The sequence below is a fragment of the Notechis scutatus genome, chromosome 4 (assembly GCF_049901735.1).
Source record: "Notechis scutatus isolate UNSWTSFEM ecotype Mainland chromosome 4, rNotScu1.2, whole genome shotgun sequence".
Classification (NCBI taxonomy): domain Eukaryota; kingdom Metazoa; phylum Chordata; class Lepidosauria; order Squamata; family Elapidae; genus Notechis; species Notechis scutatus.
Window position 1 is genome coordinate 27,106,837 of NC_142012.1, and position 288,358 is coordinate 27,395,194.

General features: G+C 37.0%; 3 protein-coding genes across 31 annotated transcripts; 2 read left to right on the forward strand and 1 right to left on the reverse strand.

Moving 5' to 3' along the window:
* Positions 1-7,771: 7,771 nt before the first annotated feature.
* Positions 7,772-38,748, reverse strand: ARFIP1 (ARF interacting protein 1). 9 transcript variants are annotated; one of them, XM_026668747.2, is made up of 10 exons: positions 38,586-38,748; positions 35,165-35,244; positions 29,194-29,295; positions 27,095-27,203; positions 26,444-26,539; positions 23,381-23,493; positions 20,222-20,443; positions 19,566-19,723; positions 18,886-19,060; positions 7,772-9,452 (listed from the first exon to the last, which is right to left on the reverse strand). In XM_026668747.2, exons 2-10 carry the CDS (start codon positions 35,240-35,242, stop codon positions 9,297-9,299), a joined length of 1,209 nt encoding a protein of 402 aa, XP_026524532.1. In that variant the 5' UTR covers positions 35,243-35,244; positions 38,586-38,748; the 3' UTR covers positions 7,772-9,296. The 9 variants fall into 9 exon arrangements, with proteins under 9 accessions (XP_026524532.1, XP_026524533.1, XP_087819153.1 ...); XM_026668748.2 differs by having other exon boundaries at positions 38,576-38,748; XM_087963027.1 differs by having other exon boundaries at positions 38,553-38,748.
* Positions 38,749-51,001: 12,253 nt separating this feature from the next.
* Positions 51,002-76,213, forward strand: TMEM154 (transmembrane protein 154). 18 transcript variants are annotated; one of them, XR_015749206.1, is made up of 8 exons: positions 51,051-51,190; positions 58,137-58,451; positions 60,106-60,133; positions 61,968-62,021; positions 62,432-62,517; positions 66,070-66,127; positions 69,183-69,999; positions 70,060-70,859. XR_015749206.1 is itself a non-coding variant. In XM_087963016.1 (8 exons), the coding sequence occupies exons 2-8, from the start codon at positions 53,758-53,760 to the stop codon at positions 70,649-70,651; spliced, it is 609 nt and encodes a 202-aa protein (XP_087819142.1). In that variant the 5' UTR covers positions 51,074-51,190; positions 53,637-53,757; the 3' UTR covers positions 70,652-70,859. The 18 variants fall into 18 exon arrangements, 17 of the variants coding, with proteins under 17 accessions (XP_087819138.1, XP_087819143.1, XP_087819147.1 ...); XM_087963016.1 differs by lacking the exon at positions 69,183-69,999 and adding an exon at positions 53,637-53,779 and having other exon boundaries at positions 51,074-51,190; positions 70,606-70,859; XM_087963012.1 differs by lacking the exons at positions 69,183-69,999; positions 70,060-70,859 and adding an exon at positions 73,268-76,213 and having other exon boundaries at positions 51,002-51,190.
* A 7,776-nt stretch (positions 76,214-83,989) lies between these two features.
* FBXW7 (F-box and WD repeat domain containing 7) lies at positions 83,990-206,422 on the forward strand. Of its 4 annotated transcripts, XM_087963026.1 has the most exons (13): positions 109,622-109,696; positions 110,586-110,692; positions 128,544-129,080; positions 172,781-172,863; positions 175,822-175,963; positions 180,308-180,442; positions 189,786-189,909; positions 190,453-190,589; positions 192,600-192,713; positions 196,925-197,106; positions 198,367-198,592; positions 202,210-202,420; positions 204,604-206,422. In XM_087963026.1, exons 3-13 carry the CDS (start codon positions 128,613-128,615, stop codon positions 204,870-204,872), a joined length of 2,091 nt encoding a protein of 696 aa, XP_087819152.1. In that variant the 5' UTR covers positions 109,622-109,696; positions 110,586-110,692; positions 128,544-128,612; the 3' UTR covers positions 204,873-206,422. The 4 variants fall into 4 exon arrangements, with proteins under 4 accessions (XP_026524536.1, XP_087819152.1, XP_026524539.1 ...); XM_026668751.2 differs by lacking the exons at positions 109,622-109,696; positions 110,586-110,692 and adding an exon at positions 83,990-84,781; XM_026668754.2 differs by lacking the exons at positions 109,622-109,696; positions 110,586-110,692; positions 128,544-129,080 and adding an exon at positions 151,175-151,511.
* The last annotated feature ends 81,936 nt before the right edge of the window (positions 206,423-288,358 follow it).

Below are 288,358 nucleotides of genomic sequence, written 5' to 3' on the forward strand. Positions count from 1 at the left end.
CCTTTCATTGTCTTCATGTGAGATTTGGTCTTGCTCAATAACAGCTTTGGAAGAGAATTTTGGAAAAGAGATTTTGGTAGCGTGTAGTGTGTGAAAACCAGGGGCTTCACTATTCTGATGTGGAAACTTATAAATATTATTCTTACTAAAAGCAGTAAAACATCCTTTCTTCCTTCAGATGGGGATCACTATCAAATGGGGCTATTTGTATGCTTAATAAGTATCCTTATAAACACTTATAAATCTTTATTGCATATAAAGAACTAAGGCAATGGAGATCTGGTTAGAAAATTAAGACAATGTTTACTGTTAATGTGTTTTTGTCCTATGTGTTATGTAAAATGCAACTATTTTGATTTGTGAAGAAAGCTAGCTAACTCTGATTTATTAAGTAGGACTGAATATAACATTTGAGTACAACCAAAAGGGATTTTATTTTGAATAATTTTAATCTCACATCTGCCATATTTGAATCATCTGTAGTTGTGACTTTTCTGAATCCAGGGCTGTTCAATGCAACTGGCTGTTTATTGTCAACCTTCCTAAAGGTGATTGATCCGCTGGCAGATTTGTTTGGATTACAACTCCAAGCATTCTCATCACGGCTCAGTATTTCAATTAAAAGGATGCACCTAACCCATGACACAATGCAAACAATGCAACTGTACCCAAGTTATTTAAAATAATGACCAATATTTAAAATCATACTTTGATTAATTAAACAATTTTTCTTGATTTGTACAACATGCTAGCTTAAGACTAGTTTTACTTGTAGAAATAGTTTTTAGAAAGCAACTAATGGTGCATTTTTATTTATTGGATTATTGTGAATCACCCTGGAATCTTTAGGTACAATACATATTCTAAATAAAATACAAATATAAAATCTTGACATCTGCCAATGATCTAGCTCTGCCAAGAAACAGAAAAATATCATTCCCCCCTCCTCCAACAACATTTCTTAGAAAGTTGAAGAAAGAACAAGGAATTCTATTTTCTTGACATCATGGTATCAAGGGGATAAAGGTTTTTGGCAAGCTTTACTCCCTAAGACTTCAGTTGGACAGCCTTTGCCCTTTAAGCTTTGAGAATACCATAAGGATCCTCAGGCAACATATTTGGGACACTGATCTTCATATTCTAAGTCTAGTTCCCAGCCTCCCAGCCTTTGGGGCTCTTCGAAAGGACATTCCTACTTCTCTTCTATCACAGTCCTGCATTGTTGCTGGAACTGCATTTTGGCCAGATGGGAGAAGTTTAAAAAGAATATATAAGTAGAGCTCTATGAAATAATACAAAGGAAAAAAGGAACATGTATATATAGGAAATGCAATAAGCAGCCCATAACCAAAGAATGCAAGGCAGGTTCCAGAAAAAGTAGAACTTGTGTCAGAAAGTCTAAAACTTGGAACGAGCTGAGCCTTGTGAGAAATTCAGAAAACTGAAAAAGTTTCCTTTGTATAACTTTTAGGGAAAGGGAGTTCTGTACACATCAGTTCAAAAGCAAATGTAGTGAGAAGGTAGATGTTTGTAGCTGCTGTTTTTGTATCTTTTCTCTTTGTTATTCATTAGGAAGAACTATAACTTAGGAAAGAAAATAAGAGGGTAAGAAAGAACTTGACTGATTTAAGCAAATTCAAGTCTCCCTAACCATACATTATATATTACAATAACAAAGTGCTAGTAGAATCACTCTCATAAATCTTTAGGATCTCCTGGCAGTATTTTAGAAGAATAAAGAAGACCAAATATCTTAATTTTTAAGAATTGAAGGAAACAACAGAACCATCAGCTTGATATCTGTATTGAGAAAGTTATTGAAAAGATTATTAAGATTATTAAACAACATGCTAGTATTTGATATGCATGCTACAATTAATGGAACTCACAAGAGGTTTCTTGAAAATAAGTCATACTAATTAATCTATATTCTTTGATGAAGTTACTAGTCTAGTTGATCGGGGAATGCTGTAGACATACTACAGTATATATGGCCATACCAAAGCCTAAAATAAAACCTCTTGGAATATTCTTCTTAATAAAGTGGCAAAATTTGGTCTACATTATATAGTAGAATCTCTGGTCATGAACGCTTCTGACCACGACCAAATTGGGTTCCGATCAAAAAATTCACATTTTTGAATCTGGTCACGAACACATACTCGAGTGGCGATCAAACACAGCTGCGGCCGATTTCCCCTTCTGTGCCATTTTTTTTTTTTTTTTGTAAGCACATGCTCAATCAGTCTCGCTTCCGCTCACAATCAAATCGGGTTGCGACCAAAGTTATGGAATGAATTACGGTCATGACCAGAGGTTCTACTGTACTACTGTTAGATGAACTCAGTTCATTGAGTGAATGAACTCAACAGTGCATTTAATATTCATTTCAGATTGCAGAGCTTATTGACTCGGGGGCAGTGAGGCTCTGTCTTAGTCTTTGTGGAGTTCAACATTTTTATCAATGACTTCAATGAGAAAGAAATACTGAACAAGCATGCAGGTGTTATTAAGGTAGTTATTTGACTAATATTTTAAAGGGAGAAGAAAAAATTCGAAAGTTCCTAGATAGACTTGAATGTAGGGCTGAAATTAATAGGAAATGAATTTAACAGGAAGAACCAATATAAAGTTCAATATCTGGGTAGGGAAAATGAAAATTACAATGGAATGGTAGTAGCACATGTTAAAAGGAACAGCAATATTATTTAGCTGGTATAAAGACTGATGCTATCTTGTAATCCATTAACAAAAGGCACAAGTCCAGGTAACAGAAAATAACTATTCCACTCTACTCTGTCCTAGTTGGTTTCCATTTATCAATACTGTTTAATGCAGTTATTAAAAAAAGATTGTAAAAATTCAGAAGAAGGGTTACCAGAATAGTGAGATCTAGATACCAAGCCATATGACGAACATATAAAGAATCAGGGCATAGTTAGACTAAAGAAGAAATGCTAGAAATTGTAGCAGTTTTCAGTACCTGAAAGACTGATACATATAGAAGGGGAAGTGGATTTATCTTTTGTAATTTCAGAGGGCAAGACCAAAAGTAGTTGACTTGAGCTATGGTGGCGCAGTGGTTAGAATGCAGTATTGCAGGCTAACTCTGGCCACTGCCAGGAGTTCGATCCCGACCGGCTCAAGGTTGACTCAGCCTTCCATCCTTCTGAGGTCTGTAAAATGAGAACCCAGATTGTTGAGGCAATATGCTGACTCTGTAAACCGCTTAGAGAGGCTATAAAGCACCACGAAGCAGTATACAAGTCTAATTGCTATAGCCATTGTTCTAAGGAAGTAGGCTCAAGATAGATTTCAACAATTTCTGAGGGCATGAGCTGTCAACCAGCAGAACAAGCTGCCATGGAAAGTTCTCAGTTCTTTTTCACAAGAAGTTTTCAGAGGCTGGCCTAGTAGATTTTACACTGAGCAGGGAGATAAACTACATAATGTCTAAGGCCCACTCCAACCTTATGATTCTATGAAACTAGATTTCTATTTTGTAAAATGTAAAAATTAAAAACAATGTGCAGACACTACATTTATACAGATCTAATTTTTGCTGTCAGGAAATATATATTTCATAACAGATGCAGAAAAAAGTTAATAGCAGTTCATTTTTGGATTCGTTAAGACGAAGTATCCTTTGAGTTAAGCTTCACTGAGTAATTTCACAGACACATCCATGCTGTTTTCTTGGTGACAATACAGACATGGGTAACCATTGTTTTCTTCTGGGGTTTTATTTTCAAATCCCCAGTCTAGCTTACAGCTTTTAGACCCTCTCATCCAAGTACTATTTAATTATGTTCTTATATAGATTTTCAAACGTTGGACTTCAGGTATAGAGTTACTTAATAGTGAGATGAACAGCCTATAAATAATATAATAAATGGTAAATAAATAAATAGTTACCATTTCCACCTAAGTTTTATTCTAATTGCTCTCGTCAGTCCTGTGATTCAAACCAAGTCATGCATCATTCTTTTATGCCCCTATCAATTATAGTATAAGTATTGAATATATGAAGGTTCTAGTACATGGTGAATATATGAAGGTTCTAGTACATGGTGGATAAAACGTTAGTGCACTTAAAGTCCACTGGAAAGAAGAGCTGACATCTGCCCTCATTGCAAATGACAAAATCTTTTGTAAATGCAACTTCAAAAGAATTCAGAGGTTCCCAAGAGCAATGCAATAGTTAAGCGAAACCATATATATTTTTACTGTAATTTCTATTTCACTAAAAGTTGCGCCCCAATATCTTATATTGGTATAAGTCTCCCTTTATGCACATACAACACTTTTAAGAAAAGGGAATGGAACTTCAATCATGTGGTTTGCATCCTGCCATCCGGATTTTTGACTCCTCCTATGGGTATCTTTTCCCCCCAGAGATTTTGGGGGTTTAGTGTATGAAGCTGAAAAATTTACTTGAAGACAAACCACTTCTAAAGTCAAGAAAACTATCAATTTGTCCATGTGGTCACCAGGAGCTGACATTTTTTCTTCTTGCTTTTCTTAATAAAAAGAACACATTAAACCAAAAATTTAATTTGGAGAATGTTTATTTTGAGTTAATGCACGGGGCTTGTATGTGGGATGTGTACCTGTTTAATAACGTTAAGAGAGTGTTAAAAAGACTAAATGGCTGAGCTCTGCAAGTCACAAATGCTTAACTGGTGTTGACAAATCTCAAGAGTATCTGGGAGGTCAGAGAAGGCTACAGGGAAACCCACTTCATAGCATCTGTTGAAAACAAAATGAGAAAGATCAACATTTTGTCAGATATGTAGGGACTCCTTGTGCTGTTCCAGAGCAGGAGATAGTTGAAGATGAACTGTGGGATCTTAAAAGTTTGGTTGTTCTGTGTTCTGGCTGATACAAAGTGGCTTTTGAAAATTTTATCTTCAGATTTCTTAATATTCTTTTTACTTCTGATGTAAAAGACTATACGTGTATTCCATTCAGAGCACTGAAACAAACCATATCCTCAAAGATGCTATAAAACTTTGCTGAAGACCATCAGTAACCATCCTTCTAAATTTTATTTAAAGAGATTATGTTTATTAGTGTACTGCAGTGGTGGTATTCTACTGGTTTGGCACAGTTCTGCAGAGCCAGTAGCAGCGATGAACAGTGGAGACTGATCCGGTTCTCTCTGCCGCTCTACTGTTGGGCCCACCTACCCACCCGGGCTCCCATACTCACCTTTATCTGCTGAATTTGAAGCGCAGCTGCTATCCTCTTGCTGGATCCAGGCCAAGGCCCATCATAGTTTTAACACTTGATTTCTCGTCAAGGCCAACCAAGTACTGCTAGGTTATTTGTAAGAAGAGGCAGAGATACCCTCCTCCCACCCGTGACCCCTGCAACTAAGTGCAGTATGGAGCCATTCTGTTCAAATTTGAAGTTAACAGTGAATCTTAAAAATCAAAGGCATTTGATAAACCCATTCTCCATTAATTTATCCAGTACAACACTGTTTCTTTGTTACTGTGCTGATTCACTTCCTATTTTTCCTTTATAATTTTCCCTGTAACACAGGGCTGTCAAACTTGCGTCCCATGGGCCGGATGCGTCACGCGCTGGCCACACCCACTCCTGGTTTAGCGAAGGGGGAAAAGTCCCGATACATCATGTGATGCCGCTATGACAATGCGAGTTTGACACTCCTGCTGTAACTTCATTAAACTGTCATTAAACACTACTTCACCAATATTATTTCATGGCTCAAAAGAATTTATGGACATAAATATGATATAGGCTGATGTTTTGTTTTGCAATATTAATCAGAAAGAATCTTTGTAAAAAGTCAAGCAGGCAAGAAACTCCAAAAGAGGCAGTCAGAGTTCACACCAAAGTTACCAGACACCCTGTTGTTTATTCTGGCTACAAGGTTTTGATATTACAGTGAGTTCCACTGAGACTTAATTAAAATAACAATTATGGTTTTTTTTGCTGGTAAAATGTAGGCAAGTTATTGTGATAAAATAATCTCCACACAAGATGGTGATGGCCATGGGCAAACCATTTGGGATTGCAGAAGCCAGATGTCACTGGGATTCTATTTTAGTTATAATGAGGCAATACATTTTTACTATTTCAGATGAAATAATTTGTCCTCAGTGACTTCTTATAATTTTTATAAAGAAAATTATTACTGTTACATGAATCACTACTATATGAGATAAATCCTAAAATTAAATAAATCTCACTGTATTTCAGATAGGTGTTGAAATACCAAACACTGCATCCAGAGACACATGAAACTGACATAATTAAAAAAATATCTGAATTTCAGTAATTAAGAAATCAGTTCCTCTTTTAATACCTCAAATCTATTATTAGAAGCAAATAAAAATATTTACTATCAGTATAAATATTCACATTGCTATAGGTGTAATTCGGAAAAACAAACCAAGACAAAAATCCATAGTAACCTTTTAACATTTATTGGTTGGAGGTTTTATTGTATTTAAGAATGTGGAAGATACATGTTGAGCTAGAGTTATTATATTTCTGTCCATTTGAAATATCTTAGTATCCAAACAACCAGCTCTAAAAATCTTCCAATGTACATAAAGTTATATTTTCTTTGAACTAATAACAAACTACCATTAACATCAATTGTAACAAAACAAAAACATTATTGCCATGGATGTTGTACAGGCAGTTGAAGGATTTAATTCATTTTGTGTATAATGTGGAATTTAGTTCAGCCAGTCCTTAAAGTTGTCAGTTGTTTGTGAAGGTATACTATCAGAGGTTCAGCATCTGCTTATCTACATAATAGCAGCAGTAAGTTAATAACTTTTTCCAAAATATCATGTAAATTCTTATTTTTCTACATATCCATTATATTTCATATACGCAATAGCACTCAAGTGTATATTTTAATGCTTGTACTTACTAAATATATATTTTGGCTCAAACATTTTATTTCTGTGATATAAGAATTGAAAGCTAGGACCTAAATTGCTTTGAATATAAATCAAAGATTCAAGACTATGTAATATGATTACTGATATTTGACATATCATTATAATATTCAAATGTAACAATGCATACAGCATGTCTGATGACTTGAAAACCTACCTTCAAAGGTTTCCTTAACAATTTGGACCAATCAGATCCTTACAGATCTGACAGTTTTTCAGGAATTAAAAAACTGCAATAAATTTGGTACAAAACTAGCACAGAATTTCATAAAAATATAGCTTTCTTTGAATTACCAGTAGCTTGGCTCCTGATGGCTACTTAGAAAGGTCCACATAATTATTTTCATGAAAATATAGAAATGGTTTGTTTGCCTTCTTCCAGGATGTGATCATTTTCAACTATGAATTATGAGGTTATTTGTTACATTACTAATTAAGACATTTGTGCAATTCTTTAGGACAAAACGATTATTTTTTTAAAAAGTGAGATAATATAATCAAATATTACAAAATTAAAAGAAATCCTTATAAACCTTCCTGATTCTAGCTTTCTAAGACATGTAGCTACTACAATGAAGTAACAAGCTTTCACTAGTTTTCCTTAAAAGAAAATTAAAACCAAAGGCCTTAATTACCTTTGAATGACATATTTTGCTTTTACACCAACTGGATCTCACCAACTCTCACTCCATTTAAGTTTCCCCTTCACTAAAAAGTGTGGTCAACTAAATACTTCTATTAGAATCAGGAAGCCTGCACTAGAATAGAGATGAAATCATTGATAGAAATGTTCAAATATGTCTTATATTGTACTTGGAAAATAAGTCAGGTGAGGTTTGCTTCTTTTATTATAGTTAGTAGGATCACAGAAACAATACAAGACACCATGTTCTGTGGGATTAATAAAAATTAAAGCATTTAACCTCTGGTTACAAGAAACAAACTACAAAGTATTTTCATTTGTTTTAGGCAAGACTCTAGATCAGGGGTGTCAAACTTGCGGTGTCACGTCATCACGTGATGTAACTTTTTTCCCCTTTGCTAAAATGGGGGTGGGCGTGACCAGTGTGTGACGCATACGGCCCGCAAGTTTGACACCCCTGCCCTAGATGGATGTTACTTCTAGGTATATATATTGTGCTAATTTCTCTTAATGTGAATAAGTGCTAATAATGAACCACGCTCTGGGAAACAGTAACCAACTTTACTTCAAGACAGAACCCAGCAACAAAAACATAATGGACAAGAATGCAATGAGAAATGATTTAAGGTATACTTGATAAACATTTTACTTTAAAGATTGAAACAAAACCATTTAAAGCAGCAACTTAATTTGTTTCAACATATAATACATAATTATACAATTCATTTAGCTGAGATAAGTTATTTTAAGTACTTCATTTATATAAACAGAAAAAGCAGTAGAAAGTGTGCAAACAATGATGCTCCAAAACAATAAATTTTGAACGGCTATGATAAAGTAACAAACTTGTACTTGTAACAGCTACTGATTAAAAAACAGACTCTGTCCCTGTCAGATGACATGTTCTGCTAGTCAAACAGAAGAATACAAAGTAGACTGGCCTTAGTCTCTTTTAAAAAAATCATAAATCTAGAAAGGGTTTTGTAAAGATGCTATATTTTGTATAGAAGAGTAGAAAGAGAGTTTCAAAAGGCACTTTTGAATTTAAGACAAGGAAGGAATGATTTCATAGAAAGTTAATAGTACAACTTAAGACTCTTTTCCTTAAGTGGTTCCTTTATAATGATAAAAAATGGATTCAGCTCATAATTGAAACTCGACCTCTAGTGTTTTTTAAGCATACAATAGAAAGATCTAGGTGTAAAAAATGGCATTTTTTGTAATTCCACACTGTCAGTGAGTCACTGATTTTGTGAATGAAGCTGTTTAAAAGCCTTAATGTTTTTTTAAAAAAAATACTTTTTGAACACCGTTACATGAAAAAGAATCTGTAGAGGTTTAATACATTTATATAAAATATCAGGTATTTTATCAGGTATAAATCATGAGCATCTCCTTTGGAAAATTTCTCACCTACTTGCCACAGTTACCAAAGATCACAAATATTCATCAGTGCAAATCTATACTTCCCTACTACAGAAAACCATTCACCCTTAAATACAAAACATTTTGATTCTGAAATGACAAGTTAATTTGGTTACATCCATCCACCCTGCCAAATTATTATCGTATTCATTATTGGAGAAAGGGGAGGAATTAAAGCTGCTTGTGCAAGTATCACTACAAACAGTCCTTCTTATAGAAAAGCTTCTCGATTCTCCCAGGATAGAGAAGATCCTGGGCTGAACAATGGATCTCGGCGGGTGGTTTGATTACTGATCTTCGAGCCAAGAAGGAGCATCCACTCCAGGTATTTTCAATTTGATATGGAATAGTTTAAGGGTCTGTTCAAGCTGTTTCTGATTTCCTGAAAAATAGGCTGCAATGGCATTGTGGAACAGAACAAGCTGATTGTGCAGCACCTTCACCTGTGGAGAAAGATCAAATTGAAAATGAAAATATATGTACAGAATATTGAAAGCTGATACCCGAGGAATAATGTGTGTGTGTATAATACACACACAGTGAAATGATCAGATTAAAAACAAAAAAAAATCAGATTCAGCGACAAAAGCAAATATCAACTACCATTAATACTGACAGCCAAATTAAATGAAGAGGCTGTGTATGATAAATATAACCTTACCTGCATAGCTGCACATAACTGACTATACTGACATGACCTGCTAAGCATAATTTGGCTTAGTGACAGATGAGCAGAACCCTGCCACAGGCTCTTCCTGTGAGTGGGTGCACTGAATGAACTATGAATGACATAAATCATAGCTAATTTGGAGGGCTATGTGTGCAATCTTGCTTATTTGTAGTCATCCATGTTACATCTTATCACCACACACAAATACGCCCATTGTTTTGTTTGCTTGTTGCTCCAAGAGTTAGGGTTGTTCATCAACACATTAAAAAGATCGTTTGATTATTTTGTCCAACAGATACGCTGATCAGGTGTCTGTTTTATCAGTTGCATCTGTTTGTTTTCTGATTACTGTATTTAATTATCAACAACCATGCATCAATTCAAGAAAATATTGGCGTAAGCTTATCAGTTGGATAGAGATATGTAAGGATAATTTGTAAATAACAAAATTGTACCGATTACTTCAACACATCGCTATTATCATTCAATAAAGTTTTAATTCAGCCAAAGAAAGTAAAGACAAAAATATGAATAGTGGATACATAGATCTATAATCTATACACAAAATAGTGTCTATAATAGTGAGAGCCACTATAATATACACAGGTAGTCTTCAACTTACAACAGTTCATTTAGTGACTGTTCAAAGTTACAACAGGACTGAAACAGATTTATGACAGTTTTTCACACTTATGACCATTGCAGCATCCCCATGGTCACATCAGAATTCAGATGCTTGGGAACTGACTCATTTAGGACGGTTGCAGTGTCCCGAGGTCATGTGATCATCTTCTGTGACCTTCTGACAAGCGAAGTCAACGGGGACTTAACTGTGTTACTAACTTAATTTCAGTGATTTACTTAAGAATTATGGTAAGAAAAGTCAAATGGGGCAAAACTCTCTTAACAAATGTTTCATTTAATCATGGAAATGTTGGGCTCAATTGTGGTTGTAAGCCGACTACCTGTAATTTGAATATTTGGGTAACACTAAGGAAATCTAAATATAAAACCCCACTTGATCATGAAGCTTGCTCTTTAGGCTCTTGGCTAGTCATTGGTTAGGATCATATATTATCTTAAGTCATTACGTGGGTTATTTTTTTGATGGGGTAGATTTTTACCTAATATATGTTGTAATATTGAATAATAAACAAGCTAGATTCTCCTGTGTCTTATTCACCAGATTTACTGAAAGGACAAAAATGATGTTACAAAAATCTTTGTAAAATGAATATATTTACTTTACTATCTCAATTATCTTTAAATTGGTTAGGATACACAATCCTTGATCTTCTTGACAGTTTCCTTTAATTCAATTATATACATTTCAAAAGTTAAAATACAAAGCAGTTGATCAAGATCAGCCCAAATAACTAGCGTAACCAAGAACTGAGTTCCAGAACCAGGTCTTCAGGGCCTTACAAAATATCTGCATGGTCAGGGCCATCTCCAGAAGATGTTCCATAAGGTGGGTGCTACAGAAGAAAAGGCACATCTAGGCCCTGCCAACTGATGTTCTTTGGCCAATAGGATCCCAAGCATGCTTAACTTGCCTAATCGGATTGGATGGGTAGAAATAATTGGGGAAAGATGGCCCCTCAAGTGACAAGACATATGCCTAGGAAACTCCACTGCCAACCCATCCACACAGTCAAACAGCTCAGGCAGGGAGAGTATGCAGCAGGAGGGTACATACAATAGCAACAATCCTATTAATCCCTAGAGCCCAACTTAACAAATAGGATCTTGCACCTAGCAATTTCAGTGGCTTAAAAGATGCTGGTGAAGGCCTATACTCTGGCAGCTCAAGCCCTATCCCTGCATGGAGTGAGCTCCCATCATTTGCCTCAGCTCCTGCCAACCTAGCAGTTCGATGTAAATAGATAAATAGGCAGCATGTAAATAGATAAATAGGCAGCATTTCAGCAAGAAAGCAAGAGGGTTCCATGTTTTGCCACATGCTCTGTACTGTGGTGTGATGCCACATGATTGCAGAAACATCTTTAGAAAAAGCTGGTTGAATGGCTTAGAAATGGAGAGGAGCACCGCCTATGACTAATGGAATACAACCCACAGGGACTCCTTTATCTTTGCTATTTTACACAACAATTTGTATCTGTGGGACAGTGTTTCTGGGTGCCTCCCAAGTATTTCAGATGACTACTGCCACGTTACTATCCCTATTGTGTGGTCTTGGCTAATCTCACATCTGGAACCCAGCTGATCTCACATCTGGAACCCAGCTGGGCACATATTAGAAAGGGGACTGCTCAACTTGGGCACAGCCAAGTTTCAGTAATACATGGTAGATCAGCTTTCTCATCCATAATCAAGCCATCAAATTATGAGCCTATATTCAGGTTTACCCAATGTCATACTGTCATTTCCGAGCATGTTATTATAAAAAAATTAACCAATAAAGACATGATACTGCTGTCCTACATATGTAGTATTAGACCTGTCCTATTTAGACAGACCCTGGATTAGATGTAATCAATGCATATTTTGGAATTTTTCACATTATCAATACCTAAGCACCCGGGTCAAAAAAAATCTTTTTTTTTTCTTATTGAAAATAAGGTATTTTAAAAAAAGAAAGCTTATGTAACCCTGAAGAACAAGAGGCAGTAATTGTTATATTTCCCATTATATTTCTCTTGATTAAGCCAAGGAAGAATATGTGCATCCTCTAATAAATCAGACTGAAAAGAATTTCCCAGAGAAATGCAAGTACCTGAAAATGCTTGATTGCAAATTTCCACCCTGCTAGCATAACTCAAGGGAAATCTTCATGTCAGGCCAATCTGGTTCAATCCAGACACACTGCCAACTTCCTCACATGACTAACATTTCTATTGTCTCCAATCTCCATTTTCAAGTCTTAAGATCAAACCCCATAGAAAATCCTTTCAATTCTTCAGTTGAACTTTTTTTAAACCCACTCTCAACCACAGCCTGGATGTCTTGACTGCTTTGCAACCTTTGTTTGAAACCTTAAAAACAGTAATTTGAGCTGAGATTGAAAGAAAAAAATAGTTTTTCAGGACATTATACTGGAATGTTTCAGTGTTCCTTATTCTGAAGGATGAGCTGGAGATTGGTCGATATATCACCTATCATCCCCAACCAAATTCATGATCAAGTTAAAATGTTACAATGTAATTACCCATCCCAAAGTTTTCAATAGTTTAGATTACAAGATTTTATTAAGCATACTTTCCAACTGTATAAACCAGAGGTATTACATAAATGTTGCAACACATCACACTAAGACTAAGTGTGGAAAAAGGTCTTGAAGTGAAGTGTTCATAAATCAAATAAATAAAAAATGTTTATACTCCTTAACTACCTACTTCTTCCATAATTCTTGCTAGTCCGTGTCTGTTACATCTACAAACTGGGAAAGCAGATTTGTGTGTGAAATACGTGGGATGGCTATACTTAAAAGTAATTTGCAATTACAATAATCAGACAGCAAACCTAGGCACCACTATGTTTTACTGACTGAACAGGATTTTAAAATCCAGTTTTATGAATTAGACATATGTATGCAGTTATAATGTATTATGCAATTAAGACATATCCCATAATAGTTCTGGCAATACTTCTACATACCTACAAAACATCAGGAAAAAAAAACACAAGTGAAAAGCTTGTAGTGACTTTATAGAGTTACATTCCAGGCAGTTAAACAACTGGTGCCTCCATAATGTTGGCTAACTGGTGATGAAAGATGAATGGTACTATTAACAACCTAGACAAACAGGACATAAAATGATAGCACAGCAAAAAATTGAATCAATTCAACTGTTCCAACATTTTAATCTTTTGTTTCCATTACAGGTGAAATAATTTTCATGGCATCAAGTGAAAGTTTCCTATTCTTTTTAGCTATTTCAAGTTGTTGATACCCTCATAAAGTCCCACTTACATTGTTCCTCTTAGACTGTACTACCTAGTAACTCAAAATATTGTGTGTGTGTGTGTGTGGGTATGCACCCCGTTTCCCTGAAAATAAAACCCTGTCTTATTTTCAGGGTGGATGGGATGGGATGTCGTCCACTGACTCACCTCACTTGCGTGCGTCGCCCCCTGCCTCCTTTTCACTACCAGAGGCCTTCAGGACTTTCCTTCAGCTTTGGATAGTTGCACCTTGGCTCATTTCTTCTGCAGCCAGCAAGGCTTTCCTGAAGGCTCTGTAACCAATAACAGAGCTCCGGATCGATCCGGAGCTCTGTTATTGGCTACAGAGGCCTTCAGGAAAGCCTTGCCAACAGAAGAAAAGGGCCGAGGTGTGCGATGCCTGGCTGCAACTATCCAAAGGTAAGTAGTAGGACAGCTCCACTATCCCTCATCCCCATCCTAGCTTAATTTTTACCCATGCACCCTGGAGTGGGCGGGGTCTTAATTAGGGCATTTTTGGGGATGGGATTTATATTGGGCACATGAGTAAAAATCAAGCTAGGACTTACTTTCTGAGTACGTTGTATTTTGGGGGAAACACATTTTATCTCTCCCTCTCCACCCCACCCCACCCCCGTGTGTGTATACACATACATACCAATGCATAAGAACATAAACTTGAATATTACTATAAAAGTTTTTCTTTAGCTATTATAAGATACCATTTAGTGGAAATATTTTTGGTTTAATTCTTTTTTTTTCTTTAAGTTAGTTTTTTTTATATGCAATTCCTTTTCTTCCAAAATTCAAGTCAGAATTTTCACAGCATAATTTCATCTGTTATGGCCTCATTTCACAATGGAAAAATATTTTCTTCTACTGAAGACTTAAAAGTACGGTGCTCCATTCAAAATTCAAGAAAGACACTCTTAGACTCTATTATTATAGAGAAAAGGACTTCTACTGGAATTCAAGTGGTAGCATCAAAGTAATTCTAGATCTGAGAATTTACGCACAAAAAACACATATACAAAATGATGGCAACATTCCCACCCACAATAGTTCAAACTGTCCATCCAATTGAAGATGTGTATAATGTCATGTGGGGCATCTTCAGGTGGTGCCTATTTTGATAAAGAGCTACAATTGCGCAGTAAGCAAGCAAGGGAAGCATAAACAATAAAGTTTTTCCCCAAGTTATACAGTTCATTCTCCAAAACCTCCAGCACATTCCCCACCCTCACAAAGGCTAATTATTTCACCCTCCCCCCGTTACTATGGCAGCCAAAAGATGCGAAAAAAGGAAAGGAGCTTTGAAGGCTGACATCTATTTTCATCCTGTTCATCTTGTATCCATTAACTTTCTTATTTAAAACGACAAGAAATTTATAATCATAAAACTCAATTTGAGAAGTAGATTCTGGACATTCAGGACAATGCCGTATCTAATGCATCAACATCCTTTTCCAAATAATAACTATATTAAAAGGTTAATATATGCAATTGTTAAATGCTTTCCCACTATATGGAAAAATATCCTATCTAGACCTTTTTAGACAACAGTAGTATGCAAGTTCATGGAATCAGTAGTATGTATAGTATTATGTGGAGTTACAGCTTTTGCAAATCTGGGCTTTCTGAAATAACTTCTGCCCCCTCAAGCCCCAATTTTCTTAATCATAGTTCAGAAACTGTTATAGGTAGCAAAGTGATACCAAAGTGAATGATTTGCTTGCAGAAAGTATTAGATTCCAGTCCAACCAGATGAAGAATTAGAAGCAACATTTTACTGATTTTGTTCTTTTCCGCTGAATCAGGGAGGTCCTACCCCTTTTCCAGCAATAATTAAAAACATGGATTTTTTAAAAAAAATTATACTCCATAATATTATGCAACAAAACATATTTATATAGCTAGTTTTGGATTCATAATTCAATTGCTTGATTAGAAAGGCTTCCAGAGCCCAACTTAGTTTTATTCCTGATCGTTCAGCATTCTCTTGACAGCAGTCACCCAAGAGGCATCCCTAAACAAACAAGGCACAGGAAACAATATGCTGCAGCTGATAGCGGTATCCCAATCACAGGACTGGCAACGCACAGTGACTAAGAGAGCTATTGGCACTGCAATTACACAAATATGTATACCCTGGAACTGGAAGTGAGCTAACAGGTGGAATATTTTAGTGTGAAGCCCAATTTTTTTTTACACAGACTACATGACAGTATTGTCACATTTGTATAGATACTTTCAAAGATAAAAGCATTAATATTTGTAGTTACTGGGTCACATTAACCCTTTGAGGAATACAGCAATTATTGTAATATGTGCACATTTTATATTTCTGACGGCAGAGAATAGCACAAAACTTAATATTCAGGACTGGGAGAAATAAGTATCAGAAAAGGGGAGAACCATAAATATATATTGCATTTAGCCTTACCGAGTTAATAGTAATCTAGTTATGAGTTTCATTGAGATGACCAACACAATATAGTTGACAAGCTCCCTTTTGATTGTGAAGAAAATACTGATAAAATTCCTTCAACAGGTCAATCAAGGTTCTAGTAGTAAAGTATGATATACACATTGGCTGCTAATAAGCACTTACTATAAATCAAAGCAAGACATTTGAGAGAGGTGTGAATTTAGATAGACTTCCTTTCCTGTATCACCAAAGCTTAATACATAAATAACATTTCCTGCAGATTTGCAGGCAAAACAGGACATACGTGACTTTTTTGCTTGTTTGAAGGAAGAAAATCTCTTGAGGCAAGCATAAGGTAAGAAAAACAGGCTCTCCCTATTTCCATAGACATTTTGAGTTTTTAAATCTTGATTTTGGGGAAAAAAAATCATAAGTAGGACTAAGAACAAATTGGTTGCTTCATTTAACAATTAAATGCAAAAGAAGTCTACAAATCTGTCAACTGATTATTCAAAACTGTGGAACAAAATTAATATGAAATGTTTTTCATTCATGTACAGAGTACCTGTGGCTATAATTCACCATGATGAGTCTGCAAAAAACATATTGTTCCTTTGGGGTTGGGAAGAACAGATCATTCTACAAGTTCCATTATATTCACAAAAAAATTACTTGAATGAAAAGTTTATGATCCACAGACCAGTAAAACAATCCATTATAGCAGTTAGGATCTTCCTTTCAGTTACAATTACAGGTTCTAATAAAACCTATAATTTTTTTAACAGATGAATTATCAACATTAGATATCAAAAGAGGAATCTATGATTTACAGGAAGAATTGCTCCTTCTGAAACTAATTAAAATCAAGCATAACATAGAGAAGATTAGGATAGATTTTGCCCTCTGCTGTCTGCTCCTTTATTCATTAGAAAAAAATATGTAGAAATGAGTTCCACGGCAGCGATCTTAAGTAACAATGTAAATTGTAGTTCTACATGCCTTGAGTCCATCAATTCACTGTAAACTTCTGTATAGAAATAAACAAACTTTGGCACTAAAAAGTTTTATATCACATCCTTTGAGGATTTTGCCCAAACTTCACAGGACTACACTTAGCTATAAGCACATACCAAAATTTCTGAACTGGCACTCCTTGCTTCACTTGAAAACTATTTCCAGCAAAAGTGGGAATTCGACATTTCAGAATGTAGGTTGTCCTTGACTGACAATGGCAATTGGGGCCTGGTTTTTCATCTCTAAGCAATGTGGTCATAAAACATGCTCATATCATTTAGTGATATCATATCATTTAGACTGCTGTCTTGGAGGGCAGCGTTGACTGAATCCTATGATCCGTGAGGCAAGGCAACCTCCTTGCTGGCTTTCCACAACAAAATCAGTGGGAAAACTGGCAGGAGGTTGCAAGTCCCAAGCCCACAGAGAGATAAGTAGAGAAGAGAATGAGGGGTGTGGGAAAGGGTTGGGGAGAATACACAGGAGGTATGGCACGAGGAAGGGGTGCAAAGGTGTGAGTGGTTACATGAGAGGCATCACGTGGGTCAGAAGAGTGCACCAGGGAGATTCAAGACATGCTACCTAGGTCAGGGAGTGTGCCTGAGAGGGACTGGATAGGTTGGGATGTGCATGGAGTGCATGAGGGGTTGAAACCTAGGACAGTGGTGCTGGGCGGAATATGTGGGAAGGGAGATTTACCTGAGACCCTCCTTGCCAACTTCCCTATTGACTTTCTGGGGTAGTTGGAAGAAAAAGACTGCAAATGTGATCGCAGGGTCCTGGCAACTAGTTAAAGGATAAATGGATTGCCAAGCATGCAAATCACAATCATGTGACTGCAGGGATGGTGAGGTGGCTGGAACTGTGAGGACTGGTAAAAAACCCCACCATTTGTTCAGTGCCATCATAACCTGGAGTAGTCACTTATTGACTAGTCATAAGTCAAGGACTATCTGTTTTCATTTCTTTCATGCTCACTATGAAGAATTACAGATATCTGGAAATATGGAGATGAAATTTGCATTTACTAAAACACTAGCTGATAACCCAGCGTTGCCCGGGTATTTATTTATCCCAATCATGTATTAGACAGGAAAATTCTGTAGTTGGGAATCACGCTGTTGTACCGTCTCTGGCGCAGTGTCGCAAGTATTTTTCTCCTTGGGAGTTTCTTGTCTATGCTGGTGTTTCAGTTTGTAGTGTTTGATTGTACTTGGCCAATCCCCTGACATTTCCTTGGAGGGCTGAGAGGGAGAACTGTGAAGCCGTTACCATGGCAACTCCACTGTGCTGTACGGTAGAAGCCATTTTAAGGCACACACACATCCCGAGAGGTATTAGGGGTATCATACCCCCACAGTATTTGTTTCCAGAGGGTAAGTCATCTGTGTACCAAGTTTGTTTGATATTACTGAAGGCGTTCCAGAGTTATGCTGGAACATACACACATCCATTTTTATATATAAAAAAATAAATAAAAAATAAAAAGACAAAAATAAACCCTGAAAATACATATTAGACTCAAATAATAGTGTTAATAGTTCCCAGGGATTCTTGACCTCATTTGTGCACAGCTTGTGCACATTTATTGGGAAGACAAAAATAATTTATATTAATATCTGAAGAATTGCAGGACTGACTGGTAACATATCAAAGAAATGAAATAGTCTGTGTAATCTTTAGGAGTACAAAATGGCTTGATGCCAGGTAATCAATCAATTAGTAATATTTATACACAGCACGTTGAATTTATTTGAAGCAGAAAAAGACCCAGTGAACTCAAGGGTTAAGGTCATATTTCCCATATTATTCATATTTAAACAGTGAAAATTAACAGAAATTTAAAACAGTTCCTTACCTTATTTTCCTCCAAAAATTTCAATTTAACTGATACATCATTGCGCATTTTGTCATATTTCTCTTTATGTATTTGGAATAGTTGTTGTGATTGCTCTATCTTTGGCATAGTATTAGCATCACGCGGGCCAAGATTCAGTTCTTCTAGATCTGTACGGTAAGCATCATATTCAATCCTGAGAATACAAGTATTAACATGCGAGATTTAATTAATATGGAACTAATATGGAACAGTGGTTATGGTGCTGGGCTAGAGGTGGAGAAACCCAAGTTCCAAATGGTTAACAATTGAAAGATATGTATCTTATTTTGAACTTTTGTTGGGGAGAACATAAATCTAATAAAAAGCAAACTTAATTTTATATAACAGTTATAAAACCTTGTAGTGACCAAAAACTATACTCTTGTTCAATGTTTTATTATTATTTATGTTTTGATCCTGTTGTGTAAGGTCCCTACAATCACTTTGTGATTAAAGCACCCAAATGAATAAAATTAGAACTTCAAAAAATCAGCCATTTCTGTATTGTTCACAAATTACAAAATTTTAATTGATTTTAACAGGACTGCTTTAGAATACATCTAAATTCTGATCCAACACTAAGTTGCATTAAGAAGTAAATTCAATGTTCAATAAATAAAATAAATAAAATAAAATAAAAATAATATATAAGACATTACCTGGCATTTTCATACTGCTTCACCGTCAGTAGGGTATCCTCGATAGTTTTATTTACCAAAGTGTTCACACTAGCTATAAAAAAATTAATTGCGCCAAGCAGAGTTTCACCATTTTTAGCAAGTAGCTTCTGTGTATCTGCATTGTATCCAAATTCCTCCTGTTAACATGTAATTTTGGAATACTTAATTCTTCTTTATTAAATTGTACTGGTATTATAACAGTAATCAAGATATTTTAATCCTCAATATGAAAGCAACCCAGTTAGCTTACTGATCTGCAATATGTCTGTCTCATTGCAACTATGTTCTTCATGCACCTAGTACTCCCAGGAGCATAGCACATGCTTCTTGATTTCAATAGAGCATGAATGGGTTACTTTTTTTCTGGGTATAAAATTCATGAAATACAGAATACGTTTACAAAACAATGAAGTCAATGTGTCAAAATAACCATCTCTAATCCTAGAACATTTTGTACGAACAGTGAAATTAGCAATATTAATTCACATTGGTACGCAATGTGGAAGGCAGGCATTATTGGATTTATTTCCATTAAGCTACCAGTTAATGGACCCAATGTCTGTACCAGTTGGATTAAGCATAAATGTAGGCATTTCAGCAGAAGATGAAGATAATTAATACAAATGCAATCTTACATGGAGTTCTAATGATTTCAAACTTAAGTCTGCAAAAGTCTCTCCAAGCTGTCTTTGAGTGTGCACCATCTGGGAAAGTTGAGTTGATAGAGTTTGTGCCAGTTTCAGGACATTCTCATACTTCTTTTTGTTCTCCCTCAATATTTCAATTTGAGCTTCTAACTCAAGGTCTACGGTTCGAGATCCTCGGCCCAGCTTCTCTGAGATTATTTGACGAGTACACTGTAAAATTTGAGAGAGGTGCTTAAATTAAAATTTTCAGTTTCTCATCCATACAATTTATGTGAATTATTTAAATTAGGGGTGCCAAACTCAAGGCCAGGGGGCTGGATCTGGCCCACGGGATGCTTAGATCTAGCCCTCGGAGCCGCCCTGGAAATAGTGAAGGGCTGGCCCACTGTGCCTCTGTCATTAACAATGGAGCCTGCGAGCAGCCCTCCTGAGATCTGTTTTCACTGGCAGAGTGCTGCAGGAGGGTGTTGCAGCCAAAAACTGAGCCCGCGAGGGATGCACACAGTCCTCCTGAACTCTGTTTTCACTGCCAGAGGGCTGCAGGAGGCCATCGCATCTGAAAACAGAGCTCGGGAGCCCATTTTCACAGGCAGAGGGCTCAGGCTGCCACAGGCGCTCCCGACACAAGTGATGTCGAGCTGGCCATGCTCACCCTGGCCACACACACCCCGCCTCCTGAGGTCAAACACAACTCTGATGTTGCCCTCAATGAAATTGAGTTTGACACACCTGATGTCAAATTAACATCATTCATGTTACAGTGTTATTATAAAATTATTCTAAAAATATTTTTAAAAATTCTCTACATACTTTCCTGAAGTTTAACTATTTTAAAGAGTAAGTTCATCTAATATAAGAAAAAAAAGCTCTGCTGAAAGTCAACTGAACAAGTTACTGATAAAATATTCTACTAAAGAATGCACACTAAGTCACTAAAATAATATGTGGCATGCCATAAATATGAACATTTAAAATATGGGAAGTATAAGCTATACCCGATTTCAAATTCAACGTTAACTGGCTGACAACTGTATTTGACAGCAAAATCTTTAGTTCTAAGCACTGGTTCAAAGAATCACCTACTTCTGTAGGACATACAGCACCATTCAATCACTCTATTACTGACCATGCATTGGGAAGAACTGTTGAATCTTGTTTTCAAATCTGCTCCCATTTTGGGAATAGGAGGGCATTATAGTTAATCAACTGAGTAGTTTACTGGGAGATCTTCCCTCTGTTCAGAGAGATCCTTTCTCAACCACCCAGTATTAAACTTTTCAAAGGTTTATCCTCTACAAAATTATGGTCGTAAGTCGAGGACTACTTATAGATATCATAACTTCTCCAAACACACAAAAGCAAAACAAAAATGGTGGTGAGCTGTAGTGACACAATGGTTAGAATGCAGTACTGCAGGCTACTTCTGCTGACTGCCTACACTTTGGAAGTTCAATTCTCACCAGTTCAAGGTTGACTCAGTCTTCCATCCTTCTGAGGTCGGTAAAATGAGGACCCAGATTGTTGGGACAAATATGTTGACTCTGTAGACTGCTTAGAGAGTGCTGTAAAGCACTGTGAAGTGATATATAAATCTAAATGCTATTGCTATTGCTAAAAATACCACTTGTACACTAACTATATCTTCCTAAAATGAAAGACTTACAAACATGATAATTTCCAGGTTGAGAGGAATATTTCCATTCCATTAAGAATTTTTAGATGACAATTGTGCTAGATAAGACAACAATCTGAAGAAATGAAATGCTTTTTACCCATTTTGATTGTAGATACATGTGTATCTTAAAGGTAGGATAGTTATCCTAAAGAATTAATTCTTCCAAATTAAAATAACAACAAAGAATCCCACTGGAAAAGCCTTGTGCATGGTGACATAAAAATTTCTCCAACCTAAATTATTAACATGGAAACACAAATTGCCTTCCATTTTGTAATCTTGCCTCTATACAAGTCGTCCTCGACTTACGATGGCAATTGAGCCCAACTTTTTTGTTGCTAAGTGAGATGAATTTTGCCCCATTTTATGACCTCCAGCCAATAGCTTCTGCTTCAGGAGTCCATGCCACCTGGCATAGTCAGGTTTTAAGTCTTTTCCTGAAGGCTAAAAGAGAGAAGGCGGATCTTACATTCTGCGGCAAGATATTCCAAAGGGTGGGAGCCATGGTAGAAAGGGCTCTTCTCTGGATCCCACCAGCTGAAGTTTCTTGGCGGATGAGATCTGCAAGAGGCCCCTTTCTGCCAACCCAAGTGAGGCGAGATGATCTCATTGGGGAAAGACAGTTTCACAGGTATGCCGGACCCATGCCATAAAAGGCTTTAAAGGTGATAACCAAGACCTTGAATGTTCCCTGAAAGTAAATTGGCACCCAGTGCAGCTCGTGTAACAGTGGTGTTACCCTACAGGCCTCCAAAACTGCGTGTGCTACTGCATTCTGGACAAATTGTAGGTTCCAGATATTCTTAAAGGGTGATCAAGAAAAGGTAGTAATTGGTGCCCCAATAAAGTTGTGCGAAGGGTTTCTTAGCCATGATTGCCATCTGCTCTTCAAGCAGGAGTTGTGAGTCTAGAAGAACCCCTCAAGTTGCGCACTGGGTCTGTTTGTGGTAGTACCACCCCACCCAGAATTAATGATAAACCTCCAGACCCCAAGACTCCACTTATCCACAGCCACTCCGTCTTATTAGGGTTCACAGTTGAAGTCCCCCATCCAGGCTCCTGCAACCTCCAGGTACTATGAAAGGGCAGCCGCAAGCAAGAATGAGCAATGATACAAGTTTCAGCTATTGAGGAATTGTCAGATGAATACTTAGAATGACCCGCTGTCTTGCTTTAACCTACTTATTTAGGGCTGCTCAGTAACATAGCTTTTTGTAATATCTCAATGTCTCATTTGAATCCAGGGAAAGTGACACAGGCTTAAAAATAACCTTGGAAAAATAAACTATAGGAAACAAATTGCTTTCCTTGTTAAATACTACTGCTGAAAAAAAGTTTCTTCCCATTAAATTATGTAGCAGAGGAAGATTATTATTTTAACTGCATAAAAGCCTTCAAGTTGGAAAATGCAATATTTCATGGCAGGTGAAGTACCTGAATCACTCGACCACTACAACGAAACTAATACAAACCTTGTAGGTATTTAAACTCCATTTTCTTACAAGCTCCAGTTTTTCCATGGCTGGATTTTTTACTTCCTCTGCTAGAACAACGGGTCCACTTTTCTGCTGCATTCTTGGATTGCCTATTTGGAAATCACAGGTAAGTGAGTCAAAGCTTATTTGGAGCTCTTTAAATGTATTAAGGAGAGATAGGACAACTTTATTTTCAGCATTGTACAAAAGAGAATAGCACAATAATATGATTGTTTTTGGATAATTTGATAACACTAATTTGATAATTGGTAAAGTCTGAAAAATAACATTGCTTGCATTTAAATCATAGCTAGCAGTAAATTAGAATTAAGCAACTGCAAAATATTCTGCTGGATTCCCATGTTTTGCATTAAGGGACAATTAAATATTAAATATAGATAATTCTTCCAGAAAAGTGCAGAAAGGCACATCATCTCTTCTATTTTCATCACATGCTCATGTTTTACCAGAACTAACAGGCCACTCCTTTTCAGCGATGTAAAGCTAAATCAAAAGCTAAATTTTGTGATAAGGACTGAGAGATTCAGCCCATAGCCGCTCCTTTGTGGCATCCTGTAGGCCTCAGTACTCTCTCCACTCAGTACTCTCTAACATCTCCATGAAGTTACTGGATGAGATTATTCGCTACCAGGGGTTAAGAGGTTATCCACATGCTAATAATTAACTTACACATGTCCACTCTTAGTAACCAATTGATGCTCTCGCTGCCCTCTCACAATGCCTGGAAACTGTGGGAGCCTGGATGAGGGCCAACAAGCTTCGACTAAACCCCGGCAAGACTGAACAACTTTGGGAGTATGGAGCTCCGAGTTCTGGGACTCTTTAACATCTTTAGTTCTGGATGGGGTTGCACTACCCCAAACAAACCCAGCACCCAATTTGAGGGTACTCCTGGATTCTCAACTCCTGTTTGAAGAGCAGGTGGCAGTCACAGTCAGAAGAGTCTTGGCACAATTTCCCGCTGTGCACCAGTTGCATCCATTCCTGGACTGGGACCTCCTGCACTCAGTCACTCAAGCCCTAGTTACATCTAAGACCTGGACTAGTGTGCTTTACTACATAGGGCTGTCCTTGAAGAGTCACTGGAAGCTACAACTGTTGCAGAATGCAGCAGCATGGAAAGCTCTTGGGGCTCACAGACTGGCTCATGTCACTTTGCTCCTATTTGAATGACTGATTCCAATGTAATATTAAGGTATTGTGGCTCTATTTTGGGGAGTATATTGTGAATTCCAAAATAGTGTATTTTAATCCTCAATGTCCAATTGTGTCTGACTCTAGGCGTCAGTGCTCATCTCCATTTCTTATTGTCCAATCATGTCTGACTCTAGGGGACAGTGCTCATCTCCATTTCTTAGCTGAGGGAACCAGTGTTATCTCAAGACAATTTCTCTGGTCATGTGATCATACACCAAGGAGCACAGAAAGATTACCTTCCCAACAGTGGTACCTATTTATCTATTTGCGTTGCATACTTCTAAACTGCCAGGTTGGCGGGAGCTGGAGCAAGTAATGGGAGCTCATCCCATTATGAGGTGCTTGGGTCATTGTGCCCCCTGCCAGTATTGTTTAATATCTACATAAAACTGGTGATTAAAATATTATCAATATGTAAAGGGAACCTATGGCTTCTCTTTTTTTATTTTACCAGAAAGACTGGGTGCTTTGAAAAAACGTTTTGGTATGATGACAGACACAAAAAGCACTGACAATCCAGATTGCCATAGATGGTTTCTCTTTTCATGTACCGGTAATTAATAATCTATTTTGGGAGTGTCTGAATTCCATTATAGTCCATCTAAAGCAGCATTTCCCAAATTGATAATGTCTAGATGTTTCGGATTATAATTTCAATCAGTATTGACCATTTACTATAATGGCTATGTCTTTTAAGAAACACAAGCCAAGAACATCTGAAGGATTCCAGCTCAGGGACATCTGGAGAATGTTAAATCCAGCAGGCATAGAAAGCACAAGTTACCTTGGTAGCAGTTTGCAGGCCCTTTTGTTTGTTTAGACTGATATATATATATATAAAACCTAACTAACCACATCATGGTTACTTTTAACTTGACACCTGCCAATGCGATTATAATACATCATTGCTTTGCCATTTCAAAGGTTTACTTAAAACTTAGAAGATTCTTTTCCAAGTGTGATGAATCAAATAAAGCCAAGCCTGTGCTTACAATACAGAATATTTTGGGGGCTGACGTTTGGGTAACAGCACATCCAGAAAAGCTTGCTTGGCACCTATATTATAAACTTTTCAAAACCATAATAATATTAGAGAAGTACAAATCATTTTGAACACCAAACAACCAGTTTGAGTTGGAAGAAGTGGCTCTGAATGCAAAACTGTCATGTCTGCAAATAATTCGGAGTTCAAAATCACATTGTTTTGAGCTTGAAATACTCCCAAGTTAGTCTACTTTGATTCAACTGCAAAATGACAATTTAAAATGATTGCATAAATTCAGGTTTGAAATATTTTGCATATCCCTAGTAAATTCTTTTTATTTTCCTACCCTTTTCAAACTTTACTATTTTATTATTTTTAAAATATACTAGTAGTTTTAGAAACTTTTTGAATTTCTTTTTATTCATCTTTATGATGCTTTTCAACTGTGGTAGTATAATTTTCATAAAACCAAGAATCATTGTTATTTACTTTTTTTAAAAAAGTTTTTTTTACACACTCCAGCACAAATTCTCAAATTTGTGTTGATAAAGATTAGTAAATTGTATTTCCATTACAATGAATTATTTGACACAATCATTATTTAGTATGATGATGATAAAATTTAACACAAAATTTCATTCTAATTAAAATTTCTCATGATTCATTTTTATTGAATGCTTCTGTGGACATGCTTAATATTTAAGGAAGAGAGTATGCAGAAAAGAAAAAGTAGTTATTTAGCAAGCCAAAGCAGCATATTCTATTTAGCCATAGCAGTTAATCACAAGGAAGTATAGGCAAACATGGGAGTTAGTATTGTATCAGCAAAGCCATTAACTGCTTAGACCTCTGAATACCTTTGGGAATAACTAAATCATTCCCTTGTCCAGCCAGTCTGCAGGCTGCAGCACTGCTAGGCGATATAACGGGAGACATAGGTAATGATGAAGGACCTAGAAATGGGACATATGTCATCAACATCCGTCTTCATTTAATCAATATATTTTTAATGCACAAAATATTGGTGAAACTGAAGCAAATCTTGAAGTGAACTAGACTTTCAATGTAGGACTACTTTAAACAAAAGGCAATCTATTACATGCTTCATATGGTGACTAAATCACATAGAGAGCTATTTTGTTTATACCCATTAGATTCTCAACCGTTGTTTGTTACCAATTACTGGTAGCATGTACATTTAACATTTTACTACATATATATGTATGTATGTATGAATGTATGTATGTATGGTATTCAGCTTTGTTCGGGTATTTTCCCACGTCATTATAGTTATGCTTTTAAAGTTGTAGCTGTATAATGACGTGGGAAAATACCCAAACAAAGCTGAATACCATACATGTAAGTACCGTGAAAACTTTATATATATATATATATGTGTGTGTGTGTGTGTGTGTGTGTGTGTGTGTATATACACATACATACATACATACATACATACATACATACATACACACCAATTACTAATAGTACACACTGAATTCTGTTACCTTGAAAAGGTCCAACTGCAATAGTCCCTTCCTTGGTACTGTCAAAGCCATGAGATGTGATCTGTGTTTCGGACAAACCAAGTCCAGCTGGCAAAGAACGCTTCAACTCCTTAGAAATGTTTGAATAAAAGGGAATATCCATGTAAAAATCCCAAATAAGGGAACACTTAGGCATAATAGCAGTCTTTAAGTCATCTTGAAAAATGTGTTCTATAGTTTGGAATCTATTTTATGGTGTCATGGTGTTCTATTTTAATGACAACACAATGCTCAATTACAACAGTTTCCAGGTTTACCAGACCCCTTGTGTAACCTAGAAGCCTCCCCTGACCCTAAAGAAAAAAGTCCAGCATACACTTGGAAAAAAAAAAAAACAGGAGGAAAAATTCTAGAGTTTAAACCTTGAAGGACTCATTGATTCCAAAGTGGAAGGCATTTTTTAAGACTGATACTAAGCCTTCTGCAAGGAAGAGTTTCCCAACACAGGGTTTGAAGAGTTGAGATCGATCACAGATACATTTATGAACAAAACTTCTATTATCTAATAGTTCAATTAAACAATTAAATCAAGGAATGTTCTGTCTTTTTCCCAGTTATGTTATTTTTCTGGTTCAATTGACTTGCATTGTACCAAAATAATTTCCCCAGAGTTCCCTGTTTTTCAGATATGAAGGGCGACACTTCCTCTAGCCCAACTGAACTCAGAGGTTTTTTATTTTTTAATTGAAATTGAATTACGGTGTCTTTAGTACATATCTTCACCACTTTTTCAAGTATGAACATAAGAATATATCCTTTTTCTTCCCTGGATCTTTTTATTTCTTTAATTAAAGTTAATGCTCTGTGCTATCTGGGGATTTCTATAAATATCCCAGATTCTCTTTCAATCCTTTCCACGCCCATGTTCTGGCAACTGTAAAATATTTTCTTATTTCTTACAAAGCACCAAAATTTTACAACAATGAACAATAAGCAGGGATAAAGCTTTAATCTTTGCAAGATTCAGTCTTTATAGAAAAGCTGTCAGTTTTAGTTTCAAAGCCCCAATGTTAATGACCATAATAGGCATGAAAGTATGCCAGAAGTCTGCCTTCATTGTTCATTTGACTGCTTCCAAAACTTAGAACATATATATAGTTTCACTATTTTTTGTTGGCATGGAACACTTGCTAAGTCTTATATTTATTCCATTTTAAACTAATGGAGTGGCTAATGGAATGGCTATTTCAAAGTACAGAATATTCAAAATCGGTACATATTGCTGAAGCTGTGCTTCATCTTATTTTTTCATTTAACACCAATATTTACCAGAAGGGCATCTGCTACAACACTTTGCCTCTGAGGTAACATTAATTACTTGTGACCTGGTTTGTACATAACAATGAGGTATTAGATGATTTCTGACTTCTTCTGGAGAACTTTTTATCCTGGGCCACACTCTCTGTATAAATTTTGTCACTCATCAGAGATGCAGAATTTAAAATTTTAACTTGCTTTTGCTAAATGTGTAAAGACTTAACAAACTAATCTTTTTGTAGTTTTGTTACTTACTTTTGCTGTATTTCACTCTGCATAGCCACAGTCTTCACATGCATGTTCAATAACTTGCACAGCCCATAAACATCCCATAAAAACCATATCCGTATTTTAATAATACACCAATTATCTATGTTGAAACACTGCATTTCTCAACATTTTCACAGGACATTTATTTTCATCTTTTTTTTCTCAGACTTTTGTAGCATTCATTTCTGTTCTACTCTTTTACATATCATGAATGCAAATATCTAAAACAATCGGTCTAGCATTCCTCACTTCAATTTTATCATAATCAATTCTATTTTAAATTTCACTCATGCTGCTAGACTGAGCTTCCTTTTAACCCTCTACATTTTAAAAACAAAAAGATGTGACTGATTGTCCAGTTTTAGTTTATTCTATTTTATGAATAGCTCTAGAAATAAAATACCCATTTTTAATGAATAAGGCTTCTCCCATCAGGAAAATCTCGGCTAACCTAACACATTTCTTGGATTGCTTAATCATTAGTAAAACTGGATTATTGTCAAGCAATTCAGGGGATATTTGTAGAGTCATACCCTGTTATAGCTGTGCTCATGTATGTCTTCCAATTCTCCATTGCTTGTCACAGAAATCTCTGCTGCTGATGTTTTGGGGGACTCTTGAGCCATTGAACACGCCTACAATATGAAAAAATTGCATTAGCTTTCCTCACACATAATTAATATCCAGCTTTTGGACATTCAGTATTTTTTTTTCCTGGGGCGGGGCAGGAAATGGAGGAAATCTTGCTGTATCCAAGGTGTATCTTGAGACTCTTATATAAGAGTTTTATGAAACCTGCTATTACTAAGCTTTGTTTTTGTACCTTCAAGTCTTGTGTTGACTCTTGGTGACTGCTTGGACTAGTCCTTACTAATCTTTTTGGCTTTTCAGAAGTACTTTGCCATTGCTTCTTCCTGGGGCTGAGAGTGAATGCTTGGCCTAAGGTCACCAAGGTCACTCCATGGCTAAGGCAGGATTTGAACTCACAGTCTCTTGGTTTCTAACCAGATCCCTTAACCCAGGGGTGTCAAACTAGATTTCATTGAAGGCCGCATCAGGGTTGTTTGACCTCGGGGGAGGGTGGGGGGACCGTGGCCACCTTGATGTCACTCGTGTCAGAGCCGCCTATGGAGGCCTGAGCGCTCTGCCAAAGAAAATGGGCTCCCAATCTCTGTTTTTGCTGACAGAGGGTTGCAGGAGGCTGTCCCAGCTGAAAATGGAGATTGGGAGCCAGTTTTCACTGTCAAGAGGCACCGCAGGCTGGTCCTTTGCTGTTTCCAGGCTGGTCCCACAGGCCAGATCTAAGTACCCTATGGGCCGAATCTGGCCCACAGTCCTTGAGTATGACACCCCTGCCTTAATCACTACCCCAAATTGGCCCTCTGTAACTATAGTATTGGAATATAAATAAGTAACTATGCATTCATTGTCAGGGTTTCCCGCCCCAACAGTATAGTTATTTATTTATGAAATTTATAGTCTAAAGTTACCCCTAGCGTATGGCATATGTAGAATGAGATATAATCACAATATAAAATTACAATCTAGCACAGTGATTATGAATAAATGATGCCGAAAGGATGTAAGTGAATCACACCATAAGTATTAATAACTTAATAATTAAGTAATAAGTATTAATATTATATGTTAATTAAATTATTAGTGTGTTATAAGCATATCTGATCATGCAAAATAGGCAGTCTCAATGGCACATGAAACTGTATTGCTCAATTTGTTCCTTCAAACTTACAGAGGACTAAAAAACTATCATTATAGTTCTCTTGTATCCACGTGAGTCTTGGAATGCTTAAAATGAACCACAATTACCAGCATCCCTTATCACTAGCTATTCGGACTACTGATAAAAGATGTACATTAGAAACATCAGGACGGCTTAGGGTCTCCGTTTGAACAAGTAATGTTTACAACAAATGTTACCGCACTGTCTTTGTGATGGGTGGCTGCTGAGATGAGTAAAAAGTATTCGGAATATAAATCAAAAGTATATACTCCCAACAGGATCACCCAAGGCATGAAGGTATTACTAGGTACACAACTAAAGCAGGCAGGCACTTATGCCCGGCAGCATTAATGGGAGAAAGTGATCCTGTATTTTACTAACAAAATTACATGGATAGATGAGTTAAAGTAACTGACAATATAATGCCAGATGACTGGCTTCTCCGTTGCTCAATACGCTACTGAGGAAGAACTTAAGACATTTAGGCGTAAGAATGGCTTATTATTAATCTGACACCACTGGACAATGTAGTTAAGATGAAAAGAATCAATTATATAATGACATCAGAATGGAATTAGACACCTTCATTCATAAGTTCATAGTTCACTATTCAGAACATGAAAAATAAAGATTAAATGGCATTGTTTTCATAATTAGGTGGAATATAGTAAGGCATTACTTGGAGACAATATAGCAATGACCAAATAATATCAAATAGATTGTGTGGACAATCCTTTAGTATATGCCATTGATGGAAAAGAGGAGGTTGATAAGTTTTATGGTCACGTAAGCAAGAAGTGATCCTTGTAGTTGGAGACTGGAATAACAAAATTTGAAATAATAGGGAGGAAACTGTAGATCAGTGGTTCCCAAACTTTTTAAGTCCACCACCCCCTTGGTGCTACAAACTTGTCCTCGGTGTCCCCCACTCAGGGGTGGGATTCAAATTTCCCCCTATCCTCATAAAAAAAAACTTATACATAGGTCAGGAAACCACAGTCTGAACAGAACACGGCAACACAGATTTATTCCAGGTTGGCAAAAAAATGCATACTTAAGCAGTGATGAGCTTTTGGGCTGAAAGGCCATGGTCTAGTTTGGCCATTTAGATAACAGCTGTCCAGCCTGAAAATTCATTACTACTTAATTGATGCTGCTAAGAAAGCCTACACCAGTATACAACTACATATTCTTTCCTTATTTGTCCAACCTATATGCCGAATCTATACTGAGGAAGACTGGATTGGAAGATGAGCATGGTTTTAACGCTGGAGGCAAAACATCAATAACCTGCTCTTGGCTGACGATGAAAATGCAAATGATCTGCAAGCTCTAGTAATGAAAGTAAGGAAGATGACCTAACAAAGCTGACAGAAAATCAAGAAGCACAGTGAAAAAATGATTAAAGATTAAAAACATAGAAAGCCAAACTAATGACAACAGGTAAGGTGTGTACTGTTTCTGTCTGTTTCTGTTTTTGTTGTTGATATATTCTGTTACATTAATTATAAACCTATTACTCTCTTGATATGGTGTAATACAGGTAGTTCTCACTTATATGACCACTGGTTCAGTGGTCAAAGTTGCAACAGTGCTGAATGAGGAGTCTTATGGCCAATCCTTAAATTCAGGCACTTGGCAACCAGCGCACAATTACAACACTTGCAGTGACCCACACTTACGTGACTACTATTCGCAACTTTCATTGCCAGCTTCCCAAAGGCAAAGCTAGCAGGAAGTTGCAATCTATGGTCATGTGACATCGGGCTTAATTAAACCAATGGTCCAATTAACAACAGCAACCACAACTGCAACCACCCTAATATTATTGGGGAAATATGCATTAGCAACAAACTGCATATTTACAGACTATGTGTTTGCCCAACCTGTTTGCAAAAGAAAACAATGTTTTCTAGTGTTAAGCAGAAACATATCGCAGAAGTTTGTATAATTTGGCAGGCTACTTGGCCAGGAGTAATAGATAAGCAGCTAATGACAAAGATTGTGTGTGCCTAACATGTTTTTCAACAACTCAAAAATATTGAGCTGACATTCTTATAATAATTGAAGATGCCCTTGAATTTACTATACATATATATGCTGAAAGCAGCTAAAACTCATATGAATATTGAACTGAAAACAATTTAAATGGTCCCAGAGTGCCCTCATGTGGAAGCTGTTGAACAGTCAAGGGCTATCATTAAAAAATATTAGTTATAATGTTTCAATTGAAAGAAAACGAACAATTCAGATTGGTAGAATTGAAGACTCAAATCAAAGCTAAACTTTTTCAGACTAAGGAGAATCTCTACAGACAATTACAGTTAATGAAAATATTCCCTCTGTAGTTAATAATGTACCTATTTTATTACCTTAAATATTATAATTACTGGTAAGTAAAATCTTTCAGGTCACACTCAAGTCTTTGAACTGCATTTCTCCTTAGCTCTAAGTATGGTACTAGGAAGCTGTAACCTGCCTTCAGTTCAGAATCCCCCAAAATACTATGTTATAATACAGGCAGTTCCTGGATTAAGAACATCCAATTTACAGACAACTTTACATATGACCAGGCTGCCTGTTACTCAAAATGATGGATGGCATTCTCCTTCCTCAAGCCAACAAACAAACCGCTGAAGCTATGCAATCTTTTCATGAACCACTGAAGCCACACATTTTTAATACACAACCTGTTTTCAGCAATTCATGAAAGCACTGCGAGACTTCAGCAATTTTGCAGCTCAAGGAAGGAGAACTCTGCCATTTTTAGTAATAGGTAGCCTAGTTCATAAGTAGGAACTTTACTTTGTATTCAATTTTGAGTTAAAGAAAGACGTAGGAAAGGACGTCTTCTTAAAATGGAGACTCTCCCTGTACATCTTCTTGCTACTCTAGCCTATTTACATGGTTTCAACAACCATGGTACTCTCACTAAAATAAACAGCTTATTACAATGCCCAAGAGAAGGAATTTCGAACTGCCACCTAATTAAGTGTTTAAATTTACAAGACTGTGCATTAAGTTAGTCCTTTGTTGGTTTTTTCTACTTATCCAGTTATTCCATATTACTACCATGCTAGAAGGAATGTGGTAGATCAAGTATTATTTTCAAACATGGGGCTCATATGCCCAAATAATTTGCTGTTAGAAAAAAATTATATCTTATTTCAAACTATTAAACTTTAGGATGGGTATAATGTGGGACACGAGGAATATTATTTCTATAATAATGGAAACATGTTTTATAATTAATTTTAATATTTACATTCACCTGAGTCACAAGATTTTTCAGTGATAAGTTTCAAAGTTCACAGTGATAAAAAAACAACAACTGAAACAGTACATAAACTCTAAACCCCGAAATCTTAAAGAGTACACTATTTAAAATAAACATAAAGATTAAATCAGAAATTAAGAAATAAAACTGCAGCCATTGTAGGGCAGCCTAACTTTTAACTCTTTACTCGAACTACAAATCTTTGGTGAAACAGAATAATTGGAATGGTCTTTCCAAAAATAAATAGTGCAGGAGCTATTTGGGGCCCTGATGGTAAGCTTTTTCACAATAACAAAAACACTAAGGGTTAATGATCAGTCCCAGTTTAACCAGCCATGGTTTTCAGCATTTACTAACAGTATTTATTAAAAGTATAAATATTTTTTTTAAAATGCAGAACTTTCCAAATGATCTATGTTTAAGCTTAAGCAGGCCAATTATAAAAGTCCTTCTATAATACCACAACCAGAGACTCTAACCTTACATTTAGATACAATGAGCACAACTGATGCAAGTAGTCCTTGACATACAACAGTTTGTTTAGTGACCATTTGAAATTAATATGAAAAAAGTTGTTTTTGACCACTTTTCACACTTATAACTGTTGTGGCATCTCCATGGTCACATGATCAAAATCCAGACACTTGGCAACTGACACATATTTATGATGGTGTGGCAGTGTCCCAGGTCATGTGATCAGCTTTTGCGATCTTCTGACAAGCAAAGTCAATGGGGATGCCAGATTCTCTTAACCACCCTGTTACTAACTTAACTGCAGTGACTCACTTAACAAGTGTAGAAAGAGAGGTCATAAAATGGAGCAAAATTCATTTAACGAATGTCTGGCTTAGCAACAGAAATTTTGGGCTCAATTGTGGTTGTAAGTTGAGGACCACCTGTATAGCAACAATGCTGTATACCTGGAAATATTTTTTTGTCACTTAAGCTAAAAATTTAAAACTGTTCATTAATACTGTAGCACAATCTAGTGTCTTTTCTGCATCTAATTAGGTTACTTTGCAAGAAGGTAAACAGGAACCAAATAAACTATTCCTCAAACTAAGAGAAACTGACCCTCCTACAGAAAAACTAACTGTTCCTCAAACATGGAACGAGAAAGAACACCATCTACCTCATGAGAATGCACCCGGAAGAGTAAACAGTCCATGCACTACATACTACACATTTTTCCAAATAACTAACATAAAATCCTGTCAAAGTAGGAGAGAGGATGGGGTTACCTATGCACGAATGAGTTAATTGGTAAGCACTGAACAAAATCTGGATCAATATGCACCCATTCTGCAAACCTGTCAAATAATAATACCAACAGAGCCTGGCCCAAATGCAGGAATATTTTTAGCTAATCATTTTTGGATTAGCATCCATATAATAGAGGTGGAATTCAATTTGTTTTTCCAGTGTGAGCCTGTTAACGGATTGGTTGACTTATGAATAGCTATCACTATATGTATCACCCAATCACCTCAGAGTCACACTGGATTTCTTCTGGAGCCTGGTGAGATTCATCAATCGTTGGGGAATTCCTGCTGTGTTCTGACATACCTGAAATGAAACAAGTTGAGCATGCATTATTTATTTAAAAAAGTAACTAAAGGTATTCCAATGAAGCTCCCACAAGAGCTTATATCTTGCTTTATAGTATATGCTTATATGAATATGTATTAATGTCACACACACTACAACACAGCATATATGAAAGCCAATTTGGTGCAGTGGTTAAGGTGCTGGCCGAGAGACTGTGAATTCTAGGCCTCCCACGAGCATAAAAATACATAAAAACTCTCTTTCTCAGCCCATAATACTTCACAGGTTTGTTGTTGTGGGAAAATAGGAAGAGGAAAGTGAATTAAGTATGTTCACCACCTTCAATAATTTATAAAAAGGCAGGATAAAAATCAAAATAATAACAACAACAAAGACCTAGGATGCTGGCAGCAACCCGTATCAACCATTAGACAACTGATAGTGAGCCAATAACCAACAATTCAGCCTAGGGCTTGAGCCAGAATCATTACATAGTAGATCTGGAAGACTGATTTAGACTCACCTATGCAATTCTTAATCCATGTGAAAGGTTCTAGCAAACACAAAGGGAGCTGCCACAGAATTTGTTAAATCACAGCAATTTAGAAATTAAAATCTAATCAAAAGTAGCCCATGTCTAAATGACCCTATGGAGCATCATCAATTAATACAGGAGAATTCAAGTTCTACTATAAAACTCACTAAGACCAGATTAGTTGCTTATGAGCCTGTGTAACTATCAAAATGCCCTGGTTGCCTGACGTATTGATGTATTAACTCTTCAAAGGCTGGCCTCCAACATTTCTCATTTCCCTCCCGGAACTCTGCCTAATACTGTATAGGGACTGATTGGATTTTTGATTCCAGATGGGCTTAACTATTTTTTTATGTAATGTTTCCGCTGTGAGTTTTCAAACTTAGGACAGATTATGGAGAACTTATTTACACTATTTAACCAGTGAAATAAATTGGAGAGAGAATTTACATCAAGACATGCTCAATAAGAAGTTTGCATTTTCCTCTACATCAGGACTGTCAAACTAGCGGCCAGCAGGCCAGATGCGTCATGCACAGGCTACAGCCACCCCAGCTCCACAAAGGATACATCATGTGATGGCAACATGAAGCCACGGGTTTGACACCCGTGCTCTACACAATACAGAAAGATTTCAGAAATTCGCCAAACTTTACTTATACTGATATTTATCAACTTGATTAAAGAGTCTTTCAGTTGTATGTAGACCTACAAATAGCTTTAATTAACTTGATTATTAGAAGAAAATGAGGTTTCAAAAGAATAAGAAAGAAAACTCCCTATTTTCTTCTTCCTGGAACTTGCTCTTATACAGTTTCTTAGGACCATTATAAGCCTCAGACAGGCTGGATAAGGTAGAACAGTCACAAACTGTTCTGTCCCCAGGATGGTTCTCAACCTGTGCTCAATGGGGGACCACAATGTCATCACAGGTGTTCTGTGAAGGTTTGATAAAATGTTATGATTTAAATCTTGAGTTAAGTCTTGGGGATCCATGGTCAGAAAAGGTATTTGAACGGTGTCCGTGATAAAGAAAAAGTTGAGAACCACTGACTTAGAGCATTTCACTGACTTAGAGCATTTCACAAGATTCTCTCTCTCCAAAAATTTTGGATCTCTTTTTTACTTTTCTTATATGTACCACATTCAACAGACTTAGTAATAAAGTCTAAAAATATAAAATGATAGCATTTTTTTCCTTATTCCAAGGATAGAAATCATACTACAATTTGTTTACAATTTACAGATTTATATATTTACAATTTACAGACAAGATAATACAGTACCTCCTTCCTTATGCAAATGAAGCTACAGTTTTATGCATGCTATTCAGAATGGGCATTTCAAAGCTAAGATGCTATTCAGACATATTGTGAAAGTGTAATTAAACTATCCAAGAATATCTCAGGCACTTTCTATTTTCTACCTGTTGCTAACATTGACCTTATTAACATAAATAGCTATTCAAAATCAAAGAAAAGACTGGGTGTAAGATTACAGCAATATGTTGTAATCTTACCCCCAGTCTTTTCTTTGATTTTAAGCAACTTTTTCTTTGATTTAATCCCAGTCTTTTCTTTGATTTTAAACAATTGTCACTTTCTGCTTTTTTCAACAAAAAACCCTTACTGCCAGCTTTCCTAATGACAACTTTTAGGTGACCACAACACACACAATTCCTGTCCCAAAAGTTTGATCAGAATTGCCTAAACACCAAGCAACGGAAAAGCAAAACAAGCAGAAAAGATATGAGGAAGATGGGGGGGAAATCTACTCAGGCCATTCACAAATAAATCCACCAGAGTCCTTCCTGGTCTTTCTGCCTCAATACAGCCCTGCCTGCTTCAAGGTAGATAATGAATCCGGTTTCTTGGGCAAAGTTCCAGGTTTGTTTGTTTTTTAAAGAAAGTGAGAAGTGACTGTTTGTAAAAGGAGCCAAACTTCCTCCTTCTGTCCATCTTCATGCTGGGAGGTAGGGGGAAGCTGCCCCCTGATGACCTCTCGGGAATCTTACAGGTAATACCAGGGGTCTTCAACCGTGGCCACTTTAAGACTTGTGAACTTCAGCTCCCAGCGTTCCTCAGCCAGTTTTGCTGGCAAGGGAATTCTGGGAGTTGAAGTCTTCCAGGCTTAAAATGGCCAAGGTTGGAGACCCCTCATTATAGGATTAATACTCTGGTAAGGGACAACCATAGTCCATCTTAAAAGTCAACAGTAAGGAAACTTATATAAAGTTGAACCATAATCTAATCTACAATTAAATGAAATGAAACCCAGCTGGAGAAACAATACTGTATTTCTTGAGGCTTGGGATAAAGAACAAATTAGGGTCTCACTGGGGAGACCCAGTTAATTAAATCAATTAGTAGTTAATTAATCAGTAAGTAACCCCACTTTCCATATCTGATGGCGAGAGAGAAGCAACCACAAACTTTCAGTCTTTCAACCTCTTTGGTTTTGTTTCTGGCACCTAACAGGGGTCTCCAACCTGGGCCACTTTAAGACTCGTAGACTTCAACTTCAATTCTGGGAGTTGGGAGTCCACAAGTCTTAAAAGTGGCCCACGTTGGAGACCCCTGAGTAATACGATTCAGGGGCTTAAGAGGAAGGGCGTAACCCCCTCCCCATCCCTTCATCACCCCTCGACCGCAAACCTTCGGGGCGTCTCCACGAGCAACGAAGACCCGGGGGGGGGGGGGGGGGGGAACCTTCGCGGCTGCCCGGCTACTTCCCGCTTCTTCCCAGTTCCCATCCCCCGGCGAAGAGCAGAGACTGCCGTTAACCGGCTCACCTTCCACCCTCTCCCTCTCTCACCGTCGCTCACCCGTTTCCTTCTCGCTACTAAGCGCCAGAGAAACCTGGAGAAAACTCTGCTTCGGCCGCTCGGCCTCCGCCTTTTTTTTTAAAAAAATCCTTTCTTCTTGCCCAGAACTCCGGCAGAGATCGGAACTGAGTGGACGGAAGTGGAGCCTCCAAGACTCAACTCTATCGTCTTTCTTCCCTCCCCAGTGAGACCCTTCTAGGAGACCGCTACGCGTGGCACAGCCTCCTTTCCGCGGAGCGGTTAACAACATCCGGATCTACCCCGGGCGCACGCGCTCTTTTCTTTACGGGAGTCCCCTTTGCGAGAAAGAGCCCAAATAGGGAAAGGTCATAGACTCGGGGAAATGATAGAGAGGCTTCCGGATTTCGAGGAAACGAGTGGAAAGGGTCTTTCCTAGAATAGACCCGGTGATTAAGCTTCGCCTAAGGCGGCCTCTCGCGAGGGATAAAATGTGAAGGCTGCCCGTTTCTCTTCTCCGGAAGAGACGCTGCGGCTGAGATTTTGTAAACGGCTTCAAAGAGATGGAAAAACTACAGGGAGTCCTCGACTTTACGACCACAACTGAGCCCAAATTTCGGTTGTTAAGAGTTTTCGCCACTTTAGGTCCTTCTTTGCCACAGCTGTTAAGTAAATCACTGCAGCTGAAAAGCTAGTAACCTGGTTGTTAAGTGAATCTGGCTTCCCCATTGACTTTGCTTGTCAGGAGGTCGCAAAAGGGGATCACGTGACCCTGGGACACTGCAGTGGTCATAAATGCGAGTCAGTTGCGAAGCATCTGAATTTTGGACATGTGACCATGAGGATGCTGCAACAGCCGTAAATAAAAGTGAAAACCACTAGACTGCAGCAATCCTGTAGTAAATATACAGTACCTAGAGGTAAGGTACACCTAGGAAAGCTGCATATTGAAAAAGAGAAAGAGAAAAAAGATAGATAGCGCAAAACGTAGTCACTGAACCGGTAGTAACACCGGTTGAATCCCACCCCTGGATGGAACCACGAAGAAATCAATGCTATGTAGATCAATGCTACTTTTATTGTAACAGCTGTATAAGAGAATCTGAATTCATCACTTTATGTGAACTAAGTGAGACTTACCTGACATGTTTTGTCAGTTATCTTTTTGGCCCAGGCTCAGCCCTTTTTTATCTGACTCCTGCCTTGATAACAGCTTTTCCTTCTCTCCTTCAAGATCATTCCTTAGCTGGTGCTCCCAGCTATTATGGTTAAACACATAGACAAATAAATAAAACATTTTATTTTACAGGCTTATTCACATACCATCCTTTCCCTAGCTCTGAGACAAGTTGCCTCCCCAGTCTTCACAATGGCAGAGTGATAACTCAGTGATGAGGACGTGGGGCTTGTCGGCTGGAAAAGCCAGCAGCCTGGGTTTGAGACCCAAGTGCCAGGTAAATGGGATTTCTGCATCGCTTTTTGTAGATGGGCTATCAAGAGCATCCTGTCATATTGCATTACAGTCTGGTTTTGAAGCATTCCTTCTTCGGTCAGGAAGGCAGTGCAGAGAGTGGTGAGGATGGCAGAAAAGATTATTGGTAGTTCACTTCCTTCTATCCAGTATGTAGCACATAAGCGATGCTTGAGCAGAGTCTGCAGGATTGTGTGTGTGTGTGTGTGTGTGTGTGTGTATGTATGTATGTATGTGTTTTCTTAAGTTTTTGTGGGTATTTATATGTACGGTATTCAGCTTTGTTCAGGTATTTTCCCACGTCATTATAGTTGTGTTTTTAAAGTTGTAGTGACGTTTCGGCAGAATCTCATCTACCATCATCAGGCTTCTGTATTGTGTTTGTCTGTGAGTCAGACTTTCACAGCCGTTTCTGTTTTAAATTTGGGGCTAGCCTACTGCTGTGCCAGAATGGTTTTTTCTTCATCCTGATTGGTTGGGGGTCTTGGTCTGTGTTTATTGGTCTTGGAGTTTGATGTGTTCTGCTTGATTGGAGTTTCTAATATCTTCTGTCTGTTTTGTAGCTTTTTTTTTTTGTCTTGATTGGCTGGCAACATTGTGTTTGCTGTATTGGAGGCTTTTAGTGCGGCTTCGCTCCGAGTAAATGGACGGCTATCATTTATTAGGAAGTTAGGTTTCATCTGGGTGCCTGGTTGGGGTGTGTTTGAGCTGGAGATATCGGGGGGGGGTCTGTTTGTGCCCAGGTGTTTGCCTGGCTTGTGTGGAGATTTTTTTGTTTGTGAGTGCAGGTTTCCAAATGATTGACAGCCTGGTGGAATCATCTCTTCTATTCATGCTTTCTGGTCTTTTTTCAATCTCTATGGCTTCTCTGATGATTCTGTGGCTAGGGTTTTCTATAGTGGCTAGGGTTTTGGTGCCATTGAAGTCGATGCTATGACCTGTGGCTTTCATGTATTGGACTAGTGAGGAAATGTGTTCCAGCTTTTTTCCTGCATTTTTGTGTTTATCCAGGTGGGTACTTATTCTTCTATTGGTCTGTCCAATGTATGTGGCAGGGTATGATGCGCAGGGGACTTCATATATGCCTTGGTTTTCCAGGTCAATTTTATCTTTGGGGTTTCTTAGGATGGGTGCTATTTTTCTGTCTGAGGGCAATCTTGATGTGATGCCTGTGTAGTATCTTACTGATTTTGACTGTAGTACCTCTTATGTAGGGCAGGACAGCTGTTCCATAGGTCTGTTCATCTTCTAGGTCTCCATTATGTCTCAGTTTGCTTTTGTGGATCAGGCCTGTGATTTTGCTTTTGTGGAAGCTGTTGGCTGTCAGTTCTTTGGTCAGGGTGCATAGTTCAGTCTTGATGTGTGTCTTGTCTGCCAGGCGTTTGATTCTGGCAATTAGTGTTTTGGCCACAGAGACTCGGGCTCAGCCTGGTCATCTACAAAAGCCAAGATGACAACACTTCATTCCCCAGTCTACTGAGACAGTCCTCACAATGTATGCAGCTAAAGAACATGCTGCTGCCCAGGCAACTAAAAACTTTCAACTGAGGCTCTAAGTCCGTGATGGCGAACCTATGGCACACATGCCGGAAATGGCACGCAGAGCCATCCCTCCAGGAACACCAGTCATTACCCGTTGCACTTCTGGTTTCTGGCGCGCATGCGCGCATGAAGACCAGCTGGCCAGTGCGCATCACTTATTGGAAACTGGAAGCTCACCTTCCTGGCATGTGCCTCGGGGAGCTGGTCTTCCAGTTTCTGGCACTCCCATACTGGGGAGCTGCTTTTCTGGATTCCGGCTCTCCCCCGCATATGCACACACTCCCATTTTGACACTTGGTGCCGAAAAGGTTAGCCAACACTGCTCTAAGTGGTGGGAGGAAAAGAGAGGGAGGAGGATTGATTCTGGCAACAACAATCAGCAATTGAACCAAAACTAGACTGCATTTCTGAGTGGCTATTCTACGTATATGACTATATGAACTATAATAGCTAAGAGTTGACCACGACTACATCTGCTGCGATCCCCTCCTGTCTCCTTCACTTACCTCTCTCATATGACATTTGTGTGAGGATCCATCACTGCTTGACTGACATCCTATTTTTGTCTCCGATGGGGCTGTCCCCAATGAAGCACCTGACTTTGCCACAGGCTGCTGGGAGGTGGGCGGGACACCAACTCCACTGATCTCAATCCAGGGGTGAAATTCAACCACCTCAGCCCACCACAGGAGAGGTGATGGGGATGATTTAAATCGGTAAAAAATGGCCCCAATTGCCCCTGGTTGCTATTATTATTATACCAAGCCCCACCCATAGCCACCCCCACAGAGCCGGTAGGGAAAAAATTTTAATTTCACCACTGTCTCAATCTTATGTAGCAGTAAACAAACAAAAAAAAAAGTGAAGTGGGGCAGGTTGGATAGTTTTGGAAATGACATACTTTTTTCCCGTATTCAGGATTTGAACGGATCTTTTCTCGCTGAGAAGATGTTAGAGTTGTTGGCGGGTGTGTTGGAGGTGAGCAAACAGGAAATGGGATGGACAGAATATTTAGAATACACACAAGCTATGCAAGAAGAAATAAACTCCCAGGGAGGTACATGTGAGATTCTCTAAGAAGGCAATAAGAGCAGAAATACTTCAAAGAGCAAGAGACAAACCATTGAAATACAATACCCAGACAACACACTGTTTAATTGAAATTGAAATGTTATGTATTATATAAATAAAACAAATAAAAAACTTGGGGGAGGGGAATAATACAAGCAGATCTTTGTGCATGAGTCTACATGTCTCTGTTTTTTTCCAATTAACATGCAGGCAACAGATGAAGGAAGCTTCCCCCGATGCACAATGTCCACTTACATAACTTAAAACAGTTCATCAATATGGAATGTGCCCCTCCTGTGTTTTTCTTGCTAAATCAGATTTTGCAAGTTATCTAGTTCGGCTCTGAGCATCTTGCGGCCTTCTAGACTGATTGTTCTCCAAACCCTCTTCCTAACTCATTGTTTTCAGCTACAAAATGCAGTACCTTGTTGTAGAATTGGAGTTTTCTTCCTTCTTCAGATGGGAAGCACATAAAAACCATAACTATAGACTTAGAGTACATTTAAATGCAATCTTCTGAGGTGGCAGGAAATCTGCATTTGTGGTAAGAAACAGGCCATTTGAGGCTGCAGTTAAAACACATTTATTTAAATTTTTGCAATAGAAAGCATTGCAGCCTATTTAGTAAAAGTTGTGACTGACCACAGATCTAGTAAGCCACCATAACTGAACTTGAACTCAGGTCTTCCCAAACCTAATTAAACAATACAAAAACAATATAAATATTACAACTGTGTAATAAACTGGAAAATGTAAAATATGCTGTGGTTCTTATTTATTATTTTTCATATAATTTACTGAAATGAAACAGGCTTTTTTCAGATTATCAGACAACAACAGAATGCAAAGAATTCCATAGCAGGGAACAATCATCTAAATATATATTTCTGCATAGGATAAATAAGTGATGCATGAGTACACGACTTCATGTTTTTTGATTTATTCCAAATGTGTGTACTGTATCTCACTTTTATGTTGCAAGACACATAAATGTAAATCTCATTTTTATGTTGCAAAACACACTATTATGAGTGAAATGCTTCAAAAAAAATACTTTTGGTTCTATTTAAGATATTCTGAGAGCTAGAATTCAAGCCATGTATGTCAAATATCAGTGTGGACATTTATCATATGTGCTTGTACAGATAATTTCCTGGGTTTTGCTATTTCGCAATCCTTGGCTATAACTGTAACATTCAATCATCAAGGAAACAGAATCTCAGCACTATGTGTTGGTGCAGTTTATATTATATAAAAACAATAATAATAAATTTGAGCCTGTATATTACAACTCCTTATCAAGAAAATATTGACTGTGTGACTAATGAAAGCATAAAATTTCCATAGTTACTCTTATTCTGCACTTCTTTTATTCTACTGTACTTGTTGAATGGATTATGCCGATCACTGAGTTTTGTGGAATAAAATTCCTGTGCCATAGCCAAATAAATCTTTCTTAGCAATCCCTCTGTTTTCTGTTCCATTTTCATTAAGCATTGCCTGCACATGCAGATCAGCTTCCTGGATCGTTCAAACATCTGTTGGGATGCAATGCTTAACGATGACCTTTTCAATCTAATCTCAGAAGATCTGAGTTGTTATGAGAATAAGAGAAGCGCCATGGAAACCACCCATGGAAACCTGGTAAAAAGGATGGGAAATATTAAATAAAATGGAAAATGCTTTTAAAAAATGAACACTGATTATCCCAGACCACACGTGACACACTTATGTGGAATAAATAAACACACACACACACGTTTTGGCTTTCCCCTTTGCCTCTTTTGCCTCTCTTCTAGCTTATTGTCAGATGGTGTTGGCCTGATTATGCATCTGTATGATGTGTTAAGCAAAAAGATTGGTTTAACCCGGTGATACCACTTCCCATGTCTTTCTCAACATCACCAGTGAGTGGAAAAATATCAACCTGTGATGACAGTAATTTGGAAGGGGGCAGGTTTATCATCTCAAGCTTGACATTTTTGAAAATTTATTCCCTATCTCTTGACTATTAAATGCACCAGACAGTGACCATGATTACATAGGAGCTGAGTTGCTGAAGTTTATATGCAGGTCTACATACGTGAAAAACAAACATCAACTTCCTCTGGTTACAAAATCAGAAGGGTCACTTAGTCATTTCATTGTTTCGTAATTTTAGCTTTCTGCAAAATCTTTCTCTTGAAACCGCACCTGGGAATACAGTTAAGCAAGCAAGTTCGGTTTAGCCCTTTTAAGGAACTGTGCAAGTGGCGAAAAACTGCACCAGCCTTTCACAAAGAACAGAAAAATAACATGGAAGCAAAAATATCCACAGCAATCCATGTTGTATCCTAAGTCCCAGTAGAAAAGGGGGATCTGGAAAGTCCAAAGTAATCAATATATAATATTTGTGATCAAAGTGTAAGGCTTACATTTACAGTCATAGTTTCTCAGACCAGAAATATTGGTAATTTATTTAGCTCCATGACTGAAAAGTTCAAGGACCCATTAAACTGGGAAAATTCAGGCACCACAATTAATCCCATCCAGTATAAGTTGTGTCTCCGTTGCTCTCATAGGGAGTAGAACATTTGCTGAGTTATAACTGCCATCTTGCATTTTCTGATCCTTCCATGAGCTTAAGGGTCAGCAGGCATCTTGTTAGGATAAAACTGAAAGTTTTCTTTTAAAAGAAAAGGGAAAAAGAAGGGAAAAGCCAGCTGAAGCAGAGAGCTTGCTGGATGCTGACTGAGGCATCTTTGGATATATTGGTTGATGAAACAAAAATCATAATCGGTGTTATACCTTTTTGTATCCTCGGGATCACTCAGGATGAAGTCTAATTAGATCTAAATATAGATGTTGCCTTCAAACTTGATAAAACCAAGAAACTTGCTAGATTCCTTCTGTCAATTCTGTGTAGTATATGTTTCATGTTACCTTCAAATTTGTTCTGTCTGCTGAACAGAAGGGATTTTTTCCTTTTTTTAAAAAAATGGTACTAATGTTTTTCAAAATTCTAATTTAATCTTTATGTTGTTCTTTAGAAAAACTTTTGCTGGTTGTTTTCCCAGGCTAGTTAGTGCCATCCTAAAACTTAAAATTTACAACAAACAAAAAGCAAACTGATTAACAATATGCATCCATAGTTCTCCAACTATTTGGAATGATGCTAGATGGTTTTTGTTTTAAGTTATGGTAAGCAGCATTTCAATGACCTTGGGCAATCCTGAAAGCTAAACCAAATTGGCCCTGGTTAACACTTGGATGATAGGTCATTTGGAAGTTGAGGGTTACAGGAAGCACTGGTAAGAAAAAAAAATCTCAGAAGATAGCTACAGCAAAGCACTTCTGCATTAGTGTCAAGGGAACAAATGATGCAAATGAGTCCTGTCACTAAGAGCTGAGCTTTGCTGAAAAACAACTTTATGAGTTGAAGATGCCATGCTTGCTAGAAAGAAGCTATCCATTTATTTATTTATCTTATAATTTCCCCATTGTTCATTTTATTTTTAAATGACAAGAAGACATGCTGAGAGTGACTTCCATGTGAAATGTTAGTCTGTGCCATCTTTATAGATCCAAGATCCAAGTGGATCATAAGAGAAGATGAGAGAGTGAAATACGTAAGTGAAAGGTGGGCACTTGCAAGGCAGTGGCTTCAGAGCAAAACATTTTTGTTAAAGCAAGCAAGAAAAATAGGAGTTGCCGTTGTTCTGATGAACTAGAAATTACAGCAGGTGAATTGAGGAAGACATAGAGTTAACCCAAAAGAAAATAGGCGAGAAGATGGTCAGTGCAGAGGAGGGATACTGGTCAAAAATACATATGTACATATGGATTAGGTGCAGGGGTGGGCTTCAACATTTTTAGCAACTGGTTCTCTGCCCGGTTGCTGGGTGGGCGTGGACATGGTGCGTGTGGCCTAGTTGGTTTCCTGCACCATGATGGTGGGGAGCATTTTCACCCTTCCTGGGCTCTGGAGGCTTTCCTCGAGCCTCCAGGAGGACGAAAATTGCCTCCCCGGGCTCCAGAGGCCCCCCAGAGGCCAGAAATGGGCCTGTTTCAGCCTTCCAGAACTTCTGGCAGGCCCATTTTTCACCCTCCCTGAGCCTCAGCATGGGCCCTGTATTTACCTGAGATCCAAAACGGGCCACGTGAAGACTCCGGGGAGGGGAGTGGAGGGAGGGGTGAACAGGGCCAACCAGGGGTGGGATTTGCCAGTTAACTGAACTGGCCATAAAATTAGCTACGGGTTCACCCGAACCGGGGAGAACCGGTAGCAGCCCACTCCTGATTAGGTGTTACCATGCCTAATCCTAATATGTAGGGTATCAGTTTGATTAAAGAAAGGGAATACAGGGTCTTCGGGTAGCAGTTCTTTGGTCCTACCAAGGAATCACTTCACAGGACAAAAGCACTGACACCAAAGGAGTTGCTCTTCTCACTGTTTCTCTGGCCATTCAAACTTAGAGAAGCAAGGAGTGGGAAAAGGGGAAATGAGACTTTTTAGGAGCAGGTCCCTAACTCCAAGATCTGCTTCTTCTACTTTCACCCTTCTTGAATCACCATTCCTATCAGTTAAATCACGTATGGCAAGAGAAGAGATAGAAGTAAGCTAGGAGACCACTTTTAGTGCCTATTGTCCAACCCTGTAAAATGAACTGACAATGGAAGATCTGCTTCTCCCGCCCTCCATCTCAAGAGTTGGGTTGGAAGCAAAACAGCAGAGGGCAATGCAAGCAACAGAGTTTTCAGAATGTTGTTTTCTAGGAGAAAAACACTTCAGTGCTGTCACACTGGAGAGCCCACAGTCTGTAGGTAACTCTGTCCCTAAATTCAACCTCCAGCGAATATGCTTCATAACTCCACCCTAATTCTGATCCCAATCTTGCTGAAACTTGTACTGTTAGCAGTCTGCATGCTCAACAGATAAATACGAAAGAAAAACCTGAAATGCCGAAGTACACAATGTGAATTTCAGGGAGAAGGCCAGGGAAAGAACAGTAAGGCTATTGTGAATATAAGGTTGTAAGGCTGAATGTACTTGCAGCTACATTCTTATCATACTTCATCAGTCTACTGTAATGTTGGGGGAAAAAACCTACAACCACCAGAGACTTATATTTACAGATATCTGAACAGATAATTTTATTCTCCAGTTATATTACGCATAAGCCTCCCCACCCAAAAAACATGGCAGAAAGTTCTATGAACTTTGTACTCTTGAAAAAAAATCAGGTAACAATATCCCTATTTTCAGGGTCATAAAAAGGGAGTTTTTAATGCATCTAAAATGTATCAGCACTAATTATTATTAAAACCATATTTTGTAAAAGCTACCTATTAAATTATGAATGTTATTATCTATGCTATCTACTCAACACCATTGGATGTATCTTGAATCTGGTTCAGTTTCCCATTACAGAAATGGAAGTGCTTCATCCCAAATGAAATATTGTTTATTTAGTCATTTAAATTTGTTGTAGTCATCCAGCTCAGCAGACCTTGAACAGCTTACAAAATCCAAAAACAATCAAAATAGTTAAACTCTGATTTGTATTCTAGGGATAGTGGTGAACATAAATGTGATAATAATGATTTTTATTGAGGAATGTAGAGAAACTCACAGTTCAACGTTGGAGTGCCTGTTTGATCATGTATGATCATATACGAAATAGGCAAATCATTAGCAAAATTCCTTTCTCCAAAGGCATGATTTTTCTTAACTATTGCTTTTTAAATAAACCACAATGAGTGAATTTAACCATAAGCTGTAAAACATAACTTACAAGTCATAATACCTGGGATGGCAATAACTGCTAAGCCAAAATAAACTAATCATATTATAGATTAATCCATCTTTCAGCCTCTCTAATCTTGTGGTTGTTGAATGCATTTATTGATTGATGTATTTGTCATGAACATGCAGACTTTCAGGAAAACCTTTTACTAAAGGGATATGCAAAATCTCATTAAAGCGGAAAAGTGTTGGTGAAAGATTGGCTGAGCCAAGGGGAGAAGTTAAATGGGGAATTAGTCTGCAATCCTTACGTTTACATAAGAGGGCAAAGTCTGACCACCACTCCCATGAATGCTATTGAACCTTATGTAGTCTGGACAAAAGCCAGTTTGAGAAGATTCCTGTGTTATTGGCTTGAGCAATAAAATGGCTAATTGAACTCTTCAGGTGTGGATCTGATTGTTCGTAACTGACAAAAAGAGACGCAAGAACAACAAAGGACTTTTGGCATGGCACCACTAAGCCCAAAATTTTGTTAGTGGGAATTGATAGTATCATCTCATCATTGGTCATATCAATGTCCACCTCCAGCTGCTGCAGCGGTTGAGCCCCTATCTGAAGCCCTAAGTATTGACCTCTTTACATGCAGGCCATTGCACTGGCCTTTGAAGAGGATTTGAAAACCACAACTGGTGCAAAGTGTATCAGCTCAGTTATGGGGCAAGGATTAATGTCTAAAAGCTTATTATGCTGGTACTCAAGGCTCTGCATGTCTTACCAATAACCTTCTGAATACAAATCAGAATGTTGGGTTTTGACTTATGAAGTCCTTTGGTAGGATTAAGGGATTACACTAAAGCAGGGATGTCAAACTCAAGGCCCTTGGGCTGGATCTGGCCCACAAGGTGCTTAAATCTGACCTGCGGGGCTGGCCTGGAAATATCAAAGGACTGGCCCACAGTGCCTCTGGTGGCTAAAATGGGCCATATGCGGGGAGGCCTGCATCTCGTCTTCACCCTCCATGGCCTCCTGCAGCACTCTGCTGGCCAAAACCGGGCCCAAACCAGATAAAAAACTGTGCCCAAAACAGGCCAAAAATCGGCCGAAAAGAGGTCAAAAACAGAAACAGCTCCCAAAATGGGTTGAAAACAGCTAAAAAACAACCCAAGAATGGCAGGGTGATACAGGAGGCATCCGTCCCCCCCACCCACCGTGCCGCCCCCCCCACCTGCCGCCACCACTGGCCCACAGAGAAGAACTACAATGCTGATCTGGCCTCAAAAAATTCAGGTTGCCACTCCTGCACTAAAACTTTTTTAGGACTCTCTTCTCTGGCAACACTCAGCTTATCCTGTACATATATCACAGAAAAAGCTGCTGATAATTTCATATTTTCACAAGTCATTGGAGGGAGGGCGGAAGGGAGGGAAGGAGGGAGGGAGGGAGGGAGGGAGGAAACTGATAACTATAGGCAATGGCAAATGGCAGCACCAACACTATAAGTAGAGTAATATTCTTTGTGATATTCATCCAGAAAGTATTAAAAACAGAATTATTCCAAAATGCCCTCAGGAGTTAAATGATTCTTGCCATTAATGTCATTGCATCCTGATCAGGATGTGGAGTGTCTATCATAAATTCCATGATAAGGATTTTAATGTTATTATTATTAATATATTAGTATTATATTTATTGTGGATCTTTTATTGTTTGTAGCAGTATCTGCTCTGTGTGCATTTCCTGTAAACTGTCATGAATTGAAAGAAATTGATATTATGTATATTTAATCAAACTTAAAAAAAATCAACTATGTTAAACTTAAAATCTCTGGTTTCCAGTAATCCAAATGGCAATTGACTTGGAGTTAAATGACATGCTAAACTGAAAATTTTGACTTCTAAATTATGTGCAAAAGGAATCAAGATTTAGTTATGTTTTTTTAAAAAAAATAATTCTTGCATTAACTAATTAACAAAAGAAAGCACCTTTGCTTACAGTAGTGTTAATTAGATAACTTCAATAATAAGATTAAAGGAGAGGGAGGGGAAAAAGCTGTGTGTGGGAGGGAGAAATACACAAATAAGCCAATTCATTGATGATCAAACTGGGAAAAATACAGACAAATCTATATAGCTCAGAAGCGGAGCATTGGCATGTCATGCAGCAGATTCAGGGTCAGCCTCATAGCAGGACCAGAAAATACTTTCCTGCAGCTACTAATCCGTGTTTATTGGTTAGTGGTCTATCTTGCTATAAGGTAGCCTCCTGCATAACAAATGAGGAAGAATCTAATCATATAGAAGGAGCTGGAGAACAAACCAGCACCCAACCCCATACTTTCCTGCATTGGTGTTTATACCATTTTTTTGGGATCTCAACTTTAGTGTATTATATTCACAGTGACCCACATCTTATTGGTCCCTAACCCTACCCCTAACCACAAAAACCTTTAAGTAGCCTAAGCTTGGCTTCGTTTGTACAGTATGTACAAAGGATGGGGGGCACCAAGATTTGTCAGTGCTTAGGGCGCCAGTGAGCCTTAATCCGTCACCGAGTTTCACTGTTCACTTTTTTTCGGTTGAATCAGAGCTTTTGCAGGAACCTTTTGCAATTGTTTGCTCGTCTGATAGGCCCAAACCGAATTACATCACTTCCTAAAAGTAACTGAACGTAGCACATCTTCCTAAGGCATCTTACACATCTACCACAGAAGCAGTAAGCAGGAAATGTACAAAAGAATGAAAGCAGTATCACATCTGCTTTAGAGAAGTAACATGAATAAGTACAACTTTTTGTTGTCCTTCTTTCTGTTGCTGAGTGGAGTATCTGACTTCCACGGTAAGTAGGAACATGCCTTCTGCATTGTTAAGAATAACCACGCAGACAATGTTATGCTCCGGGCTATAGAACTGTTTTTGATGTGTCACACCCAGAAAATCTGGTCCCTGCAAAGACTATACAAGCCTGCACCATTTCTTTCAGTGTTGTTTCCCAACTGCATGCTGACTTGTCTTTCCATGGATCCAGTTTGAACTACAAATCCAAGGTGTGTTAATCTGTGAATGAATTTTGTGTTTCTGACCCATTGTTAATTGTGCTTAAGATATTAATTCACTTGGATTTTTTAAAACAGTAATGCCTGTATTCCTATTATTATAATGCACTCTTAATAAATACAAATAATTTCTTTTTCTAAGTTGATTTCTAGGAAACATTGTGATATTTATATTTTAGAGGCAAATGAAACAAAACTGTCATGATCTACCAACATGATCGGTAGAACATATATAATTTTAAGGAAGGATTAACTTCCTAAAATAATATATAAGGCAAAGCTTGCTCTTTAAGTAGTATAATTTAAAAGATGTGCATTTAACTTTCAGAGAGGCACTCTGTCAAAGAACAACAAAAATGTGTTGGGTGTTTTTCTTCCAGATAAAAATCATTAGAAAAATTCTTTTTAATATATATACATATATATATTTGTTTTCTTAATATATATATATATATATATATATATATATATATATATATATATATATATATATATATATATATATATATATGTAACATTTAAAATTATGTACATAACCAAGTTTTTCTAATTTGTTTCCAAAGCAACAGACTGTAAACGCCATCATCTGTGGCCAGACAGATGTAGTTTATAATCTAACATGTGCAGATCATAACGGTTCGGAAGACTGGAGCAAACATTTTTATATTAAAATATTAATTGTTTGCTTTTCTTTTTAATTTTAAAACAATTGTCTATAAAAATATACTAAATATACTCCGCCTACATTAACCAAATGCCTAAATTAGATGAATCATTTGATTTCCTAATATTTACAGATTTACCTCTCAATTGTTATGAATGAAAAAAAATATATCTAAAAGTTAACTGCAAAGGGCAAAACCCACCAGTCTGCTTCATGTCTTTCACTGTTGTAGATGTCATCATGCTTACCTGCTGAATTAGTTTCTGCACGTCTAAGCTTGCTGTTTAGAATAAAAGCAGTATTAGAGCATGTAGCCCTAATGCTAGATAGACAACTATTTTGTAGTTGGGACTATACCTTCAGGCAAAGGGTAGTACAAATCGAAACAGCAGTTCTTGAAGGCTATAGGAACTGAACTTCTGATGGGATGATGTCACAGCAATTGGTGGGGCTAAACTTTCTGACCCTTTTTTTGTATGAAATAGCTCAAATCAGAGTTAAAGGCTGAAATAGGCATCTTATCACAGAATTCTTATATATTTATTTTGTTCCTTAATTTAGCAGGAAAGTAGAGAGGAATGGAGAGAAGCAGGATGTTTATATTTAAAATTAAGAATATAATATTCAGGTCATAAATACTTATCTGATATTGGTTATTTGTCACCTTTCAATTGTCATTCTCAGTAGCCTTTATCATACGTGAATTTCTCCATCTTCTGCACTTGCAAAGTGATATACTGCAAACACGCAACTATATAAAGACCGAATGTATAAAAGTTTGTCCATGTTATCACCACATTCTTATGAAAGATATTATAAGCTTATAAGCTTTTTAAACTGCTAAAGGAGTCTCTATAAAAAGGAATGTTCAAAAGAATAACAAAAGATTTCAGTTCTTGCTCCGGTAAGCACTAAATTAATTAATATTATTTGACATACAAATCAAGATAGTTTATGCAAATGTGGATGCAATATATATGTCTTTCTATGAGAACTCAAGCATATGTCATATCAGAATAGACAAATGTGAAAAAACCAGATAAGAAGAACCCAAAAATTTCAAGTTATCTAGGTTTAATAGCATTGCATGGCTCTGCATCAAACTGCTTAAATATATTAGATCACAGATGTCAAACCTGTAGCTGTCATGTGGCATATCACAACATTTTCCCCCTTCACGGAGCTGAGATAGGCATGGCCTGAGTGTGATGCATCCGGCCCATGGACCACCAGTTTGACACCCCTGTATTAGATCAATACCATGGTTTGGGTCACTCCATGATGAAACACACTTCATATATTGATCTGTTGGATCAAACTGAACAACTATTAGAGGTGTACTTGAAGGTTACCCATTTGGGTTACAAACCATTTGGAAGGTTCCTTTCTTCACATTCTATGTCTTCTGAGATACTACCCTTTGCCTGAAATTCTAACTCCTCACCTATCCTCACTCCTCATGCAGAGATAAAGTTCTTAAAGTAGTCCCTAGTGAATTCCACAGGCTTAAGATTGTTTTTCATGGGAAAAACTGCAGCTTCCACACATCTCCCTTTCCTTTGCAGCCTCTACTTTTCCCCATTTGCTCCTGGGGTTTGTGAGATCTTTAAAATAAGGCATGGAAGGCAGCAAGCAAGAAAATCAAAAGTAATTCCTCCTAACAAAGAACATGCAAAGAACAGCAGAATGAAGCTTATTGTTTTAGAAGGTAAACAAGGGGGAGGAGAAGTATCTATATCCGGTGTCTTTTCAAATGGACTATTTACATGACCTTAAAAAAAAAAAAACAACTTGAAACAAATATTTACTTCATTAAAAAAAATCTTATTAAAGCACTGTAATGTAGTGCTGCATATGCATTTATTAATCTGGTGTTATGGTTTACTGTATTAAACAAAAATACCATGAATATCTACTTAGTCTGAAGGAGCAGCAAGTTTCATGTGTTCAATCCAGGTGGGTTCAGTCCAACATAAAGGAACTGAATAGTAGCTCCTGCCCGCTTCTAGTCACCCCAGATAATAAACAAAGAGGCTCTCTATGTGTGCAAAGAGTATTATCTGCATCTGGGAGCTTTCGCCTCGAGAGAGACACATGCTTCCATGCGGATTGGAACTGTCCACTGTCAGAATTTTAGCTCACACAGAAGTAATTGCTGATAGGACTAAATTTTATAAGCATGAATTTTTCTTTTCACTTACCTCACTCCCTCAACTATTTATTTTTCTAAGAACAATACAATGATGGCTTTTTAAGGGCAGGAGATGTTGATTCACCTAGAACGTATATACCCAACTTGAAAGAAGGGTTTTATCTACCTAGACTACAAGACGATGCTGTCATGTAGCCCTTTCTGGCTTGTAATCACTGCCGTTGGGAACTCATAGGCTGGGATGCTTTGCCATGTTAATAATTAATTTCAGATGGAAAGCTTTTATATGTGGGGGAAATAGTGGTTTTATTTTTATTAAAAATTAATTGATATATTTATCTCACTTTATCACCACTATCCCAAGGCCAAGATGCATACAAGTATATTTTTTAGTTCCAAAAGTACAAAGATTGCAAAACAGGGTCACACATTCACAAGTTTTTTTTCGTATATACATAATACCATTAACATGTGCTTCACTGGTCTCCATCCATCAGTCTCCCAGGACTCATTGCAGAGCCTGTTTGCTCATTCCTATCATGCATTTCCTGCTGTTAAGAATGCATGCTCCAGTCTCCATCAGGCAGATGATCCTTAATGGCAGAAGGAAATCACTTGGATACAGAAAAAAGAGGACACACATTTGATTGGGATGGCACCAGACTGACAGGAAGAAAAAGGATTCTTCCTGTCCAGCATGAATAGGATTGAATGAAAGTGAAGAAGCTTGCCAGTAACTGGACTTTAATAAAGGTTTGGTCAACATTTTTCTTGGGAAATCTCCCTTCTCATTATTGCCAAGACTTGTCTGCTGCACCCGCCATTAGTCACTCTGTAATCATTGCCCTGTCACAGTCTGGTGCTCTTTCTTCCTTTTACCCCTTGTCATCACCATGCATACCATCACAGCTGAGATCTTTATGAAAGGCTGGATTGATCAATCTGCAAGCAAGTATCCTTAAATGAGACTGGGATATGGAGGGACAGGGGCATTTTAGTTGAATGTGTTTTTCCTTCTACACAGGCTCACTGTGGCACATCAAGCAGCTCTTAATTGCAGACTGTCTACTCATAATTTAAACAACTTTTCTGTATCCTGTACAGAGGTGGATTTGAAGCTGTACAGATGCAGATAGATAACTCAACAAGACATCCATAACAAAGTACATTTATTGGTTCATCAGGTATCCTCATAACTCACATTTGTGACAAAGTTTTTCTTTAATGACCAATCCTTGTAGTAAAAGATGGTTATCTCCTAACCCATCTCGTAGCAATAGAAAGAAGCTGCCATGAGTTAGAGAGTTCAGGAAAAAGTGAGGAAAACCTCCCCCAACCCACCAAGAGTCAATTCAGATCAGGATTACAGATGTGGTCACGTGACATGGACTACATTTCCCAGGATACCTTTAACTACATTTACCAAGATACATTCCCTTAAGGGGACAGCTCATAATTCCTAAGTAACTATTGAATTCCCATAGACTGACTGGGACAGCACAACAAGGAACAGGCAACCTGATGCTGTAAACATATTTCAGAGTTTGACCTCCATCTTCTTCAGCTAGGATGGCCAATAGCAAGAGCAATTGTGGGAATTCTCCAAAATACCTGGCCAACATGCAATTTTAGATCTTTTCTTCAGAATGACATGACTTTAAAGATGCCCATTTACTCACAGACAGCTTTGCCAAACAATTTATGAATTGGTTAGGTTAGAATTTTCTCTACACGATATTCATATAGTTGGCTTCTATTGAACACTTTTGGAATGAATTCCAATAAGTTGGCCAATGTAATTGTAACGGTTTTAATTCACTCTTAGTGAATTCATTTGATATGCTGATTTCTGTGTCAAACAAAGATGGATAAAGTTATCCTAGCCATGTAGTCAGAAGTTCTTTAGCCATAATATTGGTATGTTGCAACAATCAACTGTTGCATTATTTTATCTCTCTTCCCCATCTCTCCCTAAGTATCTGGCATAGATGGGGGAGTGACAGATCTCAGACTGAAGTTATTTTGGGAGCAATTAATTTGCAAAGTGTCTGAAGTATGTGTTGCTGTTGAAGGCAAGAACAAATATTTACTTCTCACCAACAATAACATCAAGCTTTCGGAATGCATTTTGAATTCAATACTTGGAGAGAATGGATTTATTGTCATGATGTATTACTGATTAATAAATCAGAATACCTTTTTAAACGGGTTTTTGTTCATTGATTTCTCTTTTTTTACAGCTCCAGCAGTAAACCTTTTGCTCTGAATTTGAAAGTCCGTTTTTTACCTGACTAATTTCAGAAACCATCTGTATTTGTGTGTGTACATTTATAGATACAAACATCCACATCCACGTGTGTATACGATTCATTTGTTCATTATTACAAAAATAGTGGGAACCACACAATGTTCTGACCAAGGCTACCTGAGACCGTAATTAAGCACACACTTAGTTAAAACAACTGTTGTTTTATTTCAGTGCTGGGAAATATGTTCATTCCCAGCCTGTAATAAGTCTCAAACAGTTCCTCGAGATAAGCACCTGCCTTTCTCTCCTATGAATTGCTGCCAACAACAAAAGTGTCAAATGAACTATAAAAAAACCAACTGAAGTACAAAGTCCACACAGAGCTTCAAGGATTAATCTGAACAGAACAAAGAATTTTTGCTTCCTACAAAGGTTTCATCACCTTTGCCTGTCCTTTGTACCTTATGGGAATCACCTCCAAACCTGACTTCTGAGTTGCCCCTTTTGTCTCAGCTGCTTTTGCCTTCTAGCAGCTCTGTGCATACGCACACTGGGAACAGGCTCCCCTTGTTCCTCTGCCTCGCTGCTGACAGACTCTGGAGGTTCTGGAGGCAGCACCCCACTCCCAGATGGTCCTGACCCCATCTCTGCATCAGACGCAGGACCCTCCTCTGAGTCGTCTCCAGACTCCCGAACTGGTCCCCATTCTTCCCTACTGTCTGATTCAGCTGCCATCTGCACAGGCTGCTGGCGAACCACAACACAATAATAGTACATATAAAACCAAATGAGAAAGGATTTGCTCACTAGTTCAGTTATTTAAAACAATCTATTTGGCATCTGAACATTTGTGTCTCTAATGTCCTAGAAAGAAAAGGGGTTGGTGGTAGAAATAAACCAGGTACCCACAAAGACTGGCTTGGCATGCCACCTAAACATTATTTGCTTTTCCTATTAATACCCACTTCTGTATGTTCTCACAGAAGATTCAAGAGAGCAAAGAGGGGCAGAACATAAGAAATAGTGGGAGTTTCTTTCATTGTTTAAAATACTCTTGCTTGAAAATGGATTGGAAGTAAACCAATGTGGCAAGGATTTCTTGCAAGATACCAAAGTAGAATGCAAAAGCTTACTTTGGGTGAAAAATATGAAAACCACAGAGATGTATCATTTGAGTGAAAAAGCAAATAATGCAATTATACTCAAATGCCAAATTAAACCTCAAAATGAAAGATGAAAAAAGCCTGTTATGTGTGCATGTTAACTGAAAAACCTTCCAGTAATTTTCCTGCTAGTTTTTTAATTCAACTTTTTGTCACTGTCTACTAATTTTTGTACAATTTGGGTTAAATTTCATTTTCCTGAATGCTTTGTAGTTATTCATAAAAAGAACATTCAACTGGATTATTACCTTATTACCCTTTGAGTCTTGACCAAACCTGGTGAAAATGAATATCCATCGAACGAGGAAGTATGAATCGTTACATAATCAGGGGAAGATAGTTGCAAGATAAATCCCAATATGATAATTTAATTATCAATAGCAGTTCTTGAACAATTATACTGTACTCATCCTTACTTTGTCAGAATGTTAGAGATCAAAATATAAATATTTACAATAATATTAATAGATTAATAATATTGGTTGTTTTTCCTTTTTTATAGAGTCCGTAACTACAATGGCAGATAATGAACAGTCTGGTGATGGCATACCGTCTACTGTGGCCACCACAATAGGATCTATTAGTTCTGTTTTATTTTCAATTTCTGCTAATAAATCAGAAGAGCAAAATGCCACAACACCCACTGAAACTGAGGATACTGCAATGGAAAGTACTTCTGCCACAGAAATGAATGAGGAAGAGTCCGGTTTACATACTGCCGTGATAATTGGAGTTTCTGTAGTGTTGCTCTTAGTCCTCTTGATTATCCTGGTCATCTTTATTGTAAAACGTCGCAAAAAGAAACAAAGGCAAGAAGGTAAATATTAATATCACCTGGGTAGGGAAATAAGGGTCATGTGGGAGAAAATAGCATTCATGCTGTAAAGGGAATGTCCCAATTAGATTTATGTCTTATAAAGCCCTCTTAGCTTAGTCAGCAACAGTGAAAAAAACATTCTTTCAAGTATAAACAGGTCTAATGTGTTATCATTGCAGTTTGAGTTATACAGGAAGGAAAAAAACCTAATGAACTATTTTATGGTAATGCAAAACACATAAAACCACTTCTATCTAGAGCAGGGGTGTCCAACCTTGGTAACGTTAAGCCTGGAGGACTTCAACTCCCAGCTTTGCTGGCTGGGGAATTCTGGGAGTTGAAGTCCTCCAGGCTTAACGTTATCAAGGTTGGACACCCCTGATCTAGAGCATCTATCTCTGCTATGGGTACTAGCCTCATTTACTTCTATGATAGAACAGGCTTCCCAATAATCCTACACTGCACAAAATTTTAGTAACGGATCACAAACAAAAAATTTTAAAAAAAATTTTATTTGCAAAAGCAAAGAAAATCTCTCTTATTGTTGATAAAGTGCACTCTATGGCTATCACTTCACAAATGTTATATGTAGAATCTCTGAACAAGTTATTAAGCAATGCTCCATCCTCACTTTTCTTGGGGATACCTATGATCTGCCTTTCCAATAAAATCTGGGCACTTATGGGTCCTAACAAAATAAGACAAACAGAGAGTTTCTTTTCTACTCTTTCACCTGTATACCAAAGTCATCCAATTTACTTCAGCTATTAATTTTTACCTGGGATTAAAATCTATCTCCCTCCCGCCCACCCAACCTTTCTCCCTCTTTTCACCTTCTTACTAGTTTACATCTTAGTACATCTAATATTTGCATACCCAAGGGTATGCAAGTGTGGCAGGGCTTCAATCCCCCAATTTCCAACCAATATGCTTTTGGTGAGGAGTAGCACTCCCAACTTCTCTGAGAAGCATGGCATAAGGCCATTCCTTTAGCAGACAAATGCAAAGGTGAGCTGAGTCAAGTAGAATCTTGTTTCTTAGCTACTCATTGGGGGAGTGCCTTGGAGTCCCCAAGAGCAGAATGAAGGCACATATTAGAGTATTTGCTGAAACACAAATAACTCATATTGGACTTAACTTGAAAAAAATAAAAGTGATGGAGAATGGATCACACCTGTCCATTCCCTGCAGTGCACTCTCATAGCATCTATGTGATCATTGCCTTGACACTAAGGAGTCCAAGAAAATAGGCTAAGGGCTTTTATGCAGGGGACATTATTCTGTTGAAGCAGGCCTGATAGGGTTTCAAAAGAAGTGGATAAAGATGTTAAACTACAGGGAAATGTAAATTATGCCAGTGTATGCCCTTTCATTTCATTCTGAAAGGGAAAAAGATTTTAACTACTATTTTTCTATGAGCCTTGGGCCTTATTCTGCATTTGTTTTTATCAAAGTTGCAGACAAGTCATTATAGGGATATTTCTTCTACTCTATAAATGTGCTATAGGTTATTTAAAGTTTCTTCACCAGTAACATTGGTGGATAGTTTGCATGCGCTAGCCTTTCCCAATCTTCGGTCTGCTAATGTGTTGGATTTAGTTCCTGTGATTCCCATCCAGCTGGCTTAAGCACATCTCTTTTTTTTCTTCCTCAGATGAGCTAGCAAGTGAAAATGGTAAAAGGTAAGAAATTTATAGGCCTGCTTCTTGTCATTCATTATTTATATTTTAAAGCTGGCACAGGAATTCTGGGTATTGAAGTCCAAAAGTCATAAAGTCATAGTTCCCCACCTCTTGCTTTAGAGTTATATCATTACTCTCTTCTTTCTATAATCTGTCCTATCTAATCATCGGAACCATAGGTCATACATTCATCTTTTTACTGTTTTATGAAAAAAACCAAAATCCTTAAAGGTTTCCAGTCAACAATAAATATAGACCAGGGTAGTCCTTGTTTAATGACCAGTCACTTAGCAACTGTCTGAAGAGATGATAGACTTCTCCAGAGCTACTTACGACCTATTGTGGAATCCTGATGGTGATATACACACACATACCTATACTCTGCAATGACGTGTGGTTGCATTTTGGTAAGGTGACCAATTGTCCTCCTTTAGGGAGGACAATCCTTCTTTTGTAAGTTCTGTCCTCTCTTGAAAAGTGTCCTCCTACATATCTTCCTTTTTGATATTTGAAGACTAATCTGTAAATCTCCGTGTTTGATTGATGCCGATCCAATCCGTTGTGTGTGATGTGACGTATTTGTATTTGACATGACGATTTGTCAAGGCTCGGTACAGTGCGGCGAGACATGATTATGAGACGCATGCACTCCACACAGGAGAATTGTTTTGAGAGAGTGTGCCACGCACAAGAGAACACCGTGCACAAGTGGCTTTATTTTTTTTCTTCAGTTTATTTCTGTCCTCCTTCTCATTGTAAAAAAAGTTGGTCACCTTAATTTTGGGTGCTTAGCAACCAGTTCATATGGATGGCAGTTGCAGCGTCCTACAGTCATATGACTGTTTTTCTGCATATTTTTCCTGGTTCTGGTGTTTATTTCTGGTTTCCAGCAAAAAAATATATATCCATAATAGTGACAGCCAAATCTGGCCCTAGGCATGCATAAATTCAATAAATTGAATTAAATGACTGAGGCAGGAAGATCATTTTATTATGATTTATTCAGAACATTCTGATAAAAAGAATTCCTCTCATTCAAAGAGAGAACCTCAAGACTCATCTTATATTCCCTTTTATAATTAAGACATTAAAAGAAATTACAAAAAAAAAGTTGATTGGACAGGACAAAAGTATCTTCCCCTTTTCATAGGAAATAATTCACATGAAGTTAAACTTATCACATATTTGCATCCATAATACCACATTTAAATGAGCTCTGACAAACAAGGGGGTTAAAATTTAAGATATTAATGAAGGAAAATGCCATAAGGCTGCTTAGAGTTTACAAAGAGACAAAGCAGTTGCCAATTAATATTAACAAGCTCTGTCTTTTATCAGAAACAAACTACAGTCATCCTATTTAGACATATATGATCCTATTCTATTCTGGGCTGGAGAGCCAAGATTGTTTTATCTTGTGGTTTAGGAATGCTAGAAATTATCAATCCATTCACCCAGCAACAGAATAAAGATGTTTCTACATTATAATCGGCCATAGTTAGATAACCTATTGATCTCAAATTAAAAGAGGTTAAAAATCAAATTAAAATACAAGAAAAACCCATGCTATTTATCAAGTACAACAATACTACAAAGTCCATGTTGTGTGGCCCCTAGAAGAAAACATGTTTGTTTAACAATTTCTGTATTTGTTAACAGCTGCTGCATTCACTTAATGACCATAGCATTAATTTTACAAATGCTGCCAAAAAAGATTGTAAAATCAAGGCACAGTAATGTGATAACCTGCTTAATGGCTGCCTTATGACCATAATTCTGGTCTCATGGTCATAAGCTAAGGACTACCTGCATTGACTTTTCTCTAATCAAATAGGTCAATTTCACCATCTCAGCAAGTTCTATCATCTTCACCAACTATTCCTCCATTGTAGGTACTGCCAAATCTTTCCATCTTTGCATGTACAATAACCTCTGTGGTTATCATATATAAAAACAACATTCCATGATTTTTCCCAACTGTTTAACCATTAGTCTCAAGAGCTAAAGTTCTGTTTTAATTGTTCAGCATTAATCTTCATAATCCTCTGAATCAATTTACGCATTTATGCCACAAATCTTCTGGCTTTTTTGCATGTGCACATCTACGTATCTTATGATATCTATGTTCTGCAGTTGCTAATTCAACTGCAATGTAATCTAATTAATAATATTTATTTTTCCAAACTAAAGCCACTTAGCTATCCTTGAGCATGCGTCTGATATAAACAATTTTATTGGAAAACTAAAGAAGAGCAATTGTAAATTGCCAGCTCCAAAATATTTTGTTTTCTTATTCAGTCCTATTTTTGAAGAAGATACACCTTCTGTAATGGAAATTGAGATGGAAGAACTGGATAAATGGATGAACAGCTTGAAAAAAAATGGTGTGTATTTATCCCCATCTGACTTATGATTTTTTTCTTCCCTGGTATGTCTGTCTCTGACATTGATAAATATTTTAAACAGTTGTAGATAATACACATCATAAAATGGGAGCAGAAAGATAAGCTCTTTATTTTAAGAACTTTAATTTTTAAAGAAGAGCTAATACAAAAAGATGTCCTTTACATAAATTATATTTTATTCTGAACATATAAATGTTTGTGATATTTTAAAATGAACCTGGTGTTCATTGAAATTAGCAGGATTTTAACGTTAAAGGGAGGCCATTGGCATTAATTTATAATATACTTCACAACTGATTCACAGCTTCTAGAGCTTTTTCTTCAGTTCTCTCTTTGGGATAATTCTGCAAAGTAGGCAAGGACCATTTGGGGCCATTTGTGTAGATTTTTAGATTGACTGCCTAGCTGCCATTATCTGGAATGGAAGATTTTTCTCCTTCATAATTTCCTCTCTGTGATTCTAGTCCAGTCTGGAAGCAAAGACTGCATATACAATTATATTTAAGATGTGTTTCTTGGATTCTTTATTTTAATCACTAAGCATGTTTGTCTCTTTCACTGGATTAAATCAAGCTGCTTGAAAGGGGGAATATAGGATCAAGCTGTTTGTCCAAGAAAGACATTCACAATGTTTGGCTCTTAGAGAAAAATGACAGAATAAATCAGGAAAGGAGAAATATATGTAGGCATCAAGACTTTGACTGATTACTGGATCATTTGTTATGGCAATCTGATACAGCCAACTCACCATGGACACTTGTCATGGCCAAATTGCTGTAGGACAACTCACCATGGACAACTCGCCACAGCACAACTCACTGTGGGACAAGAGTTACGCTAATATCAAAGAAATGAATAGAATCATTGAAGAAAGGATGCAAAAGGACGGACAGAATGAAATGTAAATGGCAAAAATTATAATAATTTTAAGTACTTTAAATAATTTAATAAATTGTTATTTGCTTTAAATAGAATTGTGAAATTGTCCTGCAACAAGTTGGCCTGGCAAGTTGGCCATGGTGAGTTGGCTGTGGTGAGTTGGCCATGACAAGTTGGCCACAGTGAGTTGGCTATGGCAAGTTGTTCCATTGCGATCCCAGGAGGATGACTGGGGCTTAGGATTTAGTGTTTAGTTTAATTTTTATGGTTTTTACTGTTTGTGGTTTCATTGTTATTGTCAGCCACCCAGAGCTGTGCTCTAAGATGGACAGCCATAAAAATCTTTATATTTGTAAAAAATTGTAAGCAAACAAGAAGAACAGAGGTTTAGAGTCCCCCTTCTAGCCTCCCACCTTCCTGATAGATTGGATTATAACACTCATCACTGCAGTTGAGTTGGACTGGATAGCTAGCTATGAGTTTTAGTTCAATAGTTAATACCCTGCACACCAAGAATCTAGTTTAGAATAAATCTAAAAAGACCAGACATGCAAGGAGGAAACTGCACGTCAGGTAAAATTCGTATGCAAGTTGTACAACAACATTTACACTGGAAAGTACAGTCCATATAAAACTTATCCCTTGTGACTTTGCACAAAACTTATCTTCTACTCAATGGCCAGAGTTTGATTGCTTCCACTCTTCCCTTATAGTAGGACTGAAAATATGCACTACTTGCAGATCATTGAATATGTTATATTATTCCTTTGCACAGTAGGAATTTATGTATTATTTGCATAAGAGAAAGCAATGGTGGCAGAGTATTAGTGGATTATTAAAATGTGCGTTATTGTTATCAATGTGACCCATTTGTAGCAGATACCCATACAGACAAAAATCTGCAGAGACAACAATTTGCTCCAACTAAGAGTGGAAATGTATAAATCTCTTTCTCTAGTCTAACATAGATCAATTCCACGCCCTGACTAAAAAATGTGTATCCTTAAAGGTGCCAGGCCACTAATTCACAGTGAATATTTGTTCTTTTTTTATGGTCATATGTCCAGCCATGTTTGTCCAATAAATACTGAAATGAAAACTGATTTATGATAAATCAGGCTTGAGAAGGCATAATCACAGGTCTTGATTAAGCTGTATGAAAATTAAGCCTCAGTTTGCAGAAACAATCTAATCCCTCATTTGTTTGTACAGCATTCATAAACCTGGCATCTCATTTTCTAACTGAGCCAGAATAGGAGTATTATTTTAATAAAGTGACTCACTTCCTTGCCTTCCTGTTTTATGAAACTTTATAAAGCATAGATTGACTTGAAGACTGAATTACTAAGAATTTCTATAAATTTGGGAGAGGGTTGTAGCATTTTCATTTGCACAACCATATTGGTACTAAGGACATACTTAATCTGAATTGGAACTAAGGACATACTTAATCTGAATGCCACATCAGGACATAACTGAATTGGACTGAATTTAAATTCAATTAATTATATATAGTTTAATGTAATATTTTGCATACATTTAATCATTTCTCCCTTTTGCATTATTTCAATTTGTAATTTGATGATACTTTGCAAAGGAGTTCTGAGACCATGTACACAAGACTTCTGGAGTTGCATGCTTATAGAGCTGCAGTAGTAAATTATTCAATTTTCTGATACTGCATATATTTTTAATTGTATTTTTCCTCTCTCCAAAACTTTCACGTCTCTTCAAAGAAATAGATTGTGCTCAACAGCAAAATCCCATGAAACACACAATTACATTGTGTACACCTAAACAAGCCTTATATAAGAAAACTGGTAGATAGTCCTGCTAAGTTAATCATTTTGGAAAACCACAAAATATCTGCACCTATAGCATAGATAGGACCTAAAGTGGAGTGGTATATAGTTTTATATCAAAATAACAAAAGGGTCAGATTTTATAAAAGCTGAGAGATTTTGTTAGGGTTAGGTAGGTATTCATTGTATGCCTCTACACTGCATACAATGCAATGCCACTTATCTCTGGTTGGCAACACTAGCACTTGCCAAATAATATGAATGACAGTAAGTCTGATCTTCTACTATATGGCAAAAGATGGAATGCTAGGCATTATATGTGATAGTACTTGCCAGTGGTTTGATATCTGGCTTTCTTTCTGTCTGTCTTTCTGTCTGTCTGTCTGTCTGTCCGTCCGTCCATCCATCCATTCATTTGCTGCCCATGTTACCACAGGGTAACTCTGTAGACTCTCAATGGATTTTGAGCATTGGTTTGCAGCATCATACTTGATAGGTCCTGCTAAGTCACAGCATAAAATCCACAAACTCCACAGCAAGAGTAAACCAACGGAATACAGATATAGCAATTCACAATCATACAATGGACAGTTTATTATTATCCATTTTATTTTTAGCTGGTTGGCAAAAGCAAAATGCTGGAGAGGAGAGCCGTGCACAGAATGCATTGCGATAAATGAAACAAAGGCTACCATGGCTTCTGAGATATTTTTAACATAACCATACTATTTTTGGGGGAGAGAGGGGGGAAAACCTATATCTACATTCTGCAGGAGCCCAGACACTGCTATTCCAACTGAATTGCTGTCCCGCCAATTCGCAAAACTAACAGTTCATTGTCTTTTCACAGGAGAAAGTGATTATTTGCCCCCTGTAAACGAAGAGAAAGATTCTAACACCAACCCAAGGTACTTACAATTCTCAGTTTCTAAAAATGACACTGTCAGTAGATCCACAATTGCAGAAATGTTACCTCTTCCTCTTTCCCCTTATTCCTTGATATCTCGCTTGTGTCTAATTAAAAAAAAAACTGTTTTCCTCAAACCATAGCCTGTACAGGTAGTCCTCGACTTACAACAGTTCACTTAGTGACCACTTGAAGTTACAATGACTCTGAAAAAGTAGCTGTTTTTCATAGTTATCATGGGCATAACCTGCCCATGGTCATGTGATCAAAATTTAGACGCTTGGCAACTGACTCATATTTATGACGGTTGCAGTGTCCTGGGGTCACGTGATTCCCTTTTGCGACCTTCTGACAAGCAAAGTCAATGGGGAAGCCAGATTCACTTAACAACCAGGTTACTAGCTTTTCAGCTGCAGTGATTCACATAACAACTGTGGCCAGAAAAGTCGTAAAATGGGGCAAAACTCATGTAACAAATGTTTTGCTTAACAACAGAAATTTTGGGCTCCGTTGTGGTTGTAAGTTGAGGACTACCTATATTTATTTTGGCAACTTCAGAAAACAATCTCTTGGGAGATTGAGCAGAGGCTTCCTTGTGCAAATGGTCTATCAGAAATGCCATAGAGATTCAGGTCACAGTGCTGCTTGTTCCTTAGTTCTATAATGATTGAACTGCAACGGAGCAGTTTTCCATGGTCAAAACCAACTCCGTAGTACTGGGGGAAATGGCATTTTTCTTTTCTTCTACTTCCTTTCTGGGCTTTCTAAACCTGAGAATTAGGAGAAGGGCTTCTAAATTAGTTTTGTGAGAAGGAAGACCTAAGATGAGGTTCTCTGGGTTGCTATAGTAGTAAACACGTTAAATGAACTTGCACCCGATTGTGCAAGGCATAGAGATAAATTTCACTTTCTTTCCAAATGCAACTTATAGTATTATTGTATAATATGAAAACATAATTTAAAACATGCTCTTAATTTTTTTTCTCACTGTCAATGTCCAAGAATTTTACAAATGGCCTTTATAAATTCAACCCTTAAACTTAGTGCTACAGTTCTTTTCAAGGTTATTAAAATACCATTGTATTTGAGAAGGCAAATAAATCCAATTTATTTTCCCATCTTAGTAACATTTTCAAGTGGAGAGTTCAGCAGAATACATGGGATGATGTCCCTGACTATCTCGTTGATTAGAAAAGCCAAATAAATGGAGAGGAAAGGAGAAAGGAAGAATGATTGTTACCACTAGATGGCTCTACCTTATTGTAAATGATGGTGCAAGTATAGGCTCATATACTGTGGCTCTAATTCACAATAATTGCATGTTTTGCTAAAGTAAAAGATGTAGAAAAATAAGCCTCTCTGGGATAACTGCAGCATGAGGGGCAAAAAACAAACAAACCCCTGAATAAAATCTCTGGGTAGGAAGATCTCTTACCATTTGCTCTAGTGGAGAGGTCTACAATCTAGCGCATGTCAGAAATCCTGGAAGTATACTCATTTCCCACCCACACCCACACCGCCATTTGCAGTCCAAACACAGCTAGTATTGCTAGTGAGAGTAGGAGAAGAAAAGCATGGACAACACAATCAGTTGGAAAATGTTGGGAAAGTGTTGGGAAAGATTAGCTATTATACCACATTTACATACAGTGTGATCTCCTGTGACCTGTAAAAATATCCTATGAGTTTTTTCTAAATCAATCTTTTAAACACAATTTCTAGAGCTAACCAAAAGAGTTACATAAGAGTTCAATCCAGAGTAATCAAATCAAGGCTTGTATTCTATAGTTGAACATGAAGGCTAAGATATGTAGAAGTAATCAATTTACGGGCAGTTACTACAGATTTTAAAATATGGGTAATTTTTTAAAAAAAATGCTAAATAAAACCTCCAGCATTACAGCTGAGAAAGGTAAGAGTTCATTGCCCAATGTTTAAGGGTCAATTTCCTTTGTTTTGCTCCTTTAAGAGATAGGCAAGTATTATTATTATTTTTTGTGTAACAGTTGAAAGTTAAAACCTTTTGCCATATTACTGAACCTCATCTCTCTTTTGATCAGTAAATTATTTTCTATATTCTGCTTGATATCTTCTAGCTCCTGGCCATATGACTCTGGGACACATTTTAGATATATAATTACTAATATGCACATAGTTAGATCACTACAAGCTATTGTATCTGGGGTGGGTGAACAAAATAGGAGGGAGTATTTGGTAAACAAAAACAAGAAGTAGATTCAAGAGGGGATCTGACATGTGGAAATCTTTTTTTAGTACAGAACCCCACAGAAATATGGTAACTCTATAACTAATGAAATATTGAAGGAAATATGATTAATTTTATATCACAATCATAGATTCCTGGAAGAGAGCTATGGGTTTCAGACTGGCCCATAGTTAAAGTATTTTATATATTTCTTTTGAGGAAAAAACAACAAAGAGTTTCTGAGAAAACAGATAGGGGATCTCTTCACTCAATGTGTGTAAACGTCTTAACAGAAAAACAACAGAGTTGGAAGGGACTTTTGAGGCCTTCTAGTCCAAGACCCGGCTCTAACAGAAAATCCTATATGATTTCAGACAAATAGTTATCCAATCTCTTCTTAAAAACCTCCAGTGTTGGAGCACCCACAACTTCTGGAGACAAGTTGTTCCAATTATTAATTGTTCTAATTGTCAATAAATTTCTCCTTAGTTCTAGGTTGCTTCTCTCCTTGATCAGTTTGTGTGCAAACATGGAAGATTACAAACCCTTTCTTGTTAGATTTCACAACCATTCTCCTAGTTGCAGCAAATCCAGAATTCTGTTATTCTGTATGACAGTAGATTCTGTGTAATTTGGACATTTATACACTGATATTAATACATATATTCATGGCTTATATTTAATTAATGACAAATAGCCTTGAAAATATGAAAATAAAAATCTCAGTTAAACATTGAAACTGTACTGGCCATAACCTAGTTAGAACAAAGAAATAAAAAGTGAGCATTCAAAAAAAGAAACTTTTCTCAGATGTTGAGATGAAGTTTAATCTTTTAAAAATTTTATACAGTGACTGTGAATCTTAAGATAAAGAAGAAATTATGTGAAATAAAGGAAGAAAAGCAGAAGTCACATTGTTGCTGAGTTCCGAGATGCTCTGGATATGAAATATCTTCATCTCATCTGATCATGTGTTTCTTTTTCTTTGATGGTTTTGTTTTATATATTGATAACATTCTGAAAGATGGAAATCCTGAAATCAATTTTTAACACTGTGAAAGTGAGGAAGCATGTGTAGAGAACAATATTCTTCCAGGTATTTCCTCGGAACATTTTGTTGTCTTTACTCTTTTTAATGACACAAATGATATATTTTGTAAGATTGTCTATTACAGCAATGCCTGGTACGATGGTACTGTGCCCTTCATACTGAATTTCCTTGCTCTGGAAAGCAAATTTCACAGTTCTGAAACACGATGCTTGGCATCGATTTTGCTGATGGCAATCCTTCATGGAGATTTGTACAGATGAAGGCAGCAGAAATGAAGCTTGTACAGAGAATGTTTCACAACATTTCAATTATTTCAGTACAACCAATAGATTTGGAATAAGCAAGTGACCAAGAGTATTTGTGGATAGTGTCATTATACAATTTAATCATTAGATGGTAATGGCTTTTATCCAGGAAGAATCTGCAGTTTCCTAAAGCTTAAGTCTCATTTCTTGACTGTATGTTTTCAAAGCCTTTTATCTTAAGAATCACAGTTTTCATAGGACACAAAGTTTTACTGCAAATTTCAGCCATGGATCTGCTCAACATGTAAAAGCCACCATTGGTACAATTTCCAATCTCTCTAAGAATAGGTTTTTTTAAAAATTAAAAAATAGTTTTTAATTAAAAAAAATATTTAGGAACTACACCATAATTGGAATATACTGTGATGGAGGCAACCCTGTCCATGGTAATTCACCAGTTGGCATAATGTTCTTTCAGTCTGGGTAGAAAAACCACACGCATGCCAAACTCAAAATAAAACAATTCACCTTCTGCCCTTCTAAAATACTAGAAAGTGGTCGGATGTAGAAGAGTAGAAGAACCTGTGTGTATGTGTGTGTGTGTGTGAGAGAGAGAGACATTAAAAGAAGGATCAGTCTAGAATCCCAAGCAAACTAAGTCTTACTCCTCCTTCAATTCTGTTGATCCTTATCTAACTCCAAGCAGGTGTTAACAGTGAGTTGAAAAGATTCCTGTGCATAGGCCTGATTAGCAATAAATAAGTTTAATTAGACTTTCATGTGTGGGCCTGATCTTTTTTCCTGACATAGGATAACTTTTGCTATATTTAATACGTTGTTCAACACCTGTGCTCAGTAGGAAGTGCTCTGGGTGTTTTGTAGGAAAAAACTAACATAAACACGTTGACAAATTTAAATGAAGCATTTCCAAAGGTTTGCTAGTGGTGCTAGGAGAATCTCTTTTGTTGCCTCAACAGCAGACGTGAAGTATCTTCCCTGCCTTTGGACGATGACATCCTCTGAATAAGAAAGGACCTATCATGATTAGAAATGTCAAATGCAATCTGTAAAAATATAAGAATGTCCATGTTCCCTATAGTTTATAGGAGCTTTATCATACAGATGTAAATTCTTACATGAATTCATGTATTTAACTCAGTTTTGTATTTATAATGTAACACAATTAAGGAACACTACAAAATACAGTGAAAAATAAATTAGAAAAAAGATACTTATGTGGTGTACACTTGATTTTATTCCTAGGATCCACTTTAATGTTACTGCTGGCCATCTAACCCAATATATAAAAGCCTGGAGATACATCTAATATAGATTATGTTGAATGGGAATTTAGCTGCAACCCTAAATTCCCAAAGGATTACAAACTGGGGAGACACTGACTTTCAAAAAGAGCAAATCCTTATATTCATGATAGATAGCATGCCTATCAGGTCAATCAAATATTTATTCTCCAACTCAAGAGTATAACAATATTGGGTTAAGTAGTCTTGAACAGACATAGGGTAGATTAATTGTGGAGTTTGCATAATTAACTTGATCTTTCCCCAAATCCCTGAATTAAAAAAAAATAAGACTTGATACAAGTTATATTTTGCTCTTCCTTAATTGCTATGATGAAGCTCTGACTTTGAATTGACTATCACTGCTAGGGTAGAGTTTCTTATTTATCACAACACATTTTCCCCCTCAGAATGACATTGCTCAAAATGCAGTAGCAAAATTGCTATCAATCCTGCAGGAATCCCTGAAGAGATCGCTAAAAGGGTATTGGCACTAAGACTAGAAAACTTTTGCAAAATCAAGGGCAGCATTTAGCCTTTGGATTATGTGCCAATAGGCATATTTTAAAAAGTCCTGTGTCCAAGACAAAGGAATAGATCAAGGTTAGGCCAAAAGTTAAATTAAATGAAATTAAAATTTAATTACGAGTAAAATTATTACTTCCAATGCATTTAATCATTTTCTTTTCTATCATATTACAAATGGGCAACAAACTTTGGAAGAGCTCTGCGCTTTACATCAGAGCTATTAGCAGTCTTATGTAGTCTAGGACCAACAACTTTAAAAGAGGAAAGGCATAATGAAACATGAAACTCCTGTCTACTGGTTAAAAAGGCCCAGTTGATGGAGTAATAGATTTGAACCAGTAATATCTAGATTAACATTTTCAGCCATGACACGTTATTCACTGTATGGCCCTAGATAATCAAAATAAACTATGCCTATGCTATAGAGTTGTAATAAGGGTAATGTAGCTTCATTTTACTTCGGTTGCCTTGAACTTTGGGAAGGAAGATATATAGTAAATAATTATAAACAAAATGGGGAAATAAAATGTTTTAAGTATGCAAGTCTGTATGTAATCTGTTTTCTGTCACTTTCACACAAGATTCTATGTGGCTTACAATTATAAAAGTGTAAAAACAATAATTTATTCAAAATACACATTAAAATCTGATCATTGCTTCTAGCCAAGGTCCTTGTGAGAAAATACATTTTTAAATAGAGTTTTTAAATATTAGCAGAGTGGAAATCATTTTGATCTTGGGAAACAAACTATTTTAATGAATGAATGACAGACAGCTCTTAACTAGACTACCTTCCATGCCCTGGACTCATGATCTCTCAGGTTGGGTAGGCAAATTCAACATAGAGTGGTACCTTGGTACTCATCATTAATTGGTTCTGGGAGGCTCAACATATACCGAAAACAATGAATACCAAATAAATTTTTCCCATAAGGAGTAATATAGTGAGTCACAAGGCAACCGACACAGACAAGTTCTAACTTGTGAGTTGAGAACCAAACATATTTGAATACTGGGACAAAATTTTTGCATTAAAATGCATTGAGTACCAAATTTGATGAGTTTCACAGCAGTTGAATATCAAGGTACCACTGTACTGCAAATCATTCCAAAAATAATGATGACTCAAGCTATAAAAGATTTATTAATGAACAAGTACATCATAGGTAATGTTTTTAAATAAATTGGTACAAATCAGCAGGTGGATAGCCACATTCTGTTCCAATTGTAGATTCCAGGTCATCTTCAAGAGCAGCCTTATGAAGAGTAAACTGTAGTAATCAATTAAGAGATGACAAGGACATCAGCCATAGTTTACAGAGTCTGTGAACTATATAGTTCACAGAAATCCCAATAGCAAGGTATTACTGAATTGTTTCTGTCAGCTATTAAACTATATCATAGATTTCCTCCCCAAATCTTACATACAGTACATAAATACATATTTATTATATACACAAATGCCTCAACAATTTGGCAAGATAAATGAAACATGCTTAATAATCATTTGGTAACATTTGTAGAAATCATGTTAACTGTAGTATATCCATTTTTTATTTACAGCTTACATTGCAATGTTTTTGATGAAATGTTTTATATTGTAATCATATATGTGTAATATAAATAAGAATAAAATATTATTTTATACATATGTACAATGATTTTCTTCAACACACCGGTGCTCAATAAAAAGTGCTCTGGGTGTTTTGTAAGGAAAAATTAACTTAAACATATTTAGAAGTTTAAATAAAGCATTTCCAAATGTTTGCTAATGGTGCTAGGAGAATCTCTTTTGTTACCTCAACAACAGATGTGAAATATCTCCCTTGCCTTTGGACTATGACATCCTCTGAATCAGAAAGGCCCTATCATACTTTGAAGCCTTAAACTGCAGCACAAGACACAAGACTCAGCCCCATGTTCAGAAGCTTCCAGAAGCCTCCTGAAGAACCCCAGAAACCCTTCAGCAGATTCTCCATATTGCTTTCCTTTTAAAAGCGTGAGGCTGAAAAACGAAGGCTCATCAACAGTTTAGACTCCTTAGGCACTAGAGCTAATCAAAATAAAGTCCGCGTTATCTAATATAAATCTTTACTGTGTGGAAGAAAGCATTAAATTATTGCTGTAACAGAATAAAGCTCAAGTCAGCCCAATTTATTTGCTGCTCTCCAAGGTCCTGGGGGTTTGGTTTTGCTCTTTCCCTTTTGTCTGTAGATTCTGCCCTAACCTTTCCTGCAGCTTTAATTACTCCTTCAAGGGTCACGGAGTGAGATTTATATTTGATATTTACGAATCAGATAGAAAGATAAAACTGGTTTAATGTAAGGCATCTTACATATTCCTTAGCCAATAAATAAAGGTAGCAGGGAAGGTAGCCAGCTGGGTGACTTTGGGCCAGTCACTAACTCTCAACCCAACCTACCTCACAGGGTTGTTGTTGAGGAGAAAATAGGAGGAAGAAGGTGGATACATTTGCCATCTTCAGTTATTTGTAAAAATAATAAAGGTGGGATATAAATAAATTTTAAAAATGTTGTGGACTCTGTCAACTAAAGAATTCTGACTGGCCCAGGATGGAAGCTTTTTGTATACCATTTCAATTATCATGTAATAGTCCACATGATGGAAAATATTGAGAATTGCTGAATTAACTTATTAACTCGTTAAAATTATTCCTGATCTGTAGGGCCTCAGGCTTTGCTTTTTTCTGTGTCACAGTTCTTTTGGCATCTGAAGATTGCTATTGTATAAGGCCTCCACCTCAATGAATATGCCTAGTTAATCTACCATTAAAGAAATTACATACTTCTGAGGCTGGGAAATCTATATTGAAATTCAGAGAGAATAAAAACTCTGGTCATGATGAGAGTAATGTAATTCAGTCAAAATATATAGTATTAAAAGATATTTATTATAGTGATATAATTGGCAAATTACTGATTTCTTTAACAAAAATCAGGGATTACTTTAAACCCACACACTGTCAAATAAATATTTAAAGCCCAACAAATATATAGACAATACATATAGGCAATATACAAAACATATAGTTAATATATGTTAATGTAGTGTGTGCTACCTGCTCTAACATATGCCAGTGAAACATAGTCTCACAACAGATACAAAAGCTACAAGTGGAGCAAAGAGCCATGGAAAGATACATGCTCAGCATTACAAGACAAAATAGAAAAACCTGCACATGGATTAGAGAACAAATGAAATCATCAAGAGAGTAAAAGAACAGAAATGGAAATGGGCTGGTCACATAGCAAGAACTGATGGCAGGTGGACCAAGGCAGTCATAGAATGGATCCCACTTGATAAAAAAGTGTCTACAAAAGAGACTGAAAACAAGATGGATCAACAACATCAGCAAGTATTGTGGGCCTAATTGGCAAAAGAAAGCTCAGGACTGTATTGCTGAAGTGGCCTACATCCTGCAGTGAATAGACAATGGCTAAAATGATGATGATGATGATGATAGCAATAGCACTTTGATTTATTTATGGCTTCACAGTGCTTTAAAGCCCTCTCTAAACAGTTTATAGAGTCAGCATATTGCCTCCAGCAATCTGGGACCTCATTTTACTGACTTCGGAAGATAGAAGGCTGAGTCAACTTTGAGCTGCTGAGATTCGAACTGCCGAACTGCTGACAGCTGGCAATCAGCAGAATTAGCCTGCCGTATTGCATTCTAACCAGTGCACCTCTATGGCTCATGATGATAATGATGATGATGGTGATAGTTAATACAACTATCTCAAAGTGTGAAAGTTGTTTTACTGCAGCACATAAACCTAATAATTAATTGCACATAAAAATACGCGGGAATCTGGCCCCTATAAAGAAAAACTGAGCTTGTATAAGGCAATAAATTTTACAAAAACAAATTCTATTGTTTGTGAAATATGTCTTTCCCCTTTGCTTTTGAAAACTGAGTGGAAAAAATGTCTGCAGTGTAGTTCAGTCTGTCTTTCCTTCTGCTCATTCTGAATTGATACTATTAAATTGTGGTAGAATAATAATTCAAACAGGGCCAGTTCAGAATTTAGTGAAGATGTCAGCGTCACAGCAAGGTTGTGCCTTAGAAGTTGATTTTTTAAAAAAGTAGAGTGTTTTTTAAGAGCATTTGTGATTGTAATTTTCATGCCATTATTTCAGAAATTTAGATGTTTCAGAGGCTTCATCCTAAAAGGGAAAGATGCTAATTGGTGCTCGAGTGTTACAGTTGCTAAGAAACCTGTGCAGTTACCAGTGATGTGTAGTAAGAAATAGTCCTGAAATTTCATTTTTTAAGGAATTCTCTTTTAGTCCAGCTGAAATTGGGCAGCAATCTCCCACTGAAGAGCTGTTTTCTTACCAACCACAGGCAGGAATCTTAAAGCATCACCTGGTCTAAACATTGGCTTGAGCTGTTTATAACATAGCCCACGCATTGAGTAAATAAATTGCTTGATCATTTTGCTATTGTCGTCTTGTAACTTATGAATTGCATTTGATTAATGGATTAATTAATTGATTTCTTAATTACTGTAAAATTAGAGCTTTTGATATTTCAAGTGGGTGGTCTGAAAGTGTTTCAATTGCAGAAAGGATTATAAATAATTTATCTTCACCTTGCAATGGAAATACCACACCCAGAAAAAAATCTGTATTTTTTATAATTTGATACCACGATTTTGAACTATTTGGGAATTTTTAACTCTCAAAGGTTGCTTAGCAGATTCTTCTACCCTGTTCTCATACTAAGAAGCATAATGCTATTTTCCAAAGGGTAGGCTGCCCCATCCCTCACAAAAGGAACTGAATTGCTACCCTTCATACCAAAAGAATAAGAGAATCAAAACCAGGACTTTCCTATCCTAATTTGTCTACAAATAGCTTCATCATTTGAAAGAGGCTGGAATTGTTGCATTGTTACTCATTAATCTTACAATAAAAGCTTCTTTGGTTTTAACTGTTTCCAGGCTGCTATAAGAGAAGTCTGATAACCCCATTTCCCTTTTGATTACAAGGTACAAGTAGTTCTTGACTTACAAACGGTTCATTTAGTGACCATTCAAAGTTACAACAGCACTGAAAAAATTAACTTGTGACACTTTTTCACACTTATGACCGTTGCAGCATCTTTGTCGTCATGTAATCAAAATGCAGACATTTGACAACTGACTCACATTTATGACAGTTGCAGTCTCCCAGGGTCATGAAATCACCCTTCGCAACTTTCTGACAAGCAAAATCAGTGGGGGATTCACCTAACAACCATGTTATTAATTTAATCAGCAATGATTCACTTAACATTGTGGTAAGAAAGTCACTTAACATTGTGGTAGGAAAGGTCCTAAAATGGGGCAAAACTAATTGCCTTTAGTGTTCCTTAAACTTTACTCACATGTTCCAAGGCATTTTTAATTATTTTTCTTGATAATATTATTTTATGTGATCCAATAAAAGTCAATCATTATGTTACCAAATATGTCAGTCAGTACTCTAGATGTTAAAAATAAAGTAGAGAATGTTATGTGTATAGATGATGTCCTGCATTTTTATCCTGGGTATTCCTGAAGAATGTTTTAGCTATGCTTAATTCCTATTTGTTTAAAAGCAAAATATATTAAAGTTTATTATAAGGTAAAATATAAAAATAAACAAAAAATAAGAAAGTTAAAAGCAAGAAAGAAATGTGCGAAAAGAGATACAAAAGAAATAAAAAGAAGAGATTTCCAAGATTTTGCAATGCAATAGAATTATAGCCTCAACTTTTTGTTTTAGATTTTTAGATATTTCAAGTCTTTTCCATATCAATAAAATCATTCTAATCATCCAAACCTAAAATAAGAGTTTTATTTTTTCACTTTTGAATACAAAATCCAAATGGAAACAAAACTAGATGCATTCTTTCCTTTAATTACATCAGTCAATTTTGCAATATCTGCCAACTCAACGTTACCATACATTCTTTCATTTGTGGGAATTAACGTATCTTTCCATCTTTGTGCATATACATTTCTCTCTGCTGTTAACATACATAATAAAGATCCAAATTTTCCTTTCAAGCTTTTTATCCATAGAACCTAAGAGGAAAACCTCTGGTTTTAGTTTTAAGTTATGCATATTTCCTACTGAACTGCTCTAGCCTTCAGAATATCTGAATGCTACAAATAAATTATTTACAAATATTTATCAAATTAAAGTTTGCAAGTTCATATGAAACTACAGAGTTAGAATACTCACGTCTTTCTGGTTTTCGCTTTTGATGAAATCTAGACATTCTAAAAATATCCAAGAACTTATGCAAAACATGTTAGGAACATAAAACCAATTAGAAATCAAAGAGTTGGCAAAGATTATTATTAAGGGAGGAAAAATTTGATCCTGAGCATAGTCTCTTAATAGAATGTGACTAAGTTGTGAAGAACCTGGCATTGAATACTTAACGGATAATCTAACCAACTATCCTTTGGAGTCACTCCTAAGCCTACAAATAAATCAGGGAATTAAATGAAATCAATAGTTGGGAAAAGAGATCATGGGCATAAGTCCAGAAATAAAGTAATATATGCTCATTATTTACTAGTTTATTGATGAATTATCTCATGACTGCATTTTTAAAGAAATTAATTTCATCCTCACAGTTTAATATTTGTCCAATGGTCTGTGTACTTTACCAAATGTAAGCAGAACACTTTGGGCTTAAAGACTAAGTACAAAATTATGCTGCTATATAGAAAAGTCATATATTTACATTACTAAATTGTAATATAAGCTAAAAAAATTATGGTAAGGGAATACATGTGAAAAATATAAATTTCCTTTCTTTTTATTTCTTCCATCCCAGCAGAATGTTGGAAATAAATTATGTACTACTAGGTCTCAGGATTGACTATTTATCAACTGGATAACTCCAAAACCAGAGCAAGAGAAAATTTGATATGTCAGGATAAGCTGCCAAACAACAGTCAAATTCAAAAATGGAATAGATCCAACCAGAAACTGTGTAGAAAAAATTCAGAAAAAAAATATCTCTGTCATGTATTTTTAATGGAATAGGAAGCAGGTCACATTTTGCTGACTGTTCCATTCCCAAACCATCCTTTTTCCTCCTTTCTGATGAGGCAGCCAAGGCAAAAAGGGTTGGATGAAACATGCTCTATTGGCCTTCTTTCCAACCTGTAAAGTGTTGGGAAAAATTACATTAAAAAATCACATAGAGAGCTCACCACTATGTGTATTTATCAACAAGGTAATTACCACCGAGCACTGAGGACTAAATGTATGTGAGGCAAAAGACAGCAAAAAAAAAAAAAAAAAAAAGACCAAATTCAAAAAAGGGTCATGGCCCAGGTAAGAACAACAAGAAAAAACCCCCAGAAAAATGTTTATGTATTCAGTAGCACCTTAGAATATTGCTGAGTGCTCCATTCGTAGCCCTCCTCCTCATTGTCAGTCAGTTGAATATGTTTGGGAGGATGGAAAAGGAACCAAAAACCATGCTTTGTTCATATTTGTGCAGAATTTTGTGGAAATGTGATGAAACATACATACATACAACTCCCTTTTTATGACCCTGTAATCCCTTAATTCGGGGTAGACTTGGGGAAGCTGGATGGAGCTGAGTGTTTATTGGCCGGATCCCCTTCCTGATACCACACACAGTTTGCAGCGGATATTTTTTTTTCTTTCTGGAAACATCTGCTGCTATCTAGGATTGAACTCTCAACTTTCTGAGTGGGAGGTGAGCGTCTTCACCACTAGACCAGCACACCGCTCAAAACATACAATGACTACATGTAGGCTGCAACCTGGACCTCACTTACAGATGTTACTTAGGTTGTTTTACAAATGTATTTTAACTTTTTCTTAAACTTTATTTAATTTGAAGTCTATTTAATCTAATACACACACTTACTGTATATTTTCATTCATTCTTTTATCCACAGAGCACTCTGCTTGTACTGATCTATGACAGCAATAACTATTTGATTGATTGACCACATTTAAAATAGGTATCATACAGATAAAAACTTATGGTATCCATTTCAAATTTAAAGTCAACTGAGCATAACTTCGCTCGTTTTTAAAATGGTGTGGTGAAAAGTACAGCATGGCTGTATGTACTGCTCTAGAAGCTAGTGTAAATAATTGGAAACATCTTTCTGAATAATGATGTATAACAGTGTGGCAGAAGAAACATACTAGGGAGAGCTTTCTTTTTATTGTTGCTATTAAATTTTTTAAAAGCGAGAACAATGCAAGGCCAACATCTGAAGTAACCACAGTCATAGAAGAATTATGAACTACATAAATAATTCAGCATTTCTTATAAAACAACCAACTATTTTCTGGGATAGGAACAATACAGTATGTTGAGGATCTGATGCCAAAGGGAGTGGGAAATGAGGAAGAGATCCTTAGCCAAAATCTTTCAGATGTAATTCTTTAAAATGAAGAGATCATTTGGGTTTGAAAGTTTCCCATTGTAAATTCCACTCTTGGGAATGGAATCATTTTTACCAGCCTTTTAGTGTAATCAGATGGTAGCTGGTGGTATGTATCTGTATCCATTAACCTGGACTGATGCATGTGAATCACCCTTTTCATTCAGATGTCCTCCAAATGTCTGAATTCCCAATCAATACAAAGAAGAACCTGTGGTATTGATATCCTTGTCTGATTTCCCAGTGTAGGAACAAAATGGCTCTTGTTACAAGAAATGCTATTCAGCCCCTGCAGCGTGGCATTACATTTTCCTTTGAAAATTAGATTTTCAACTGGCGGATCCTAGAGGATCAGAAACGAACCTGATCAATGTTTTGGCAAAATCCAGACTTAGTCCTCCACTTAACAACTGCAATTGGGACTAGCAACTCTATTACTAAATGATATGGTTTTAAGTGAAGCATCACATGATCCTGCTGGACTTATGACATCAGTTCCATGGAGTCAAGCAGATCACATGACCATGTGACTACAGGTACACTGCAACAGCTATAAGGACTGGTCACAAAGCTACTTTTTCAGTGCTGTCACACTGCACTGAATGATCTTTGAATGGTCACCAAACAGGGTGACATTAATCAAGGACTACCTGTACATTACAATACCTTTGAAGTATGGGTTGTTATCAGATGGTTCATGGAAAAGCAACTGGACTTCATCTGAGATTTACCTAGGGCAGTACATCACATCAGATACTTACAAATCTCTATTGTTCCAACAGCACTGAAAAAACTACCTTTATGACTAGTCCTTAAAGCTGTTGCAGTGCACCTGTGGTCACATGGCCTGCTAGACTCCATGGAACTGATGTCATAAGTCCAGCAAGTCATGTGATGGACTTGAGGTATTAGTGATGCTTGGCATTTTAGACATCCTCTTCAGGAAATGATTTTTTTTTTTTTTAGCCAAAGCCATTTCTTTGTTGATATGGAAAAACTAGCCTTTTCAGCAACTAAACAATAGGGAGCAGTAGGTATTCTGTTAGTCCTTGAATACACTTCCAAGTATTAAGAAAGATACAAACTCAGCTGGGAAAAGGGATGATGTTAGCCATAAATTTGCCACTTGTGGAATTATGTAGCATCAATGTTTTCTATTGTTTAATTTTCACTAGCATAACTTTGAAAATATGTGGATCTCTTCAGGCCACTCATATAGTGAGTAGAAATGCCTGCATATGATCATAATGTGAATTGCTTGATTTTGTTGTAATTGTTGTGGTTTGTTAAGTAAGACTTTTGAGTTAGTGAGAATTGGATATGCCAACATCCAATATTCATGTCAATTTGGATAGGATGGCTAATCCTTTATTGCCTGAAGACTGTCTTTGACCCAATATTTTTGGCCAATAACTGAAGACAGTCAATGACAACATTTATAACATGTAACACTATTTGCCTATCTTAACTCAAAAGTGTTTGCTTCAACAGAACTTTCCCAGAGTCTCAGGTAGAGATTTTCCTTTATCGTTTGCTCCTTTTAACATTAGTAATGCTAGAAGTTGAGCAAGGAGCCTTCTGAATGCTAAAACATTCTCTCTGCTATTTAGCTGAAGAATCAGCAAATGTTTTCTCACAGTCTTATTGAAAATACTGGAAAACTGTATTTTTATTAGATGCTGCAGCAAATGGGTCAAAAGTCTTGCTATTTGACTGCAATCATCAGATTTACTAGATCAGCGGTCGCCAACAGGGTGGGCCGGGGCCCACTGGTGGACCGTGAGAAAATTTTGGTGGGCCGTAGAGAAATCTCACCCTCAGAGCACCCCCTCCCAAAGCAATTAATCAAGGCTGCACAGAAACACAAGGCTGCGCCACCCACATGGCCCGCGGGAACCCTCCCCACCCACTTACTCGGTAAACTTACCCGGTAAACTTGCCTGCTAAATTGCTATTTTTCCTTTTTCCGACCATCATCTGTTCTGCTGTGCCATGAGATTTAGATTAGCTAGGAAACAGGAAATGGTTAGATTTCTTGCTTTTTAGCTTGTCTTTAGATCTTCGGCTCAGCACAGAGGAACCTCCCTTAGGACTGAAGGTTTGCTTGCAAGCAAATTCAGTGCAGACTCACAGCAAGCAAATTTGAGAGACTGAGCTAGCCAATGGCAGATAGATAGATTACTGAAGGATTCTGTGAGCAACTCAATCTGCCTGCTTTGCCTGATTTTGGGTAAAAGTTGCTCTTTTTTAAAATAAAAAAATTCAATATTTACATGCATGGTATGTTGTGAGTTAATTTTGTGAGTTTGCTTGCTAGCAAATTTTATGTGAAAGACTGAGCTAGCCAATGGCGGATAGATAGATCTCTGAATGAATCTGTGATTGTGTGAGCAACCCAATCTGCCTGCTTTGCCTGATTTTGGATAAAAGTTGCTCCTTTTTTATAAAAAAAATCAATATTTATATAAATATTTATAATATTTACATACAAGCCATGCCCAGACAGTCACATGACCACCAAGCCACACCCACAAATTAGGCCACACCCACAAATCGGTTAGTGGTCCCTGGGATCTAAAATTATGAGTTTGGTGGTCCCTGAGGTCCAAAAGGTTGGCAACCCCTGCGCCAGATTATCCATATATGTTAAATATAGCAATAGCACTTAGACTTATATACCACTTTACAGTGCTTTACAGCCTTCTCTAAGCTGTTTACAGAGTCAGCATATTGCCCCCAACTATCTGAGTTTTCATTTTGCCCACCTCGGAAAGATGGAAGGCTGAGTCAACCTTGAGCCTGGTAAAATTTGAACCTCCAAATTGCAAGTCAGCTAGCAGTCAGCAGAAGTAGCCTGCAGTACTGCACTCTAACCACTGTGCCACCGCGGCTCATAAATATAGCTTGTTTAAGAGCAAGTAAGGCAACATTTGAAATAGATCACAGGCAACATTCACATAAAAAGCCCAAATATACAGTAGTTCTTGTCAAGCAATGAAAGCTAGTTTGTGGATTAGGATAACAGAGTCAACCACTCAGCATTTTTAAAATAAAATAAGAAGCCCGAGTTAGCATTTACAATGGTGTTGCAATAGTTATACTTAGGTAAAACAATATGTGAAGTGGGGAAATCTATTTTTAGCATTATGTTGTTAACTTTTCATTCATTGTTCTTTCTCAAAATCAAACCTTTTAACAGATTGGCTATGAAAGTTAGTGGTTCAAGTAATTTGGCACCTAAGTTCATACAACATACTACAGAATGATTTCTGAACCATTACTGGCTTAACCATACTATGCCAACATGGTATTATGCAATATAGTACTTTGTTTTGGGTTCACTCAACATAACCCAGAACACAGAATACACCATATTGCACATACGTAACAAATTAGTTCCATGGCTGAGGAAGTAATTCAATCTAGGATGCCTCATTTACAGTACAGTGAATCCACCAGTGAGCTTGTGTGAATCAAAAACCTCTGCTTGAAGAAATGAAAAATTAACCATAGTTAACCAAGTGCTGTCAAGGAGTATAGCCACTATAGCCATTATGGCTGCTTGGTATTAAGATCTCAGCTGAATATCAAGTTTGTGTTTGGCAAATCTGGCTCTCTCCCCACCCCCAACTACTGCTCCTATCTCCCATGTTGATTAGACACAACTGCCGTCTTATGGACCAGGTGCCTCCAACCTTGGCCACTTTAAGCCTGGAGGACTTCAACTCCCAGAATTCCCAGCCAGGTTTGCTTTGCTGGCTGGGGAATTCTGGAAGTCCTCCAGGTTTAAAGTGGCCAAGGTTGGAGACCCCATGGACGAAGTCACCTCTTCACCGAACTCCAACCTCTTTGTTTAATTCGCCAACTGCGACTGCGCAAAACCAAATAAAGGACCAGGCTTTCCCTCCCGTCTGAATGATTGATCCCCGCGTCCGGGATTACACAACCCGCTCCACGAACGCACTCAGCCTTTCAACCTCTTTACGTCATTAACTCGCGTCCGTAGGAGGCGGGGGGAAGGTTCCTGTTGCCAGGCTACGATTCTGTCATCCACCTGCGCCGCCGTAGACGGGCCGTCCCTTCTTTCCCTCCTCCCTCCCACCGCTGGCTGTATATGCGAGGGAAGGCAAAGAAGCGGCTCTGTACCGCCGGGCGGACCGTCTCGTGGTTCCGCGTCTCCCTCCCTCCCTCTCTCTCTCTTTTCTTCCGAGGCCGAAGCGGGGCTCTCCGCGTCCTCCCTCAGAATCCGTCCCGCGGAGTGACCGGAGCCCGCACGGAGAATTCGTTACCCACATGCCTGGGCGCGGGGCGGGAGCGGCGCTGACCCTGGCCGCCCGGTGCCGCTTCCGCGCTCCGTCTGCCTGCTTGGGGCCCTAGCACCACCACTACCACCACCACCGGCGGCGGCGGCGGTTCACTCGGGAGTGTATGAAAGCGAGAGCCGGTCTGGGGCCGCGGCCCGACCCTCTGGCCGCCTCCCCCTCCAAGGCCGGGGGTGGCCGGACCGGTCCCGGGGGAAGCGGCGGGTAGCGCTGTGGTGGAGGCGGCAGCGGCTGCTCCGCGGGAAGCGACTCCCGGCCCCACCGCTGCCGCCGCCGCCGCCGCCACTGAGTTTCCCAGAAGCCTTGAGGCGACGAAAGCTTCGGGGACCAGTCCTGGAACGTCAAGCGGTGTCCGCCTCGGAAGCCCCCCGAAGTGGAGGAGCCCCGTTTCCCTCGAACTTGCTGCCTAATCCTGTTGGCCGCTTCCTCCTCCTCCTCCCCCGGCGGGGTGAAGAAGGGTGATCCCGGCCAATCTCTCCGCTTGGTCCCAGCTCCGCTTCGTTATCCCTGGAAAGCCGGTTGGACGCCGACGCCGCTGCTGCTGTAGCTTCCGAAGTGTGCAAGGCGAGTGAAACGGAGAATGAAGTTGTGGGTGGGGAGGGGGGGTGGAGGGAGGGGGGGAGGTCGTGTGGGTGGGTAGGTGCGGGGGCTAATCTTAGCATCCTGGGGTCTCCAGGCCCGGTAGTTGGGGCATGCACGTGGTGCTTTCCCCCTCCCCACCCTCTTCCCCGGTATCGCCTGAGAAAAGGGATGGGAAGGATGCCGGAGAGAATGGCTGGGCTCTGTCCTGAATGGCTCCTGGTGGGATAGAAAGGGCAGTCGCTGTCCCTTGTTTCATATGCGCCTCACGTTGCAGGACTGTCTGCATGGTCTGCTGCGCTCAGTGACCCACCCTGTTATCTACGGCGGGGGGTTCTCCCTCAGGGTCAGCCCTAAAAGAAAGAAAAAAAGAAAAAGAAACAGCATTAGTACATCGGGGGTGGGTGGGTGGGGGGAACGGACTTTAAATGCCTTTGTTGAACAACTAATGAGAGAAGAGAAGGGTTTGAGAGGGCCAGTTAGGAAACTCGGACTGTTTTCTTTTTCTTTCCCTAGAAACGAAGTAGTTTTAAGTACACTGACCTCTTGCACCATGGAGGCAATAATTCGACTACAGGCTGATTAGTGGGTGATGAGAAGTAGTCTGGTTTGGCATTTTACCTTCAATAGCGTAAGCTTTATTTACCCAGAATGGGTTCCCCGTTTGCAATAAAACTAAAGTGTATTTAAATATATTCTGTCTACACAATGGGCAACACCGCTTAATGTTAAAACAGTGTGTTATTAAATAAAGTTATCAGCAGTTATAGTGTTCTCATTTTAATTTTGCTTAAAAGTTGGGGATTCCTTATATTTGAGGAATCAAACATTCTGCCTTGAGTCTTGCATTCCTCTATTGCAAAGTTTTAAATTATATTTTAAAGTATGTTGCTTCAAAGCCCCATATATTGTTTAAAACAATGAAAATTTGTATAATGCCAACAGGTACATTTGTTGCAGAGTTAGATCTCTATTTACTATAGTCTTATTCACCAGATGCATAGGATATCATTCTGAAAGAAAACCATATTTGTCTATATGGTTTATTGTATATAAATTGTATGTATAATATACTACCAAATGTAAATGTGTATTTGCTAAGATTAAACTCCATGTGTGATGAAGTGAACCTTAGTTATCAAAAATTATCCCATAATACATTTGCTGGTCATAAGGTTGACAGAGGACTTGGCTTTTGTTTCAACTAACACGATAATCTTTTGAAAACAGATACCTATGAAGTGTTTGTGTATACTTTTGATTATATGTATAGTATGTGAAAACTCAGGTAATGGAAGGGCCGACAAAAACAAATGTGACTATATATTTACTTCTCACTAATTGCTACTAAATTCAGTGGGAAACTTCTCTGAATATATTATTTTTTCTGCATAGCATTTTACAGTTATACTATTTTCTGTACACTCATTTAAATGAACTTAAGTATTTACATAGAAACAAACATAGTTTCATTCACATAATTAAATAAGGCCTAGTTTGCTTATCCATGATTTATTAAATCACAATTGTATGAGTTTGCAATACATATGAAAACATAAAGGGTTTGTACAGTATACTGAGTCAAAATAAAACCACATTGGATGGAAGTTGAGTCATGACAACTGGACTTCTTTTTAATTTGAAATATTTCACTTCCTATCCAGTAGTTTCTTCTTTAGTATTACAATGGTAGTTCAAATATAATTTGTTTATAAAAAACATAGTTTTTAAACTTTATTGAGATAAATTATTAATAGAGAATGGAAAGGGCTTGAGTAAATTTTTTTAAAATTCTACACAGTCTACACAAAAGTTATTTTTTTTATTTTTTATTTTCTATTTAGAAAAGTTAAGTCTTAAATTATCCTTACTACAGAAGGAATATATGTAAGAATGAATTGGTTTACTCTGGAGGGAATAATAATAGGTTATGGCCTCTTCTGTCATCATTTTGTTATACATGTAATCCTAAAAGAGTACCTTAGATAACAAATTTTACTGGATTTAAGAGAACATGCTTCTGAACAAACATTTTTGAGTTATGTTTGTGTAATTGCTGGTCTTGCATCAGAAAATAATGGAAATGAGCATACTGTAGTTTTTATAAAGTACATAAATTATTTTTATTGCAGTCTTAATGTTAAAGACTGATAGTGAAATACTTACATATTACCTCCTGGAAACTATGAAATAGATGCTTTCCCCAGATTCTTCTAATTCGTTCTTATTAGTTTTATTTTTTTTACTTGATCTGAATTTGTTCTTGTTTTCAGAGGTTACTTTTTCAACAGACTTGCAGCTTGCCTTTTTGATTTCACTATTTCTGAGCAACTATGGATATTGCTTGGCATATCCCTATTTACCTAGGCTGGTTCAAGTAACGATATTAAGTTTTATGAGTTTATCTTAAGAATAAGGGCAAGATTAATTCTTATATTTGTGGCAATTATCCTTTTAACTCTGTTATCTCTCCCCCCCCCATCTGCTCTATATCAGGGGTCTCCAAACTTGGCCGCTTTCAGCCTGGTGGACTTCAACTCCCAGAATTCCCCAGCCAGCTGGCTGAGGAATTCTGAGAATTGAAGTCCTCCAGGCTGAAAGCGGCCAAGGTTGGAGACCGCTGCTCTATATGATCTTTCAAACCTCTTAAAACAGATGTTATCTATGATGTTTATCTATTTATGAGTATTGCAAAAGGAAGGAAACTGTCCCTCTCCCATTCACTTATGAATTAGAAATAATATATGTAAAACATATCTATAGTTGACTAGGTAGCTATTGATCAGACTGGCAATCAATTTGAATGCTTGATATATAAGAATGAGAGAAAATGTGCATTCACATTCACAATATAGAAAATAAGTTATTTGAAATGGAAAGATGCTTCTGAGATGTTTATGTAATTATGTGGACTACTCCTTTAAACAAAGCAAATATCTTGTGTATATAAGTGAGAAATTTGGCAAGTGAAATAGTTTCTGTTACTTCTTATAAGGATCAGGAACTGATTTTTTTTGGCCACTGGATCTAGTGAGTTCAGAAAAAGACATGAATAAATAGAATAGTGGTATGTATATTCTCATACTTAGATTTTATTTATTTATTTTTATTTATTTTGATTTGCCAATTGTTTACAAGATAATAAGTATAAGTGTATACATAGTTGTGAATACATGAAATGGGTACATATAAGAAAAATAAAAGAATAAGGGAAACAATAGGACAGGGACGGTAGGCACGTTGGTGCGCTTATGCACGCCCCCTATCTGAAAATTATTTCATGCAGTAAAATTATTCACAGTGTATCTTTTACTATTGGACTATTTACTATGTCTTTAAAGTTATTTTAAGACTAGTACATCAGAGTATCTTTTACTATTGGACTATTTACTATGTCTTTAAAGTTATTTTAAGACTAGTACATCAGAGTACACAGTAAGAAACCTTACATTTTAAAAACTTCATATAATTTATTTCTAAATTGTACTTTTTGTGTACTGTTTGAATCCTTAGGGAGTAATTCTGCTTTAACATGGTTCCATTTCTGTGATTTTTTTTGAATGGTTTTCAGCTTCACTTGAAGTGTATTGAAAGTCCAATTAAAGTATGATATGATTGCTAGCTTGTTATAAATGTTAGTTGATGTTGAGGTTATATAGCAAAAATTGCATATCACTATAATTAAAAGCTGTATTATAATAAACATGCACAATAGGACAGAATTCTACTTTTCAGTTAGCCTTTCACAAATTTGTCAGAATGTTTTGATTACAACATACAAATTGTTTTGTTTTTTAACATTGTGTTGAACATATGAAGAATGCTGGATATCTAGTTTCTTAAACGTGGTGTCCTTAGATAATAATACACTTACAAACAATAAATCATATTTTTGTAGATAAAAAGGTTGTAGATAGATTATCAGTGGCTTCAGGTTCTGAAATTGTTTTCATGTTAGTTTACTTTGGGCAGAATCTTTTTATAATATTTTCAAATGATAAATATCCTCTGTTAGTTATAGAGAGACATAAGATCCTAATCTAGCTTTGGTGATAAGCAACTTGAGGGCCTTTACATATAATAGGTAGTATTCAGTTTGATAAATAGTTTATGTGAAAATACTATTCAAAATAATTGGTAGTTGTTCAAACTCAACAATGATTTTGAGATAAGGAAAAGCTACTTTGAAAAATTGTTACTTGTATAGTAAAAATTAATATGGTGGATCATTTTGCACAATCAATATCTCCAACCTTGTGCCAACCAGATGTGACCGTATAGGATGAGTATTAAGAATGGAATTCTTGACATATTAGGATAATTTCAAAACTGAACAAATTGTCTTAATAAGATTGAAAATGACAACCGTATTTTCTTATTTAGACAAATGAGACTTAAACAAATATACCAATGGTATCTTTAAGTGTTTCTTACAAGTATACTGCATGTGAACAGATGTTCTAGTAATAACTGCTTCTTTGCTTTAGACCAGGGGTGTCAAACTCACGGCTCGCGGCCTGGATGCATCATGCGTTGGTCATGCCCACCTATGTTTTAGTGAAGAGGAAAAAAGTTGTGATACGTCACATGACGACATGACGTGAGTTTGACACCCTTGCTTTAGACATTTTGGAAAAAGAGTGCAGAGACAAAAGACAAATTAAAAAAAGATAATAAAAATACAAATAGTAAACATCTGTAGTAAAATACCAATAAGTAAAGCAAGGGATCTAAAATGTCATTGAATTTACATTAAGCTGAGATCCTGATTTCAGCTGCCTTCATTTTCCATACACACTCTATAAGCAGCCAAGTTTACAGAATATCATTTCCTGAGATCCATTTGATCCCCAATCCTGATGTCCTTTAGAACAACTTTATTTTGAAAATAGCTTTTCAAAAACAATCCAATTAACTTTTGCCTGAAAATAAGAACTCTAGCTGCATATTCCATTATCTTTTTCACAAAAAACATCCACTTGCACATATAAAAAGAGACATGATAAAAATCCTCAACTTACAACCATTTAACGCCCATCCAAAGTTATTACAGTGTTGAAAAAAGTGAGTTATGATTGGCCCTCACACTTACGACCATCTCAAGTTCCCTGCAGTCATGTGATCATGATCCAAGTGCTTGGCAACCATCTCCCATTTATGCGAGTGGTAGAATCCCAGGATCATGTGCTAGCTATTTGCATCCTTCCAGTTGGTTTCTGAGTCAATGAGGAAACCGGCAGGGAAGATTCTAAGTCATGGACATGTGATGTTTTGTTTAACAACCTTGGCAGAAAAACCAAAAAATTGGGTATAGTCATTTGATGCCTCACTTAATGACTGCATTTCAAAAGAAACTGGTTCCAATTTTGTTATAAGTTGAAGACTATCTCTATACACAAATTCCTCTCTTTGGTTCCATTGGAAACATCAAAAAAAGATAAAAGGTAGGAGGAGAGGTTTATATAACTGAAAGGGAACAGAAAAAGAGAAAACTGAAGATGAGATAAGGGAAGAAATAGTTGCACAAAAGAAGAAATAGTTTAGACCAGGGGTCGCCAACCTTTTGGACCTCAGGGACCACCAAACTCATAATTTTAGATCCCAGGGACCACTAACCGGTTCTGTAGGCATGGCCTAATTTGTGGGTGTGGCTTGGTCATGTGACTGGGCATGGCTTGTATGTAAATATCATATTTATATAAATATTGAGTTTTTTTATAAAAAAGAGCAACTTTTACCCAAAATCAGGCAAAGCAGGCAGATTGAGTTGCTCACAGAATCACAGGATTCATTCAGAGATCTATGTAAATATTGAATTTTTTATTTTTAAAAAGAGCAACTTTTACCCAAAATCAGGCAAAGCAGGCAGGCAGATTGAGTTGCTTACAGAATCACAGATTCATTCAGAGATCTACCTATCTGCCATTGACTAGCTCACATAAAATTTGCTTGCAAGCAAACTCATAAAATTTGCTAGCAAGCAAACCCACAAAATTAACTCACAACACACCATGCATGTAAATATTGAATTTTTTATAAAAAAGAGCAACTTTTATCCAAAATCAGGCAAAGCAGACAGATTGAGTTGCTCACAGAATCATTCAGTGATCTATCTGCCATCGGCTAGCTCAGTCTCTCAAATTTGCTTGCTGTGAGTCTGCACTGAATTTGCTTGCAAGCAAACCTTCAGTCCTAAGGGAGGTTTGGCTGTGCTTAAAAGCAGAGCCGAAGATCTAAAGACTAGCTAGAAAGCAAATCCAACCATTTCCTGCTTCCTAGCTAATCTAAATCTCATGGCACAGCAGAACAGATGATGGTCGGAAAAATAGAAATTTAGTAGGCAAGTTTGCTGGGTAAGGAGTGAGTGGGCGGGGAGGGTTCCCGCGGGCTATGTGGGTGGCGCAGCCTTGTGTTTCTGCGCAGCCTGGATTAATTGCTTTGGAGGGGTGTTTTAGGGGTGAGATTTCTCTGCAGACCACCAAAATTTTCTCACAGCCCACCAGTGGTTCCCAGCCCACTGGTTGGCGACTGCTGGTTTAGACTATTCTCAAACTTCATGATAAAATGACTTCCCAAAATGATAAACTATTTTTCTGAGCAATGAGTTGAACATTCTTGTCAGTCTGTTTTGATTGTAAGAATCAAACAAAAAAGAAGCTTAAGAACTGAACGGTGAAAAGTTTAGCTCATTTCATATTTTGAAATAAGGTAACTGAGGCTTTTATCTTCTACTGACACTTGAATTTTGATTTCACCCTGTCAATAGTTTCACTTGTTCTAAAAGCTTGTGGTACAGATTACACCTCTTTCCCTGAATAACTGCTGCTGATAATTGTAAGCATTCTAAATCTTGATTTTATAAGTAGTAAAGTCAAAATAAATGCCCCCAAAACAAAATTGAAGACTGCTTTCCTTCTTGTAAAACTCACCCATGAATGTTAACACACCCTCACACAAGCCACACAAATTTGGCTTCTCAAAATTTTATTTTACTGGACAATGTCCTTTTCCTCCTCTAATTTTTAATGTTTGTTATTTGGAGTTTAGTGGTTGCCTTTTATACAATTTATAATTTCTATATTGCTGGCCTCCGATTGATTGATTAATTGATTGGCTAACCATCTTACCATAGGGTACCTCTGGGTGGCTTACAATATTAAAAGGATAAATCTGTATAATAAAATACTATAAAATTCAACACACAAGACGCAGCCTTAGCTAAAAGATAGGGAGGGAGAGAGTAGGATGAGCAGGGGGAGAAATGGGATCTATATATCTATATATTAATCTATTAATCTATATATTAATCTGTTTTATTAATCTCTGAAGCCTCTCCTTGGTGCCCCAAGCCAATTGATAGAGCTAGGTCTTTAAGCTCTTGCAGAAGTTCAGGAAGATTTGAACCAACATAATTATCGGGACTAGATCTTCCAAAGGGTGATTTTATATACAGAAGAAGCATATAAGGGATCCTCTGGCTCATGAACTGTCTTCGACTATTTGTTCTCTCACTGTAACCAGAAGATCCAGTCATGCTGTATATACATACCGGTAGTTTGTTAGGTTTGATTTAAATGGGGAGAGCTGTAATCCTTCTGAGAAATATTTAATACAGTATTTGCTTAAGAGAAAGGAATGAAAGCACTTAAGGTTTGTGCTGGCATAGGATACTTGTAATAGTAAATCATTGCTGAATATTTAACTATTGTTTACCACAATTCTCAAAAAAGCCGTAAACATGTGATACATGCATATGCATCAACATATAATAAGTGGGTTCCTCCATAATTTGGATTTACATTATTCTGTGCCTGTGATTCCAAAACATTTTCCTTGTTTGGCAATTGAGCCAATCTATTTCTGACATTGCTGTGATGGAATTAAAAATGCTGCAAATCCAGTTTTCTGAAGTTGTAGAGACTGGGCTGTTTTTTTCATTGATGGGAAGCCACTGTAAAGGTTCATGCCAAGACACTATCATGTTATTATTTATAATTATCTTGAGTTCGAAATGCCAACTAGTGAACCCTTCATGTAATGGGAGAGTGGGATTGCTATTGTCAGCAATTTGTATTTTTTTATGCTCATCTTTTAGTTAGATGAAAGAATTGCTGTGATGATATAAGTTTTGAAGTTGGTTCTGATGACCCAAACACAGATAGTGTGAATATGAAAGCAACATATTGTCTAAATTTTTTCTTTTGTAGCCAGTCTAGTATAGCTGTACTATAATATTTATTAGTAAGGATATGTATATTCTTTTGCTGTATTCCTACTATATGACATTCATCATACCAGCATTTGTAAAAGTGTTATACAACCTTAGAAAGAGAAATATCTTGATTTGCAGAAGTGGATTGTGGATACAGTATGTGTTCTACACCATATTTATGTTGGATATTTTTTGATAGATAAGAAAAAAAAGAGGTTTTTCAAATGATTTAGGCAAAATTTTAGCTTGCCCTAGTTCCATGGATATGTTATACGTTGAGATTATATTTATGTTAAATATTACAAAGAGCAGTTAAGCAGACCTTTTTTCTTACATTTGAACTGAAATGCAACAAATGACTGGATGACTCGCAGCATTTCTCTGTATTAAGAATCAAATGTATATTTCTGATTGTTTATTATGTCTCTTGGATTTATTATTATTTATTATTATTTATTATTATTATTTATTATAAAATGTATTGGCTGCCCATCTTATCATAATTGGCTTATATAAAAATATCTCTACACATATACAATTAAAAACAGTGCTGGGGCCCCAAGCTGACTGGCAGTTTTTTACAAAAAGATAGGAATGTTGGGGCCAACTTCAAATCAGTGGGCAAGATGTTCCAGAGGGAAGGAGCAACAATAGAGAAGGCCCTCATCCTGGATCCTGCCAGCGGGAATAATCTTGACGGGACCTGCAGCATGCCCTCTTTGCCAGCACGAGTGGGATGGGCCAATCCCAGTGGTGTGAGATGGTTTCTCAAATAACCTGGACCTATGCCATGAAAAGCTTTAAAGGTGATCACCAATATCTTAAATTGCACCCACAGACTTGCATCCGCAGACTATAGACTGGTAACCAATGCAGTTTATGGAGCAGTGGTGCTACAAATGCCATTCTTAGGGCCCTGAAACTGCCTACGGTACCATACTGTGCAGCCAGCTGTAGCTTCTGAATGGTCTTCAAGGGTAGCCCCATATAGAGCGCATTACAATAATACAAATATTTTGGATATTTCATTAGCATATGATTATTGGCCTAATTAAATACATGAAAGGAAGAGATGTTTGATAGCTTGGGATGTTACTTTAATCTATTTTAGAATGGACACTTGAAATTTGTAATGCTGAACTTAAAATGAACTGTTAGCCATGAGATGAAAAAATGCATAAGGAAAGGGGAAATTAGATTTAGAGCAGTTTATGTCTCATCACTCAATATAAAAAAGGGCAACTCTGCTATGTTTCAGTTTCAGTAATGGGAATGAATCCTGTTGACTGTTGCCTCTTGGACTAGTAAACAGACATGTAAAACTTTGTTAAGTACCATCACAGTAGGACTAATGTCTCACTTAAAGTTGTTTCATTCTTTTTATTTTTGTAGACCAGTTTTATATTTTTACATATTTGGGATTAATGTTAAAAACACAGTACATTCTTAATGTGTAGTGATTGTAAGGAGAGAGTTTGATTTTTAGTTATGAATAAACTGGCAAAAAATAGGGAATTGGTAACGTTTTCAACCTATATAAAAATACTAAGACTTTCAGAGACATTTCTAGACTTTGTGGGAAAGCCAGAAATATTGCAGTTTGATGCATTCTCCGATGCTTCTGATGTTTCATAGACTAACAAAAGGTTGCTTTATTAGTAGCTTTAATGAACAAATCGCTTTATTGGCTTAGGCATACTGGTAGCTTTGTCGGTCCAAACAGCAATGAGTTCTTATTTCAATTCACTATTGTGCTCAAGTAGTGAAGTGATAGCCATTGACCTTCTACTAAAGCACAATAAAAAGTTTTTTTGTGAAGAACAGAAGTATGCAAGGAAAACTGCAATGCCTTCATAGCTTGTGTGTTCAGATAAGCTCTTGTTTGGTTCTCAGCATAGAACCTTAAAATATAGCATTAATTGTCTTTTAGTGGACCTGCTTAAAAATTTAACTTCATATTTAATTTTTATTTCATCTATGAATTGTTACTCTTGGATTCAAAACACAATGAAATTTGTATAGCTGAAAACAATGTTATATACATACATACATACATACATACATACATACATGTATGTATGTGTGTTTTCTTAAGTTTTCGCGAGCATCCATATGTATGGTATTCAGCTTTATTTGTATATATATATGTATGTATGTATGTATGTATGTATGTATGTATGTATGTATGTACTAAATTAATGTCCTGGATGAAGAATTTTCATAATTTGAAGAAATTATACTGTGAAATTAAATTAAAATGTTGCTATCATGACCAAATGGCTAGAAAGGACTTCAAAAATAGTACAGAGATATTTTTTTCATGAAGCTTTATCATAGTGGCCTCCCATTCAAGAACTATCAATTGTGCTTATTTTTTCTGAAGATAAGCCATAAATGGCAGCGTGCTTCCATAGATCTTTGAAACAGCCATTCACCCAAATAATTAAAGTGCAGAATTAAAAGGTGGTGCATATACACACATTTCAAGTTGCTTAATGTCAATTAACGTTATTACCAAAGATGGTTGTGAATAGATAATAGCCCGCATTTTGTGTCCTATTGATTTTTTATGGGCTAGGTTTCAACCGAGCACTCAGTTGAACTTTGAAATACACACCAGTAGTTAGAAAGGAGGAAGCATAGCAGGGCTCCTTTTCATTTTTCCAAGCCAAACCCTTACACATTTTAGAACTAGCTGCTTAGGTTGTTCTTTTTCTAAAATAGAGCAGCAGAACCTATTGTGAGAAAGTGGTTGAGGAATTTCTTCTTCACTCCCACCTTTCTTATTTATTGGAATATTGGTGTAAATGCTTGTATGAAGTAGCCTGTATGAGAATCAGTTAGGATATCTGAAATACATGTTCAGGAAGTATATCTTTTTTTTACTAATCTTTAAATCTTATTTTATATTTCTGCATAAATGGGAATGGTTCCATTGAACAGCAACTTGGTTTAGGGTAATATATTTTCTTTGGTTCTAACTGAAATCAGGTGAGCATAGCTTGGGTGAAGGATTTGTCAATAGCTGCAGAAAGGCAAGTGATAGTAGGCGAAAAGTGATGGAATTTGGAAGTAGAGAAATTAGATACCAAGGCTTTAGATCAGGGGTGTCAAATTCAATTTCATTGAAGGCTGCATCAGGGTTGTCCTTGACTTCAGGCAGTTGGGGTGGACATGGCAAGCTCAGTGTCACCCATGTTGGGGAGGCTTGTGGTGGCCCAAGTGAAAATGGGCTCCTGAGTTGCTGGCTGCGATGGACTCCTGCAACCTCCTGCCAGTGAAAATAGAGTTTGGCAGGGCTGCTCGCAGCCTTCCTGAGCTCCGTTTTTGCTGGCAGAGGCACAGTGGGTTGGTCTTTCATTGTTTCCAGGGCGGTTCCATGGACCAGATCTAAGCACCCTGTGGGCTGGATCCATCTGGTGGGCCTTGAGTTTGACACCCTGCTTCAGGAATGCAATAGAAAATAAGGCAATAATTAATAATGATTAATGCTTGTTCATTATGGGTTCATTAACTTTGCATTTTGGCTTTTAGTTGGATTTTTGTGTATTAAGGCACAGGAGTACATTAAATGACATGTGTGTGTGTGTGTGTGTGTGTGTACACACACGCACTCACACACACACACATCTTTTGTGGGATAATTCTAGGATTATTGGCATTCTGACCCTAGGAATGAAATGATTCTTTCTGTTCAACAGTGATCCAGAATCTACCAGTTTCTCACAACTGATGGACTTGCTAGGGTTTCAAAGGGAGTTGGGGCTAGTGTTCTGACCAAGGCTTCCTGAGACTGTAATTAAGCACACGCTTACTTAAAACAACTCTTGTTTTAGTTCAACGCTGGGAATTATGTTCATTCCCAGCCTGCAATGAGTCCCAAACAGTCCCTCGAGATAAGCACCCATCTTTCTCTCGTTTGAATTGCTGCCAACAACAAAAGTGCCAAATGAAGTATAAAAAAAACCAACGGAAGTACAAAGTCCACACAGAGCTTCAAGGTTTAATCTAAACAGAACGAACGACTTTGTTTCCTACAAAGGTTTCTTCACCTTTGCCTGTCCTTTATACCTTATGGGAGGGGCAATCACCTCCAAGCCTTACTCTCAAGTCACCTCTTTTGTCTCAGCTGCTCTTTCCTTCTAGCAGGTCTGCACACACACACACGTGCTCTGGGAACAGGCTCCCCTTGTTCCTCGGCCTCTCTGCTGCCAGACTGTAGGGCTGTGGAGTCAGCACCCCACTCCCAGATGGTCCTGGCCCCATCTCTGCATCAGACGCAGGACCCTCGTCCGAGTCCTCTCCAGACTCCTGGACTTGTCCCCGTTCTTCCTCACTGCCATCTGTACAGGCTGCCAGTGAACCACAACAGCTAGTATCTGATGACCACACAGTCCTCTGGATAGCTTGGCTGCTGCCTAAAATAGGGAGCTGGCTGGAGCCTTGGACAGAATTGTGGGTGTACAACCTCTCTTTTGTCCCATCACTCCCAGTACTCACTGGGAGGAGTTGAGGGGGTTAAAAAAGATCAAGAGACATCTGAAGCACTTCTGGAGAAAAACAGGACATGAGTCTGATCAGTTACAAGTTAGAGCTGCTATTAACACCCATCACATGATGGGAAGAGCAGTGAAACATCAGTATTTCTCTGCTTTTGTCATGTCCTCAGCATATCACCCTAACCCTTTGGGGGAAGGGCAGCCTAGATGCCTACTTTCAGGACCACATAGAGGGATTTTTTGTGCATCTGGCAGCTAAAATTGCCTGATTTTATTCCCAGTTGGATGTCAAGTCTGTTGAGATGCCAGAGGAGCAAATGACCCAGTTATCTTGGAATAATTTGACCCTGTTGTTCCGAGAAAGCAAACAATGTCAAAGTCCACTCAGGAGGAGATGTGGGTGGGTCCAACTGAAGATGAATTCATCTTTGAGGGAGAGGAAGTTTCTGGCTTCTTTAAAACAAGGGTGATATGCCTCTCCTTTAGAAGTCTTCACTGTTGCTCTGAACAGTTTTTGTTCAGCCTCCCACCTTTCCTTTTTAGGGATGGTGGTTGAGAAGATGGTGGCATTGCAAACTCCAGAGAATCCTGAATGAAGTGGATTATCCAGACCCTTTCACTCAGGTTTCAGGCCCCAACATGGGACAAAACAGCGTTGGTTGTACTTTTAAATAATACATGGTAGGAACAGGATGCATCCATCCTTGCTCTTGGCCCTTTCGAGGTGGAGGAGGCTGGTCTTTCTGGAGCTCTAAGTGACTGCCTTTCTCCTCCCATCGAAAATTGCCTGGCATTCTTCGCATCGCAATGGGAGGAGACAACATCGGATGCCTGGGTTCTCTGAACTGTGAGGTCGGGCCTTCATCTTGAATTCCTCTCCCCCCCTTTGAAGTTCTTTGTCCACTATCCCATCTCACTGGACAGATCCAAATAGGCTCTCATGGAATCTGCCATCAAAGTTATCCAGGCTGTTACAGAGGACCATTGGGGGCAGGGGTTCTATTTCCGGCTCTTTGTAATTCCAAAGGCTTCAGTGGGGGTGGAGGGCAATTCTCGACCTCAAGTTCCTGAACAAATTCATTCCATACAGGCGCTTCAAGATGCAGTCCCTCTGGACTATTCTGGAGAGCGTCTGGGAGGGCAACCTCCTCTTGTCTATTGATCTCATGGAGGCATACCTCCATGTCCCGATCTGGCCACATCATCACCAGTTCCTTCGATTTTCTTACAACAACAGACATTACTAATATCATGCCCTGTCATCGGCCCCCAGTGCTATTTAGATGGTCCAGTGCTATTTAGATGATATACTGATTTAATTATCTTCAGCCCTCACTGCCAACAGACTTTCAAACCACGATTCAGATTCTGCAGGAACATGGTTTCTCAATAAATATCGGGAAGAGTCATCGACCACCCGTCTTTTACATCTTGGGGCGGTCATAGACACAATCCCCTGCAAAGTCTTCCTTTCCCTGGATCGGCAGGAGAGTCTACAGGCCTTAGTGAAGCAAATTTGGCATCAGCATATGGTTTCACTATCTCTGCTATCTCAGCTCCTAGGAAAGATGGTTTCCTGTATAGCCATAGTCTCATGGGCCCGACTTCATTCCCGGACTCTGCAGTAGTTCCTGCTGCCATTCCAACCAGCTGGAACCAGCCACTCATCCATCAGGGTCCAGGTTCCTCCACTGGTCTTGCATTCCTTCCGGTAGTGGCAGTTCCAAGCCATCAGGAGGGGCCATCTTTTCAAGGAGCTAGAAAGACTCAAAATCATGACAGATGCCAGTCTTTATGGTTGAGGGCTGCATCTGCACACTGAGATAGCTCAGGGTTGTTGGTCTCAGGTAGATAGCTCTTGCCCCATCAGTTGGCTGGAACTCAGGGCTATCTACCTGGCTCTGAGACATTTCTGGGACAAGGTGACAGGGTCTCATGTGTTGATAATGATGGACAATATGGCCACCAAGGCTCATAGACAAGGGGGGAACCAGGTCCAAGGCCTTGATGCAGGAAGCCGAACGTTTGAGGCTATGGGCAGAGAGGCATCTTCTGTCCCTCAGGGGCAGACCACATTTTGGCGGTTGACAACATCCAAGCAGACTGGCTCAGTTGAGCCGGGGTTGATCACTCGGAATGGTGCCTCCATCTGTCCTTGTTCATGTAGTTGTTGGGGAGGTTCGGCCTCCCATTAGTTGACCTGTTTGTCACTCCTCAGAATGCTCACTTGGAGAGATTCTTCACCAGGTTCACCACCCAGGGAGCGGAAGGGACCAGTGCATTTCGGAGCAGATGACCTTCAGGTCTCCTCTACACCTTCCCACCTCTTCCTCTAATTCTGGCTGTCATTCAGAAGATGTTGGTGGAGAAGGCGGAGCTAGTGCTCCTGGAACCCCATTGGCCCAGGCGCCCCTGGTTTGCAGACCTAGTGAACCTGTCAGTTGCTCACCCTTGGAGGATCCCGCCCGACAAGATTTCCCTCAGCCAGGGGACTCTGCTCCTTCCAGAGCCTCAGTGGTTCCTGGCGCTTGAGTGGAGATCACTGATAAAGGACAATCTGTCATCTAAGGTTATAAAGACCATCCAAGCATCAATAAGACCATCCACAAATTACATCTATGATGCTACCTGGAGAGCCTTTTGCATTTGGTGCTCTAAGACTAACTGGCTCTCTGCTTCAGCCACAGTTGCAGAAGTGCTGGAGTTCCTGCAGGAAGGCCTAGATAGGGGGCTATCACCAAACATGCTCCGCTGACAGGTTGCTGCCTTGTCTACAGTGTTGTCTTGGGATAATTATGACTCTCTGTCCCACTATCTGGCTGTACGTAGGTTTTTGAAAGGGGCCTCAAATCTGCATTCACCGGTGGTCCATTGGTATCCCACTTGGGACCTTATGGGACTCCCTTTTGAGCCTTTGAGATAGGTGGGTCTTCATTTCTTGACTCTCAAGGTGTCCTTCCTGGTGGCTATCACATCGGCCAGGAGGTTGTCGGACTTGGCAGCTCTTTCTGTAAGACAGGACTTATGCATCTTCCACCAAAATAGAGTGGTGCTGCACTTAGACCCCACCTTTATTCCAAAAATCAATTCATGGTTCCACAGGGCACAAGAACTAGTCCTACCGGACTTCTGCCCTAATCCCCACCATGAGTTGGAACGGAAGTGGTATACGCTGGACGTACGGAGGGCTCTCCATTTATATATTAAACAGACTGCAACCTTTCGTAAAACAGAAGCTATGTTTGTGTCCTTCCAGCCTGCTTCTTTAGGGACCAAGGCTTCCCCATCCACGATGGGTAGATGGATAAGGGCTTGTATAACTACAGCCTATGAGACTCGATCTCTCCCGGTGCCCAAAGGACTGATGGCTCACTCAACCAGGAGCGCGGCCACATCAGCTGCCTGGGCTACCCAGGCCACCATAGAGGAAATCTGTAGGGAGGCAATTTGGGCGTTGCCCTCTCCATTTATCCGGCACTAGAGACTGGATACCTTTGCCTCCGCAGAGGCAGCATTTGACGTACTTCTGGAATCAGAGAACATGGACCAGACTTAGACCCTCCCTAGGACACGCCAGCTTTGGTATGTCCCTGACCTGGACTCTCACAGCAGTGTGGAGGAGAATGGGCGTTGGTCTTACCTGAGATGCCCCTTCTATACACGCTGCAAGACAGTCCATCCCCACCCTGGTTCTGTCTGGTAGTGGTTGGGGAGGGTTCTTCTCGTTCTTCCATTTTTCAGAGACACGCCACGTCTGTCAAGTTACTTTGCCGAAAGCTGGGTGCCTAGCAACAAGGCCTGGCTTTATCAGCTTGGCAGACTCAGCTCGATGATGTCTTACCCTGACTTGGACTCTCTTGCAGCATGTATAGAAGGGGCGTCTCAGCTAAGACCAAAGCCCATTCTGTTCCTTTTGGAATATATGATATTCTGCAGAGTCCAAAAATGTTTTCAGAAATAATAAGCAAAATAAAATAAACAAATCAGATAAAAACAACAAAAATATAGCTAAATCTAATTTACTTTTAATATACTTCAACTTTTTATATAATTGCAAACCATATTTGCTTCTAACTTCTTTTTTCAAGTGAAATCATTTTATTAGTTCATTTTTAATTTCATTCACTCTGTTGAAGACTCCTTGCTTTAGCCTTTTTCATCGAATTCAAAAACAATTTTTACTTCAGTCAGTACCACTTTCTTTCAATCTTAACTGTTTTCATTTTGACTCCATTCTTACAACCATCTTTTTCTCTGTATACATATTGTATCTTTTATGCTTGCTTTTTTGTAGCAATCTTTATCTGATGTGTATTTTTTCTCATCTATAATCTTTTTACCTCATTGCTTCATCAAGCTTTCTTTTTTATATTCCCAGCATACTTGAGTGGTATTCATAACACCATGTTTTTTATTCTGTTTCAAATACAATCCACAGCATCTTTTCTCTCATACCTATTCGTTCTGTTGATATTAATACTGTATATCTAGTAATAATATTTTAATATAGGACTTATTTGTTTTCTTCCTGCAGTCATTCTGCTTCATTTCTTTCACCTTTCTTTTCTTCTGTGTCCATTTTGACACTATCAACATTTAGAATATCTCTTTACTCTTGTATCTTTCACAAATACTCTCAGACTTTTATCATAAATAACCAAGAGGCATGTTTTTTCCATTGATTGCTTTTCCATGTATGAATAGACTTATTCTTAAAGTAGATATTTGAAAACAGGCTGTTTTGTAAGCTGATGATCATCAGTCATCTTATTCATTCATGGTTCTCTGAAAGACTGGTCACTGTTTTTGTACATTCATTAAATTTCTTTCAGTCCATTTATATCACCTAACAGAATAATCTTTTAACGGGTCATATCACACAGAATTTTGCACAATTTTTCCCAAAAATTCAATTTCAATGCCCCAAAATGCTCATTTGATTTATTACCATTTTATGAAATGGAACAGTCAGCTCTCATCAACCACTGAATTCTCATTTTTATATGTATTCATAGCAGTCTAATGATATCATATACTTTCTGCATGTTAGGTTTTTTTTTCAATTATAAATCCATATCTTTGTTCCCTGTATGTAATTTTAAAATCTACTCCATCCCATCAGGCTATAACTTCTCAGATACAGTACATTCTTCCTCCTTAATTTCGCAAGTGTAGAATATATCTATTTTTTTCTTGTGTTAATTCAAGCTTGTTACCATTTTTTCCTCTCACAATTGAAATCTTCCATGCACCTCTAGAATCTTTATTTTAGAGACTTAAGTTATAAATCAATATATCATTGCTACACCTCACCAAATAGGATGTACATGCAATATATTGACAGACATGTAAAATATAAGACGAATCTTCAAATGCTTTTAAATTTAAACCTTAGAAGCTAAATATTTGTTTAAAAATTAAATGTCTTAAGACATTTGTGTTTGCGTAGTGGAATTAGTTGTGTGTATACATGTTCTTCTTTTTAATATATTCACTCTTTTTGATTCTTAAACCAACATCTGCTTTTAAAATTCTGGGAATTGTGAAGAGACCAGTTAGGCCATATATTTTTGTCCCCTGAATGCTAAACGTCTTATCACTGCTCACAAACGTTTCAGTAGGGTCTTCAAATTCTTACAGGCTTGGACTTGGACCAATTGCCTTCTAACTATTTTCAGTTATCTTTTTATAGAATATAATTGTAATGCCTTTGGAGGAATTTACATATATGTAATACTCCAAAATCATGTGTGAATATTTCAAATATTGGTTCTAAATAAATGTCTAAATATCAAAAGGAATTTATCTATCATAATATGAAATAGGAGCCAGAATTTTCCCTTTTCATTAGCCAGGATTAATTGAGCCGGCAAATTTAGAACCAGTTAAAGATAGAACATTGTTCATTTTTAGCTTTTTGCATTTTTTTCCTTCTGCAGGATGCCATTTATCTTTTTTTTAAAGCAAAGCTGCTAACTGTAATTCGCTCTGCAGCCACTTGTGCTACTATTTTTATTTGTTTTGACAAAAAAGCCCATTTTTAAGATGTTATTAGATTGGATTTAGGTACAAGGGAAGACATAGCAAAAAAAATTAAACATAGAAAATAGACTTCCTCGAAATAACAAGCAATGATAAAACAAAGTCTTTTTATAATGACTGAAAAATATTCCAACCATATCAATAGAAATTTATTTAGAAAATATATTTCAAAAACCAAATCCAAGTCAATGTAATATGATTAATGAACAGAGTAAGAAAAGTTGTCAAAGAAAAGAATATTTTCTTTAAAAACTGGAACTAAAAACAAGAATATAAACTTGACCAAAAGAAATGCAAGTTAGTAAAAAAGAATATTAAAAAGTTGATTTTGATATGGCAAATGATTCAAGTGGTCCTTGATTACTGGTGGTAATTGGGACTAGGAAGTCTGACGCTAAGTTGTAAGGCATTAGCGTCATGTGATTACATCAACTTATGATAGCAGTTTTGGCAGTTGCTATCATTAAGTGAGTCTGTAACCTCCTGGCTTCCCCATTTACTTTGCTTGCCAGAATTTGACCATGGAGGTTGCAAATGATCATGTGACCATGGAATGTGGCAAGCCACTTACCAAGCAGCCAGATTGTAATCACAATACTATGTGGACACTATCTGGCCTCAGTTACAATAAGCTGTCATAAACATCCCTCAATTAGCCCCCATTGCAACTTTTTGAACAGTCGCTGAATGAGTGGATGATAAATGAGAATTACCTTGTTTAAGAGCAGCAGCTAAAACTACTTTAATATATTCTAGGGGAAAACAGATAGTGAGACTATAAGAAACATATATATGTATGTGTATGTATACACACACACAGACACACACATTATATATACACACATATACATACACATATCTTATAGTGAGATTATAAGAAACAAAATATAAGAATATTGCACAGAAACTCAAATGAATTATTTGCAGTGTCTTCACTTCTGAGGATGCTCAAGTGCAAACTTTTTTGGAAGGGAGGGAAAACATAAATAGCAATAGCACTTAGACTTATATATTGCTTTACAGTGTTTTACAGCCATTTGTAAGCAGTTTACAGAGTCATCATATTGTCCCCAACAATTTGAGTCCTCATTTTACCCACCTCTGAAGGATGGAAGTCTAAGTCAACCATGAGCCAGGTGAGATTTGAACTGCCAAATTGCAGGCAGCCGGCAGTCAATAGAAGTAACTTGCAGTACTGAAATCTAACCACTCCGCCACTGTGGCTCATGACCAAAAAGTAGAAATGACAAAACATGGATTTAAAGACCTTCTTGATAAATTAAAGCTTTGCAGACATATTATTTCTCTGCATTTCTTTAAAAAATGAAATTCTCAAAAATCCAATTGGCAACTATATTAATCCTGAAGGGAAGGAAGTCTTTTTAATCAGGTAATTACATGGGTATATTTTGGAGATTAAAGATAAGGAATTTTCTTTAAGAAGTAGTATATTAAAGAATGATAGTTAAGTGGTGTGTTTGCAATGGATTTTGAGAGAGAGAATTAAATAAATGAGGTAAACTGAGACTGAGCTAACTTAATTGATAGTGGAATTAGATAGAATGGGTGTAGGTTGGAGAGACAATGAGCAGGGTCCAAAAATTGTACTATGTGAACTCTGCAGCAGAAGTATGGCAAAAAAGCCAAAATGGAAATTATCTTTTGCAGAACCATTGTGGCTGCATATGCCTGGAGATCTATGGACTTAAAGGACTGAAGTGAAGATGGAAGTCAAATTGGTTGCCATTAAAACTTGTAGTGCTGTGTAGAGAAAAGCAAAAAAAAAAAAATGTTAAGAGATTGTAAACTGTTTTTAGCTTTTTGCATTTTTTTTCCTTCTGCAGGATGCCATTTATCTTTTTTTTAAAGCAAAGCTGCTAACTGTAATTCGCCCTGCAGCCACTTGTGCTACTATTTTTATTTGTTTTGACAAAAAAGCCCATTTCTAAAACTATACAAATTCAACCTCACTGTGTTTGGAAAAACACACCATTTTCTGCCACACATTTAACTATAACTTCTGTACATTAGAACATTGCATACACCTTCAGATTTACTTCCCTAGCCTGCACATGACCGTTAGACCCAGGAGATACAATGGATTGAGTAAAATGTGGTGAAACTCACTTACCAACGCTCTTGCTTAGCAACCAAATTTTGGCCTCGATTGTGGTCATAAGTGAAGGACTATCTCTGCCTTCTTCTGCATGGCAGCCTCATCCTAGTAAACTCCTCTGCCAATTTTCTTCTCTGTTAGAGGCACCAAAATAATCCAGATTCCAGATGATATAAGGTCTCCTGGTGGAGCAGGGGGTTGGACTAAATGGCCTCCAAGGTTCCTTCTAACTACTATTCTATGATTCTGTAAGGATCTCCTGCTGAAGCAGGGGGTTGGACTAGAATAGAGGTCTTCAAACTTGACAGCTTTAAGACTTGTCGACTTCCAGAATTCCTCCTCCAGTCATTTTAGCTCAGGAATTCTCGGAGTTGAAGTCCACAAGTCTTAAACTTTCCAAGTTTGAAGACCCTTGGACTAGAAGATGACCTCTGAGATCCCTTCCAGCACTAGATTGCTGTGCTGTTTCAAAGAGTCTTCTGAAGCCAGGGTTTGTGTCCTTCCTTTCTCTCCTTTTTCTCTCCGTCCCTCCCTCCCTTCTTCCATCTAGCTATCCATCCATTCATCCTTATATCTCATTCACTTTCTCCTCCCTCCCTCTTTCTTTTTTCCCTTCCATCCCATCTTTCTTTGTCTATCTTCTTTCTTTCTTTCTTTCTTTCTTTCTTTCTTTCTTTCTTTCTTTCTTTCTTTCTTTCTTTCTTTCTTTCTTTCTTTCTTTCTTTCTTTCTTTCTTCCTTCTTTCTTCCTTCCTTCTTTTCCTTCTTCCTTCCTTCCTTCCTTTCTTTCTTTCTTTCTTTCTTTCTTTCTTTCTTTCTCTCTCTCTCTCTTTCTTTCTTCTCTCTCTCTCTTCTCTCTCTCTCTCTCTCTCTCTCTTTCCCTCTCTCTTTCACCTCTCTCTCTTTCTCTGTTTCCTTCTGTTACCCCTCTTTTCTCTCTTTCTCTCTCTTCCTATCCCTTTCCCCTTCCCTCTCTCCTTCTAAAGCTAGGAGAGGAGACCCACCTGAAACACACAACACACACACACACATACACACACACACACACTTCCAAGTGCCCACCTGAAACAAACAAACACACACACACACACACACTTCCACGCGCCCACCTGAAACAAACACACACACACTTCCAAGCACCTGGTAGCATTGCTCATTGTTCTTCCCGGCCAGTCTCTGGTCCCATGTTGCCCGAAAAAGCTGGCAGGCAAGACTTCTGGGTCCAACAAAGGGCCACGGGTGGGACTTCCTCCCCTCCCACTTTTGGGGCTGGGAAATTCAAGCAATATGTGTGCTACAGCCTCGGCCCTCCCACTGCTGACAGCTCTGAGCTAGGCAGCTTGGGTTTGGCTTTCCTGACTGCCTGAAACCTTACCTTCCTCCTGTGGCTGGCTGCCAGGGAAGGCAAGCCAGGGCCGAGCCATTGTGGTCACTGGGCTCCCTCCCAGCCCACATCTCGCCCTTATCATGAGATACCTGTAGCCGCTGCATGTTTTTATCTGTGCAGCTGGACTCCAAAAAAAGTCGCACCAAAAAAAAAGACGTGGTGGCTATACTGACCTCCAGCTTTGCTCCGCTTCTCCAATGTGCTGTCACAGCCGTGTTCTATGCGCCAACCACGCAGGTCCACCCCATTGAGCCTGCTGCACCAGAGGGACTTGCCCAAGCAAGTCCGAGCGGAGTGATGCAGCACTCTGAAAGAAGTGGCTAGAGATGGAAAAAGGGTCTCCTCCAGCCGCCCCTTTTTCAGCGCAACTGGCCAGCTGCTCTCCTCCTTCTCTGCCTGTTTGTTCTGTATGGCCGAGGAGGAAGAGAGCAGCTGGCTGGTTGGGGGAGGCTTCTTGCACTGCGAAAGAGGCAGCTGGAGATCGAAAAAGAGTGTCCTCCAGCCACCCCTTTTTCAGCGCAACTGGCTGGCTGCTCTCCTCCTTCTCTGCCTGTTTGTTCTATATGGCCGAGGAGGAGAGCAGCCGGCCAGTTGGAGGAGGATTCTTGCACTGAAAAAGGGGCGGCTGGACATGTGGCCACCTGCTGGCTGGCTGGGCCGGGCTGGAAGAGGCGCGTCTGCTGGGAGAAGTGCTCTGGGAGGGCGGGCAGGCAGGCAAATGTCCTGGGACAGCTGCACATGTGCACTGCATGTGTAGCAGCTGCACACACAGTACACATGTGCAGCAGCCACAGGACATCCACCCGAGCTGCACTGCGGCTGCCACGTAGGGAAAGCTAGGAGTGCGACCGGGGCAAGTGAGCGACCAGGAGACCGGGTTGGGAGCGTGGCCAGCCAGGGGTCTTCACTGGTTAGGCAACGCTCACCAAATCACTGCTACCGATTCTCCTGAACCGTTGCGAACTGGTTGAATATCACCTCTGGGCAACAGTGGAGAAAATAAGAGAGAAGGCCTATGCTGGAGGGCTCAATTGGAGCAAATTAAATTGAAGGACTATGTTGAAGGTGAGAATGGGAGTGACCAGATTAAAAGACTGTATTAGAAGTTGGAATTATACAAATACGAGAGAAGAAAGTACAGCAACCTAGGGTGAAGGATTAAATTAGAGAATAGTGCTAGAATGAAAAAAGAAAAAGAAAGAAAATCTTGTTGAAAGTATGGGAGAAATAGGAGATTGAGGTGGAAGATTGGATGGATGATGGGGAAGTGAGTGGAGAGATGAGGAGAGGATTCTGAATATGAAGAACACCTAAAGTGGAAAGAGATTACCCTGATTGGCAGGTGGGGAGTTACCTGACTTGTATTTAAGGGCAATAGGCTGAATTTGGTCTGTAGTGAATGACTTGCTCTGAGAGGGGTAAATGCTGATGTCTTTGAAGAAGGTATTAATGTGTCTCCTCAAGAAACTGTCTAAAGATTTAACTCTACTGGTCAACTCTTGCATTGTGTCCAATCTTTTGTTTTTGGAAGGTTGTTGAGAAGGTTGTTGGCAACCTAATTCTTTACAATCAGCGTTCAAGCAGTAGCGTGGGATAGAAAGTGCATTGATTGTTCTTGTTTTCAAAACAATTGAGCCCAAAGTTTCTGTTGCTAAGTGAGACATTTGTTAGTGATAGTTTTGATCCACTTTACAGCCTTTCTTGTCACAGTTGTTCAGTGAATCACGGTAGTTGTTAAGTTAGTGAGACAGTTAAGTGAATTCCCCAATGACTTTGCTTATCAGAAAGTTACAAGATGTGATCACAGGACCCCGGGACACTGCAACCATCATAAATATGAGTCATTTGCCAAGGACTTCAATTTTGATCATGTGACCATGGGGATGCTGCAATGGTTATGTGAAAAAGGTCATAAGTTACTTTTTTCAGTTACTGTTGTAACTTTGAACATTCACTAAATGAACTATTGTAAGTAGAGAACTACCTGTACTTTTTCTAAAAAATTTTTTGTCACAGTTAGGATGATGTTGATTTGTAGCTGATGTCATGAAGTTTGGTTGAATCATGTTTCAGTATTCATAATATATTTACATCCAAAATGGTTATCACACATATCTCATAAATTTACTCACATTTGTGATAATGAAATCTTAATATTAAATGATATGAATGCATAAGCGGATGTAATAATAACTATAAATATAAGGCTTTTTTGTCTTAAAAGAATTGTTTTAAATATTGAAGTAGATTCATTATGCAGTTAATGGCTTGGTTCATACATTGTGCTAAACTAGAATGAGTTGTTATTTTGGTTTAATATGATGTGTTTAATATGATGTGTGAATTCAGCATTAAAGTAGCACATTGTTTCTTGTTCAACAAGTCATGTTTAAAAGTTTTATTTAGTGATATTAATGATCTAATTGCTTTAGAAAAAAACTGGTTCATGTTTAGTATTAGCTTCACAGCAGTGTTATTTGTATGTTTGTCACTCAGATTTTATGCCTTTCAAATTATTTGTGAGGATATCTATTTAAGCCATCACTTCGCTTTATTTTTTGGAAGGTTTCCTATGTGTGGTCTGTCACTGGCTCCATCTTTATGCATCTTGAGAATCAATAGTACATTAAGGAGACTGACATGAGGTGAGAGGGAAAGCACATAAATAATGAATAACAACCTTAATTGCTAATCTTTCATTCCTGTTTGGGGAAATGTAAATTTCATTGAATAGCTATATGTTTTATATTCAGTATAGCCCAAAATTATTATAACTAGTAATCTTGAATTATATATAGTATAGATTAGAACCCATTTCTCTTTTAACTAGAGAAGTAGATGCCATTAAAATGGCATTGGATGTCATACACATTAAAGCCTGATTTTCTTGAGGAAAAATTACAAATAAAGAAGTTGATGAAACAGCTTTATTAAGTGGATTATTTTCATCTCAATTCAGTATCTGTGTTCAAAGCAACAGCTACATTTTTACAATCTTCCAAAACCTAAAAACCCAAAACTTACTTAGCCTTCGCTGGCCCAGTACAAACTGATCCTTATATTTTCATTTAAACCATGATATCAGGTATATGTTTTTGTTGTTTTTTTGTAAATAAATTCTATGGTAGTAGTGGTTGTTGGCAAGCTAAAACCCAAGTTAAAAAAAGGTATTTTGAAATTGCACGGGATAGCTTTAATCGTATTTGTTAGAATTATGCACAGTCTGGACATTCATGAAAAAGGTGACTGGAAAACAGTCATGAAATTTTTCCTTAGAAAAGACACTTTTTAAATTATCAGCGAAGGATGATCAATGAACTTTAATTCTGCTTATGTTTTTTATTAGCTTGCCGTGATTTCATGTGCTACGTATCAGTACAAACCTGCATAAGCAATAATACTTTATTGGCTCACTAACATGACTACACAAGATGCAGTTGACTTTTTCAAAGTTGACCTGTTCCATGTCATCTTGAGTGATTCCACTTAATATTACTTTACATTTTCTCTGTAATGTTTTTCTCTGATGAATAGCTGTGTAGAATCAGCACAGGAAGAGCAAAAGTCCTTGGCAATACCAGCTCAGTTGCATCTGCAGATGAGGATTTAAAATTCTATGCAGCAGACAGTACCTCCAGCAGGCGAGTAAAAGGTTACTGCATTATTTGCTTGTTTGCATGCAGAATCTTTTTATACAAAAGGCTTTTTTTATTTAATTTGCACTGGCTGCTTGCATTTAAATATTACTAGAAAATGAATTAATAAAAATGTGAATATCAAAAGGGCAGAGCAAGGTTGAAGGAAGAAGCAATCCTGGCACAATATAGCTGTAACTAGTCTCTGTTGAGGGGAGGAGGCAGAACAAATATAGCTTTTGATGCAGTGTGAAAACAAGAAGTTTTGCTTAAATATGTGTCTTAAGCTGCTGTCCTGCCCCTTGCTTATTAAATTACCTGATGACTAAGATTTTGTAGGTAGCTGCTAACAGTGCTATCAGTGTAAATGACAATTATTTCAAGTGGGATTATACTGTAATTGGGTTGAGCATCTTTGTTAATGTGAGTGTGCTTGGCAAATGCTTTAATCTATGCTGCATTAAACGAAATAAATGCATTGCTTTTAAAAGCTGAAGGACAGTATGCCATCTTTTAGTATATAGGGTTTTTCCACTTAGTACTGCTTCAAGTTTTCTGTATGCATTTATTTTACATTGCAATTCACTTAAGTTAAATTTGAAAAATTATTGTTATTTAGGCCACTTTTTAAATATTTTATCCACGCTTTTATATACATTTTGTTTTTATTTACTTTTCTTTCCAACTTAAATGAAATAGTTTGCAAGCAGATGTCTAAGTTGGCATTGCATAACAATACAATATTTTCTTTGAAAGGATTTTGTTTTTAATTACTTTGGGTTTTCTTTAGATGAAATTTGTTTCCCTCTTTGTTATTGTGTTGTCTTGCATTGTTGTCTCTTTGTTCAGCTTTATGTTTAGAAAATAGCTTTTTACTTTTTAATTCAAGTACAGTTATATTTGTAACAAAGACAGAACTTCAAAGTTTTAACAGAGCAAAAAAAAAAAAATCACTCTAAGTGTAATTTATAGATACCCTATCTATTAAACACTTTAAATGGCAGTTCTTGCAAATCATATTTCAATTGTAATTTAAATTGCTCACGGTTTCTACTCCTACCAATGCCAAATAATTTTTCCCCCCGGTATTAGGCGGATCTTTCATAGTGAATATGGGACAGAACAGGGCGTGGTTATTTTCTGTTGGCTGCTAAAGGACTGAGCTTTCAGAGCGGGAATAACTTGGACAGAGAATGTCATTGCAGACATAAAGCTACAAAACAACAAACTACTTAGTGCATAGTGTCTGTTACTTTAGTTAATAGCTCTTTTACAAAGCAGTAGACATTATCAAAATTGCTTTTCTCATGGAAGTGTAGTAGTAAAAGGCACTTTAAAATTGCAAGCTTTGCTTAGCTTAGAGAGAGTGGATCAGCTTTAGAGAACCACTTTTTAAATTTTTTTGCAGTATTAATTTTTGCCAGAAAGCTGCAGAATGAGGCAGTCAGCCAATTTTGGTTGTTTATGGGCCAGTACCAGTACTGATTTCTTAAGGAATGAATTCATCTGATGAGCAAGTCAATGTGTGGCTGTGGCTGCAGCATTATTTCTTCTTTAATGAAGAGGCTGGGCCGTTTGACCTGCTGCTCGGAACTCCTATCTTGCAGCCATACATCAGACCAGTTGCAGAGATTATCCATCAAATATCCTAATCCGCCAAAGAAGGTAATTATTTAGATTTATTTAAAATATTTCCTTTAATATGAATACAATGTTGAGCTAAATATAAGCCACATTTTAAAGTGCCTTTAGGTTTCTTGACCTTGCAGCAGCTATATAATATGCTTTTGCTATCTCTAGGTTGTGTAGCAAAAGAAATGTGCTGCAGTAATTGATTTTATAATGGAATCAGGTGATTTACTAGCTTCCCTGATAACCACTTGCTTGCTCTGAATTGTGGAATACTTTAAGAACATCCTGAAGTAAAGTATGAAGTTGCTGTAAGAGGGTTAGACATGCTGGAATGTCTCATTTGAATTAAAATTGGTTAATTTCTTTCTATTGCGGTTCTCCTATATGTGCATTATATTCTTTAGAACTTGGGTTCTAGTTTTAAAAATACAATTTGTAGAATTTAGTCTATGTTTTTGTAAATATATATTTATGATGCCAGTTTTAACAATATCCTTAGGCAACAAGAAAGATCAATGTCTTTGACCATCTGTGGTTTAAAATAAAACTGTGGCTTTGCAAGGTTGTTGGGTTTCAGATGCCTTCTATTACTGACTATAGCCAAGATAGTCAGGGCAGTTGGCATATTCTCTTCAGTCCTAAGTGTGTGATTCCCAATTTTATGTCTTGTTTAAAATATGGTATAATTTACATTTATTCTGTTTTTTTAATCAATGAATAAATTAACTTATTAACACAATTAAATGTTGTGACTTGCAATTTAAGTTAGTATCTAGGTACTAAATAAGTATTATTGATAAATTTAACAAAGCATACATACATATTTTGCTGTTTTATTTGTTTTTTTAATGTTGCTATTCTACACTTTGATATGTGGGAGATCTGAAAACCACCTGATTCAAAAACCAATGGAAGCCACATAAATGCAATCCTTGAGTAAATAGGCAGATATTACTAAAATAGCACAAATGCCCCATGGAGTGTTTTGGTTTTTTTCTTTTGTACAGTGTCTCCAATCTTCTCTCAGTATCTGAATATATTTGCCATTTTTATAGTTCTTTAAGAATCAACATATCATATCTAATGTGTCTCTAAGCTAGATTAATAATTATTATTACTCTGTCATAGATAGATATAGCCATGTGGAAGGAGAAAACTTGATTGGCTTGAATCCATATTGACATAATGGCTTAAGTCACATCAAGGAATCCACCTGTAAGGATGAGTATATTATTTTGTATATGTGCATGTGTACACACATTGGTAAACAGCATTATTTTATATTAACAGTTCAGCTGATGTGGCTGTGTTTTTGTACACACATTCATAATACAGTTCAGAATTTTGAAATAAAGAGAAAAAGGTGCTTAAACATAGCAATTGTCTGCAAATTCCTGAAAATATACATACATTTTCTTATGTTCACATGGGATTTGTGCTACTTTGTATCACTAATGTTGTTATTCTGAACTATTTTTAATTTCTTTGGAAGTATGGAGGAAATTCTTAACTATTAGGAAGCATAGGTAGTCCTTGACTTACAGCAGTAAGTTTAGTGACCAAAGTTACAACAGCACTGAAAAAAGTGAGTTACAAAAAGTGAGTGAAAAAAGTTACAGTATGACTGTTTTTCACACAGCACCCTCATGGTCACATGATCAAAATTCAGATGCTTGGCAACTGACTCATATTTATGACAAGGTCATGTGATCACCTTTTGCGACTTTCTGACAAGCAAAGTCAATAAGGAAGTAAGGTTCATTTAACAATCATGTTAGTAACTTAACTATAGTGATTCACTTAACTGTGGCAAGAAAGGACGTAAAATGGAACAAAATTCACTTAATATATGTTTTGCTTAGCAGCAGGAATTTTGGGCTCAATTGTGATTGTAAGTTGAGGATTACCAATAGCAACTTTGAGATGAAGAGATTTTGTATAGTACATACTGCAGTGCCATTTATTATCAGATTGTGAATTTCAGTCAGATGTATTATGATTAGCACCATGGCCTCCTAAGGTTTTTCTAAAACACCCTATTTAGATATTGAGGTTTTAATTTATTTAATCTACTTTATTTTAGTGATCAAATAACTAATAGGTTCCACCGAATTTGTATATTCTAAAAAAATAGAAAAAAGTTAAAAGTAAATGAGAGTAGCTATTCATGGGAAAATATGACTTAATAGATAAGTTCCTCTTTCTTCAGTTCTAAAGAAATTTTTTTTCCTGTACATTACCATTGTAAAACTTTGGGTTCAAAAATATATTTAAGCCTCAGAGTTGGAAAGGACCTAAAGATCAAATCCAATCCCCTGCACACTACAGGATTCACTACTGTGCCATCTAAAATAACTATCTAGCCTGCTTGTAATCCTCCAGTGAAGGGGAAGAAATCACTCTGTCAGCCTATTCCACTGACTGATAGTATTTATTGTTAACAGGTTTTTCTCAATATCTCATTTGTACAGGTTTTCTTAATATCTAATCTACACCCTGAAAATATATCTTGTTAGTTCTAATCTTACCCTCTGGAGCAGGTGACAATAGGTGACCATCTACAATATGACACCTTTCAGTTTTCTGAAGGTAGCTTTTTCTCTCTTCTTTGTCAAAAATTTTAGTAAGTTTGATTGCTTACCTCTCTTCTACAAACTGTGAAAGGACACTTTTTAGCAGTAGCATGTATTGCAGTGGTATTGCATTTGGTATAACACTATTGAGTCTTATGATGTAGATTCCTGAGAATCCTTATTTTGATGTGTTTTCATAGTGACCGATAGGAAAATGCTCCCCAAATTATTTGGGGTTTTATCCTTTTTCTAAACACATGTCTTGTCTAAATATCATGCTTACTTTGAATGCTGGAATTTTAGTTGCGGATACTTAACAGTAGCCAGGCCACTATGAATAAGATCATTAAATCAGAATAAAAGAATTGAAATGCAGTTAGCTTACATAAACAATACCTGGATGGCAAAATAGGAGATCCCAGAGATAGAGGAAACCTACTGAGTTTCAGATTCTTTATTGAAAGAATCAATAAGAGAACCTAGCTATCAGATCTTTATTTTTGTATTTTTTGATGTTTGTGCTTTGTAACTTGAATATTTCATAGTGTTATATCTGTACCAGAAGGTGATCTGAACTGTCTACAGTATTCCTGTCTTCAGACTGCTCAAAGTAAATGTATACCAGATGGTGGTTTCCACAATTTTGGAATTAAAACTGCCATAAAGCCATATAACGGTGGTTCAAAACATCTGGAGGGCATTGGATTAAACCACATATCAATTATTTGTTAAAATTATTTGTTCTAATGGGTGTGTTTGTCTAATTCCTTCAAATTATATATAAAATAGCATAATATAATTACACAGATGGCATAGATATTAACATTTTGTCTTAATGGCTTCAAGTTTTTCTTTTTGTGGGGCGGGTTAGTATATTTTTAAGGCATCACACTACTTTTCTTCCTCTTCAAACCTATCAATCCCTGGAGCATGAATTGAAATACCTTCTAAACACCAGTATAATAATTACAATATTTTATTTCAACTGCATTTTAAAAAGAACTATTGTTTACAATATACTTCAGAAAACATTGTCCTGAGAACAGACTATAGTTAGATAATTGTAAATGAATGCATCAACAAGATGGCTAAATGTAGTGAGTAAAGGCAAGTTTTCTGACAACATGCAACTTTTTATGCTAGTTGAACAATGTATGATGGCTCACATGTTTAGTATGCTTTCTGTAAGAGGACACATTCACTTCATTGTCAGGGCCAATCTTCATCAAGTTCTGAAGTTCCAGAGTCACATTTGAATCACATTTGCATGTAACTTATATCTTACTGTAACTATATTGGCAGTGAAACACAGGTGAAATAAAGTATAATGAAAAACAAATGTGTTTGCATTTTTGAAAATGGTAGAGAATAGGACTAAAGGAAATTGGGATTGGGATAAACCCTAAAGGAAAATAATGCTTTGTGACGGAATATTCATTTTCCTGTAACAACATAGAAAGGAGTAGTTCATGCCTAAGGCAGGATTAGAATTCAGTCTCCAGATCAGCACCTTAACCAATACACCAAACTGGCTCTCCTTTTACATTCAGTCCTGACCTTTACTAATAATTGGCTTCTTCCTTTTCACTGTTTCTCCTCTTACAAACACATTCTTTAGCTTCAGTCTCTGCTGAAATGGCCCTTTTATAAGTAGGGCACGATAATTATTGTCCTCTAGTGTTATTGCTTTCCTATCATAATGTAGAATGGAAAAGTTGGTTGTCTCACAATTATGAAGTATGTTGTTCTAGGTTTTTTTCCCTGCATTACCTTGTGTCCCAATATATGAAGACCCAACACTGAATCTGCTAGGAAGCGTCTACTGATGTGGCGCAATTAAAACTAAAAACTATTCAGACTATTTTGTTTCTTTTATTTGTCCATGGTTAACTCTATTCTATATGGTTCTTCAGTATTCAGAAGGATCTATTTAAAACTTATATACCAAGCTGCTCAGTCAGAAAAATTCCCTGAGTGATCTTTGTAACAAAAGAAAAACCCTGTCCTCAGAATTTCAGTCTGGAAATATGCTCTATACATTGATTTTATGATGGGAGAAAGATCCCTAATAGCCTGCTCTAATGGCAGTGATTTACTTCCAATATCAAAATGAAATAGCACCCAAGAAATAGCATGATAAGCAAGTTTTTTGTCCCAAAAGCAGCTGTGTGATATATTGAGGAATCTTGGCCTTTTTGGAATCTCCTGAAAACAACTTGAGGGGAAGAAGAATCCGTTCTAGAAAAAAATATTATTAGATTGAAAAAAAAAGACTACCTTTAGGGACACTGCAACAATTTTTAGTGAAACGAGCAAGCATTCTTCACTAGAAAGCACGTACACAAAAAAGATATAGATATGAAAATAAACTAGAAATTAGATTTATATTAACAAATAGTTTGTTTCTACTTCTATTTTACATGTACAGTATATTTAGTAGCTGAAATATGTAACCATTGCTAAAATACATTCTTGCATGTATTGAAAAAGTGAAATGTGAAATTATAGAATGATTATTTTAAGCCAAGAGGTGGATCACTTAAGACTTTCACTTCATATCAGCACAATTCTTTGTTTCTTTTGCCATAAAAATGTTACATGTATGTATGTATGTATGTATGTATGTGTGTGTGTGTGTGAGAGAGAGAGAGAGAGAGAGAGAGAGAGAGAGAGAGAGAGAGAGAGAGGGAGGGAGAGAGAGAATAAGTTTTTCCATGCTACTTGTGAATTCTGGATTCCTCTTTTAAAGCCTGCATAAATGTGCATTTACATTATATATTATAATAAAAAGGAAACTGTTCTGGAAGTTAAACAGTTGTATGGTGGCAGGAAATCTTATTTATAAGAAATAAAATTGTTTTAGTTATGTTAATGGTTGAATATATTCTTGGCCTCATTTCATTTCATTCATCTGGAAAGTTTAAATCTCATTACATTAATAGATTAAATTGGTGGCATTTATGACTGTTCTTTTCTTTGGAGTGCATATATCAATTTACCTTGAAACAGAAAGTAATCTAATTAGTTCTGTGAGGCATCTATATTGCTGCTTCAGCTGTTACTAAATATAAAGATGATGTACAGTTAGAAGAATAATTTTTAGGTAACAGATAACAGATAATCAGAGTTGGAAGGGACCTTGTAGGTCATCTAGTCCAATCCCGCGCCCAAGCAGGAGACTCTACACCATTTCTGACAAATGGCAGTCCAGTCTCTTCTTGAAAGTCTCAAGTGATGCGCTCCCACAACTTCTGAGGGCAAGCTGTTCCATTGGTTGATTGTTCTCACTGTCAGAAAGTTTCTCCTTATTTCCAGGTTGAATCTCTCCTTGTTCAGTTTCCATCCATTATTCCTCATCTGGCCTACAGGTGCTTTAGAAAATAGCTTGACCCCTTCCTCTCTGTGGCAGCCCCTCAAATATTGGAAGACCGCTATCATGTCTCCCCTGGTCCTTCTCTTTACGAGACTAGCCAAGCCCAGTTCCTGCAACCGTTCGTTATATGTTTTAGCCTCCAGTCCCCTAATCTTCCTGGTTGCTCTTCGCTGTACTTTTTGTAGAGTCTCAACATCTTTTTTATAATGTGGTGAACAAAACTGGATGCAGTACTCCAGGTGTGGTCTTACTAAGGCTTTATAGAGTGGTATTAGTACTTCCCTTGATCTTGATTGTATCCCTCTGTTAATACAATTTAGGATTGCATTAGCTTTGTTGGCTGCTGCTGCACACTGCTGGCTCATATTTAGCTGGTTGTCCACTAAGACTCCAAGATCCCTCTCACAGTTACTGCTATTGAGCCTGGTTTCACCCAGTCTATATGTGTACTTTTGGTTTTTCTTGCCTAAGTGTAGGACTTTACTTTTCTCTACACTGAATTTCATTTTGTTAGATATGGCCCAGTGTTCAAGTCTGTCAAGATCCATCTGGATCTTGAGCCTATCTTCTTGGCTGTTAGCTATTCCTACCAGCTTAGTATCATCTGCAAATTTGGAAAGTTCCCCTTCTGTTCGCTCATCTAAGTCGTTAACGAAGATATTGAAGAGTACTGGGCCTAAGACGGAACCTTGTGGCACCTCACGGCTTACTTCCCTCCATGTAGACTTAGACCCATTAAGGATTATTCATTGAGTACGGTTTGCCAGCCAGTTGCGAGTCCATCTAGTGGTGGTGCTATCTATTCCACTTTTTTCTAGCTTACTAAGAAGTAGGTTGTGGTCTACTTTGTCGAATGCCTTGCTGAAATCTAAATATATTATATCCACAGTATTTTGCTGGTCTACTAATTTAGTCACTGTGTTCAAGAATGAAATAAGATTGGTTTGGCATGATCTCTTCTTAACAAACCCATGCTGACTGCTAGTTATTACTTTACTTGTTTCTAGATGTTGGCAGATCTGTTTTTTTTATTATCTTTTCCAGTATCTTCCCGGGTATTGATGTTAGGCTGATTGGTCTATAGTTTCCTGGGTCTGTTTCCCCCCCCTTTTTTTAAGATGGGAACCACATCAGCTCTTTTCCAGTCCTCTGGTAGTTCTGCGGTGCTCCAGGATTTTTGAAAGATATGGTGCAGTGGTTCTGAGGTGACCTCCTTTAAAATTCTGGGATGTAATCCATCAGGCCCCGGTGATTTGTTCTTTACCATAGCTCTATGGTAATAATATACTTTACATTTTGGTCCCAGTAATTTTATCTTTTATCACTTTTCTACACTGCCCAATTTTTCTTTAAAAAATGCTATATTTATCGTATTCACTTACCTCATCTTAGTCTTCTTATTAAAAGAATTTTGATTCCTATATACTTTTTTTTGGTTAACTGTTAACCTTTATTCTGTGATTTGGCCATTAATATTAAATATTTGATTCATGGAGGAAAGAAATTAGCAAATGAAATACAGGAAGCTAGAATATAAATTAATCTACATGTCTTTTTTTGCTGACCCTTTTATTTGGAATTTTAAAATGCATTAAAGGGTATAAAGTACATATATAAGTTCTGTATTAAAGATGAATCCTGACATCAAATAACACTATTAATCTCTAGGAAGGTGGGATCAGCCTTTAAAGAGAAGGTAGGATAACTAATTTGGGAGAAAAGTAGAAACAATCCTGTGATGTTTACTGCTGGATAAATGAATGGAAAGAATGAAATAGTGACATCTTAATTAAAAAGAATTGCCTTCTGGAATGTCCAGTCAGACTAGCAGAGTTTTGTTTTGATTCTATTCTATTCACATAATTGTAATTAATATTTTTTAGTACATGACAGAACAAATGGTGTGTGTGTGTGTGTGTGTGTGTGTGTGTGTGTATGTATGTATGTATATGTATATGTATGTATGTATGTATGTAAGTATGTGTATGTATGCATGTATATATCTATATATCTATATATCTATATATCTATATCTATATCTATATCTATATCTATATCTATATCTATATCTATATCTATCTATCTATCTATCTATCTATCTATCTATCTATCTATATATATATATATATCTATATATATATATATATATATATATCTCCTGATATCCGTCACATCACAGCCACCCGCTCAGGATATCACATCACGGAACTCAGGAGGTTACACCACAAAACCTCAGGATGTTACAACACAGCCAACAACCCAGGAGATTAGAGCACAAGACCCAGGATGTCACAACAATAGAACTCAGAAGGTCATCACACAGCCCATTACCCAGGTCATTACAACCCAGGAGGCTGATAGACACACAGTCAATACCTCAGCCACACATGTTCTTACGAAAAAGCCAGCCAATCTGCAAACATCAACTCCATCAACCAATCAAGAAATGACAACACAGCCAACTTCCCCACCAGTATTTATAGAGAGATGGCAGCTCTGATCACGCTTTGCTTGCACAACCATGAAGCCGAAAGCACCAGCCTGAAGATGGCAAGTGGGACCTCACCAAGATACTCTCAATCTTACACAGGAAAAGACCCGAACACGCCAAGACCTGCATATATATATATATATATATATATATATATATATTTTATTAATATATTTTGCAGATATATATATATATATATATATTTAATTTGGTATAGAGTCAGCTTTGTTCGGGTATTTTCCCACGTCATTATAGTTGTGCTTTTAAAGCTGTAGCGACGTTTCGGCAGAATCTCATCTGCCATGATCAGGCTTGTGATGATGGCAGATGATGGTCACAAGCCTGATGATGGCAGATGAGATTCTGCCGAAACGTTGCTACAACTTTAAAAGCAGAACTGTAATGACGTGGGAAAATACCCGAACAAAGCTGAATACCATATATATACTTTGTCTCTCTCTCTCTCTCTGTGTGTGTATTTTAATTAATTAATTTCAGTTCTATGTATACAGTACATCCTTTTACAAAGCATGAAATAATAGTTTAAAAATCTCATTTATCTAAGAACTTTAGTGGATTCTAGTTATATTGGTTATCTAGTACCTTAGTATAATTAGTAGTACTGCTTTAATATATGTAATAGTGCCTGGATAGTGTAGTGATTAGAGTGTTACCTTTGATGGAGGAGACCGGTCGTGGTGGTCAAAATCACTGCTGGTACCTAACTTACCAGTAGGGGTGTTAGGAGTCAGTTTAATGTCAGGGTTCCAAGTAATAAATCCATATCAAGCAAATCTCCATGGCAAGCAGATTCCTCAAAGAATTGCTTTATTGGAAATATCATATTGGCACAGATCTGGTGAAAACCAACTCTGAAGACTCCCACAGTTTTCATCTAATTAGAAGTAAAAGTTTTTCTACTTTCTCAAAACAATCAGTCATATGGTCCAATCTGGGTATGGTATGGCAACCGGGTAGCATCACTCCGCCTTCCTCTGACCAGGTGTGAGAATGTTCTTAGTTTTCAAGAGAAAATACTTTGTTTTGGTTACAGAATCCCCCTCCCTGTCCCTCAGTTGTAGTGTGGCAACACCGAAGCAGTCAAAATTGGCTTCAGTCAGGTCAGCTTCAGGATTGACAAGGGGCCTTTGCGCAAAGCCCCCCTAATGCTTCACCTGCGCACCTCAAAATATGATGCATGAACTAGGAAAGTCATGAGTGGGAGAGGATATGGAAAGTGAAAACGAAAGTGGTCCCTGTGGTAGTAGGATCACTCATGATTGAGACTCCTAAATTGAGAGGCTTCAGGTAGAAGACCTGAGATTGAGGAAGACACAGACCATAAGGGTGGAAAGGGCATTTTTGTGTGTGTGCGCGCGTGCGTGTGTGTATAGGGCACCCTGCGGGCAGCTACACCTCGCCACCAGCCACTCCTAACGGCCAATCATGCGGAGCGCGGAGGACTGACTACCCCTGCCAAGCGCCTTTGCTGCAGACCCGGGTCAGCGGGCGGGCGGCGGGGACTTTTGGAAACTTGCAGAGCCCGAGGCTGGAGCACCAAGGGTAGCAGCAGCAGAGACGCTTGCTTGGCTCTTCTCACACCCATCCAGCCAGTCGGGATTAAACCAAAACGCAGTGCGCAACGCTCCCAGGTACCCCAAAATGTTTTTTTCCCCTGTTGTTATGGGGATGGGGGAAAAGCAGGAGCGACTCAGACACTGTTGTTGGAGACAGCGCTGGCGAGAGAGGCGCCAGCACTGGTGGGAACCATGGAAGCTACGGAGGCCTGAGGAGCAGCTGAAATGCTGCTGGCGGACATCCACACCGATGCTGCCTGCCTGCTGACCCGGGTCTGCAGCAAAGGCGCTTGGTGGGGTTAGGGAGCCCTCCGCGCTCTGCCATGATCGGCTGTTAGGAGCGGCTGATGGTGAGGCGTAGCTGCCTGTGGGGCGCTCCTAATGGCAAATTTCCCCCGCCTTCCCCCCAATTTTGTATGTATTTTTGTTCGGGTATTTTCCCACGTCATAGTAGTGGTGCTTTTAAAGTTGTAGCAACGTTTCAGCAGAATCTCATCTGTCATCATCAGGCTTTTGTATTGTGTTCGTCTGTGAGTTAGACTTTTACAGTGGTTTCAGATTTAAATTTGGGGCAGCCTATTGCTGTGCCAGAATGTTTTTTTCTTCATCCTGATTGGTTGAGAGTCTTGGTCTGTGTTTATTGGTCTTGGAGTTTGCTGTGTTCTGCTTCTAATATCTTCTGTCTGTTTTTTTGGCTCTTTTTGTATCTTGATTGGCTGGCAACATTGTGTTACTTTATTGGAGGCCTTTAGTGCAGCTTGGCTTCGGGTAAATGGACAGCTATCATTAGTTAGGAAGCTGGGTTTCATCTGGGTGCCTGGTTGGGGTGTGTTTGAGCTGGAGGTATCAGGGGGATCTGTTTGTGCCAGGTGTTTGCCTGGCTTGTGGTGTATTTTTTTGGAAACATGCTGGGTCTTCCTATTGGGGGCGTATTTTTAGAGAAACACAGTATATATATATATATATATATATATATATATATATATATATATATATATATATATATATATATATATATATATATATAAATACTATTAGAAGTTTTCTTCAGGGAGTTATGAATCAGAAAAATCTGTTACATTTTTTTCTTCTTACATACATCTAGCTTGCATGAGAAAGGATGTTGAAGTAGACAAGCCTTGCCTCTGATTAAGCATGGATCATGTTTGTGTTATTATACCTCATACAAATAAATCATCCTTTTCCAACCTGCATAGACAATTCCCCCATTTCTTCAGCTAGCCTGTCTATGATGATGATATGAAAGGGAGTGAATTACATTAGTCCAGCCTAATGATGTTACCATGAATAATTGAAATTACATCTATTCCCGTTCAGTTTAAAGTACACATACTGGTCTAAACTAGTAAAAAGCATTTCTTGCATGAACCTGCCCGGTTAGCAATATATGTTTGGTCACTTGAGAGAAATGCAAACCTGATTTTGCAAACTTCTGTCCAGAATAGTTCAATTTCAATTCAATTTATTATTAGAGTCATAGACCCTGAGACCAGAACAAATAAAAACAGTCAGCAAATAGTTAGTTTCTAAACTCATACTTCCACTTCTTCTCCAAACTCAATTTCAAGTTGTTCATGCTCATGAAAACCTTTTAAAAAATATTATTCAAGACTTTCCAAAAAATAGTAATATAGGTAGCCCTCAACTTACAACCGTAAGTAAGCCTGGCAAAACTGGAAGTAAATGCAGGTTTTCAGAAAAAAAGTGTAAGAACAGTCATTTATACCAGGGTGTGCTACAACTGATGCTAAATGTGAGCCAGTTGCCAAACCGCCCAACATGATTGTGGGGAGGGTCATAACTTCAGTACTTGTCGTAAATAGCTTTTTGGGAGGGGGTTCCATTGTAACTTTGCACAGTCGCTAAGCAACCAGTCATGAGTCAAGATTACTTCTAGTTTTTTTTTTTTAAACTCTGTGAAGTAAAAGGAGCACGAGTTGAACCTGGTTTCTTGATTGCAAAACTAATTTTTAAGTAGCTCTGATTAGGAGACTGGAAGAAAGATCTAGAGGTATCCTTAAATTTGAATCCTTTTTTCCTAGATGTATAGAAAATATATGTTCCAGATTTACCCATGATAGATATATCAAATTGAATAGAAAGAAAATTAGGAATCTGGACTTCTAAATTGGTTGTAATTCTGATAGAATAACCCATAATATGTCCTAGTAACTATGTATTTGGCCTTTCTTTGTATTCTAATTTTAGGTAGCTCCCAACAATTAAGAAAAAAAATCTTCTCTCCAGCACAATGTCCTGTGATTTCAGCTGATGAAACTTTATTTCATGAATAAATAGATATTAATATAATTAAGATAAACTTAGGATTAGGCAACCTAAAACAAATTTAACATTTATGGAAACAAATATATAAAAATATTTCTTTATAGATATTTCTGAGATTTGTATACTAATTGTTTAGTTTCCATTTGAATAAAAGATGTATTTTAAAAACACATTAATGAGCTCGTGGAGGTTTCTTACTTGATGATTTCAGTAACATGTTTATTTAAAATAATCTGTCAGTTACTTTAATAAGCAGAACAAGCTACCCTCTAGTGGAGTAATGTGCAAATGCATCTGATGTGATATGTTTCTCATTTTTAGTCTAGCTTGAAGTCAAATTTGATAACATTGCATACACAAGAGAAATTCAGTAAATAAAAGTGTGTTGTTTTTGTATATTACTAGGGAACAAAATTAAGCAATACAAGAGTAATAGTATACTATAGCAAGCTAAAGCATTTCATAACATCTCCGATAGAATCATACAATAACTATTTAATTGTTATTTTTTGTTCAGATATAGCATTCTCATTACAGTGAATCAATTGGTGCTGTATCTCCTATTAACAAATTAAATTACTTGGCTTTTCAGTGTTGTATCATATTGTCATTGTGGGGGGGGGGGGGGTTCTTTTGGGTCAGAATTTAAACACCCAAATAGTACTTCTGTCTGGTCAAAGATTCTTTGGCTTTGATGTCTTGATTACGATTCCTTAAATGCATGATGGAATTTCTAAAACAGTTTAGTTTAACTGGAGGAATTGAATCCCAATGTTTCTTCCAGTCTTTGCCATATTTTCATCCAGTTTTATGCTAATGTTTTATACTTAGCCAATTAAAAATGTCAATAGCTAGTTCTTTATTACCCTTTAATGTAAATTAATATTCCATAATCTTGTTTCTTCTAGGTCTACAAATCTTACTCCTACAGTCAGTAAAGCCAAAAAAGCCATAAAGATTTAAAGTATAGTCTCATACTTCTGGAGACTATTGGAAATTACTCTTTTGAACTGAAGATTTAGTTTAAATTTAAAATGAATATTTAAGAAAATATTTACAACTTTAAATATTTTAATAGCACATATGCCTTTTTATTTGTTTTATACAAATGTATAAAATTTTAAAAAGTTCATTGAGTTCAATGTCATTTATATTTTTATATTCAGAATAGTGTTTGTTTATACGGTATGCTTATACTATGAGATTGATGACAAGTGGCTTTAAAACTATTTAATGTGCACTTTTATTTTCAATCCATCTCAGTTCTTAAATATTTTTTAAAAATTAGGATTGGGGTCAATTACTATATCAAAATATTCAGTAGGGATTACTACTGGTATTTATTTCACAGTGTTTGTAAAACCCAATTGACAAATACTGTATATATTTTACAGTAACGCAATAGAACATAGTAAATACCCTGCTACATCAGAATACCAATTGAAATAAAATAGGACAAAATAGAATTATTAGTCCTTGATTTGTGATGATTTAGTGACAGTTTAAAATAATGACTACATCTTAAGAAAATATTGGAATGTGCTGAAATGAGTAGATTGACATTTGAAATCAGAGAACAAGAAGATAAACAATTTTATAAAATTTGGGATCTATTCTATCAATGGTTAGACAATAAAACATGGTAATGAAATATGTAGATTTTGAGAACATAATGAATATATAAAGATGTATTTTTATTATATCTACAAAATGATTATAGGATAGATTTGAGATGATAATATGAACTATCATAAAACAAATTAAGTAAATATGGATTATCTTGTAAAACATGAATGAATAATAGTATAGTCAAATGATTGATTAACAATGATATTAATGTATTTAGGAATATGCGATTGACAATATGAGAACATATACAATGTAATTTTAATTGAAGACGACGAAGTGGAAGCACAAAACAATTTGTAAACCAACCGACACACTGTATGTATATATATGGAAAATGGCTTGATGTTTTTATGTTGTGTTTGTCTATGTTTGTCTTAAAAAACAATAAAACTTTTATTAATAAAAAATAATGACTACATCAGTTAATGACTAAAATTCCGGTTCCAATTTTGGTTGTAACCTGGGGACTACCTATACAGTAGAAAGATCAGGCTATGGTGAAATCATGTATAACTTACATTTTTAATAAATTTAGAATAATATGAAAATTTTATTGTCATGCTTTTATTATAAATATTTAATTTCACTTAACATGGAATGATTTTATATTTTTTAATGTCTATAAAACGGTATGTAGTGTGTTACTTTTGTTATAAAGACTGAATTCTCAGTATAAACATTGCATGCTAATTCCTTTTCACAGATGTTTGGAAATTAATTTTTATTTAAGTCAGATTAAAAATTTAATAGGTTAATAATACAATTGCAGTTTTGTTTGTCTCATAGAAATCAAGCTTTAATTTGGGAATCTAACAACAAAAACAATATCTCAATTGCTATGATCATCACAGTTTCATTGTTTTTTCATTGTCATGGTGATGTGCAACAAACAAATTTAACGAATAGTGAATAAGTAATAAGTAAGTGAATGAATGAATGAATAAATGAATAATTTTCACTCTCCCTGCTTGTTACAGCCTCTGACAATGTGTAAGTAGGTGGAGCTTGATCTTGTAGTATGAAGGAAAGGACTAGTGCTGATTTCTCTTACAGTGAATGGTCTTTGGTGTTGTCTGAACTTGGTTGTTTTCTTGCAGGCGTTTCATTACCAAACTAAGTAACATCATCAGTGCTAGTGACTAGTGTTCACTAGATAATCATCAGTGCTAGTGAAACCGAGAATCCCTCATTTTAACCCTGAGCTACAAATATTCTCCTTTATTGATTCTCTTACAATATATTCAACATGTGTTTGAAGTTCAATTGACATTTGCTGAGCATGCATATATTTCCAGGCTTATAGCAACACAGTGCCTACTCTTATAGCTTCATGTGGTATATATTGATGTTATCTGAGCTTGGTTGTTTTCTTGCAGACATTTTGTTACCTAACTGAGCACTGATAATGTTACCTAGTTTGGATTATAAAATGTCCTGAGCAGTTATGGCAATACTTTTAATAGCAATAGCACTTAAACTTATATACTTACACTTTATGGCTCTCTCTAAGCTGTTTACAGAGTCAGCCTACTGCTCCCAACAATCTGGGTCCTCATTTTATCGACCTTAGAAGGATGGAAGGCTGAGTCAACCTTGAGCCTGGTTAGCTTTAAACTGCCAAATTGCAGGCAGCCGGCAGTCAACAGAAGTAGCCTGCAATACTGCATTCTAACCACTGTGCCATCATGGCTCTTAACTAGAACAGTTGAAATTCTTTAAGAATTTACAAAATGGTTTTTGAATTGTTAATACTTTTGTAATCTTTTAGCCAAATGTATAAGTTTGTAAATCTTTAATGGTTTTTATGTTGTCAGTTACACATATGTATATATTATTTTATGCATTTCCATTCCCCTAACGTATTTCCACAATTAGAGAAAATACATCCCATAATCAGTTGTGAAATAGATTTTTCAAGAGTGGATGTCATTATTTAAAATATTTTCATTATACTTGACACTATCATCTATGTCAAATTTCAGTGCAATAGTCTATAAGATTCTTATTGTGTTATTGTGGGAATATAGTGTTTTGTTCTTAATATGTCCTCCTATACCACTTAGATTTAATTTAATACATAAAACAGAATATTTATTAAAATGCATAGGAACAAGATTTTGTTTGCAATAAGTTCATTGCAATATAAAATTAAGTTGACATGCTACATCAGAAGTATTCCGTGTTAAGAGGAGATATCCTTTCTATTTAGATTTATATAATTAAGAGTATAATAAAGTTTATAATTGTGACAATTCTCTTCTTTTTCTCTTCTCAGAATGTAAAAACATTTGCATCTTCAGATAGTTTAGGGAAGGTCCAAGAAGTAGCAAACTGGCTTTTGGAAATGAATCAGGAACTGATATCTGTTGGCAGCAAGAGACGACGAACTGGTGGGTCTATTCGAGGTAATACTTCATCAAGCCAAGTGGATGAAGAGCAGATGAATCGAGTTGTGGAGGAGGAACAACAGTTACAACAACAAGATGAAGTTGTTGCAAGAAATGGGGAAATTGGTGGAGGCCAACCTGGACTGTGTCATAGAAATGAATCTCAGTTGGAAGAAAACAACAACAGATTTATTGAAGTAGATGAAGATCAAGAAGAGGAGGAAGAAGATGAACATACTGGCATACCAGAGGAAGAGGAGGACATGGAGGAAGAAGAAGAAATGGACCAAGACAGTGATGATTTTGATCAATCCGATGAAAGCAGCAGAGATGAGCAAACTAATTGTAACAGTATCACAAATTCAAATGGTAACATGGACTTAGCAATACATCAGCAGTCATCGCCATTCTATATTAAATCTAAGGTGAGTAACTTTAAATACTTCTAAGTATAGTTTTAGAATGTAGAGAGTAAAGTTCCCAAGATGAATATATTCTATTTTTATCAACTATTTGTAGCACCATTCAAACATTTTTCTTTGAAAGCATATCTATAACTAAATAAAAATAGCATTACTATTTCTGTTCTTGCTTTCTTAAAAATCTGTACTAAGGTTTAAGTCAGAGCATTTTTCCTAATTTTTGAACTAAATGTTCATAATTCTAAATAGGCTTATTCTCATAATTTCTCAAACATCAGATTTTGCAGGAAAATATTTTAACTTCTTACTTTTGTTTATAATTCTGTATTTGCAAATAGGCTGTCAAAACCTGGTTGCAATAATAAAATATGTTTTTTCTGATATTCGGATGTTTTGTTAAGAAAATGTTTTCCATTTTAGTGTTTCTGGTTTTTATATATTAGAAATTAGGAATTTAATTATCTGTGATTTTGCTTGCATGACTTGACTTGCTAAGCCATGATGTGGTTAAATCTAGCATGACATCTGAATGTGAACCATGGTTTAAACTGTTTAAGAAGAAATGCCTTAATTGTAATTTGTAATCATTACTATCATGGGTGAATTCACTTAAAACACAGTGCAAACTCATATATATTGGACACGGTCTTCTAGATCAGCCTTTCACCAGAGTTGTTAAAACTGGTATTATAGTTCCCTGCCATTCTGAATTGAGAAGTATCCAAAAATGTTAATATAATTCCAAAAATAGGCTTAAAATAGCTTTAAAAAGCAAGAAAAAAATCCCTAAGACGGCCTCTCAAAAACAATTGCTATTTTAAAAAATCTGTTCTATTTACTTTGCATTATCACATTCACCCCAAAAATATAAAGCGTGATTCCTGTTGCTGATCCCTGACATAGAATACAGCTGTGATTACCTTTCCTTTTATTCTTTGCCATAAAAAAAGGAAACCCAAAGAGGAATTGTTCCAGTTCTAGAGTCCGCTATTCTCAGGTCTGCCAATGTCACTGAAGTTTTTCATTTTTCATTTGAAGTATTTACAAATTAAAAGAATTAAGTTAAAAAAACAGGATATGTTAGCTAGCCATCACAAAGGTTGCTGTGGTTTGTTTTTATGCATGCCATAGTTGGATAGGTAGGTAGCTTCTAGTAGTACTGCCAGATGTAGTTTAACATACTTGTGAAGATGCTTTGTAGATTAATTGTTCCATTCCAAGCACAAACAGGTAAGATGTGAGGGAGGCAGCCTGTGAGTTACTGAAATTAATTTGAAACCTACTATTGGAACGAAAATACTATTTCAAGTGCTGTGAAGGTGAAAAAGGGATCCACAGTGTAAGTAACGACAGAAATGTAATCACTTATGTTAAGATATGAAGTGGGGAAAAATCTGTATAGGTAGTCCTTGATTTACGACTATTTGTTAAATGACTGAAGTTGTGACGACATTGAATGATGAGACTTACATTGTGCCCAAAGTTATGGCTATTGCAGCACCCCTGAATTCACACCCCAAGTAATCAAAATCCAGGTGTTTGTCAGCCCTCCTGCTTTTAAACCACAGGGTAGCTGCAACTCACCCTGCCTACTTTGCCATCTGTGCCCTTTTGGCCTCCTGCCATCCTGCCCTTCCGCTGCCCTTGCTGACATTCACCAAGGTCTTCTTGGTCCCACTCATGATGACGTGTGCCTGTCCTGCCTGCTGGGCCAGATGGGGCTGGCTTGATTTGGCATAAAGGAAAATTAAACCCTGCACAAAGCAGCTTAAAGGCACCACAGTGCACTAAACTTCCTTTTGTGCCATGCTCCTGGCTAATACTGGCATTTGCTGGCAAGTTAATGAATGCTGCCATTGCTGAGGCAAGATGGGGAGAGACATAATGATACTTGCTGGAAAGAGAAGGCTTCCGAGGATGTGACAAGCAGCCCAGAGCTTGCCTGGTCCTGGGACTGCAAGGCTGGGTGGCCAAAATGGCATAGCAGGGAGCAAGTTAGGTCGGTGGGGGGAGTTGGAGGCTGCCCTTTATTTTACTGAAGCTCAAGACTGGGAGGGATCAATCTAGGAATGATTTGGATTGCGGTGGGTATTTGCTTAAAGACCCGGGATTCCAAGTTAACCGCAACAGGAAGAACTGGGGTTGCCACGGTAAGTCAGCGCAGCCATGTGGCATTTCACTTTATGATTATATTGACTTACGACAGCAGTTTTGATCCCAGTTGTGATTGTACAGTAAGTCGAGGACTATCTACTGTTTTTAGCTAATCAGGAAAGACTGTGGATTAGTTTTGCCTCCTCCTACCTATAATTACAAATCTAATTTGATCTTGCAGTTGGCTTGGGTTCTTGAACCCAAAACTTCATTTCCTTATCATTTGACTATAGTACTGCTATTGTGCACAAGCCATTGTCAGCATCATACAGTTTAGTTTAGCAACATAGCCAATGTTTTCCTTCTGTTGGATGATGATGCACAGTAGCATTTCATTTATTTGTCTGATTTAAAGGAACACTAAAATTGACTAACAACTCAAGGCAGTTTTCAAGAAAGAAGGTTAAAAACATGAATTGACAAGGCAATAAAACATTACTAAATAACTTCATAGTAAGTTAATGTATATTTCCTAAACTTATTAAAATGCCATTTTAAACTGTGAACGCTAGAGGGTGCAGTTAGATGCATTCATATATAACATTCCGTGATGCTCCAGAATAAATAACATTTGTACTGTTTTTCATACTCTTGATATTTTTCAAAGGGTACCGGTAGTCCTTAACTTACAATCATTTGTTTATTGACCCTTCAAAGTTATAATAGCACTGAAAAAAGTGACATACTACTATTCCTCACACATAGTGACTGTCACAATATCCCCACGGGCATGTGATCAAAATTCAGGTGCTTGGCAACTGCATATTTATGATAGTTTCAGTGTCCCAGGATCATGTAATTGCCATTTGTGACCCTTGGCTGGCTTCTGACAAGCAAAGTCAATAGGGTAACCCAGATTCACAACCGCATGGTTCACTTAACAACAGCTGTGATTCACTTAACAACTATGGCCAAAAGGTTCATAAAATTGGGCCACTTAACAACTGCCTTGCTTAGCATCTGAAATTCTGGTTTCAGTTGTGGCCATAATTTTTAAAATATGGAATACAGATAGTCTTCACTTTACAACCTTAATTGAGACTGGCAACTGTAAATGAAGTGGTTTTTAAATGGTTGTGTCCGCCCTGCTTCACAATTGCAGTACCAGAAGCCTTGTTAAATGAAACCTGCAGGTTTTTAGGGGAGGACCAATCCAGATCTAACTTAGTCCTTTCAGTCTCAAGCCTCTGTTCTTCCAAGGCAACGGACTACCTCTCCTGCATCTCCCCCTGTCAGTCTGCTCCTCTCCATCCTTGCCCTTTTGGCCACCCAAACATCATAAAAAAGCTGCTATATTCTCCCACCACAGCTGCCTGTGGACCTTTTCCTCAGCTTGATTGTTGTGTGTTCTTCCTTCCTTCCCCTGGACTTGTCACTACCACTGAGGTGTGACCTCATGGCACCGCACACCAAAAGGCCCCTGAACAGGGCTGCATAAGCAGTCCCAGAACTGCAATGCAGTGAGAAGCACTGGGACATTTTTGCCACATCATGCTTGAGAGAATCTTGCCCCAAACGATCTCCAAGTTTCAGCATGACAAGCAACCCCCAAGCACTTGGTTAGGAGCCCGTTTCTTACGTCTCATCAGCAGCTTACCAAATGGCATCGATCACCTGATTCTCTTGAAAGGCACTGTTTTGAGGAGTGGTTGCAAGTCCCATTTTTTTCAGTATTGTCATAACACTAAATTATGGGAACTATCTGAAATTGTTTATTATATGTATGTAAATTATTAATAAACTGTGGGTAATTCTTCTTAACTATGACAGTTAAAAATATAATAATGGGATGGAATGACATTTTAAAGGAATATTTGTCCTGATTTTTGAATTTTGGAAGATATCATCCAAACAAATTGATAAGAATCATTTCAATTCTTTCCAATAAAAAGAATTTGGACTCGCTAGCTACATAGTAAATATTTTTGGAGCAAAGACTATTTACATTACTCGATAAAGACTGAGACTGTAATGTTTATGCAAATTACCACCAATTTAAGGCAACTGCTTCCTATAATGATTAATTTGTATTTGTGTGTATGTGTCAGATAATATTTAAAATCAGTTATAGAACCAGTCAAGGTGTAGTGTTGAGTGTAAAGAATAAAATATTGGATTTTGAATATATTGAATATTTTCTATAATTGTGTATTTTCAATATCATAAATTTTACAAGCTTATGACTAATATGTTATTTAATATGCAATTTGCTCTTTCTATTTTGTTGTCTTGTGTTATTTGGCCCTTTAGAGTTTGATAGATTTATTTGCGCTATTTTTTTCCTGGAGATGAAGATGATGTACAAAACCTTCCCTTCAAGTTTTCTTTAAACAAGAATTCCATGAAATATATTGAGAAAGAGTGACTAGTCCCAAGTCACTTAGTCAGCTTCTATATGAAACAGTAAATTTGAATCTTAGTCTTCTCAGTCCAGTACCTTAACCACGATACCATATTAGCTTTAGCAGTACTGTATTTAACATTTTGAAATCTAAACAGACATTGGATATTGTAAAAAAAAACCTTGCTTTTTTGCTTTTTTAATTCTTTGCTTCTTTAATGAAGCTTATATATCTGAAGTGGTAGCTAAAATGGCAAAAGTGTGAAGGAAAACTATGAGTATTGGTTCCTTACAAGTCTCTCATACTTGAATAGGGATTACTAGAAAGAATTAATTAGGATTTACAGGGAAAGAGAAAGACAGTACTCTTTCCAAAGGTTGTGTGAGTGGTTCTTTCTCCTTCAGATCTATTACAAAAACTGTGATGCTGATACAAATCTTAAAGATACTTATCAAGTGCTTATGTAGATGTTGTACATATTGTTCATTTCTGCTTAATATATCTATCTTCATTGAAGAGAGATGAATATGTTTATTTAATTGGAACTGTGGTGGTGCAGTGGTTAGAATGCAGTATTGCAGTATTGAGTTTGATCCTCACCAGCTCAAGGTTAACTCAGCCTTCCATCCTTCCCAGGTTGGTAAAATGAGAACCCAGATTGTTGGGGACAATGTGTTGACTCTCTAAACCTCTTAGAGCAGGAGCATCACACTTGCGTTATCATGGCGGCATCACGTGACGTATCAGGACTTTTTACCCCCTTCGCTAAACAGGGTGGGGCCAGTGCCAGCATGTGACACATCTGACCTGCGGGCTGCAAGCTGGACACCCCTGGCTTAGAGAGTGCTATAAAGCACTAGGGAATTGTATGTAAGTGCTACTAGTATTGCTATTAAGTTGGGAGTCATTAACAAGGACATTTGAAAAGTGTTGTTTGTTCTGTTGTTGAATATTTAAGCTTTTCATGTTTAAATATATTCTTGCTAGCATTATCACTATTTTACAGTGGTTTATTTGAAACTGCTTAAAAACTTTTTAATTTTTAATTAATTGTTTTTAATTAATTAACCCTTATTTAGACACTTGCTTATAATATTTGAAAGACTGAAGCAGTATCTATTTGAGAAGTAAAGACTAGTCCTATTGACTAGAGAGGTTCATCATTTTCAATTGCCTGGAAAGAGACAATCCAGAAGCTTCGAATAGTCCAAACTGCAGCAGTGGGAATAGTGGTGAAGATGCCTTGATATACCCAGATAAGAATTCTGCTTTGCAAGCTGCACTGGTTGCCAGTTTGCTTCTGGGTGTGGTGGCAGCTTATCAGTAAAGCCCTACATGATACAGGACCTGGTTACTTGAGGGACCTTTCTTTTATAGTGTCTGCCCAACCACTTTGATCTTGTAGAATTGGCATCCTCTGGGTTTCTTTAATTAAACAATGTCATCTATCAGGACCCAGGAAATGTGCCTTTTGTAGCAGTACCTGTCCTCTGGAATGAGGTTTCTCTAAAGAGCCAGATGGGCCCCAACAATTGGCTGTTGTTTAGAAGTGTCATAAAGACCTGGCTGTTCACCCAGGCCTTTGGTAAGGGAGAGTGACATCTTTCATTTCATTCCATCTGTTCTGTTGTTCTTATCTTGTTTTATAGTTTTAAAAAATCAATTCTATTTTAATTTATTGTTGTAACCACCCAGAGTCACTGGGAGTAGTATTATTACTAAGTGAACATCAGCCTTACTACCGTGTTTCTCATATGATAAGGCCGGGTCTTTTTTTTTTTTTTTGAGCCCCGAAAAAATGGCTAGGCCGTCTTTTCAGGGGTGACTTAATTCCCCCCCTCGCATCTTCAGGCAGGCGGGCAGCGATGGCTTGGATGTTGACCTTGGCATTGGTGGGGCACTTCATATCAGGGTCAACGCAGGCAGCACCATATCCAGGTGTGCAACAAAAGTACTTCCTAACGGCAAGCCTCCCTACCATTCCCCCCATTTCGCATGTTTTAATATAGGCCTTAATTTGGGGGGAGGGGTTTAATTTCATTTCATGCCTATAAAACATGCTGGGACTTCCTATTGGGGGAGGCCATATTGTTGGAGAAACAGGGTACCTCCATCACTCTCTCTGATGTCAGTGAAATTATTTGATATACATTTGAAGGTTTCCAGATGTTCCTGAGGCCTAATGGAGTAGGCTTTAGGTCTGCATGGCAGCTAGTATAAACAAAGTTGACAAGGTATGAAGTACTTGTCAGAATCACTCTCACTTAAATTTATTTGTGAAAGGTATCCATTAGAGACCTTTGACGCTTAGCTGACAGATTGTATGATACATATGTATCACAAATATTATAAAGCAAACTATGATAATAAAAAAGGTATTAGTGGAATGCTCTCCAGAACTTACTGGACTATCAAATCATGTTTTTATTATGGTCATAAGGCCAACAGACGGCAAGAAATAAAATAGTTAAAAATGAAAATAGATAACATTTTAAATTAATATACATTTTCCGACCCAGGGAGAAGTGAATAATAGATAAAATGCAGAATTGGACAGCACAAAGTATATTTATAAAATGTGGTCTATCAGGAGAAAGGACAAACAGAATTTATGATTCCTCTCAGAAATGTCTTAAAGATTGGATAAATGAAAGATATACAGGATTTTCTGCACAGATAGAACTGAAAAAAGCTTTGCTGTCCATACAATTATATATACATTGAAGAAGAGGAATATTTTTGTGATATTGACCCAAGATGATATAGGACAGTGGCACTGAACTAAAAAAAAAAAATGCAACATCTCATCAATTGAAAACTGATGATGCTTTATTAGAAGAAAATGGCAAAGTTGCAGGGCTAAAAATTAATAAGGACAAAAAGAAAATGCTAATTAAAAATATGACAGAAGCAAAAAGAGAATCGCTAAAAAAATGGATATACAGATAGTCAAAAAGGTTAAATATTTAGGAATTATTATTTCTCCAAGAGGCACCACACTTAAAGAAGAAATTATGATAAATTACATCAACAAATTAAAGACGATTTGGCAAGATGAAGTAACCTAAGACTATCATTATCAGGAAGGATTTCAGTAATTAAAATGAATGTGCTCCCAAAATTGTTATTTCCATTCCAAAACATACCTATAAAGCTGAACCAAAACTTCTTTGTAGAACTAAACAAGACAACCTCTAATTTTGTATGACGGGGAAAAAACTGAGGATTCAATTTAAATTATTACAAGAAGCCACAGAAAGGGGAGGTTTTGGCCTTCCAGATTGGGAAATTTATCATCAAGCAGCTTCATTTATATGGGTTAGAGACTGGATACTATTAGAAAATAGAAGAATCCTGCAGTTAGAAGGACACAACCTGCAACAAGGATGGCACACATTTCTATGGCCTGACAAGCCAGGCTTACATCGACATTTTCAACAACATAGAATTAAGCAAACACTATTTAAGATCTGGAATAAAACTAGAAAACAGATATATTTAGAAATGCCAAATTGGATATCAATATTGGAGGCAGTAACATATCCAAACCTATTGAAACAAAGAAAAGCTATCACCTACAAAGATGTTTAAAATGGGGACGGAGAGTTAAAAACTAGACAGGACCTAAAGCAGCATGGGATGGATCTAAAATGGTGGAAATATTTACAGTTACAAGCAAGGTATAAACAGGGTAAAAAAGAATGGGGAATTAACATGCAAGAAACAGTCTTAGATAAAATTCTCTTAGGAGCAGAGGATAAATTTATAGGGAAACTACAAATTTCTATTAGCCTATTAATTAAAAGAAGAGCAAGTAAAGGAGACTATGGTTGTATGGGCCAGAGACTTTGGGTACAGCATTAATTTAGATCAATGGCAAATAATATGGGACAGAAATAAAAAGCTTACGATGGCCAGTGCATATAAAGAAAATCTGCTCAAAATGTTCTATCGATGGCACCTTCCACCAGCCAGACTGGCCAAGATGTTCAAAAACCAGTCCCCAAATTGCTGGAAATGTTCAATAGAACGGGGAACATATTACCATGTGTGGTAGTTCTTCAAAAAAGCGCAGGAGTATTGGCTTAGGACGGGGAAGTGCTGGAGGAAATGTTGGGTTTTAAAGTAGATCACCTACCAGAATGCTTTCTATTAGGAATTATGTCAAAAAAATATAAGAAAGATGAGCTTTATTTGATTATACACATTATTACTGCAGCAAGGATAACCTTTGCCCAGAACTGGAAATAAACAGTTATACCAAGTGAAGAAGAAGTAATAAACAAAATCTTACTATGTGCTGAAATGGACAAGTTAACTCTAGAAACGAAAAACAAAGATGAATCGTCATACTACACAATTTGGGATAAATTCTATCATTAGTGGGAGCAGAGAAGAAGGTCTTAAGTTGGGAAAGGAGTTGAAGGGAAAGGGTAGATGATTGGATGAGATGAAAAGAAGACAATGTTAGAAATGTATTATATGAATGAACAAATGTATTGTTCTGACCCACGCCCTTTTCCAACAAATCAAACACAATCCAAAGGGAACAGAAACCTTTTAATGCTTCTGCAAAATAATTAGCTACGATAAGCACAAGCCTTGCCAAACTGTGCGAGAATTGCCAAAAGATAACAGACAAGAAATAATTTGCAATACAAGAATCTTCAAATACAAACTCAGGATACTGGAATATCCATGAGGCTGGAGTTTCAAAACTTCTTTGCCTTCTGCAAAGAACTTTCATTTCACAGCTGGCTTTTATCTTATTGAAGGAGGGACAGGGGCCATTACCTTGCAGCCTTACTCCCGAGTTGCCTGTGTGTTGTAGCTGCTCTTTCCTATGAGCAATCTTGTGCGCATGCGCACTTGGCACAGGCTCCTCAGGAACATCCTCATCACTGCTGCCATCCCCCACAATCTTTGAAGGCAGCAGTCCACTCCCTAATGGACCTGGCCCCTCATCTGAGTCCTCGCTCTCCTCAGCCGTCCGCACCTGCTGCTGGCTAACCACAACATGTATATATGTATATAGTTGAATAATTGTTCGGGTATTTTCCCACATCATTATAGTTGTGCTTTAAAGTTGTAGCAACGTTTCGGAAGAATCTCATCTGCCATCATCAGGCTTCTGTATATTAGAAACACCAATCAAGCAGAACATAGCAAACTCCAAGACCAATAAACACAGACCAAGACTCCCAACCAATCAGGATGAAGAAAAAAACCATTCTGGCACAGCATAGGCCAGCACCAAATTTAAAACAGAAACGGCTGTGAAAGTCTGACTCACAGACGAACACTATACAGAAGCCTGATGATAATTTGCAATACAAGAATCTTCAAATACAAACTCAGGATACTGGAATATCCACGAGGCTGGATTTTCAAAACTTCTTTGCCTTCTGCAAAGAACTTTCATTTCACAGCTGGCTTTTATCTTCTTGAAGGAGGGGCAGGGGCCATTACCTTGCAGCCTTACTCCCGAGTCGCCTGTGTGTTGTAGGTGCTCTCTCTCTCTATATATATATGGTATTCAGCTTTGTTCGAGTATTTTCTCACGTCATTATAGTTGTGCTTTTAAAGTTGTAGCAACATTTCGGCAGAATCTCATCTGCCATCATCAGGCTTCTGTATTTTGTTCGTCTGTGAGTCAGACTTTCACAGCCGTTTCTGTTTTAAACCAGCAGAACACTGCTTAACCAACACATATTTCATATACAAAGGACAAAGATACAAGCAAATTGAAGGAGCTCCTATGGGATCACCACTGTCACCCGTCTTTGCAAACCTGTTCATGGAAGAATTTGAATCCAGAGCCCTAGCCAATGCCACCCACAAACCCAAACTATGGTTAAGATACATCGATGACACATTTGTTATTTGGCCCCATGGAAAAGAAAAACAATTTCCTAACACACCTAAACAGCACACACCCCAAAATCAAATTCACCATGGAAACAGAAATAAACAAACAACTACCATTCCGAGATGTACTAATCTACAAAAAAACAGATGGCACACTAGGACACATCATATACCAGAAGAAAACACACACCAACTGCTACCTCAATGCCCAATCCCTCCACCACTCAGCACAGATAAACTCCGTGGCCAAAACACTAATTGCCAGAACCAAACGCATGGCAGACAAGACGCACATAAAGACTGAACTATGCACCCTGACTAAAGTACTGACAGCCAACGGCTTCCACAAAAGCAAAATCACAGGCCTGATCCACAAAAATACACTGAGACATAATAGAGACCTAGAAGATGAACAGACCTATGGAACAACTGTCCTGCCCTACATAAGAGGTACTACAGTCAAAATCAGTAAGATACTACACAGGCATCACATCAAGACTGCCTTCAAAACAGACAGAAAAATAGCAGCCATCCTAAGAAACCCCAAAAATAAAATTGACCTGGAAAACCAAAGCATATATGAAGTCCTCTGTGCATCATGCCTTGCCACATACTTTGGACAGACCAATAGAAGAATAAGTACCCGCCTGGATGAACACAAAAATGCAGTAAAAAAGCTGGAACACACTTCCTCACTAGTCCAACACATGAAAGCCACAGGTCATAGCATCAACTTCAATAGCACCAAAACCCTAGCCACTATAGAAAACCCCAGCTGATTGAAAAAAGACCCAAAAGCATGAATATAAGAGATGACTCCACCAGACTGTCAATTATCTGGAACCCTGCGCTCACAAACAAAAAAATCTCCACACCACAAGCCAAATAAACACCCGGGCACAAACAGACACCCCCCCCATACCTCCAGCTCAAACACACCCCAACCAGGCACCCAGATGAAACCTAGCTTCCTAATAAATGATAGCCGTCCGTTTACTTGGAGCCAAGCTGCACTAAAAGCCTCCAATACAGAAAACACAATGTTGCCAGCCAATCAAAAAAAAACAAAAAGCTACAAAACAGACAGAAAATATTAGAAACACCAATCAAGCAGAACACAGCAAACTCCAAGACCAATAAACACAGACCAAGACTCCCAACCAATCATGATGAAGAAAAAACCATTCTGGCACAGCAGATGGCTAGCACCAAATTTAAAAGAGAAACGGCTGTGAAAGTCTGACTCACAGACGAACACAATACACAAGCCTGATGATGGCAGATGAGATTCTGCCAAAACGTTGCTACAACTTTAAAAGCACAACTATAATGACGTGGGAAAATACCCGAACAAAGCTGAATACCATACATATAGATACCCGCGAAAACTTAAGAACACACACACACACACACACACACACACGATATTGACCCAAAATCACGTCAAACCGACTTCACCATGTTCAATGTTTTTAATTGTTTTGTTTAATAAAATGTTATTTTAAAAATGATGATGCTGACTTTGAACAAATGCCAGACTTGTCTGGATTTGGAAACTAAACAGGATTGGGTTGATTTATATTTGAATCAGAGACTGTCAATAAATGGCCTGCCTATACACTAAATTAAGAATCCAGAAAACCTCTTTGAACACAGGTGTCAAACTCACTGAGTCACGTTGATGTCATGTGACATGTTGCGATGGTTTTTGCCTTCACGGAGCTGGGTTGGACATGATGCATCTGGCCTGCAGGCTGCCAGTTTGACACCCCTGTCTTTGAAGTAAAAGGTGGCAAATTGCTTTCATAACACTGTCATATTTATCTAGCCACAAAATGTTGACAACTGAGGACATAGTTATCTTTCTATCTTGTTGAAGATTTTGTGTGCAGAACTGAATTATCCAGACAAACCATAATAATTGGACTTAACTTTACCATCTCAATTTTCTTCCTCAGAACTTTTGCCTTTATTCTTTGAAGTACCCAAAAATAAGATTCCTCTTGATTTCAGTCAGACATGGTGAGTGAATCCACTAATTTGTGTGAATTATTTCTCACACTAATAAAAAAACTGACAGACATCAAAGTAAATTTATTTTGTAAATTTATATAACTGGTCATCTCACAAATGTGACTCTGAGCAATGTACAAAATTAAAAACAATGCAAAATATCTTTAAAAATAAGTAATTTAAAAATAATAAATACTTAACAACTACCCTTCCTTCTGAAAAGAAGTCCTTTACATAGAAAGAATGGGAATAAATAAACATAAACAAGCCAGTTTAAAGTTGTCTTTATATAGATTTTTCATTTGAACAAAGAGCACTCACTGGAATTTTCTTCTAATAGATTGTTAATTAAACTTCTAGGAAACTAGAAGAGATCCTAAAAAGTTTATACTGAATAAAGATACCTTAATTTCCACATCTAAACTATCAGCGTATAACAGCTAGAGGCTGCCAACGTGTAGTGATCTGCTCCAATTGCATATTATGGCACCTTTATCTGGATCATATTTCTATTACAGGTAGCCCTCACTGATTGCAATTGGGATTGAGAATTAGCACTGAACCACACTATCATAAAGCATGATCTCATTAGTGCACTGACCTAAGATGGCAGTTCTATCAGTCACAATTGCCATTGCTAGGTGAATCCTGTGGTCACTTTGATCTGGCTTCTCTATTGACTTTGTTGGAAGTCAGCAGTGAACTTCGTAAAGGTTGGTCATATGATTACGGGATGCTGGAATGTTGTAATAGCAAGCTGGTTGCTAAACTCCAGAGTCATGATTACATGTCCATTGGGATGGCTGTTAACTGGTTGTTAAGTCCCCTTTGCTCAGCACCATTGTAACTTCAAATAGTCACTGAATGATTGGTTGTTATACAAGGATTACCTACCGTGTTTCTCATACAATAAGGCCGGGTCTTTTTTTTTTTTTTTTTGAGCCCCGAAAAAATGGCTAGGCTGTCTTTTCGGGGGTGACTTAATTCCTCCCCCTTGCATCTTTGGGTGGGCGGGCAGCGACGGCTTGGATGTTGACCTTGGCGTTGGTGGGGCACTTCGTATCAGGGTCAACACAGGCAGCACCATATCCGGGTGTGCAACAAAAGTACTTCTAATGGCAAGCCCCGCCCCCACCATCCCCCCCCATTTCGCATGTTTTAATATAGGCCTTAATTTGGGGGGAGGGGCTTAATTTCATTTCATGCCTATAAAACATGCTGGGACTTCCTATTGGGGGAGGCCGTATTGTTGGAGAAACAGGGTATAATTCAATTTTTATTCACTTTTCTATTCAGAGACACATAAAACGGCTTTAACTGCTAATCTGAGGGAAGTTATTTACAGAGGATGTTAAAGAACTCTTGAAGAAACTACATCAATACATAAGGACTTACTTAAAAGAGGTACCAGTAGTAGAAACCAGTTTGCATCAAGAGATGTAGAAAATTATATCCTTAGTTTCCTGCAGCTAAACTCACAAGACCATTAACTACCAGATCACAAAGAAACCCTGTAATAGTACCTTAGTTTGCAAATGGGAGAATTCTGTAATTCATGTAATTCCAGGAATTTAAATGGGGTACTTTCTGGCAGGCTTTCAGGATTTGATATTGTACCCTGCAAAAATTGACTTCAAATAGTTTTTTGCAGTGTCTGTTTTCTGGCCTGGCCTATCTTGAAGAGCTGACACTAGTGTATCATATAGAGTTTGTGTCCTAATTGCATTCTCTTCTGCTCAGTTAATGGAATGCTGACAGCCTTTCATCTGATGTACTATCAAAATAAAGCAATAGATAATGTCCTTGTTTATTCCAGAAGCCATAGCAGAGATTTCTTTCCTTCTTACACTTAAAAGTCTATGAAAAATCAGGAAAAAGAAGTGGCATGTTGACACTGCATGACACTAGTCATATTTAATTTGTTTCAGTTGTGGCCCATTAGGATGGATCAAAGGAAAGGACCATCTCAGCCATTTTTAAGCAATTGAGAGGCCTTGCGCAATAAACCATCCAAACACAGCACAAATCGTTCAATGAAGGGATTTCAGCAGATTTCAAGAACTTTCCTTACTAGAAAAAAACGATAAGGCAACAGTCTGTTTTATCACTTTCTCCAGCTACTACAGAATCAATGCATGACTTTTTTTTTTTTTCTTAATACAGGAGTACTGTATAAGTGCCCTATCATGAAGCTGCCATTGCTTGTTAAAATGGCTTCTGGTCTAGTTTTCTCTTTCTGTTCATACAGCTTTTAGGTACATGCTATAGTAAATTATAGTATGTGGTTTATGGAACTGATTGAGAAAAACAATAGCTTTTTTTTTTAAAGTATTACTATCATTTTTTATCTTGCGTTGTTCCTTAAAAAACCTCCAAAGGTGATTTACAAAGTTAGTGATATGATTAAGTCTTATAATCTAAACTGTATAAATTGGGATAGAAATAATTTTTGATAGCTGACTCTCTAGACTGAGTTTGAACACATCTAGCAAAGGTGAGCCTTCCAGTTTTTATAACTACTGGTTTTATTATACCAGTCTTACTGTTTTTCTAACATTCAGTTAAAAACTATAATCCATTAGTTTATGTTCTGCACTCTGGAACAATGGAAAACAAGTTTGTATCCTTTGTCACATTCTTTCAGATCCTTGAAAAATGCTATCATATCCCATCTCAATCTTTACTTAGGAAGGCTAAATGCCCAATTTCCACCAAGGTCCTCATAGAATTTTTTTTTATCTAGTAACCTGATCATGTTCTTTGTTCTTTTACTTTTAATGATCACATTAGGTATAACCACCTTTAACTTCATCTGCACACAACAATAGTCAATATATCTACTGAACAACACAGAGTAAAGTGGAAATTACTTCCACTATTTAGAAATGATACTTCTGTTGATATACCCTAATACTGTATTCTTTCTTTTCTGCATTATCACTCTCTGAGTCTTTACCCTGTTAAAAATTAGGGTCTTAAATGGATATAAAAGAAAGATTGCCTGAATTATTGCATATATTTTAAAAGTGTACCAGCACACAACAAAACAATCACCAAGCAAATGCTTCAAGAGCAACTGTAGTAGTTATTTTAACAGCTGATACTATCCTAAGACAACCAAAGAGTTTAACTTAATCACATAAATCATGTTATATCCAATAAAGATTGGAGTGACATTTCTAGAATATTTGAAGAACACAAGATGATGCAGCTGGGTTTGTGTTACATATTTGAAATAGTTTGTGGAATATTTTAATGTAGGAATGAAGACAAATGTTCTTGAAACACTAATTTAAAGCAGGTAGGAGAAGTGAACTAGGAATTGGTGTTTTCTTTGAAGAAATGCTGAAGTTCTGTGCACAAAAATAAACCTATGTTTTTTAACTTATTTACTTCATGAACACAATTTTCATTATTTTCATGTAGAATTATTTTTCATTTGAACAAAGAGCACTCACTGGAATTTTCTTCTAATAGATTGTTAATTAGACCTCTAGGAAACTAGATCCTAAAAAGTTTATACTGAATAAAGATACCTTAATTTCCACATCTAAACTGTCAGCATATAACAGCTAGAGGCTGCCAACATATAGTGATCTGCTCCAGTTGCATATTATGGTGCCTTTATCTGGATCATATTTCTATTACAGGTAGCCCTCACTGGTTGTAATTGGGATTGAGAATTAGCACTGAGCCACACTCTCATAAAGCATGATCTCATTAGCTCACTGACCTATGATGGCAGTTCTGTCAGTCCCAATTGCCATTGTTAGGTGAATTCTGTGGTCACTTTGATCTGCTTTCTCTATTGACTTTGTTGGAAGTCAGCAGTGAACTTCGTAAAGATTGGTCATATGATTATGGGATGCTGGAACGTTGTAATAGCAAGCTGGTTGCTAAACTTCAGAGTCATGATTACATGTCCATTGGGATGGCTGTAATATGAAGACTGGTTGTTAAGTCCCCTTTGCTCAGCACCATTGTAACTTCAAATAGTCACTGAATGATACAAGGATTACCTATAATTCAATTTTTATTCACTTTACCATTCAGAGGCACATAAAATGGCTTTAAATGCTAATCTGAGGGAAGTTATTTACAGAGGATGTTAAAGAATTCTTGAAGAAACTACAATACATAAGGACTTACTTGAAACAAATTTCACATAGGCACAGAAATAGTATTATTCTTTATAATACTATCCTTTAGAATACCATACTACGGGTTGAGGTAATTTCCCGTTAGGAGAATGAGTGCACACAGGGAGACGTAGTGAGAGTGGTGAGGAATAACACACAACCAGCACACAGATACACTGTATAGTAAAATGTAGGTTTTTACTTCCAGTAAATGGTTAAGCAAAGTCCAACAAGCAGTCCAAGTCATACATGGTTAAAGCAGTCAGTTTTCAGTCCAGGGATAATCCAAAATCAAAGTCCAGTATCATAAACAGTTCAGTAACAGACTTACATCAAATCCAAGAAGAACTATGATCAGCAACAATCAATAGGGAAAATGCAAGAACCAAAAACATCCAACAAGCAACTACCAACAACAAAACGACTAACAACCCAGGTTTCTGGCTCCATCTTATGGCCGTTTGAGGAACCACACCCAATTACAATTTAAGCATTCCCTTAAAGATACAGTATTAAATGTCTATCCTGGTTTATATATTTCCAACCCAACCGTTAGGTGACTTGCATTCCTAACACTACATGTTAATTTTTTTACAAAAAAACTGCTTCCTATGAGAAGCATTTGTTTGTGATTAGCTCTCAGTAAACTCAGGATTTGAGATTTTGTACAAGTACATTTACTTTTTCAATAAAATTGGAAGGTCACTACGGGTCATCTATTTGAACAAGAATCCTACTGTTGAAAAGCTCTTGCATGTTGCTACATGAACATGCAAAGTATTTAAAATAAAATACAATCTCACTTTAATAACTATTTTTGCACTGTAGTCTTTCTGACATAAAACTTACAAAACAAAGCATGTTCACCTATAGCATGTATTTAAAATAAGTTTTTAAATAGATGCAGAAGTTTCAAATCTCTCTGTGTGAGAAATCTGTTATTGAAAATATATTCTAGGTTTCTATGTTATATGAAAATATATTTCTAAATGCCATATATTTTTGTATTGAAGATCTCTCTCTCTCTCTCTCTCATATAGCACCATGAAAATAAAATATGCACAGAAAATGAAAAATAAGTAATTCTCAACCTGGATCAAACCTTTTCCCAGATCCTTACTTTTAGAAAAATGCACCTGCATAGGGAGGGAGAGAATTAATCTGTGCCAGACATAAATAGGAGTAATGGTAGGGAGAAGAACAATGTTAGTGAAAATTAGGAATCATAACAAAATAACTTTAAGATGAATGTGTTTTCTAAATTACTGGTTTCTAACAGAGGGATTGTGGTTTGATAATGCATAAAATTATATCTTTCCATTAAATCTTGTAATATCTTGCCTTAAACAAAAGGAAAACTGAATAACTTCATGAATGCAAAACAACACTTGAAGAAATAAATGTCTCATGCCCCAATGTCTTGCATTTTCTGTTTTTTTCAGTAATCTCATCAAAAGAAAGCCAAATTGTAACAAATAATAAGGTAATCAATGTAAAGCAACTTGAAAAACAATGAAATGAAATTATCATAGGAATAATTTAATGTCCTTCAATATTTATTATTTCAGGAATGTTTAGTCACCTTGAACCACAAATGGGCAGCAAATAAATTTGATAAATAAGATACTCATGTATTTGCTCTTCCGTAGACATAGAAAATTCAGTAAGCAATGTATCTAGTCCCTTATGCTGCTTTTTAAATTGAAGATCTACTGCATAAATGGGGGGGGGGGGGAATAATCTAAAACACACATAAGAGTTTTAAGTTTTAAGCAGCAGAGATTTATGCTTAACTCAGTCCGAGTAGCGGGATATTTCCTTGAAAGATTTAAAGTGGAATTGGAGGAGATACAAGTGGATCTAAAGGAAGGAGCTATGCAGCAAATGCAGCAAGAGATTGAGGAAGAGACTACTATGAAAGACACTACAGGTATAGACTTTTTATGTTCACAACGTAAACATGGGTTTTAAATGCCTAATGTGGAATATAAAATGGGCAAATACCTTGCAAAAAAGAGAAAAATATTTCACTATTTTAAAAAGTTAAAGTAAGATGCAATTTGTTTACAGGAAACATAAAAAGGACAAAAATATTTGATTCATAAAAATTTGAGGAAAGAATTTATTATGTCATGGACAAGTAAGCAAAATTGAGTTGTTTTGTATATAAACCCACAATTACGATAAAAACTGGTATTGATTGATGATTATGGTAAATATGTGAGTGTTGAAATTAATTTGAATAAACTAAGATTCTAATATATGCCTCAAATGATAACAAAGCTATATTTGCAATATGGAAATTGGTGGGGTTTTTTGAGATTGGAATGGCATAGTTTGCCCACAAAAATATAGAATCTCTGTGAAAGGCATTAAAACAACGGATAGCAATTTTTAAAAAATGATGGATAACTTTGAATCTATAGAGGCATTAAAATGTTAATTAAAAATACTTCTCTGAAAAATACAGATCTTGCTGAAGAATAAATATGTTTTGGATTTCTAAAAATCTTGTTACATGTAATAGCAAAGTGGAGATACTGCTGAAGACTTTTAATAATCCGATGACTTTAACATGTAAGGGGAGATTAGAACTTATAAATGGAAGCTAAACAAACTTTGCTACAAAAGGAATCAGTAATGGAGGACTGTAAAAAGAAATTGAAATAATTTTTTGATATCAATATTTAAAAATTAATAATCAGGATGAAACCAGAACTTTTTTTTTTATCAGCAGCCAAATAGAAAATATTTATGGAAGTTTTTTTTCTCCAATGATAACAGCAGCAAGGCTACTATGCGCACAAAGATGGAAAAATACTGAAATACTCTCCAATGGAGAAATAGACTGTGAAGAATGGCAGAATTTGCAGAAATGGCAAAAGTGACCTGTTTGGTTGGGGATTAAACAATAAATACATTTACAAAAGACTAAAGATCCTTTTAACTTTTAAAAATGAAAATAAAATGAGTTATTTTTGGATTTGTTGATTAAAAAGGGTTGAATACCGGAAGACAGAAAATTTTGTAATATAATCTTGAAGAGGGAGAAGAGACAATAGGTCCATTTGTAACTGTTGTAAAGAAGTCTGGAAGTCATTTCTTTAAATAATGTTAGCATTTTAAAACTTTATACTGTTTCTTGCACTTCAGTCTATTTCTTAACTTTTCATTTTTTTCATGTTAATCTTTATTCCTGTTACAACATATTATGTATCAGAGGAATTATATGTTAGAGGAATTTTGCTGCCAGTATCAGATTTGTAGAGCAAAATCGTACACTGCTCAAAAAAAATAAAGGGAACACTTAAACAACACAATGTAACTCCAAGTCAATCACACTTCTGTGAAATCAAACTGTCCACTTAGGTAGCAACACTGATTGACAATCAATTTCACATGCTGTTGTGCAAATGGAATAGACAACAGGTGGAAAGCATAGGCAGTTAGAAGACATCCCCAATAAAGGAGTGGTTCTGCAGGTGGTGACCACAGACCACTTCTCAGTTCCTATGCTTTCTGGCTGATGGTTTGGTCACTTTTGAATGCTGGTGGTGCTTTCACTCTAGTGGTAGCATGAGACGGAGTCTACAACTCACACAAGTGGCTCAGGTAGTGCAGCTCATCCAGGATAGCACATCAATGCGAGCTGTGGCAAGAAGGTTTGCTGTGTCTGTCAGTGTAGTGTCCAGAGGATGGAGGCGCTACCAGGAGACAGGCCAGGACATTAGGAGATGTGGAGGAGGCCATAGGAGGGCAACAACCCAGCATCAGGACCGCTACCTCCGCATTTGTGCAAGGAGGGACAGGAGGAGCACTGCCAGAGCCCTGCAAAATGACCTCCAGTGGGCCACAAATGTGCATGTGGCTGCTCAAACGGTCAGAAACAGACTCCATGAGGGTGGTATGAGGGCCCGACGTCCACAGGTGGGGGTTGTGCTTACAGCCCAACACCGTGCAGGACATTTTGCATTTGCCAGAGAACACCAAGATTGGCAAATTCGCCACTGGTGCTCTTTGCTCTTCACAGATGAAAGCAGGTTCACACTGAGCACATGTGACAGACGTGACAGGGTCTGGAGACGCTGTGGAGAATGTTCTGCTGCCTGCAACATCCTCCAGCATGACCGGTTTGGCAGTGGGTCAGTAATGGTGTGGGGTGGCATTTCTTCAGGGGGCCGCACAGCCCTCCATGTGCTCACCAGAGGTAGCCTGACTGCCATTAGGTACCGAGATGAGATCCTCAGACCCCTTGTGAGACCATATGCTGGTGCGGTTGGCCCTGGATTCCTCCTAATGCGCGACAATGCTAGACCTCATGTGGCTGGAGTGTGTCAGCGGTTCCTGCAAGACAAAGGCATTGATGCTATGGACTGGCCCACCCATTCCCCAGACCTGAATCCAATTGAGCACATCTGGAACATCATGTCTCGCTCCATCCACCACGCCATGTTGCACCACAGACTGTCCAGGAGTTGGGGGATGCTTTAGTCCAGGTGTGGGAGGAGATCCCTCAGGAGACCATCTGCCACCTCATCAGGAGCATGCCCAGGCGTTGTAGGGAGGTCATACAGGCACGTGGAGGCCACACACACAACAGCCTCATTTTGACTTGTTTTAAGGACATTACATCAAAGTTGAATCAGCCTGTAGTGTTTTTTTTCCACTTTAATTTTGAGTGTAACTCCAAATCCAGACCTCCATGGGTTGCTAAATTTGATTTCCATTGATAATTTTTGTGTGATTTTGTTGTCAGCACATTCAACTATGTAATGAACAAAGTATTTTTAGAAGAATATTTCATTCATTTAGATCTAGGATGTCTTATTTTTGTGTTGCCTTTATTTTTTTGAACAGTGGAATATGTAATAATGGCAAAATGGAGAATATATCCATAATAGAAGTCTAACCAAATGTAAATGGGACTGGCTCCCTTATGCACTGTATATTACATAGCAAAACAATTTTAGACACTTGGAATATGATTTCTTAAAAAACACCATGAGACTAAATAAATAATAGCAATCTTCAATGTTCACTGTAATGCACAATATCCAGATTGTGGGAAATGTAATGGAGAATGCATTACTAGAAAATTTTCCCATGATGTTTTTATTTATTCTTCATTTCTCCCTACTTTATTCTACTGTTGTAATCTAATGCAGACATTTTTCCTTTTATTATTCTAACAATAAAATATATATTTCAAATTAAACAAATCTTACGTAGATGAGTTACACAGACACGTACATGCGCACACCAAGATGGGTACACAATTCAAGTCCTAAGAAGTATAATTTATTCATGGCTTCTATGATTAAGATTTAATAGTGTGTTTGAAATAGTTGTAATCTAAAACGTTAAAGCCTCATCTCACTTAAAACTCCTATCAGAACCATAATTGACTTTAATTTGGTAACTCAGCTGTTTTAGTTCTGAGCATTTGCTTTTTTTTTCCATGTCACTTACGTTGATAGTATATGTGTTAGTGATACTGCATGGGTGGGCCAGTTGCTATTTGATTGGCAGGGACAGTCTGTCGCCATAGTCGTTTATAATTCCTGTCTATGCTAGGATAGCTTGTACTTCACTTAGCAGCAGACAGGTCAAGACATTTACTAAGAGAGACTCGGACAAAGGCAAAGCAGGCCCAGAAAAGCTGAATCTCTGCCTTAAAATCCTCAGTTGTACCAGATACTATTTTGTATTACTATTTTTTTTAGTAATGCCCTTTGATTGCAAATAATTTTGGACCAAGTGACAATAGTATAATGTCAAAACCAGGGAAAACTTCCTTAAACCATGGCTTGGTTTCTTTTGATCTTCCAAGTACAAAAGAGCCTTTGCCACACCAAACTGTGATGAAGATATTTAGCATCAGCATCCTTACCCAGGGTCTTCCTTTTTGTCGTAGACGGGTAAGTGTGAACGTGTTTTTCCCTTGTATGGGAAGGGGTACACCCTAAGATGTGAAATTACATATCTTACGTACTGTAATTTGGTTGTAATTATTTCCAGTTCATAAATCCTTTATTTCTTTAGAGCAAGAAAAAACAAATTACAAGATTATAAACAAAATGTGTAGTATTTCTTTGTAACTGCTGATACAGAAGAAGAATAAATACATGTTATTTGAGAAACGTATTTTTTTTTACCTTGTTTAAATATTAACATTAATATTTTATATGATTAAAGTGCACTGAACATTTCTATGTTTGATAAAAAGTCTTGGTTTCTCAGTAATAAATTGCTAGCTTTTAAATTATTGTAATTTTAAATACTACTAATAATGTCAAATAATGTCTTATATTATTTTCATATTTCATTTCTACCTTAAATAGTTCCAAAAACTTTTAAAAAGAATTCTAATTAAATTATACTTCAACAACATGCTTTGATCACATAATATTACATGAGTTGTTTAATTTAACATGATATACATTTTTTAAAATTTGAATTATTTTCTCCTATGATGTGATAAGATATTGAATCAAACAAGATATTTATTTTTCTTTCAAAAATTTACGCTGAATATAATTGTATTTAAATGATCTTGCTTGCACTTAATGCTAGAAAGTTTCCTTCTCATTTAGACTTCAGGTCAGATGATCTGTCGGTGGGGTTACCTGATATGTATGCCGTAGTTTACTTTCATTAAAACAGATGTGCTAACAATGCTTAGTAATGCTTCTGAAAGGTTAAGACTATTTCTCTTTAAGAAAAAAAAACATAACTCTTTTTGATTAAGAGTTGACTGATAAACAATTTGGAAGTATATTTAAAATTTAAATATGATTAATATTTTGAATATTCTTAATTATTTAAACCTCTATAGTACCAGTTTTCTTCTTGTTTGAACTCAATCACTGTATAGGAAGCAAAAGCGTACAGCAATCCTTGCAGTAAAAATACTTTCTGTTAGGAGATCTGACAGTTCATGTCTTCTTATGTGTCTCTATCACTAGTTATATTCAGCTTCCATTGAGCACATTACTATAAATGGCTATAGAACACAACAGTAGCCATCTATATTTCTGTTACTTCAATCAAGAAGCATAAAGAGGTCTAGCTCCATATATTAAGTGCTGGATCTATTCATTTTAACATGCAGATGTATTAGCATTCTGTAGCTCATAACTGAAACCTCTATAAGTAAACTATTTCTCAACTAAATGAAATCCCACTTCTGGGGATCATTAGAATTCCTGATTGACTCATCATTAGAATTCCTGATTCTAACTTTTATCTTGATTAATATTAATACTACAGAAAATTACATTGTCATTTTGGTTTGCTCATTTCACTGCAAAGAATAATTTTCCAAATTGTTTTCCTGCCTTGATTCAATCTTCCGTTGAGCAGAAACATTACATTCCTGTCAGTTTCTCTATTCCCGTCAAAGCAGGCAATTTTGCAACATGATTCAGTGAATTTTAGAAGCTTCAGCCTTCTACTAATAGCCGGAAACTGAAGTCATTTTAATTTTATCTAGTCATCTACCTGTTATTTTACACATTGAAGTCTGCTTGTTTGTTTAGTATCTCTCTAGATGAGGGGTGTCAATCTGGTGGCCCATAAGCTGGATGTGTCACATGCAGGCCACATCTACCCCTGCTCTGCAAAGGGAAAAAACGTTGCAAAACATCACATGATGGCACGGTGACATCGCAAGTTTGACACCGGTGCTCTAGACAGTTAATAGTTCTACTCATCTCACTTAACAGTAAAAACTTACATCTACATGGACATGCAACTTATGCTAATATAGTGCAAGCTTGATAGCCATCATCATCTGTTTGGATTACTGCAATGCAGATTAAATGGAGCTAGCCTTGAAGAATATCTGGAAGCTTCAGCTTCTACAGAATGCGCCTGTGTGAGCAATCTTGGGTGCCCAAAAAAGGGTGCATATAATACTTCAGCTGCGCAAGCTGCATTGTTTACTGGTGTGCTTCCAGGTCCAATTCAAGGTGTTGGTTATGACCTTTAAAGCCCTATATAGCACGGGGCTATGTTGTCTATGGGGCTGTCTCCGCTCAATTTTTTTCCATGTGCAAATACTGTAAGAGGAATAGACATATAGATACTTTGCTTGTAGCAACCTAAAGTAATGCAATACTGAAATGATTGGGGGGAGGTATGATTGGTTATTCATACTTTTTTTGTGCACAATTCAATCCAGTAAAATTCATTTATGATTTGTAGCATTTGGGAGATTTATTTGCTCTATGAAGCTACAAAGTTCCAAAGGTTTTCTTGATAATGTCGTTAGTGACACATAGATAATGATAAAAGTTTAGACTTGACCTTTATCTGCATTGCTTTAGCACTCTTGATGCTATGTAGTATATTTAGTGAAAAACACTGAAAAATACTTATAACAAGTTCATATTGAAAGTGTTACAATTTTAATTATACTCTTGAGTTTTGCAAAACAGTAATAACTTCATAAAATATTAATGTCTATACTTGCAATAATCAAGTACGTGGCCAGTAGTCATAGGGTACTGGAAAGCAAACAAGTTGATCTTGCTCATCTTTCTTATCTCTAAAATGACCTCTACCTTCCCAGCTTAATTTTCTCCCTAATGTGAACAGCTAAATATATTTTGAAACTAATCAATGAACTGTAGCCACCTTCAGATTTTATTTTACAATAAATAGGTAAGGTATCCTAATAAAGTTTATCCTAGAAACTAATAAAACTGTGAAATATGACTGTTATATTAATGTTAAAATTAAAAATTAATATGCAGATGTTGCATGAGGCAGAAGTGTGATGGGCTGCAAAAGAAATGTTTGTAACCTCATTTAATTATTGTTTGATTGATTGATTGATTTCTACCTCTTGGAATAAAAATACACTTTGCAGCTAATATAAACATCAGACTGCCAACTTTGTTCTAGATGTTTTCAAACATGTAAACCAACCATTTGCATCTCTGCGTGGATTCATAGTTAATATCCCCAAAACAATGTTCAATGAGTCAAATTTTAGCATTTACCTTAAAAAAGTGTACTGTTTAGCAGCTCCTACTTTTTATTTCCATCTCTTTCAGTCTGAATGGCTTCTCCATTAGTTGGTCTCAGCAAAATGTATGCCCTGGTTTTGTATTCTCTAACTTTGTATTAATGCCAGACTTGTCCAAGTTGCTACATATTGCCAATCATGAGAGTCCTTATAGAGTGCTAGCTTTAAAAAGATGAGTCATTTGTGACCATAGCAAGATTACATTTTTGGATAAAGACTATAAACTAAACTATTCATTTGAAAGAAATGATTTATTATTAAGCTTCAGTAGCTCACAAAGTTTGCAGAATTCAAACAATGTTTCGAAAAACATACATATAACTACACGGAAATTAAATTTTGTGTTTGGCCAACTTGCATAAGTATACTACATTATATATTGTAATAGTGCACTTTTACTATATTAAATTTATTTTTGTAAAAATACATGTCGATAAAGTATTTCATTCTGTGTTCTGATTAAATTTGAAAATATTTCTTAGTTCGCAGAATTTTAACCATCAAGCATGAAAATTCCACATCTGAAATTCAGAATCACCCCTTTTACTTTGGGGGAAGAGGACTTTTAAGATGAGTTTGCAGGGGACTTCCGGTTTGAAGGGCTTCGGCGACAGACAGAAATCCGCGTTCATGCGCCGTTTCTGTCTGGGCTCGCCGCTGGAGCGCCCCGAGCCGGCTGGTTTTGGGGCTAAGCCACCCCGTAGAGGTGGTGAAGAGGGGGGAGACTGCCAGCAGGGTTGAGGAGAGCCGCATCTCTCCTCCTCAGCTGGCCATTACTCCCTTTCCCGAAGGCGGTTGCAGCGGTGGTCAGAAATGGCCACCACAAAGGAGAACTTGACCGGAAAAGAATGTGCAGGAGGAAGATAAGAAGTGAAAGTTTTGGCTGACCGGGTTAAATTCTAAAAGCAACAACTAAGGTACCCTGGAATTTAAACTTACAAAAAATAACATCGCTCCCAAAGAAGAGTCGGAAGCAGCGAAGGAAAGTAAAAAGGGAAAGGTTTGGCTTTTTTCTTCTTCTCTCTCCTTCCCTATACTGACAACTAAGAGACTTAAATAAGAAATCGGAAAAATCCGCTTTGACATCATAGGCAATTAAGCTGAAAATAAAACAAAATGCCAAAGGGATAATAAAGATTTCTGGACATTAAAATTTTTCTTTTTCATAAGCAGGAAGGGAGAGAAAAAGAATAAGGGCAGGATCTGGAAGAGGGAGGAGACTGCCTGGAATTAAAAAGAATCTACAGTAAAACTTCAACAAGACTTCTAAAAGATACATTTTAACTGAAACTTTGCAACTAAATAGTAACCCCAGGAAGTGAAAAAAAAACAAAAAGAGCAAAAAAGAAACAGCTTGCGTGTATTTGGATTATTTGGTGAACTTTAGATTCTTGGTTATTATATTTGAATGACTAAAATCAATTGGGTGGTTGTTTAAAAATTTATACAATGGCACCACTTCTGGATGAATTGAAAATGGAACTTTAAAAGTACAAAGAAGATGCACAAGAAGGGAAGGGTTCTTTTGGCTTTGTTTTTCAGTTCTTAGAAATGGAGATTTGGAACTATGAGAAACAACAAGAAACGAATGCAAAACAAGAAGACTGGGACAAAGAAGAAGCCATCTTTAATGAACAAGCAATTTTATGTGGGGAAGAAAAAGGAAAGGGGGGGGAAAGAGAATGGAGAATTTAAGACTTAAAAAAACAACCAAAGAAAAGAAAAATAATTCGAAAAATAAGTATAATACTGGAAAGCAACAGAAAAGGGGAATACAGAAGAGAGAAATAGAAGTAGAGAGACAAGGGGGTAAAAAGGGGAGAGAGAAGAAGAGAAGGAAGAAGGAAAGGAAAAGAAGTTACAAAGGACCGGAGCAAGATATAGAGAAACAGGACCTATTTAGAGATAATGGGTGAAAATTTAACTGAAAAAGGGATTCTGTAAAGGTACATAAGATTGTATTGTTATATTAGTAATAGAAATAACTTTAGAAAATTGGAAACAACGTATGAATAAAATGAGGGATAAAATAGTGTAATTTAGTGAAATGTTTGTGAATAAAATAAGTGAAATAAAATAAATGAGAAAATTGAATTAGGAAGGAACAGGAACATTTTAATTAGTTAATGTTTTATAAAATATAAGTGAAGAGGGGGGGTTAACTATGGAAAGCTTATAATTGTTCCCATAGAAGTATGATATTTAATTGAAAAGTAATTTTAAAGATGTTACGACTTTAATGAATATTAATATTAATGATAGAATTGAATTGGAATGGAATGTTGTTTTAATTATATATATTTATACTTTTTTCTTTTTTTAAGAATACAGTGTGTATTTTAAGAATGTACCAAGCAGAATCCAAATGGAAGTTATGTATTATATTGAATGTTACAACTTTAGGGAAAAGATATAAAGGCGTCATACTCCAATCAGTAACTACAGGAGAAATTTTGTTTAATGAGAAAAGATAATAGATAATTGAAACAGGACAGACAAAAAATATAAATACAATGATTTGAATTGAGATGAGATAATTAAAATAAAATTGAGAAAATTAAAAGAGGGGAGAAGCTATGCAGAAAATGTAAAATAGTAATAAGATATGGAATAGAATATAAAAATGAACATGAACCTGAATTTGTGTCTGTACGAAGAAATGTAACCCGGGATTACGCTACTTTCAAAAAAGATGTTTTATTTGTATTTTTTTTCTCTTTGTGAAAACTCAAATAAAATTTACAAAAAAAAAAAAAAAGATGAGTTTGCAGGGCAAAAATTAATCTAGTCCTGTGAAAGAAGTCTGCCCTATTTAACATTTTGTCTGCAAATACCAAATTACAGACTATCACATCTGTTTTATTAAATATTTGCCATGGAATGCAATGTTAGTATTTTAGTGGTGTATAAATGAATATGCCATTCTAATTGTTCTGAGCTACAAATGGCAGACATTCCTGAAAGCAAGTTGCTATTAATAATACTGTTATACATTTTCTTCTCATGATAACGCCAACAGCTGACAAGAATGCAGGCTATCTTGCCTATTTGCTTTAGTGCAGTTGCATTCCATTCACATTTTTCTCATAGCACGTTGTTCTTCAACATCCCATTTTAAGAGGTTCCCTAATTCCAAGATGGGTATCAATTCACAATTTTGGCAAAGTTCCCTGCACTTTGGAAAGAAAGAAGTGTTTATTACAGACCTACTATTCGATGCTAACAATATTTATCTTGCTGATGTTAATTTCATTTTGGTTTTAATTATTTACTGGTTCCTTATATTTCTGATCTTGTTCCTCGAGAATATGTTTTCTTCCTGAACAGCATTATTGTTGACATAATTGTATATATTGAATTTACATTCAATTTAACTATTAATTTATCAGATAGATGAAACAAGGTTTGGAAATGTTTGTGGTGCAAGGCTTGGCTTAAGGATCTCAAGATAAGATAATAGCTAAAGTCTGGACGGATGCAGTTTTGATTCATTGATTTAGATTTTCAGTTTCTGCTTTCATATAGACATGATAAATAAATAGTTGGCCTTGTGTGTACTTTCAGCATAGCACTGCCAGTTCTTCCATATAATTCATATTAACTTATTTCACAAATGTTGTACACTGCCCAATCATAGGCTCTTAAAATGTTCACAACAATAATATAAAACAAAAGTTTTTTTTTAAAAAAGATAAGCTTTATCAAAATCAACACAAAAACCAAATAATTAAACATAGGCTTAGTACATACTTAAGCAATGATAACTCTTTTCAACGACTACCTACATTTAAGCCTAAAAAATGATGATATTCTTAACCTCTTTCTTAAATAATATTAGAGAGAGTATAAATGTTGGGGCCCAGAGCATTTGATAGGATGGGGCAGCCCCTAAATGGCCTTTTTCTATGATATATGATTCTATGATCAATCTAAGATTTCTATGACTCTCTAGTGGAGAGAATCACAACCACATCTTCCTGATAAAACATAAAATGGGCAAAATCTGGGTTAGAGAAGATGTCCTTGTAGAAGTTTTTTTTTGTAATTTAAAAAGTTTGCTATAAAGCTCCTTCACTCTCTCTCCCCATCAGTATAAAGGCTTTCTCACTCCACTTACCTTAATAGCGGAGCTGAGAGATAGAGGCTACATAGAAGGGGCTTCATTGAATAAGAGGCAGAATCTTCCCCTGAGGATTACTCACACAGCTCATATCAACATATCAACATCAATGCAGCTGGAGGAGATCCTTTCAGCTTCCTGGTTGCTGCTGGTAGAAAAACCAGTCTCTTGCCTCAGTGGTCAATGAAGTCTCATAGGAACCACTGCATTACCTGAATCTATTGCTTCCCTTCCCTCAGCAGTAATCAGGCAGCCTTCTCTAAACACATGCAGAAGATTTTTTGTATCCTAACAAAATAAGTACATAGGTGCGTGTTTTGAATTCATTAAAACATTTTGTGTGTATTAGCCTCTTAATTATCCTTTGCTAAATAAAAGGTTTGTGTTGTGGGGAAGTCAATGGAAATCTTTTGGATTTTAATGACGACCTAAGTGACAACTATTTTTCTGTTGCGTGTTGATGCGCTTCTGATTATATAAAATGTATATACCTTGAAAAGAATTGTTCATGATTTTTGGAGTTTAGGAATTCAGATTTTTGTCCTTATTTATTTTAATCAAGTAGAAGTATGACTATTATAAAGATCTGAACACTTTTGATTTTAAAAAGTACCATCAAAATTGAAAAGGTTTAGAAATAACTGCTCTAAATAATTGTTTAAAAATGCTTTCCTAAGTTAATAATTTCTGTAATCATAATATCAATTAAATATGCTTTCATGCGCTCAAAAATGAAAAAAACTATTACTATTTGTTAGTCTATAGTATGTAATAATATAGAATATACAATGAACGTATTTAATTCTTTGTATTGGTTTTGTATGAGTTTGTGCCTACCTTCTAAAACAGATCACTGAAAATGTAAAAAGTCAGAAATAACCAACAAAAATATTTCTACATTTATTCCATAACTGATAAAATGTTCTTCACATTTATATATTTGCTAGACATTAAGAAATTAATCACAAATGTATAAGATTACCTTTTTTCCTAGCCATATGTTTGCAGTTGTATTCCAAGTAGGATCTCACCAAGACAGAAAAGAATAAGAAAATTAGTTTGTATTCTGTGGACAGCTAACATATCCCTAAGTACCTTTTAAACTACCAACTGTTGGCTCATGTTCAATTTGTGATCTACTAGAACAGTGGTCGCCAACCAGTGGGCTGCGGTCCACTGGTGGGCCGTGAGAAAATTTTGATGGGCCGCAGAGAAATCTCATCCCCAGAGCACTCCCCCCAAAGCAATTAATCCAGGCTGTGCAGAAACACAAGTCCACATGGCCCGTAGGAATGCTCCCTGCCCACTCACACCTTACCTGGCAAATTTGCCTGCTAAAATTGCTATTTTTCCTTTTTCTGACCATCATTTGTTCTGCCAGGAGATTTAGATTAGCTAGGAAGCAGGAAATGGTTGGATTTGCTAGTCTTTAGATCTTCGGCTCTGCTTTTTAGCATAGCCGAGCCTCCCTTAGGACTGAAGGTTCTGTTATTCAGTGTAGACTCACGCCAAGCAAATTTGAGAGACTGAGGTAGCCAATGGCAGATAGAGAGATCACTGAATGATTCTGTGAGCAACTCAATCTGCCTGCCTGCTTTGCCTGATTTTGGGTAAAAGTTGCTCTTTTTTAATAAAAAAACTCTATTATATAAATATTTATAATATTTACATACAAGCCATGCCCAGCCAGTCACATGACCACCAAGCCACACCCACAAATTAGGCCATGCCTACAGAACTGGTTAGTGGTCCCTGGGATTTAAAATTATGAGTTTGGTGGTCCATGAGGTTCAAAAGGTTGGCGACCCCTGTACTAGAACATTCAGATACATTTCACATACTAAGCAAAGACTCCCTCATTCTCTGTCTCCTTTTACTTCTCAGATGCAGAACTTTATGTTTCTGTGTATCAAATGAACAAATTCTGTTCATTTCGTCTGCCTATTCAAATTTGTTTAGATCTTTTTGAAAATCCTTCTTAAGTGTTAGCCATTAGTTTTGCTTTTGTGCCCTGCATATTTGTACTATCACTTAGTCTATATCAGGGGTGTCAAACTCAATGCCCGTGAGCTGGATCCTGCCCGCAGGGTGCTTAGATTTGGCCTGCAGGGCCACCCTGGAAACAGCGAAGGACCGGCCCGCGCTGCCTCTGCCAGCCAAAATGGAGTTCAGGAGGGGGCAACATTTGCATTCCTCCATTTTTTTATTCCAGCTTTCTTGTAATTTTCAGAGATTACAGTTCTGCCATATTCTCCACTGATAATTCCCAATGATTAAAGTTTTTTTTTCTTTTATTCTCTCCTTGTTTACCTTGAGCAGCCCTCTCCATTAACTAACAATGGACAATTAGTGCCTTGTTTCTCTTCTGAGAAAATATATAAATATGAATAAGACATTCTGCCTTCTTACTCATTACTTTCCCACTTGTTTCTCCTTCCAATAGTCCTATAGACTTTTGCTTTCCTTTTAAGTTCTGACATACCTAAAAAAAATAACTTTTCTGTTTGGGGCATTTAAATTCTGGCATACCTAAAAAAAACAACTTTTCTGTTTGGGGCATTTCTAACAAGCCTCAGTTCATGTCATAGTATATTATAGAGGGAATCCCCTATATTAGATTACAAGATCCTCTGGCAGCAGAGAGAAGCTCTTCTAAATTATTCTTAGAAAGCAGTTAGTAAAAAAAGCACTTTAATTTTTGTACATTATTTCTGCAGACTGTACCCATTAAGTTTTTATTTGTGCTTAATTGGACTGCTTGTGGTTTTTAAACAGTATATTTGGTATTGCTTAAACTTGTTTTATTGTTCTCAATTTGATTGCTTAGCAGTGAATTGCATGGATTCTGTCTAGAGAGATGTTATGTGTAACTATATCAAATTATTTGCATCTTTGGAATAACTGCAAATGCAACAAGAGTAGATCTGTACTATCTAATCCCTCCAGGAATCTCCTGCGGTTTTTAGAGTTTGCAACAGATTTCCTTCTTATGCGGTGAACTAATAGCTCCAAAACCTTCAGCTCAATTGGCATTATTATAATTCTGATGAAGAAATTGGAGCATGATTTCCAAATATCAGACTTCCATATTTTATCCCAATTTATAAACAAAAGTGAGGATACTGAAACTGTCATGAATGCAATGAAAGCCTGATTTATTTGAAACAAGGTGGTTGAATATTGAAATCAGATCCATAGAATGTTAGCAACATTAGACTATTTTTCTGAGTATTAATATCTCAATTTTTCATTTAGATAAATTAGTTTGCTAGTTCATTGTATATGATTATTTCCACATGCAGTATAGCATGAAATAATGCATTATTAAAACATATATTCTAGTACTTAGCAAGTACTAGCAATTTTTGAGACCTTTAGATGCTGTTTAATAATAAACGGACATGCTTTTCCGTTACTGAACATGTAGGGGCACTGCAACACTGTACTAAAAAAGTGTTGAGACGAATTGGTACAAATTCTACAAACCATTAAACAAATTCTGGCTCTGCAAAAATTATGTATATCTCTTGCAGATTTTTGGGTTGAAATATTGTATTTAATATTGTATTTATTAGGTAGATTAGTATGGAAAAATAATATTAAACAAATGCTAATTTTTCTATTTTCTTTCTATTCTATTTGACCTAAACTGATTTGATGATAAGAAATATATAAATAAATCTTAATTAACACATTCTAGAATTAATAAGTATGATAAGAATAATAATTAGTATTTGTATGTATCTACTTGGATACATACAATAAAAATCTAGTTAAATCTAATAATCCAATGTATTTTAAAAAAACAAATGAACAAACAGAAAAATAGTTCAATTTTTTGGTGTTCATTTCTTAATACTCTTTTCTCTATTTCTTTCACAGATATACTGAGAATAGAAAAACTATTAATATCTCTTTTTCCTTTCCAGCAGTCATCAGTCATTTATTACTTTTTATAAAGTATTGACTATGATATGCTTAGCAGTCTTTGCAGACTGGTGAGCATTTATATATTAGAAGAATTAGCATTCTAGCTTGACTGGATTTATATGTTGCTTCTAATGCAGTATGTAATGAAAAATACTATGTGTAAGATGTCAGGATTGTACAACACAAGCTGCATTTATTGTAAATAGTTAAGATGTAAGGAAAAAATGGCCAAAGCAGCTATCCTATAGCCATTAAAATACAACTATATTTTAAGGAAAAACAGTAACATTGAGATAGTAAAAATATCAGCCAATATACATATTTCAGTGTAAGTGTATAGATATATACCTTGGTTGAAACAAGTTTTCTCTGAATTAATATACAGGTAGTCCTTGACTTCCAACAGTTCAAAGTTACAATGGCACTGAAAAAAGCGACTTATGACCGCTTTGCACAGTTACATCTTTTGCAGCATCCCCATGACCATGTGATCAAAATTCAGAGGCTTGGCCACTGGTTCAGCATCCCAGGGTTATGTGATCCCCTTTTGTGACCTTCTGACAAACAAAGTCAATGGGGAAGCCAGATATACTCAACTGTGTTACTAACTCAACAACTGCAGTGATTCACTTAACTGTGGCAAAAAGTGTCTAAAATGGTGCAAAACTCATTTAACAACATAAATTTTGGGCTCAATTGTGGTCATAAGTCAAGGACTACCTGTATATATATATAATGTACAGATATGTAGTGTACACATATTTCCTGGATTCTGGTGTTCATAATTCAGTAGTTTTACAATTCAAACACTGAGATTATATGCATTGCTGGATCTAACTTTATCCTAATCTAGCATCATTAATACTGGCAAGATAAATCTGGAACGCTCCCAAATAAGGGATGATGATGATGATGATTGCCTTCTGTTTTAGTGGGTGCCATGATTTTTATTCATGCCTAGCAATACAAATTATACAAATGTGTACAATACTGATAATAATACTGGTTGTAAGATGTTTGAATACTTAACATAAACATGCTTTTATTATGGTTGGATTTTCAGGTAATCAAAGAATTGAGTAAGTATGTATGATTTTGAAAAACAAACCTTTTTCTGAAGCTGAAGCATACATTGAAAATACTTTGGTTTTTCTTGTTGGGAGCCTTTGAAATCATTTTGGGAGGGGAAATAAATAATCAGAAGAATGTGATTAATACTTCTCACTGAAAACAGAAAACTGTAGCTATGAGAAATAATGTATGGTAATTTATAAATATTGCTTTCATCATAGCCTCTGTAAATCCCAATGATAATTTGTGAATAGACTATTATAGGAAATGTCTGCCTTTTTTGGAAATAGGCTGAATATGTAAATGATCGGAATGGCAATTGGCATATCATTAGTACATCAGAAGTAAGCTGTAGAAAATGTGAAAAACTGATTCATGCATACTAACAAAAGTACTTTAGAATTTAGGCTTTTCATTCAGCCCTTGTACCCCTTCTTGAGTTTCATTCTTCCCCGTGGATTCCTCCCTTCTTTCACTATCTGTACAGGCCCTTTTCTACCCCCCTCCAAACCTCCCCCATTTCTGTTCAATGGATAATCTGTAAAGTTCATGCTGCCATTGCTGCTTTGAGTGGGAGCATTGTTTTGCCCATTTCGTACCAGCTTTGTTACTGTGCAGTATTTTTCGGCTGTTTTTGCTCATTATCATACAGCTGGTATTTAGAAGAGTGAAGCAGGCAGAAGCTGCACTGTCTGCAAGTATAAGAAGTTCTTTTGCATTTGGGAACCTGGCAGATGGGGCATGTGTTTTAAACGGATTTTGCTGATAGCAGACTACATTAAAAATCATTCTGAGAAAGACTAAGGTCAGCCTATGAATTCAGAACTTGAGAGGTATTCAGCTTTTGGAAACCCTTTTTAGAATATAAATTAACACACGAAAGTGGAAAATGGCCTGTTTGCACAACTGTCTACTCAGTTTTCCCATTTGATGATGACTTGTTCATTATCTATTAGCCTTTATTATCTGAAAGGCAATAAATATTTTAATAAAGAAACAATAGTTATAAATTTGGGAAATAATCATAAGACAATTGTAAAATATACCTTTACACATAAAAGGACCTAGGTAGAAGCCAACATGTTCACTTTCAGAATTTCAGAGGACTACAGGGCCACTACTGATAAACAAATAAAGAACATTGAACCAAAAATCTTACACAAATCAACATCTTTCTATTTTGGGGGAGGGAAGTTGTTTCTACTTGAAGATAGATTTTATCTAATATTAAACTGAACATATTTAAATAAACTGCTTGCATAAATATTCTAAAGGATGTTCTATTAGATGATATTCATATAATTCTATTAATAGCTACAAATCAGCAGGCATCTTTTAGAAACATTTTTGTCCTAAAACTCCGAAATCATCAATAATGTACTTGAATTAATTATTTCCAAAGTCTAGGATAAATGTAGTCATGCATAAATTGAAAGATTCTGTTCCATTTGATTCATCCCATAGGAATTATAATAGCACATCATGAAGAAAAGAAATGAAAAGTTTATATTTTAAAGTAATAAATATGAGACAAAATAATAATAAATATGTTGACATTATAAAATATAGAAATGATAAAGTCAGAATCAAAAATTACCAATGTAATTACCAATTTCCCACATATGATATGAATTGTTTTTTTTTTTCAATGCAAAAAAGTCTGGGAATTTATTAATACAGCAGATCCAGAAAGCTTGACCAGCTAAGTCAAAATGCCTTTCTTTTGTCTTTTTGCTGAAAAGAAAATTCAACATGCACATGATCCCATTGCAGCAAATCAGGTATAAATGTATCCTCCTAGGATAGAAATTGTAAGAAACTATATATTTTTTGTTTACATCAACCCCAAACTACTTCATGTTATAATGCAGTTTTATTGTTTGTACTTGCTTGAATGTCTTTTCTCATACTATCAATTGCAGCATCTTGGATATGGTAATATATATAAGAGTAGGATTTTGTTTTCATTTTTAAGAAACATATTGTCAGTGGGCATATATGAAACAGAACATAATTTTGTTAATTAATCTTTCTTGGATTTGCAGTATTTTTTGATCAGCAGGTGATCTGTAATAAGACATAGCCTAACTATATATTATATAGACATATATCTACAACTGTAAGATAATGCAATACCACTTTGCTCTAGTGGTTAAGGCATCAGGCTAGAAAGTGGGAGTCTGCAAGGTCAAGTCTTTCCTTAGCCATGAAAGCCCAAGTATACCATCTACTTCCTTAAAAGACACAGAATAAAACCTTCCCAGTTAACCAATAAAAATAAAAATAAATATTTTTACTTTGACTGGAACTGCTTAATCAAAGTAAAGCTCTAAGCGTTTTTGAGAACCTTTTTCACCAGACTACTTTGGATTCTGTGATTTGAGTAATCCAAGGAAAGGGTCATCTGAAAAGGGGCTATTTGTCACCTATATGTGGATGTTATAACCAAATATAAATAATTACATTTCACTGCTCTATTTCAGCAATGTAATCTCTAATATGGGAACTTGGACAAGCTTTTCAGATTTGTTCTTACCCTTATAATAATAAAGTAGCATTCCTGAAATTCTGATATCTTATTTTTTATCTGGCATACCTCAGAGGACTGATAACCCCAGACACAAAGCTTAGGAAAAACCCTAAGCTTTTGCTGAAATCCTCCAGATCCATTACTGCCTGGGGCAAACCTATCTAATGGTTCTACCTAATTTTAAGGGTGGAGTAGCTCCAGCAAGTTGCAATACCATTAAAGACTAATCCGATTATGACAGAGGAGTAATAGTAACATCTTTACTTTCAAATCATGTTGCAATGCCCCAAGACCAAAAACAGATCATGTGTTTCTTTTAGGATACTTCAGGATCTTAATGTTTTTCAATCCAGATCATAATTGATAGAATAGGTCTATGTTCTGTGTTATCTAGAGACATGATAAAATGCTCAAGGACTATCAAATGTAGGGATTCCATTGCCAACTTGTAGATAAAATCATCTTTTGCATCAAGGTCTCACTTCCAGTTTAATGCATTACAGAACTTCTGAAAGCTTTCCCAAATGACAAGCACTACCTCAACTTCCTTGCTCTGGAGTCCAAGCTGATATCACATAGGAAATCCAGACAGGCATAATTTTCAAAGAGAAACACTGGCCCCTCTGGGTCTATCCAGATCTTATTTATATATGGAAGGTAGGCTGCTTTTTCCATGATCATTTATAAGGATGGTCTTATTGTAATAGTTCTGGTCTTTAATAGCAACAACCAAGAACAAGGGCATAAAACTATAGGCATAGCCTTCTTTTTTCCCAACATTCATCCATTAATTGGATGAATAGCAAAGAAAATAAATGTTCCTCCCCCCAAAAATAAAGATGACAGCTATATATTCATTTTAGACTTCATTTTAAGGCCTCATTTTAAGTAATGTGCCTTTTATATAATACTATATAGTACAGCTCTGAATCTCTGTCTGTCTGCTTGCCTGCCTATCTTTCTAAACCACTATGGCAGTTTTCAAACATTCAGATAATAGTCTATATTCTTTCAAAATTCTCAACTATACCAACATAAATGGATAAATAGAACTATTTTATTATAGGATACTGGTACTGAAGAAATTATAGAGTGGAACTCAATATTAGTTCCTCAATTTTGAATTTTGGCTTCCTAATAAGTTTTCCTCCTCCTCCTCTTCATAATAAGGATATAATTTTTATAATTAATAATTTAGCCTTTATATTTGCTAACTTTAAATTTTAAAAATTATTCTTGTAACTATTTAAAATAATTGCTCATGAATAAATAATCTGCACTTACTTAGGTTGCAGCTTGAGGGAGCTGATTGCCTTCTCTAACAGCTCAGAGTATTCTTGATTCCTTCATCATCGCTTGATTCCAGTTTATGCATGATTTATTTATTACTATTACTGGAAAGTTGTTAAGTTGTTAAATAACTTTCATTTCTTCCTTCCCTTGCTATGAGACAACAGCCTAATTTCCTGTAAATTTAAATGTTATTGTCTTATTTAATACCAGCTTTTTCCTGAATATTACCTACTGGTATTTTGGAGAATTTGTCATAATAAAATGAAACAGAGGAGTCCATTAAACTATACTACATAAATGTTAAGCGAATCATTGCTGTTCTTAAGTTAGTAACACAGTTGTTAAGCAAAGTCTCCATTGACTTTGTTTGTAAGAAAGTTTCAAAAGGTATTCACATGAGCCTGGGACAATGCAACAGTCATAAATATAAGTCAGTTGCCAAACATCTGAATTTTCATCATGATTGTTGGATGCTGCAATGGTCATAAATGGGAAAACAATCATAAGTCACTTATTTAAGTGCCATTGTAAGTTTGAATGGTCACTAAACAAACTGTTATAAGTCGATGACTTACATATACGTGTATAATTCTTACATTGCTTATGATTGGAATCAGCAGAATGGTGCAAATGTATCACAACAATCATGGTGTGTGGAGTTGCTTACTAATAGATAATAAATTAGAAACTCACATATTCTATGCACACTAAAAAAAAAACCAATAACCATTTTTAGCGTAACGAATTACTCGAAGGGAATTTTGTTGAAGTAAATAATAGACTGTAAGCAAATTAAGTAGTATTTTAAAATATTTAAAGCATTTTCTTAATATTTTATGCTACAGTACAAGGGAGTGAAAGTACACTGTGTTAATGGCAAATATGCCATCTGGAGAAACTTATGAACATACCTTCCACACAAGTGCCATACTGCAGATATTAACAGTAGAGAAAGCATCATGTTCAGAACATGTGATAGTGCTACTTGATTTAGCAAACTTCTGCTGATAGTTTTATGTTTGTGCATCTAGAACATACTGTATAATGTTGTACTGCTTTTATCTCCCTGCAGTAGAAATTATTCTCCTTTTATAGATGTTGAACTGTTGTGTTTTGATAAATCCGGTTAGCTCTTTGTAGCAACGACCATGGCTTTGTCCATGATTGCTTAGTGTTATCTGAAGAAGTGATGTTGGTTTGTTCTCTTAAACAAAACCAATGTAAGAAATCAAGAACTTCCAATTGTGTTTTGCTTGGAGTTGATACATTTTTTTTTTTTAAAAAAAAGTTCCTTTTCTTCCTTTTATTAGGGAGCTGTACTTACTAATAGTAGGAACTAATCAAAGGGAACAGGGCACTACTTGTTTCCTGATAGGATATGCAAGCGTTCCCTTTGAATGTCCCTCCTTAATAGGGTACTGTGGGATATCTAATGGTGAAACAGTTACATTTCTAAGTAATGGATACAGTTACATTTCTAAGTAATGCTCTTTTTTTGTTTTTAATTTCATACTTTCTGAATAAAGGCTACAGTTAGTATATCTTAAAAGAATACAGATTTAAAAACACACTTTAAAAAAAGTGTGATGGAAGCAAGTTACCATGGAAAGTCACGGAGTAAATATTTTTCAGTTTAGTTTTATCCAAAAAGCAATTAGAAAACCTTTTCAGTGTGCCACTTTTAAGGTGAATTAGATGATCTCATTTTGAAATTGCAGCTTAATATTTGTAACTTCCTGGTAGATGATGCTTAGTAAGATTGGACTGAATGTTAAATATTCCAAAGTCATGAGTTTTTTTCTCAGATAAGAAATGAGATTGCCAAAAGGAATGCTTATGTCAGATTATTATAGCATTTTCTGTATCCATTAAGTTTGGCTTAAAGGTGCAGACAGCTTGCCTGAGGGCCACAATACACTTGTAATGGGAGAAAAATAACTTGTTTGCTGCAGCTGGCAATTTAGAATTAGCCGGTACTCTTCTGCCTGCCTAAAACGAGGGAGATAAATTATTGGCCTCGGCACGATAGAGTTTCCGTGTTTCCCCAGTCCCAGTGGCCAATGTGAGCAAGGCATGGGGCTGCTTTAATTTCCTGCCGAAATCCTTCCCATGCTGTATGCTCACAGGCTCCTTGGAACGGAGCACCATGTAATTGATGTGCAGTCTGCATTGCTGAAACTTGGACTGCACCATTCTCAGCGTGAGGGAAGATGTAATCCGATCTCCCTGCGCCGCTGAGGGAGGAATCCGTTCAGTTAAGGCTTTGACTGGGCAGAGGCTCCTCCAATAATCTTCCCTCCCGATCTCATTATTCCCTCAAGTTCTTCTCCGACAAGCCCCTGCATACGTATGTATGTGTGCCGGGCGAAGCTGTTGGATCGCGAGCCTCCTTCTCGTTCGCAGTGGAGTTTGGCTGCTGGTTCCGTTGCCCAGTCTTCCTTTTCTGACGTGTCCGAGCATGTCCACATTAGAGTCTGTGACATATCTACCTGAAAAAGGTTTATATTGCCAACGACTACCAAGCAGCCGGATACTTGGGGGCACAGAATCTCTAAAGGGGAAAAATACCGACAACATGGGCTTCTACGGCACTTTAAAAATGATTTTTTACAAAGTAAGTAACTCGCGCGCTTTCGAAAGAGGCATTATTATTCTGTATGTTAGGGAGAAGGGGAAGGGAGGAAAAATCCCTATCATTGTAGATGGCTGCAGTATCTCCGTGGTTTTCCCTCCCTCCTCCTCTTAGTGGGTGGCTGGATGCTTAAAATTCTGTGTGCTGGATAAAGGCAAACAGCGAAAAGGCTCCGTGAGATGCGAAATGCTTTTATTTTAAAATCGGCATGAGAAACCAGGAAAAGATTATTTACCTTCGACTGAAATGGGTCTTCACATTCAGCTCAGCACTTCAAGCTTTTTTTTTAAAGTAGACCTTCCCTCCGTATTCTCTTTTGCATATTGTCTTCCCAAAAGTATTTTTATTTTATTAATGCTGCTGCCCTTGAAACAAATAATTCTTATGTTTCTATATATATTTGCATCAGGGAGGAATTTTAAAGATGTGCCTGGTGCATGCCCAGTAGCATGCAGAAAACAGGCTACAGGATCTGTTCTTTCAAATAATAATGCTAATGCTACATAATATTTTGCTATAAGATTCAAATGTTTTCATGAGTATTATGTTTTACATTATGTAGTAACTCTGCATTAGATTATTCTAAAGGCAATAAACTTCTTTAAATGATGATGTATGATAATTTATTACGATCTTTTTTTAATACAGTGTGCATTGCAGAGCTACTGCATATTTCACAGTCTAGATTAAATAGAGATAGAAAAAGTTTATAATACAAATATTGAGCAAATAAGACTTTGATAACATTCTTTGACAACTATAGAAACTGTTTTGAATATATCCTGTACTTCTGAGACAATGAAGTTGTGTTTAACGGGGGAGTTTATGTTACACCTCTTGACTCCCAAAATTTGCCTGAAGAATGATTTTTTTTTTCTGTGAACGCCATTTTTTATCATGCCTACCCCTTAGGAAAATCAAATTAAAGATTGAAAACATTTTTCCTGAATAAACATGTTAATGTTAATTTGGGGTTGGGAGATAGTAATATGAGGAATCCTTTTTCAGTGGTTTCCATATTCTCCTACACAGGGCTAAAAATATGGTTTCTGTTATTCTGTGTCTTGTTTTAAAGAAGAGGCATGCTTGTAAAAGGAGGTTGTTTTCTCATTTTGGTTTTTAGTTTTGTTTGGTAACATGCGGAGTTCTGCTCCATATGAGCCATACAGATAGCTTAACTATAAGAACAGCTTCAATGCTGAGAAAGTGAAATGAATATGCAGAGCAATGTTGTCCAAAACCAAATGTAATACATTGGGTGGAAGCCCATAAGTACACTTTAAAGCCTTGGAAAATTTTACTGTATTTTTGTTATCAAAATTTTGTTACCAAAGCACCAGTACCACCAGCTCAATGTATATCCATTTAATAGGGGAAAAACATAATTTGCTTTGAAAGGCAGTGTACCTTGGGCATTACCAAAACCAATATGAAAATTAGTATTGGTATGATAGAAATTATTTAAAACATTTATTGTGTTAAAAAATCTACAATAATAAAATTTGTTAAATTCTATATTTATCATTCTGCTCAAACATGTATGCTATGTTACTTTGCCAGTGTAGCAAGTTATGGCTGCATTGGTCAAATTTGAAAAGTTTGCATTATAAATAGATTTTAATAAACCTGTTCTAAGCAATTTCATACAGTAATGAAACTATGTTATAAAATTATTGCATACAGTTTTAATTTCAATTGCTTGCCTAGAAGTTTCTAAAAACCACTGACCATATTAACATTTAATAATTCGTTTGACTCAATATATTGATTACTGGGTATATTTTCTTTTTCAGTTAGATGTACTTTTAAAACAAAACCTTTAAAACAAAATCTCTGGAAGTTGGACTCAAATCTTCATACATTCACACTCCCTCTCATTATTCTCATTAGTAAAGAATAGTTTTATTAAATCTGTCAAAAGCGGTGAGAAATGCAAGGAGCATCTCATAGAAAAGGAATTAATGTTCTTGATTCCTTTTCATAAAATGTTTCTCAAGTGATTATATAAGAACCTTTTTATATATTTATTCATTCAGTTGTAGGCCACCTGACTTCTCAACTCTGAACAACTTATAATTAAAAAGAAATAGAAAAAAACAAATATGAAAAAACACAGCTGATTGAAAAACTAAAACAAAACTATAAGACTTCCATAACTATCCCATTCCAAGGCCTGGAAGAATAAGCATATTTTAATCCTTTTCAGAAAGTTATTAAAATGGAGGCAATATGGTTCTCATCTTAATCTCCCTTTTTATTTTTATGCATTTTTTCATTCTGAGCAATTTAAAAAGTTAGTACTTGTAAACCTATGTAACCAGATTATAGAAGACAAATTATAATGTATAAGCTTGTAGAAATAAATATAGCAAATATTCTGGAAGCCTAATAACTATGCAGAGAAGGTTGTTGGACTGTTGGAATTATTTCAGTTGTATTTTTTTAACTATAAATCAGAGTAGTCATTCAAAGGGACTAAGGGGTTAATAAAAAGGTTTTTTTTAAAGTAATATAAACTATTCATTACAGTTCTACCTTAAGGTAGTAAGCTAACATCTTTTCTCTTGTCCCATTTTACAGATGAAAAGAAAGTTAGACCATGGCTCGGAGGTCCGTTCTTTCTCACTGGGAAAGAAACCCTGTAAAGTCTCAGAATATACAAGGTAATTTGGTGTAATAAACTGTCATCTGTTTTCAGATATTTTATCATATGCTGTCCAGGCACCTATTTCATGTTTATACTCAAACCAAAATTCAGTTCTCTGCAAAGGACCGAAATTTGACATTTAAGTGCTAACTACAGAAATATTTTAATTCTGAATTAGAAATGATGGGTTACAAGTCTTTAATAACACTGTCTCCATGCAGACTCTTTGCATGGAGACATGCAGGTCAGGACACTTAACAGTTTACTGGATTGTTTGGAATATAGAATTGACAATATATCTTGATGCTAATCATAATATTCTTGCATGCAACAGCATGATATTTCCTGACTCATTGAATTATAACCGTACCAGAGTTGAGTTCCATTTATAAATTAAAGCAACATACATTCATCATGAGCCAGCCTTGTCAGTTTATCAACCCTTTAATTTCTTTTGGCCAGGAATTTCAGTATCAGTGCATTCAGTTCAGCTTTACTACTAACTGGTTGCCATAACAACTAAATACAGCTCTGCTGCATTTTGTCATGTACAAATCTGCATCACTGTAAAAACTTGCTTTAACAGGCTATTTATTATTTAAATATAAACTCTTTTCTAAATTCTTCATGAATTGAAATACATTCATGTATATGTTATTCACAATTATGTTTTCAGCACTGCTAACTCTTAAGAAATAAAAAAAAATCATCTATCATACTCAAGAGTTTCCTGAACTGCAGGATGGGCAGCAGATAAATTTGATAAATATTTGCATTACTGCCCAGCGTACAAAAGTGTGACTCTGGACTTACATTGAGACTGAAGTTAACATTAAAAATATGAGAACTCCTTCATTCTAGCCTAATTGGTTCTAATTATTTCTGGGTTTTTTTTGGCAGGGGGTGGGGATAGTATAGATATTCCTATAAAACAATGCATTTTTGAAGACAATGTTACTATGAGGCAATGTTACTTTTTGGATTTGAATTACGGATGGAATATTTGGAATTGATTTCACATCATTTAGTAACCTGTATCCATGAAATCAAAAATTATTTGAATTTTTATTAGACAAATGAAAATAATACCATAGTTAATATAAATGAATTCTTATTATAATCTTAAGAGAAAATGTATGAAATGTATGAAATCTAAATCTATGATTTAAATCTATGAAAAATTTAATAATTTAATTTGTAATGCCCTTATTAGACATTAGCTCCTAATTTTGCTTTCAACTGGAGTGTTTTTGACTTCTGGTCTCCCTAACTGTAGTTTTTGAAGCAGAAGTTTTTTTCGTAGCCCTACTTCCTGAATTCTTTCTAACATTTAGCCCTATAGTAATTGAGTCTCAGAAGAACTGAGAAGCAAATAAGTCAGCAGCTAAGTATTCAAATGTATGTTAGCAATAAATGCATGGATTAGAAAAACTCTGAATTCAAGCTTTGAATTTCAAAAATTATTTCTATTCAGACATTTTGCTAAGTATTTTTCATAATTTAGTCTGTTCAAAGGCAAATCCATATGAAATATGCTTGTAATCAACAACAGACTATAGAGGTTAAAATTATTTTAAAACTTGAATATTTTTCCAGCTCTAATTTTTAATATACGTAGTCCTCAACTTATAACAGTTCATTTAGTGACCATTCAAAGTTACAATGACACTGAAAAATGTGATTTATCACTGTTTTCACATTTACAACCTTTGCAGCATCCCCACGATCAAAATTCAGATACTTGGCAACTGGTTTATGCTGTTCCAAGGTCATGTGATCACCTTTTGCGACCTCCTGACAAGCAAAGTCAATGGGGAAGCCAGATTCACTTAACAACTGAGTTTACTAACTTATCAGTTGCAATGGTTCAATTAACAACTGAGACAAGGTCATAAAATGGGGCAAAACTCTTACTTAACAGAAATTTTGGGCTCACTTGTCCTAAGTTGAGGACTATCTGTACTTTTATCCTGGAAGATGATTAAAATTTTATTTTTATTTTTGATTAATATAATATTTATATAAAGATAATTCTAAAATTATATTTTCTGGACAATCCAGAACAGATTTGGCTAGCTATACAGGGGAGAAGGAAAAAGGAAAAGTTGAATTAGTCAGTGGTCCAGTTACATAATGATATTGTCAACTAACGGCCACAGTACCACTTGCACATTAATTATTCACAAGTAAAAGTGCAATAAAATATTTGTGCATTATGCTTCTACTTTTTCCCAGTCCTCGGTCTTTCCAAGCATACTTTAAACTCTAAAATGCTCAACTAGAGTATTTTACTCCTTACTGTCTTTACTATTCTGTTTTCAGTGACAGTCATCATTCCATGATAACTGGACATACTAATTTTTCCTGACACATTTTCAAATGTTTTATTGCTTTTCAGTGTGCGTCTGGAGGGGGGTATATTAGTTTCGTTTATGAAAAATCAAGTTTCCTATGTATAGTGCTGCTCCCTTTAATTCCCAGTGGCTGTGTTTTTGCTCTATTTTTCTTTGCACTTTCCTCATGAATTCATGTTGAGGTTTTATGGCTAAGATTCAGCATATTACCTTGCAATGCCCAGATGACTATAAACTGGTATATTAACACCAGGGATTGTGAGATTTAAAGTAATTTGACTACGTAACTGAAGCTCAAAAATACTAGTGAATCAGTGTAAGCCCTTTGAAACATCTAAAGTAATACTTCAGATTTCTCGTTACTCTTTTTGGATAACATCCCTTCTTCAATAAATTAAGCTAAACATGACTCACATTTTCTTAATTTTATAGGTTTTAAATACAGCCTTTTTGGAAGTTTCCTAGCCTTATAAAATATCAAAACACTGAATTTGTAAAGGAGATGGGTAATAATAATGAAATTTGCTTAAATAATTAGAATTGAGCTTGCTAAAGGAAATGTTATATTTAATAAAAATAAATATTTCTGGAATCTGAATGAATTATTCTTCCTGCCATAGCACTACTGGGCTTGTGCCTTGTTCAGCAACACCAACTACATTTGGAGATCTGAGAGCAGCCAATGGGCAAGGACAGCAACGGCGTCGCATTACATCTATCCAACCACCAACTGGGCTTCAGGAATGGCTGAAAATGTTTCAGGTAATAATAAGTTTCTTTAACTAGCTAATTGTAATAATTCAGAATACCCTTTTGTGAATCTATTAGAACAAATTTAGAACATTTCACTATAAAGTTACACCACTTTTCTCTCTCTACTCTTCTTCTGAAATAATGAAAATGAATAATTATGTGTTGTGTGTAGTCTGCTCTTTTTCTTTTCCCCCAGCCCTTTTATTATAATAAAGTAAAGGTAACATTTACAAAAGGTTTTAAAACCTTTTAAACCTGTGGGTTTTGTCTGCTAGTTGTACCTGTCTTTAGGAGACAGTGCTCACCTCCGTTTCTAGGCCATTGAGTCAGTTCTGCCTGAAGATATTTTTGTAGTCATGTGGCCAGCATGACAATTCAATGCATTGGAGACCATGTGGTGAAACACCGACCACTGTTATCTTCCCACTGCATTTATATACTATCAAAATGCTAGCATGGCAGGAGTTGAGGCAAGTGATGGGAGCTCACTCCGTCATGCAGTAATAGGACTTGAATCGCTAGAGCATAGAGCTTCTCCAGCATCTTTAAAGCCATTGAGCCACCATGCCTCTTTGATTATTTTTATTAAATTTCAATGTCAAACATTAAATTATAATGCAGTACACATTATTTAATTGATCCTGTATGGATGTATTAAATTAATTAAATACGTTTAAAGACACAGTACCAAGTATAAAACAAGGTGGATGGACTTAATTACATTAGTGATGGTTGCACTGTTGAAAAATTAGGTTAGACACAGATAGTCCTGGAGAAAATCTATCTTAGGTGGTTGCTATGAATTAACCCCGACTTGATGGCACATAATTAAAAAAGATAGTTTTATAGAACTTAATTATAAATTAAAACAAAAGATTATTTCTAATTTGAAATACTTCATATATTAAAAAATAAACCACTTCATATAGTAACCATTATGTATAGTACTGGTTTTAAAAAAGATTAAATGCAATAACATCCATAGAAATTAGCATGTTGTAATTCCATTTTTTAGTGTAGTTGAATATACAGTAGTTACTGCCATTGAATATTTAAAAATATTAGTTCAGCACGTAATATACCATATTAGCTATTTACTAGCATGAAACCTAAAAAGCTCTAAAATTCAACCATCCTTATTAGGCTACATTGAATTGTTATAAAATGAGTGAATATTAGTAACAAAATTAATATTTCTTGAAAAAGAATTATATAATTCCAAAATACTTTTCAAAAATATACAGTCAAACAATGAACATGAATATTATTCAAGAACAAAAATGCATATTATTAAAATTGCATGCAACGTTTGATTCCCTAAATATGTTGGAAAATGTTCCATGTAGGATTTCTGCTTCCAAAAAATCTCATCTTAATGCAACTCTCTTGAAATATATTTTTTTAAAAGGTGAAGTGTCACGAGGTTCTGGCTGGTATATAACAAAGAAGAAATACCGAAAAACATACATCTGCTAGATATATCTCTAGGGTGAGCAGAATATAATGCAACCTGGGTGCTTAAATTGAGGAACTCTCCAGCATTTCTGAGATGTTCAGAACTAAGTGACAGAGTCAGATTTGGCAAAAGCATATCTGATATTTGTAAAATGTATAGAGAATTCCCATAATACAAAAGAAGCATAATTGTTTATCTTTAATGAACATTAGAGAATTCGGTAATCATGAAGCGAAAGTGATTTATTGTGGCAAACTTTAAATAGGATTATTAATTGTTAATCCTATTTTAGAGTAAAGATGGGATGAGCGGATTCCATCATTAATATATATTTAATTATAAGGAAATTTCAGTAATATCTTGCACTTTCAGATATTTTGACAGCTAATTGTCAGCAGAATTTTCATACAGTCAAAACAAGCATATAAAATACTTAACCATCAGGGATTTAAATAACATGAAATTATTTTCTGTGTCCATTTAAGAATGACCTTATTTGCAGTCAGTGAGCAAATTACGTATTCAGAATCTCAAATCATACTTTTTGATTGTTGAATCATAATACAATATAGTAATCTATGCTTATAAGTATCATTTGCAGATTCATGTTTAAGGAAGTACATTTTAAAGATTGAATGTGTGGCGTTTTTCCTTGCTAACTAACTCCAGGAATTGATAATAGAAAAGAAAAAAAAAGTTTCAAGGGACCTTGGAGGTCTTCTAGTCCAATCCCCTGCTCAAGCAGGAGACACTATACCATTTTGGACAAATGGTATAGTATCCAGTCTCTTCTTAAAAACTTCAACTTTTGGAGGCAAGCCATTTTACTGAGTAATTGTTGTCACTGTCAGGAAATTGCTCCTTAGTTTTAGATTGGATTTCCCCCTGATAAATTTCCATCTATTCTTATCCTGCCTTCAGATGCTTTGGCAAATAGGATGACCCACTCTTCTTTGTGATAGCCCCTTAGATATTGGAAGACTGCTATCAAATCAGCCCTAGTTAGATTAGATATATCCAGTTCCTGTAACCGTTCTTCATAAATTTTAACATTCAGTCCCCTAATTATCTCGATTGTTCTTTTCTGCATTCCAGAATATCAACATCTTTTTTATATCATGGTGACCAAAACTGGATGCAGTATTCCAAGTGTGGTCTTACAAAGTGGTACTAATACTTCACATGATCTTGATTCTATCCCTCTGTTGATACAGCCTAGGACTTCATTGGCTTTGGCAGCTGCAGCACACTGCTTGCTCATATTTAAGGGTTTTTTTCACCAGGATTTCTAGATCCCTCTCACAGTTACTGCTATTCAGCTGGGTACCACCTATTCTATACCTGGTCATTTGTTTTTTCTTGTCTAAGTCATAAACCATACTTTTCTCACCATTGAATTGTAGGGCCCAGTGTTCGAGTCTATCAAGATTCTTCTGGATCTTGAGTCTATCTTCTAAAGCAGGAATGTCAAACTTGATTTCATTGAGGGCTGCATCAGGGTTGTATTTGACCTTGGAGGGTGAGGGTGGGCATGGACAGCTCAACATTACTTGTGTCGGGGTCACATCTGGTGGTCCGAGCACTCTGCCAGTGAAAACAGGCTCCCAAGCTCCGTTTCTGGCTGCGATGGCTTCCTGAAACCCACTGCCATAAAAATGGAGCTCAGGAGAGCTGGCCACGGTCTTCCCAAGCTCCATTTTCGCTGGCAGGTGCATCACAGGCCAGTCCTTTGCTGTTTCAAGGGTGGATCTGTGGGCCAGATCAGAGCACCCCATGGACCGGATCCGGCCCCCAGGCTTTGAGTTTGACCCCCCCCCCCGTTCTAAAATGTTGGCTATTCCTGCCAGCTTGGTGTCGTTTGCAAATTTGATGAGTTCCCCTTCTATCCCCTCATCTAAATGGTTTATGAAGGTGTTGAAGACTAGTCCTAAGACAGAAACTTGTGTACCGTACCCCACTGCGTGCTTCTCTCCGTATACATGCAGTTCCATTAAGGATTACATGATGAGTGCGGTTTGTCAGCCAGTTACAAATCCATCTGATTGTAATGCTGTCTAACCCACATTTAGGGGGTAGCTCTCAAAAAAGTCAAAATGGTAGTCACTTCCTTTGTTATCTGTGTTGATATCATACAAAAATACAAAGGAGTATAGCTTTGATCACATGGTTATCAGCAAATAACTGCTAAAAACTCATATTTTAATCTGTTTTCTTTTTATTTATTTATTTTTTAAATTATATAACTGCACATCTGTTTTTTCTTACATTCTGCTAACTATAACTATTACGTTTGTGCTTTCGAGTCAGTGTTGACTCTGGTGTCTATCTGGACAAGTTCCTGCAGTTTTCTTGGCAAGATTTCAGAAGTAGCTTGCCTTTGCCTTCTTCTCAGGGCTAAGAGAGACTGACTGGCCCAATGTCATCATCTGGCTTTGTGCTTAAGATGGGACTAGAACTATGGACTCCTGTTTTTTTGCCTGCCTTATTCCTTAACCACTATACCAAATTGGTTCTCTTAAATGTACCTGTTAGTTTTTAGTAATTTAAGTAATATTTCTTAGGGTTCCAGAAAGCCTTGAAAATCTGGCTCTAGTCCCAACCTGGGGTTGATATTTGACATATTTCTGTTTTATATGGTGTGATTTGTTAGCAATTTCAGTCTAGCATGTCTGTTGATTTAATATTTCTTGCTGTTTTTTTGTTTATTAATTGTACTCCACCCTAAGTCCACTGGAGATAGGTGACCAGTGAATTTAAATGATTAAATAAAATATGAATAAATATTTTTTTTAACTTCAACAGTTCATTATAACAGTTTCCAAATGTTACAAAGATTTTCTAAGTATAGTTTATTGACACAATAGCATGAAAAGTAAATGCAATTTTGTATCTCTCAGAGCTGGAGTGGACCGGAGAAGTTGCTTGCCTTAGATGAATTGATTGATAGTTGTGAACCTACTCAAGTGAAGCATATGATGCAAGTGATCGAACCCCAGTTTCAAAGAGATTTCATTTCCTTGCTCCCCAAAGAGGTGAGGATCCTTATTTAATATTGGGCTCTGGGTACTGTTTGACTATATAATCTGTCATTTTCCACCTTTAAGCATTTCCTCGCTAATTATACGGTCCTCAATATTTTCAGCATAATACTGTTAATTGGTGTTAAAAAAAGTTTGGAAGGTGAAAACTGCTGTGATTTAATAATGTAGTTCTTAGTTTAAATAAAAGTACTAGCCAGACCAATGACTTTATTTCATTGACTAACTTACTGTATGTCCCAGGTTGTTTTGTTATGGTCTTTTTTGTAGTTTTTTGAAGCTTTACAACTAATTTAAAATAATTTAGATTATTAAAGGCAGATAAAATTGGGTTTGTGCAGATGTTGAAGGAAATGTTCCAGAGGGCATATACAATGACAGAGACAGCAAACTTCATGAGCTGACACTGTTTAATAGATGAGACCCAAAACATGCTGAATTTGTTGGGTATTATCAAATGGGCAGACATAAGGATGCAACCAGTCCTGCTTCTATATCATGCAGGGCATGTTAGATAACAGTTAGCACCTTGAATTCACAAGCCTACTAGTAACTAATATGACTTGTACACAGGTAGTCCTCAATTTACAACCTCATTTGGGACCAGAATTTCAGTTCTTAACCAAGGAGGTTGTTAAGTGAGATTTTATGACTGGCTTGCCACAGTTGTTAAGCAAATCACTGCAGGTGTTAAGTGAATCATGCAGTCATTAAGCAAATCTAACTTCTCCCTTGATTTTGTTCGTCAGAAGCTGGCTAGGAAGGTTGCAAATGACTGGGATGCTGCAACCATTGTAAATATATGCCAGTTGCCAAGAGTCTAAATTTTGACCATGTGACCATGGGGGTGCTGCAATGGTCATAGTTTTTGAGGACAGTTGTTAGTCATTTTTTTCAGTACCATTGTAACTTTGAACGGTTGCTAAACAAATGATTGTTAGTCAAGGACTACTTGCAATAGCGTTACAGGAGAGTCTCATGCTATAGCTGGCACCAACCATACTGTAACAGTTGTAGTTTTTGAGTCTTCCAAGGATAGTCTCACGTTGAACATATTGCAGTGCTTTTAATGGAAGGGGACTAAGGCATGAGTGATCATGAGTAGGCCTCCCAATCCAGGAAAGGATGCAGTTGGACCATCAGATCAGAAGAATATATAAAAAGACCTTCCTAACCAAAGAGGTCATTTGCTCCTTGACTAGGAAAGAAACACATATTGTGAGCTATCTCTGACTGGGGGAATGCTACCCAATCCATAGATAAAGTTGGCAAAGTCCCAAAAATATGTAAATCATTGCTAGATTGAGCTTCTCTGTAGTTAAAATAATATTGCTTAAATAGAACACTCTGCTGTTATTTTTTCAAATCTTTTGCCTAAAAATTAAATGTTCAGTTTACCTAAAATCCTTTCTCATGGAAGGATGTCTAGTGTGCATTTGAAGAATATCAGTAAAGTTGTTACAGGGAATACATGTCCTAAGTATTAATTAGAAAGGAAAGATTAAGTGGACAAGTAGATCTTAGTAATTTTTTAGTTGACCATTTTTCCAAAGAATGCTTTATGCTTCAATTAATTTTTTTTGCCAATCTGTGAAAGTAGGGTTGAAAAAATGTCATGAGAATTCTGTATAATTTTGAGTGTAAGCTTATTTTGTCAAACACCTTTCCCCTCCCAATCCCAATATCTTTTGGCAAATTTTAATGAACACATTTAACAGGATATCTTCCTGTTTTGATGGATGTATTAAACACATTAGCCAGTTTTGAACAGCCACATTCAGCCTATCAGGATAGATGTTGTTTGGTTGGCTGTATTTTTAATCATTTCCATCACCTGTACTATATTTCAGGAAATTGGACATTCTAAACATATTTGAGGTCTTATAAGTTTTGTTGCAATGTGCATAGGGAAAGGAAGGCACAGAGAGTGCAGCTTTTATGGTGCAAAAAGATGATAATTTTGGCCTAAAGTAATTCAGATTGCTGCATTCCACTCTGCTTCCCAACTTTACTGTCTGCTTCCCATCAATATCATCAATTTGGTTATTCAGCTTGAGGAGTGCTTAACTAATATTCTGATTCAGACTTAATTATGGGGTGGAACATTGTCTTGTCTCATATTATGAAGATCAAATTGAATATAGAGAGAAATATTAATAATTCCCAAATATGTGTTCCATGATCTTTGACAAAGTTGTAGTCTTGACATAGGAGAAACGGAGAGGGTAAATAGACTGGATTTAGAACAATTATATGTTCTCATTTGAAAAGCTTATTATAGTAGTTAACCAGTTCCATAGCCAGTGTTGGGAGCCTGATAGAAGCCTTGGGCCTTTTTTTTAAGCATAGCAATTACCCAATTATCTAACTGCTTCCCAAGCAAGAGTCAGGTGAGGTTTATCTGGAGGGTTTTTTTTAAGCTAGGTGTTTTTGTTTTGCTCTTGGCAGCTGCCTGGACAAGTCCCTGGAGTTTTCTTTGCAAAGTTTTTCAGAAGTACCTTGCCATTGTCTTCTTCCTAGAGTCGAATGAGAGTGGCAGCCCCGAGGTCAGCCAACTCGTTTTGTGCTTAAGATGGGAGTAGAACTCACAGCCCTCCAGTTTCTGTTTCATGCCTTAGCTACTACATCAAGCTGACTCTTTTAAAAGGTGTAGTAGCCTTTAGAAAATCAACATTTATTGTATACAGCAGCGGCCCCCAGCCTTTGCGGCTTGGCAGCCCAGTGGAGGGGGGGGGAGAGGTGAACTGAGTCAGCGCACATGTGCGAGTGCAGCTCAACTTGTGCAAGTGGCAGGCTGGCACACACACATGTGCACCCACCTGGGCTTGTGCAAGTTGAGTTGTGTGAATGTGTGCGCGTATGCCAGCCTGCCGTTTGCATGGCTCAATTGCAAATAGGCCATGGCCTGGTAGTGGGCTGCAGCCCGGGGGGGTTGGGGACCCCTGGTATACAAGGTAGACCTTAACATCATGTATCACATAAAGAGATACATGAAGATGCAACAAATTGATTCGTTGCACAAAATAATTTACAGGTGAATCCTATGGCAGGTAAAGAGTTTGGAAGGAGAGGAGGTCCAGAGAATAGAAAAAAACAGTAGGGGCTAGCATAAGTATCCATGATCTTGACAGCATTTACCTTCAAATTATTCATTTATGATTTTGAGATTTTTCAAAATATTAATCCAATCACAGCAGGGTAATTCAAGATATTAAGTCTGTAGCATTTTGTAACAGTTATATGCTGCTTAAGGCTTGGCATAGCTATTGGGGTCAGAGCAAACATGGATGCAGAAGAGCCAGACATAAAATAGTAAAGTGTATATGAGGGACTTTTTAAATAAGGAAGGAGTTCCTTGATTTCATGCTAGGAATAAGGTTTTTATTTGATACAACTGTCATCCTTTATAAGTAAGCCTTATTTACGACTGCACTTACGATCAGATTTACATCAGAAGGCCTTACTGTTATAAGTCAAGGAACCCATGTAACCAAGCCTGATTTTACAATATTTGCAGTGATCATTAATTGAATCTGAAGTCACTAAGTGAATACCACATCATAAGTTTTAACATATTCTTCTTAAAAATGGGTGTTAATCTCTGCTTATTTGTATGTTGGCTGCTGAAGAGTATGTGTTCTGGTCTTTTGGTTTCCTTCTTGGCTTTCTTACTGTCTCTTTTTAATGGAGAATAATTTCTGTGTGACTATTGATGGCTGATTTGTCGGAATCGCAGTCTTCCAGGAATTCCCTAGCATTTTTGGATTTACCTTAGATGCTCACAGTTTCCCAGTTAAAACTATGGTTGAAAGTGACCATGTGTTGTGAGATTAAGCAGTTTTCATGTTTCTTCTGACAGATAGTTGGTATTCATGGATACTTTCTGCTAGTTTTCTATCTCTCTCTGCCACTTGGTGGCTTTACACTCCTTACACTATAGCAACAGCACTTATAACTATATGTTATAAATGGCTCCTGTTTGTATTTTTGGGCTCCTGGGTCATTTACTTAAGATGTTTTGGAGGACTTCGTTTGGTTTTTGTGCTACGATGATGTCATGTGGTTATAATATCTGTTGGTTGTTTCCAAGGTGTTTTTTATGCATGGTATGTTATCCTTTTTAGACCTTGTGTTAGTTGGGTTATAGCAGGTTGAGTGGTCAGGCACTTTTGGATAAAGTTATAGAGGCATTCATTTTATTGGAAGATATCATATACGCAGTCTGTTTCCTTTTTATGGTGTTTTGTATTGCTGCTGTATAACATTCTTATACAGATCCACTTATGTGAGGTTGGATTGTTGCTTGGTAATAGAGCACTTGGTTAGTGTGAGTTATTTTTCAATAGAATTACATTTCTAATTTGCCATTGTTTTCTTTGCTGATGAAGATATCTGGGAGTGCTAGTGTGTTGAAGTTCTCTTTCCTTATGAAATTTATTACTTTGAAGATGTTGATTGGTGTGTCTTCTCTAGTTGTTTCTTTTTTATTATGATGAAGGTGGTGTTTACATATTAGATCCATACCTTTGGCTATATGTGTGGAATTGCTATAGTTTCTGGACACTGAATTATAATCTCTTTTATGAGTCCTGAGTGTGGTGATCCCATGAGTGTTCCTCTGATTTGTTAGTATATTTGTTTATCAAAACAAAAGTAGGTAGTTAGTCAGAGATGTATGAGGTTCATGATTCCAGGTATTTTGATCTTAGTGTATTTCAGTGGTTCCCAAAGTGGGCGGTACCACCCCCTGGGGGGGTGGCATGACTTAGGGGGTCGCTAAGAGTCAAGGGGGTGGCAGGGGGCTGCTAAGAGGCAGCGGGGTAGCAGAGGAGTGCTGGAGGTGACCCCTTCACAGGGTGCATTTCAGCTTTCCCCCCACCCCACTTGCCTGACTTGCTGGTGGCTGAGAGGAAGGCGAGCCAGGGCTAACCCGTTGCCGCTTGGGTCCCGCTTGGATTCTCCGCAGCTGCTGGGCCTTGTTTGCTAGGAGCAGGGGGGCAACCAGGGAGCACGATTCTATGCCTCCCTCATCACCCCTTGCCTGCCGCCCCTTTCCTCTGCTGTCCACAAGCCTGTGTGCTTTGGCTGAATGCAGGCCTCCGCTGTGAGAATGATGCGACTCAAGTCTCGTGAGAGCGGATCTTCCACCCATGGAGCTTGCATAGCGGCGGTCTGCACTTGGCTAAAGCACTCAGAGGGGCAGCTGGCAGAGGGGCGATGCAGGTGGAATAAGCCTTGTGTTTCCTGGTTGCCTCCCACACTCCTTCTCAGCAGCCACGACCCGTGAGCCCTAGAAGCTGACGAGATGCGGGCTGGCCAGGAGCCAAGTAGCGACGGGTCTTCCCTGACTGGCTCACCTTTCCCTCTGCCACCAGCCGCGGGAGGAAAGTAAGTTTGTAGGCAGTTGGGAGTTTGGGATTTCCCGACTGCCTACAAACTTACCTTTCTCCCACAGCTGGTGGCAGAGGGAAAGGTGAGCCAGTCAGGGTGGGCTGGTTCACCTTTCCTGCAGCTCACTTCTCCTGCAGCTCCTGCAGTGGGAGAGGCTACAGCCTCGCTTGAAATTCCCAGCCCTTTCCCCAAAATAGGAAGGGGTGGAAGTCCCACCACGGCCCTTTGTTGGACCCAGAAGCCTTGCCTGCTGGCTTTTCTGGGCAATGTGGGACCGGGAATGAACGGACAATTGTGCCCGGTCCCTGGGACTCTGAGAGACTCGTCATGTGACACTGCCGGGTGACTACCTTGTTGGAAGAGAGAGAGAGAGTGTGTGTGTTTGTGTGTGTGTTTCAGGTGGGTCTCCTAGCTTAGGAGGAGAGAACGAAGGAGGAAGGGAAGGGATAGAGAGAGAAAGAGAGAGGGAAAGAGAGAAAGAAAGAGAGAGTGGAAGAGACAAGAAAGGAAAGAAAAAGGGAGAGAAAAATGAAGAAAAGGGATAGACAAAGAGGGGGATGGAAAGAAGGGACAGAAAGAAAAAGAAAGAAAGAAAAAAGAAAGGGAGGGTGGAGAAAGTAAATGAGATATCTAGTCCAACCACCTGTTCCAGCATGCATGTGTGTGTGCGTGCGTGGCTGTCAAAACTCCCAAAACAGGTCAAGTAGCTCTGGGGAGGTCAGTCATAAATTAGAACACTTGCTAAGCAACCAGCCATTAAGCGAGGACCACTTGTATTTGGTTTTCTGGTCACATGGCCACCTGGCCACGCCCACCCAATCACATGGACACCAAACCACGCCCACCCAGTCACGTGACCAAGCCATGCCCGGCCAGTCACATGACCACCAAACCACATCCACAAATTAGACCATGCCCACAGATCCAGTTGTTAAGAAATTTGAATCCCACCCCTAGGTGTGGGGCACTGAGGATGAGTTTGTAGCACCAAGGGGGGAGGGTAGACTGAAAAAGTTTGGGAACCACTGGGGTATTGGTTAGATTGGGTGTGTTGTGTAGTGCTACTGCCATTAGTTCTGGATCTATGTACATATAAATGTTATGATGTTGACACCATAATTTCATGAGCTTCTATTTTTAGATCTTTGATTTTCTGGAGACACTATAATGGAGAGTCACTTCCCAATATAAGATATCCAAGCTTGTTTTAAATTCTTTGGCAATGTATTATGTTGGGATCCCTGGTAATAATATAATTGGACAAAGAAGTTTGTCAGCTTGTGTATTTTTGGATGTCCATAGAAGAGTGGCAGAATGAGTCCACTGCTTTTCATCCACCACTGTTCTTTTTTACTTGACTTTTCTTGGTTAGGTTATTGACGATTCTCTTAACTGGCCTGTGAAGTGTTGGGTTGGTATTTTCTGTGAAGTAGATTTCTTTGGATTCCAGTAAATCTTTGGATTTTTGTACGTATCACATTCTGTCCATAATAGCCATGGTTGGTCTTTGTTTTCTGGGCGGATGGTGATGATTTGCTCCTTCTTTAAGTTTTTGAGGGCTGTTTTGTCCTCTGCTTTGAATTGGCTCTGCTTCAGTATTCTTCTGGTCTGTGTGATTGATTGCTTTTTGTTTTCTTGGATTTCTATGAGAATTCCTGTTGTGCTTAATGCTGCTGTTAAGACCGCAAAGAATTGTAACTGATAAGTAGTGTCTGTGTTATGTAGTTGCGATCTTTCTGGATCTGTATAGTGGGCAGCTGGATATGTTGGGTACCCATTTGGGTTCAGGTGTGTCTTTCCTTCTTGGTTGGTTTCGAGTTTTGGTTTGGTTTTTTTTCCAGCTTGTGTTCTGGGGTTAGGGATTGCTCCAGTTTCTTTTTAAGATTATGTATGGTATGCTGTCATTTGTGAGCATCTATTATCATTAGCCACATCATTTATCAATTGCTTTGTTGAGTTATTTTCCATCCAGCTGTGCAGTTTATTAGAGGTTTATATCTGACTCTGGTGGGCAGAGCATGTTGTCATAGGCATTCATGCAGAAAAATAGTCATTTCTTAATCAATGTTTGCTACATGCAATTATCTCCCATTTGCATGCTTTCTGAAGCATTTGACACCCATATATGATTCCAATAGAAGAAAATGACTGCTGAAAGTCACCCAGTTAGTTTTCATGCCTAAGGAGAAGCTATATGGTTTCTAGCCTGATACCTTAGCCACTAGATCAAACTGGCTCTCAGTGGTTTGCCATGGCCTCCTTCCTAGGGTTGAGATAGAGCCCAAGAACCACCTAGCTGATTTTATGTCTAATGCAGAACTTCTGGTTTTTAGCCATAAGTATACACCTATAAATAAGCCATATTACACTGTTCAAACAAGAAAATAAAAAGCTAAGAAGGAAACAAAAAAGACCATAGCATGTTCCTTCCAATGGCTAACACCAAATAAGCTGGCATTTCCATCAAACAATCAAGCAGAAAACAATACCCGAATCAAAGAACTGCCAAGGTCAAAACCACACCCTCACCAAAACTGGCAGGCTATTGAGCAAATCCCGTACATGCTCATATTGTTGATGTTACCCAGCAGGGTAATGAAATATCTGCAAGCAAACAATTCAGTTAAGAGAGTACCAAGGACTCCACACCAGTAGTAGTAGTAGTTGTAGTAGTTGTAGTAGTTGTAGTAGTTGTACGTGTCCATAATAAGGCGGCCTTATTTTTGACGCGCTTCGGGTGCTCCCCTTGCATCCTCGGTGGTGGCGGCCACACTTGATTTGGACCGGTTGACGTTCTCCTCCTTGCTCCTCGGGGGGTGAGTCAGGGTCTCCTACAGGCACACTTCTTTGTAGTAGTAGTAGTAGTAGTAGTAGTAGTAGTAGTAGTAGTGAACAGGGCGAAGGGCACGCACACCGCGGCTCACTTTCCCAGCTTTGCCCAGCCCTTACGGCTCTGGCGCGCTGCCCTGGCGGGCAGCGCGCCTCCCGCCGGACTCTCCGCTCATCCTGCCAGGGCCGCACCAGAGCCGTAAGGGCTGGGCAAAGCTGGGAAAGTGAGTCGCGGGTGTGTGCGTGCCTCCTTCTGCCCCTCGTTCCCAAATCTCGCCCGGGCTGGCGGGCGCTAACCTCGCTCGTTCTCCCGCGTCGGGCTACGGGTGGTGGCTGTTTCCGCTGCGAGCGGCTCAGACTCCGCTGCTGCTGCCCGCAGCCGCCCACCTGGCCTTTCTTTGAGGTGGAAGAGCTCGCTGGGCTGAAGGGCGAGCGCGTCAGAGGCGCGCAGCGTAGGGAGGTCGGGGGAGGAACGGAAGAGGCCGGGAAATTAGCCTCCCACGTGGCTGGGCGCCCTCTCGGGCAGGGGAGGCTTTGTAAATAATTCCCTTTACCTTCAAAGCAAAGGGAAGACGGGAGCACCTGGAAGCTGGTGTCTCCTCAGGGCCCGGTTGCGGGAGGAGCTCTGATTGGCCGCACGTGGCTGCGCCAAACGCCGCGGCAGCAAGGGAGAAGGGCAGCAAGGGAGAAGGGAGAAGCAACGGTGGAAGGTCTCCCGATATGAAGTGCCCCACCAACGCAGGCAGCACCATATCCGGGCATGCAACAAAAGTACTTACTAACATTAACCCCCGCCCCCCATTTCGCATGTTTAATATGGGGCTTAATTTGGGGGGAGGGGCTTAATTTGATTTTATGCCAATAAAACATGGTGGGGCTTCCTATTGGTGGAGGCCGTATTGTTGGAGAAACACGGTAGTAGTATTTGTAGAAGCCTCTAAGATTCAAGGCTATTTCTTGGGATTTTTGAGAAGTTGGGATGATACAGGTATTATGCATCTTGTGTTTGTTATAATCATTATTTCTAGATTATATAAGTGAATATATAAGGCCCAGTAAATTGCCTAATTCTATCAATGAATTTCAACTTCCACTTTTGTTTTTTAAATTTTTGTAGCTGGCTCTATATGTGCTTTCTTTCCTGGATCCCAAGGACTTGCTGCAGGCAGCACAAACATGTCGATATTGGAGAATTCTGGCAGAAGACAATCTTCTATGGAGAGAGAAGTGCAGAGAAGAAGGTAAGGTTCATTTTTTTTGTCTTCTGAGCTTCATTGAAAAAAAATGCCTTTGGTTATGGAAAGATCATTATTTTGAATATTTATATTTCACCAGTTATACAGATCCAAATATATGTTAACTTGCTACATTCAATCGAATAAGTCAAAAATTATCCAAATTCTGGTATTCGCGGCTGGAATTCTGGAATTCACCTGAGGGCTGCTGAACTTTTTGTTTGTAGATTCAAAGGATAGAAAGAGATGTGCCTCATGAGGTTCCTCCAGATCATATATAAAGCTTGAAAATGAGTAACAGCAGCTCACAGAGAATAGTAAATATTTAATTTAAAAAGTTTAAATGAGATAGTTGAGATAACAGGTAAATAAATAGGGGTTCTAGTGTAAGGCTTTGGGATAAATTGGATGGAGGATAGAATAGTTGCATGACAAACAGGTGAGACATCACTAAGTATGTTACACAATTGGCAATAGTTTATCATTTTGGAAAGGGCGGGTAATGAAACCTGCAACTAACATCATTTTGGGTTTGTTTAAAATATATAGGAATTGATGAACCATTACATATCAAGAGAAGAAAAGTAATAAAACCAGGCTTTATTCATAGCCCATGGAAAAGTGCTTACATCAGACAGCACAGAATTGATACTAACTGGCGGCGAGGTGAACTTAAATCTCCTAAGGTAACCACCCATCTTTGAATAGACTATTATGAACACAGTAAAATCACATCTTAGTATTGGTCTGTTCTGATTATTTTTAATATTTAAGAATCTAATTTTGTTCAAATAATTTGCAAAAGTTCAGCTTCAATATTTTGTATTATCTTTTTCTCCCATATAAGTACTGCAGCTCAAAACAATTTTCATCACTTCTTGTTATGCTGGTAGTTATTTTTGTCCATTTTAATGCATACATGCAATTTAGCATATCCTATACAGTATAAATGCTTCCATTTATATGTTAATTTTCACAGTCAACAAAAATTGAATTTAAAAGTGAGCTGTGTTCAGTTTTCAATGCTGTTTATTGAGAAATTCAAGTTAAAAATTATAGTAGGTAAAACTACTCAGAACCCATCCATTTTCTGAATAATGGAAGCTACTTATATCTTACTGGTCTCTGTATGGCTTTTCTTCCTTTCAGAGGCTCCCTAGCAGGTATAATATCCTACTAAGAGATACTAGCTTTCTTTATGGATTTCTGCAATTGTCAGGGTTCCCCAAATGACGGAGGCAAATATTTCTAAAAATAAGGCAAATTATAGCATGCAAGATATAACAATTAAATCATCGGTTCCAATGATGTTATCCTTTTGTGAATTCTGCAAATAATTAAAGGTGTTCCTTTAACATGCCAAGTTATACCTGTAATTCAATGTATATTAACAAAATTGGTTGTGACTATAAATACATACCACTTAATCAACAGTATTATGGTTAATCATAGCTTATGGAACTTGAATTTTGGTCATGATATCTCATAGATTAAGCACTAAATAATTCAAATTAGGAGAATATTTAACAAAGTTAAATTGAAAAGCAAACTCTCTAGTTGTTTTCAAACCACAACAGATTGCTGCAAGAATCTCCTAGGAAGATGTATATGTTCTACCTTAATATGTCATAAAGATGAAATGAACTTCTTCAAGTAAATTTAATACTGCCAGATTGTACTAATCGAATAATCATACTGCCAGATCTGCTGCTGTGTAAATGATTACTACAGATGTTGGTTTTTTGGCCTTTTCAGTTAAATTTATTTGTTTCTAAGACCAAGATTAGTCCCTTACTGCAGTGCATAATGAAAACTGTTGCTGTATCCTAGTGAAGAGCAATTTAGTTAGGCATTATTTTACTACAATATTTATTTCAAAAGCCATAATGTAATAGATTTGTCTTCAAAATGTTTAATTAAGATACAGACATTTTTGAGGAATGTTACTGAGGCTTATCAGAAAAGAAAAAATAGCATTATTTTAATATATGTTAAATCACAGCATGTCTGCAGGCATATAATTCAGTCTTGTACAAATTAATCAACTTTAGATCTATTATGTCTATGGAGATTCTTAGTCATCCAGGTCATAATTGTCCCAAAGGTACTTTTTCAAGAGACAATTAGACTTCCTTGTTTTTCTTTGAAGAAGTTCTGGTTCTCATTCAAGAAGCTTCTTAAGCTGAAGGAGCTTTTTGGATGAGAAGCAAAACATCTTAAAAAAACAACAACGAAGGATGTCCAGTTGCCTCTTAAAAAAACACCTTTGGGATATTTATTAGTTCTCTAAGGGAAGAACTAGTAAGGGACTTGCCTATGCAAACGTGATCATATGGAAGTTTACATTGAGCTTTTAAATGTCCTTTTAATTTTTTATGGACAAAAGCATGATATAAATTATTTCACCAATGAACAGAGAAGAAGTCTGCTTTTTGAGCCAAACATTTTTATCTAATTTCACAATGGGATTGCCTCCCCACCTTCTATATTGCAGTATGGCAGCTTGCTATGAGTTGATTGCTACTTGTTCACAAAGGTAAACTGGATTAAACAGCTGAAAGCTAAATGAAACACATGTTCCATCATATTAGGAGAAATATATCCTAATTAAAAACAATAAGAACTACAATTTTTATGTAATAGTATAATCAATTATGTTTTTGTCTGAGATGGGTGGTTTTTTTTTATATTTTTAGGTGCTCAAAGGTCATGATGATCATGTAATTACATGTCTTCAGTTCTGTGGTAACCGAATAGTCAGTGGTTCTGATGATAATACATTAAAGGTTTGGTCAGCAGTTACAGGAAAGGTAAATCAAATACATTTATTACATTTAATAAAGTTCATCCCAAATATATTCCTTGCTTTGTAAAATATGTTTTCTGTAGCTCAGTCTAATATTCATAATCCATTGTTCTATTTCATCTCCTATACTTTCCTATTCACTTCACTCCCCATTTTAAACCAGAATTCCCTATTCATATATGAAATGTGGTATTCTGCTTTATAACAGAGCAGGCCATCTCGCAAGATGGAGAACAAAGCCTGGGGCTGATATATGGTTCATAACCCATTATTTATTATGCATGTTTGAGCTCAAAAACTTAACTCCTTCTTGAGCAATGTTACTTCATCACTGTAACGTTGAAGTTGAGATCAACATCATATATTGCACTACATATGCGCTATTCTTTTATACGAATTCGGTATTGTCACTGGCAGCATATTAGCAGTTCTTGTATTGCCACATAGCTATCCCCCCACCCTAAATGATTTTAACATAATTGTAGTGCATAAACAGAAAAATGCAATGTTACAGATAGAATGTGGCATTTAATGTAAATAACACTTAAATATGTGTTTATTTACAATAATTTGTGCATCTCCTACTCAGAAGATGATGTAGAAGATGATTTAGTGCTGTTCACTAGAATTCAGACTACTTTAGGGTGGTATTTAAGACAAACTAAATACAGCATTACTAGAATTTAACCCATTTCATTTACAGGTGAAACTCGAAAAATTAAAATATCGTGCAAAAGTTCATTTATTTCAGTAATGCAACTTAAAAGATGAAACTAATATATGAGATAGACTCATTACATGCAAAGCAAGATAGTTCAAGCCGTGATTTGTCATAATTGAGATGATTATGTCTTACAGCTCATGAAAACCCCAAATCCATAATTTCAGAAAATTAGAATATTGTGAAAAGGTTCAATATTCTCGGCTCAAAGTGTCCCACTCTAATCAGCTACCGTGTTTCTCTTATAATAAGGCCGGGTCTTATTTTTTTGAGCCCGAAAAAATGGCTAGGCCATTTTTCAGGGTGACTTAATTCCCCCTTTGCATCTTGGGGCGGGCGGCGACGGCTTGGATGTTGACCTCGGCATTGGTGGGGCACTTCGTATCAGGGTCAAGCGCAGGCAGCACCATATCCGGGTGTGCAACAAAAGTACTTCCTAATGGCAAGCCCCCCACCATTCCCCCCATTTCGCATGTTTTAATATAGGCCTTAATTTGGGGAGGGGCTTAATTTCATTTCATGCCTATAAAACATGCTGGGACTTCCTATTGGGGGAGGCCGTATTGTTGGAGAAACAGGGTAATTAAGCCATAACATCTGAAAAGGGTTCCTGAGCCTTTAAATGGTCTCTCAGTCTGGTTCAGTAGGAATCACAATCATCGGAAAGACTGCTGACCTGATAGTTGTGCAGAAAACCATCATTGACACCCTCCATAAGGAGGGAAAGCCTCAAAAGGTAATTGCACAAGGAGTTGGATGTTCCCAAAGTGCTGTATCAAAGCACATTAATAGATAGTTATGTGGAAGGGGAAAGTGTGGAAGAAAAAGGTGTACAAGCACCAGGGATGACCACAGCCTGGAGAGGATTGTCAGGAAAAGGCCATTCAAAAGTGTTGGGGACTTTTACAAGGAGTGGACTGAGGCTGGAGTCAGTGCATCAAGAGCCACCACACACAGACGGATCCTGGACATGGGCTTCAAATGTCATATTCCTCTTGTCAAGCCACTCCTGAAAAACAAACATCAGAAGCGTCTTACCTGGGCTAAAGAAAAACAGAACTGGTCTGTTTCTCAGTGGTCCAAAGTCCTCTTTTCTGTTGAGAGCAACTTTTGCATCTCATTTGGAAACCAAGGACCCAGAGTCTGAATGGAGAGGCACACACTGCAAGATGCTTGAAGTCCAGTGTGAAGTTTCCACAGTCTGTGTTGATTTGGGGAGCCATGTCATCTGCTGGTGTTGGTCCACTGTGCTTCATTAAGTTCAGGGTCAACGCAGCCATCTTACCAGGAGATTTTGGAGCACTGCATGCTTTCTTCCTCAGACGAGCTTTATGGGGATGCTGACTTCATTTTCCAGCAGGACTTGGCACCTGCCCACACTGCCAAAAGCACCAAAACCTGGTTCAATGACCGTGGGATTACTGTGTTTGATTGGCCAGCAAACTCGCCTGACCTGAACCCCATAGAGAATCTATGGGGCATTTCCAAGAGAAAGATGAGAGACATGAGACCGAACAATGCAGAAGAGCTGAAGGCCGCTATTGAAGCATCCTGGTTTTCCATAACACCTCAGCAGTGCCACAGGCTGATAGCTTCCATGCCACGCCGCATTGAGGCAGGAATTGCTGCAAAAGGGGCCCAAACCAAGTACTGAGTACATATGCATGCTTATACTTTTCAGAGGTCCGATATTGTTCTATGTACAATCCTTGTTTTATTGATTGCATGTAGTAATCTAATTTTCTGAGATTGTGGATTTGGGGTTTTCATGAGCTGTAAGCCATCATCATCACAATTATGACAAATCACGGCTTGAACTATCTTGCTTTGCATGTAATGAGTCTATCTCATATATTAGTTTCACTTTTTAAGTTGCATTACTGAAATAAATGAACTTTTGCACGATATTCTAATTTTTCGAGTTTCACCTGTATTACATTCTGGGTAATACCTATTTGAAAACCATTATATTTAAAATACTGTGCTCTTTCAAATTCCAATTAAATTGCCTTTCATATTTCCAGCAGTTATACACAACTAAAATTAGTAGCAGAAAGTGCCCAAAGAAACAATAGGGCTATTCAGAATATTTTCCAGCCTAAGGCAAAGGGCAAGTACCATAAGTACCAGCCACAGTAGCATGGTTTAATGCTTTACCCTCTACGTTCCTGGAAGAAAAATGCTTCGAAGAAATAATAAAGAAATGGTTTAGGAAAGTACTCCTAAATCTGAGTTTATTTGTTGTTATTAATTGGGAAGAATGATCAGTTGGGAACAATGAATACTTCTGCAAACCTTTCTGTAGAGATGTTTGAGTCAGTCATATTGAATGTAGGCCTAGTCTCTGATTTTCATACATTTCTTCTCTAGCATAGCAGAATGGGCTGCACATTAATTATGAAGAATTCTTGTTTCCCTCCCCTCAAGTTAGAAAAAAATGTAATGTCTAGACCTGTTGCTGTTGAGTGGCAAGACCCTTAAGTCAAAGCCAATTCTGATTTGAAGTTAGGTTTGGAAATCAAAATATAGATGTTTTAAGCATTAAAACCTCAAGTGTTTTATAACTATAAAGTTGGAGAAATGGGAGATCTTCTGAATTTGCATCCCAAGAATATTGAGGTTTTTATATGTATACAAATACACATTAGTCTATTAATCAGCAAATGTACTAGAATTCTGGAAAAAATGAAAATAATATGACTCAATGATTATGTATCCATATCTGCATGGTGATTTTTACTAATGTCCTGGTATAGAACAGCATTTGTTTGTATTTATATCCTTGTCTACTGTCATTTAAAAGTCTGTTCAAGAGCATTTTAAGCTTGGATGTTTTCAGCTTAAGCACTGCATCCTTAAAATGAATTTCTTCTAAGAAGGTGTACATCTGGTAATATGTGTTTCTCTCTGTTGTTTCAGCTTGAAAGGTCAGAGAGAGATCTGGATGCAGTAGTGTTCTCAAACCTCATATATTAATTTATTATTGGTAGTATAATATAGGTCTATACTCTATACTATAAGTATAGAAACTACTGTAATTCTAGTCTCATTCTCCTAGAATTATGAACCCCTCCAACAGGTGAACAACTCATGGGTCTCATGAGCCCCTCATCCAGGGATATAAGTTAGTCCTGGACAGCAAAATCCAATACAGTTTGAAGGTGCAGTAACATGAAAAAGCAAGCTGTTCCTTTCTTGCACATGTTGCAATAACATTCAGACTTATGCTGTTCCTGTATCAGATTTCAATCAAGTATATATTTGAATGTATCCCGGCTAACCTGCTGGTACAGTTCCACTAATCCATTTGTATATAATGGGATAATTGAAGAAGGCCAATGAGAAAATTCTTGTGTTGATATTATCACATGACTATTTCAGGTCTGAGCCTGAAGAATGCGGAATATTACTATGTGCAATTATAATTTGTATTAGTTCATCTGCCTTTTGTTATCTTTGTCTAAATGATAACCAGATTAATTGTCTATTTTCAGTGTTTAAGAACACTTGTTGGACATACAGGTGGAGTCTGGTCTTCACAGATGAGGGACAATATAATCATCAGTGGATCTACAGACAGGACCCTCAAAGTGTGGAATGCAGAGACTGGAGAATGTATACATACATTATATGGGCATACCTCAACTGTGCGTTGCATGCATCTCCATGAAAAAAGGTAAGCATTTATCTTGCATCCTTTGTTTTAAATGTAACAAGCATACTTTTGACATTTAAGTATTATATTTTATGCACATCGTTTGTTGAAGTTTTATATTTAGTAGAAAAATATTAGACAACTTGTAAATGTCAATAAACTGATATGGATTATGTATTCTTTCGTTTATGTTCAAATTCAGAAAAATCAAAAAGTTTCCTGAGGGAAAAAAGAGGATGCAAAAAAATATACAAAAAGATGTGATAAGAATACTGCTCAAATTATTATTAATTTATAATTAATTATTCAATATGAAGGCTCTTCCTGCTGTTTTTTTTCTTTTACTGTAATATTTATTTGTACTAAATACTTCGCACTTCTTCTTGCAAAGAAGGTAAACAGTTATAGTTTCTAAGTCAAGATATAAGGCAAATCAATATACAGAAGCAGCTACTTTCAATTCATTATTAAAATACAGAAGCAGCTACTTTCAATTCATTGTTAAAAGGTGTGACGCATGCAGGTGGTTTAAACCTGGGATCATGATCAATATGAATATTTTATAATACAGTGTTCCAAGTAAAATAATGTGATATTAAATAGAAGAAAAATACAGGTAGTCCTCAACTTACAACCATTCGTTTAGTGACCGTTCAAAGTTTCAGCAATACTGAAAAAGTGACTTGTGACCATTTTTCACACTTACGACAGCATCCCCGTGGTCATGTGATCAAAATTCGGATGCATGACAACTGGTTCTTATTTATGACTATTGCAATGTCCCAGAGGCCTTTCGATCACCTTTTGTGAGCTTCTGACAAGCAAAGTCAGTAGAGAAGCCAGATTCACTTAACAACCATGTTACTAATTTAATAACTGCAGTGATTCACTTAACAACTTTAGCAAGAACAGTCATAAAATAGGGAAAAACTCACTTAACCATTGTCTTGCTTAGCAACAGAAATTTTGGGCTCAATTGTGGCCATAAGTCGAGGACTATCTGTATAAAGATGTTTTAAGAGCCTTAATCTCAATCTTTATATTTTAATGTGTTGCTAAATTCCATATCTCCAATTTATTTCTGAAATTCCAGAACTTACTGCAAATATATTTTCTTTTTTAGCCTAAAAATCTGGTTGTAATATTTCAGTTAAATATTTTTTATCATCCTATCTATAAGTTGGGTCAATTTAAATGTCTGCTTAAACATACAACTCTGGATTTAGTCTGGACTAAATACTGCTAAAACAGCCACGTTATTTTTATTTTTCCACTTCCTAGAGTTGTCAGTGGGTCTCGAGATGCCACCCTGAGAGTTTGGGACATAGAAACAGGCCAGTGTTTACATGTTCTGATGGGTCATGTAGCTGCAGTCCGATGTGTACAATATGATGGCAGGAGGGTTGTTAGTGGAGCTTATGATTTCATGGTCAAAGTTTGGGATCCAGAAACTGAAACCTGTCTACACACCTTGCAAGGGCATACTAATAGAGTCTATTCATTACAGGTAAGTGTTTTGTACTGTGCCGTCAGTATTCAACCAGAGTAATTAATTGGTGCCTAATATTTGCTGAGCAGCCAGTACAATTATTGGCAATTAACGAGGTCAAATGATTCGGTCTATGCATTCCATGTTGTCCTTTTTCTTCTTTTCCCTATTCATCTAATCTTATAAGTTACATTATCACATTAAAAAGCCATTTGTCTTATAAGAATTCAGTCCAGATCATCTGGAATATGCTAGCTGTTCTGATTATACATTCATATATTTGAGATGAGTTTCTTATCTTTTAAAACTGAATAATTTGTGCAATTAATAATAACCATTGAGAATGAATAGGGATGTTTATTATGTATTATGGTGTTCTCTTGTGTTACAGAAAGATCTGTAAATATCTTTTTCTAATAAGGTACTAATGAATTGGGTAAAAGATTTTAGATGGACTCTTAAGTTTTAAATATACTTAAATTGAAAAAAAATAATTCTCAGTGGATGGATCTGTTAATGACAATAAATGTCTATTTACATTTAAAGCATTTCTTAAACTTATTTTTGTTATTACAAGAAATAAATTAATAAGAACCATGAAATAGTGGCACTTGTGTTTAAAGAAAGTGCTTTGCAAACAGTTATATTAAAGTTATATCAGTTTTATTTTAATTAACTTTTTCATGCACCTACTTGAACATATAACTACTTCTAAAATAGAAAGTGTAAATATAGTTGCATTGATTACTTCGCTTCATTTAATCAAATTGAAATGTTTTAAACATTAAGACGAATGTTTAAACTAGTTTAATAGAGATTATTGCATATTTCATTTATTACATCCACGTCTACTATACTTGCTACAAAAAAAGAAAAACATTAAATTATTTTAACAAGGATTTTTTTTTATTGCATTGTGGAGATTAGAGAATCTGATTTATAGCTCTTGAAGTCACATTCTTTTTTTTGACAATTAAACTTTTATCATGGCATTCTGTCCATAACCACTGACTGAGGTTCATTGAAAGCCAGTTTAATAACAGAACATCATCAGCATTTCTACATATATTATAGAGTTTTCTAATATCACGAAGACTTACAAAATTATTATCACGTAAGCTTCTTTGGACCACAGATCACTTTACCAGAATAACTTCTTAGATAGGAATGTGTCTACATGTATGTATGTATGTATGTGTATGTATGTATTTTTTTTATTTATTTATTTATTTATTTATTTATTTATTTATTTATTTATTTATTTATAAATAAGAAAACTGAATCCCTTAATAGAGCATAGATATTTGGGAATAAAATCTTGTTTGCTTGCTTAAGGCTACCCACATCAACATCAGGGATGGGTTGTTCTAGGGAGAAGATGACTTACTATGCTCCTTTTTTGGTACTGATATTTCAGTGCTAGATTTGAATCTGGTTATTCTTTTGCACAGACATGGATCAATTTATACAGTGTAAAGTATAATAAGAGGTTCCTTACAAAGAATGGCATGTGTATCATTAGTAAGTGAAGAGGTGTGCAGCTGCTGGTACAAGTAACTGTTAGATTCTGTCACAATTACTAGATTCTTTCCGATAGAGATCAGATATAAAGTCCACTACATGATGACATTGTATCTTGCAGGGTTTGAAACAACATTTTATCTTAGTTAGTATGTCTGAAAGAATTTGATAATAATATAATATAAATAAAATAAATTTATAAATAAATAAATAAATGAAAAATAAAAGTTTTTCATTTATAATATAAATTAGAATCACACGTTCATTGCTAGGTATAGCTTTTGATAACTATAAGCATCTTAAAAGAAATGAGTTTTTTTTCCCTTTGATGTTTTAAAAGTGGTAAAGTGGTCATTTTAATTCATGCTATAAAGGATATTTGCTAAGACAGTATGTGTTCTCATTTATCACATGTCTGGTAAATTGCTTGGTCTATTTGTTTTAAGTTAAGAAAAAAGGCCAGTATAGAATAATAGAGTATGTGAAAAATGTTAGTACTAGGACAATTCCAAAAAGTAGCAAGCTACCTGGCATTCTGTCATACATATTCACACAGACATGCATATTAATTTATTCATACATGTCAGAGTTAGGCACTCATGGTCTAAATGCAATGCAGAGTTTCCATTTTCCAACTTCCATTTATTATACTATTGAAATGATTAGTTTTTTATGTGCGTCTCATCTTTCCTTTTGCAGTGGAGACTAAAAATAAGGGATTATATTTCTTCTCATTCACTAATAGAATACTTTTTCAAAAGTTATCTAGAGTTGATAACCTGCAGAGAGGAAAGGAATAAACTGTCTTGTGCAATAGTGAAACATTTGAACTTTATAAAAACAAGCTTTATAAATATGTAAAATACTTTGGTTATAGAATAATAAATGTGTAAATCCAGCTTTTGGGAAGGACAAAAATATGTTTAATTTGGTTTTGCAGTATATATTTAAATCTATTTATTTGCAGATGTACTTCTTAATGGTAAAGGAACAATCTTCACATTATTAAGCAATCTTCGCATTATTAGACATTCTTGAAAGGCTAAAATTTCTTCATATCTATATGTCATAATAAAATTTAACATTTTATATTTTGATTGATTGAGTGGCTTTGATCCAGACTGTCAGGTTTAAACTAAATCCATGCAAATTACTGGGATAGGCTAGGCCTGACTAAGTTTTTTTGTTGATTTTAGTCAAACTACTAAAAAGCCTAACAAAATATGTATCTAAGGATGTTTTCTCTGACAGAAAGAGGGAACTATGTGAGTAAAAGTAAAAGGGTATGGAATTGACACTTTGACATAAATATGATTTATTGTCCATTAAAATATAGAATATTTATTATAGCTATAAAATATGTATCCAGAATGGCTTCAAAAATATTTATGTTCAAATTCTAACTGTATAATGGAGAATTTTAAATTGTGTTGACCTTTATTTCAGCTAATCATTGTCAGTTTTAATTAACTATAGTTGAGAATGTAACTTGTGTTTTATAATTAGTAACCCGTATCTACTAGCTTTTTTTAAAAAAGGACAAGTGCTTCCAGTTTGAATGGTTTTTAAAAACAATATATAACATAGGAATGAAAGAAAATATACATTAATATGGCCCGTATTGTAGTATGCCTTTTATAGAATTACGGGTGAACAAAAATTGTTTTCAGTCTGTTAGTAGATATTAGAAAATAAATCTTTCATCTTGTTTAAATCATATTAAACTTAAATATATGGAAATAACTTTCAGTATGATGACATTTTTCCTGCTTGCACCTCCTCCTATAAATAATGGAGGCACATATGCTCCGAACCATTTTTAAAATCAAGTGTTACTCCATGTCACAAAATTGACTTCTTGTTCCAAAGCAGTAGAAAGTAGCTTCCTGAAGCAAAGTGTTTATACCTAACAAAAAATGGATAATTTTGGTAAATTTGTGATAGCATACATTCTCTTAATATGTATTAAACTTGGTAATATCAGACTATTCTCAGATTTGTATCAATTTATGTTCTGAACAGATAAAACACTGAATATAATTAGGCAACTAGGAATAATCACAATTTGGGGAAAATATAAATATGTTGATATATGTAAACTTCTTTTGTCATAGTTTGATGGTATCCATGTGGTGAGTGGATCTCTTGACACTTCAATCCGAGTTTGGGATGTGGAAACAGGAAATTGCATTCACACATTAACAGGTCACCAGTCATTAACAAGTGGAATGGAACTCAAAGACAACATTCTTGTGTCTGGGAATGCAGATTCCACAGTCAAAATCTGGGATATCAAAACAGGACAGTGTTTACAGACGTTACAAGGTAAGATTTCACAGCCTTGTGTAACTAAGTCAGAAAGTGTTTCAATACTAATCTATTATATATGTACTTATGACTATATATTATTGCATATTTGTGATCTACTGTATATATAATTTAAAAAGATTGGTTCAAAGGTAGTGTTTATGTGAATCCATGTTCTCTTTTCTTGCACTCTTTCTGTTAACAATATTTGACCATGCTCCAGATACATTATAAATGGTTTAGAAATAAGTGTTCAGTTTGCTTAAAGTGGTATTTTAATGCTTCACTGTTAAATCGTCAACATGGATTTTGACGTTTGAGATATTTTTCTTTAAATAGTCAAAACAATCCAAGGGTTTTGTTGGATGCTTTCAAAGCTTTTATAAGGGTATATGCTGCATGAAAGGAAAAATCTTATTGTGTAATTTGGAAAGCAAGGCTAAAGAAACTGTAAATATTTATGTAAGAATTCCTAACACAGAACTATATAGTAGTTTTGAAGAGCCATGGTGGCACAATGGTTAGAATGCAGTACTGCAGGCTACTATTGCTGGCTGCCGGCTGCCTACAATTTGGCAGTTCAAATCTCACCAGGCTAAAGTTTGACTCAGCCTTTCATCCTTCCGAGGTCAGTAAAATGAGGACTCAGATTATGTTAAGTTAGAATATGCTCACTCTATTAAACCACTTAGAGAGGGCTGTAAATCCCTGTGAAGTGGTATATAAGTCTAAGTGCTTCTGCTGTTGCTATTTAGGTCTGCCAACTTGATGCTTGGCTTTTTGTATGCCTCTGAAATTGAACATTCATTAAGAGTTTTAAGCAGCTTTGGGGAATAAGAAAATGAAAAATTGTTGGCTTCTCAACTAAATCAACTGGATCATACTATATCTGTATGCAAGCATTCTGTGAGAAAAATAATCTGAGATAACATATTTCAGTTTTTTGAATTTTTATACTCTCCCTCATAAGTGAAATCTGCAATTAGTATAGGAACTAATTTTTTTAAATAATAGACTAAAATTTCCAAGGAAAGTACCTTTGGTGGCTTATCACACTTGTAATGCTGCAGCAACAATTTAAGACAGTTAATTGTATTCAGTCTGGTGTGGGTTTCTTATAGAATAAGACCAAAACAAAACCTGTACAGTATTTTTCCCAAATAATTTTATTAAAGCGTTGAATAAAACAATTATTCCAGTTACCAGCAAAAATATTCATTCAAAGCTCTTAACATTTCAATATTAATTAACATATATAAAATGGAACATTCCACAACGCACCTCTCAACTATATCAAAATCAATTTAAAAGTCATGAAATTGTCCCAACATCATAATATAAACAAAATTGAAAAAAACAAACTTAACTTGACAAAGAGGAACTATTACCCCTTTAAAAAAGATAATCTCCAATGCACAATATCCCAAATAACATCTTATCTTCAAAAACACATTCATATGTCCATTCTGTTGACAGATCCACATTTCACCAGTCTAAAATAATCTCAGTGTTTTAATACAGAGAAAAATCTAAAGATAAATATCATCAAGAAATAAATTTTGCATTTAAAGTATATATATATCCAAATTTCCTTATTTTAACCAAAGAAAATAGTTAAAGTAAAACCAGTGTAAGTACTATAAAATTAATACTATATAAATTACAATTTAAAAAATTATAATTATATGGAAAAAAGTTTTTACATCACATCCAGTAAGTCAGGGGTGTCAAGCAGGTGGCCTGTGGCTGGATGCATCACATGCAAGCCATACCCACCCCAGCTGCGCAAAGGCAAAAAAACGACGTGATACATTGTGATACGTCATGTGACGTGATCGAGTTTGACACCCATGCAATAAATAAACACCCCTTTGCCCAAGCTGCACTAGTTTTCTCCAAACCTGGCTCTGCTATTTGGCCTGGATCTCTCCTGGCTTTCCATGCTGGAGGTCATGAGTTGCCTAGGAGAAAGAACCTACCTCCATCAATTGTATTTTGGATTTAAACTAATTTAATCTCCCTCCCTCTGCTAAGAAACATACACAGGGACTGCCTCCCAGAGTCAAACATGACTGGACAAGGGAAACCTTTACCTTTATAGAAAAATATCATATTTGCTTTTGGGGGAGGGGAGGGCTAGTTTAGTAGACTCTGATGTTACTTTTCTTGCTAACTTAATTTTGAATTTTTATTTGCTCTAGGTCCCAACAAGCATCAGAGTGCTGTGACCTGTTTACAGTTCAACAAGAACTTTGTAATTACCAGCTCAGATGATGGGACTGTAAAATTATGGGACTTAAAAACGGGTGAATTTATCCGAAATCTAGTTACATTGGAAAGTGGAGGAAGTGGAGGTGTTGTATGGAGGATCAGAGCCTCCAACACAAAGCTAGTGTGTGCAGTTGGAAGCCGGAATGGGACTGAGGAAACCAAGCTGCTGGTATTGGACTTTGATGTGGATATAAAGTGAAGCTTGAAAAGATTATTTTGTCCAGAAATGCAAATGATGTTCTTGTCCTTTCTCCCTCCCTCTACAAAAAGGAAAAACAAAAAACAAAACCCTTGTCCTTGGTGGTGCAGGATGTTGGCTTGGGGCAACAGATCCTAAAAGACCTACAGGCTACAAAAGAGAAGAAACAAAATTGAAAACTGTAACTGACAAAAGAGGCATTTGCTTTTCTCTTTACATCAAAGACTTCACCTTGGAAAGGGCCAGCTTTGCAAAATGTGACTTTCTTTATCAAGCCAGGTGCAATTATTTCTTTTCTGTTTTCCTCTCAATGATCACTGAGCTTTGTTGAGATGTAGAAGTTGTTACAATTCTTGTTAATCCTGTTCTTTTACTCTACCTTATTCTAGAAAGGAGATTCATATCTCCATTATCAGTTATTGTCTTTCAAGCAAGACACCATCTGGGAAAGCAGAGTCCTTTATGTGTGGAAAAGCTAAACTTACTGTGAATTGTTTTGTACAGTTTTACAGCTTTTTTTGCCAACCATTGCCAATGTCAATCACAGTATTAGTCTTCGTTGATCTCTTTTACTCTTGCTTCCATCTATGTTCTTCAATGCATAAGTTACTCTGAGGTGGCAAATTGTCCTGGATTTGAAGATTTCTCAGATGGATTTAATATATGATGCTGGTGCTAGAAGTAGGTCTTCAATTATGGGATTGTTGTCCCAGCCCTGTACTGTATTCCCAGTGGCCAAACTTATTTATGCTGCTAAATGAAAGGAAAAAAAAATATTTTTATTTTTTTTCTGCTGTGACGTTTTAGTCCCAGACTGAATTCCAAATTTGCTCTAGTTTGGTTACAGAGAAGAGACTTTTTTGCCACTGAAACTTGAGCCAACTGTGCCTCTAAGAGGCTGTGAATGGAAAAGTTTCAGACAATTTAGAGTGAAGTTTGCTTGCAAGTAAAGAGAGTGTGTGCAACGCTTATTTTCTTTTTTCTTTTTCTTTTTTCTGGGCAAAAATTAAAATACATTCCTTAGAACAAAGCTCTTGCAGCCTGTTCTGTGGGGAAGTTTCTTTGTGAGGGCTGTGGTGAATGGAATAAACAGACACAAAACTGACAATATATTTAAAAAAATATTCAAAAGTGAAAACAAAATTGCTGGTCAGTTATAGTGTTTTACAAAATTTGAGAATAGCTGTTACAGTTGGGTGAGTAACTGACAAAGCAAAAATGCTTCAGTTTTTCTGTTAAAGTTGTCATAAAAAAGAATGCAATTGTCAAATTGATTTGCCTCATTCTCCAAGAGCCACAACTCAAGTTGAACTGTGAAAGTGGTTTAACACTGTATCCTAGCTGATCTTTTTTTTCCTCCTTTTTGGTTTATTTATAGTCTGTTTCTTTTAAAGAAATCAGATTTCAATTTGTTAATTTTAGATATGTAACAACCTGACAGGATGGAGGAAAAACCTTTAAAGGGATTGTGTCTATGATTTGATTCACTTAGAAATTTTATTTTCTTATAAATTAAGTGCAATAAAATGTGGTTTTTTTCATGTTAAAAAGGCTTCCTACTAATGATTTAATACTGCAATATTCCCAAGTTTGGATGGAATGGAACATTACAAAAGTATTTATCCACTTGTGTGATAGGATAAACATATAAAATTTGAATTGACTTTTCAGATTTCCAGCAAAATCCTAATTTCCCTGGTTGTTAGAATCAACTGAAAAACATTTTTGATTCCATGTTCTGAAGGAATTGGAACAACAGTTTGATTTTATAAATGTAAGCAGCCTAGGTTAAGTAAAAGTAAATAAGGTATCATATATGTTCCTGCATGATCTACAAATGGATCAAACAATGATTCTGCTTTCTGACATAATGATTACCTAAGGCAATTAGAACAAAAAAGGTTAATCAAAAGCACCAAAAATATGTCTGTAAACTGGAAGTGTAGGATATTGACAGGTCAAATATGGTTCAGTATTAGTCATTGTAAAATGATGTGTGTAGGTACAAAAGCTATTTTCGTGATAATTGGTAATCGAATTGGTAATGAATAAGAAAGAAATCTTGGAAGCACAATTGGTAGCTCAATACCAGAAAACAAAGTAGTACACAGCTTCTGTGCAAAGAACAAATATTTTGGAGGTAAGTAGAAATGGAAATAAAATAATTTTCATTACACATTTAACCAGATCTAGAATAGTTATTTTAAAACCTTGAAATATTGTAGAGAAAATTGCAAAAAGGCACAATAATCAATAGAATGGTATTGTTCCACTATGATGATACTTGGAACATGGGGGCTTTTTGGATTAGAAAAGGGGCAGCAAGCAAAGGGACAGGAAATTTCACATGATTAGAAAATTGGTTCTTAGAAACTTTTTTCCCTTGATAAGCAGAATAAAACATTGGATTACTAACTGAAGCTGCATTCTGGATGATTCCAGATGGATGAAAATAACCCTATTAATGGTTTTTGTTTATTACATATAAATTGATATACTTCTGATATACTTTTTATTGCTCAATTCAAGGTTGTTTATAATAAATGAGTGGCCAAATACACTTTACAGAATCTCTGTCAAACTAAAAGTTGTCCTATCACCAAATAGGGCAAGTGTTCTGCAAATTTAGTAGTCAGCCAGGAAATAATGGGGCATTCCTCATCATAGGAAACTATTTGGAATCTACGGGAGCCACCAAGGTCTGTTGTCAGATTCCTATCTTTCTCATTTCATAATGGGCGACATCTTTCAGTATTCCTTTTTTTAATACTTGAGTGGGCTGACCCTTACCATGAGAATGGACATCACATGCTTCTCTAGTTACTGGTTATTAGAAAATTATAATAAGGAAATACTAAAATCTGAAATTAAGAAACGTGCATCAATATTCAGTTTAATGAAAAATAAGGTAAAGAGCATAAAGTAAATAGAAATATAATGAATAAAGAGTTTCATAAGCTTGCCATTTTTTTCACTTGGGGAAAATCTTCATACAATATTTAGGAAGTATAACAGGTTCTACCAGTACCACAAGGAGCTAATGAGGAATTCTTGGAAAGGAGGAAATGTCTACAGACTTAAGGCAAATAATTGGAATGTTGCACTAAATCAAAACACTACAATATAATATTGAAAATTCTTTCAACCCTCCCTATATGCACACACACACACACAAGTGAATTAATTGGAATAACAAGGGTGATATTGTGATATTCATGTACATGCTTACAAATAGTATAAGTGGACTCAAATAACTAGAAATAATGTCTGTCTATAGACACTAGGAAAAATTGTTTTACCACTGTCTGAACTTTATCACATGAGCATAAAGGAATAAGGTATATTTTATTTTGTTCTATTACCGTAGCAGTCTTCTTCCTTCCAATTTCATCATAGAAAAGAAATTAGAAATTGAATAAACAGAAAGAGTAGAAACAAAGCAAAAATCCAAATAAATGTAAGTCACTAATGTTAACAACAGGTTTTTTTATATGCATATACACAGAGAGAGAGATTTTTGTAGAATTATTTAAGGGACAGACCTGGGCTAGAAGCAGAAAATGAATGAAATCTCAAGGTTGGGAAAATGCATGTTATAATACAGTATTTCACTGTGATTCCTACCTTCCTGATAATATAAAATTAAACAAAATTTTCACTTTAGCCTAATGCAATTAGATACTTTATGTAAGCCTTCTTATAATAGTTACCAAACTATAATTTTATGCTTTCCAAATTCCCAATAGTTTATTCCCAATAAAAATTAAATCTTAACTGAATTTGAATCTGAAAAAGCAAGAAACAATAACAGTTTATAAAAATAAATTATGTTTCCTAGCAGGCACTGCTGCCAATATTCCATAACAGTATTAGATTTTCCCCAAATTAACTATAAATACTAATTATATGATTTTCTTATTTTTTCGCGGGTACTTACATGTATGGTATTCAGCTTTGTTCGGGTATTTTCCCACGTCATTATAGTTGTGCTTTTAAAGTTGTAGCAACGTTTTGGCAGAATGGCAGATGAGATTCTGCCAAATGAGATTGATGGCAGATGAGATTCTGCCGAAATGTTGCTACAACTTTAAAAGCACAACTAATTATATCAATATATACACAAGCTATCCTGTGCTGCAAACTGCAATCTACACTAAAAGTTCTAAGGTAGATTTAATTTGGGAAAAATCTTAAATTTCAAAAGTCTTATTCAATATACTATCTTTCTGGCTAAGTTTGTAGGTAAAATTATATTTATTCCTATTTCAGAGTTGCTTCAATTTTATTCCCAACAAACTTCTGTTTGGGCAGAAATACAACATGCCTTTTAAAATATTTGAATATGGATTTCTGCATTTAACCTGACATGTCATGTGTTAGTTTGATATTTCAGTAAGTACATAATATACATGGAATAAACTGACAGTTTGGAGGCTGTATAACAGCTGAAGTAAAGCAGTAACTCCTGGATATGTCTATAAACAGTTGTTATCTTTCTGATATTCATTTCAGTTGTAGGTTGAAATTCAGATTTTGTATTTATATTTAGTCATTGAAAGGTTTGTTGTAGGTTGAAATTCAGATTTTATATTTATATTTAGTCATTGAAAGGTTTGAACAGATTAGTATGATAATTATAAGCTTTGTGGCTTCATGATTCTTATCTTTGTTCACATTGTTTTACACACAGGGTTTTTTGAAGGTATATATTGCTAATTTAAAACTGCTGTTTAATAGGCTGCTAACTGATATATAAGTTAATGGCTTATGAAATTATTTTGCTTTGACAAAACCAATTTTGCTATTTAAAATGAGATTGAGCATATAAAAGTGCCTCTCCTTATGTCAGTCGCATGCAATACACGGAAACCTTTTATTTTCCCAATTCATTCAAAGCTTGAAAAATCCCAATAGTAACTAAGGTAATAATTCAGTGAAAATTAAGTTGGCAGAAAATATATTTAGGATTTTGAAATACATTACTTCCTTGTTTAAGGGAAAGGGCCCAAAGATTGTCCTCCTCCTTTATAATTGTCATTTAAAACAGTTTGTGTACTTGACAAGGTTAATTCATTTTCAACTACACTTTAACTATCATTCTCTGCTGCCCAGAATTTTAATTTTTATTTATTTATTTGGTGACTTCTGGTCAGTTGAATCCTGGCAACTGCTTGCACAAGTCCTTGCAACCCCTGCAACGAAACTGACTCCAATTCAGTTCTTTGCAAATATTAGCATTTTCTGCTTATCAGACTTCAAGTATATGACATGGTCAATCAGTCTATAAGAGACCAACTAATAAGCACAAATCTCTGATCTTATTTAATGCAGAATACAAATACTCTTGATTATTCACTTTTCACTGCATAGAATCATTAGGCCACTGATCTTTGCCAGACATGATCCCTAAGGGCACATGTTGCTATAGTGGGAATATCTCCATTTGGGGAGGGGGCAGCTGTTATGATTAGCACATTGGGCTAAATCACTGAACCTCAGCATTTAGGTTTCCCCCTACAATTATATATGAAGAGGCATTATTCACAGTGGGAAATATATTTCTCTAATTCACTTCATAAAAGTTTGATCTGAGAATGCTGGCTTTATTGGAGCAGATATGTTAATAAGTAATGAAACCAAAATGCTTATACTCCAGCTGCATATATGAGCCCTGAATTAGCATAAAGTCATGCCTAAGCAACTTCAGTTTGAAGATGCTAAAAATCAATGGTTTTATACCATTGCTAGGTCTGCCCTTTTTTCTCAACAAAAGGCATTATTCAAATTTGAGCAGTAACTATTTACAATATATTCAACACTCCCTGAGCGCAAGATTCCTGCATAAATAAAACATCTAATTTGGATAAATATCAGTACGTGTAGCTAACCATCCACCAATGTTCCATGAAGTGGAGATACTACATCAATTTGAAATATTTATTGACTTTTTTGCCATACAAAACTGAGAAAGTTTTGGAGGGTTACAAGATTAACAGTCAAACATCCAACATTTAAATAAAATTGCATAAAAATAAAACAACCAAATCTCCCAATTAAACCACAAAGATACAAATTAATCCAAAAAGCAATAAAATAGATGGTATTATTTATAGAAGTTTGTAAGGATATCTCTAGATAAGTATCTCTGGAAGATGTCTGAATTTTTGATAAACATGATCAGGACAGGAATAATCTGTCTCGCATAGATGTTGGGGTAAGTTCATTGATACTGCTATTTTGAAATTAGCTCTTAGAAGGCATCTTCTACATCATCTTTGGTTGGCGGATACTAGTAAAGTAGTACAAAATTCATCCAATTTTATCTACATTATGTCAATTATGTCATTAAATCACAAATCACCATTGTTAATAAGAAAGAAAAAATTCTGAATGGTGGGGCTTTGCAATACCTGGAGACAGCAGAAGAGAAAGAATGTGAGAAAATCACAAAATATAAAGTCCTGCAAATAGAAATAGAATGACTATGGCAAAATAAAGCAAAAGTATATAGTAATACCAATAGTAATACAAGACTTGGGTGCAACGCCAAAACATCTGGTACACACAAAAATTACCACCAGTCATCTGCAAAGGGAAACTTTCTTTGGAACAGCTTATATTCTGCAATAGTACCTTTAAAATTATTTAAAAATATGCTATCCCAGGTCCCTTGGCTGTGTGACCAACTCTAATCATATATTAAATCTATATGCTGCCTTACTCATCATGACTCTGGGTGGCAAGAATGTAAAGCTGGAAGCCAGTGAAGTGAATATTTATGACTACATTGAACTTTAGCTTCTAGTGTATTACTGATAAGATGGTAGGAAGGTAGGTAGGTAGATGAATAGATGAAAGAAAGAGGGAGAGAAAGAAAGGAAAGAAAGAAATGGTTAAAATGTTGGACTAGGAGTAGAAAGATTCTACCTTCCACTATGGAAGTTCACTGAATGACTGAGTTGGTCATTTCCTTCTCAGCTCAGGAAAACTAAAGGCAAGATGTAAATCAAATAAGTGATTTTACTAATCAATTAACTAATAAAATAATTGATTTACTATAGTTTGCATTCTAATAGAGAGTCTTGAGCTTCTTCATGGTAATACTTGTTGATGAAACCTCCAGTTTATAAGAAAGGGCTTCTAAAGATTGAGTCCTGCCAATTACCACCTAGATCAATTGGCTCCCAACCTTTTGGGCACTATGAGCTGCCTGTGTCCTATGGATGAGGTTTCAGTTGTTTGCGTGGCCTGCTTTCTGACATGCTGTGGACCGGTGGTGGTCCATGGACCGGGAGTTGGTGACCTCTGACCTAGATCATTAATGCTTCCCTCTTGAAGCATGTGTTTAAAGAACAATTTTTCTATCTACTTAATTTTAACAATTATTGGACATCTTCCAACATTCCATAGCGGTATTAAGTTACACGGGTAGAAAAAGTGCTCGTGTTATAGTTTCAAGGCATCTTTGATGATATTTGGGTTCTTGTTTAAGTCTGAACTTACAACTGAATTGCTAGATAACAATGCTTATATATGGATATCATTCGTTGTACATAGAATACAACACACTTGGGAGGTTTGGTAAGAAAACCTGAAAATTAACTGCCTTCCAATAGTTAAATAAGGAGTTATGATACACTTGATCTAGGCAAAAGAATTAGCACTTCCTACTTGGGTTTTTCCAATATCTGTTCTGATTTGGCAGCTGAAGGATGACTATATTAATATAACTTAAATGGAAGAGTTAAAAAGTGTACAATAGAGAGGACACATTATAAATAAATAATGCAATTTTTCACATTGATATTATGCAAAGCTTGCTTTTGTTTATCTCACCAGGCTCAAGGTTGACTCAGCCTTCCATCCTTCCCAGGTTGGTAAAATGAGGACCCAGATTGTGGGAGGAATATGCTGATGCTTAGAGAGGGCTGTAAATCTAAGTGCTATTGCTATTGCTATTATTTATTTACTTATTTGGGTAATGTTTGGTTGGCAAATCCCTTGTAACTGTTGCAAAGATAAAAACAAAAGCAAGTGGGCTAGGTTAGGAGAGAATTGAGAACCTTAAAATGAGTATTACTTTAAATGCAACTTAAAAAGCTGATAATTGTTAACTAAGACAAGTCTGCCAAAGGATGAAAGCTTTTTTCCTTCCTTCTAGATATGTTGTTGTGAAGATACCAGGCAAGATGTATGGTAAGGATATTACAAAAGTAAAAGTACTTTGCAAGGAAAATTAATTTCCTTTTTGAACATTGGATCTTTTAGGTGACAGTGCCTAGAAGAAAAATCTCTGAGACTGATCTCTCATCAATCAAGCAAGAAATAGGGCCTATTCAAGTAAATATCCTCTTCATATCCTATCTATTCAAAGCTTCAAAACCAACAATTTCAATTGGACTCGAAAACTAAGTAACAATTAATACATTCCAGTCAAGTGGAATGATACGTTCAAAATCATTATGTCCTTTTCTCATTGCTATACATTGATTGGAGTTTAGGACATATCTTCACATATAACTCTGCATACTGTATAACATGCTGCAGTAATTCAGGTTTATTTTATAAGGGAAAACTAAAATATAAGTATTGCTTAGAAGAAAAATGGAAAAGGGTTGGTGTTACAGAGGAAAGGACAAGTTGAAAAACTGGAGTTTGTAATCTGTTCTAAGACATGGGAAAACATCCGTTGTCTATATTAGGGGTGTCAAACTCAAGGCCGGGGCCCAGATCCGGCCCACGGTGTTCTTTGATCTGGCCTGCGGGGGCACCCTGGAAAAAGCAAAAAACTGGCCCGCACTGCCTCTGCCAGAAAAAACCAGAGCTCAGGAGGACTGCATGTGGCCCTCCTGAGCTCCGTTTTCACTGGCAGAGGCTTATAGGAGACTGTTGCAGCCAGAAATGGAGCTCGCAAAGCACTCCTGAGATCCGTTTTCAATGACAGGAGGCCGTCGCAGCTAAAAACGGAGCTCATGAGCCTGTTTTCACTGGCAGAGTGCCCGGGCCATACAGGCACCCCCGACACGAGTGACATAGAGCTGGCCATGCCCCCCCAGCCCCCGAGATCAAACACAACCCTGATGCAGACCTCAAAGAAATCGAGTTTGACACCCCTAGTCTATATGGTTTCATAATCCAAACAATAGAAAGCAGATCAAGGGCTTAAATACACTATCCAGCACCAGTTGCTCCAGTTTGAAAGAATGAGGCACTGTGCAAGTTATTCATTACAAGTCTTCTTTGCAATTAACCAATGCAACTAAAACAGTTTCCACAATTTGCAGGTTTACTGACATCCAGCACAGCTGGGATAGAACAAGTTGTCATTGTGTATTAGAAATAATGTTTAAAAACCTGCCCAACATAATCTGGTGCATGCTGAGTTTATGAATGTCTAATATACTATGGCAGTTTATGGGGCTTCATTTTACGATATTTCTTAACTATACTGTCAATGCATTTGCAATTCACAGGAGATTTTAAGGAACATTTGAAAACCAAGAATCCATTTTTATTACATTAAAATAGTATAATGGAATTCAAAAGACATTAACATTTAGAACACACAACCTGTCAAAAGATAAAATTGTACACACAGAACAATAAAAAGGAGGTAAATGTTATTTTAACTTTTATCTTTGTGACACTTTTAATTCCATTTTAAGAACTTTAATAACTTTTTATACTTTTTTCAATGTGTTATAATTTTACTCTGCACATATTTGGGTCAAATACTTTCTCTTTTTTTACTTTTACAACGTGATTTTTTACAAAGACAAAACTTTCAAAGGATTTCCTTATTATTTTCAGTCTGTTTCTCATTACTCTGACCTCTTACAATAACAGAGGCCAATTTTGTATGAATAAATTAACAGAAAAATAGTAAATGCTAATTTATTCTTGTGGTAGAAACAGGTGTGGTACCAAATCTGGCTTGCTGTTCCTGCTTCATTATATAAAGACAGATTTATGTTTAGTAATTGGAGAGTTGATTAAAATGGCATTTGATGCAAAATCACGATCCAGTTGCATAGCACATTCCTTGAATCTTTTCTCTTTGCCCTAATGTTCAAACTCTACAGATCTACCTCAAATTAGTACATGTATTAATCTGATTGTATGGCAAAACATATTCCTTTTTTACATGGAGATTTATTATTTCTTCCTTTTCATAAAAGCTCAAAATGAAGTATCTGAATGATTTGCAGAACTGCTCACTTGCATAATGTATAATACAACCAATGATGCGTGGAGGGAATTCCTTTAGTCTTTTCTGTCGTATTATGTTCTGTTTTCTATTTAGTACCCAAGTCCCTTTATTTATGCCCACCCATTCAGATGTATTTTCTGCCTCAGTGAAACAACTTCATTTAATGAGTTTTGGTGCCAGCAGCAATAACAATTAAGGCTTTGCACTATGCTTTCCAGCTTTGTCACTAAAAGAGGAATACTCAAATTTAGCACAAAAAAAAAAAAACAGTCCCCCAAATAGTTCGGACATATTCATAGAAAAAAAGGTTTTAATTATAATTTGGAATAGGCACTATTATTATATATTAATATGACTAGGATTGCTTCTTGCGACTCCTATTTACTAATAATTAATTGCACCTGATTTTCCTATTTCATGAATTTATAGTATTTCTAGACCATAACTTCTAAAAGTAGGTCACTGGTCATATTGACAGCAGTGGAGAAAAACAAAGGGAAAACACTTGGTAAAGAAAATATGGCAAAAGGAAGTTGGAAAATATATCTCTTTCTCCTGTTTTCCTACACCGGCATAATTCACAGTGATTAACATGTCAGATTAGGATTAAAGAGACCGAGTAATAAAAATTCACTGGTGACTCTTGTGGATGAGGCACAGAAGGAATGCTTATTGAATGGGAATCAGAAAAAAACTGGTGGGATGGCAAATATTATATGTAAAAGTATTGCACTATCACTAATGTAGAAGAATGTGCAATGATGAAAGCAGGAACAGCTGGAGTGTTTCGGCTAGACATGAAGACATTTTCTAATCTAGTCTTATAAAAGTGGAAAAGTTGATATCTGGAATAACATTCAGATCATGTTTTATAAAGATTGGCCTGTTGAAACTGCTATGCCAAAGAACAAAAGGAGGCAAACATAATTTGTTTCTAATTATATCCATGTGCTATAGCATGGTGCAGTTGAAATACGAGAGTTCACATTGGCAGAATATATTTGTTTGGGGTATCCTTGGCAAGAAACATTCATTCCCGGCAGGGTGCGGTGGAAGGGAATGTATGATTAGGTTTAGAGTTTATAATGGGAAGAATATTAGTGAGCTATTTGCAAAAAGAAGGTAAATTAGTTACTGTATTGTAATGCAGTAAACTGCATTATTGGACGTATGATCTATGGCTGTGATGGTGAACCTATGGCATATGTGCCAGAAGTGGCATGCAGAGCCATCTCCCCAGGCATGCCAGCCTGCGCCTGTTGTTCTTACGGGTTCCGGTGTGCACGTGCATGCCGGCCAACTGTTCTTCGCACATGCATGCATGCCAGGAAGCAGAAGACCAGGTGGCTGGTGTACATGCCTGCGCCAGTAACTGGAAGCTCAGCTTCCCAATATGCCAATGCACGCCGGGGAGCTGCTCTTCTGGTTTCCAGTGTTCTCATGTGCATGCACTAGGGAGCTGCTCTTTCAGTTTCTGGTGCTTCCCCCCATGCACATGCACGTGCTCCCGTTTCAGCACTTGGTGCCGAAAAGGTTCACCAACACTGATCTATAGAATGCATGGTAAGAGATAGATCTGTTCATACCCAGTTAATGGGATCATTTCTCTAATAATTCAGATGCAGTAACTACAAGTTACTACATCTGAACAAGGAAAAAGATCTATAAATGAAGCTATTTTTAAATAATTGATAATTAGATAAAATGCTTAAATATGATTATTAACAATAAAGTACTGAGAAAGTAGTTAAATATCTTGATGGAGCATTCAGACACTGACATAAAGAGTGCAAAAACAGAAGCAGACTGGTTACCTTCTTTTTTGCAGTCACATTATATATACAACTAAATGAGGGATACATGCTAAATTATTTAAGTTTTCTTAACTTTCTCTAGCATTGAGAGAGTGTAAAACCAATTTCCACATTTAACAAAAGTCTGAAAGGACAGTTGGGTTTCAAAATCTCCAGTGGTTCATCTGAAAGGTACTATAGCAGGGGTCCCCAAGCTATGCTGGCTGGAGAATTCTAGGAGTTGAAATTCACAAGTCTTAAAGTTGCCAAGTTTGGAGACCTTTGTACTATAGAGACTAATGAAACTAAACCAACATATCTTTTAACATCTCTTCAATATGTTGTATCTTCCATTTTTATCTAACTTTCCTTTTTATAACATTAGTTAGTGAATATCGACAACTGTTATGCCTAACTTCTAATGTATTTTCATAACCTTACTTTTCTGAATTATAAGATGTTGAATCTTATACCACTTTCTAAATTAGTTAGGATTTTTTTTATTATTCTCTTCAATATTTTGATCAGTAATGAAATCAATATAGGGCTTTCGAGAACCGTATCTGTTCTTTATTATCTGCTAAGTGAATAGCCAGCATTGAAGAAAGGAATCAATATGCAGTAAAAGGAGCAATGGAATTAGGCCTTTAATTGATGGAAAATGAAAGGTTTTCTGAGGTAAATTAACTTTCTATTTTTTTTGTGGACAAAGAACATAAATCTAGTATTAAAATGTGTACTGCAGGGGTGTGATTTAACCAGTGTAACAACTGGTTCGGTGAGCACACGTGCATGCCAAATGTGTACTTTGCATGTGCGCAGAGGGTTTCCTACTGACCTTCTGCAATCCTGCAATCTCCCTGTGTGTTAAACAGTTGACGCACAGCAATATGCTATGCCACGTGAAGCAGCTGAGCTTGAAAACCAGGAAATAAAGGTCAGAATAGAGCCAGGGCGGGAAGGTGGGCGGGCCCAATAGCTGATAGTCAGAGAGAACCGGTTTGCTCACAGATGATCCTCGGAGCTACCGGTTTGGCTGAACTGGGACGAACCGGTAGAATCTCCCCCCCCGGTGTACTGCTGTAGGCAAACAGATGAGAGTAGAGAATTCTCATATTTATTGACAACAAACTATCATGCACCATGATAAGAATCACCCAGTGAAGATTTTTTCTAATTACTGATACGTTTTTCTAGAATTTCATATCTTTAGAGAACAGAATTATGATTACAAATTATTTATTCCAAAAATTATTTTTGGACAACTCAAGGCAGTATCAATATACTGTATAAAGTTCTTATCCTCTACTTTCTCCAGAATAACAACCCAAAGTCACCCAGCTGGCTTTCATGCCTAAAGGAGGCCTAGGACTTACAGTCTCCTAAATTCTAGTCTAGTATCTTACAAATTACACCAAACTGGCTCTCATTTCACACTTGTTTTTACTTTTTCAGTGGTCAAAATGAAGACTTAAGCTTGGAATGAGATGAATCTGTTTGACATTTTGTAAAAGAACATTGGAAAGTAATTACAGAGAATAGGGATTAAATGGAAGTGTTTAACATCTTTGTGTTTGTTTTTTTTCTGTCAGAAGACAAAGGGAATCTTTCCTAATAAGAATGTGGAAAACATAGAGGTAGAAAGTGGTATGGCTCTCTGAAAGAGGCCATCCTTGAACATAGTAGTATTTTGTTCAATCTTCTCTTTTAGGGAAAGTTGTTGAGAGGGTAGCGGGCACATAGCCACAAAATGCCCTGGATGAAACAGATTATCTGGACCATTTTCAGTCTTGGTTTACACTGGGGCACAGTGTTGAAATGGCTTTGGTTGCATCTGTTGATGATTTGGAAGTGATGTTTGATACTATCAACTATGGTATCCTTCTCGACTGGCTTGGGATTGGGTGTGAGTGTCACTGATTCTCCTTCCTCTGTGATCAATTCTAGTCACTGTTGGTGGCAAAGGAGAGGCTGAGTCCTAAGCCTGTGAAATATAGAGTGCCTCAGGACTCAAGCATTTTGCCTTTCCTTTTAATATCTAAACAAAAATGGTTGGGAGGCCATCCATCAGTATGAGGTGTGTTATTATCAGGATACTAATAATGTGCATGCCAAATATATATCACCTCTATCCCTAGATGGACAGGTGATCCTGTGGCAGTGTTGGCCAACTGTATGGAGGCTGTAAGAGTCTGGATGGGGAGGAATTGGTTTTGGCTCAACCCTGGCAAGGCAGAATGGTTTTCCCTAGACCTACACAATATTTTCTCTTTGACTATGGATGGGGTGGCCCTCCCCCAGACTGAGTTGGTGCACAATTTGAAGATCCTCCTAGAGTTGGTGTAAAATTTGGAGATCCTCCAGCTGCTCAAGGAATAGATGACAGCCATGGCTGGGGATGGGCATTGCACAGATTTATCTGGTGCACCAATTGCACCATTTCCTGGACCAGGTGGTTTTGTCACTCATGCCTTGGTCATTTCCCATTTAGATTACCGCAGTGTGCTCTACCTGGGGCTGCCCTTGAAGGTCACCTGGAAGCTATAACTTGCACTCAATTTCCTTGTGGGTACAATTCAAAGTGCTGATTATCACCTTGAAAACTCTACATGGCACAGGACCAGGTTACCTATAGGCGTGTCTCTCCATAAGGACATCTACCCATCCTACGAAATCAGCTAGGGTAGGCATGCTCCTAGTCCCCTCCCTGAAACATTGACATTTATGGAAGCTTTTCCATAAGCACCCCTGTCCTATAGAACACTCTGCCCTCTGAAGTTCAGCAAGTCTCTACCTTCCTAGTCCTCCAAAAAGCACGGAAGATCTGCCTTATCTCCCAAGGACTGGAATAGGGGGAGATGAGTGAGAAGATTTAAGAGAGAATGTATCTCTGAAGTAACTTTGATGTCAGGTTTTTAATGTTTATGGTTTTAATACAATTTTGTATTATGTTGTTTTATTATTCATATTGTTTTAATTGTTGTTTGGGAACCACCAAGCGTTTGATCTAAGATGGACGAATATAGAAATGCTTAAATAAATTATAGATTGATAGATGTATAGTAAGAATCAATCTTGCTACTTGAAATGAATCTAAGTCTCTCAAATCAAATGAATTATGCACCAGGGTATTGAAAGAACTAGCAGGAATGATCTGTGGACTGCTGATTGTAATCTTCAAAATCTTCTAAAGACTGAAACTTCCAATAATGTGCTGGAAGGCTTATTCAACACAGGGAAGAAGTATCTGGCAAACTATGGATGAGTTAATTTAAAGTCTGTACTAGAAAGATAATAGAATTGATTGTCAAACAGCATGTCTGGCAGTATGTAGAAAAAATGGTACTTTACAAGGAGAGAACACAGGAAAAAAATTACTTTATAAGGAGTCAGCACATTAGTCAGGAACAATTTTGGGGGGACGAATGACTCTTTTTATGGCAGAATGATTAGTTTACTAGAAGGATGGGATCTACTGTAGATTGATCTTGATACAGCATTTGATTAAGGATTTCACAATGCCCTTGTGGATATTAGATAAATGTGGGCTACAAGTTACTGCAGGCTGCAGATTTGCAACTGATTGGGTAATTAAACAAAATAGCTGTTTGTAAATAGTTCTGTGTCAACCTGGTGAAAAAGCATCAAGGGACTAATGCTGCTCAACACATTTATCAATGATCTATTGGAAATAAACATAATACATTAATTTTGCTGATGACTCCAAGTGAAGGGGTTGGCTTAGAATAAAAAATTATGAATGAAGTGGTTCGAGTAGCCTGGACATTTACTAATGACAAATATAAGGACTTCCATCTGATAACAAAAATTCAAAAACAAAAATAGTGTATGCGAGAAGCATATGCAAAATAAGGACGTTCCTCTTGAAACTAGCAATTACTGGATATGTCATTAGAGTTGTAATAATGTTCTGAATGAAATTTCTCCTGAAGAAGAAATGGCAGGCGAAAGATCACTACAAGCCAATGACTACAGCAGAATGAAGAACTAGCTCTTCATAATTCTCTACACAAGGAGATGACTTGATATTGCTCTGAAATGCTCCAGATATTGGAGTCAGCAATTTTAAAAAGACACTGGGTTCTTATACTTCTTTTTATAATCTTTTTAAGAAATTGTCTGCTTTTCAGCTATTAGGGACCTTTGGATTGATTATGTTTTATAGCACCAGGTGAATTTCCCTTAATATTTAGTGGCAGAAATATTAAATACAAGTTTAATGACTTAAAAATTTGGAGGGAGGATAGAAAGGGGTGATTTTAGAATATTAAAAATGGACTAAGATTCCAGATAAATTAGAAATAAGATTTTGGAGTTAATTATAGGAATCCTTCCCATAATAAAATACTTTTGACTTGAGTTCTTAAAAAAAAAAGACTTTCAGAAGTGGACACTAGAGGAAATTAGAGGGACCAAAGATTACGATTAAAGGAAAATAACACTAAAATTTGAATTAAAAATAGAATATTACAAAATATTTTATTATTGGAGATATTGAAGAGTAATGTACCCAAATGTCTACTTCTATAGATTGTGTTTAAGAGATGCTATGGAAGAAGAACAAGTTTTACCTGACAAGGCTGAGACTGATTTGAAAGTGGATTTTAAAATGACAGGCTACAAGAATGAAAATAAATAAAATACCTGACAGTGGACATACAAAGGACCCAGCAGGTTTCTTAAAAATTATAAAGGATATAAAAAAACAACCAAGAGAGTGACCTGAATAATTTCCCTATATTGGATTTTCAAAACAAAATGCTTGCTAAAGGTTGGAAGAATTTTGAGAAAAAGGAGAAAGGAAAAAAAGGGAAAAAAATCAAGTTACATTATTTGAAGATACTAAATATCAGGATTGTTTAGAACTAAAAGGAAGAAATATAAAGTTGGTTTATTTGATCAAGGTTAAAATAGACATGTAACCCTTAATGGACTTTTGATTACATCAGGAACTAGCTCGATACCCATCCTTCACTACGAAAGTATGTGGTCGCGCTTAGTTTTTGGGGAGGAAAGTAAGGGGAAAAAATTGTGCCTCTGCCTACCAGCATCCATTGGTATTCATCTGGCTAGCGTCCTGTCAGTGTGTGAGAGAGTTGAGGGCTGTTTGGAAACTGAAACAGTATTTGCTGTGTGAGCAAGAAGGAGACAGCAAGGAGCCTGGGCGTGGCTTAGCTCAACTGTTCGGTACTAAAGCTGGTTGCTGCTGTGAAACTGAAACTGAAACTCCTTGTGTTTTGCATTTGGAACAGATTTTTTTTTCAGGTGGGGATGGGGAGTAGAACTCCCTAGCATCAGAGCCTGTTAATAATAATATACAAGATACTAATGCTCTGGTGGTCATGTTGAAAAACCCTTTCTTAGTGAGCACCTAGAACCCAAGAGGAACATACGTGCCAAATTTCAAGTTTTTAGGCTTTACGGTTTTGGAGATTTTGTGATGATAAATTACTAAAATTGTATACGTTTGTTGTGATAAAGAGAGAAGTCATGTTTTTGTATTTTTTTTCTTTCTATTTACTATTTCTTTCTATTTTCATTCATATTTCTTCCTTTTTTCTTTTTTTCACCTTCTATTTTTCTTGTTATTCTTTTTTATTTGTATTAGTTTTATTGAAAATTTTGATCTTTAATATAATTGCTATTTTAAAAGCATGCATCTTTTTTCTTGTATCTAATTTATCTTTGCCATTGTCAATATATATTTTAGTCAAGCATGCTATTTTTATTATGTTTTTGAATTATGCCTAATAAGGAATTATGATTTCATTTTCAAGTTGATTTCTAAAATTCTCTGAATAGTTCTGTGTCTTTCTTTCTAGTACTTTTAAGTTTTCCCCCATGTTCATCACATATGGTAAAAATGTGTCATGGCATTTATTACGATATAATCCATCTAGCTTGGCAATTACTGATGGAGTTATACACCATATATTAAAAATTTGATAATTTGGGATAAATTTTATAACTTTGTTTCACAACTGAGACTGAAAAAGACATCAAGCAAGGCCCAAATCTTATTCAATTTCAACTTGATGGAATGCTTGTTAGAAGTAAAGGGAAGGAATATAAAGTTTATTTATTTGATCAAGATTGAAATAGACAATGCTGTTATATCTGGTAACACTTGATGAACTTTTGCTGATATCAGGATTGAAATGATAAGACGTTAATGATAAGAAATGAGATGGAATATGGGAAGACGAAATTATGTATTGTATTTCAAGAGAAGGTGATAAGTTACTAAAATTGTTTATATATGCAGTGAAGGTGGAAAATTGCCTCTTTATATAATTTTTTTCTTAGTTATATTCTTATTTGTTCTTTATTTTATGTTTGTCTTTCTATTTTTTCTTCTCTGCACCTTTTCTTTTTTTCTTTTTCTTTTTCTTGTTTTAGTTTGTATTAATTTTTATTGCTATATTTTTATTTTTTAATAAAATTACTATAAAATTGAAGCTCAGTTTTCTAGGAATATGACAATATGTGAAGTAGATGCTGTACCAGATTACTAATTTAAACAGAGATACATAATAGCAATTCCACAGTTGATCTGCTTTCAAATGGATTTTAGTTTACTCTGTAACCAAAACAAATCTTGGAGTATAATGGAACTACTTTGTAATATGGGAAACCCTATTTTTGGGCTCTTAATCTCAAAGATACAACATAAAAGGATAAGGGATTAAGAGGAAAAAATCCAAACATTTTGGTATTCAACTCAGTGTTGCATGTTTGAACATACATAGTATAGAGATGCCAATATGTTTTGTCCTGCAAATCTTACAATGTTTAAACAAAGATATAAAAATACTAGTATGGAAAGAATTTTAACAATTGTGAAGAGAATTTTAATTCAAACTTGAATTGATTCCTGTACTGTTTCTGACCTTCCTTTTGATCATCAATATGACCCACAAGTAACCAAACAAATCCCAGCTTGAATTCGGATCCCAAAATTCTTGTGACACCAGTTAGATTTATTCAACTTGATATGCAGGATTATCAGTTTACAGACAAAGGATAGTCATTCTGTTTATTATTTACTCTTAAATAATTTGTGAGTATCTACAAACCTGCAGTTCAGAAACTTAGAAAGCATGGTTGCCTGCCAATTTAGTGAAAAATCAGAGTACTTAACTTGCTTGACTTTACTTTTTTCACTCCAGATTTATTTTCTCCCTCTTCTCTACTCTCCCATTTACCAATATATTGTCAAAGCTTCCCTAACGGGATTAATAAGTGAAGAACACTTGACTGTCCAAGAAGCAGGCATTTCCCCCCCCCCCCATTTTTTTTAAAAGTGCAATATATATTTTATGTTTGCTAAGTGGAATCTATCTAGGCCTGGCATAGTAATGACTGCCCATGTGCTAAGGAACATGTATGCTTAAATGCCTTAAGGCCTCCTGGCTCATCACTGTTACAGTTTTGACAGATGAGGGAGACTGTTTTAGGAAAGCCTTATTAATTTTTCAGGTGGAATTGATAGATTGACAGTTGTGGTTATTCCCTACAATAAGACCATTCAGATAGTACTCAAGGCTAAGCAAAATAGAAATGGGATTTGACCTTTTATGTATCTTGTGGCAGATCATAAAGGAATCACTTAACACTTGTATATTTGAGAGCTTACACAGTGTATAGTAATTTATACCTACATACAAAATATACACCAGTGGATTTGAAAAAACAAGTCATGTGCATGATTATCATTAATTATTATTCCGATTCATTCTTGCCTATTTTGCTTGGCAATTGCCTATTGATCCAAATAGGCAGTTGCCAAGCAAAATAGGCAAGAATGAATCAGAATAATAATTAATGATAATTATGTTTAATAATCAGAAGTCATTTAGGTTTAAAGTTTCAGAACCATCTCAGTCATAGAAGCTAGTAAAGAGGAAAGTCTTAAGCAGATTCTGAACAAACATAAAAGATACTATTAGCTCAGGTTTTGTGGATCTATTTGAGTCTAAAGTGTAAATCAAAGCATCCAAAAGAACAAAGCTATTAAATTTGTTTTGATTCCTTGTCCCATTTTTCTTACTCTTATGTCATGCTATCCTACTTTCATAACTTTGTGACTTTTAAAGATTAAAAGTATGTGTGCATGTGTGTATACATATACATGTACACTCACATACATGTACACACACACACGCACACACATGCACACATGTATAGACATAAACACCTAAATACACACACAGATATTTCACTATGGCCTTTTTTGTGCACAGCTTTTCTCACACTGAGAAGAAATAATTTGAAAAAAATTGCATTTTTTCGAGCCGTGGTGGTGCAGTGGTTAGAATGCAGTCCTGCAGGCTACTTCTGCTGATCACTGGCTGCCAGCAGTTTGGCAGTTCGGGTCTCACCGGCTCAGAGTTGACTCAGATTTCCATCCTTCCGAGGTGGGTAAAATGAGGACCCAGATTGTTGGGGGCAATATGCGCACTCTGAAAACTGCTCAGAGAGGGCTGTTAAGCACTATGAAGCAGTATATAAGTCTAAGTGCTATTGCTATTTTTAGGGTACTTTCTCAAATATAATCAGAAATGAGATTCAAATTAGAATTTTTTGTGTTTTTTAATACTATAAATAAGCCTGTGTTTTTCTCAATTATTTTGTTTTCAGATATCTTGCTTCTTTATTATTATTATTCATTGAGTCTCAAAAGTTAGAATTGGCCAAATTCCCTTCGGATCTCTAAAATAATCTGCACATTCTTATGATATGTAGTTATTTATATGCATATTTTGAATTGTTAACTACATTGCAACATTCTAATACTGTACTAGCATAAAACTATTCTAGATTATGGAACTGCAAATTCATATTCTTATGTTCATATAAACAAAAATATTTCTTTAATAAAACTTATTGCTTTAACTGTAGTTTAGGTTTTGGGTTATATGATACAGTAAAATGTATTAATTTAGGTTTTTTTTGAAATAACTTAGATAGACATTAAATAGAGACATTGATTTGTTAAATCAGCCATACTTAAAACATAAGTGGTTCATTTTTAACGGCTGACAAGCTGTAGGATCTTATGGTACTGAGTTTGGCCTTGAATGCAAAGGCCTTTGTAACTAGGCTCCATTCAAAGGAACACAGCATCATCAGGTAACTGCCTAATGCAGGTTGCATGTAAACCTTCAAGGATAAAATACAAAGCAGTTTGTGATATTGCTTGTCAGGTAGGATTGCAAGGGGGGAATATCAGAAGCCACATGAGCAAAGCCCCCGCTTTATAATATGCACTGTGATACATCCAAAAAGGAGACTTCACTCATCTGATCATGGCTACCATTTGACTTTAAAATTTGACCCTCTGTGGATGCCTCTGTTATTTGTTGCGTTTTTTCTTTTTTCCTTATAGCTAGATGTTTTATTTGTTGTATATTAAACAACTTTGCATTATTTTTAGCATTACTTTTGAACCTGTCTACAATTTTAAAAATAGAGTTGATCTCTCTGTCAATCTAGTTTTGTACTGTATTTTCTTGCTGGCTGTGGCATTCTGAAGAGTGAATCCAGGAAAGCCAGAGGAATAATTCATATTGTGCATATCTCCAATCATTGGCAGTGAGATAGAACAGAGAGAGAGAGAGATCAGCAATGGGGCAGGAAATTTCATGCCAGTATAATTTTTTTGCTAACTCAAGGATAGATGGAGAGCACTTTAATTCAGTAATGGGGAAACATCCAAAGCTTAGTTGTATACTGCTATTTCCAATTTTCCAGTTTACTGAGGCTATAATTTTATAAGCTTACCTGGAAGTCTGCCAAGCCGAAGTACTGATTCAGAACCTATACGAGATGAGCTCCTCTCTCCTACATACATTTATTTGCATGATATCATAAATGGGTGAGTATTGCAAGTAATGTTAGTATATCCAGGTTTCTATGGTCTGGGAAAGGCCTGGTTCAAGGCAGTGAATGGTGCTTCAGGAATATGAGGCTCAGTTCATTCTTTTACCATAGGAATTTTTTTTCTCAATCCACCTCTCAACTCCTAGAATCCACTTTATGTTTGTGTGGCTGTGTTTTGCATAGGATTCTACATATGATACCTCCAATGTAGAACACCTCCGTGCTAGCATAAGGCAACATAATTTGGCCACCATGACAAGTATAGAAAAGCTGGCAAATTTATTTACTTTATCAAATGTATTATAGCTGGCCACTCCAGAAAATTATGGGGCTTACAATTAAAACAATTAATTAAAGTTTTAAAACACATGAAACAAACATGGCAGCGCTGTTTAAAACCATCATACCTATTAAAAACACAATAGAAAACACTTTCAAGGCTACACAAATATGCATTCCCAGGCCTAGGAAGAAAGCTAGACCATAGGGGCCTTCTGGAACCCTGGAAGAGTGGACACCATATGCATTTCTTCTTCCAGCAGGCAAGGGTGGCAGCAGATAGAGCATGCTTCCTTGGTCCTATAGGGTAATCACTAATCCTATAGGGTAATTGTAGCACCCATTCTGCCACTATGCACAGAGAAGGCAGAAACAATTAGAGGTAGGCAATCTCTCCAATAACTAAACACAGTGTCATGAAAGGTTTTGTAGGTAATAGCCAACCTTAAATTTGCAGCTTGTAAAACTGTGATGGTCGTAACAAGAAAAGCCCATTAATACATTGAAATCTTCTTTCTTAGAGCTTGTGAAAAAGTGAAGGTGATTCTTTTTAGGCAAAGATCTAAGAAGCTGAGTCAAGAGTTCAGTTTCTGTCTGGCAAGGAAGCTTGATTAGCTGAAAGTTTTGCTTGAAGTTGTTAGCCAGAAAGCGCATCATTGCTTGGCTAGTGGATTCCTGTGAACTCATAAACATGGGAAAGATTCCAAGGCACTTTGCTTGATACATGAATTCATGTACACATCAAATCCTTTTTTTTCTTTTGGAATCTCATATATCTTAGGCATCGTTTTCAAACTGGCATAATATTGTGTAATAATTTTTAGATTAGGCTTTTATCCTGGAGCAAATTATCCTTTTCTTCCTCAGAGAACGTTAAAAAGAAGAAGACTGAATAGAAAGATAAGGTCCTGGGAATAGACTCAACACTTCATAAACTCTATAAATTCAGAGGATGATAAATAACTCATGCAAACCATTTAAACATGTGATTTAGCTTAGTTTCAATATGCAAGTGAAAAAAGCAACTACAAATTAATCATAAAAATGAGCCATCTATTCACTGAGTTTGTTATGCTGTCATTGTATTAAAATATTTTTTACTGGAGAAAGAACCTTTGTAACAAGTGAAATCTTAAAATCTTTGCTCTTCAGAGATTTTATTTTGTTTTTGATTTGATGAGCTTGGGATCAGAAATGAAAGTATTCCTCATAAAAGAAATTGAGCTAGCAAACCATCTTCACTTTCATTTCCAATAATTGTCAGACTTGCCACAAACATAAACCTCTAAGTAGAAAACAATCCTTGCTGAAAAAGGTATATTTTTTTTATTAGAGATCAAGTATATTGCATAGCCAGGACTAAGATTTGCACTGCAAAATCTCTGTTATATCTTCCCCTCCTTTCTCCTCTTTAACAGTCTTTCATTTCCCACCCGAACCAATTAAAATCTTGCAAGCTGTTTTCCTAATGGTCAGTTCAGGCATGTTCTGGTATGCCACTCCTTCCTTCTTCCAACTGGATGACCTTGAAGCAGCTTCTTGAGATGGCATAGCATCTACTTTCAGTTTCTCAAGCATTCCCCCCTTTGTCCCCCTTCATGGCAGACTGACATCGCATATCAGGGAAGCAAAAGCAAGCTTGAGGTGGCAGCTGACAATAATTTCCACTGTTTGTTTAAAATAACAAGCCAGTTTTCTCAGGTAATCTGGATGTATTTCTCAGAGGAGCATCTGTAATTCATATCTATAAAAAAATCCACCTGTCTCTTGCTGACTTTGTGGTACACATGTGCTTTAGGCCAGGTGAACTGCTGAAATAATGGAAAGGCAGGGAACATATAAATCTCCAAGTAATAAGGCAATGCTTATGTTGTTCTTTTTAAAAAAATCAAAAACCAGATTCTCAATTACATCTTCAAAGTTCATCCGCGTTGCTTCTTCATGTTACTGTTACTGTTGGCTTGGCAATATGTTGTAACTGATGTTTGATTTTAAATTGATATAATTAAGACAACAGCAGCTGACTCCCCTCGCCCCGTGCAACCAATAATAAAACCAGCCAAGCACCCAACTCCTATAAAAAGATATTGTACTGCTTGGGATGCAATGTTGGATTATTTAAAGATGTTATCTGTGATAACAGCAGGATAGCTGAAACTATTACAATATGCTGTGAAAATTTTACTCTGGTATAAATAACTTGATTCCAATTTGAGCAGACTGCAAAGAAAATTAAGAACAGAGAGATTGATGCCCTGGAAAGATCAATGATCCATCCTGCCTCATATCCTGCTTCTGACAATGGCCTGATGATCAGGAGAAGAAATATACACAGCCAGTTTGGGACACTGTACCAGAGGGAAAAATCTTTTCCTATACCCAGCTGGTGATCAGTATCTGTTTAAAAGCATGATAATTGATGGCCATTGTAAATTTCAGCCTAGCTATTGCATCTAAATTGGACAGCTTCTTATTGTCCCCAAACTGCTCTTTGCCTGCCTTCCTCAAAACTACACTTCTGCTGACCATAACTAGACAATGTGTCTTTTTAATAGATGATGGCTGAACATGCTTTTCTATTTTCATGGCCTGACAAGTTTGCCATTAGATTAATTGACATTGAAGAGTTTGTTTAAAAATTAGTTAATGAGAAGATTGGAAAAATAATAACCATAGCACCATCTGGCCTGGGGCAGCTAACATTGCATACAATAAAAGTGTAAAAAAATGTTGTTTATTTATTGCATCATTCATTTTTACTGCCAGAGTGGTAGTCGTAACTCCTCCTCCTTCTCAAGTCTCAAAATAATGTAGCTAGTCTTGGGGAAAATGCTTCTTCGTCAGGTACAGTATGCCCCATTTCCTGCCTGCCTCAGGCAAGAAAACCAGAAGCTTAAAAACTTTCTTTCCTCATTTCTCAGTTATTCAGAACATTTCCTTGTTGCGGCCAAGCTTTGTTGAAGTTCTACTCCACGAGTGTCAAACTCGTGGCGTCACATTGCCATCATGTGACATTTTGTGACTTTTTCCCTTTCGCAGAGCTGGGGTGGGCGTGGCCTTTGCATGATGCATCCAGCCCGCCGGCCGCCAGTTTGACACCCCTGTTCTACTCCATTCTGTTATGGCTTAGAGAGAATTTGAAGAAAGGTATCCAGTGTAAGAATGACAGAAAATCATGGCAGTACTATGTCTGCTCATTGTCTCCTTCTTCCAAAATTCTTTATCTAAACGGGGCCATGTCAAGATGCTACACAGTATTGAGGAGTGCCTACTTACATCAGGTTGCATGGCTAACTGAATAAACTACATGATTGAGCATTCCAATGCCATTGCCAATTAGGCACATGGCACAGAAGGTGTGGCATATGGAGCAGATGATCCTCACATAGCTATTGGGTATGCATGCACTTTAACTCCAGGATTGTCTCACATATTTTACCCATTGTTTTATCTGCAGTATTGCAGGCTAATTCTATTGTTTGCCAGTAGTTCGATCCTCATCGGCTCAAGGTTGACTCAGCCTTCCATCCTTCCGAGGTGGCTAAAATGAGGACTCAGATTGTTGGGGGAAAATATGCTGACTCTGTAAACCACTTAGAGATAGCTGTAAAGCACTGTGTAAGTGCTTTTGCTGTTGGCATTGCTATTCCTACTTTCTGTGGTTTCTATCTTAAGATTTGTAGTTACCTGAAGTTTTGCCACTTTTTTTCCAGAGTTTTCTTAACCATTCAGACCTTTTAGTTATAGAGGTGTCGTCACTATGAAGATCTTCATGGATTTGGAAATGCTCTTATCCACTTCCTTTAACAACTTCATCACTGGTATGGGAAGCACATCAGCCGGTTCCAATAGCAAGACCTCATCTTTTCTTCCATATTCTTTTCATCTGGGACATTGGAGCATGCAATGGCTAGAAAGTGTTATGCACAATCCCTTTCTTTCCCTATATTCCGTATTTTGTACCTGTTTTCAAATTTTAAAAAGGTAGCCTCATTGATACATAAAGCAAGAAATCCCAGGAAAGTTTAGTTTTCATTTACTTCATAGACAAGGTTAGTAAAATTGGGATATAGCAGTATGAAAAACAATTGCCACCATAATTCAATCAGCTCAGGAAAAAAGATAATGATGCTCATGACTCCATCAGAAAAGCACTCTAGTAAAAACAGGATTTATGGGGGAGTAGCGCAGAAGAAGCTGTGGCTTACAATGAAGACTATGCATGCTTGGGTCACATTGTCCAAATAGTACTGAGATGACTTTCCAGATTTCTGGATAAATGTTCTATGGCTAGATGAATAGAACATTCAGAAGTACGTCAGCATTGTTATGTCTGTTGGAAACCGACCTTGCATTGCATAGCAAAACCTTATACCGGGGTCTTCAAACTTGACAGCTTTAAGACTTGTGGACTTCAACTCCCAGAATTCCTCCTCCAGTCATGAATTCCTCCTCCAGGAATTCTGGGAGTTGAAGTCCACAAGTCTCAAACTTGCCAAGTTTGAAGACCCTTGCCTTATACCAATGGTCAAGCACGCAGGTGGATAACGTTACTGCTCAGAGACTAGAAGGTTAGCTATCATTGAAGGAATCTTGAATTTTCCTTTTCTGTCAGAGAATTCTAAGGGGAAATTGGATGTTTGTGATCCATATTTTTTTCATTTACAGTGGAATCTTGGGTCATGAACGCTTCTGACCACGACCAAAAAATCCACAAAAAAAATCCACGCGTGCCAACCAAAAAATCCACAAAACGTTTGACTCTGGTTGCTGAACACATCCTTGGGTGACGATCAAACAGCCATGGCAATTTTCCTGCTGTGGTGATTTCCCCTATCCCACTATTTAGAAATAACAAACTTGGTGCTCTCTAAACTTGCTTGTTTTCTTGCAAACATTTCATTACCCTAACTAGATAACATCATCAGTGTTAGTCTCATTTCAACCCTGAGCTACGAATATTCTCCTCTATTGGTAAATAACAAACTCTACTGAGAGTTCCCCCCCACCCCACATGTTGGTTTTCAATGCTGGCAAAATTGGGATGCCTTCATTTCTCTGCAAGTAATGGGCATTTGCTAGAGTCAGTTTGGTGTAATATTTAAAGGATCAGGCTAGCCAGCGACTTAAGTACTAGTCCTGCCTTTGGCACAAGGCCAGCTGGGTGACCTTGGGCTATTCACTTTGTCTCAGCCCTAGGAAGCAGGCAATGGCAAAAGCACCTGTAAAAAACCAGAAAACTGCAAGGCCTTGTCCAGGCAGTCTCTGAGAAATGGACACAATTGAACAAAAGGGGAAAAAGGGACATTTAGTAGGACTGCAATCAATGGCCACCATGGCTGCACTACTGCAATAGCAATAGCACTTAGACTTATATACCACTTTACAGTGCTTTACAGCCATCTCTAAGTGGTTTACAGAGTCAGCAAATTGCTCCCAACAATTTGGGAGTACTCATTTTACCCAGCTCAGAATGGAAGCCTGAGTCAACCTTGAGCCGGTGAGACTGAAACTGCTGAACTGTGGCAGCCAGCAGTCAGAAGAAGTAGCCTGCAGTACTGCATTCCACCACTGCACCACCATGGCTCATTTAACATGGTGATCTGGCTTTTTCAGCCACTATTTCTATCTACATTTTTTGTTCTTGGAGAACAAGTTGTGCAAAATGGATCAAAGCAATGACTGACTGGTAGAGAAAATTTGACTTTGCATGAATGGGTTTCCTTGGGGGTCAATTTAACTTTACATTTGACATAATTAGCCTTGAAACAGGCTCATAAACATTATTTTGGTATGGGGAAAATTGTTTGATTGATTACATGTGATCAAGTTGTTTTCAGCTTTTAGCAACCACATATATAGATTTTCTCCATGATAATCTACCCTAAATCTGTTCTTCCAGGACTCAATTGTGCATTTATTACCATTGTGATTAAGTCCAACTACACTGCTTCTAATTGTCTTCTTCTCTTTACCGTTACCTTTCCCAGCATTGGAGTCTTCTCCAGAAAATTTCTTCTTCACATAATGTGTCCCAAGTAAAATAAATTGCATCTGGTTGTACGTGCCTTGAATGAGATCAAGGGGTTGATCTGTTCAACTATCCATCAGTCTATTTTCTCAGCTATCCTTGGTATTCTATGGAATCTTCTCTAACACCAAAGTCCAAATGTGTCAATACTATTTCTTCAAAGTTTAATTTTTACTTTTATAGAACAGAATACTACAGCTTACACAACTCTGGTCTTTGTAGTTATAGACATTTCATGGCATTTGCATTTTTTTTCCCAAGGCGTTCCTGGCTGTTATAACCACTGCTAGTCTGCAGTATATTTCTTGACTGCTTGTTCCCTTAATGTTGATGATTTAGCCTAAAAGGCAAAAATTATCAACCATTTTGATATATTTATTGCCAGTTCTAAGGCTGGTAACTTCACTTGTTGTCTTCAGTTTGGTTTTCTTTATATTTAATTTTAGTCCCATTTTTTTCTCACTGTGCTCTTTGATTTTTATTACTAGGCTTTGGAGATCCTGTGCATTATGGGCTATCTCAGGGTAGTGTCATAGCCCAAGTTATTAATGTTTCTTCCACCAATTTTAAAACCACACCCATCTTTTTCCAAACCCACTTCCTGTAATATATATTCAGCATATAGGTTGAATACATAAGAGGAGAATATAAAGCCTTGTCACACTTCTTTGCCAACCTTCTGTGAATCTGCTTCATAGGATGTTGCCTGGGGAATAACCAGGAGAAAATAACTAGGAGAAAGTAACCAGCTGAATTACAGAACAAAAATTTGAGTGCCAAGGAATATGAATATGGATTTTGCAAGGCATTATCGTCAAGATCTCATAATACCGCTGACTTGTACCAATGCTTAATATAAGAATAAGGTTTGGAAAAAAAAAATACTGCAGGCTATCACATTTCAAAACATTAGCCTACTAACAGATTTCATTAAACCATTATATTACTATACAGTACAAACTAGGAAGGAGATGGTAATTGAATGTAATTTATCTAAAAGAAACTAGCTAGAATCTTAAAGATTTAATCCCATGCCCTCTTTTTACATCCTTGATTTTAAAATTCCCATCACCCCATGATTTATTTATGTTTGTTTTGAATGGAGTTTGTTCTCACTTGTTCTATTTATTGATTCGCTGACTGATTAAGTGCCATTCAGTGTCAACACTTAGTAATAGTAATACATAGGATGTCTATTCCCCACCTTAATCCTTCAGGTCTTCCTCATCACAATTATAATTGAATCTATCCACTTCAAGCTCTCTTTCTCTTTTCTCTTTTTCCTTCTACTTGCCTAGCATTAAAGACTTTTCCAGAGAGTTAGCTCTTTACAATGTCTAAATTTGGGTCTTCTTGTTGGCATCTCAGTGACTGATTTGTTCTAGAATCCATTTATTTGGTTTCTTGGTATTCTGAGAAGTTGTCTCTAGACAGTAGGGAACTTCGTTGCAGTGCTAAAATTGAATGTGCTAAGGTAGCAAATTGCTTACTATAAAAGCAGGCACTTTGATCTCATCATTAGTGAAATCAAATAATGTATTTTATATAACCTCGGGAAACCGTAATACAATTAAGCACTCCTCTTTGCCTTTTGATTCTCTAATAATACTTCCTCTTTCATGGTAGTATGCGTATGAAATAATAAAATAGTCAATATTTGAGATTCCCATAGCTAAAAGCATTGTTTCCTGTAATTTCTTTTCTCTCTAATGCTAGGAAGAATTTGAAGCTATCACCACTGCACATTATTCTCTGTTATATTCACTAATATCCACTAATTAAGAAGCAGCTTGACAAACAGCATCTTCATTTTCTACTCTAATGTGAAAATGTTGTATACTCAGGCCATCCTTGATAGTCTATATTCCCACTATTTAACTAGAGATAAGATCCTTCACTTCTGCATTAATTCCTTGTCTTTTGCCTCCTCCTCCTTCAAGAGTTCTATTATATATTGCTATTACTGTTAAAACATTTGACATTTGAAGGGAAGAGGAAAAATGCCGGCATGTTATGTGAGGTTTTGTTTGTACTGTATCTATATTGCCTGTCTATTACTTTTTAAAATTAGCTTTTATTGCTATTAGTGCCACCAATATTACTTGTTAGGTCAGTTATTGTTTAATTTCTTTAGAACTATCTCCTTCAACTTGTTTAGAAGTCATGGGAAGTGTAATAAATGCATAGAAAAATATTTATGCTGTTGTGGTTCGCCAGCAGCCGGTGCAGACGGCAGTGGAGTCAGACAGTGAGTCAGAAAGGGGACCAGGCAGGAAGTCTGGGGAGGACTCGAACGGGGGTCCTGCATTCGATGCAGGGATGGGGCCAGGGCCACCTGAGAATGGGGTGCTGCCTTCGGAGCCTTCAGAGTCTGGCAGCAGCGAAGCAGAGGACCCAGGGGAGCCTGTTCCCAGTGTGCATGTGCACAGAGCTGCTAGAAGGCGAGAGCAGCTGAAGCAGAAGGGGCGACTCGGGAGTAAGGCTGGGACGTGATTGCTCCTCCCATAAGGGATAAAAGTCAGACCTCAATGACGAAACCTTTGCAGGAAGCAAAGCAGTTCGATTAGATTCTGAGTCCTTCTTGAAGCTCTGTGAACTCTGGTTGGTTTTTTATGGTTGGTTTATGTTATAATTAATTGGACTTCAGCACTGAATGGCATGCTCTTATCTGAGGGAATTGTTTACAATTAGTTCTGGCTGGGAATACAAATAATTCCCAGCATTGCATTAAAATAGGTTTTGCTTTTAAAATAAGTTTGTGTTTCATTAAGTTTGATGAAGCTTGGGTCAGAACATATGCTAGGCATTGTACAGAATGACAAAACACTTTCAAAAGTGTTATATATAATGAGACAGAATCATAAAACCATAAACAGAACAAATAGGCATTATCATTCTTAAATTCACTTTTGATCAATGTTAGAGTATCAACAGCCTTAGATGCAGAGCTGGGCTCTTGACTATCTTCTTGTGGTATGTTCTTCAGGATGGAAAGGAATAAGTGTGCTCTTTTGAAACATTTTTGCTATGTCTGGTGGACAAACTACTCCTAAAAATAAAATCCTATGGTATCTCTGGACAACTGCATAACTGGATAGAAGCATTCCTGGCAAACAGACAACAAATGGTCAAAATTGGGAGCGTCCTATCAAATTCTGTACCTGTCAATAGTGGTGTCCCCCAAGGCAGTGTTCTAGGACCAACTCTCTTCATACTCATACACTTCCTCTGGTACTATGTGATGGGATCCAGCCAGTTTGCACCACTTCAGAAAAACCAGTTGTTAACTTTCTGAGCAGTTTGGTGAACTGATTGTTGGAAGAAATCATTAGGGCAGAAAAACGGCTGTTAAATTATTTGAATCCCACCACTGGCTAAAGGGGAAATACAAATGGGCAGTACTTGCTTCATGCTGCATTATTCTCACACTGGGATAAGAACTCTATTTAAAAAGTTTGAATATACCTATTTAAGGATGTTCAACAGGCACTAAGTTAATAAGTTGTCTGGAGCCTGACATCTGCTGCTACCTGCCAGTTGCTTCCACAGGGCATGAATATGAATATGAAATGGCAAACAGCTACTCAGTTTCCTCACAAAGTCTGTAATGGTTTTAAGAATATCTCTTGCATCTATAAAACTATGAAGGGTGTCATGCATTTTGTGGAAAATATTGCAGTACTGGGGGTTGCGAGCGGGGATTATTCACTTTTCACTGCCTTAGTTACTTTCCCTGGAGAGTACAGTTGAGAGAAGAAATCCACCAGTAGTTGGAGAGTTCAGTTCACCAGCTGCTCCCTCTTCCTACCAATCAACTGTAGAAATTGTAAGAATTCTTGTCAGAATATTCAGAAACATCATATCCTGGCAAGATTATGACATTACTGTTGTGTCCCTGACTAGCTAAGTCTTCAACCTGGTCCGCATTTTGAGCGGGACCATCTTACTGTTCCCATTGGTTGGTGCCGTTTGACAGCAGACTATATAAGGAGCTGTCAAGCGGCATCAGCTGGGGGCAGTTGGGGCTCCGGCTCCAGCCAGCCGGCTGCCAGCCCAGCTGGGCAGCCACGTTAATCTGTTACTGCTTCAAATAAAGAAACGTTACTCTTCAGCTCCTGTGTCTGCCTGGTGTGTCCGTCCGACTAATACAACACTGGCGACGAGGATGGGATGTCAGAAGAGACACCCAGGCAAGAAGCTAAGTCACTGAAGAAAGAGCTGAAGCCACAGAATGTCTGGAGCCGCAGACAGTCTCTGCGCGCCAAATTTAAAGAGCCTCCTGAGCTGAGGAAAGAAGTCTCCCTGAGCTGAGGAGAAAAAGTCTCTCTGAGCTGAGGAAAAGTCTCTCTGAGCTGAGAAAAAGTTTCTCTGAGCTGAGGAGAAAGTTACTGCCTGACAGGCACTCTAGCCTCCCGTGCGAAAGGCACCCTGTTAGCGCTACCAAAAGCGCAGAAGTCTGAAAAGCCTCCCCAGTCGAGGAACAGACGTCGCCTCAAGGCCCGTGAAGGCTGGCGAAACCCCGTTGGCGCTACCAAAAGCGCAGAAGTCTGAAAAGCCTCCCCAGTCGAGGAACAGACGTCGCCTCAAGGCCCGTGAAGGCTGGCGAAAAACCCCACCCGTGGGCGCTACAAGAGCGCAAAAGCCTACAGCCTCTAGCAGAGGTCAGATTTCGCCTCAAGGCCGTGAAGGCCGGCGAGACTACACTTCCACCCCCCACACCGATCCGGCCGCTGTTACCGTCGCTGCCGCCGCCGCGCGTCCCGACAGCCGCTCCCGCCAAGGACGCCCGCTCCGGCCATCCGCTCCTCAGCCGCCGCTGCGGCCTCCGCTGCCGCCGCCGCGCCTCCGCTCTTCAGCCGCCGCCAGCCTCCGTTCTACCGCCGCCCCGCGCTACGCTCGCTGCCGCCGCCGCGCGCTCTCCGCTCTTCGCCGCGCGCCGCGCCTCCGTTCCAGCCGTCGCCTCGCTCCGCCGCCGCTGCGCGCGCCTCTCCTGCCGCCGCCACGGCCTCCGTTCTGCCGCCGCCCCGCGCGCATCCGCAGCCGTCGTCTCTCTCCGCAGCCGCCGCGCAACCTCCGCTGCAGTCGCCTCCCGTCCCGGCCATCGCGCCGCTGCCGCCTCCGCCATGGCCGCCGACAGCCCGAGCGCCTCCTCGACTTCCACCGGCTGCCGAGCGATGGGCCTACTGCGGGTGCAGCTCTTCGTGGGCCTGCTGCGTTCAGCTCCAGGCCTTTCTCCATTTCAGGCTTTTCACCATTGTGGACATGGGTGCAGCCATCGGCTCTGCAGAGATGCAGATAATAAAATTCTCTCTGCCCCCCTTTCCAATGGGCTCTGGGGGATGGATCCAGTATTTAGGGGAGGGGGTGTCAGGCGTTGAACAAGGAAGTTCCATGCACCCACCTCCAGGGTCTCTCCCACCTTGGCTTGCCTCCCTTGTCATTAGCACTACACCCCCAGGGGGCGAAAGCTAGGTAGGTGGGAGGTTGGATGTTCTTGTCCCAAGGGGGCCAGGAGAGCACAACGAGCCTCCAGCCTTAGGGTTCAGGCACCTCTGCCCTACCCCATGCAGGCAGTCACCAGACAGGTTTATTCACCATCTTACCTGGTTCCCCTTCTTAGGCTCCTGCCTTGTGACAGGTGGGGTGCCATTTTTTGTGCAAGCCACAGCTAGACCTGCCGTCTCTACAGCGTTGGTTCCAAGGCAGGCAGCTGTCAGTATTTGACCCACAACCCTTGGGATGTGGGGCCCCTACTCCGCCACAGGCGGGAGGTCACCTGGGCAGGGTTGCTTGCCACGTTGTCAGGGTCTCCTTCCCAGGCCAGGTGCTCGTCCCTGGCCACTAGTTCAATTTCCTCACTAGTTCAATTTCCTGGTTATACCATTGTGTTTCCAAAAGGCTGGGCAGCGCATGTCCTTAGCTAGGGAAAGGGGTGTTGTGTCCCTGACTAGCTAAGTCTTCAACCTAGTCCGCATTTTGGCGGGACCATCTTACTGTTCCCATTGGTTGGTGCCGTTTGACAGCAGACTATATAAGGAGCTGTCAAACGGCATCAGCTGGGGGCAGTTGGGGCTCGGCTCCAGCCAGCCGGCTGCCAGCCCAGCTGGGCAGCCACGTTAATCTGTTACTGCTTCAAATAAAGAAACGTTACTCTTCAGCTCCTGTGTCTGCCTGGTGTGTCCGTCCGACTAATACAACAATTACAGTTTAAGAAAACTTGAATAAGCAGATCAATAAGCTGCCTGTTTTGTTTATTATTAACAAAGTAAAAGTTATTCGCTTTTTATGAGCAGATAGAGGAATTAACGAAGATACAATATATGACCCCACTTTGATGAATTAGTCAACCTTTTTATTTTGGTTAGTTTTCATTTTCTTTCCTAATTCCAAAGAACAAAACAAAAAACAAACCTTCTAATGGCTTCTCCTTGGTCCAAGAGCTTTAGAGAGCTAAAACATATGATTGTAGATATAAGGTCCCAAATTCCGTTCAGAACAGTTTAGTTCAGTTCTGGATGCAATTCAAGGTGCTGGACAGTATGTTTCAAGCCTGGAAATTGGATGGATGCTTAAGTCAGGATCTGAATTGATCAAGAATAAACCCGGTAACCTCATCACCCTAAATCTAAACTCCATTTTTCTGGGAGATAAGATGCCCATTGAATTAGTAGAGCATTTTTCAATGTCTTCCTGGAGGTATCTGCCCACCCCACTACATTAGATAGTTCCCTTCCCTGAAAAATTGCCACCTAGTGGGACCTAGGAAGTGCGTCTTTGCTGTGGCTATCCCTACTTTATGTAACAGTTTTCCCAGGCAATCTGGCCAAACTTCCCCTTGTAATCTTCTGGAAGGTAAATACATCTATAAAAATTCCTATTCTAGCTTGAATGTACATTGCAAAGATATTAGGCACTAGGTATCTTCAGATCTATTCACCTGTTTCATCAGATGACAAAAACTCAGATCTTAGACTTATACTTCTTAAAAGTGAGTTAAAAAATAAGAAGAAAAACGATTCATTATTCATTCAATATATTATAACCAGCACCAATGTGAAAATCAAAATTTCAGGTTAAAAAGAGGACAGGCACTACAACCTGGCAGCTTAGCCATATCCTAGTTGAGTTCTTTTTTTTTTTTTTTTTTGTATCACAGCAGTTAAGAAAGTGAAAAATCACTAAAAACCTGTCTGCATTATTGTCTTCAATAGTAAAGCAGTTTTATATGGCTAATTTTTAAAAGAAGATTTTTTGTTTACATGCACAACATCTGGTAACATATGAAGGTGGCACAAATCACTTCACTCCAGATGTTTAATAACTTGTCGACATATTTTTAAAGGTAGAAGAATTCTTGTCATTCTTCAATTTGTGAATTTCTCAGACTTTAAAACGAAAGTTTCCTTTATAACATATCTTTTAAACAGGGGTCCCCAACCTACCAGTCTGAGACTGACACTGGTCTGTGGCATACCAGAAACCAGGCTGTGCAAACAAGCGAAGCCCCATCCGTAGGATACAGGCAGCATACGAAATCACGACCCCTCTGGTCCATGGTAAAACCTCTTGCCACAGAACCGGTCCCTGGTGCCCAAAAGGTTGGTGAGCACTGTTTTAAAACACTAATTTTTAGTAACACACCTTTCCCTATTTTTCCCCCCCCCCCAAGATATTTTTACTGGAAATCTTTGAAGTGTTAGGTGGACTTCAAAACTAACATTTGGTTAGTTATGAAATCCAGAGGGAACGAAACTCACTGAAGTGCTTCCAGAAAAAATCATGATGCAATCTTTTACATTGCTAATGGCAGCCTACAGGAAAACAGTCTTAAAAGAACTAGCAACTGTTAAAAGCACTTTCAACATTATACTCCTACTGTGGTAATAATTAAGGCATGGCTACATTCTACAATAACAATGTCTTATTAAATAGGATCATTATTTTATTATTTTAGCAATTGTGACTTTCTTTCCTAAAATCAGTATGCAGTTTATTTTTACTCATTATTCCACAAAAGGGAATGGGAAATACACACACACACACATGCACACACACACTATATATACATATACATATACATATACATATACATATACATACATATACACATACACATATATGTATGGTATTCAGCTTTGTTCGGGTATTTTCCCACGTCATTATAGTTGTGCTTTTAAAGTTGTAGCGACGTTTCGGCAGAATCTCATCTGCCATCATCAGGCTTCTGTATTGTGTTCGTCTGTGAGTCAAACTTTCACAGCCGTTTCTGTTTTAAATTTGGGGCTAGCCTACTGCTGTGCCACAATGGTTTTTTCTTCATTCTGATTGGTTGGGAGTCTTGGTCTGTGTTTATTGATCTTGGAGTTTGCTGTGTTCTGCTTGATTGGTGTTTCTAATATCTTCTGTCTGTTTTGTAGCATTTTTTTGTCTTGATTAGCTGGCAACATTGTGTTTCGTGTATTGGGGGCTTTTACTGCGGCTTGGCTTCGGGGCAATGGCTGGCTGTTGTTTATTTGGAAGCTAGGTTTCATCTGGGTGGCTGGCTGGGGTGTGTTTGAGCTGGAGGTATGGGGGGGGTCTGTTTGTGCCCAGGTTTTTATTTGGCTTGTGGTGTGGAGATTTTTTTGTTTGTGAGTGCAGGTTTCCAGATAATTGACAGTCTGGTGGAGTCATCTCTTCTATTCATGCTTTCAGGTCATTTTTCAATCTCTATGGCTTCTCTGATAATTCTGTAGCTGGGGTTTTCTAGAGTGGCTAGGGTTTTGGTGCCATTGAAGTCGATGCTATGACCTGTGGCTTTCATGTGTTGGACTAGTGAGGGAGTGTATTCCAGCTTTATTTACTGCATTTTTGTGTTCATCCAGGCGGGTCTGTCCAATGTATGTGGCAGGGCAAGATGCACAGGGGACTTCATATATGCCGAAACATCGCTACAACTTTAAAAGCACAACTATAATGATGTGGGAAAATACCCGAAGAAAGCTGAATACCATACATATAAATACCCGCAAAAACTTAAGAAAACAAATATATAGCTGCCACTTGTCTGGCTTCTACTAGATACCCAAAGAATAATAACTAGGTCATTTAAAGCTTTAAATATTTTGTTCTTCAACAATGTCAGCCTATATGTGAAAAACTATGAGTCAACACTGGGACTAAATTGAGAGCTTTACCAAAGCAGGTAAGACACGGGGGGGGGGGGAAGAGTCCCCTTCAGTCAGTAAATCTGTCAGAAAATGGTCTCTTGAACTATTGGCTATTTTCTCCATACTAAGGATTTCGCTAGCTCAAGTGCCTTAAAACTAAACTAAAAATGACTCATCACATTGACTTTTCAAGGAGATGCCCTGTTATAAAACAATGCTGACAATTTCTTCTGTAATTATTTGAAACTTATACTACTGGAAAACCTTAGCATTCGATGACTATTCACAGTTGTTTTTTTAACATTTGTAGCCAATTTTATTTATAATTAACTGTTGGATTTTTTTTTGTAATGGGCAGAACTATGGTGTTAGATTGGGAAATTTTTATTTTTTTTATTTTTATTTATTTATTTGTCAAGAATATAATAGAATAGAATAGAATAGAATAGAATAGAATAGAATACTTTATTGGCCAAGTGTGATTGGACATACAAGGAATTTGTCTTGGTGTAAATACTCTCAGTATACATAAAAGAAAAGATACATTCATTGAGAATCAAGAATCATAACGTACAACACTTGATAGTCATAGGGTACAATCAGCAATCAAATCATACTAGGAAACAGTCAATATAAATCGTAAGGATATAAGTGACAAAGTTACAGTCCTACAATCACAAGTGGGAGGGGATGGGTGATAAGGAGTGATGAGAAGGTTAATAGTAATAGTAGTACAGACTTTGTAATAGTTGAACAGTGTTGAGGGAATTATTTATTTAGCAGAGTGATGACTTTTTGGGAAAAACTGTTCTTGTGTCTAGTTGTTCTGGTGTGCAGTGCTCTATAGCGTCGTTTTGAGGGAAGGAGTTGAAACAGTTTATGTCCGGGATGTGAGGGGTCTGCAAATACTTTCACAGCCCTCTTTTTGACTCGTGCAGTATACAGGTCCTCGACTGAAGGCAGGTGGGTAGTAATTGTTTTTTCTGCAGTCCTAATTATTCTCTGAAGTCTGTGTCTGTCATGTTGGGTTGCAGAACCAAACCAGACAGTTATAGAGGTGCAGATGATAGACTCAATCATTCCTCTGTAGAACTGTATCAGCAGCTCCTTGGGCAGTTTGAGCTTTCTGAGTTGGCAGAGAAAGAACATTCTTTGTTGTGCTTTTTTGATGACATTTTTGATGTTAGGTATCCATTTTAGGTCATGTGATATAGTAGAACCTAGAAATTTGAAGGTCTCTACTGTTGATACTGTGTTGCCTAGTATTGTAAGAGGTGGTAGTATGGGAGGGCTTCTTCTAATATCTACCACCATTTCTACGGTTTTGAGTGTGTTCAGTTCCAGACTGTTCCGGTTACACCATGAGGCAAGCTGTGTAACCTCCTGTCTGTATGCAGATTCGGCATTGACTCAAATGAGACCAGTCACTGTTGTGTCATCAACAAACTTCAGTATTTTAACAGATGGATCGTTTGAGATGCAGTCATTGGTATATAGGGAGAAGAGAAGTGGAGAAAGCACACAGCCTTGGGCGGGGGGCTGTGCTGATTGCACAGGTATCAGATGTGATTCTGCCTAGCTTCACCTGCTGCTTCCTGTCAGTTAGGAAGCTTATGATCCACTTACAAGTGTGTTCAGGTACCGCTAGTTGGTTTAATTTATTTAGAAGAGTGTCTGGAATGATGGTATTGAATGCTGAACTGAAGTCTACAAAGAGGACCCTTGCGTAGGTATTTGGAGATTCAAGGTGTTGTAAGATGTAATGCAGAGCCATGTTAACAGCATCATCTGTCGATCTATTTGCTCGGTATGCAAACTGTGTGGGATCTAACAGTGGATCCATGATGGTTTTCAGTTGGGACAGCACTAGCTTTTCAAAGATTTTCATAACTACAGATGATAGAGTAATTGGTCTGTAGTCATTCAGTTCCTTGATGGAGGGCTTCTTTGGCACTGGGATGATGGTAGAATGTTTGAAGCAGGAAGGAACATAGCACATCTCTAGTGATCTATTGAAGATTCGGGTGAAGATGGGGCCAACTGGTCAGCACAGACTTTTAAGCAAGAAGGAGTTATCTTGTCTGGCCCTGGTGCTTTTCCTGGCTTTTGTCTGTGTAATAGATCTTGCACTTCTTTTTCTGTGATCACCAGAGGTTGTGAACCCAATGGATTGGGGCCAGTTGTACGAGGCTTGGCTGTTGTTGGTGTGTTTGAGATGTGGGTTGTGGAGATAGGTGGCTGTAGTTTCTTTTCAAACCTGCAGTAAAACACATTCAGGTCATCTGCATGTATTAGATAATAGATATAAGTATAAACATGATTAATAATACATAAAATGGATATGAATAAAAAGGAAACATTAGGACAGGGATAGTACGCACGTTGGTGCACTTTATTTGATGAGGAATTTGCTTTACGTCTTTTTCCAAAATTTGTTTATATTCAAAATATATAATTGAAAATTAAGATGCAGATATATAATGATTTCCTCTAAAACAGTCTGCTCTTTTTGACTTAATATGAGTGGACTATTTCTTCATTGTCTCTGTTAGCAAGTGGCAATTTAGTGTTCTATTTACTCAAAATCACTTTGATTTGGAAACCATGTTTTCCAATTATATCCAAGAAATGTTATATATGCATTGCTGAATAAGATCCATTGCCAGATGTTGAAAAGACAATCTGAGGATTGAGAATTTTTTTAAAAAAATACAGAATCCTTATTAATGTAACATCTTTATTAAATGTACTCAAAGTAAATAAACATTATAGAAATGTTGAATTTCTAATTATTCATAGCTTTCTTTTTTGTAACAGAAGATGATTTAGATAAGAATGCTATCTCTATAGGAAGCTAAATTTGCAGTATGTAATTTGCTCTGCATTCAAACAGTGCAAGTCCCAATTCTTGCTTGATCTAACCTTGATCATCTAAACATCTTGATCATCTTCAGTTTTGGTCGCGACAATGTAAAAAAGATGTTGAGATTCTAGAAAGAATGCAGAGAAGCATATGAAGAACGATTGCAAGAACTGGGTATGTCCAGTTTAATGAAAATAAAGTGATCCAATATCTCAGGGCTGCCACAAAGAAGAGGGAACCAAGCTATTCTCCAAAGCACCTGAGAGCAGGACAAGAAGCAATGGGTGGAAACTAATCAAGGAAAGAAGCAACTTAGAACTAAGGAGAAATTTCCTGACAGTTAGAACAGTTAATCAGTGGAACAACTTGTCTCCAGAAGTTGTAAATGTTCCAACATTGAAAGTTTTTAAAAAGATGTTGGATAACCATTTGTCTGAAATGGTGTAGGGTTCCTGCCTAAGCAGGGGGTTGGACTAGAAGACCTCCAAGGTCCCTTCCAACTCTGTTATTCTACTCTACTCTACTCTACTCTACTCTACTCTACTCTACTCTACTCTACTCTACTCTACTCTACTCTACTCTACTCTACTCTATTCTAAACTACATAGGAAGATGTATACTTACAATAAATACAGCATATACAGACAGACATATTCAGAATATAGGGGATGTTTTTATCAAAACCCAGTCCTATGAGACATTACGTTGACCTTGCACATTATAAAGTCAGGTGAGCAACATGTATATAAATTTTATTTACCCAATAAGTGAGGTTTCAGCAGCAAATTAATGAGGCTGCATTGTTGGTGTCTTACAGTAGTGCCCCCAATTTTTTGGGTACCGGGGGTCAGTTCCATGGAAAAAGGTTTTTCTGCGGATCTGAGGAGGGTGGGCTGGTTTCACGTGCTGCCTGTAGCCCGTGGATGGAGCTTCACTTGTTTGGCATGACCCGGACTGGTGCTAGTCTATGGACCGGGGTTTGAGGACTTATGTGTACTGTGTGAGCCTATCATTATTACTATGAATTAAAAAGAAGTAAAAATCAACAGTTAATTATTGTCTCAAATTGTGGTTCCTGAAAATGGAAAACAATTGTTGTCAGTATTTTGCATATTGATTATAGACAACCATAATGATCTGTTATCTGATATATTATGGATTCTATTGAGAAGCAGTTTTGGCAGTCTTATAATTTGGATAAATAAATAAGCAAACCAACACATATATACATAAATAAACAGGCAAGAAAGCAGGCTTAAGAAACTGATCCAATGGAAACAAAGGTAGAACTTTTCAGATTAAAAATTTGGCTGTTTATGTTTGTCCAATTTAATTTAGCTTCTTAGAAAGAGCAGCAACAGAAATTGAATGAAAAACCAGATCTGAATGCTGAAGAAGGAAATATAATGAATTCAGTATGGCTTTTTTGCATGTTGGCACTGGACTAGTTCAAAATAATTATTGGAAACTAACATTTGAGAAAACATTTGACTATATGTATTTTATCAGTTTTGTTATTCATAGATAAATTTTGTACAGGTCTATCCTTATGCCAGAGAAATTACATGTAAAGATAATGTTGCTTTATATTCAGTATCATATGAAGTATCAGTAGCTATGAAGAGCACTTTGAATCACAGATAAAGAAAACGATCAGCAAGTCCTACTTCACATGTATAGGCAGGGGTGGGATTCCACTGGTATAACAAATGGTTCGGTGATTGTGTGCTTCCCATGTGCGCTTTGCACGTGCTCCATATTTAAAAAAACTCTAATATTTACCTTCTACTGCAGTCCTTGTGAATAAAACAGTTGAGGTGCAGCAAACCATTCTGCTGCGCGAATCAGCTGTGTTCTAAAAAAGGGAAATAAAGCTCAGGAAAGAGAGTGGGCAGGCAGGCCCATATGTTCGTCGCAGCGAACACTTTCGTTGTCAGCTGATCTTTGGAGCAAGGGGTTCGCTCGAGCCAGTCTGAACCATAGACTCCAGAGGGGGTATTCAGCAGGTTCTGACTCGTTCTAGAGAACCGGTAGCGGAAATTTTGAATAGTTCAGAGAACCGGCAAATACCACCTCTGACTGGAGATTTTACATTATCCTTCCCCTGTCATGCCCACCAAGCCACATCCACAGAACCGGTAGTAAAATTTTTTGAATCCCACCACTGGTAGAATCCCACCCCTGTGTATAGGGGAACCAACTTGAAGGCTTTGCTGTACTTCAGAGCCCATAACACACCTTTAGTACTATGGTCATCCTAAATGTTTAAAAAACCCATGCTTTTCTTTACTCTTTATAGTATCGCTAGTAAGTTCTCAGCCTGAACACCTCAAATCTTAGACTCTAGTAAGTTGGAATCAATTATGCAAAGCCAATTCATTTCAAAACGAAGCAGTGAGTTTCCTTTTTCTAGTTTTTTTTCTTTTTTGAGAAATCTTTACAATTTCCTTGCCTATACTCAGTCTTAACTTCTTCTGTTATCTATATTATCTGTTCAATATGCTGTTTCTCTATGCAGCTTTGTCGAATGCAGCATAGATTTAAAACAATTATCCATGGAACATACCTAGGGATTAAATTCAATTCCATATGTTAACATAGTTGCCTATGAGCAAATAATTATATTAAGGCCACACAGGATCATTATTACAGGAAATGAAAGAGTCAGTTGGCAAGATTGCTTGGAAAGGAAAAAAGTATCTGGATATATAATGTCATTGCATACTTTTATTTTAAGTCAGATACATCATTTCAACTGCATATATTTGCTTTTCTTCCTTTTTTAAATTTTGCTTTGATTTAGCTTGAATTTTAAGGCAGATATAATAGAAGCATCGGTTGTTTACAGACTTTTTGTGTTTCCCTGGAGCTCATCCTGACACGATTGTCAGAAATTGTGAAGCAAGTTTCTGCCATTCATAGGCAGAAAATACATGAAAACTGAAATATAGCTTAACTAAGAAAGGTAAATAAAAAAATCAATCTCTCACAAAAACAGGAATAAATGCAAACTCTCTACCCTGCCTGTGTGTCTGAACTTTGACTTTTCTTGTGTCTCTTCAATTATTAAAAGGTAAAGGAGTACCTGTGGATTTGACTCTACTGGTCAGTACCAACTAAAGGGGGCAGAGCTCATCTCCGTTTCAAGGCCACTGAGCCAGCGCTGTCTGAAGACATTTCCATGGTCATTTCCATGGACATTTCCATGGACATTTCCATGGTCATGATGTCATGGAACACGGTTTCCTATGCTGTGGGAGCTATTTATCTACTTGCATTTGTATGCTTTTGAACTCTGCTAGGTCCATTCAGTTGCCTAGACTCCATCCTACAATTTATTATGGGATCGTTAAAAGAAGAAGAAGATGATGATTGTATGCTTTTGAATGGCTAGGTTGGTAAGAGCTGGGATGAGGATGGGAGCTCACCCTGTCATGTGGAACTTGGGTGTCGAACCTGGGCTGAAAACTTTATAGCCAACAAATTGAATTATTAGGGCCACATTTAACAGATATATCTAAGTTTCACCTTGCTATTCACTGGTACAGATATCTTTAAATATTAGTTGTAACCAAATTGCATACTTTCCAGAAACAGCTTGTAAAGAATAGCAGAGAGAAAATTTCAATGAAATACTCTGGTTAATGTTCAAAGAAGCTTACATGTTTATAAAATATGCAGAGAATTGAGAATTTTGCTGTTTCTGCTAGTGAAATTATTTTTAAAAATACATTTTGTTGTTTCTATAAACTTAGAAAATTTCTTCCTTTTTCTTGTTGTTTTTATTTTTTTTGCTGTTCTGTTTTGTTTTATTTCTGCTTTATTTATTCAATGCACCTACAATAGGAAGCACCAATCATAAAATCACTAAAAACATTTAAAAACAACAACAACATTGATTATATTCTTTGGTATATGCTGCTTGTGAAGCAATTATGATAAAAAAGCATAAGGAGATCTAATATGTAACTAGTTATAGTTTTGACATATTATTAATGTTCATTGCAGGGATAGGAAAATCTTTTCTACTAGGTGCTACTAGTATTGGGGATAATGTTTGGGGAGTACATGCTAAGTTGATCAATCATTTATTTGACCGCTTTGTTTTATTTATTTATTTATTTATCTATTATTTATTTATCAATCTATCTTCATGAGATGGGCAGCCATCTCATGAAGATAGATTGATGAATAAATAATAAAATAAATCGATACATAAAGGAAGTTTGGGTGGCATACAACAAAACTATAAAACTGTTAGCATATTTTTAAAAAATCTTAATCAGACTTTTTATTAAAAAAGCAATTAAAGGCTAAAAAGGGATAAAAGATGCTAACAACAATAGGGCCACCTCAGTATCTCATTGGTCCTTGGGTCTTCAGGCCTGATGGCATAACTAGGTTTTAGGGACTTCAGTAAAATCAACAGGGTGGAGCCAGCCTCACTTGGGATGTGTGTGTGTTCATAAAGTGAGTACCACAAGAGAGGAGACCTGCCTCCTGGGTCTGTCAAGTGTAGCTTCCTAACAGATGGGACTACTGTAGCATGCCTCTTCTGCTGGATCTGCTGGGGTAGGAAACTATAATTGGAGAGATGATTCACTAGATAACCTAGATAACCCCTGTCATGAAGGGCTTTAAAGGTCAAAGCCAACACCTTGAATTATACCCAGAAGCAGACTGGCTTACAACTTAAGTAGCAGAGGTCACTGCATTTTGTATTGTGAAGCTTCCAGATACTCTTCAAGGGCAGCCCCTTGTGGAGTTCACTACAATAATCAAATTGGAAGGTGGCTAGGAATTCCTAAGAGAGTGAGCCGTCAGAGAGAGTCTGGCTGAATCATTGGGAGGAGTCAATGGGGAACTACTATGGAATCATTACATAGGCACAAAAGAGCAAGGTCCAACCTCTCCACCCTTGAATACCATTGAACCTTATCTAGTCTGGCCCGGATGCAAACTGCTAGTCTGGGAAGATTCCTGTAAAATAGGCATAAGCAATAAAATAACTAGTTGAACTCTTCATGTGTTGTGCTGGCAGTTTCTAGTATAGAATTTTAATCATACAGGTAGAGAAAGATAATTTTTCTTTATTTTTCTATTTGACACATGCTTTTTTACATAGTCACACAATCCAGATTTCTTGCAAGACACACAGATTCACCTATCTGCACTCATATACTGAAGCTCTCACATGAACCTAGGCACGTGATCAAATATATTCTTCCATTAACGCAACTTTCCAGATCCTGAAAAATAAAATGTAATCTTTTTTTATGTACTACAAACAAGAAGAACTTGCACACAGATATAATAGGAAATGCTAATACAGCCAAGAAAAATGCTTCTGGGCTATAAGGAAAGGGTGTGTGATATCTGCTAGAATTGTTATAGTCTAAGCCATCACAAAGATGATTCTTTATTGAAAATAAAATTATTATTTGTGCCGGAGCCCTACTCAGCTAACCTTATGAACCTTTTTACTTGCAGAATTCTTTCCAGGATCAAATTGCACTTTTTTTCTGCCATAGGATAACCTCAGGCTAGGAGACTATACTGACTATTGATGTTAGTTTGAAGGAGCTAAAAAATAGATAAATAAATCTAACCTTACAAACAGCACCATATTTCTTATATCTGCTGTAAAAGAAAATTGGAAGTCATCTCTCTGTTTTTGCACTTTTGGCTTTGCTTTGAATTCCATTCTTTTTCCTTTCCTTTCTTTTATTTTAATTATTAGTTTTATTAGTTTTTTTATTTCTATAGTTGAAAATATAATAAAGCTTTTTTTAAAAAAATGCAAATAGCACCATATTTCAATAGTATGGAGATTTTGTGTTTGTTTTATATTTATTGGATTTATATAGCTATTGTACCCACAAAAGTAATTCTGGAGAGCTTACAACTTGAAACAAACAAAGCAGAAACAAACAAACAAAAAATATATCTAAAAATGCAGAACAATGAAATAACAAATAACAAGGGCCTGTCCTTTCCTTCCTTCCTTCCTTCCTTCCTTCCTTCCTTCCTTCCTTCCTTTTGATATACTGCTCATTCAGTTCAAGACAATTCTGACCAGTTTATAATGTAATAACTGTAATGGAATAAAACATATAGGAAGCAATCTTTGGCTGCTGTTTTGGAGCTACAAATTATGAATCTGCCATGATGCTTTGTTTCTGATATTTTGTCCAGAGATCTTCACAGGGCTAATGTTTAGAAACCTCTTTTGTTCTTGAAGAAGAAGCCGAACAAACTTATGCCTATGCAGCTCTAAACTGAATGAGGAAAGAATGGCTTGTTTTACATCATAGAAACTCCAATATCCCTTCCCTGTCAGTTTTTCCTAATCTCCTTGGCCAGCTTGCACTGTGGTGTTCGGAAATAATATCTTACACACACACACACACACACACACACACACACACACACACACACTTTAAAGAAACCATTATTGATCTCTAAGTTTGTGTGACAATGGACTAATCATGGTATCAGCCCTACTAAATAAACCAGGGCAGGAAAACAGCTTTTTAGAAAGACTAAAACTGCTTCAATTGAGGTTGGCAATAATAATAGTTGTAAATATCATTGTGCTATATTTTCTGAATTAAGGAGATGTCTGCCCAAGCTTCTTCTGAATATTATCTTATGCTCTGGACTTAAAAAATGTTTCAGTGTCATTTCCTTAGGTAGTATTTTGCATATGTCTGTCAAGGTCACCTTCCTTACTCTACATGTGATGAGCAGAGACAACTGGAGAGAAACCATCTTGCAGATAACCCATCCCTGTGCCATGTAGGGCTTTACAGTTCATAACCAGCATTTAACTGATTTGGAAGCCTACTGGGTATCCAGTGCACCTATGAAGCATGAGTGTACTGAACTGTGCCATAATTATACATACTGTTGAATTCTTGACCAAATTCTGGAATATTTTAAAGGCAGCCATACGGAGAGTGTGTTTCAATAATCCAAACAGAATTCAAGGCACGAGTGACTGAGCAGAATCTCCTGATGCAGAAATAGGCAAGGTGTGATATATCTGTGTACTGTGGAAGATTTCCTGGCCATGTCCATCATCTGCTCTTCGAGCAGAAACTGAGAGTGCAGTGGAGTTTATCATATTCATCCTCATCCATGTATCATAATTTAAAGGGAGATTGTATACAAATATTTTATATCATGTCATGTCAACTCTGAGGTACTATGAGGAAAACAGCTGATAACCTCTCAGTAACCTGATTGACTTAAGAGTCAGGTCCAAAAATTACTCTGGAAAGAAATATAATTGAGCCTTGTGGGTCCCCACCCCAATTCTTGTACAAATAAGGCTATATAAGAAGATTGGTTAGTTGAAATAAATAAGTAGACATATTTGGACTGTGCAATTCTTCAGTACTTTTCTAATATTGAGGTAGATATGGGTAACTCTATTAAAGATCTAAAATACCACCCAGAATAGAATGGGAAATGTGTTCTTTGATGTCTAATGCAGCATTCTTTAACATGCCTCTTTAAGAAAGGTTTAGAAACTTTAGGAATTATAATAAATTCATACTAAAAAGCTTTGAATCTGACAGTCTTTCTGTTTGGTAGGAAGGTTGCAAGCATTCCCCAAGATAATCAAACAATTTTCTCACAAACAGGGTTAATTTTGCATCATTATTTACAAAAGTATTTGCTCTTTTCCAACTTTTCTCATCACCAACTTGATTCTTTCCTGTTGTATGGGCCATATTGGCTAGGAATATAGCAATCTAACTGGGAAAGCTATGTTCACCTGTAAAGATAGTCTTCCAAAAATTAAGCGGATTAACACCTGTACCTTTACTGGTCCTTTCAAAAGGCAAATCCTTTCTTGAAAAAAAAAGGCAAATACTGTTCTGCTCAAAATGTATATTGGGAAACAAAAGACCTTCTGTTCTCAGTCTTTGTTAGTGCTAAGACTTTTGAGATTTAATGTTAGTACACAAAACGTTTTGCTCACTATCATTTCTTCTTTTTTTACTGAAGCATTAGTTGCACAGCACTTTCCGAACTTATTTCTTCAACACCTCTGAGCCTCCTTTCAATTCCATCTCAGCTGCAACGATCATTAAAAACAATGAGCATGTCTGGCGCAAGTAAACGTGCTCAGACTATCAACTATTCACTAAGTACCTGGCATTGGATCCATAAGTATAAGATTCTGACACGGGAAGAAAAGCTTTAGCGCTCATTGAAAAGACTCAGCTTTCCATGCAAAGGCATTAAACGATGCACCTTTGGCAGGGGCAAGGAAAAACCCTTTTGAAGTGGCATTGATAGTCTCATCATTTATTCATGCTAATTTTGCCTATTTAGGATACCACCTTTTGGAAATCACAGATTAATTAACTCAACTTTAAGCTAATATGGTAATGATTTGTGGTGAGTGGCAGATATTCCCCTGTAATTATGCATGAATCAATGTGTGATTTCCTAATGAGCTTAACTGAGGAAATCATCCTTTTATGAAAAAAAATGCTTTATTTCCTAAAATGCCAGTAACACATTTTTAGTAAATTCGATCAAGAGGTTCTTACTTCCGAAACATGCATTATTATATATTACTTACTGCTTTATCTGGCTACAGGATGCAGAAGTTTAGTATTTCTAGAAAAGGCCACAATAATTCATTATATTATTTTCCTCACAACAAAATATAAAGTATATTTAATTTTATACTTATACAGTTCTGGTGAGGAGTTTATGTCTTCCCAAGGGCTAATTCTTTGGGCTTTTTAGTTATTAAACTTGGCATCACAGAAACAGATTTTTCATTACCTTTCATCATGCAGCCTTGTTTACTTAGAACATGAAATGAAACAGAACAAACCTTTGCTAACCTTCTAAATAATGTTCTGCCAAATTAATTGTTTGTTTATTTGACTCCTTGCATCCTGAAAATGAACAAATGAAGAAATCATCTTCTTGTCAAACCTCCATTTGTGCAGACAGGATGATTCCTGACCATAATGAGAGCAGATTCTCCAAAATGAAATTTTGCATTTCTGGAGATGGTACAATAAGATCTCTTAATATAATGTATATGGAAGGGAAAATAATTTGCTTTAATTCCATATCTTCTTTGATATTTTTCTAATGAAATCATTATGTCCTCTCCTAAAGATTAAATAATAATAATCTAAGGGAGCAACACAAAAACAATAGCAAGTAAAATTACTCACATGTAGTCCTAAAGGTGCTTTTTTCAAGAGGCAACTGAACTTTCTGGTTTTTCTTTGAAGACATTTCACTTCTTATCCAAGAAGCTTCCAGCTGCCTCTTGAAAAAAACATCCTTGGGACAACCATGTCCTGCATGACTGAGAATCTCCATAGATACTCACATGCAGAAACAAAGGTTGGACTTACAAGGTTGCAGATCTTCAACTTCTCTCCTAAGACTCCTCTGGGCCTCCCCATTTCTCAGCATAGCCTTTCTGCCTTGGTGCAGCTGCTTGGGGAATTATCCCTCCCTGCTAACTTAGATAAGTGGAGAGATGCCACAAATTGACAAAGTAATAGATGGTATATTGTGGTTGTTGTCTTAGTAGCACCACTTCCTGGCTCTGCAGCATTAAAGGATGTGACTAGAGAAATCAGTCTCTTTGGAGTCTGTTTAATTACTTAAAGGATTATTTAACTTAAGCGGGGTTTTTTAGAAGCAAAGGGAAAAGAGAATTCAGACTTTTTTTGGAACTTTATGAGTCAAAACATTCTGTAATGAAGGACATTGAAATATATAGCTGATAAATGATCTCCAGAAAAACCTCCCTCAGAATAAACTAATAGAATCAGTTTTAAGGTTTTGAGCATAACACAAGATTACATTGATTTGCTAATTATCAATGGAAGTTTGATTGACTAGACCTGACTTTGAATTTTATCAAAATATAAGGCTGGCATAAAGATAAAAAAAGATAGCTATCAAAATATCATCAAAATATGAGAGACCTTTAAACACACAGGGTCAAATTAAAGTACAAACCCTTAAGGTACATGTTTAGTTAATTAGGTATAACCATTTCTTGAAGACAGAGTTCCTGAACCCAAGGGTCCCTCTTGAGTTCCTAGAATCCATGAATTTTATGTACAGGGCTACCTTGGTACTCATTGTTAATTGGTTCTGGGAGATGCAATAAATACCAAAAATGATGAGTACCAAACACATCTTTCCATAAGACATAATGCACTGAGTCACAAGGCAGCTGACCCCATCAAGTTCTAGCTTGTGCATCAAGTACCAAACAAACAAATGAGTACTGAGACAAAATATTTAATCAACATTTGAGTACCAAATCTGGTGAGTTTCAAAGCAGTTGTGTACCAAGGTACCACTTGATTGTTATGCATTTTTCCCAGAGACCCCCCTTTCCTTTCCTAACTTCTCATATTTAAAACAACCATTTTCCTTTCTAGAAAGAGAAAGGTTGAAAAAGAAATCTCTGAGACGTATATGCAGGTTTTAACCTTCCTGCTTGAGATAAAGATTTAAATTCAGAATGTCGCCTGCCTGACATACACTTGACAGTTTAAGATGAGGGCATCTCTGACTGAGTTTATAACTTCCCCAATATTCTTGTAAATATGCATTACATCTGTAGTACATATTCATGACAAAGAATATAGTAATTTTTCCAAGAGTAATTTTAGGAGGAGAGCTGTATTAGGTATGGTAGTCAAAACTCAGGAGGATTCTGGTATCAATTTTTTAGACTGATTGTTGCATCAAAATAAATGGGGTTTCAACAAGTCACAACAGAAAAACCAATTTTTAACATCTAAGGCAACAGACATGGCAATAATGATATATTGTTAGGTGAAAAAGATCCAGTAAATTGAAAAGAAAATGTAACCCCTAGAAAATTAAAAGGGAATAGATTGAGAAAAAGTATATGCTTCATAGTTCATATTCATAGTCTTTTCAAATTCTACAACTTCCTAATTTTATTCTCTCCAATTGCACACAGCATAAGTCACATAAGAAGGATAAATTCTTCAATTTTTAGCGCTACAGTAAATCATTTTTTTTTCCTGAGACATTCCTTAAAATATTCTGGACAGCTTTAGTAGATAGTTCCTCTTGAACCAAGAAAAATATTTCATCGTCAGCTGCAGTGAGGGACAACTTATATTTCTTTAGATAATTCTCTCATATGTTTAAGAAATGCTCAGTGTAACGAGTAAATTGGTATTGGACATCTGTAAGCAAGCTGCAAAAAAAATAAAAAAATAAAAATGCCAGACCTGATTGCTAATAAACCATCAATTTAGTAGTTGGCCAACTTAACAGATGCTGATTTCATCCACAGACAGGGCTGCTGTATGTCTGAGTTTTTACAGAATATTGAATTCCTTCATATTTTGGTGCCAAGAGGATTGCACACTAATTTTCTTTTCAAGCTACTGTACACAGAAAAGGATGTCCTCCAGTTGTTGCCAAGATTTCTTCTTTTGTATCAAACAGTGTTATAAATAGAATGAAGGCTACTTCAATATCTTTTCAATGTATATGATCAGCTGAGATGTCAGCTAGGAATAAACATAACGCTTCATGAACTAGGCTACAAGGAGAGTAAATGTGGAAACCTCCAGTCAGGAACAAATCCTAACTATAACTCAACAATTGTAATTCATTATCTGTAAACAATCCAATAACTCTATTTTAAACATGTGAAATATAGAAAAAATGAAAGAAGAAATGCATACTTAAAACTTGTTGCATATGACTAGAAAATAAATATTGTCTCACACACATTATTTTTCTGTATGCAATTGTCTTAATATTGCAATAATAATATCAACAGTCTGCACCATAGAGGGAGTTCTCAATTTACAACCATTTGTTTAGCAGCCAGTTGAAGTTACAACGCCATCACAAAAACTAACTTATGATTAGTCGCCACACAGCACCGCCATGGCCACATGATCAAAATTGGAGTGCTTAGCAACTAGTATGAATTTATGATAATTGTAGCATGCTGGGGTCATGCGGTTGCTATTTGTTTCCTTCCCAGCTGGCTTCCGACAAGCAAAATCAATGGGAAAAATCTGATTCACTTAATGACTGCATGATTCATTTAACAAGCATGGCAAAAAAAAAAAAGATCATAAAATCAGACACAACTAACTTAATAACTGTCTTTGCTTAGCAATGGTAATTCTGGCCGCAATTGTGGTTGTAAGTCAAAAAGTACCTTTCTGTGTCCACAGACCAGTGGTGGTGGTGGCTTCAGTGCAGGAGGGAGATGGTTTGGGATCAGGGGATAGCGACACCTGCTGGAGACCATATAAAAGGCTACTTTTTCTTCCTTTTACTTAATTGTATAAGTTGCTAGGAACAGTAATTAACTATTTTAATTTAGAATATATTAGAATGACAGAGCTGGAAGGGTCCTTGGAGGTCTTCTAGTCCAACCCCCTGCTTAGGCAGGAAACCCTACACCATTTCAGACAAATGGTTATCCAACATCTTTTTAAAAACTTCCATTGTTGGAACATCCACAACTTCTGGAGGCAAGTTGTTCCATTGATTAATTGTTCTAACTGTCAGGAAATTTCTCCTTAGTTCTAGGTTCTCTCCTTGATTAGTTTCCACCCACTGCTTCTTGTCCTGCCCTCAGATGATTTGGAGAATAGCTTGACTCCCTCTTCTTTGTGGAAACCTCTGAGATATTGGAACACTGCTATCATATTGGAACACTGCTATCACAACAGTACTTTTTTTCATTAAGCTAGACATACCCAGTGCCATGCCCCTGTCAGAGTCTGAATCCGAGGAGGAAGCCGAACAGCTGACAGGGAATGGGAGTGTGATTCCTTGGCTCTGGAGGAGGCTGAACAGAGCAGGAGAGAAATAGAACAAGGGAGAGGGAGTTCAAAGGAAGAACCAGGCCCACCCCCTCTTCATCCTAGGGCATGCAGGGAGGAATGGAGAAGAGAGCAACATGGGTTGCGTGGCTGATGGGGGAGGAAAGGGCCCTGATTCTCTTTATTAGCCACAGCTGGGAAGACAATTTATAAGAAAGGCAGGCTTCATGTGGCAGGCTTTTGGGAGCAAATGTGACTTTATCTTGTGTTGTTGTGGCTTATCTGAGTTCCTGGTATCTTCCCAACTGTGTGAGTTTTGCCGTGCCTTCAAGACTGAAATTCTTGCTCCTGCCCTGCCAAACAAATTACTTCAGTTTGGCTTGTTTGGACTTAATTTTATGCAGTCAAAGGCTGTTCCTGGGAGAGTTTTTCTCCAGCCAGAAGGTGACCTGGACATTGGGGGCAAAGTTGGAGATAATAAAGGAACTCTTATTGATTATCTGTCTGTGTTGCTTTTGTGCCATACCCCGGGTCATCACACCCAATTCCAACAACTGTTCTTTATATGTTTTAGCCTCCAGTCCCCTAATCTCTTTGTTGCTCTTCTCTGCACACCTTCTAGAATTTCAACATCTTTTTTACATCATGGTGATGAAAACTGTATGCATATTCCAAGTATAGCCTATCAAAGCATTATAAAGTGGTATTAACACTTCACGTGATCTTGACTCTATCCTTCTGTTAATGCAGCCTAGAACTATGTTGGCTTTTTTTTTTTGGCAGCTGCAGCACACTGTGGCTCATATTTAAATGTTTGTCCACTAGGACTCCAAGATCTCTCTCACAGTTATTAATATTGAGCGAGGTACCACATATACCCGTGATGGCGAACCTATGGTATGTGTGCTGGAAGTGGCATGCAGCCATCTCTCTGGGCATGCGAGCCGTCGCCCCAGCTCAGTTCCATTGCACATGCGCGTGCATCTCCCACCAACCAGCTGATTGTCGGGTATCTGCCGTGCATGCATGAGGGGCGGGACGCATGTGGGAGATGCGTGTGCATGTGAAGGGGTGGGGGAAGTGTGTGGGGTCCCTCACATATGTGCAGGGGGGCAGGGGAGTGCATGGGGTGACATGTGCATGCACAGGGGGGTGGGGGGAGCACAGGGGGGTCACACTCACATTGCATTATGGGTGCAGGAATGCACAAGCACACTTTTGGCACGCAACAACAAAAAGGTTAGCCATCCCTGACATATACCGTACCTGTGCATTTGGTTGTTCTTGCCTAAATGTAGAACCTTACTTTGTTCAGCATTGAATTTCATTTTGTTAGATAGCGCCCAGTGTTCAAGTCTGTCAAGATCCTTCTGTATCTTATCTTCTGGAGTGTTGGCTATTCCTGCCAGCTTGGTGTCATCTGCAGATTTGATGAGTTCCCCATCTATCCCCTTGTCCAAATCATTGATGAAGATGTTGATGAGTACTCTGCCAAAAACAGAACCTTGGGGTACCCCACTGCATACTTCCCTTTATGTAGATGCAGTGTCATTGAGTGCGGTTGGTCAGCCAGTTACAGTGGTGATGCTGTCTAACCCACATTTTTCTATCTTATCAAGTAGTAGGTTATGGTCTACTTTATCAAAAGCCTTATTGAAGTCCAAGTAAATTATATCTACAACATTCCCCTGGTCCACTAATTTTGTCACTTTGTCAAAGAATGCAATATGATTTGTCTGGCATGATCTATTTTTTCACAAACCCATCTTGGCTTTTGGTTATTTGTTTGCTTCTTGTTGTTTGCTAATTCATTGCTTGATTATCTTTTCCAGAATCTCTCCAGGTATTGAGGTCAAGCTGATAGGTCTGTAGTTTCCTGGAACTATTTAGGAATTTAGGAAGCAGAAAGAATGTCCCTTCCAAAAAGTCATCCTAAATACCTGGAGCAATTATTTGACAAGTGAAACAAAACCTGAAGGATTCCAGCTTGGAAACATCTAATTTTAATATTTTACCCAAGTATCTAACTAATGTCTACACCACAGGTACAAAATTATCTAAAATCCAGACTGAAAATCTTGTAACACTAAAACACATACAATTGAGTGTAGAATTGTACATCTCTCCAAAGGAAAGAACTCAGTTTGATTCATCCAGTATGCTATTCAGTTTGATTCATCCAGTATGCTAAGTGTTTGGTTTGGGTTCAGCCTTTGGGGGTGGGGGGAGTTTAATTTATAGATAGATATACTGCTCTTCAAAATGGAGGTTGTCTATGCCACATTCCTATGTTATGTAAACCCTGCCAGTTTTTGTTAAATCATGATTAATCCATGGTTAATCCATGATTAATCAATTATTAATCAATGATTAATCAAATTAGCAAATATTTCAACCTGGTCATTTGTTGCGCTCAGCTTTTCATGCACCAATCTGTCATATTAATTCCCCAATCTCCATATTATACCACCAGCATTTTTTGCAAATCTCCTGTCTTTGCAAATTTACCTCATTCTGTCACTCTTGTGAATGGAAATCATGAGTGGAGCTTCTGGAAAAGAGCTGGAGAATATATTTGGTTTCAGAGCAGATGTGCTAGGATGGGCAGAGATGCAAAAATTCATGATATAGGTAGGATAGCCTGCCCTCCATCCTCATTGACACATGAGATTTATTTTGTAGTGTCTAATTAGTATGGAAGATATTTTATTTATCTCTCTAAATATATGTCTTTGAAAAAAAAGTCATAAAATGTGAAGCAATGAAACTTTTGAATGTCTGACTATTGTTCTATAAAATTATATAAAAGATATTACTGGCTATTTCAAACAAGTTTGGACAGTGCAATCCACAGTTTGTTTTTGCCAAAAAGACCTTCATAGATAAATACCTACAACAATAAACATTTCCTATTTAAATATACTTCATCTTGACATTTTGTAATTACAGTTTCTTAGCAACAGGACTTCATACTAGAAAACCTCTTGCTGTGTAAAGAAGCTGTATTCAGAATATTTTTTTCTTTAATTTCCCATATGTTTTCAAAGGCTTAATTCGACGTGGGTCTGCCCATAATGTGTGTTCAAAAATCTCAGGTGTTTCTCCCCAAATGGGGTATTGTGTTACTTGCTAGTAACACAACATCTAGATTCTGCTTAGATCTGCTGCCATTTTCCTTTTACAAATCTCTCAGCAATTGCTCTAATGTTACTCCCTGCTCTTGTAAACTCTAAGCAGTTCTTCCTAAAAAGAATCTGAACATATTTTGGCAATTGTTCCTCTGTAGAAGGGAAGTATCCATTGTGTTGCTATTCTTCTTCCTAAGTTAAAAAGTTGGTCTTGTATCATTTTTTATCACAGCATTCATACCATTTAATTCTTCAACCATTCAAAACCACTACTCACAACCCTCTGACAGTTGTACAAACAAGGTTTGCAGCCCAATCATCAACAGCAGCCATTTTAATTGCATTTGTTCTTTTGTGGGGTTGCTCATCTTCCCTCCAGCCAACCTGCAACATTTTTTATAAGCTTCTTTGAATGCACATATGGAGTAGGTGACATCATGCCCAGCATAGGGTTGGAATAAAGGAATCTTTGCTTGGCCACATAACTTAGTTTTCATATGCTCATTAGCCTGCCTGGGATAACAAGTTATCTTGCTTATCCATCTTTGATAGTTTCAGAATAACTTTTTCTTTTGTTACAGCAATTGACGACACTCCCAAGTAGGAAAAGAACAGGCAGAGCTGGAGTCGGAGTTAAGCGCATCGTCAGCTTGGAGTCATTACGTTGCCACAAATGATCCAAGGCCAGCTCCTCTTGAATTCAATTCAGCTGATCCTCATCTGGTGCTAATTTAATATTGAACTTTAGTGCAAAAACTTGGCAATAAATCTTTGACCTGCAACTTAATGTATGATCTTTTGTGCCTGATACCTTCTCCCTTGGTCTTTATTCACTAGTGAAAAAGTAGTCTACATAGAACTGGGATTGGCAATTCAGTTGTTAAGGGAAGTGGACTCACAATTTTAGAATCTAATCTCAGCTTTCTTTTGAATTGTAGACTTGTGAAGGTCATAAACTGTTATTTTTCATCATCGTTGTAAATGGAAATAGTCACTAAATGAGGTAATCACTGTATTGTTTGTCCTGTACATTTCTGTTTTTTCCCCCTATTCATTTTCATTCATTCCTTTCTCTCATCAAATAATATCTGATGCAGAATTCCGTTTGCAACATTTAGTTGGGGCCATTCCATTCTGAATTAAGTCTTGTTTATTTGCCTATTCATAAAGTCAGCAGGAGGTTTGAGGCTTTGGGCTGCTAATTTCTAACTGTGAAATTAATTTGCTGGTGAAAGCATCCTCTGTTATCAGGTGTTGGGATCATAATCCACAGCTAGCATCTGATGTTTTATGGATTGGATACTGACTATGCATCTGCTTCTGTGGTTACAAAGGTAATAAATAAAGTGCATGAAAATTTTGCTTCTTATTCATCAAAGCAAAATGTATTTAAAGATGTAAAAATAAAAGTTTGGACTAACAAGTTTAAACATTAATGCATTTTTAAAAAATGTATCAGTTTATTTCGCATTCTTTCCCTTTCCTGGAAGCATAATAATAAATTTATCTGTACTTCATGCACAGTCAGATAAATTATCATGAATAATTATGCCCTAACCAATAATAATTCTGTACATTTTAATTTTATGGAGAATTCTACCCTATGCAGTTTTTATGCCTCACTCATTAATTAATGCACTATCCATTCACCTTCTAGCAGTGCATCAAGCTTGTAAATAACATCTGTTTTGTATTTTTCTTTCTCACTCAGTGTTATGAAAAAATGATAGAACTTTTCAAAAATCCTTACTGGAGATTCTGACTTGCTACATGAATACATTTTTCATGCAGCTGAATAACTTCCAGTTTATTTTAACCATCCTAAAATAAGCCAGTATATGATTAAATAAATGATGGGAACAGTGTAACTACATTGATCACTATTTTCTTTACATACATTAATATAGGTATATTGTGACTTTGAGTTATTCTCGGCACTTGGAGATTACCTGGAGTGATCCTTGATTTCAGAAGTGGTTTGCCATTGTTTCTTTCCTGTGACTGAAAGAGTGTAACTGCCCCAAGACCATCTAGCAGTTTTATACATAAGAGAGACTAGAACTCACATATTACATAAATACATGCCTTCCCCTTTCTCTTCCTCCTCCTCCTCCTCCATCTCCTCCTTTTTCTTTCCTTTCCTCCCTCCCTCCCTCCTTCTTTCTTTCTTTCTTTCTTTCTTTCTTTCTTTCTTTCTTTCTTTCTTTCTTTCTTTCTTTCTTTCTTTCTTTCTTTCTTTCTTTCTTTCTTTCTTTCTTTCTTTCTTTCTTTCTTTCCTACAGCTAGGATTAAAAATCTGCTGGCATTCCATCATGGCAGAAACAGTTTTGCAAATATCTGCTTCTCTTTTTTCTGCTCATAGATAACAACAATAAGATTTTGTTAGCACAAATTTTATTCTCTGCATAACCATCTACTATAAAAATGTACAATAGGATTTGGAAAACTGTCCAGTGTCCCAGTCCATATGTTCATTGATGAGGGATGGGGAGAAATGTAGCAGATTTTTCAATCCTATTCCTGTGAATATATCTTTAGTACTTGCATTTATTGTCTCCATGAAGGTTTGGTATATATTAGCATTTTGGGAAACTAATGCAATGGTATAAAAAAAAAAACATAATCTAAGTTTCTGTTATCAAAATGACATAATGCATTCTGATATTACTTAGGAAATATTAGATAGTGTTCCATGTGCATCTCAATAAATATAATCACTTCTAAATCCATACAACATTTCCAAGGAGGCCTATGTACAATTGTTTGGCAAATTATGTTTAAAAATAAATTGTTTTAGATGTTTATTTGTAAGTCACTTTAATTTGAATGTTACTTAGTTAAAATAATCAATAGTTATTTAAAGAAAACTTTGAGTATATATTTTGAGTTACCCAGGCAAATGTCTATGAAGTTGAACAAGAAATATGTAATAAAAGAAAACAAATGCATAAGTCAACAGATACTAAATCAAATAAGAGCAGATACAAAACAGCAGATGGTTAAAAATATGAATATATGCGGGATTCCAAACTCCATATTCTTTTCTACTAAAAGAAAGATCAGCAGTTCACCTTACACTAGCTGTTGCTGGCAATGTTAAATTTAGACCTTTGTAATTTAGTCACCATGAAAGTGGTGAGCTCATATACATTATAGTTCAAATATATCTCACCCACTGTAAGGCTGGCTGTACTTATAATCTCCTCCTACTTTAGGTATGGTTGTTAACTGACAATCAAGGCATTTAAAGGAATTTTTCTTTCCTGGAACACTTTTAGTTGGGATTCTAAATGTTGGATGAGATCATGGATTATATTTATAATAGAATATTATAATAATACAATATTATTCTGTTCTGATCTATTGAGAACATAAAGGTAAAGGTTCCCCTTGCACATACATGTTAGTTGTTTCCGGCTCTAGAGGGTGGTGCTCAACTCCGTTACAAAGCCGGAGAGCCAGCACTGTCCGAAGACGTCTCCATAGTCATGTGGCTGGCATGATGAAATGCCGAAGGCACATGGAATGCTGTTACCTCCCCACCAAAGTGGTCCCTATTTTTCTATTTGCATTTTCACAAGCTTTCGAACTGCTAGGTTGGCAGAAGCTGGGACAAGTAATGGGAGCTCACTCCGTTACACGGCGCTAGGGATTTGAACTGCCAAACTGCCAACATGGTTCAGTGTTTACAGTCATTTATAAAAAGTGCTTACCAGCCCTCAGAAGAGCACTTTATGTGGCATTCATGAACCTCAAGGCAACTTTTAACTTCCTTTCTAAAGAACAATTATAGAAGAAACTGGAGACATCATCAGTTAATAGAGGCCTTCTGATAGTTATTAAAATGTTACATGAGAATGTCTTACAAATGAAATAGGAGTTGATAACCAAAGTCAGCTTTTCCTTTGGTGCTGTGTTGACTACTGATATTGACCAAGGCTTAATTTTAGCCTCTTTGCTATTTTGATGGAACTATTTTATTTTGATTTTTAAGTTGCTCTGGTCGATGACTATAGTCAAAACTAAACTAAACTTGTTCCATTACAATAATTAAAGCAGTCAAATTATATTTTAAAGATGTCATTAATTCATTAATAAAAATGGAAAATAACCCCCAAATACCAGTTAATATTACATGAAAGAAAGCACAATTTTGATTATACCAAATTGTTTAACTATCCTTCTTGGTAAATATATACTTTTAAAAAATATTAACATATATTAATTTTAATTTTGTGATACACATCAGAAAATATAGTATTAGTCTTCTGAGTAGATAAAAATTAAGTCATCACTGGAATCATCTGATTTCTCAGTAATCAAAGAGAACCATTTGTTTGTCTAGTGATTAAGATACCAGGCTAGAAAGCAGACATGGGTGATTATGGGCCAGTTTTTTTCTCTCAGTCCAATCCACCTCACAGGTTTATTGTTGTGGGAAAAATGAGAGGAGAGAGATATGTTCGCCACTTTGGATAAGTTGGCTATGTTCGCCACTTTGAGTTGTTTATAGAAATAATAAAGGCGGAAAAATCAATTGATCAATCAATCGATGGATCCAAGATTTAAAAACCAATGACATTAAAATTTACAATATTACTTTTTTTATTTAAATGAAGTCACTAAATAAGTGACTTGGAAAAAGTATGCATTTAGAAAAAATGCTGCAGAATAGAGAAGTTTTTATATATATATATATTTGATCCAATAGTTCAATCTACAGTTTAACCCAGCAGAGTCGAAAAAGTCACAGATTTTTCATTGGGAAGATATCTTTACCAGTTTCAGTATGGTTTATTGCTTTCAATCTTTTCATTGAAAAGCTAATCAGAGGTCATGGAAAGTTTATGAAAAATAATAGTATTTGCCTCTGACTTCATTTTATACTCCAGTAGATCATAAGTGAATTACTTTCTTTAATTATAGCAAAATGTTAGCAGGAGCAGCAGGGCGATCCAAGGACAATCCAAGATGACTCCTGCAGGTTTACATTGGCAAAGAGGAGCAGATTTTTTTATTTTGCTTCATTTCGCTTTTCCCCTTTCAGGCTATTATTTTTAACAAATTGCTTTGTCTTGGTTCAAGTGGCAGGAAATTAATCTACATCATCAGTTCTAGAATGTCACAGATCTGTTGTTGGTTTGCGTGCAACGATTTTGCACTGGATGAGCTGAAAATCTGTCATCATTCTGTTGGAAGAAATATCTTTCTGGGTTCAGTTCCAAGTGAGGAAAAAACTGGAAACATGGTGACTGTTTGGAAAGATGGTTTAATGGTGGACTGGATCACATGCCTGGGAGCTCCTGGATGAAAAGGGAAGAGATGCTGAGAGTCCTTTTATGCCCTCTGTTGGGATTTGAATTTGAGCTTGTATTCTGATTGGTTGTCAGACTCCCATGGGGCCATGCAGAGGCAACTCTGTAGGCTGTCCTGAGTCCCAGGCTTGGTTGAGCCTTGCTGGATGATGTAATGAAAGGGCTTTGGGATTCCTATTATGAATCTGCCTGAAGGAGGTAGATCTTTGTTGTGTAAAATACACTGGCCCAGGCCTTAATAGCCCATTAACTCAGGTGGGCTGAGTTTCTGCCTCTCTGAGTTTCTACTTCTCTTTTAGGGGAAATATTCTGTATTTTTAATATATCCTAAAATATTTCATTTCTCTAGGAGAGGGGTGGGTTTTAACTTCCAACACACTGACAGAAGTCAGTGTGCTTCTGACTTCTGTCTGGAAAGCCTTATTTTCCAAGTTTCAGTGCTGGAGATTCAATAGCAGAGAAGTAGCCTAGGAGAGTAAACCCGGCTGATGTGACATTCTGAGGTTGGATCTCTTGTTCTCTGCTTCCAGCAAGTTCACTCCAGGTTCCATTTAGATTGCAGGCCTAATGCTTGTCATAAGCTATTTTAATTTCATGTCCAAAAAGATAGAACAAGAGTTTTGTTCTAGAATGTTAGGCAGTCAATACAGTTCAATGAATAAATAAATAGCATAACAGAAGAGAAAACAGCAAAACATAATCAAATTAGGAGCAAATGCTTACCTAAAAGGATTTGGGTTAACTCAATTGCTAAACTCAATTGCTAAACAATTGAGCCTCTAACGAAGTTCACAATTGCAATGAATTTAATTGGTCTTCTGGAGATATATGTTCTTCATAGAAGAATGCTGGCAAATAAGAGGATAGACAGATTATTAAAGGGATTTGCCAGACTACAAAGAAGAGATGGTATAGAAGCACATAAAAATGGTTTCTAATTTCCCCCCACAAACAGGAATAGGATCTTTCTTGTGCAGAGATGTGGTGAATTATTATTTCTAGGAGTAAGAATGTCAAGACATTATAATGGGCAAGGGTGAGTCCTTTCTATTCTATGGGCAAAGGTAATTGCTAAATATTTAGCACTTGGGGAACAGCTTCCTGAACAGACTAGATCTGTTCAAAAACTTCTTCTTAGACTGAACTGAACATAAGTGCCAAAAAGGCTAACTGAACAAGTTGTCTTAGGATCAACTGAAGTCAGATATTCGGGCTATAACTGGCAGTTTTGTAGCTCCATGAATATTCCATGAGGATATTTAGTTATCCTGCAAGATTCGGGAGGCCAACTTGTTACCAAAACAACAGCAACAAAGACAACTTTGGCACAGAAATTAGTCTTGATTGCTGTTTTATAAAAAAAATAATAATAATGTGCTTGGACCTTATAATATATATCTCAAGAATTGATTGCACAATCTCCACGAGGCTTAAAACATGACACTAATAAGTCTCTGTTTCTTATAGCAGTTTCTAAAAAAAATACAGCGGCTGGAATGTGGTTATTACAGTAAAAAGTAAAACCTACATTTCAGATGGTTCAGAATAAAGAGAAGCTAATCTGTGGCTCAGTTCAACTGGGTTTGATGCAGATTTTGGCAGTCTTAAAACTCTGGAAGTCTTTAAGGTTTTAAAATATACAACATGGTATATAATTGGCATAATTTATTTAGCTGCCTAAATATAATTTAGTTACCTCGCGCATAAATCCTGAGTAGGAATCAAAAGCAGTATTTTTTTTTCCACTGCTAATTTTTGCCTTGATGGAATATACGATGAAGGTTAAACATACATTCATACATACATTGATGAGAACAGATGTGTGTGCAAAGCATTTTCATGCCTTATTATACTATTTATGCTTTTATGTATACAGTATTTCATAAACACTGGCTTCTTCTTTATATTGTCTAATGCATTCTTCTTAGCTATAAATTTTGAATTAATAAACGTACAAAAGTTTATGAAGACAACTTTTAATTTTGTAATTAAATATAACTGAAAACAAAGCCTAAGAAAACAGAACATAGAGATGCTAGCTGGAGATGTAGCCCAAGAAGAGGGGATAAAGGGTCTTAGGAAAATAGCACAGACAATACTAGACTCCATGAAGTGAAAGTGTAAGATTTTAATCTAAGGTCATGTACCGGCTGCTTCTCTACAGCTGATTATTTATACCTTAGGCAAAACATTGATTACTTTTTGTGATTAATCATGGGCTAATATCTATTTACTAGGCTTTGAAGGCCACCCTTCCATAGCATAGTAACCTCACAGATGTTTTAGATATAAAATTGTCAGAATTCTCAGCCAATATTACAATTCTTAGCATGATAGTCCTAATGCTCAAAGACCCTGAATAACAGAATAAAAGAGTTGGAAGGGATATTGGAGATCTTCTAGTCCACCCCCCTGCTCAAGCAGGGGACCTTATACCATTTTAGACAAATGATTGTTCAGTTCCTTCTTAAAAGGTATTGAAGAACTCACAACTTCTGAAGGCAAGTTGTTCTACTGGTTGATTGTTCTTACTGTCAAGAAATTTCTCCTTAGTTCTAGGTTGTTTCTCTCTTTGTTCAGGTTCCATCCATTGCTTCTTTTCTTGCCTTCTGGTGCTTTGGAAAATAGGTTGACTCCTCCTTCTTTATGATAGCCTTTCAAATATTGGAACACTGCTATCATGTTACCCCTAAATGGACTGAGAAAGACTGACACCTAACATATTGTATCGCCTCAGTGCAGCCATTCCATATTAGTTTATAACAGTCCCAACAGATCACCTTAAAGACAGAAATATAAACTATCAAACAATATATCTCTAGATTAATACTTGTGCAGAAAAAGTAGAAGATACTAAACATTTTCAGTCATAATATAATTTGTGTATTACTGGTTGGTTGTACATGAATAACAAAGGATTTCAATTAATTAAATGATAGCACTATTATTAAATAAAGAGAGGTACTTTATCCCTGTGAAGAACACACATAGAATTATCCATCAGAGAGAAATAATAAAATGAAAAGTCCTGAATACATATCTTTAAATCCTACTGAAGTTAACTGTGTTCAGGATAGAAACAAAAATAATGTTGATTGATCAGTAGGGTATGTTTTAATAGCAATCACTGGTGGAAATAAAATCTCTAATCCCATACAGTGAACCAGGGTCACTCCCTTTGAAAAATTATGTGAATTGTTTATGATATCACTGAGCATGGGACTGAATAAAAGAATTATTATACAGCACTGGAAGGAGAAATCTACACTTGATTTGCATCAATGAATTGTTGGTGTATGTGGTCAGGTTTTTTGACAATGGAGCAAGAAAAATGACTTTTGAACAATATAGTAAATTTTATAGTTCTTTTTGAAGCACAATTTCCCAGGTCTTTTATTCCTTTTATTATTTTTTACTATGGTCATTAATTTTGATTTTACATTGTGTTGTAATACTGTTGTATATAAATATTTTCCTTAAACTGGTTTTGGTTAAGAAATTATTAAAACTTGTTAAAAGCAGAAGAAAATGATTACTATATACACAAGCACTGATTTTCTTTTTAAAATGACACTCAATTCTCTTAGTGCTATAAGTCACTTTGTCATCATTGTTGTCTCTATTATTTATTACATATCTGTACCACAAAATTTGTAATGAAATCCTTAGATCTTAAATATCCCTATCGTCACTGAAACTAGAACACTATACATGAAGGCTACTGAGTGATGAAACACCGTGCAGATGGGTTTGTTCTGCTGTCCATAACTTATATCTTTTTTCTGCCAAATGCTATACATGAAGATTGATCTTCTACAGTCAGAAAAAACTAGGTAGAGTCCAATGGTTAGTCAGATATTACTGAATTATTACTCCTAAGGGTTAACCGCATAACCAAAATCATGTGAGGGATACTGGCTTCATTTTTTACAAATATACATTCTTTGTTTATAATTCTCTTTGAAAAATGTTGCCCTGGAGAAATTCAGACAAGTCTGGTTTCTCTGCCTGCAAACTAGATGGAGAATTTTGAATTTGTATTTGTGTGCACTTTCTCTAAAAGCATTATGGTCATGTGATCATTTTGTACACCTAGTCCATGACAATAGGGCATATTTATAGATGGGGTATTTACATCATATTCAGGTTATAACAAAAATGCCAAAATTAAAAAGTGAATGCTTGTATAGTCTTGAACCTCATTAAATCTTGCACACGTATTAACCTTGTCTTGAGAATTAATATTAACCAGTGAAGTATCAGCATTTTACCATTTATTTGCAGAGGAATGAAAAGAAACAAGGCACTGTGCCGTAGTTTCTGAAGCCTTTGTAAAAATCTAGCTGTGCTGCATTTCGAGCCGTACAAAGACAAGTTAGCTATTGACTCAGAAATGTTATTACTTGGGTTAGGTTGGGACTTGGCGAAGACAATATAGGTAAGCTATAACCCTTCTTTATAGTAAACATGTAATTTCCCCAGTGATCCACTGGATAATAACAAAATATGTAGTTCACATTGTTTCTATTTTGGGGGGGTTTAATATTGGTCACAGTGAACGTGATTTTCATTGATCATGCAATAAATACACCTCCCAGAATCATCCAGTAGGATGGGCAATTATATACATTTGAAAATACATTAAGTAAGCAAGCAAGCAAGTACATCTGCATTAAACTCATCTATGTTGGCTAGATGAAGAATTGAAAGAAGACTTCTGATTAGATGCTGTTTGCATTAAATCTCTTTCATTCTATAGAAGTTATTAGCAGCATTAAAAGGTGTACTATACTTATTCCATTTCTTTCCAATTTCCAAACAGCCAGATACTGTTAAAACATCAAAATACTAAGAGAAGCCAATGAACCAATGAAAAGGCATAACATTGTTTGAAACATTATTTAAAACTCTTACTTTATGTGTTTGCAAAGTAAAGATTCCTTTGTGGTAGAAAACCAGCTTAGCAGATGCTTGCGTTCACATTGCTGTAATTTACCACTTGAGAAATTTAACTGTAATTGTGACCCTCATAGTAAAACATATACCTAGGCTGTCTTGGGCAAACATTGTTGTATAGAATGAGGGTTCACTTTATACTCCTGGTTTTGTGTGAAGTTAAAGGTTAGTAATGGGTGTTTCTCCCTTTAACTTTAATTTTCATTAAAATGATTGTTGATAGCTAAAGTTAATGGCCATAATTAATAGACAAGAAGACTGTGGATTATTTTGGAAACAGAATAGAAAATAATACTGTATTGACAGTTATATGGATTTGAAATAGGTGAACTATTTTAAATTCCATTAAACTTATATCAAAGAAGAGATTTTTAGTTAGAGATTACTTATTGTGTCAGCGTTTATTTTCTTTTTCCGCTATACTTTATAGTAATATTTAATAAACACAGCCATTTATTTTGCAACTATATATGACACTATTTGGATAACACAATGCTCTCATTTCAAAGTAGACTGATAAAACTTTATGGATCATGACTGTTTGGCCTTCAAAGACATGAATTGTTTTCTCATTTGGTTGGAAACTCACTTTCCTGAATCATTTCCCATCAATAAAATGTACAAAAGAATGCAATCCAATGGCCCTAAGAAGGTATGGAAAAGTGTTTCTCACCCTTGCAACTTAAAGAACTCCTCCAGTTAACATGCTGGCTGGGGAATTCTGGGAATTGAAGTGAAGACATCTTTAAGCTGCTAAGATGGAGAAGCACTGTTCTATAGATTGTAGGCTGGAGGTCTCCAAACTTGGCAACTTTAAGGCTTGTGGACTTCAACTCCCAGAATTCTGGGAGTTGAAGTCCACAAGTCTTAAAGTTGCCAAGTTTGGGGACCCCTGCTGTAGGCTCTCATTCCAGAGGGTAGAGACTTGATATTTGAGAAGGGGAGCAGAATTGAGGAAACATTGAAGGATATTCAAACATTGAAAGATAATGCCTTTGTGCCTCCCAGCACTGTGAATATTGTTAATCTAAAAAATAGAATTGCATTTTTGAAATATTAGGGGCAAAAACACATACAAATATGAGTTTCTGTCCTCAATTCCAACCTGGGTCTGTTCTCAGCAGAACATTAGAAATGCTTCAGCCCCTAAAATCAGACTGCCCACTGAAAGAACTGGATTGCCCTCCATGTTTCCCAAATAGAATTATCCATAGTATATTTAGCAGCTTGTGCTGATGTTAGACAATGCAGATGGCTCTTTTTTTCCCGAGGTATGCAATTGAACCAGAAATATTTCTATCTAGCCTCAAGTGGGTGTGTGAGTTAGCTCCAATAGAAGTAATAAAGGCACTGAATTTAGCAGAGTAATATTCATAGAAAAACAATGCCAAAATCAAGGATGATTGGCCATGCTATCTGTAAAACAACTTGCAGAGTTACGCCTACTGTTTATGCCTATGTTTGTATATAATATATGGATTATTAGATCAATGAAATCCTCTTTGAAACTGGAACCACATGTTCCTAGATCCCTATTATGACACTGATTATGTTATAATAGCTATGGATTTTCTAATGTTAAGCATACCCACTCTCTTTAATATTAACATAAATCTTTCTCACTCTAAATTTATTCAAATGGCTCAGATCAATGCAATACAGAGAATAGATATTAAATAATATCTACCAGAGATATCAATAACAGTAGTTTCTAACAGAAATTGTTCTATATATTTAATATTGTTAGGGTGATGAGAATATACATAGAAATATCACCAGAGTTAAATCAAATTTATTTTTTGTTCTTTATCCCAAGCCTCAAGAAATACAATATTGTTTCTCCAGCTGGGTTTCATTTCATACAATTGTTGATTTGGTTATGGTTCAACTTTATGTACTTTTTCTTATTGTTGACTTTTAAGCTTGACTATGGTTGTCCCTTACCAGAATACTAATCCTATAGATCAGGGGTCTCCAACCTTGGCCACTTTAAGCCTGGAGGACTTCAACTCCCAGAATTCCCCAGCCAGCAAAGCAAATTCTAGGAGTTGAAATCCTACAGGCTTAAAGTTGCCAAGGTTGGAGACCCCTGATATATATTACTAGAATATAACTAAGCAAGGAAAAAATATGGATTGGAGAAATGGTTAGCCAGGTCACAGAGACAGAGAAAATAAATTATATTGTTCAACTAGTTCTATATTAAAGGAATAGTAATAGAAAATCATACTCTCATGGGTTACATGTTGCCATGGACACTCTCCATTGTGTCTTGACTTTTTTTTTGAAGTAATCCTTTTAATTAAAAACAAACCAATCCTCAGTACGTTGTGGCATTTGCACAGTAATGCATTATCCTCCAACAAAATATTTGTTCAAAAGAATTCTTCCAGGCATTAGTCACCCTTAGAAAATAAAACACATGGGTGCCTGCACCCCAAACACTTTTTGAAAAAGAAAATGTAGAAATCAGCCTAAAAAGAAAAGTGGTGAAATAGCAGGAACTTCCTAGAGAGAGCAAACTGATGAGGGTGCCCTCGGCCAACATCTTTCTCCAATTCTCTCAAAATTGTAAATGACAAGCAAAACACAATTTGCTTCTCCTTGACTTCAGAAATACTATGTGGAGGATGGGAAGCTTCTAAAAGGCAAGCTTTTAATTGCAGGGTTCTTGTTACCTATCATTCAGCCTGATGAAAAGTTTGCTTGTTTCTTTTTAATTAGACTCAAAGGAACTTCTGATAGTCATCTGTAAACTATGCAGTGTTTTGTAGCTTTGGCAGCTTATTGCCACCATGGGAAAGTCAAACTCATGTTGTGATGATTATGAAAAGGACTGGAAAACTAATCAACTTGGACAGGAGAAAAACAAACTATCACCTCTTCTGATTAGAGCATTGCTGTCAAGACTATTTATAGAATCCAGATTATGATCTTTTCCAAAAGAAACAGCCTGCACTGAATGCCCCACTCTAGCCTTCCCTAATCTGATAATTTCCACATGACTTGTACTTAATACTTCTAGCTAGCAGAGTCAAATAAATTCTGGGATTTGCATTCCTAATAAGTCTGAGGAATGTTATGTTGGCAAAGACTGTTCTTTTATATAGTCACATCTGTAACCTTGAGGGAGTTACATGCACTCCTAACACAGCATTTGTCCAATTCCATCATGGTACCATGATTCCAAGCATTCTTTTAAATGATTTAGAGGAGTGGGTGATGACTCAGTAAAAATATTTCCACCAAAAGATAAACAGTTATGCCATCATATTGTTCTATACAGGTATCTCATATGTCTATTCACTTGACATTCAGTTTTATAGTTGAAATAACTAAAACATAGTGACTCTAGTACGGGGTGGGCAAACTTTTGGCTCGGGGCCACATTGACTTTTAAAATTTGACAGACGGGCCGGGTCAGCACAAGATTTTGGGAATCGCCCCCACCCTTTCCCCCCTCTTCTCCTCTTTCCCCTCCCTCGGAGGCCCCCTGAGTCAGGAGTTGCTACCGCCAGCGGCGGCTCCACGCGGCTCCAGTCCCGTGTTGCCTCGGGAAGGGAAAGGCAAAAGGAAGAGCCGCGGCGGTGCTTTGCAACGGCAGCAGCGGCACTGGAGGCTCAGGCTCAGCGGCTCCTGGTTTTGCCTTTTCCTTCCCAAGGCAACGCGGGACTGGAGCTGCTGAGCTGCGCCGGCGGTAGCACTCCTGACAGCCCAGCCGGACACCTGAGCGGAGCCGGGTGGAACTGCCTGTTGCTGCTGCCGGAGCACCGCGGGTCGCCTCCTCCAAGCAGCCCGCCTGCCTTCCCCTCCACTGCGCGACTCGGGGCCAGGCGCGAGTGCCCGCGAGTTAAAGGAAGCCGAAAGTTGCTGGGAAGTTGCTCGGGTTTCTGGGGCTTCCAGGCTTAAACTTTGCACAGGCAAAGTTTGCAGGTGGGAGCGTCTTCCCGCCGAGGAGGGAAGGGTTCCGCCTGGTGGGCGGGCTGCTTGGAGGTGACCTGGCGGTGCTCCGGGTTTCCTCTCCGCCGTGCGGCTCGGGGCCAGCCGCGGCGCCCACGAGTTAAAGGAAGCTGAAAGTTGCTGGGAAGTTGCTCGGGTTTCCGGGGCTTTCAGGCTTAAACTTTGCGTCTTCCCGCCGAGGAGCGGAAGGTTCCGCCCGGTGGGCGGGCGGGCTGCTTGGAGGAGGCGACCGGCGGTGCTCGGGTTTCCCCTCCACCGTGCGGCTCAGGGCCAGGCGCGAGCGCCTGCGAGAAAAAGGAAGCCGCAAGTTGCTGGTAAGTTGCTCGGGTGATGAGAGCAGGCTTTTAAAGTGCTGCCCGAGCAGGACCGCCGAGCCGGGAACGGGCACCAAGGCAGGGCAAGGCTCCACCAGCAGCGGCCTAGTTTAGGTGGCTCCAAGCAGCCCGCTCCAAGCAGCCCGCCCGCCCGCCCGGGGAACCCTTCCCACTCCTCGGCCGGAAGACGCTCCCGCCTGCAAACTTTGCCTTTGCAAAGTTTAAGCCTGAAGCCCCGGAAAAAAAGGGGATTGGCGGGGACTCACCTTCGGAGAGGTCGCACTCGAAGGTGATTTCGAACTCCCAGCCGAGGCCTTTGCAAAGTTCTTTTCTTTCCTACCCGAGAGCGCTCCGCACTGTTTTGCAGCTTTGGGGGCCACGCGGCGCAGGGCAATACGCCACGCCCAGCGATTTTTTTCAGGGGCGGGCCGGATTGGACAGACCAACGGGCCGGATGTGGCCCGCGGGCCGTAGTTTGCCACCCCTGCTCTAGTATCTATTTCTAGGCCAATATTTCTTTTTCATAAAATACAAATATTCAGAGATTAGAGATAGAGGACTAGAATGGGACAATGAATGCTTAGAAAAAAAAGCAATGAAGAAGTTTAACATGGATTTAGTTACCTAATCTCTTTTTACACTGGCATATGCTAATATTTATGTAATTTATTGTTCAAAAAATTTGCCTAGAGGTTCAAAGAAAAGATGTATCATCCCGCCCTGCGACTTTCTCAATCTAAGCTATCTCCAATGATCTAAACATGAGCAACTTTTTCCTCCAGTCTAGAAAACCAAACAACATAATAATATATACTGTTTCCAAATAAGAATTGTGGACTTCTTTCCAGATCTTGTAACAATCAATTGTTTAGACCAGGAGTGTCAAAATCACATCGTCATGTCATCACGTGATGTATTGCAACTTTTTCCCCCTTTGCTAAACCGGGGGTGGGCATGGGCAGCATATGACACATCTGGCCCATGGGCTGGGAGTTTGACACCCCTGGTTTAGACCATGCTAACTGGGGGATTCTAGGAGTTGAAGTCTACAAGTCTACAAGGCTGAAAAAGTTATAGAGGAAGGCAGAAAGCAAAGATGACCTTGCAAAAGTTTAGCTTTATTAGACCAGTGAAGAGAATGCATCAAGATTTTGATTTAGATTCCACGTGTCCTGCTTTTCTACCCATTGAAGGATAATGTAGCAAATGACATTCTAAAGCAGTGGCCCTCAATATTTTGAGCATCCAGGGACTGGTTCTGTGGGGAGAGGTTTTTCTGTGGACCAGAGGGGGTGTGATTTCGTGTACTGCCTACATCCCACAAATCTGGCTTTGCTTGTTTTACACGGCCTGGTTTCTGGCATGCCATGACCCAGTGCCAATCCATGTACCAGGGTTTGGAAATTCCTGTTTTAAAGCAGGGGTCCCCAACCTTAACAACTTTAAGCCTGGTGGACTTCAACTCCCAGAATTCCCCAGCCAGCAAAGCTAGAGAAAGCTCGCTGGGGAATTCTGGGGAATTCCAGGCTTAAAGTTGCCAAGGTTGGAGACCCTGTTTTAAAGCAAATAAATTCCAGGTGTTTGGGGCAAAAATCATAACACTGCTTTTATATATCTGACTAAACTATTTTACTATTTATAGATATAGAATTATTGGTACATGGATTCTCTTTTACTGCTACTCCCTTACAGATGACAAAAGTGGAACAGGACATTTAGCTGCAATGTAAACAGATCAGATCTCTGAAGAGGCATATACACATTAGTATATTGGGAATTCTCAGTCATCCAGATCAGGGGTCCCCAACCACCGGGCCGCGGACTGGTCCCGGTCCGTGGAGCACTCTGTACCAGGCCGCAAATAAAAAAAAAAATTAAAAAATGGCGGCTTTCTTCGCCTTCGGTGAATGCTGCTGGGATCAGGGATCAAGGACACAAATGAAAGAAGGGGAGGGAGGAAGCAACCAAAGCCTGTCCTGCTCTCCGGATCAGCGGCTTCGGTTTCCTCCCGCTTCGTTCCTCTCTCAGTCGCTCTCTCGCTCCTCCACCAGCCCAGGAAGAAACTGCTTCAAAGAAGCCGGGGGTGTGTGTGTGTGGCTTTTCCTGTCGCTGCAGCTCCTCCGAAGCGCCCGTTCACCCCCACCCCGCCCGCCTGCGCGTGGTTCAATCCAGTGCTCCGTTCTGCCTGCCTGCCTACCTTCGTTTCTGGTTGATTCGGAGCAGCTTCGGCTGAGAATAATAACTATTCGCCTCTTTTTATCAGCGAAGCTGCTCCGAAACAACCAGAAACACAGGCAGGCAGAACGGAGCACTGGATTGAACCACGCGTGGGCTGGTGGGGTGGGGTGAACGGGCGCTCGGAGGAGGTGCGGCGACAGGAAAGCCACTCTTCCCGGCTTCTTTGAAGCCGTTTCTTCCTGGGCTGGATGTTAGAGGTCCATCGTAGCTCTGAATGATCCCTAAACAAGGACTACAGGAGCTTCCTAGGGAAAACACACTGACTAAATGCTCCTCATTCAATTCCTGTTTTCACCAAACAGAGATAAGAGAAACATCTGCATGAAATTTTGTAGCTACACAGCTGGGCAAGACCTAGAACTAGAGAGACTGCAGTCAGGTGTCTTTAATGCTAGTTGTAGGGTAAACACAAAGTTTTGGGAATGGAAAATAGAATCTCCCCCGCCGGTCCTTGAAAAAGTGTTTCTGCTTGAAACTGGTCCCTGGTACAAAAAAGGTTGGGGACCACTGATCCAGATCATTGTTTCCCCAAAGGTGCTTTTTCAAAAGGCAACTGGACTTTGATCTTTTTTTGAAGACATTTTGCTTCTCATCCAAGAAGCTTCTTCAGTTCTGAACTGAAGAAGCTTGTTGGATGATAAGAGAAACGTCTTCAAGGAAAAACAAAGTCCAGTTGCCTTTTGAAAAAGCACCTTTGGGATACACATTAGTAGCTCAAAACAATGTTTGGCTAGCAGGAACAAGATGACTCAACCTTTTATTTATTTATTTTATTTGTTTGTCAAACATGTACAAGACAACAAGTATAGGTATGAATTTAAACATGAACAAAGGAAGTAAATACAGATAAATGGGGACAGTAAGACAGGGTTGGTAGGCAGGCTGGTGCGCTTATGCACATCCCCTTTAAGGTCTTCTTAAGAATGGGGTGAGGTCCATGGTAGACAGTTTGAGGTTGAAGCTGGGAGGGTTTGAGGACTGTAACAACAGAGTCGGGTAGAGCATTCCAGGCGTTGACCAGTCTGTTGCTGAAGTTGTACTTTCTGCAATCAAGTTTGAAGTGGCTTACCTTGAGTTTGTATCGATTGTTTACCCGTGTATTATTGTGGTTGAAGCTGAATGAGTTGCCCATGTATTATTGTGGTTGAAGCTGAAGAAGGGAAGATGTACAGACAATTTTATGTACTATGCTTAAGATCGGACTGCAGGCAACGCAGTTCCAGATTGTCCAAGCCCAAAATTTCAAGCCGGGAGGCATAGGGAATTCTAATTCTTTTGTCTTTGAGCTGGACATTGCAAACTGATTAGCCACCTTCAACATATTTTCTTTCTGTGTAAGGTATCAGGAAAATGTTCTCACTTAAGAAGCATCACCACCACTTCCTCTTTCTAAAAATACAGGAAATAGTGAAATACCACACTAATTCTTAAAAGGAGAGGCAGTTTTCCAGGGAATATGTTGAGTGGTGAGGTTGTATGTGCGGACTATCTGTAAATTTATACACTACTGCCAGAATGGTCCACTTGTGAAGTTTTTTGCATACTCATCTCTGTCCAGCAGTCTTTTATAATCGATTTTTGTTTCAGAAATGCAGCTTCACCAAGATTGGTACTCCAGGAGGATTTATACAGGACTGGATGGCATGTAATTCTCAAGTTTTTGTTGAACTTAACTTTCATGATGCACAATTGATTATTCTAGAGCATAGCTGGCTGGAGAATTCTGGAAGTTGAAGTCCACAAGTCTTAAAGTTGTCAAGGTTGGAGACCTGTTCTAGAGAACTCATAAACATTTGAGCTGAACAATATCTGGATCCCATAAGTAATGATAAGTGCAGACTTTGGGTTTTTGAATGAAGCATTCAAAAATCTCCCATAGAACTTTATTAAGGTCACCTCCACTTCTAATAATTTGGTTCATAAGAGCTATTTTATATTTATAGTTCTTCTATAGTTCTTCACCTAATTTCTCTTTCAAGTTCAGGACTTGATAGAACTACAGCTTGAAATAAAGGTTTGGGTCACATGCATTTCTTTTAAAAAGTAATCCCTTTGTTCATTTTTTAAAAACACAATCACACTGCTATTAACCTTTTTATACTGAGAATGTTAAACACAAAAAGATGTTTTTCCAGAAAATTGTTTTTTAAAAAATAGATTTTATAATGGTTACTCCGGTCCTGTGGCAGATGTTTAAGAGATTTTCCTTCTTTCTTCTGTAGACCAATTTGAAAAAAAGTATGATTTTTTTTTTTTGCAGGAAATATAACAAGTTTTTTTCTAACTGTTCTGTTTTATGAGCTAAGGTAATAGTGCACTTGCTTTTTACATATTATTGTTATAAATGGCTTTCCTTAATTATATCAATTATCAATGATATCAATAAAGATATCAATTCATCAATATCAAACGATTGTACTTTGATAAATGGGTGAGGTCTTTTATGGCCAATGTCAATCTAGTAGTGATATCTAGGGTAGTCCACTTTGTGTGTGTGTATACATTATACATCACACACACACACACACACACATACATATACAAGCCTTTTTCTTAAAAATAATAGTACAAAAAATTCTTAAAGTGAATATAGAAAGAAAAGGAAAGACTTTTCTTTTGGGTTTAATGGAAAAAGACCTGGAAAAAAATCCGGAACTTTGATGTTATATATGTTGATGGAAGCAAGACTACTCTATGCACAGAAATGGAACTTGAAAACCTTGAATTACGCCGTCTTCGGTCTGACTTAAGCATGGTATATAAAATCATACATTGCAATGTCCTACCTGTCAATGAATACTTCAGCTTCAACCATAACAACACAAGAGCACACAATAGATACAAACTCAAAGTAAACCGCACCAAACTTGATTGCAGGAAATACGACTTCAGCAATAGAGTGGTCAATGTCTGGAATACTCTACCCGACTCTGTAGTTTCTTCCCAAACCCCAAAAACTTTAACCTTAGACTGTCTACTATTGACCTCACCCCTTTCCTAAGAGGCCTGTAGGGGGCGTGCATAAGCGCACCAACGTGCCTACCGTCCCTGTCCTATTGTTTCTCTTATTCTTTTATTTTTCTTATATGTACCCATTTCATGTATTCACAACTATGTATACATTTATACTTATTATCTTGTAAACAATTGGCAAATCAAATAAATAAATAAATAAATAAAATAAATGGAAGGTCACCTTGATCCCTACAATGGATGAATGGCTGCAAAAATTGATGGACTTAGCAGAGATGGCGAAATTGACTGTTTTGGTTAAAGAAAGAAATACAAATACTTTTATTTCTACTTGGAAACCGCTTTTGGACTTTGTGCTTCAGGCAGAAAAAAAATGAAACTTTGATTTTGGGTTTTACTTATTAGATAGATCTATTGTTATAAAAATGGCTAGTTTAAACTATTATGTAAAAATAAAAAGTAGAGATTTGATGTTAATGCCTTATTCTACTGCACCAAAAGGAGTTGGAAATCAATGCCTCTTCTTCCTCCCCCACCCCCTTTCTCTTCTCTTTTCCCTTCCCTAACTTCCCTACTATTTACTTTTGTATTTTCTTTGTATGCTATGTTACAAACTAATAAAAATTGAAAAGATCAAATAACAATAATTATTATACTTTTGGTATTTGGCTGCTGTTTTTGGAGGCAAGCAGCAAACTGTTGTAACTGTTTGTCCAACATGGTGTTTCAAACTCCCTTTTTGTTCCAGACATGGCAGTTTCCCCAGCATAATATGGGGATATTTTTTTTAACATGCTGCTCCTGCATAGTTATTTTCTCAATTCCTTTTTTACCCTTCTTATACATGGGCGTCTGACACCATTATCACACCAATGCCTATGACTTGCCTAACTCAGACGTTAGAAGGTATAATTGCAGCATTTGAGTAATAGTGCCATCATTTTGTGTTCTCCCTGTTTGTTAGAGATGCCACTCTTCCCCTTATTAAGAAAACTTTTTTCCATTAATGTGGCAGATTTATAACCAGGTACAGATATAAATCTGCAGCTGAAGGAGAGAAGTGTGGAACGATTTTTATTGGGAGCAGCTTGTCTTCTAATTTAGAGGGTACTCTGAAGCAATACTGTATGATCTTAAATTGTACACCCTTTACCCAATCCCCACATAAGTTCTCCTTTCTCTTTTGCTCAAGCATTCAGCATCTTTGTGGATTTAAAAAATTATCTTTGTATCATGAATGAGTCTGCTTAGTATGAAGAGCATAATTGTGGAGGAGTTTTTATTCTAACAATGGTTTTAGACAGTTATATTTCATTTAGAAGGAGCTATTTCCATTTTGTTAAAACTGAACACTAAATGTCCTTTCTGAATGTCACACATCTAAAACAGATCCTTATGCCTGCACCATTTTATATACGCATTGAGTGTTTTTGCACATGCATGAGCACAAAGGATGGAGCAGTGTCCTTGTATTCCTTAGAAGAATTATGAGAAAGGCTAAACTCTTTTTTTTTAACAAGGACTTGTGTAATTGATGTTACCGTAAAGAAGCAGTAAACAGTGACAAATAACTGTTTCTATTGTGCTATATAAAATACAGAATGAAAGTTACCAAAACAAATAGTTCACAATCAAACAATGAATGATAAGTTTGAAATAATAAACAGTAAATATTTTTTTTCTTTTTCTTTTCTTTTGTTCAATCATTCCCATTTCTTGGAGTTTGCCTGTACAAACCCCTGCAGTTTTTTGGTGATGTTTTTTTTCAGAAGCTATTTATTTATTTATTATTTGTTTGTTTGTTTATTTTGTCAAGCAAGTATTAGATAACAGGTCTAAGTATAAACATGGTTATGAATATATGAAATAGATACAAATAAAAAAAGAAACAATAGGACAGGGACCATAGGCACGTTGGTGCACTTATGTACACCCCCTACAGACCTCTTAGAAAAGGGGACAGTCTAAGATTGTCAAGTCTAAGGTTGAAGTTTTTGGGGTTTGGGGAAGAAACCACAGAGTCAGGTAGAGTATTCCAGACATTGACTGCTCTGTTGCTGAAGTTGTATTTCCTGCAATCAAGTTTGGTGCGGTTAACCTTGAGTTTGTATCTATTGTGTGCTCTTGTATTGTTGTGGTTGAAGCTGCAGTATTCATTGATAGGTAGGACATTGCAGTAGATAATTTTATGTACTATACTTAGATCGGACCGAAGGCGGTGTAGTTCTAGGTTGTCTAGGCCATTCCCTCCTTCCTCGGGCTGACAGAGAGTGACTAGTATCACCTGCTGTAGCTAGTTTCATGTCCAACTTGGGACTAGAACTCACCATCTCCTGGTTTCTAGCCTGATGTCTTGATAATTACACCAAACTGGATTTCATTTTTAATGTACTGTACCCACAATGCTATTATTCTGTAGAAATTCTCAGTCATCCAGGTCATGGTTGTCCCAAAGGTGCTTTTTCAGTAGGCAACTGGACTTTCTTGTTTTTTTTCTTTGAAGATGTTTTGTTTCTTATCCAAGAAGCTTCTTCAGCTCTGAGAGGATAGTGGGGAATGGAATCCTGTCAGAGCTGAAGAAGCTTCTTGGATGAGAAGCGAAATGTCTTCAAAAGAAAAAAAAACCAAGTCCAGTTGCCTCCTGAAAAAGCACCTTTGGGACAACCATAATGCTATTATTATCATTCCAAATAAATCCACTTCAGGATGAAAGGCTCTTCATTAAAAGTTATGGACAATAATCTAACATGTTGATCCAGTCCAAGTTGGTTGATAGAGATTTCTTATACATAATCTCTAGCATGGTGGCTCTTGCTGAGGAGGAAATAGTTCGATAAGTAGCAGTTTGAGGAAGGTTCTGTTAAGAACTTTACAAAATTTAACTCTTCTAGAGTATGCTAGAAAATAGGAAATACTTTGAAAAAGTGGGAATGGTTAGCAGCATTACCTAAAAGAAATATGGACATCATAATTACTATTAAACACATGTGTTACAAAAGAAAGTGCTTGGCCACTGGAGTCAAGTAAACATAGCTCGGGCTTGTGTTTGTCTTATCACGTAACCACAACTTGTTTTTTATTTCAAGTTGTTTGCAACAGGTGCCCAAGTTTGAACCACATAAATACATTTGGTACCTTCAACAGCTGTGACTGGGCTGCAGCAAGATTCCAAATCTTCAGGAGAAGTTATACAAAACGTCTGTCTCAGATGGCTAAGAGCAGTTCCAGAATCTAAAACATCTACTTGCCCTGACGTTAAATTGGGTCACGATTGATACCCATTTGTAACTTAATATGATAGGGCTTGGAGGGATAGGCAGAAAGAAGGGGATATTTGGAACTGGCTTTGTAATTTCAGCAGATTTAAAAGGCTGCAGAATTTGCTATGCATCTGATAAGCAAGCACAAATGTAGTTTTGATTGATATACTAAGAGAATTTGATTGTGCACACTTCACACAGCTTTAGTAGCTAACTAATGTGTTTTTTGAGTCAAGAACAAAAAATAGCCTTCAGTCTCTCTTTCTTTTTCTGAGATGGAAACAGCGAATCTACATTTTATTGATTTTTCTTTTCTCTGCAACCTTGCTTTTAATATAAATGGATATGACTGTATGTAATCCACAATAATAAAAACAGTTTCAGCATCAGATGTAAGTGGCTTTACATGAAGCATTTTTAAAGCTGCCTTTTTAATTACACTATGCTAGGAATACACAAGTGGCAGTCTTTGCGTGCCACATCAAAGGTCAGACTTCAAAAGTAGAGAGGACTAATATATATGGAGAGGGGTTCACGTCACAAGGAGTGGGATAGATGTCTTAAGGTTCAAGCCCTTGTAAAGTTAATGTTAATTTGCTTCTAATTTCAAAAAATTAAGAAAAGGGGTGAAATATTTTGCCTCCTCTTTTGTGAGAATGCTCTGGGGCTGTACACTGTAAGTGGTTGGCTACAAATAGAATTGAGTCATAATTTTGGTAACCTGTCTCATGGCTATATGGTTGAAAATAAGTCTGGGACTTTTCAATCCTATGTCTTTTGAGTAATTGTCAGTAAACAATGGTTAAACAACCGTTGACATAATAAGTCCATCATTATCTTATGAAAATGAATAGAATTTAAATGTGAACATGCCTCATTTAATACTATATTATTTTCATAATGACTGATGACGATGGTAAACAGAGTTTCGTGGCTTTATTTTCTTTTTTTTCCTCTTGCAAAAAAGCAATTTATTACACCAAGGAATTTTACTAATTAACTTTGTAAAATTGAATTGATTTACAAAGTTTGTGTATAATGATAAAGCCAATTCTTTTAATCCAAAATTTGTTTAGGAAACTATAACCTGGTATGCAAATTATGCCATAATTTATTAGTCATAGTTCATAAAAACCCACAATATAATAAGGCATAAATCATGAATTACAAAGAGGAACATTTTAACAAAATGACATAGTTCACACATGATCTTGAACAATATAAATGAATTCTTATAATACATAACCATTTATACTATACAGTTTTATAAATCTGAAAAATAAATAAAATGTAACAGGTAGTCTTATGACCACAATTTGGACCAGAGTTTCTAAGCAAAGCAATTGTTGTGCTTGATTTTACTACCTTTTTGACCACCACTGTTAAACAAATCACTGCAATTGTTAAGTGACTCATGCTGTTGTTAAGTGAATCTTACTGATTTTGCTGTCTAGGAAGATTGCAAATAGCAATCACATGATGTTAGGATGATCACATGACCCTGGGATGATCACATGGCCCTGGGATGGTCACATGACCCTGGGATGTCACAACCATTGTAAATTGCATGTTGATTAGCATGCACTGGAATTTTGATTACATGAATGTATGGATGCTATTATAGCTATATGCGGTGTAAGTCAATTTTTCCAGTGCTGTTGTAACTTCAAACGATTGTAAGTCAAGGGTTGGGCTACGAGTCACCAGTGGTTTCATTACCTGATTATTAGAATGTACCTTTCAACTCTTAAACAAAGATGATAGCATAAGAATTTTGTCTAAAGCTTGACAAATATCACCAGAGCAATCCTTGTCATTTATTTTATAGCTCGGTCTGTAGAATTAATTATGTGCTGTGCAATATAGGCTTATTGTTAAAGGTCCTCCAAGGTTTATTTTACAGCGTGACATTCAAAGGGAACAAATTACATATTAGTAAAACCGGCACAAACATTTTATAGTGCAATGTTTCTTAATCATGGCAACTTTAAGATATGTGGACTTCAAATCACAGAATTCCCAGGTGGTGGGAATTGAAGCCCCACCCATTTTTATATTGCCAAGGTTGAGAAACAAGGTTGTAGAGAAATATCTTTGCACTGCAGTAGGTCCAAGTTTGTCCTTTTCTTTTCCTGTGAGAAAGAGAAGCATCAAAGTTTAATTTAAAAATAAGAACAAGTTGTTTGAATTAAAGATTAAAACATTGCCACTCAGAGCCCATCAAATGAATGAATGAAGGTATGTGTGTGTGATGTTTATGCAGATTTTCAATTATCCAGGTCATGTTTCTCCCAAAGGTGCATTTCCAAAAGCTAACTGGGCTTTCTTGATATTTATGTTTTCTTTGAACACATTTCACTTCTCATCCAAGAAGCTTCTTCAGTTCACGTTCAGTCCAAACTCCATTTGCCTTTTGGAAAAGCACCCTTGGGTATGTATATGGCACAACTTTTAACAAACTGGCTGATTGAATTAGACATGGTGAAATTGCAGCTGTAGAAAAATGTAATGCATGCAGCTGTACAGCAGTTCATAGTTATTCATGCCGCTTGATTCCTTCCACCTGAAGACTACATTCTGATCTAGGCAGGAAACTAAATAACCTTTAATGTTAAATATAATAGGTAGCCTACACAGAGATTAAGCTGCTAACTATTTGATGAATGTGACCTGTTACATGTATGGTATTCAGCTTTGTTCGGGTATTTTCCCACGTCATTATAGTTGTGCTTTTAAAGTTGTGTTTTTAAAGCCGAAACACACACACACACACACACAAATATAATGACGTGGGAAAATACCAACATATGAATATATATATATATAATATATATATATATACACACACACATATATATATATATATATATATATATATATATATATAAATGCATTACATTCATCACATTCTTGTTCTAAGAATAAAAGGACCGGGTGTACTATCAATTATAAATAGTATTTTGAAGGAGGTTGCATTTTAATTCATTCCACACAACCAGAAGTGTTTGTATTTACAATGATTTACAGAATATATTACATGTTTCCAATATTCTTTTGATGTGGTATTTTAAACAGCAACCTGGGCTTTGTAATTTTTTTCTTTATACTTTTGCCATCTTAACTGTTTTCAGTTAAGTTTAAGAAGTTAATATGAAATGAAGCTATGTGTAAATAATAAAACATAGACATTATGTGTATTCATAAATATGTAGTTATGCATTCATTTTAAGTTTCCTTCCATATAATTTCTATCCTAATAATGTTAAAGGCTGTATACCAATTAATACAAGCTTGGGATTCAACTTTAGGACTGTCAGAGGTATTATTGGTTCAGCCCTCAAGTCATGCCTGTATTCCAGATGTGGAAATAGGTTTATTTGTATGTCCGATCAGTTTAGGCACTATCACACACATAAGTGATTTTAAAACTAAATAGCTATAAAATATAAACACAAAGCATATGAACAGACTGAATATATTAAGACGGTTCAAGTAACTTAAAATATCCAACCCAGCAAAAATGTTTGAAACTTTGATATCATTTCAAAGTTGACACCAATCACATTTCCATTGTTCTAAAAATGGAACACTTATCGAAAGATATCTAAAGTTATGTGTTCCTTAATTTTCACATAAATAGAAGAGACTCTGAGAAGGATCAACTCTCCATGAAAAGCCCAGGATAACAGAATAACAGAGTTGGAAGGAAACTTGGAGACCTTCTAGTCCAATCTTGCCCTTTCAGGCAAGAAACGCTATAACCGTGATGGCGAACCTATGGCACACGTGCCGGAAGTGGCATGCAGAGCCACTTCTGCCGGTACACGAGAGGTTGCCCGGAAGAGCCCCACTGCGCATGTGTGCGTGCCGCCCGCCAGCTGATTGTTGGGTATCTGGTGCGCATGTGTGGGGCGGGGGTGCGCGGGAGATGCAAGCTCATGGGCAGAGATGTGCAGTGAGCATGGGGGGTTCTTGCATGCATGCACAGAGATATACGGCATGTGGGGGCGTGGAGGGCCCTGCACGCATTGCCTTCTGTGTGCTGGCATGCAATCATGTGAGCGCAAGCGTGGGTGCAATTTTCAGCACAGGAGCCCAAAAAGGTTAGCCACCACTGTCCTATAACATTACAGACAAATGGTTGTCCAATCTTTTCTTTAAAATTTCCAGTGTTGGCACACCCACAACTTTTGGAGGCAAGTTGTTCCACTGATTAATTGCTCTGTCACTAAATTTCTCCTTAGTTCTAGGTTGCTTTTCTCCTTGATTACTTTCCAT

What these genes read in the sequence shown, in the direction of transcription:
- ARFIP1 (XM_026668747.2), bottom strand. Translation starts at nt 35,242, where the DNA reads ATGTCAGAACACAGCAGGAATTCCCCAACGATTGATGAATCTCACCAG. An exon ending in GGAGTTTAAATACCTACAAG is followed by an intron (nt 20,444 to 23,380) that starts GTTTGTATTAGT and finishes CAAATTTTACAG; the next exon opens with TGTACTCGTCAAATAATCTC. An exon ending in AAGCAGTATGAAAATGCCAG is followed by an intron (nt 19,061 to 19,565) that starts GTAATGTCTTAT and finishes TTGTATTCTCAG; the next exon opens with GATTGAATATGATGCTTACC.
- TMEM154 (XM_087963009.1), top strand. Translation starts at nt 51,127, where the DNA reads ATGAATAAGTACAACTTTTTGTTGTCCTTCTTTCTGTTGCTGAGTGGA. An exon ending in AAAGAAACAAAGGCAAGAAG is followed by an intron (nt 58,452 to 60,105) that starts GTAAATATTAAT and finishes TTTCTTCCTCAG; the next exon opens with ATGAGCTAGCAAGTGAAAAT. An exon ending in GATTCTAACACCAACCCAAG is followed by an intron (nt 66,128 to 67,250) that starts GTACTTACAATT and finishes TTCCCATCTTAG; the next exon opens with TAACATTTTCAAGTGGAGAG.
- FBXW7 (XM_026668751.2), top strand. Translation starts at nt 128,613, where the DNA reads ATGAATCAGGAACTGATATCTGTTGGCAGCAAGAGACGACGAACTGGT. An exon ending in CATTCTATATTAAATCTAAG is followed by an intron (nt 129,081 to 172,780) that starts GTGAGTAACTTT and finishes CCCATTTTACAG; the next exon opens with ATGAAAAGAAAGTTAGACCA. An exon ending in TTTCCTTGCTCCCCAAAGAG is followed by an intron (nt 180,443 to 189,785) that starts GTGAGGATCCTT and finishes AAATTTTTGTAG; the next exon opens with CTGGCTCTATATGTGCTTTC.